Source organism: Ictidomys tridecemlineatus, chromosome 3 (genome assembly GCF_052094955.1).
Source record: "Ictidomys tridecemlineatus isolate mIctTri1 chromosome 3, mIctTri1.hap1, whole genome shotgun sequence".
Classification (NCBI taxonomy): Eukaryota; Metazoa; Chordata; class Mammalia; order Rodentia; family Sciuridae; genus Ictidomys; species Ictidomys tridecemlineatus.
This window is the reverse complement of record NC_135479.1, coordinates 63,538,952-63,744,312: the sequence shown is the minus strand read 5'-3', so window position 1 is coordinate 63,744,312 and position 205,361 is coordinate 63,538,952. Positions and strand designations below refer to the sequence as shown.

General features: G+C 50.6%; 3 protein-coding genes across 13 annotated transcripts; 1 reads left to right on the top strand and 2 right to left on the bottom strand.

Moving 5' to 3' along the window:
* The first annotated feature begins 27,889 nt into the window (after positions 1-27,889).
* On the top strand, positions 27,890-161,433 carry Mprip (myosin phosphatase Rho interacting protein). 10 transcript variants are annotated; one of them, XM_078043044.1, is made up of 25 exons: positions 27,891-28,066; positions 60,141-60,218; positions 62,144-62,209; positions 106,950-107,101; positions 111,543-111,627; positions 116,741-116,966; positions 118,008-118,518; positions 122,690-122,831; positions 123,497-123,610; positions 125,579-125,635; positions 126,755-126,823; positions 129,610-129,699; positions 132,920-133,029; positions 136,103-136,676; positions 138,950-139,066; positions 141,564-145,382; positions 149,404-149,551; positions 150,375-150,492; positions 151,562-151,721; positions 153,119-153,238; positions 154,148-154,234; positions 154,916-155,078; positions 156,614-156,699; positions 157,213-157,274; positions 160,671-161,433. In XM_078043044.1, the coding sequence occupies exons 1-24, from the start codon at positions 27,944-27,946 to the stop codon at positions 157,243-157,245; spliced, it is 7,248 nt and encodes a 2,415-aa protein (XP_077899170.1). In that variant the 5' UTR covers positions 27,891-27,943; the 3' UTR covers positions 157,246-157,274; positions 160,671-161,433. The 10 variants fall into 10 exon arrangements, 9 of the variants coding, with proteins under 9 accessions (XP_077899170.1, XP_077899168.1, XP_077899171.1 ...); XM_078043042.1 differs by having other exon boundaries at positions 157,213-157,278; XM_078043046.1 differs by lacking the exon at positions 157,213-157,274 and having other exon boundaries at positions 27,892-28,066; positions 118,008-118,164.
* An 8,597-nt stretch (positions 161,434-170,030) lies between these two features.
* Positions 170,031-176,342, bottom strand: Pld6 (phospholipase D family member 6). Its single transcript, XM_005339444.4, has 3 exons — positions 175,631-176,342; positions 174,616-175,462; positions 170,031-171,658 (listed from the first exon to the last, which is right to left on the bottom strand). Exons 2-3 carry the CDS (start codon positions 175,262-175,264, stop codon positions 171,411-171,413), a joined length of 897 nt encoding a protein of 298 aa, XP_005339501.2. The 5' UTR covers positions 175,265-175,462; positions 175,631-176,342; the 3' UTR covers positions 170,031-171,410.
* A 6,927-nt stretch (positions 176,343-183,269) lies between these two features.
* Flcn (folliculin) lies at positions 183,270-203,470 on the bottom strand. 2 transcript variants are annotated; one of them, XM_013364815.4, is made up of 13 exons: positions 203,318-203,470; positions 199,754-199,843; positions 197,246-197,518; positions 195,608-195,754; positions 194,137-194,358; positions 193,455-193,615; positions 190,698-190,789; positions 189,124-189,314; positions 187,445-187,558; positions 186,665-186,788; positions 185,487-185,618; positions 185,293-185,398; positions 183,270-184,391 (listed from the first exon to the last, which is right to left on the bottom strand). In XM_013364815.4, the coding sequence occupies exons 3-13, from the start codon at positions 197,492-197,494 to the stop codon at positions 184,190-184,192; spliced, it is 1,740 nt and encodes a 579-aa protein (XP_013220269.2). In that variant the 5' UTR covers positions 197,495-197,518; positions 199,754-199,843; positions 203,318-203,470; the 3' UTR covers positions 183,270-184,189. The 2 variants fall into 2 exon arrangements, with proteins under 2 accessions (XP_013220269.2, XP_077899177.1); XM_078043051.1 differs by lacking the exon at positions 203,318-203,470 and adding an exon at positions 202,776-202,874.
* Between the last annotated feature and the right edge of the window lie 1,891 nt (positions 203,471-205,361).

Genomic DNA, 205,361 nt, shown 5'->3' with positions numbered 1-205,361 from the left:
CTTTCCTTCCTTCCTCCTTCCTCCTTCCTTCCTTCCTTCCTTCCTTCCTTCCTTCCTCCTTCCTTCCTTCCTTCCTCCTTCCTTCCTTCCTTCCTTCTTTCTTTCTTATATACTCTTAGTTGCAGATGGACAAGACCTTGATTTCATCGAGTCTTTCACGTCTCAGCCGCACAGGGTCCATGTGTGTGGGTGGCCGTCCCCGATGAGCTGCTCCACAGCGGGACCAAAGCCAGGAGACCCACCCATCTCGGATCCGGGATGGACCGTTCCACTCTTTGCAGGTTGGATCGCAGGGACCTGTGTCTGCAGAAGCTGAGAATCGAACCCAGGGCCTCGCACAGGCCAGGCTAAGCCTCCACCCCTGACCCTGGCCACCGGTCACTTCCCAGGTGCCTTCAGGTCTGCTGATCCCCGGAGGCACCTCCTCTGAGAATCTGCCGGGATTCTGCCCCCGCCCACCGCCCCTTGCGGTTGTACCCTGCCCAGCCTCCCTTCTGTCCTGACACGAGGTCCTTGGCCCTGCAGCCTCCGCCAGGCCCCGTGGCTACGTGGAGAATGTGCATTCCAAGGCTCTGACCCAGGCCTCCTGACTCAGCCGGACAGCGGTGTGGGCTTCACTGGTACAAACAGTCCTCGGTGCATGGAGGCACCCGGAGGTCCCCGGGGGCTGAATGACATGCTGCTCATCAGCCTCCAGGGAAAGCCCAAGGACCCACTTACCAAGTCCTCGGGGCCACAGGCACCTGCTACAGAATCTGGCTTCTTTCCTTTTTTTTTTTTTTTAATGGAGATAAAATTTACAACAAAGTACCATGAGGAAGTTGTACAGCTCAATGTCTCTTTTTCCTAAATGAGCACCTCTCTGTAGCCACACCCCAGGGGAAGACATGGAACATTTTCAGCACCGTGGGAAGCTCCCAGGGGGCTTCCTCCCACTCATCAGTCCTGCTTTGCTCCTCCACCTGGAGGCCACCATGACCCGGACTTCCACCTCCACAGATGAGTTTTGCCTGTATTTTAACTCCAGGTAAATGGGAGTCCTGGAGTATGGTGCCGTTCTGCTTCTGAATTATTCTACCCAACGTCGTCTTGGAGATACACGGAAGAGATGGCGTGAAGGGATCGTCGCCCCTTTTCCTGGCTGTATAGTATTCTGTGGTGTGAATCTACCTCAACTGGCGAGTTCCACCGTGGAAGCATATTTGTGTCTCCAGTTGGTAGAGAATGGTATCAACCAGGCCTCTGTTGCTCTTGAATGTCTGACCCTTTTCCATGCTCTCTGCCCCCAACTTCTAAGTCTCTAAGTGGTGCCAGGCGGGTCCCCGGCTGCACCCCCCCCCCACCCAGCATGGTTTTTAAACATGGAAAGGGCTTCTACTGAGGAGGCGTGGGGGGTTGGCGTTTGAAGCAGGGAAGCTGAGCTGGGTGAGAGGCAGTGGGTGGGGTTGTCTCCATGCCAGGAGCAGGGAGGCGGGTGACGCAGGGAACGGCAGAGGCAGACTCTGCTCTGGTCCCAGATTTGGGGGGTGACTCACCCCAACTCAGACATCGACCGCTGGCTCCATTTGCTCCTGGCTCCTCCTCCTCACAGACCAGAGGGAGCAGAGCCCGGAGTCCAGAATCCAGGCTGCAGGTGGCGGGGGGCAGGCGGAGAAGACGGGGTGAGGGCACCGGCCCCCCCCTGTTGAGTCACCGGAAAGGAATGGAAACAGGGTGTGGGCTGCGGCAGAGGGAGCCCAGCCTCACCCTCTCAGGACCTCCCTCCTGCACCACCGTCCCCGTCCCTGTCCCCAGGAGCAGACCCTCGGAGGGCTCTCCTGGGGGGGTGCAGTCCCTGCCTAGGTGTGAGGAGGGTGGAATGAAGCTGGGAAAGCAGGGAGGGAAGAGGTCAGCTCTCCAGAAGGACTTTCTGATCAGGTGTGGTGTGGCTCTCACCCGTGTCACCCCAGCTACTCGGGGAACTGTGGCAGGAGGAGAGGAAGTTGGGCAAGTGAGACCCGGAATCCAAATCACAATCCAAAGGGCTGAGGATGTGGCCCAGCCGTGGAAAGGTGGCCTAGCGTGTGCTTATCCCCAGCACCACACACACACACACACACACACACACACACACACTCACACACACACTCACACACACACTCACACACTCACACACACACACTCACACACACACACACTCACAGTCACGCACACACACTCACACACTCACACACTCACACTCACGCACACACACTCAAACACTCACACACTCACAGTCACGCACACACAGTCACGCACACACACTCACACACTCACACTCACGCACACACACTCAAACACTCACGCACACACACTCAAACACTCACACACACACACTCACACAGTCACACACTCACACAGTCACACACACACACTCACACACACACACACTCACACAGTCACACACTCACACAGCCACACACACACTCATACACACACACTCACGCACACACACTCAAACACTCACACACTCACAGTCACGCACACACAGTCACGCACACAAGCTCACACACACACTCACGCACACACACTCACTCACGCACACACACTCAAACACTCACACAGTCACACACTCACACAGTCACACACACACACTCACACACACACACTCACATAGTCACACACTCACATAGTCACACACTCACAGTCATACACACACAGTCACACACACACACACTCACACAGTCACACACTCACACAGCCACACACACACTCATACACACACACACTCACGCACACACACTCACACAGTCACACACACACACTCACACAGTCTCACACACACACACACAGTCACACAGTCACACAGTCACAGTCACACACACTCAAACACACACACACACACACACACAGTCACACATGCACACTCACGCACACACACGCACACACACTCACACACGCACACTCACGCACACTCACACACAGTCACACACACAGTCACACAGACACACTCACTCACGCACACACACTCACACACTCACACACACTCACACTCACACACACTCATGCACACACACTCACACGCACACACTCACACTCACACACTCATGCACACACACACAGTTGTACACTCACACAGTCACACACACACTCACACATCACACACTCACATAGTCACACACACTCACACACTCACACACACTCACACACATACTCACACTCACGCACACACACAAACTCACACACACACTCACACACTCACACTCACGCACACACACTCACACACTCACACTCACTCACGCACACACACTCACACACTCACACACACACACTCACGCACTCACGCACGCACACACTCACACACTCACATACACTCATGCACACACACTCACGCACACACTCTCACTCACACACTCATGCACACACACTCACACAGTCACACTCACACACTCACACTCACACACTCACACTCACACACTCACACAGTCACTCACACACTCACGCACACACACACACGTCCTTCCCGACTGGAAACTGGGCCACCCAGGAAGGCATTTCTCAAAGCAAGTTGCAGAATCCTCCTTGGGGAGAACTTGGAGTTTGGTCTGGAGCCGACCGGGCCTATCTTTACGGCTCAGAGGATGTCCCAGGTGGTAGACATTTTCCTTTCCTGACATGGCTCAGGGAGCACACGCCGTGTTCTGGGCGCTGGTGTCTTGGGCCCGCCTGGCTCTCCTCCCAGTCGGCCTTGCTGGAGGTGACGGTCACTTACCTTCTCACCTCCACAGGCTACACCTCTGGCTAATGTCCGAATAACAGTAGTATCTACTGAGTACTTAGTCCTAAGTACTGTTCTAGGTACCTGTGTTCAGTCCTGTCACCGTCCCATGAGACAGGTCCCATGGGATGCAAAGGGGATATAGCCAGCACAGAGGAGAACTGGAATCCGAGGATCCAAGGGCTATGTAGCGCTGCAGGGGTGCTGTAAGCATAAACCCACCTTCATCGTCACAACCACCATTAGAGAAAGTGACCCTGGGTCCTGTTTGTTACCGAGCTTCCTTTCTGAGTCTGAAATGGGTGAATCCAGGTGAAGGACACATGGAAGAATTTTTCATTCTTGCAGATTTTCTCTTGCAGAAGAGAAATATTTCCTGAAAATTACTTCAGAAGAGAACATTTAAAAAAAAAAACAAACAACCCCTGCACATACCAGAGAGATCTCAGCAGCTCCGAGGGCATTCCCTAATGTCCGAATGACAGTGGTATCTGCTGAGTACTTAGTCCTAAGCACTGTTCTTAGTCTCTAAGTACTGTTCTTAGTCCCTAAGTACTGTTCTAGGTACCTGTGTTCAGTCCTGTCACCATCCCATGGGACCTGTCTCATTTCTTTTTCTCCCCCACTCTTGGTGATCATACATGCAGTAATAATATATGACGTGCCCTACATTATGTATGATCATGTCATAATTACACATAATCATATAACAGATCTAGGTGCATATAAAATCATTTTTTTTTCTGAGCCATTGGAGAGTAAATTGCAGACCTTTCCCCTCAATTAACTTCCGTGTGACCTTCTAGTTCAAGGGCATTCTCCTAATCACGGTATGATTTCAGAATAGCAAAGATGGGTCTAGAATACAGTCCCGTTGTGAACTCTGCTAGATGTCCCAGTAATGTCCCTGGATCACAATTTTGTCTTCTGGTCCCTGATGCAAGCCGGGTCCCTGCGTGGCCTTTGGCCTCCACCTGTCTGGTCTTGCTCTGCTCCGCGCTCTTTGCACAATGTTTCTTCTATCTGGAACCATCCCTGGCCGTGTCTTTGTCGGTCATGATCTTGGTTTTTCCTGGTGTCGACAGCCGTGCTGTGGAACGCCTCTCCCTTTGGGTTTGTCTGACATTTATTTCTTCACCATCAGATTCACGCTCTGCATTTTTTGGATCGTCGCGCAAGTGAGGTTGGATCCTTTGTGCCTTTTATCAAGAGTCCCACACCCTCAGTTTGCCCCCTCCTAGGGGACGTGGACTCTGGCCACTTGGCCGAGGTGCCCACCGTATAGGTAAAGGCGTGCCCTGGTAAGGAGTGGTCTCCGAGTGGCCTCTCCCGGTCTTTTCCCCGTCGAGTTCTTAAACTCAGCTGAGCATTGGTCGAACGCCCCCGACCAAGGATCACTTGGGATGGTTGCAGGGATGCACTGATTACTTTCAAGATTTGAACTTTTAAAATGGAAACTTCCTTTGAGAAAGGAAGTGGGTTTTTTCATTCAGAGAAATGATGAATGGATTGAGGTGGTGGCTCAGTGGTAGAGCGCTTGCCTCGCACCTGTGAGGCCCTGGGTTCGATCCTCGGCACCCCGTAAAGTAAAATAAAGACATCGTGTCCACCCAGGACTAAAAATTCAATAAAAACAAAATAAAATGGTGGGGAGAGAGGGTCTCGGTGAGGAGTCTTTCTGTGACCTTCTTCTGTGGTCTTAAGACATCTGTAAAGAACACACAAGTTACTTGATTCTCTATTTCCAGTTGAGGCTTGGACATTTCGGGGCCCTCTAAGGTGATGGCCTTGGTGACCTGCCCTGCAGAGGGACAGACAGGCGGCCCCTGGTGCTCTTGGGAGGTGAGGACGAGCTGGAGGTCTTCTGGTCATTGTGGGTGTGTCCTTGAAGGAGCCTGTGGGATCTCAGCTGCTTCCTCTTCCTCTTTCATTTCCCTGCCAGAGGTGAGCAGTTTGGCTACCCCGGCACCCTCCCTACCATGATGCGCTCCCTCACACCCCAAGCCCAAAGCACCAAAGGCCAAATGGCTCAAAACCGTGAGCCAGGGTAAACCTTTTTCCTTTATAAGCTGATTGTCCTCGTGTGGTTTGTCGTAGTGACAGCTGACCGACGCATTCAGTTGAGCTCATTGGAAAAGGAAACCAGACGATCCACACCAAGGATGATGCTTCCACGCAGGTCTCCACAAACCGTCCCTCTCCTCCATCCCTTGAGGCGACGACACTCTGGGAGGCCTGTCACATGCCAGGTGCTCATCCAGGTCGGGGAGGCAGAAGGGAATCAGTCACAGTCCTTGCCCTTCTGCAGCTTACCGTCTTGCAGTATTTATTATTGATAAAGTAGTCAACAACCTTGACTTCCCCCTTGGCCCTTGATGTCGCCGGTCCTAGTTTCTTGGGCTGCGGAACCTTCTAGAATGCTGTTCCAATGAACGAAGGCTTCTTGGATTGATCCATCACCATGATCAGGTAGAAAGGGAAGACCAAGAAGCAAGGAAAAAAAAAAACTGGGGTTGTATGGAAGACATGGTGGCCCCTTCCCAGGGCAGGGGCTTCAATCCTGTCCAAGGTATCCGGCTCAGAGGCCGATTTCCCACGAAGCTATCGGCGCTGAAGCCTCAGGACCCCTTGGTTATTATCCAGGCCCCTTTTAAAATCCTGGAGCTGCCAAGACCTTGACCTTGTTCACCTGGTCATACACCTGGGTAAAACTGGACACCAGGCATCCACTTAGCCACCTGAGTGGAGGCCGCGGACGCTGGTCTGAAGGCCCCTCCATCGCCTTTCCTGCTGGGTGGTGGGGGGTTCCCGTGGCCACACACATCTGAAAGTCATAGGCTATGATGTGAGCGCGGGGCTCCCGTCCAGGTGGCCCGAGTGGGCCCTCCTCCGATGATCCACAGGCGTATCTCCTTGTAGAGTATGGTTGTTTCTAGCCACCCTCGTAGGGGATTGGATTCCAAGAATCCTCCTTCCTCCCGTGAGCCAACTCCCTGGCCCGAGGTATCAGGACACATGCTCAGAGGTCCAGGGGTGGAGTCCTGAGCTCTGGTGACCCGCGGGGAATGGAGGAGAACAGGATTGCACCGCACCGTCTGGTCTCTCTAGTGCAGTTTGCAGATGAGCCCGCCATCCACCCGATCCCGCTAGGTCTCTGGACGATCGGGATCCTGCAAGACCAAACGTCCCAGCAGTGGGCTGGGGATGCAGAGCCGGATAGGCGTTTCCCATAGCAGGGAAGAACCCCAACCAACAGCAGCCGCTTCCCTTTTACCTCCGCAAAGATCACTGGTCTCAGGAGCCCTGTTGACCTGGGAGGCCCCAAGTCTAGACCCAGGATTTGCACCTGAGAGTGGGTGCAAAGCGAAGACCCCCCACGGAGAGAATCTTGAGGGGAAAAAAAAATCATTTCCTACCTAAAATGCAGCTTTTCCTGGTTCTTTGAGTTTTCCCACGCCACCAACGCTGTTCTCCATAGAACGGTGGAAATAGGCTTGACTCGGGAGCCAGATTATCTGGCTTCAAAACCACTTGCCACTTGCTCACTAGAACCGAGCGAGGGAGAGTTATCTGTGTCTAGGAGACTCGGTGTGAAACGGGAATTTGCACAGTCGCTAGGTCGTGTCACACACCTGCCTACACGACCTGATGAGGAAGCATCTTGGGCCCATTCCCCAGAAGCGGACCCTGATTTCTAGGGCAGCAGCTACCAAGGACATGTGCCTAGAGGAAAGTGATAATAAGGGATCACTGTCCCTTGGTCCCGCCAAGCTGTGACCCCAGGCAAAGTCTTACAGAGGGAGTGGTTTCAGGGGACCACTGTGGTAGCAGTCCCATCTTGGTTTCCCAGCCTGAGCTAAGAACACTGGATTTTCATGCTCTGTCACCTGTTCGTCATCAACGAAGGGCCTCCCTGGGAGGGCACAGCATCTCACCTCCGCAGAAAGGGGCAACGGGGCTCCAGGGGGCTGCACAATCCTCCTTGGAAGGAGTCACCTCTGTGGACAGTTGGAAGTTGAAGCACCTTCAGGCCAGTTAGCAGACATCAGAAGTCAACGGTGAGTCGTCTCAATCAAGAGACAAGAAACTCAAGGCTTTAACACATGTGCATGCATGTTTAACCTTCTGTCCTTCCACCGTGCTCTTTTTGCTTAATAGTAGATTTAGATCACTCCTGGCTGAAGACTATAAACCTGCCTCATTGTTTTTCCCCCCAGCAGCTATGGAGTTTGTTCATTGAATAGATTATTATGAAGCTCACAGCTTCCCTTTTACCTCTGCAAAGACCACTGGTCTCAGGATCTCTGTTGACCTGGGAGGTCCTCTATGGTTGGCTATTTACACTTTTTCCATTCTGTTACTCTTTTAAGAAGATCACACTGGGATAAATATCCTTGCACTGATGGGCCATTACACACATGCAAGTGTTCACTTAGGATACATCCTTAGGAGTAAGTTTTTAGGTGAAAAGGCATGTGCATTTAAAAAAAGAAATTCCTGATAGCAGCTGTACCAGTCTACACTCCCACCAGTTTTGTTTGAGAGCACTTGTCTCCCACGCCCACACCCAAACAGTGTTATCACAGTTCTGGATCTTCGCCCATCTGATAGGTGAAAAATGGTCTTGGATGGTAGTTTCGATTTGCACTACTTCTGATCATAAATAAGACTAAACGTCTTTTCATGAACGTAAGAGCCATTTTTTTAAAAATTTACTGTTCTCTCTGTATTCATCCTCATTTTGTTGTTGTTGTTGTTGTTGTTGACATTTATTTCTTATTGACTTGTAGGAACTCTTTACATATTAAGGAAATGGGAATCTGTCGTGGAGTGACTTAAAAATGGAAACAGGAAATTCATCTCTCCCGAGGGCTAAACGTACTAGTTTGGTGACCCAAATCTCATGTCCTTTCCAACATCCGATTCTCCCTTTGCTTATTATTCTTTTGATCCTGCGTGCGAATTTCTATCTTCCTCGCTTGTTTCATCTTGGCTGAACTCAAAGTTGACTTCAGAGGTCTCAAGAATCTCAGTGTCTCTGCCCTCCCTCACCAAGTCAAGGTTCTAAGGAGAAGGTTCTGAGTTGGGGTCTTCTTCCTCCACACATTTTCTTCCAGCCTCCCCTATTTCCTTATCCAGGGAGCCCATCATCTGACGGAGACCAGGTAAAAATGCAAACAACTGGACAAGGAGTATTCTAGGTAGGGGGGAGGGCCTCCGAAAGGCCTGCCTGGTGCCCCCAGCTTTGGCCTGCTCCCTGATGCAGCCTGTCTCCCCTTCCCCATCTCACCTCCCCAACTCACTCAGAACTGTTTTCTGAATCTCCCTCCAAAAACCACCCGCACACAGATCCTCTAGGGGAACCCAAACTGCAGCAGAACCCTCCCAGGATCCCTAGGTATGTCTTCCACTCCCTCGCTCCAGCCTCTCAAGGTCGACTCCTGGTCTTGTAGGTGACCTTCACAAAAGGCTGGAAGCGGGTTCTCCCCACGTACTAGGGGACCCTCGGCCCAGGCAGAGCCTCTCCACCTGGTAAATAGATACCTGGCGTGAGTTGTTGGATAAATGGGGGACATTCGGGTGTGAGCTAGGGAGAGGCTCAGCTAGACCTCAGAAGCCCAGAGCGGGCCTTGCACCAGGTAACCAGGCCACAGGTGTCAGGACAGGCCCATTCTGCAGCAGGGCTGAGCACTGTCCATAGCAATCCTGCCAAACCGGCTTTTGTGGAACCTGTCCAGCCAGTACAGAGCCCCGGGGACCACAATCCTCGCTCAGGGGCAGATGGTGTCAGACAAGGGCCCCTGGGGTGGTTTTTCCAGCCCAGGGCCCCTTCCCTGGACAGGGCTCCTTCCAGATCTGCCCCAGGTCCCACTCTTGGGGGGGGGGGCTCAGAGTCCCTGGAGTCGCTGAGTATGGGAGCGCGCCCGATGCAAGGCTTGGGATGCAGACCCGGGTGGAGAGTGGTCCCTGAGGAAGCTTCTGGCCTCGTGGTGGTGGGTGAAGGTGAGGAGCACATGAACGACGCGGGAGAAGGGCAGTCCAGGGGCCGAAGCACCCAGAAGAGAAAGACCAGACGACTCCGCAGGTCGGGGACGGAGCAGCAGGTGGGCAGAGAAGGTGGTTCAGAGAGAAGGCCTGAGAAAACCAACTCGGATGGGGGTGTGGACGGGCCCCCAGGTAGGAAAGGAGGAGCATCTTGAACCCCCCCAAAGAGACCAGCAGGAAAGAAAGATAAGGCTGAGGTGGGCGAGGGGGGCGGGGTGCTGGCCAGAGACCAAGTAGCTGTAAGGGGACCACCTGAGTGTGGTTTGGGGTGTACCAAGGAGCCATGGTGGGGAGCAAGATCAAGCCAGGAAGTGACCAGACGGCAGGTACCGGCAGGTCTCCCTTATCATCAGCAGGTTCTCTCCGTCCTTGGTCTCAATCAACGTCAGAATGAAAATATTCCAAGAAAAAAAAATTTTTTTTGCATCTGTGCAGAACATGTCTGAACTCTTTTTTTTTTTTGCCATTATTTCCTAAACAATACAGTATCCCCACGATCTGCACAGCATCTCCACGGCAGTAGGTTTTCAAAGTGATCTAGAAGCTGGACGTGGGGGTTGCAAGCCTGTGATCCCAGGGGACCCCGGAGGCTGAAGCCGGAGGATCACAACTTTGAGGCCAGCCTGGACCCTTTAGTGAGACTCTGTTTCAAAATACAAATGGGGACATGCTCGGTGTGGAGCATGCCCTTGGGCTCAATCCCCAGGACCCAGGAACTAACACACACACACACACACACACACACACACACACACACACCCCTGAGTAAAGATGACGTAAAGTCAAAGGGAGGACAGACGTGGGTTTATAGGAAAATACCATGCCATTTTATATCATGGGACAGGTCCCCCACAGATCCTGAGGGACCACTGTGTGCAGTCGTCTTACCTCCGAGTGTCTCTGACTCTAAGCATGAACCAGTGACAGGGATTCACAAGCTCATGAAGGTGTGAGTTCCACCCACTGAGCCTTCCTCTGCTGACCGTCTCCTGTTGGCACCCACTCAGCCCGCCCTGATCCGACCTTGGGGCTGACACCCACCACTCTGAGCTCTCCTCCCCCTCCTCCCCCTCCTCCCCTCCTCCCCCTCCTCCCCCTCCTCCCCCTCCTCCCCCTCCTCCCCCTCCTTCTCCCTCCTCCCCCTCCTCCCCCTCCTCCCCCTCCTTCTCCTCCTCCCCCTCCTCCCCCCCTCCTCCTCCCCCTCCTCCTCCCCCTCCTCCTCCTCCCCCCTCCTCCTCCTCCCCCTCCTCCCCCTCCTCCTTCTCCCGTCCTCCTCCTCCTCCTCCCCCTCCCCTCCTTCTCCTCCTCCCCCTCCTCCCCCCTCCTCCTCCCCCTCCTCCTCCTCCTCCTCCTCCTCCTCCCCCCTCCTCCCCCTCCTCCTTCTCCCCGTCCTCCTCCTCCTCCTCCTCCTCCCCCTCCTCCCCCTCCTCCTTCTCCCCGTCCTCCTCCTCCTCCTCCTCCCCTCCTCTCCCCCCCTCCTCCTCTTCCTCCCCCCGAACTCCCTGGAGGGCTACCTGGACAACTTGTTTACCTGCTCCGGGTTCCTGAACAGGAATGAAAGGATCCGGGGTGTTCTTTCCGGCAAGCCTGGGCGAGCAGAGGCTCGATCCTGGGTCGGTGACTCCTTGCCCACCTCCAGCCAGTGCCACAGGGACCAGGGTTTCCCAGGCTCGGGGTAGGGTGTGTGTGTGGCCTTTTCTAGGGACAGGGTTGAAGGCCAGTGTCCCGACCTGATGGTCCTCAGCCTGCACCTGGCCAACCGCGATGCTTCACTTGGCTGATACAATTTAATGTCTATGGCTAAGGTTTTCACTCATGGCCCACATTTGGAAATCCGTGGCTTTCCCACAGGAAGATGGATGTTGGCCTTCTCTGGAAACTCAGAAGATCTGGCACGCTGCAGGGCCCCGGGGCCAGGGCTGAGGAGCTCTGACCCTGGACAAATTGCTGCCTCCCCAGTCCACCCTGTGTGCCCCGATGCCCCACACCTGGGCATCTGAGTGATGATCTAGAACTTTCTTCCCCTTGTCCCGGGAGTCTGTGACGACCCCAGTAAGGGTCCAATTCACACTAACAAGATAGCCACGACTTCAGGCAAGTCAGCCTCTCCCCTCCTGGGCCCTCAGAGTCCCCTTTCAGCAAATTGGCGGAGGAGGATTCTGTCGGACTCCAAAGACAGATGGTGATCTGGGGGGGCAGAGATGCATTCCCAGGATCCCCGGGAGTCCCAGGAACGCCCACACCCTTTGTCCCAGCCACCCTGAGAAAGGCCAGGCTGATAAGGTCGGGGGTGGCCAGATGACAGCATTCTTGGGTCTCAGATGAAGTGGGAGGGGCCACTCAGCAGCAGCACGTGGCTCAGGGCCCTGGGGTGCAGCAGGTCGGTGGCGGTGGCGGTGGCGGTGGGGGGGGGGGACAGCTGCTCTGAGGTCACAGGTGGCAGGAGTGCCAGCCAACCCTGCCTGGAATCTCAGCAATGCCACCCACACCCGACCACGGCAGGGAAGCCACGCCGGGTACGAGGTTTCGAGGAAAGAATGCCCGTCTTGTAGGAAGGGAGACGGGGTCTGCCTTGCTCTCCACCCCCCCCATCTTGGTTCCTTCCTGATTTCCATCTTGAGAAGCACCATTGTGTGCCCGCTCTCTGAGGGAGTCCCCTCCACCACCACCCGCCCCCATGCCACGCAGATGGAACTCGATGACAAGTTGCTCAGCTCAGCAGGTCCTTGTGGGGGGAGGTGGAGGACGAGGACGGAGCCAGCCCCCTCCCCTCCCACCTCCTCACCTCCTCAATTGGCATTCAGCCACAGCTCCCCAAAACTCCGTTACAGTGCTGTTCCTTGTGAGTCATGTCATCCTCTTAAGTAGTGACAAATGTAGATTTCCCTACTTCCATGGCAAGTAAAGATGACGTCCACAGGGCCTTAGGGAGACATAGACACCTTTGTGTGGAGGCCTGGCCACACACATACACACACACACACACACACACACACACACACACACACACGAGCTTCTATAAACAAGAGGACCCATGGGCCCAGCTGGCTGGGGAGACCCACCGCTGCATTACCCCAGATGTACCCTTCGGTTTGCCTTCATGGATCAGGGAAGTGGGGCTCCACGGTCAGAGGAGCTTGGGCGCATCCCTGTCCCAGACAAGCCACCTGGTCCCAGGCCTCGGGTGGACAGCTGGGTGATGTGAGCTGATGAGGAGGGTCTGAACACCTTGCAGAATGAACCCAGGTCCTGGCTGGGGGACCTCTGGCCAGCGCTTTGCTTCTCTGAGCCCCGCCTTCCCACAGGGGCGATCATAGTCCTCCTCTTGGTGCCGTGGGAGGAGGAAGCACAAGGTGAAGCTCAGAGCCCGGTGCCAGGCCCAGGGCCGTGAGGAATGGGCAGTGCGGATGGCTTAGACCACACCACAGTCCCTTCACCTGGGGTCCTGCCACCCACGTGGGAGGTGACCCAGGCCACGGATGCCTGTGGGCAGCGGAGGGGTGACGGTGTCGGGAGGGAGTGACTCTTCAGGGACGCACGTAGCAGATCACCAGAGTCAGACTGGGCTGGCCCTGCAGGTGACTACAGGTGGCCACGGATGCAGGTAGGGCCCAGGGGGCCTGGATAGTCCCTTCCTACTCTTTGAAAAAAAAAATGTCCCGACACCTTCCCTGAGCACAGAGCCTGGCAGGAAGGTAGCCAAACAACGAAACGACACAGAGGGCAGCCTCAGAGACTGAGACTCAAGGGGCATCCCGTCCCCCGCACGCCAGTCCCTAGGGGAACAGAAAGTGGGAAAAGGAGGTTCCCAAGTCCTTTTTCTTTCTTTAATACTAGACCATCCTTTCCTCTGGTATGTCAGCGACTTATTATCTTCCTTTCATGGCTGGAGACTTATTCTCTGTCTCCTTCAATAGATATTTTTAAAATAGACTGATTAACATTAAACACTGGGGCTGGGGTGGTGGCTCCAGCGGTGGAGCCCTCGCCTAGCACGTGGGAGGCACTGGGTTCGATCCTCAGCACCACATACAAATAAACAAAAGAAAGGTCCATTTACAATGAAAAGAATATTTTTTTTTAAAAAAAAACATTAAACCTTGTAGAAACTTCTACATGCATGGTGGCTTATGCCTGTGACCCCAGTGACTTGGGAGGCTGAGGCAGGAGTTTTGCAAGTTTGAGACCAGCCTCAGCAATTTCCTGAGGCCCTCAGCAATTTAGTGAAAGCCTGTCTCCAAAAAAAAAAAAAAAATCATATAAAAAGGGCTGGTGGTGGTGTAGCTCAGTGGCAAAGCATAAACCTCAGTAATACCAAAAAAAAAGAAAAAAAAAAGTGAGATCTTTCAAGCACACAGAAAAGTGTAAAGAAATATCCACTTAACAAATATCCGTGTTCTCAGCGCTTAGATTCAACACATGTGGCTATTTGTCATGCTTCGAGTCCTCATGTTCAAATAAAATTACATGATGCAGCAGCTGATGAATGGATCAAAAATGTGCCGTATCAATACAAGGGACCATGACGCAGCCGTAGAAGGAAGGGGTGTCCTGACCTGCTACCTCGTGAATCAGCCTGGGAAACATGAACTGAAAGAACCAGACACCAAGGGCCACGTGCTGTCTGACTCCACCGGTAGGAAATGTCCAGGAGAAGGCCAATCCACGCAGTCACAGAGCCCAGGAGTGTCAGCAGGAGCCAGGGGTACAGAGGGGATGGGGAGTGGCTCACTCGCGACCCAGGATTTCCTTTTGGGGTGAAGAAACTGTTTCACGCTTAGATCCTGGTGATGGTGACACAATTGAATGATGAAAATCACGGGCTTGCAGGTGATTTCACCCGAGAACCTTTTGGGACGCGAATTGTTTCTCAAATACTTGTCCGTGAGGGCCACCAAAGTGGCACAGACTGGCCGGCCTCCACCACAGAGACTCATTGTCTCTCTCGCAGGCGGGAGGCTGGAAGTCCGACAGGGAGGTGTGGGCAGGGCTGGCACTTTCCGAGCCCGCGTGGGAAGGATCCGATCGGGCCTCTCCTTGGCTGGTAGGTGGCCGTCTCCCGGTCTCTTCACCTGGTCTTCCCTCTCTGTGTGACTCTGTGTCCCCACGTCCCCTTCCGTCCTGTTGCATTAGAACCCACCGCGGAGACCTCACCTGAACTGGATCTCTGTAAAGACGCCATCTCCAGATCAGGAGCCAGGGTCACTGTTTGGGTAGATGCAGGTCAGCGAGGGACTTTGGAGGGTCGTGGGGAAGAAGAAGGGATTGGAGAGCATCCGTGGTCATTTTTGAATCCAGGCTGTTAACCTCTCCCTCTTTTCTGGGGGTGGGGGCTCTGAAACCCACCTCCCAGATGCCCGATTGGACTCAGCCCTGTGCCCTCTGATTCCCCAGTGCACAACCCTCCACGGGCCCTAAGAACAGAGCACCAACCTCAATGCCCAGCTTCGGAGACCTCAGAGAGAGCCACTCGGCTCAGGGCTTCAGCCTGCTGTCCAGAGGCAGGTTAGGAGGGGCTAGAGACCCGTGAGGGCACAGCTGCACATCTGGGGTGCCCCCCCCCGAACCATGAGCGGGTCTCATCCCCCTGTCTAGCCCTCCTCCCCAAGGTGTAGCTCCCTGAGGGACGCAGGATTGGCCAAGGGCAGCCTGGGGCATCCTGGAGAACCAGGGTACAGCTGAGACCACAGCCAGGCGCCCCCCCCCCCTGCTCAATTGCAGCACTGTCCTGAGACAGAGCAGGATTGCAGGATTTCTGTCCAGCTGTTCCCCAAGCTAGATCAAGAGCTGAGGTGCCCCCCACAAAAAAAAGCAGACTATACAACTGGCTATGGGGGCAAAGTGAGGTTTCAAAAAGCGGGGGGGGGGCAGGTGGAATCATCCCAGGAAGCTCCAGTGGGCTGTGAGGAATTCGACAGGGGAGGGAGGGAGGGAGGGAAACCATGTGCATTAGTGAGAGCCGTGGGCTGGATCCTAAGGGCATGGTGGAACACGCCTCTGCTGTCCCAGAGAGGCCCGGAACTCACATTCCTCCCTGATACGAACTCCCAGGACCTCCCGTCTGCCCCTCTGGAGGTGACAGGCACAGGGGGCTCCTGGTTAGGCAGGGAACTGTCCACAGGGACATTTGGCATGCCCCCAGGGGACAGACCCAGGGAAGGAAGAGCATCCACTCCATCCAAGGAGGAGCTTGGCTTGGGTCCCACCAGGGGCCTTTATCAGCTACGTAGCTGCGGACAAGTCACGTCTGTTGACGGAGCTAGAGTGTCAATTCCCCCTGGCAAAGGAGCCAGGTCTGCTTTATCTCCAGAGCCCATCCCAGTGTCTGGCATAGGGAGCGCTTGGTAAATATTGGTGGGATAAGTGTTCCTCATGGCTTGAGATGTAAACCCTGCATTATTGATAAGAGCTCCCAAGTGTCGAATACTTCCTGTGTGTGTCCGGCACTGCACTAGGTGCTAGGTGCTCCATGGGTCCTCTTGACAATCCCACGGTCGTCCTAGGAGTGCTGTGATTTCCAAGTTCCTGCCTATCTGCACAGAGAAGCAGGATGACCCAGGTCTTCAGGATCAGAAATAGCAGAATCGAGATTTCCAATCGGATTCCAGAACCCGTATCCGGTCTTCCTGGATCTATTTGTTTTTAACAACGATGCAACAATTCCGTTGTGTAAAGAGCATCAATCTGCAGGGTGCAACTCAGTGAACTTGAAACCACACACACACACACACACACACACACACACACCTACCACCCAGATGGAAATAAAACACGTCTGATATCCCAGTAGTCTCCTCCCCACATGGAATCCCCTTCCCACAGAGGGTCACAATCCTGACCTTTAGCCCCAGAGATTCTTTTTGTCTCTTTTTGGAAATATTCTTTTAAGTTTGTTTTTGTGGTATCAGGGATTGAACCCAGGGGTGCTCTACCACTAAGCTATATCCCCAGCTTTTTACTTTTTTTTTTTTTTTAATGTAGGAACAAGGGTCTCACTAAATGGCTCAGCCTGGCCTCAGATTGGCTCTCCTCCTGCCTCAGCCTCTCTCTCAGACACCTGGGATTCCAGGTGAATCATCTCTCTTCTTGAAATTCTCATCCAGAGACTGAGACCATGTGTTCTATGTCGGATTCCCTGCACTGCACGCTAGGGCTCTAAGCTTCACCCCTGTTGAAGCAGTTGATTGGCCATTGATTTTTCAACGCTGAGGTGAGTGCGTGTGAATGTATCACATACGGCTTGTTCACCCACCCCTCTATTTCTGTTCTTATTACACATAAAGCGGCTGCAGTTTTGAAGGACTGTTTTTCTTTTAAGATTTATTTTTTAGTTATAAGTGGACACAATGTCTTTATTTTACATTTATGTGGTGCTGAGGATGGAACCTAGTGCCTCACACATGCTAGGAGAGCGCTCTACCTCTGAGCCACATCCCCAGCCCCTGAAGGACTGGTTGGTGGCTACAGGCATTTGTCTCTGTTAGGGAAATGTTCAGGAGTGGAATGGCTATCACTGGATGTACCTCAATTTAGCTCCAGTAGACTCTGCCAAACAGTTTTCCAAGGTGTAAGGTATTTGTGCTTTTTAGCTACTATACGGTGTGCTGTGTCATTTGGTTAATAAATGTATCTATATCTATCTATGCACCTACACACACACACATACATTTTTGTGTGTGTGGTGCTAGGGATTGAACCTGGGGCCTCATGCATGCTAGACAAGCACTCTAGCTCTGTACCACACCCACCCCCAGCCCACTACAGATTTGGGGGAGCCAATTCTGATTAAGACCTGTGGAGAGGCAGGTAATTTTTATATGGCCTCTCATGTGCAAGGAGGAAAGACTGGATCAGACACCATGCGAAACAGATCCTCGGCGTTAATGGTGCCCTACGTGTATGCACAGCACTTTGAAGTTTATATCCAGGACTTCATCTTATCTGGTGGGTATTATTACTCCTCCTTTTTACAGATGAGGAAACTGTGACTCACCCAAGGTCACAAGCAAGGGTAGAACAGAGCTGAAGCTTGACCCCCAAGCCCCGTGTTTGCTCGTCCCTACCATATGGGCCCAGAGCATTGACAGTGTCCACCACCAATCTGAATGTGACTCGGTGTGTTGCTTAAGAGGGCACTGGGGCCCGTCCGTGCTGGGTGTGGATCCCCACCGGTTGGCTTTGTGTACGTGGGCAAGTGCACGGGCCTCAGTTTCCTCCTCTGCCATGTGGTTGGTGACACTACTTCCCTGGCGGCGGTGAGTCACTGTGAGGATTCAACCAGTGAGTGCTTAGAATAACCTTGGATTGGGCAAGCGAGAGAGAGAAGTTATTTTTATAGCACATTTTTTTTTCTCATTATAAAAATCACATGCATGAATGGCAGCGAGATTAGATGGTGACGAATACGTGGGTCCTTATTCCTGGAGCTGGTTAGGCCATCCTAGGGCAGTGAGGGTCAGCTTGTCCCCAGCACCTCACCCAGTCTTGCTCTCAGCCTGGTCTGACGGCGCCTCTGGGTGGGGCCAGTTGGAAAGGAATCCCTGCCTTTTGCTAACAATGAGCTGCATTCTTCCTCTCCTCCGGAGGCTGCCCCAGTCCACCCAGCTGATGTAAGTCCAGGGAGCACCCCAGAGGGCAGGTCTGCCTGCCCAGTGATGGGCGGAGCCACCAGCGTGCCCAGGGCTGGGCCCGCCCCACTGGGCCCAGGTGAGGCCACCTGGCTATGACTTCCAGCTGCCCATCGTTCTTTCAGTGCCTAGTTCTGGGCTGGAGGGCTGGTTACTGCGTGCCATGCCCTTGAGCAGTGACCTTGAGCAGTGATGGTACCTGAAGCCGGTGAGGAGGCTCCAGGTGGGGGCACCAGGGGAAGCAGAAGCCTGTGCGTGAATGGAGAGCTGTCATGCAGAAAGGCAGTGTGCCCGCTGGCCCTTGCCTGACCTCTGTTTCTCCTGAGTCCCCTGCAGGCCCCTCCAAGCCAGGCTGCCACATCCTGCCTTATGCAACCTCGGGCAAGTGACCTCACCTCTCCCAGCCTCAGGGTCCTTATCCCAGTGCCCCCTTCCTTCCAGAGCTGTGGGGGGGACAAGGGAGAGCACCTGTGTAAGGCTGTGCCCAGCAGGCTCTGAACGAGGGGCAGCCACCTGTCCATCCCCACCTCCATCATCCACTCCTTCCCCAGACCTCACGGGAGCCTCTAGCATGTGCCAGACACCGTCTCAGACGCAGGGGACAGAAGTACACGAGATAAACAACGGCCCTGTCCTTGTGGAGCGGACGTTCTGTCACGGGACACAAGATGATTTCAGAGTGAGAAGGGCTGCTGGTGCCGTCCCTGACCCCTCTGAGGGCGTTTTGGGGACTCCTGCTGCTGGTGATGCGTGGCTTATGACAATGACGTCAGATTTTTTTTTTTAACTAGGAAGTCCATTCTCAAATCGAACCGAGGTCCTTCCTTGGGGCTGGGGTTGGAGCTCAGTGGTTGGGCGCTGGCCTGGCATGCGTGAGGCACCGGGTTCGATCCTCAGCACCACGTTAAAAAAAAATAAAATAAAGATATTGTGTCAGTGCACTGTCAGGGGAAAGGCTCCTTCTCAGCAGATCCCCTCAGATGACGTCACTGGCCTGAGCCCTCCTACCCCAGTCCTCCACCTGCTGTCTGGAATAATACCCTCCAGGAGGACCGTCTGCACGAACATGCCCCCCCCCGTGCTTTCCCAGGTTGGCCTGTGTCCATCTCTTTTAAACAAGTGGCCCCTCTGCAAGTCTTTGTGGGCCATGATGAAGTGGTGGTGGGCTGCGGGGGCTGAGTCCTGGATCAACATTCTCTCCAGTGGGCCAAGGGCAAGGGACCTCCAGAAGCCAGGTCAGGGTCGGCTGGTGGCTGCTGTGTTTGTGCACCAGGAGGTGTTCTGGGGGTCCTCTGAACCTGGGGCTGGCAGCTGTCACACCCTGCCACTTCTCAGGCCCTCGAGTGGGAATTGGGAGACAGCAGGGGGGTGGGGTGGGGTCAGGAGTGGGGGAGATGCTTGGACACTGCATGCTTCTTTCTGGGGATTTGCTGGAACCAGGCACAAGGCCTGGAGAAAGTGGGGCCCCAGCCTCACACTCACACATCCACCCAGCCAGACACAATAAGGAGCCACGGACACAGACATCTGTGCATGCAACGATCATACAGACACGGCCCCATCTGACAGAGCTCACACGTGGGAGGCACACACAGTGCATTGAGGCCAGAGAGATAGTGCAACTCTCACAAACACACTTATACCACGGATACCCACGGACGGATGCATCCATGTTACTTATTGCACACACTCACATATTCACAGATGTAGGCACAGACCCACGGAGAAGCACACCAATATGCAGGTGAGATGTAGAACGCCGTGGTCATCCAGACACCCTGAGAGACAGCCAGACGCCACCTGGACATATAGGCATGAAAGCATAAGGAGATGCTTCATCACTAGTTCCTAAGTGTGTATGCACGCACACAAAAAAACGCACACAGCTCCCACAGTTGACCAGGTGCACCAGAAGTATCGGATCCCAAGCATGTGGATGTGAAACAAACCTCCACCCTCCAGCCTGGCCATGCACAGGGTCCCTGGCAGGAAGAGCACCGCTGTGCTGCTCTGGCCCGCTGACCGACCTCCGTATAAAAAATGGCATGAGACCCCTTAAAATATTATGAATACATTTCTATGCTAATAAATATCTGCATCCTGATTTTTAAAAATATATATATTTTTTGGTTTTGTTTTTATGAGTGATCGGTATCAAACCCAGAGCCTTGCACATCGAAGACAAGTGTTCTACCGCTAAGCTACATTCCCCAGCCCTAAATTTTTTTTATTTTTTAATTTTTGAATGATTTTAGATTTAGCGCAAAGTCGTCAAAGAGAACACAGTGTTCTGGTACCCACCTTCCCCGAATGCTAACATCTTGTGTGACCATGGTAATCTGTCCAAACTGAAAAATTAGCATTAATTAAACAGTATAAATTAAGCCTCAGACTTTAGGAGGATTCCACCAGTTCTTCCATGAATGCCATTTTTTTTTTCCTGGCCCAGGATCCCATCAGGGATGCCATATGGCATTTTGTCTGAGGCTCCTCTAGCCCCTGACAATTTTCTGAAGATTTCTCATGGCTTTGACAGTTTGGAAGACAGCTCAGGTATCTTTTAGAAACATGGAACATGCTCAGATATTTTGTAGAATGCCCCTCGTTTGGGTTTGTCTGATGTTTCTCTCATGATGAGACCCACATTATGGGTTTGGGGGGACTAGACCAGAGGGTGTCCTCGGCATTGTGCTATATCAGGGGCACCTGAAACCACATGACTCGTCACTGGGAATGGGTAAGGAGTGTCAGCCAGGATTCCTCTTTCCACACTCCATGTTTTTGGGTGAAAAATCTAAATCTACCTACACTCCAGAGGAGACAGGATTAAGGTCCAATGCTCGTGTGTGTGCAGGGATGGTATCTACCTGCGCTGTTAGAATATGATTTTAAAATTCCATTTAATGGATTTTCCATCTTTCACTGAGTTGTTACCCTAAGGTCAGACGCTTTTGTTATTCTTGGTGTTTCCTTTTACAAACAAAGCTGCAAACAACGGTGCGGTAACTAAACTTCAACCAATGTTTTTCAAGCAACTTCTCTGTTACAGGCGCTGCATGCTCTGGTGAAAAATATTTATGTTCCTCTTTGCTTTTTTTTTTTTTTTTCCCTTAGTATAAATTCATGGGTTGGGATTGCAGGGGCAAAGATAAGCACATTTTCAAAGGCTTTAGATAAGTATCACTCAACAATGCTCAGAGAAGTTGTACCTTTGACTTTTTTTCTTTTTTTCAAACTTTTTTTTTCCTAGACAAAAATAATTCATGTTTTTATGAGATAACTGGAAATTACTTACTGGGCATTTGATGATATTAAAGAATTATTTTTTTTAGGTGTGATAATGGTATTGTGGCATTTTGAAAAGAGTCCTTATCTTTTACAGACATTCACTGGACTATTTATGGAAGAAATTGTATGACTTGGGGATTTGCTTTAATAAAATACAGGAGAGGAGGTGCGACTGGGGTTATGTCTGAAGCAAGACCTGTCATGAGCCAGTGGTATTGAAGAGAAGCAATGGGACCCCACCTTCATTATATAATGAATCATTATATGATTCTCTCTAGATTAGCAAACAAAACAAGAAGCTTGTTGAAATATTTAAACATAATATAAACCTATAGCATTGGAAAGAGTACCAAGTACCAATCTTTTGCCTCCTGATTAATTACAATGAACTGTTTGGGGTAGGTGGGTATATGCACCCCCTGACATTCTCTATATAAATATTAACTATATACATTGCAAACACACACACAAAAAAACAAAACAAAACAAAAAAAACCACATACCTATTTTTGGTATTGGGGATTGAATCCAGGGGTGCTTAACCATGGAGCCACATCCCAGGCCTTTTTCATATTTTATTTAGAGACAAGGTCTTGCTGGGTTGCTTAGGCCTCACTAAGTTGCTGAGGCTGGCTTTGAACTTGCAATCCTCCTGCCTCAGCCTCCTGAGCTGCTGGATTACAGGCATGTGCCACTGTGGCTGAAACAAACACATATATTCTTAAAAAATATGAATGAAAACCCATGAGACAGACCATTTTTTTGAAGCTGGATCCTGGGCTTAAGGGATCCTCCTGCTTTAGCCTTCTAAATACCTAAATAGCTGGGATTAAAGGCACATACCAGTAGACCTAGCTTGCCCAGTTTTTTTTTTTTTTTTTTTTTTTTTTTTTTTTGTAGTACTAGGGTTTGAACTCAGGGGCACTCTACCCGTGAGCCACATGCCCTGCCCTTCTTATTTTTTTGTTTTGAGACAGGGTCTCTCCAAATTGCAGAGGCTGGGCCTCAAATTTGCAATCTTCCTGCCTCAGCCTCCCGAGTTGTTGGGATTCTAGGTGTGTACCACCACACCCAGCTCTACTCATTTTTTTTTTAACTGCACAATATTTTGTAGACTGTTTGCCATTGAAACACCATCTTCTGTTTTCAACAAGCCTTGTGGTCGTCCCCTGTGTCAAAGAACCCTCGTTTACTTATCTGATTTTTCTAATGGTGGTAATTAATTGGAGTGTCCCAAATTTTCTGCTATGAAGAACAAGGAAGCAGAGAACATCCTGGTCCATAATTTATTTTCGGGGACCTGTGAGAGAGCAATTTTATAACCCATCTTTCTAGCAGTGAGATCACTCAATTGAAAGGATGCATATTTAAAATATGTAATAGAATGGCTAACTTGCCCTTCTGGTGGACTTTCTGTGTCTAGCACGCGACATTCTCTCCTGATGCATGCCTGAAGACAGTTGTCGCTTGGTGCTTGCTGTGGACAAGCATCCCTGAGTCCTCGCTCGCTGGAAGGAGCTTCTGAGAGCTTTCCGTCTCACTTCCAGGGAAGCAACCTGAGCCTTAGGGAAGGAGGTCCCCTGCCCCCCATCAGTACCTGTAATTCCATTGGCTGAGGGTCATGCAGGGCAGAGCTTATAAACACACTGCCCACCTTGGAATCCAAGCCTTACCTTTTACTGGTTGCATAACCTTGAATACGTTCCTTGACCTCTCTGTGCCTCCGTTTCTTTATTCATTTATCTATAAATGCTTCTATGTGACAATGGCTGAGCTGAGTAGCCGCTAGAGAGGTCATATGGATTTAAAAAGTTTAAAATATTGGCTATCTGGCCCTTTGTGCAAAAATAAATGTTCAGTTCCCGGCACAGAGGTTAGAGGACAAAAATAAATGCTGATGTTCCTGGGAACTTACTGTGTGTTTGGGGACTGTTCTAAACTCGTCACATCAATCTGTTTAGTCCTCACGATCTTATGAAGTGGTTACTATTTCTGGTCCCAGTGACCCACACCTCTGGGGATTCATGCCTGTCAGCCCTTCCACCTTGAGCCCGGGTGGCCTTGTGCCTTGTGCTGACTGATGGAATGTGGTGGAGTCTCAGACCATGCCTTGAAAAGGACTGGCAAGCTTCTGCTTCCTGGAACCCTTTTGGGGACCCCTTGAGATGCGTAGAGCAGAAGGGGAGTCCACAGGGAAGGAGAGACTCTTTGAGATTGTGCGGAAAGGGCAGGGCCCAGTCAGCTACCAGCCTCAAGATGATCCAGCCCCAGCTATCTTCCCACGGAACTTGCCTGAGGGACTCCCAGGTAAGAACAGCAGAACTTCCATGGGTTTGTGCTCGAGTAAGTGTGTGTGCACGAATAAATGTGTGCTTTAAAATTTCCCGAGGGCCTATTAACGTACTAGTCGTGGTGAACACCTTGGAGTAGAAATTTTTAACGCCTGTCCCCAGGACTTGAGAACCATAGCTCCGTCGTCCACTGTATCCAAAACGTGACCTAAACATCAGAAATGGCCTGGCGCAGTGGCAACACATCTGTAATCTCAGTGGTTCGGGAGGCTGAGGCAGGAGGCCCAAGAGTTCAAAGCCAGCCTCAGCAACTTAGTGAGGCCTTAAGCAACTTAGCAAGAGACGGTCTCAAAATAAAAAATAAATAAATAAATAAAAAGGAATGGGGATGTGGCTTAGTGGTACCCCCTGGGTTCAATCCCTGGAACAAAAAAAAAAAAAAAAAAAAAAAACAACCTCCCATTATGCTTATTTTAAAAAAGAAATTCTTACATTCCAACATACCTTCCATGGGAAGGCGCTGGTAATCTGAAGTGTTAATATGTTCTTCCCAGCGAATCTTATGATCATTTACTAGCAGAGAAGATAGGAGAAGACAGCCCATCTCTCAGGTGTGAAGAATGGTGTTGCAGGGGTGACCCCAACCTGGAAACATCCCCAGGGACCATTCCCAAGAGCACAGATGCACTGTAGCACATCCACACCATGGGATCAAGGGCAGCCATGAGAAAGGATGATCTGCCAATACCTGCAGAGTCAGCGAGGACGGATGGATTTCACAACAGATGCGCTGTTGAGTGAGAAGAGCCAGACACAGGGTAGATTCAAGGACAGACAAGACTAATCTATGCTGATGACACCAAAATAGCGGTTCCTTCCATGTGTGTGTGTGTGTGTGTGTGTGTGTGTGTGTTTGTGTGTGAATTCTGTTCCCTCGTGGGATGCCCGAAAGGCTTCAGGGTGGCCTTCAGGCCGACAGAGTAATACTTACCTGAGACACTTTTTCTTTCCCGCTTGTCTATTTGCTTTTTGGAGAAACATATTATATATCGAGATGTACAGAATACTAATGAATATTCACGTTGGGTATCAAAGCTGGTGCAAAGTATTATTCCAGGTCCCTACAAAGGGAACCCAAGGCTGCAGGATCCAGACCCTGTCCATGAGATTTTGTAATCCGTTCAGGGAGATACTTCAATCCAAAGTGGAAATGGATATTTTTCTTTAATCCATTTGCTTACCACGGGGTGTTGATTGTGTACCAGGCATTGAACTAGGCCCAGGAATTGGAGTAGTAACCGAGAGCCAGCCCCATCCTCTTGGTGCCTTGGAGATTGGTCTAGTTTTTCTGTTTGTTTGTTTGTTTTTGAGATAGGGTCTAGCTATGTGGCCCAGCTGGCCCTGGTAGTCTCCACTCCCCAGGCAGCTCTAGTGACAAACTGTGTGGAGATGAACTGTGTGCAGCCCTCCCTGAAGCTACCTATGGTGCTGGGTGCCCCCTAGGTCTTGCCCCCCCACAACTCTCTACATGGAGTGCCATCTGTTTGCCTCTTATTTTCAAATGTCTACATTACTTGAAAGTGAGCTCCTTCCAGACAGGCAGTCTCTGGATTCCTGAATCAAACTCTTTTTTTTTAATATCCCTAGCTGCAGACCCCCAGCCCCTAGCCTTTGGGCACTGGATGTGTGTCCATTGACCTGAACACGCCAGGCATTTTTCTCAGTAGGGTGGCTTTTGTGTTGGCCCTGAGGCAAGGATTGGACTTTAAAATTTTTATTTTAAAAGAAGTTGTACTTGCACATAACACCAAATCCGAAAGGGAACAAAAGGGCTTACAATGAAAATTAAAAGTAGGTCACCTCCCAACCACCCAGCTCCCCTCCCCAGAGGCCACACTTGGTATCACTTTCTTAGTATTCTGGGAAGGCAAGAATTGTAGGTCTTCTTTACCCATTTTCCTCATCTCTTTTATTTTGCAAATAAATAAATAAATAAAAACAACAGAAGTTGCAAGAATAGGAAAATAAACACCCTTTGCCTAGATTCAATCAATGTTTTTTTTCCACATTATGTGAAATATTTTACCAGCATTATATACTTCATGCTTGCAACATCATACAATCATGTCAATTTTGTACATGTGGTCACCGAGGCACAAGGCAGGGTAAAGGACTTGCCCAATGCTGCCTTGGAGCTGAGGGGTGGAGCCGGGCTATTCCCCCCTTAGGCTGCCGGAGGAGGACTTTGATCTGCCTTTCTCTGATCCCCTTTGTAGAAAAGCATTTCTTACTCAGAGTGAAAATCCACCTCCCTGGGATAGTCACCAGAGGATCAGTGGAAAAGTACACAGCTCTGGAAGTACTTGCTACTTCTTCTCCTACAGCCTTCCCATCTCCTAAGCAACAGCTGCTGTCGCTGCTGCTGCCACATGCTCCAATGTCACCTCCCCTGTGAAGACCGAGTTAGCTCACCCAGTTTAAAAACTCAGGATGACTCCCTTCCTCCAGCAGGCTGACATTTACATGCCAGAGCCTGGAATCCAGAGCCCTGGGTGATCCGCCTTCTTCAAATCCTTTAGGGAAGGGAGCCTCTCACTATCTGCTTCAGTCCACCCTGATGCTCCTGGAAGCCAATCTCATTCTCCTACAGGGTACATTTCCCCCTTCCCTCTTAATCCTACACACCCTTCTGCCTGTGCCTTTCACAAGCGTCTCCAGGTTCTCTTGGCCAAGAGACTGGACAGTGGAGGGCCTGGAGTGACAGATCGGCGCCCCCTTCCCTAGCAGAATGACCCTGCACAAAATCACCCTTCATTTCCTCCAACCCATCACCAAGAAAAGAATGCCTAGCTCAGGACCTGGCAGAGAGTCAGCGTTCTCCCATAATAGAACTAGCAGCTCCGGGAGGCTGGCTGACATCTTCTCTTAGTCATCCCTGGAAACATTACCTCCCTATGACTTAACCGCTCCCCGCGTCTCAGTTTTTCTCATCTGCAAAATGGGAGCGATCGAGGAGAGGTGGCGAAACTTGCAGGAGCCAAAGCCTTGGGAGTACTTGGAAACCAGTATCCACTCCTGATGAACCATGCAAACTAGGACCCCACGACGTTTCCGAGGTGCTCCCCGAATCCGCTCGCACTGTCCCGCGGCACACGCCGAGAGAAGGGCTGGACTGGAACCGAGGGGGGTTTGCGGAGAGAGCCAGCCAGAGGTCGGCCCCGCCTTCAGCTTCCCCCTCCCGCCCCTCTGGCTCCCCCCGCCACCCCGCCTCTGCAGCTGTCAGGCCCGCTGGCCTCGGCGCCAGTCCACCAAACCTGAACGTCCCAGGCCGGCGCCCCCACCTTCCTCCTCGGCTGCACAAGTTACCTTGCGCTAGGGCGCTCTGGGCCCTGCCCCCCGACTGCTATTGGCCCAGGGGTTTCTTTGTTAGCGGGAGCGCACGGCCGCTATTGGCTGGCGGGGTTGCCGATCACTTCGGTGCGGGCCCCGCCCCGCGCGCCCGGCGCCCGCCCGCGCCGCCCGCCCGCCCGCCCGCCCCGCCCGGAGTGCGCGAGGCGCTCCGCTCCCGTTTGCAGCGGCCGCGGGCGCCCAAAGCAGCGGCAGCGGGGGTGACCAGCGGGGGCCGGTGGTGACCGGCGCCTGAGAGGCGGCCGCGGCGGCGGGAGGCAGAGGCCAGGGGGCTGCGTCCATGGGCCCGAGGCGGCCGGGCGGCGGCAGTGCGGGCGGGCGCGGGGCGGCGCGCGCTCTGTGAGGCCCGGCGGCGGCGGCGGCGGCGGCGCGGCAGCCTCGGCGTGCGGCGAGCCGGGCCGCGGGAGAGGCAGGGCCGGGCCCGCGGCGGGGGCCGGCCGGGGATGCGGCGGCGGCTGCGCTGAGCCCCGACCCGCCGGGAGCGCGCGGGCCCGGCCTGCGGCGCCGCCGCCGCCGCCGCCGCCGCCGCCGCTGCCGCTGCGACGACCATGTCGGCGGCCAAGGAGAATCCGTGCAGGAAATTCCAGGCCAACATCTTCAACAAGAGCAAGTGTCAGAACTGCTTCAAGCCCCGGGAGTCGCATCTGCTCAACGACGAAGACCTGACGCAGGTGAGCGGCGCGGGGACGCGGGGGGGGGGGCGGGCGACCCTGGGGTCCTGGAGCCCGGAGCCCCGCGTCGCGCGCCCCTGAGGCGGGCCAGGGCCGGGGCGCCTCTGAAGGCCGTGGGGGGAATAAAAATGGAGCAGGAAAAAAAAGAAAAAATGTATGCGTGAGTGCTGGGGCTGGGGCTGCGGCTGGGGGGTGGAGGAGGACGGATAGAGTCAGGACAAAGGGAAAATCCTCAAGTATGCCGAAAAATAACATCCTTTCCCGTTCCCACAACCCTGCCGTGTGATTCATGCCTTTTTTTTTTGGGTGACTCAAAAATGCCTGTTTTCTCCTCCTAGGAACAAAGCGCCTTGGGAATTGCTTGATGTTTGGCAGGGACCCCCCCAACCCCCACCCCCTTTTCCACCCTGCACCCACAGACTCTTGTATTGGGGACTCAAGACTGTCCAGGGATTGGCTTGTCTGGGTGGACCCTGCATGCATGGCCTTCTGCCTTGTGGGACCCATCCTGACCTAAATCCTTGTCACCCTCGGGGACAGAAGAGAGGCGAGGGTCTCCAAGTCTGGGGTGGAGGGTCTCCAAGTCTAGGGAGGAGGCTCTTGCTTTTGAACTTCCACTGAAAGGACATTTTGTTGTTGTTGTTGTTGTTGTTGTTGAAGGGAGAGCAAGGGCCTGCACTCCCCGCCCCCCCCCCCCAGCCTCTCCAGTTCTTGGTCAAGGACTGGGAATGAGAAGACCTAGGGGTTCCAGCTAAGATGTGGTTCACTCCTCCAGGCTTATCTGTCAGTTGAAGGCTTTAGTAGCTCCCAAACTTGCATCAGAGTCAAGACACCAAAAACACAGCGTTGGTTTAGGGACTGCAGTCCCTGGGGAACCCTTGGGAACCCCTGCACAGGTGGATTTCAGGCCTTGTTTGCCCCTCCTTGGTTTGGACCTGTGCACCCTGGCTCACCCTCTCACCCCTAGTCTCCATCCTCTTCAGAGCTTTCTCTCAACTCCCTGAATGAGGCCAGGGGAGCTCCCTTCACATTCCAGTCCGGTGTGACCTAGTTGTAGCCACTCCTTTTGCAAAAGAACCCCCTTAGACAGAAAACATGGCTTTGAAGTGTTCTGGCCTGTTTTTGATGCCACTTAAGTACAAGCATGGTTTGACTTGTTTACAGGGCAGACCGGAGCAGGGTGGTAGGGGCAGGGGTTATGGCCCTGGATGCGGTGGCTTTCTCTGAGGTCAGGTTTCCACCAGCCGAAAGGCCAAGAAGCTTTACCCAAACTCAAGGCCTTAGCTGCAGGTCGTCCTGGGAAGTGCAGTGCTCCAGAGGTGTTCTGGAGGGGAGGGGGGTGGCCTTTCAAGAGAGGAAAAACTTGATTTCCTCTTTTCATCTTGATGCTTTTTTTTTTTTTCTTTCTGGGAAGCAGTTCCTATGGTGAAGAGGAGTGGGGAGACTTTGTTTCCAGTCTTGGCTGTCACTCTCAGTGGTGTGACCTTGAACAAGTTCTTTTAGCTCTGTATTATTTTAATTTCCTTATCTGTAAGTTGGTCAGTGGCTTACTTCCCTCATGGAACTGTTGTGTAAAGCAAGGAATGATATTTAATTCAACTTTTTTCCCCCCTCTAACAATTTAACAAACAAACAAAAAACTGGTCATAGAAGAGCCAACTTTAAGAAGTTTTGGGCTGTTTTGAGAGAGGCTTGAAAGTTGCCTGGTTATTCTAAGCACCTGCCCAAATTGATAAATTAGGTGTTTATACCATAGGTGGCTGGTTTTTTTTTAATTTATTTTTTTAATTTTTTTGATTCTTAAGCTTGGATACACTAGAGTGGAATTTGCATGCTTGAGTAGAAGTTGTTAAATATTTTTTTTAAAACAATCTGTTGATTATTAATTGGATTCAAGGGTAGAGGAAAATTTGAAGTACTGTACTCTTTCAGTGTATTCAAAGTTGAATTGTGGATTTTGAAACAGGCCTGAGACCTCCAGGGCACAACTGGAATGATAGTTCCTGAAATAATGAGTGGGGTTATTTGTGCTGGGAGAGATTAGCCCAGCCTTCTACCTCCTGGGATCTTTCAGGAAGAAACTGCTCTTGAAAAGAGAGGAGGGAAACTCGGGGCTGTTGCCAACAGCTTCACTGCTGCTCTGTGCATCCGGCGGCCCTCCCCCAGCCTCTTGCTCTCTCTCATCCTTATGGCTCCATTAGAAAACCTGAGCCAGTCAGTTCCCATTGGTCTCTCCCAAGCCCCTGCTTCCTTTTGCCCCTCCCTGCCCCGGGCTTATTTTAGACAGTCCAAGCTGGAAGATACATCAGCAGCCACGGAGGCCACCCTCTCTTTAATAGGCCTGGACACTGGGCCCAGGGAGGAGGGACAGCTTTTGCTCTTGGGATGTCATCTTCCCAGGGCGGACATTCCTCAGAACATCCTGATTTGAGCTCTATTTCCTCAGCTGTGGGTTTTGTTGGTTGGTTGGTTGGTTTTCCCCTAGAGAGGTACAAGAGCTCTTCCAGGGCCTGTATTCTGGCATCAGACCTGGAAGGGACCTGGAGATCAGCTGATCTTACCACTTTCTCTTGCCGGTGAGAAGACTGAAACCTGGAGAAGAGAAACAACTTGCCTAGTGTAGGGAGAGAGCCAGGATCCTTAAGTCCTCGTTCTTTGTCCTACCGCTGTTCAGGGTCTACAGTGGCCATCCCATGAGCACATCCTGAGGGCACTAATGTCAAGGATGATTATGTTGCCAGTGTAGATTTGGGACAGAGGAGTTCCTTGCCTTCTTCTCACCACTGGAATTCAGAGTGGTCTGGGTTAGGTACGAAGCCACAGTTAGTTGTTACTTGTCATCCTGTCCTGCAGTCCCTCTGCCCTCCTGTGCATTTCTCTGTGTACATATGAACACAGATATGCTTTTAAACCTGAATTGTGTTCATGTATTTCCAATTTCTTTTCCTGTTTAGGAATATCTCAGAGCTCTTTTCATGGTGTTACATATAAATATATCAATATTGTTTTGCCTGTTAGACCACTAAGGATGTGCTGTGATTTAACCCATTCCCTGATTGATGGACATCAAGGTTACTGATGAGTTTTGCTGTTATAAATAGTGAATGTTTCAGCATACAGTGTTATAAATGTTTTTGGGCATGTGTGCGTGCGTGCGCAAATGCAAGTATTTCTCTGGGGGCAGATGCCTAAAAATAGAACGGCTGGGTTGACATCCAGTGCGTTAAATTTTTTTTTTACAGATACCACCAAATTGCTTTCCAAAAAAGGCTATGTCATAACATTTCCAGGGCTGGATATTATCAAATGATTTAATTCCTTAATAATTTCCCAAATTACATGAGGTTAAGTCTCTCCTTATAATATTTGAGTGTTTTTGTTTCTCTTGTGGATTACTTGCTTGTTTGTCCATTTTTTCATTGATTTCATTTTCCTCCTGTCCCCCATTGATTTGTGTATGCTTTAGGTCATTGGGGTCTGTGGACTTTTTTTGTAAAAGGCCAGATACTAATATATTTTAACCTTTATGATCTCTGTGGCAACTTTGTGGTCATGGTACAAAATGAGCTGTAGACAATATATAAACTAATGAGTATGACTATGTTTCAATAAAATTTTATTTACAAAAAAAAAAAAACAGGCAGCTGGCAGGATTATTCCTGTGAGCCATGGTTGCCCACCCTCCTCTAGATAGAAATTTGCTGTTATATATGGCAAATATTTTTTCCGAGTGTCATTTGTCTCTTTATACATGGTTGTTTTTCTTATGAAACTGGGAATGTAGCTCAGTGATAAGAGTATGTGCTTGGGCATGTACAAGGCCTTGGGTTCAGTCCTCAGCTTCAAAGTATAAAGTAAGATACAATGAACACAGTTAAATCTCTGTTATCCTTTATAGCTTGCAGTTTTAATCTCATGTAGGAAGGCCTTCTTGCCAAAGTTTATTAAATAGTCACTAATATTTTCTTAGTTATTTTATAGTTATTTTTACACTTTTAAAATTTGTCAGATTTAGTCTTCAGGAAAATCACTGTGGCTAGAGGCAGAAGTAGTGGAGCTCTGAGAGAGGTCCAGGCGGGTTGCTATATATTCTCCAGACCATTGCTGGGAGGTGGTGACCTTGGGGATAAGGTCTTGATTCTCCAGACCAGTGATGGGAAAGGGTGACGTTGGGGATAAGGTGTTGTGGTGGAGTACAGGTGGGATTGAGGAAAGGGGTATGTAGAAGCGCCTTCAACACAATATTGAGGATAACAGATTTAGAGTAGATGTGGGGATGGGGGGAGGGCCTCAACTACTGTGGTATATTTGACCTTGTGGTAGTGAATGCCTATTATAGTACTTAGTGGAGTGACCCACTCAAAAAGTAGGAGATGATGGTTAGGGCTTTGGTGAGGGTGGGGGCTAGGGTTGGCTATGTGAAGGTGGTTGCTGAAGTCCTAGGAGTGAGTGTGACCACTGGGGGAGGGGGAGCAAGCTATGGGAATCCCCATGTGATGGGCCCACAGAAGAGAGGGAGGGCAGGGTAAGCTGGGAGGTGGATCAGAGATTGTTGGTGGTTAGTGGCAGAAGCAGGTTTGGAGTACAGAGTCCTCAGCCTCCAGCCTGGGTGTGGGTCTTCTGGGTCCACAGTGGGTATGGACCTGATGGGGCGTCTCATTCTCTTACTGTGGGAGGAGCTGTTGCATTTGGATTGCATTCCTGACCCATGCCTTTCCTTGTTTCATCATGGGGCGTGGCTGGATCTTTTCCTTCTTGAGGGCTCAGTTTCCCCAACTGGTAATGAAAGTGGGCTTGATCTTTCCCACGACTCTCAGTCTTCCTGGTTTGATACTGCCATGGCTGCCGGGATCCTTGACATAGATGGGTGGGCTAGGACCAAGTCTCAGTGGGGCATTTCTTCAGGGGTACCTTTACTCCTGTGATATTCTTAGAAGTTCCAGGGCACAGAACTTTTTTTTATCTGACCTGGCATTTATTTCAATATATCATGCCCACACTTTCTAGAAGAAGTATAATTTATGGGTGGGTTGGCGCATTGTTTGGCAGGGATATGTCAAAATCTCAGACACACAAAATCCCAGGCACACAAAATCCCATTACAAATGGCCAACAAGCACATGAAAAGATGCTCACTGTCATCAAGAAAGTGCAAATCAAGACCACAATGAGATACCATTAAGATAGCTAGAATTCTAAAAACAGAATTTACCAAGTGTTGGTGATGATGGGAAGAAATTGGAACCCTTGTGAATTGCTGGTAGGAGTAAGATGGTGCAGCCATTGTTTTGCGGCTCCTCAAGAAGTGAAACAGAATCCTCATGAAGCTAGCAGTTCCACTCTGAGATACATGCTCAGAAGAATTAAAACCATGTATGTTCATATCAGTACTTACATAGGAATGTTCCTGAGAGCACTATTCAAAGTAGCCAAAAGGTGGCAACAATCTAAATGTCCATCAACAAATGGATGAGTGGGCAATTTGAGTATTTGTACAATGAAATGTCACTTGTTCTAAAAGGTCACAAAGTACTCAGACATGCCACCACACGGATGAACCTAGAGAACATGATGCCAAGTAAAAGGACCACACATAAAAGGGCATATAGTGTATGATTCCGTATGAATGAAATGTCCAGAACAGGTAAGTCCATAGAAACTGAAAGCAGATTAGTGGTTGCCAGAGGCTGAGGGAAGGGCCGGGAGGAGGGACTGCTAATGGGATTGGGGTTCTGTTTTGAGGGTGATGAAATGGTTTGGAACTAGATGGAAGCACTGGTTGCACAACATTATGAAATATACTAAATGCCACTGAAAAGTTCATTTAAAATTGTTGATTTTATGTTCTGTGAATTTTATTTCAATTAAAAAAAATGTGCAAGAATCACTCCACACCCGCCCCCCCATCTGTCCTCTGTTCCTTGTTTTACCTGAAGAGAATATCTGATTGTTTCTGGAATCTAGACTAGGGATTAGAATTTTTTCCTTAAAGGGCCAGGAGTAAATACTTAAGGTTTTGTAGGCTAGCAGGTAAAGTTGAGGCATTTATGTAGGTACTTACACAACCATTTAAAAATATAAAAGCTATTCTTGGTTTTGAGCCTTAAAAAGCAGATGGCAGGCTAGATTTGGCATATGTGTGTAGCTTGCCAACCCCTGGATTACACCAGTCCTGTTCAATAGAACTAAAGTGGAAGTCACAGATATAATTTAAAACTTTCTAGTTGCCTTGTTAAAAAATAAAAAGAAACAGGTGAAATAGATTTTTAATTATATTTTATTTGACCTCATATATCCAAAATAGTGTCATTTCGACACATAAAAAAGCTGTGTTTTGCCTTAGGGCACAGTTCAGGTGAGACCAGCCACCTTCCCAGTTGCCAGCAGCCGCATGTGGCCTAGGCCTCCAGTGCTGGCCCATTGCTGGGAAGGCTGTGCCAGTCGCTTCTTCCTTTCTCCGGCTTCCTCTGTGGTGGTGTCCTGCAGATGGCCTAGGGTTGGAGGGTTGCTGAGGTGGTTCTCTTGGACCTATCACTTCTGTTTGTTTCCTGTCCCCATTTTGCAAACTTTTGAGTTTTTTTCCCTGTGAATATGGCATCTTCTTTGGTGACTCCTTTTGATGTGTTTGGAAATTGTCTTTGGGCTATGAGCCCTACCCCTGTTGAGGGCCATGGTTTGAGGGCAAAACAGGAGCTTTCTAACCAGAAACCAGCGGGACTGTCCCCAGGACCACCCTGTGGGGGTGAGTTTGGGGGACAGGCTGCTAGTGTAGTAGTCTTCTGTGGCTCCCTCTCAAACCCTGCATTCCTGGCCATGTGACTGCTGTCTTCCATGGCTCTTAGCTCTTCTGTGTCCCTCCAGTGTTTGATGGTTGCCTCCTAGTGTTACTAGCCTTTTACTTGACCTTTTCCTCATTTTCCTTGACTCACAGTAGACGGCAGTCCCAAGACCTGGATTCTCAGAGTACAGTGCAGGGTGACCCAGGAACGTGACTTAGGTGCCCACTTTCTGATCATAGGCAGGACATGGTGTGCCCACGGAACCTGGAGTCCTGAGCATCTCTGCTCTTGGCAATTTATACTGAGAGTGTGCTAGTATCTTCTGTGGAGAGGAGCCTTAGTTTGGGCTATCTTGTGACTATTAGGACCTTCAACCTGTGTAGCTGAAATCAAGAAGTTTGATTTCAGTGTTTGTCTTTGAACTGCCCCCAGTCTGCCATTTAGTCTTGAAGAAGGAGAGAGCCCTGCAGCCAGGCAGAGGGGAGCACATCCTGCTGCCCATACCCCTTGCTCTGTGCTGGTGGAGCAGGGCCAGGAGCTGGAGCATTGATGCTAACTTGGAAGCTTTCGACCCAAGAAAACAGACCTTTCTTTTATCCTGGGAAACTTGTTCTCCAGGCTATCCTTTCCCCTCTGAATGACACAGTTGGACCAGTTCAATGGCTTTCATTAACTTTGGAGCCTTTTACTGGTTCAGAAATTCTATGTATCTCACCGGAAAAGCAACAGGACTCTGGGTGGTGGGTGAAGCCTGGAACCCTGCCTCGCCCCAGGGCACTTGGGTTGTGTGTGTTTGTGTGTGTGTGTGTGGGGGGGAGGCTGTTAGTGGGGCAGGTTTGAAAACTCTGCCCCAGGTTTTGTGCTTGTTCCAGTTTCAGCAGTTTCCGCAGCTGCCTTGGGATGGAGCTACCGCCGTTCTTCTCCACCACTCCCATAGTATCACCCCTTTCTTTGGGGGTGAGGGAGCCTGGCGGGTCGATTTGCTGGCATTTTGTCTCTGGAGACTGGAATCTTCCAAACCATTCATTGGTTTTCTCAGTCAAGGTCATCCTAGTTCACATGAAACCACAGCCTGGTGTGTGTTTTTTTTTTTTAGCTGAAGTATTATTTTTTTATACCTTTATTTTATTTATTTTTAGGTGGTGCTGAGGATCGAACCCAGGGCCTCACAGGTGCTAGGCCAGCACTCTACGGCTGAGCCACAACCCCAGCCCTGTAGCCTGGTTTTTGCCTGGAACCTGTAACCCTTCCAGCTCCTTCCTCTCCTGGGGCTCAGCTTGGGGCTTGCATGTTGCAGTGGACAGTGACCTTTTCTGATGTCAGGGCTGTCGCAATGGCGGTCTGCACAGGAATGGGCCTGTGGTATCACTCTGAGCTTCCACATACTGAATCAAATGTTGGATCCCATGATCTCACACAGGCCTTAGGAGCCAGCAGGGCTGGTGACAGCATGGTCCCTGGCAGAGAAGGGGTCACTGAATTTTGGAGAGTTTGCGTGACCCACTCAGAATCACCAAAGCTGCTCCATAATGGGGCTGTGATACAGAGCTTGCTTCCACAAGACTCTCAGACCAGTCTTCACAACGTATCTGAGCTTGCTTCCCTGCCACTGGGAGGGCCACTTTGACTTACAAACTTAGTACTGTTTCTGTGTGGCTGGGGCAGGTTGGTAGTAGAGCTGGTGTATTACCGAATAAATTGCAGCTGTGAGTTCCTAGCCCTGGGAGAAAGGATCTGCTGTGCCCCCACCCGTTCCCTCCATTAAGCAATCGAGGGATTGTCTCTACTTAGCAGAGGGAGCAGCTGAGACTGGAGAGGTTCAGTGACCTGTCTAGGTCATAGGAAGGCCAACATGGGTTTTTCCAAAGTCCTGTTTGGCCTCTGTGTACCTGATAAGGCTAACCTTTGCTATCAGGAACAGGGCCTGGCCCTAACTTGGATTCCTGAGTTCTGGGGTGTGGGTCTGTGTGGGGTTGGTACAGGGCTGTGCACAGTTTATTACTCAGGTCTCACCTCTTCTCAGCCAAACAGAGTCCCATGTCCCCCAGACAGGCTGTTGGCCTGTGGCAGTGACCACACCTTTGGTGTAGCCCTGAACAGGAAGCACTTTTTTTTTTTTCCCTGAGAGAGGAATTCAGAGTCCGGAAATAGCCACAGCCTCGATCTCCCACAAATTCTGAAACACGTTTTTTGGGGGGGATACTGAGGTTTGTACTCGGGGGTACTCAACCACTGAGCCACATCCCCAAATCTATCTTGTATTATATTTAGAGACAGGGACTTACTGAGTTGTTTAGCCCTTCATTTTTGCTGAGGCTGGCTTTGAACTCGTGATCCTCTTGCCTCAGCCTCCTAAACCACTGGGATTACAGGTGTGCGCCACCGTGCCTGGCCTGAAGCACAGGTTAACAGACCTAGGAGGCTCTGGTGCACTTTCCACATGCATTTTCTTACCTCTTTCTGGTCCTGCCCATAGCTGAAGTAGGAGCAGCTGAGCCAGAGAAAGGGACCCCATCTTCAGGATCCTTGGCCCACACCCAGAATCTCATTGTCAGTACTGGGTGAGCCTCTAGAGGTGCGGCTGCTTCAGAGCCCCATAGGGTCTAGGTGCGGGCATGGCTTATGCTTGGGATGTGCTGTGACCTAGAACTCTGATAGCCCTACATTTCTTTCAGTGTGCCAGGTAAGAGAAGTGAAATAGTGGGGAGCAGGGGCTTCCAACTCACTGCTGGTTCACGTCCAGCATTTTCCATGCTGATTGAACATTAGATAACTAATGCCCTCATCTGAGAACTAGGAGTTATGATAACACCCCTCTTTGGATGCCAGTGAGGATTATGGAAGATGTGGGCAAGATTTTTGTGAACTTTAGGATGCATAGGAAGAGCTGAGTTCGTAAATACTAGGTCATAGAGTGGGTGCCCAGTAAATGGGGTACATTTTGTAAGCACTGACCATACAGCAAGATCCTCTCTGGGAATATGGGCCCTGCCCTTGGGTCACACTCAGTGTGTCGGTCTAACATTTGCTCTTGAAAGTCCACTGTGGCTAGGCCCTGGGCCAGCTGGGGCACATGCCACGCAGGGAGTGGCAGGTGTCCCTAGAGCTAAACAGAGGATCGGATATTCAAGTTAGAGGGACTTTGGGGATCTTGAGTTCCAAACTGAAGCTACAATTGAGAAAATGGGCCCAGTTAGGGGACCTGCTACCATGATTTTGTGGGAGGGTTGGCTCTCAAACCTCTATTTCTGTCTACCCCCAGCCCACCAAACGTAAGCCCCAAAGCCCAGCCGTCTCTGACCTGTCTTCCCATAGCCTTTACCAGTCACTGTTCTTGGAGGCAATAGAGCCTCTGCCAAGGAAACTTAAAGACAGTCCAAACAAGTAGAAGCCTCCCTTTTATAGAGCCTGGGAAGGTTTTCTCACAGACAGATAGATGTCACCTGGGCAGACAGAGCCTACTGCTTCCCAGCTGCACATCTGCCTTCCTGCCTGGAAGCCCGTGAGGACTTGGACTTCCTGGAGGGCTTGGCTGGCTCCCATGGCCCTGCAGCCTCCTGTGGTGGAGGTTTTCCTGGACTGAACTCTAGGAGCAGTTGGCATGTTCTGGATTATTTATTGTACTGGTGGTGTTATTCATAACTAACAGAAATCACTCTGTGCCAGTTCACTGTTAACTCATTACCTTCACAGCAGCCTGGTAGGTAGAGAGATAAGCAGACTGGGTGGGGAGAGGCAGTGCACTTCAGTGGGAGAGCTGGGTGAGGCCTCTTTACTCTGTCCCACAGACTGAGAGGGCTCGGAAGGCCTTCTGGCCTAGTGCTGACCTGCTGGGAGGGGTGGGGCTGCAGGCTGTGATTTGGACTGTCCTTGTTTAGACTTCCTGTCTCTTTCCTTCCTCATCCCACTCTCCTGCCCTACCTGTTTCTTAGTGGGAAGGGCAGCTTTTTGTGGAACAGGGCATGACTCTTCCCTGCAAAGCTGTTGCCCCATGAGTTTGTCCCCACGCATTCTCCAGCATTCCTCCTTTTGCCACGAATGGCGTCATGTTCCAAAAATCCCGCGGTCATGGGCGTGCTGTCAAGACCAAACAGGGAAGAGGCTTTTTAAAATGTCCCCCTGCCCCCCACTCCAGCTGCTGGAGTCCAGGGAGGAGCCCAGGCAGGGGTAGGGCTTGCAATGCCTCGTGTGGGCAGAGGCGTGGAGGAGAGGATGAGCATGGCCAGCAGCCTCCAGCCTGCCCTCTAGGTACTCAGGGTGCTGAGGACTGCTGCGGGTTTTATTCTTGTTTGTGTTCTTTGGGGTGAAATTCATATGACATAAAATTAGCCATTTTAAAGTGTACAATTTGGTTGCATTTTAGTACATTTGCAGTGTTGTGAAACAGCCACCCCACTCTAGCTGAAAACATTTTCTGTGCCCCAGAAGGACACTCATGATCACGAAGTTATTCCCTTCTCCTTCTCCTCAGGCCTCAGCTGCTATGACTCTGTTTTCTATCTCTGGATTTACCTATTCTGGAAATTTCCTTAAAATGGAATCATACAATGTGTGACCTTTGGTCTGGCTTCTTACTCAACATGTTTTGGGGGTTCATTCTCCTAGTGGTACAGGTCAGAATTTTATGGCTGAATATTTTCCGTTGTGTGGATGTACCACATTTTGTTTATCATTCCTCAGTTGTTGGATATCTGGGTTGTTACTACCTTTTGGCAGATGGGAAGAAGCTGCTGTGTGCATTCATGTACAGGTGTTGGTTTTTTTTTTTTTTTGGGTGCTAGGGATCAAACCCAGGGATTTATGGGTGCAAGACAAGCACTGTACCAACTAAGCTGCGTCCTCAGCCCTCATGTACAGGTTTTTGTTTGTACATCTCTTAGCTCTTTTGGGTAGAGACCTGATCTTTTCCTAATGGTAGAGACTGGTCTGCAGCATTTCTGCCATTGAGCTTTGGTTGAATCAGCACAGCAGTTGGCCTGCAGCCCTTTGAGTGGGAGGATGGAGCTGGTGGTGGACCCTGCAGGAAGCTGTATAAATCCCGATGCTCCTCACTTGGTGCATCTGGGATGGGAAACTGGGTCTGAGGGCACCCCTTTGGTTGTAAGCACTGGTATAGCTCGAAGATGCTGGCACAGGAGGCTGAGTTGTGTGCAGGGTTGGCTCAACCACGTGGAGGTCTCTTCTTTTTTTTTTTGTCTAGCCTGAAAACCCACTAAGCTGCAGAGATAAGTTGAGCCTTAAGTATTGTTGGGAGAAGGGCTGAAGGGGGTAGGCCTTAAAGGCAGGATAACTTAGGGAGATTTGGATCCACTTGAGTGCAAGGGGCCCGAGAGTTGCTGGTGCGGGGCCCACAGTACCCGATATCAGGCCCCAGAAGATCCTGGGGTTGGCTGGAGGGAAAGACCTTTAGTGTCCTGTTGGTTATGGTGTTAACCAGTTTTCTGACTTTCTTTGACAGCAGCACACCTCATCTCTTGAAACAAAGCATGAAACTCTCATGTATGATATGTGGAAGCTTTTGTGTTAAAGACCGGGAGGAGGAATGACTCTGCCTGAGGCACCCCATCCCTGTCTCCCACCCCACAGCCTGCAGTGGCCCCTGAAGCATAGTCTCTGGGGGGCTTCACAATCTCATCATCATTGATTGACTTCAATGCCTTCAATAATAGTTTTAGTAGAATGAAATATGTATACAAAAAAAAGTAGATAGCATGTGTACCGTCAGAGCATCCTTTGATGGTGTCTGGGATGCCATCTTTTCCCTCAGAGGTCCCCCTGAACTGTTACTGGAGGTGGCAGATGAGGCTCAGGCCAGTGAGCCCCACATTATCCTTCAAGTGACAGTTGAGCAGTTCCAGGGAAGCGGGACAGGTGCACGTTCCACAGGGTCCCCTGCATTTCTGTCTCGTAACCCTCCCATGGGACAGTGATCTCTGTGGCACAGTTGAGGTGCTTTGAACATGCAGTGTGTCAGTCCCCTGTGGGAGGTGGGACCCAGGGGGCGCTCCCTGACTGTGGGAGCAGGTTCTGCCTCCATTGGGCCTTCTCCCCGAGGCAGAGGCAGAAGCAGAGGCTGAGGCTGGCATCCTGGGGAGGAAGGTGGTTCTGTCTGCCTGTTGTCTGGGAGCCTGTTTGATTTCCACTTAGACTGTAGGTAACACAGCTACTGGAAGAAGTCTGGGTTAAGATGTCGCCTTTTAAGGCAGTGCTGTCATGTGGAAAGGACTGGAGTAGAAACCAGGAGGTGGTCATAAAAGTAAGTTTGTGTTTGGGCTGGCAGGAACCGGACCAGCGCAGTTAGAGAGGCAACTCTGGGTAGCTAGCGGGCGGGTGATTGGGTAGGTCAGTGCTTCTCAGACTTTGGCTTCTGGACCCCTTTACAATCTTGATTATTGAGGCCATCAAAGTTGATGTGAATATGTTTTGTTTATGGGAATATGTCTCTTGGTACTTACTATATTAGAAATTAAAATGGAGACATTTTAAGATACCTATGGCTCATTTAAAAATAACAAATCTGTTTACATGTTTATATAAGCAACATAATTTTCTGAAAAATAACTTTTCTAAACTAAAAGCAGTCGGCTGAGAAGAGTCACATTATTCTACCTTTTTGGAAATTGCTTTCGCATCCATCTGATGAAAGGCAGCTGGATTCGCCTACCCTCTGCAGTCATCCTTTTGCAGTATCAGGTTGTGTGGTTTTGGGGCAGGCTCTGCTGTATGCTCGTGAACCAATAAGAGTGAAAAAGGCAGTGGTGCCTTAGCATTTTTATAAAAATAGTTTTGGCTCACGAATCCCCAAAAGGACATCAGAGACTCCTACACTTTGAGAACTGCTGGTCTGGCTCAGGCTGGACTGTATTCCTGAAGACCCCACACACCTGGCACACAGCCCAGCCCCTGCCAGCATGGATCTGATGAGGGTGCAGTGTGATTGAGACTTGATTGAGGATCAGGCCAGTGGGCATAGGGCTGGCGGAGGGGGGCAGGACACGGAGCCCAGTGACTGTGGATGGGTGTCTCTTCTGGTGGCTGGCATGCTCAGACTGGCCCATTTTTTCTTCCTGCCTTTAGGGGCTCCTGGGGAATTAGTGAAGTGCAGGCGCGAGGTGCTGGCTCTCAGGAAGGGCTGAAGACAGAAGTCGCAGAAGTTCATGTGTCATGACTCCACTTACATGCACTGTCCAGAACAGGCAAATCTGTAGAGAGCACAAGACCGGAGTGGGAGAGATGGCAGGTTTAGGAAGTGATTACTAAAAAGCACATATTTCCTTTTTGTGGTGATAGAAATACTTCTAAAATTGCCTGTGGTGATGCTTGCACTATAAACTGTTAAATTGCAGATGGATGAATTGTTTGTGAAATGTATTTCCAGAAAAGTTATATATAAAAATACCCCAAGTAGTTACCACCCCAATTTTGGTTTGGGCTCATATTTATGTTTTGCCAAATCATTATAGGAGGACCCTAGTTTAGGGACAACCAGATCTATGATTTTTCAACTTTACATTCTTTGTAGGTGTTGGTGGTATGTTCAGCATTCTGTTTCTCACATTCAGTGCAGTATTCATTACATTCATGAGCTATTCAGTGCTTTATGATAAAGTAGCCTGTGATTTTGCCCAAATCTGTGGGCTAATGAAAGTGTTCTGAGCATGTTCACGGCAGACGAGGCCTAGCCCTGGTGTTTGGTGGGTCAGGTGTAGTCAGTGAACTTTCAGCTTAGGGTGTTTTCAGTTTATGATGGATTTATCAGGGTGTCACTTCATCATAAGTTCAGGAACATCTGTATTTGACATGCCTTTATTTTGTGTCCTCCTGTCATTTTCTGTTTGACATTTGCAACTAATATACAGCTAAAGCTACTGATTCTATTTCCGTCACTTCGGGTTCCCAGGAATGCGGTCATGATATTGGCCCCCATATGTGAGTTCATGTCACACACACACACACACACACACAGGTTGAGTTCAGCTGTGTTGAGTGGTCAGCGTGGAGAAAACTCTGCTGAGCTGTAGTCATTGTCTTACTGACTGGCTAGGTAGGTGTCTTTACCTCCACTCTTGCTGCTCCTGACCTGGTGGAAGGGTTGGGGCTCTGTGGCAGCTCTGGGGGAGTGAGCCTCTTGGGATGTTCCTTTCTTCCTCCACCCCCACCCCAGTGTTGCCTGAAGGAATGAGCCCATCACCCTCTGCGTACTGGCATGGCTCCTTGTCAGTTTTCTGCAGGCTCAAGCTTCATTTCTGAGGTGGTCCTTTGCTCACTCCCACAGAAGTCTCCTAAATGCCCCCTTTGCTCCTGGTGCCCAGTTCGTGTCCCTGTACTCCACCTTACATGCCTTTGTTTTGGCTCAGTGGCCTTAAGATCTTTGTATCTGGGAGCTTTGTCTTGGACTCCAGTGGCACATGTTGGCAAACTGTATTTTGGGGAGGTGAGCAACCTGTGTGCAGCCTGCAGGGACAGGGATGGGAACAGCCACTCTCCTGAGTTCTGGCACCAGAGATCCTAGGCCCTTTTTGTTCCCTGGAGCATCCCAATTTGTGTGGTATGTGACCTCAGTATGCTGTATATGAAGCTCCCAGCTCATTGGTCTAATTCTCTCTGGAGCAGGGTGCAGGTGGTAGCGGGCGCTTACGCTTCATGTGGGGAAAGTTCCTTCCAAAGAAGAGCTCATATTTCCTGTCAGCTTCCTGGACTTCTGGACACCCAGGCTTGCAGGGAGGAGGTCTGGTTGGCTCATCCACAGGGCTGACTGCAGGGTTCCTTCTGTGTACTCTCCCTGGTGATGCACTTTGGGCCGTGAAAGGCCTGAACCCTGGCCTAAGACTCCAGGGTTTGACCCCAGTTGCAAGGGAAGACCTCTGCTGGCCAGGACAAGACCCCCCTCCCCCGACCCCACGCCCAAGGATGTCTCACTTGGGTACAGGTCCCTGCAGGTACCAGTCTTTATCTTCCAGCCTTCATCTTGGGAGAGGCATGCAGAGGTCAGAGGTTGTCTGGTGGGTGAGGGACAGGCTGTGGAGCCTGGTGGCCTCTGTTCCCATTCTGCTTCTGCCACTTCTAGCTCTGTAGCCTTTGAAGGCTTTGTAGTTCCCTTGTGTCCTTGGTTTCCTTGGATGATGAGTGGAGGCAGTGATGGTACGTACTCAGAGATTTATTATGAAGATTAAAAATACATGAATATAAAGTGGCTGGAACAGTGGCAGGACAACGGGGGTAAGGAAGGAGGAGCAGCCCAGAGGCGACCAAGGAAGGAAACCACGGGCCTTTTAGCAGTGTCCCCCCGTCCACTCAAGTGGAGGTGCGTCCTGCCTGCTGGTGTGCAGTGGTCTTTCTCACTTGGAAGTCAGGGCTTCTTCCTGGCCACAGGCCCAGTGTTCTGATGACGTTGAACCACTTGTAGAGACTGAAGTGTGCTTCTGAACATCTCCACAGGGGCCCATCCTTCCCTACTGCCTTCATAGGCAGTTTGTAGGTTCTGGAAACTTGTACTGCCAGGAGCTGATGGTGCTGTTTGGGTCCAGAATTACATGGCTATGAAGCCACAGGGCATATTCTTTGGGGCTTAAGACCTTGTGAATGATGCTCAGATAGGAGTTCAGTACATGGGTTGGTCCATGTAGCATTGTGGGAACAAGCCTGTGGTCTCTCAAGGGGTCTGCAGTACGGGCCAGTGCTGGCCTGGCAGATAGTGCTACAGGAGAAGCCCCTCTGGGCACTGCCTCTGAGTGTATGCTCACCCCACTGACAGAGGCATTGGGGCCTACAGCTTTGCGGAGAATCATCTTTCCATGGGTTCATGAGTTTAGAGCCATCTGGTCCTCCCATTGTCCATCTGGGTGGCCACAGGACACAGTGAGGCCTTGGCAGGGTAGGACCTGAGCCCAGACCTGGCTGTTGCTCACATCTCTCATTGTCTTACTGACTTACATCTAAATGTCTTAGGAAGACAGGTGACCTTGAAGTCCCCCATGATTTACGAGCTGGCCAGACGGCATCATTTCTCTTTTTGGAGTCAAAGTGTAGAAAATGTTAAACAGCTTGTTAGCTACTACAAGTATGGCAGTGTCCTCATAGAAACTTTTTCGGGGGGCGAGGAGGAGACAAAGAACTAAACTCAAGATCACGGAAGATATGTCAGCTATAGTTCACAGATCCCCTACTTGCGCATCCACCTTTAGGTGACTCTCTACCCCACCCTGCCCTAACTCTGAGCATTTTTTTACCCCTGTTCTCTCAGCACTGAGATATTGGCCCCATCTGTATGGGGTAGGCTTTCCCTTGAAGAACTTTCACAGGGACCAGCTCTCTGCTTGGAATCTGAGTGGAGTCTGTTGTGCAGGAGCCTGTGTGGGGTTTGTGTGCCCTGTGCCATTCTCAGTCAGGAGCCCTGGGATCCTTGGGCCTGACCTGCATACTGCTCAGAGGCTCTCCCTGGCTACCTGCACTGTGGGGCTCCCTTCCCAGAGCACTGATTTGGTTTCAGTGCCATCTGTGTGCTGGCTGCTACCTATGCCCTAGGGTAGATACTTCTGGCCTTGAGGCATTCTTGATTGTGTACTGACTTAAAACGTGTCTGAGGTGGGACTGTGTTTGATGTGATTTTGTATTTAAATGGTCTGGAAAGGATATATGTGTTTTTCTCTTATTGTAGATGATAAGACCAAGATTTACAGAAATACTATATTTAAATTTTTTTTAAGTTGTAGATGGACACAATACATTTACTTATTTATTTTTGGTACCTGGGATTGAACTCAGGGACACTCAGCCACTGAACCACATTCCCAGCCCTATATTGTATTTTATTTAGAGACAGAGTCTCAATGAGTTGCTTAGCATCTTGCTTTTGCTGAGGCTGGCTTTGAACTCGAGATCTTCCTGCCTTAGCTTCCCCAGCCTCTGGGATGACAGGTGTGCATGGTGCAGAGGATCAAACCCAGTACCTCACATGTGCCAGGCAAATGCTCTACCACTGAGCTACAGCCCCAGCCTCCAGAAATACTGTCTTGCTGTGGGCCATACAATGGGTACCAGGACTTGAACTTGGGCCTCCTTAGTCCCAGGCCAGGATCTTTATACTAAGTATCCAGAGCTGTTTGATCATGTTGGCAGAGACGGAAATATAGAGATTCCCTGCCTTTTGTTCTACTAAGAATGACCAGCATCTCCTCTTCCTGTTTGAAGCCATTCTGCCTGGATTATATCAGAAGCTGTGCATGTATGGTCAGGCAGACATCTTCTCCTCTCCTTAAACAGCAGCTGGATAGTAACACTACAAAGTAATGTGATTTGTATAGTAACATTGCAAAGATGATAAAAAAACAAATCTGCTGGGTGTGGTGGCGCACATCTGTAATCCTGGTGGCTCGGGAGGCTGAGGCAGGAGGATCACGAGTTCAGTGTTCAGCAAAATCGAGGTGCTAAGCAACTCAGTGAGGCCCTGTCTCTAAATAAAATAAAAACAGGGCTGGGGATGGGGCTCAGTGGTTGAGTGCCCCTGAGTTCTATCCCTGGTAAACAAACAAACAAACAAACCAGAACACCTCTAACATTTGCCTGTGGCCCCAACAGTCAATAGTTAGCTGTTTTCTCATTGACTTCTGTGTTATCTTTTTTCTTCTTTAATTTTTTTTTTTTTAGTTGTAGATGGACACAATGCCTTCCATTTTATTTATTTATTTTATGTGGTGCTGAGGATTGAACCTGGGCCCCGTACACACTAGGTTTGTGCTTCACCACTGAGCCACAATCCAAGCCCCTGTGTTATCTTTTCATCACTATAACAAAGTACCTGAAATAGTTAATTTATAAAGAGAAAAGCTTATTTTGGCTTACAAGTTTGGAGGTTTCAGTCTGTGATGAGGTGGACCCATTGCTTTTGGGCCTGTGGCAAGATAGCACATCATGGCAGGAATGCATGGCAGAGCAAAACCACTTACCTTGTGGGAGACAGAAAAGAGTGAAGAAGGGGCTGGCTTCCCACAATCCCCTTTACGAATGCCCTTCCCCAGGGACCTGAAGACCTCCCACTAGGCACTGCCTCTCAAAGGTTCTTCAAAAAAAAGGTTCTAAAGTCCACCGAGACTTTAATACATGGGCCCTTGGGGAACATTCACTTCTTAACTATCGCTGCTCCTGATCATAAGCCATCCTTACGTACTTTACAAACACCTTGACATCCTACCCACATGTCTGGTCTCCTTCTGGGTGCCGCTCAAGGGAGGATCTGTGTGTGCCTCATGATTATACCTTCAACTTCAGAGTGGCTGCTAGGGAGAGCCTACTGAATACCTCCAGGGTTACTGGTCACCAGGACCCAGAGCAGATGAAGCCATGAGGGTCTGTTCAGGAAGTTAGGATTGGATGGGATTGTCGGGCTCATTGTAGCAGGTGGCTTTGTGCTCCTGGAGGGAGTTATGGAGCAGCTTTCAAGTGGCCTGTTTCTGTTGGACATTGGACTCTTCCCACATCATGACTGGAACTTCTTGCTGTGCTCTGTCATTGCTTTAGGTTGAGTCTCTGGCTGCAGACTTACTGTACCAGGAGCACAGCGTGTTGTGGTTCTTAATGCATGTGGCCATGTGCTGCCGAGAGTGCAGGACACCCACAGTGGCCTGACCAGGGACTTGACACGTAGAGGAGGAAGGATTACAAGTTGAGGCTCAGCCCAGCTCTACTGGCAATCTGCTTGCTCTTCAGGGCGCTGATTGTCCCCTCGGTGTTGGGCATTGGCCCATCCTGGTGATTGGCATCTTGTCATGGAAGTCAGAGGTGCAGCCAGGCTCTCCAGGTCCTGGGTAGTACTCCCAATAAGACTGCAGAGCAGTTAGGTTCTGTGTGATGACCAGTAAGTGGAGTCAGCTACCTATGTATTTGATTATTTATTCTCCAGAACCCAGCTTTATACCGGGAACTTAGCTAAACGAAGGCTGGATTCTTGTTTCCTGTTGGGATTGTGTTGTTATAAGAGAGGAGGCAGGAGGCAGGACCTTGGAGGAGAGCAGGAGCTTCTGCAGAGTGGGCTGAGGAACTGACCATGTAGAAATGCTGTGCAAAGCCCAGAGACCTGAAGTGCATGCAAGAGGAGCCGAGCAGAAGGGTCTGTGGAGTGCCTGGGCTGAGCTGAGGGAATGGCAGAACAGCCCTAGCACATACCGCATAAGTGGCTGGCTTTGGGTCAGTTACTGATGCCTAAGGGCATGGAGTCTTGAACAGGCTGTGCGTGGCACTGTGAATCACCTTATCCTGTGAGAGATGTTGGTGTGGGAGGTGAGGGGCACTGCACCGTGGAGGGCTTTCAGCGGGCAGGAGATTATGGGGGCAGAAAGGGTGAGACGCACACTTCTTCACTGGTTGTTCTGGTGGGTGCTGTGCCTGACTGCTGCTCTGCATGCCTGCTCTCCTCTGAGGTTCCTGAGCCCAAGGGAACAGGAAATCTGGGTTAAGGCACCGGTGAGAGGTCCTGTCACTGATGGCTCTCTCCCTGTTCTTTGAGCCACAGACAGGCCACGTGGAGCCAAGATGAGAGTGACCAGTTGAGTGCCTTGGGGCTGCTTGTGATGGCTGACTGGGTCCAGAGGCCTACTCGTGTCTGGGAAACATCCATGTGGCAGCTTGACGGCACTGTGAAGCAGGCCAGGATGTTGGCTTCTGCCTCTGCCCCACCCGCTTGGCCTGAATTGAGACAGTTGACCTCTCCCTGACACAACCCAGATCTCCCTCAGGAGGGTGGTGAGGAACCTCATTGTGGTCAAGTAGGGGGCCTGAGGGAGGGAATGTCTGTGTGTGCATGTATGCGTGCAAGTGCACATGTGCATGCGGTCTCCAGGCGAAGCCACTGACACGGCCACACATCTCAGGGACTCCGGGGACGGACTTTGCTTGGGGAGGGTGCTGGCAGACCTTCAAGGACTACCTGCAGGGGCTGTTGCAGCCCCAGTGCTGTGGGGCTTTGGCTGGTCCCCTTTCCAGGATTCCACACCTGTGTGCGGTTGGACTGGAGGGAAAATTTGGGAAGTAGCAGGTTTGGGTTTTTTTTTTTTAACATTTTTTTTTTTTTTAGTTGTATTTGAACACAGTATCTCCATTTTATTTATTTATGTGGTGCTGAGGATTGAACCCAGGGCCTCTCATGTGCGAGGCGAGCACTCTACTGCTGAGCCACAACTCCAGCCCCATGTGTTTTTGTTTTTTTAAATAAATTTTTATAGCTGGGCACAGTGGTACATGCCTGTAATCTCAGAGACTCTGGAGGCTATGGCAGGAGGATTACAAATTCAAGGCCAGCCTCAGCAATTTAGCAAGCCCCTAGCAAGTTAGTGAGACCCTGTCTCAAATAAAAAGGGCTAGGTATGTGGTTTAGTGATTAAGCACCCCTGGATCCAATCCTGGGACACCCCCCCTAAAAAAAGAAAGCAAAAACAAAAACCTTATATTCATATAATGGTAGATTCCCTTAAAGCTGTAGATAACACAGAGTAATCCTTGTACTCTTGGACCAGTTTCCCTAGTGGTGACACCCTGCAGTGCAGGAGGTGCAAGTCACAGCCAGGGTGCGACACTGCTGCAGTCAGGATTCACAGCATCCATCCCCACAGGGTCCTCCCAGCCACTTCTCTTGTCCCCCCAACTCTGCCTCGTCCCAGCCACTGAGAATCTGTTCTTTCCTGTACATTTCACACCTCAGGACTGCATGTTTTACAAGTGGAATCCTACAGCATGTAGCCTTTGACTTTTTTGTTGGAGTTCCTTTTTCCACTCATCTGGGACATCCAAGTGGTCGTGTGTCAGTAGTTCATTCCTTTGAGTATTGCGTGGGATGGTGAGCCACAGTTTGTTCACCTGCTGAAGGATGTATGGGTTGTTTCCAGTTTTTGACTGTTGTGAATAAAGCTGATATCACCATTTGTATGTCGTTTTGTGTGAATGTATGTTTTCATTTCTCTGGAATAAATATCCAGGAACTCAGTTCCTCGTCATACAATAATCCTATGGTTAGTTTTTAAGAAACTTCCAAATTGATTTTCATCAGCAGTGTATGGGTAATATACTTTCTTTACATCCTTGTCAGCCTTTGGTGTTGTTACCTTTTAAAAAGAATTTTAGCCATTGTGATAGAATATAGTATTATCTCCTGTGATTTTAATTTTAATTTCCCCAATAATGATGAATGTCTTCTCATGAGCATCTGTGAATTCTCTGTGAAATGTCTTTTGCTTGTGTCCTAATTGGGTCATTTATTTTATTTTTTACTATCGAGTTTTGAGAGAACTTTATATATTCTAGATACTAGTTTGTAGTCAAAAAGGTCATTTGCAAACATATTGTCCTATCCTGTCCTTTTTCTTCCTCCATCTTGCTAGCAGGGCCTTTTACAGAACATTCGACTTTTCATTTTAATGAAATCTGATTTCTCAATGTATGTTTGTGTTCCATTTTGAGTTGAATTTCACATAAAGTTGATTTTTATATCAGTGTGAGCATTTTGTTTTGTTTTTCCTGTGCATGGACACTTGTTCCAGCCTCATTTGTTGAAAGGCTGACCTTCCTTAATTGCGATGCCTCTGCACCTTTTTTTAGAAGTTAACTTGGCACATTCATGTGGGTTGATTACTGGGTTGTCTGTTCTGTTTCATTGATCAATGTTTCTGACCTTGCTCTGCTGCCACAGACTCCTGATTACTGTGGATATGTAATAAGTCTTGTGATTGGATAGGTAGATGACTCCTTCTTTACTCTTTTATAATAAAAAACAACTATTCTAGTTTGTTTGCCTTTCATATGAATTTTAGAATAATCTTATTTGTATCTACAAGAATGGGATTTGAATAAGAATTACATTCGCCTTTATATCAGTTTGGGGAGAATCAACATCTTAAGAATCTTATAGTCTGTAAACACAGTGTTATCTCTCCATTTATTTAGATCGTCTTTGATTTCTTTCTTCATTGTAGAATGTTCAGCATGTAAGTCTTGTACATGTTTTGTTGGATTTACAACTAAGTATTTCATTTTTGTGAGATCAGTGGTGAATGGCATTTGCTGTATTTTTTATTTTGATATCCACATGTTCATGTTAGTATATAGAACTAATACTGATTTTCGTACACTGATACTGTAACCTGCAATCTTAACTGAACCCACTAGTTCTGGGAGGTTTCTGGAGATTATGTGTGGTTTTCCACATAGACAACTATGTCATCTCTAAATGTTTTGTTTCTTATCAATCTATGCCTTTTATTATCTTCTTGCACAGGCTAGAAATTCTCACAGTGTGTTGAATGAGAGTTGAGAATAGGCAGCATTGACTTGGTCCTGATCTTAGAAAGAAAACGTTCAGTCTTTCACCATTAATTGAAGGTTTTCATAAATGCTCTGTATCAAGATGAGGAAGTGCCCCTCTTCCTACACTTCTGACAGGTTAATAAAATTGTGAGTGGATGTTGGATTTCATTACATTTTCCCAAATCAGTTGATACGACTTTGTGTTTTTTCTTCTTTAGCCTGCTAATGTGGTAGATTACATCAGTTGGTGTTTGCTGTAATTAAACTAACATCCCTGAAATAAGCCCCACTTGGTTTTATTATATAATTCTATTTGCTCATAGTTTGTGGATTTTTGAGTCTGTGTTCGTAAGGGGTATTATGGTTTTGTATTCTGACTGGTTTTTGTATTGTGTTTTCCTGGTTCTGTCAGGGTACGACTAGTTTCCTAAAATGCATTGAAGGTGTCTCTTCTTCTGTTTTCTCAAAAAAATTATGTAGAGTTGGTGTTGATTCTTTAAACATTTGGTAGACTTTTCTGGTAAAACCATGTAGGCCTGAGACCTGTTTTGGGGGAGTTTTAAAATACATTACATATTTAGTTTCTTTAACAGTCATTCAGTCATTAAGATTATCTGTGTTTTTTTCATGAAATTGGTCCATTTTATCTAAGTGGTTTAATGTTTGTGGACTTGTTCATGGTATAATACATTATGCTTCTGATTTCTCAAGAATCTATAGTGATAGCTCCTACCTATTTCTTTTCTGATACTTTAATTTTTACATTCTTTGTTGTTGACAGAAGCTTATCAGTTTTATCTGTTTTTTCAAAGAACTGATTTGTTTTTCAGTGTATTGATTCTGACCTTATTATTTCCTTCTTTTTTTTCTTGCCTTGGGTATATCTTATACTTCTTTTTCTAGGTTATTGAGGTGGAATTTAGATTGAAACCTTTCCTCTTTTCTGAGGTAAGCATTTTAATGCTGTAATGTTCTCTCAGCATTCTTTAGCTATGTCCCACAAACTTTGATACATTTTATTTTACTTTTTTAAAAGTAATTTTTTTTTGAGAAAAGAATTTCCCTTGATTTAATCTTTGACCCATAAACTTGTTTAAAAGTACATCATTTAGTTTCTGGGTGTTTGAAGATTTTCTTATTGTCTTTCTCTTCTTGATGTCTGGTTGGTTGGATTTCAGTCATTTTCATCTGCTGAGTTTTGTTTTATGGCCTGGGATAGGCTCTGTTTGGGTGTGTGTTCCATGGACACTGAAAAAGAGTGTGTATTCTGCTCTTTGATGTACTGTTCTAGTAATGCCAGATTCTGTTGGTTGATGGTGGTTCTTAATTTTTTTTTTTTTGTGCTGTTATAGCAGAAGACCTAAAACTGAGTGATTATAAATTTATTTTCTTGCCTGGGAAGACCAAGATCAAGACTCCAGCATCTGGGGCTGGGGATGTGGCTCAAGCGGTAGCGCGCTCGCCTGGCATGCTTGCGGCCCGGGTTCGATCCTCAGCACCACATACCAACAAAGATGTTGAGTCCACCGAGAACTAAAAAATAAATATTAAAATTTCTCTCTCTCTCTCTCTCCTCTCTCTCTCTCCTCTCTCTCACTCTATCTTTAAAAAAAAAAAAAAAAAAAAGACTCCAGCATCTGATTAGGGTCTGGCAAAATCGTCACAGGACAGAAGGTGCGGGTAGAAGGGCATAAAGACAGACGGGGCCAGAGTTGCCCTTTTATGTGGCAGTAACACTGTCCATGAGGGGACCTGTTCACCTCTCAGAGGTCTCAACTCTAATTGCAATCAATTAAATTTCAACCTGATTTTGAAAGGAATAAACATTCAAACCATGATATGGTGTTGCTTTCTTCTGTGTCCTTGCTGATTTAAATACCTACTTATTCATCAGTTGTTACAGGATTGAAAGATTCTGAGGGGTATTGAAGTCTTTGGTTACAATTGTGGATCTGCGTATCTTTCCTTTTGGTTCTGTTAGTAATAACTTCATGTTATTTTGCAGCTGTTTGCTGCGTGCACATTTAGGCTTGCTAGGTCTTGGTGCGTTCACCCTTTTATCATTATATAACATTCTTCTCAGTTTGGGGATTTTATTTGTGCTGAATATGCTTTATTTATTAACATAGCAATTCTGCTCTCCATTGATGAATAGTTACAAGATGTGTCTTTACCACTCTTCCTGTAATCATTGTATTTGCAATAAATTACTTGTATATACTTGGGCCATTTAAAAAATTCAGTCTTCCAGTCTCTTGTGTTTTAATTAATACATTCAGCCTATTCATGTTTAATACCATTATTAGGCTATAATTTTTTCTGTTTTGTTTGGTCCCTCTGGTTTTTGTTTTCTTTTTCCTTCTTCCTGTGGGCTACTTGAACTTTTTTTTTTAAGAGTTTTATTTTGATTGACCTATATTCAGTGTATCTTTTGGTATGAATATTTCAATGATTTCCTTAGGCACTCTGTCATATACATATAATTTGTCATAATCTACTGGTTATATCGTTTAACTAGTTTAAGAGAATAGAGTACCTGGGTTACGTCTCTATCTTTCCCTGTGTAATTATCTTAAGCTTTTCCTTGTATATGTTTAAAACCACAAATAGTGTTAAAATTTTGGCTTTAGTTATCAGACATAATTCAGAAAACCCAAGTAAGGAAAGTCTAATTCTTTACCATGTTTGTTTGTTTGCTGTGTTCTTGGTTTCTTTTGGATGTTCCAAGATTCCATCTCAGGTTCTGACTTCCCTTTTTGTTTGGAGAACTCTGGCCATTTTTTTTAGGGGTCAGGCGGTTAGCAGATTCCCTTAGTTGTCCTTCATCCAGGAATATCTTGGTTTCCTTTTTGTTCCTGAGGCCATCTCCACTAGGGCAGGATTCTGTTTCCTCTCAGTGCCTGAGGAGCCTTGTCCCTTCCTTCTGGCTGCCACAGTTCCTAATGCGAGGTCTTCTAGTCCTGTTCACAAGGTGTCATTGTTCTTTGGTTGCTTCCAGGATTTTTTCTTTGCCTTTAGTTTTTCTTTGGTTTAATTACGATGTGTCTTGGGTGGACATTTTTTGCTCTATCGTTCAGAGCTCACTCAGCTTCCTGAATTTGTAAGTTGCCACTCTTGTTCAATTTGACAGTTTTTCCAGCCATTCTCTGAAGACTCTTACTGTCTTACCCTCCTCCTATCCTTGAGGGACTCTGATGACATGATTGTCGTGTGTTTGTGTGTGTGATTGAACCCAGGGCCTTGTGTATGCAAGGCAAGCACTCTACCAACTGAGCTATATCCCCAGCCCCATGATTGTCATCTTACAAGATGACAAGCGTCAGCTTTTCTGACACTGTTCAGGAGGGGATTGGGGGTCACACGTGCTCCACGTGTTCTCCCTTGACCCTTGAGGTAGGGGTGGTTCATTACTGCCAAGTGGGATTGGTTCATTACTCCTGGGCAATGGGCCTCCGTGGGAAGAGGGAGGGACCCCCTTTTGGGGGGTTGGGGTGGGGAAATGAACACCTTGGCTCCTACTTGGCGTTTTCTGACACAGCCTGGACAGGGTGTTCAGGTGTCTTGTGACAGCCGGCAGGGACTCGCTTGAGGGTGGGGTTGTAGTCTCTCTGAAAGGCTGGTCCTTTCTGGCTCTTTAGCTCAGGGAGCAACTTCTTTCTTTTCTTTTCTTTTCTTTTCTTTTCTTTTCTTTCTTTCTTTCTTTCTTTCTTTCTTTCTTTCTTTCTTTCTTTCTTTCTTTCTTTCTTTCTTTCTTTCTTTCTTTCTCAGTGCTAAAGACTGAACTCAGGGGCACTCTGCCACTGAACTCTGTCTCCAGCCCTTTTTATTTTATTTTATTTTAATTTTTAGTTGTCAATGGACCTTTATTTTATTTATTTATATGTGGTGCTGAGAATAGAACCCAGTGCCTCACACATGCTAGGCAGACGCTCTACCACTGAGCCACCACTCCAGCCCCCTTTTTATTTTATTTTGAGACAGGGTCTATCTAAGTTTCTGAGGCTTGTCTTCAACTTGGGATCCTCCTGCCTCAGCCTCCCAAGTTGCTGGGATTATAGGTGTGCATCATGATGCCTGGCTGGGCTTTCTTTTTTTCTTTTTCTCTGTGTGTCCATTGGTATTTCCAGGTTGCCAGCCTCTCCAGTACCCAGTCCAGGATAGTGAGATAAAAGGTGAGCCTAAGGAAATCAGCACTGTATTTTTTCTTGGTTGCTGAGGTCCCGAGCCTTTCTGTCTTCTGCTACCCTCCTTTCAGGGTCTTATGTTTGTCTTACTCGTGATGCCCAGGATTTCAGTTGTGTTTAGCAGGAGGAATAGGGAGAATGGTATCTTCCCCATCATCCAGGAGGCAGAAGTTTCAAGTCACCATTTTTAAAAGGGTTTAAAAGGACTTCCCCACAGTCCTCCCAGAGAGCAGCCTGGCGTGTAGCCTCTGGTTTGTGCAAGTCGTGTGGGAGGACAAGTAGCTCAGGTTTGGTGACTTCTCTGGGGATCTGGAGCACTGTGCCTTCTCTGGAGGGCATGTGCAGAAGGCCTGCTCTGCGGGGCTGTGTGAAATGGATCTTAGGCCTCTCCCGTGGGTCCTGGCAGCCCATCTCCAGTTTCCAGCATCAGCTGCAGACACCTGCTTCCCTGTGTCCTCCAAAGCCAGAGGAGAGCAAAACTGAGTGCACCGCTCAGTTCCACAGTGCACTCAGCTGACAGGCCAGCTTCCTTTTGGGCTCTCTCCTGCCTCTGTTTGTGGGCCTTCTGTCAGAGTTACTTCTGACTTATAGATGTGGCGACTCCACGGTGATGGTGGGAGCATGTGGCATTTTTAGATACTGGCAGAACAGTACTCTTCCTAGCAGTCTTTTCCATGCCTGGGGGACAAGGTCAGGGTGACTGAGTCAGGACCGTAGGTTCTCCAAGAAACAGGAAGCTTAGCGGGAGAGAGAGCAGTGAGTACCCAGCAGAACTGATCTGCAGGCACAGTGGTCTGGCCCCTTGCCTGCCTTCCCTTCTTGTCCCTCTTAGGCCTGCCTTCAGATGGGGGACATAGCTGGAGCAGGGCCTACCCCACCCTGTGTCCTGGAGTGAAGGTTCTAAGGTGAGGTGCAGACATGTCTGGGCAGTATAATTACGTGGAGAAATGACAGGCACACATTAATTCTGAAGCGGGTCATTGTCTAATGATGGAGGCGAGTCACTGGGTGCTGACCTAGGAGGACAGGATGGCCCCTGGAGGAAGGGATGTGGAGCCCTGAGGGGTGGGTGGGATTGCCAGGCAAGGGGCAGGGTGAGAGCTGGGGTGACACCGAAGACACTTTGGCCAGGCTGTGGGGAGGGAAGGGCAGTGCGAGTAGGGGTCCTGTGTGGTACTCTGGGATTGTAGCGCTGGTTGTAGTCTGCATGCTCTCAGCGGGAAAGGTCTGAGGGTTAAAGATGGCTGCTCACTGAGCCCTTGCCGGAGAGTCCTTTCCAGCCCAGACCACGGTGTGTGTGTGCGTGGGGTGAGGGTGCTGGGGGTGACCACCCCTGCTCTGTCCCTGGCCTTGGCTCACATGGCTGTGCAGGGAGACTGTGTCCCTGAGCTGTGTGGTTCTAGTTGGCGTTCAGCTGCAGACATCCCAATGGCCCTCTGGGAGCTCTCACCCTCCCACACCCTGCAGGCTCGCTCAGTGTCCTCTGGGCCTCCTGTTCCCCTCTGCCTGGCTGGCCCTCGCCAGCTCCTTTCTACCAACTGGTGGTCTGGTTGTTGACTTGTAACCTTTGTCCCTGTCTCTTTGAATGAAGCTTCTGAAATCTGACTGGGGCAGGCACCTGAAAACTTGATCCCTCCCTAGAAACTTGAGTCCTCCATGCTGGGGAGAAGGGGAGGGAGCCACCTGTAGTCTGGAGCTGACGAAGGAGGAGCCTTTGCTCCCCCACTGCTGGCAGTCCTTGGTAAATGTTTTTTTAAAACAGTTATAGTGAAGCCAGGCACAGGGGTGCACACCTGTCATTGCAATAGCTCAGGAGGCTGAGGCAGGAGTATTGTGAGTTCAAAGCCAGCCTCAGCAATTTAGCGAGACCCTGTCTCTAAATAAAATCAGAAAGGAGTGGGGATTTGGCTCAATCCCCAGTACAGAAAAAAAGCTTTATCGAGACAAAATTCATACCATACAAATGACCCATTAAAAATGTGTAATTCAATTATTTTTAATGTATTCCCAGAGAGGTGCAGTCACCAACACAGTTAAGTTTTTGAAGATTTCATTGTCCCCAAAAGAAACCTGGCTCTCAACCCTCCTGTCCCTACATCCCCAGGCAACCACTAAGCTGCTTCTGTCTCTGGATTTGCCTTGGTGGATGCTTTCAGTGGGGTCATCTGCTTCCTGGCAGGTGCCTTCTTCTGGAACCTTTGTTTCTTGCTCTGGACACTCCGTTTGCCGGGCTTGCCTTCACTGTGATCTGGGTCATGATCTGTGATCTCTGACTACAGCTAGCTGGTGGGTGCCAGCAGAGTCCCTATGTGCAGCACTCAGGGCCACGCATGTAGTAGGGCTGGCCAGATGGGCGTTGAGTGAATATTGATGCAAATGAGGATTTGGGTTGAGACCATGGTTAGCCTGGGTTCTGAGGGAACTTGTGCCAGTCCTGTAGATCCCCATTGTCCTCCCCCACCCCCCTTGGTACCAGGGATTGAGCCCAGGGATGCTTAACCACTGAGTTATATCCCCAGCGCCCCCCGCCCCGCTTTTTTTTTTTTTTTTTTTTTTTAAATTTTGAGACAGGGTCTCACTAAGTTGCTTAGGGCCTCTCTAAGTTGCTAAGGCTGACTTTGAACTCATGATCCTCCTGTCTCAGCCTTCCAAGCCACTGGGATTACAGGCATATGCCATTGCGCCTGGCCTAACTGCCCTTTTTTGGGAAGTCCTGCTAGGTGTAGCTTACTGATGTGCTGCCACCCCAAAGCCCTGTAGCCAGAGGCCAGCGACCTGGCATATGTTAAACCAGGTGGAGGTAGAGCAACAGCTTCGTGGTCCAGCCTGCTGACCTCCCAGGTGGGGGACCTGTGGGCCGGAGTCACTGGGTATTGGTACACACAGGGAGCTGTCTGACCTTTGACTGAGGCCTTGACTTCCCCATGCCTGAGGGGGGTTTGATGGGGTCCACTGGAGTGCTCACCTAGAGCCACGTGGAGAGAGGCCTGGTGTGCTCACTCACCTGGGGACTGCAGGATGCTCCTGGTATTTTTAGAGAAAACAGACCTGTTTCCTTTGCTCATTTCATTTCATGGACCTCTTGGCCTGGGAGGGTGGTGTTTTAAGCCCCGCCCTTTGCCAGCATCTGCTCTGGTGTTTCTTCAGAATGAGTACCTCTTCTCCCTGCAGCCTGCCCCACCTCAGGCCTACAGCCCCTTTACGCACTCTGCTGGTGGGGTAAGTCAGTGTTCCCAGGGGGTCTCAGGTCTGCAGAAAGAAGCCTGGGGGCTATGTGACCTGCCTTTTCTGAGTCTCATATTAGATTCCACAGTGAAGGGAGGGGGTGTGAACCTCTCAGCATGGAAACGGTTTATAAGAGGGCTCCCAAGGCTTGTCCAGAGATTGTTGTGTGACCAAAAGTCGGGGGTCCGTTTTCCTTGGTGTTACTGCCCTCCGCAGGGTAATGGTTACGTGGCTGGGCTATGCCTTTTCCCGCCCCTCTTGCCAGCTGGGTGAAGAGGGAGAGGGATGGAGCCAGAGTGTCTGTCTCTGTTCTCATAACCTGAGTTGAGCTCCCACTGCCAGGATCTTGGGAGTGGGGTCCTCTTTGGACAGTAAAAATATAATAGACAGTGCCTGACGTCTATTGAGAATTTACAGGCCAGACACCATGCTTAGTGTGGTTTTTCTTATGTTTTTATTGAGATATAATTCACATACCACAAAATTCACCCTTTTAAAACGTACAATTCATCTGGTTTTAGCATATTCACAATGTTGTACAACTAGCTCCACTATCTCATTCCCAAATATCTTTATTACCTCCATATTTTATTACCTTTTATTACCCATCAGCAGAAACTCCATCCCCTCTCCCCCTAATATTTCTGATCTATTGATTTGCCTGCAGTATGGTGGGCCTTTGTGTCTGGATTTTTTTTTTTTTAAAGTTTCTTGCATGTTATAGCATACATCAGTACTACTCTCTTTTTTTTATGGCTAAGTAATGTTCCATGTATGGCTAGACCATATCTGTTCATTCATTTATCTGTGGACGGACATTTAAGTAGTTACCACCTTTTGGTGATTGTGGATGATGTTGTGAGGAACATTTGTGTACAGGTTTTTATTTCAGCACCTGTTTTCAGTTTTCGTGGGTGCATGTACATAGGAGTGGGTTTGCTGGGGCTTGTGGTAACTCTTCAATGATCGTTTTGAGGAACTACCAGGCTGTGTTCCAAAGTGGCTGCACCATTTTACATCCTGATGCTGGATTCTACTTGTAGTATCTTATCAATCCCCCCATAAACTTGTGAGATATAGATACAAGTGTCAAAATTCTCCACCTCTAAAATGGGAGGCTTGAAGCTCAGAAGGTTCTTGTCTTCTGGCTACAGCCAGTGGGCGGTGACTCCTTGGATGGTATAGACTTGATCCTTGATCACTAGCAGAGTGTTTCTCCCTGGCCCTGCTTTTCATCTTCAGGATGAGGACTGGGGGCTGTGTTGTTGACATATTTCTGATGCTACTACATGCCAGCACTCACATTCTTATTGAATAAAATGCCCCCCCCCCCCCCCCGATCTTAATGTGTTGCTCAGGAACTTGAGGGAGGTAGTCTTCAGTGTTTTCCACCTCCTGCCAGAATCTGCTTGCTCCACTCTGCCCTGGATGTTATAGGATCCCCCTAACTTATTACTCTAGTGCATCTGCCCTGGAGAGTCTGTAGCTTGGGAGGGAAGGCATGTTCAGTTGAGCTGGGATGACTTTGTGTTTGTCAACTTGACCTGGTCTTTCTTGCTATGGTTCTAATGATCTTTCCTCCTTTTTCTCTTCTAGGCAAAACCCATTTATGGTGGCTGGCTGCTCCTGGCTCCAGATGGGACAGATTTTGACAACCCAGTGCATCGGTCCCGGGTAAGAGCACCAGAGTGAATTCTCAGGGTGGCGGGGACCAGAGAGAGCAGGGAGGCCCTCTGAGGGCACATTGGCAGATGGAGGAGGAAGACAAGAATGGATGTCCTGGGATGGCAGGCCGACTGAGACCCTCATTTGGTGGACTCACAGGGCTCACAGAAAGTCTCAATTAGGCATATTTTTTTCAAAGTCTTCCCTTCAAAACAAGATGCTCTCGTGTGGGTGCCATCTGTTTTGTGGATCAGCGTGGCTCTTGATTCTGCCCAGTTAATTGGAAGCCAGAAGAGCAGCTGAGCACCTGTGCATTATACTGATATGGTTCTCGGTTCCAAGAGTGCCTCCTGCAGCTCCCTGGGAGCCGAGGCCCAGAACCAGGAGCATTGTTGGCAGGGGCAGGGCCCGAGTGCACCTTAAACATCACATTGCCCTCTCTCCTGGCCCCCAGCCAGGTCAGGTGCCTGCTGGAGTCCAGGTGGTCGACCAGCATCATCCTGCCTGATGGCTTGTTCTTGGCCAGGAAGCCCTTTTAGGTTGTCTTTAGGCAAAACACTGCCCTTTCATTTTTGTGCGTTCCCTTCTGGGTACCAACTGCTCCAGCTCTGCTGCTTCGCCTCCCTTGCGTTCTGGAGCTCCCCTTCCCCTTCTTTGGGGTCTTTGCTGCTCATCCTTTCTCTGCCTGGGCCAGGGCCCTGGGAGTGCATATTTTTGTCCCACTGACCTTGCATTGTGTCTTTGGGCTTCCTTCTGCATTGGTTTTGATCTTAGAGACAACATATAACCTTGAAAATGTTTCCTGGAAACATGTCCAGGCAGTCTCCCCTTGGACACCCAACCTGGACCACCCCCTGTAGATCCTCTTGCAAGGCCCTTCACATCCCTACTCCTGCTACCCAGGTGGGAGGGCTCAGTAGCAACAGGTCTAGACTACAGTTCCCAGGTCCCTTTCCTGGTTTCTATTAAGGTGGTACAGAGCTGCCATTTCCAGTTTCTAAAAGGAAAATCATTATTATTATTATAAATTGATTATATATTATTATAAAAAAGAGACATAATATTGTAGTTAGTTCTCTGGCCTCATTGCTAGTAAAGATCTGGATATGGTTGAGTTTTTTGAAAGGTTAAGTGTAGTCTTGGACCCTCCTGATGATCTTGAGGTTTGGGGAGCTATGCCCATCAATCATGATTTATACCAAGAGCCTCAGTAGCAGACAAAACCCTTCTCCACACAGAAGGAAGGCGCCTCTCTAGTCCTTTCCATTCCAGTTCTTAGTGGCATTCCACCACCGTGGGCACCCCTGGTGACCTGACCTTTGGTTAGAAAGTGAGAGGGGGGTCCCTTTGCAGTTGACCACCACCCTGGATGAGGGTTGTTTACCCTGTCTTGCTCCTCTTCCCTTCTGATTTTTGTTAGTTCTTTCCATCACTGCCTGGAGCCTAGCTGTCTTTATTTTTGGTCTCCCAGTGGATCATGTGCTTTTCTAGCAGTTGCCTGGATTTTTTCAGAAGTGGTAAATCAGTGCCTTCTCATCCTTTGGTTATTCCAGATTGTGTCTGATCATTCATGCAAAAAATATTGACACACATCAGGTGATAGATCTGTGCCAGCTGCTGTAAGGAATTAGAAGTGTGACTCCACATGACTTGCTCCCATGAGCTCCCAGATTTTAAAAAGCTTCTTGTTAAATCCCAATATTACTTGTGTGGAGCCCCAAGTCATGCCTATGATTTGGAACTCCTCTCTGGGCCTCAGCCTGGCTAATGAATCACTGTGGTGATGCGCTGGGTCTCTTTTCCTGCTGTCTGTCCCAGAAATTGAAGCCATGGAACCAGTATTTCTTAGATGTGGGTTTGACAGACACAGGACTCAGTCAGCTGAGAGCTGGGGCCGGGACTTCCCTGACGACAGACTCTGTGCTCCATTGCAGAAATGGCAGCGGCGGTTCTTCATCCTCTATGAACATGGCCTCCTGCGCTACGCCCTGGATGAGATGGTGAGTGTCCTCCTGCTTGCCTACTCCCTAGCTTCTGTTGGGGCTTCTTTCTGGCACTGGGGATTGAAGCCAGGGGTGCTTAACCACCAAGCCACATCCCCAGCCCTTTTCATATTTTATTTTGAGACAGGGTCTCACTAAGTTGCTTCAGGCCTTGCTGAGTTGCTGAGGTTGACTTTGAACTCGTGATCCTTCTGCCTCAGCCTCTCTGAGCCCTTGGGATCACAGGCATGAGCCACCATGCTCAGATGTTTGGGCTATTTTGAAGGACTTTTGGCATCCATTGGAGATGGCTATGAAAACCTAGAACCCTGGGTTTGAGATGTCTTCTTCAATGGTTGAGGGTGGGAGGAAGTAGTAAGACGGGAAGTCACTCCTCTTCAAGGCTAATAGGAGTTTGGACTTGGCATTGAGGAAATTGAGGGCAAAGTCCTGAGTCTCAGCAAGGACTTTCACAAGTTGTGGACCTGTAGGAGTGGGCAGGGGACAGATGGGTTCATGTGCTGTCATCCTAGGGCTGCCTCTAAGTTTCTGACTTTTAGTTTTGCTTATCCCATTCAATCTTGGGCAGATGTCTTTAGCTAATGTTAGAAGCCTCGTGGTCCTGAGTGACTGTCCTACGCTGGACGAACGTTTGCTGTTCTTGCTCCAGAGACCAAACACCCAGCCCAACCAAGTGGAGTGTTCTGGCTTTTGTTTTTCCACTCATGTCAGCCCCTGCCTTTTTCTCTAAAGGAGATTTCTCTCCCATGTTTAAAGTATGACTACACCTATAAAGGGTTAAAGAAGGACGTTTTGACCACCTTTCCCAGTTGCTTTTGAATGATGAGTGTGTGCGTGTCTACACTTGCATTTGGGCAATCTCTGAAAATTGAGATCATGCTAGAAAATCTAGTCATGCTATGTCAAATAGGTTGGCCCACCTGTCCTATGCAGAGGTCATTTCTTTGCTGCAGTGATGAGAGATCTGCAGTGTGAATAGAGGTGACTGTGTTTTAAGGACCTTCCAGAGCACTGGGACACTGGGATTTTGGGGTGGTCATTAGAGCTAACGTGTGTAAATACCAGAAGTGGGTTGGTGGTACTTTCTCACCTTTTATTCCTGAGACCGTGAATAGGCATGTCATCCATACCTGTTATCCCATTACGTATCTGTATTGACTGTACCTCAGTGGTTGCTTCGTTGGTTCTGGGAAGCAGAAAGTTTTGCCCAGACCATCTGTAGTCCAGAGTAGTTTGAAGTGAGCAGATTAGAGGTGAATACTTCTAGACGGAGGCAAGGTAGGAGCTGCTAGGGGCAGGAACAAGAAGGTGATGCTCTTGGTCACTGCTGTCCTTGAGGCAGGAGGCAGGCCTGCAGGACAGACTCTGCCCTTAGCGTCCTCCTGGCCTGATCTTTATGTGAGCAAGCAGATATTAGGTGGAGGCTGGGCTCCCACAAGTGTTGAGATTTGCCTTGTCCTTCCTGTTCCTGGTTGGCCCATTTGGAAGTCCTGCAGCTGTCTACCATTCTAGAGCGAACCTCAAGAGCTCACTGGATTGCGTTTAAGCTGGGCTTGGGCCATAAACCAGCCTGAAACAGAACTCCCTGGACCTTCCTTGGTGACTGATTATTGTGGTAGGAAATCTTTCTTTGGGTCCAACTAAAGTCCAGCACAATCCACTGTTCCCTTTGGCTCTGTTGCACAAGTACAAAGAAAGTGGTTACAGGCTGCCTCTGAATCGACACTACGCCAAGCACATGCTGTATCCCAGAGCTTCTCAATAATTGAGACCATCGAGCCAGGAGTGCTGACACCTCATGGCCTGCACTGGTCTCCCAGCAACCTGGATGCAGGCTGGGTAGTATTTCATTTGGTGTTGGGGCCAAGGTGGCCCAGTGCCAGGGGTGTGAGGAAACAAAGAAGCCCCAGGAGACTTGGAAGAGAGGGCACTGGGGGATGACCAGAGCTGAAAGGTTTTTGTATATGGGCAGATGATCTTGGAGCAAATGATTGACGGGTAGCTAGTTAAAGTTGTTCTATAGACATACACAGTGCCTCTTGGGATAAAGTGGCATTATTTCTACGAGTGAAAAAGAACTTTGGCAGTTACGTCAAAATGCCTTTAAGATTTTGAGATTTTTTCCCTGTTTCATCAGGAAGTTGCAAGGAGGCCATGGGGTAGAGGCCAAGTAGGAGGAGACAGGGTGGAGTTGAGGAGAGGTGGGTAGAGGCCAGGCAGGAGGAGACAGTTGGGGTAGAAGCGAGGTGGAAAAGGTGATCCTAGTGGAAGCTAGCTAGGAAGAGGCAATTGGGGTGGAAGCCAGACAGGAAGAAGCAGTCCTGGTGGAGGTCAGGCAGAAAGAAACATGGGGGCTCCTCTTGTAGGAGCTCGAGAGGCCTCTTGCATGCCTGATGGCTATATCAGGTTTGTCCTTCATGGTCACTCCCTGGAACAAGCAGTCCAGAGTCCAGGAGCCTTCCCTTGGCAGAGAGTTCCACCTCGGCCTGGCCAGCCGAGTTCTGAGGGAGAAGAAGCGTGTCTTTGCAGGCAGGCCCACGTGGGCAGAACGCCAGGTGAGCTGGAGAGTTCCTGTGAGTGCCTAGAAGAGCAGTGGTTCCTCAGAGCTGCATGGCAACGTCCAGAGTCATCTTTGATTGTCACAATTGGAGCAGGAATGCTGCTGGCGTCTAGGGGATGGAGGCCTTGGATGCTACTACATCCTTGTGATGTACAGAACAGACCAAAGAAGGATTGGCCCAAAATGTCAACAGCACCCAAGCTGAGAAACTCTTTGAGTGATTCAGTCAGTGGTTTACTTAAATTTGAGCTTATTTTTAAAAATTAAAATGCAAATATAATTTGCTGTCAGCTCCATTCTTTAATAGCACAAGACTTACCTGTCAGATTTTTCTCAAGTGAGAAGTAATGGAATGGGATTGGCTTGCTGCTCACCGTTGGGAAGTGGCAATCTCAGAGTAGGGGTGGGCCTGCTCCTGGACTGGAGGGTTTATGTTGGGCTCCCTCCATACCAGCCACCGATGGCTAGCAGGACTGCCTGTGTGTATTTCTTAGCCAGGAAGTCACGTACATGGTGCTTCCTGTAACGTGCCACATCACCCCATGTCTATGAAGTGGCCCCACCTGTTTCTCTCCAAAAACAGCAGCTCTGAGCAGCATGTGGCCAAGTTGGGTCCTGCTGGTCCTACTAGGCTCAGCTCTAGCTCTTGCTGGTGGCCACCCACTAAGTGATCTACTGCACCATATGTAATGGATCTATAGCATTTTATAGCTGCTTTGTTCCCTTAGCACTTAGTCACAATCTGTTATAAATTAGCATTTGATTTTTATATGATATTACTGTTTGTTTTAACTTTTTCTTAAAATTTTTTAATCTTTTTTTTTTTTAGTCATAGTTGGACTCAATACCTTTATTTTATTTATTTATTTTTATGTGGTGCGGAGGATCGAACCCAGGGCCTTGCAGGTGCTAGGCAAACGCTCTAACCTTGAGCCACAACTCTAGCCCCCTACTCTTTTGTTTTAATTTGTTTAAATGTTATCTTACTAACTGGACTGTGACATTTTACCCCTTGTTGGGTCCCTGATAATTTTTGGTATCTCCTGCATTGTCTGGCATGGGGCTTGGGTAGACCAGACCTAGTAGATATTTGTGGAGTTGAGCTCACCAACTTTGTGATGCATTGCTACAGAATTTCGGCTCCTGACTTAGAAAGCGGGTAGGGGCCGTCGGGAAAAGGGAGAAAGTGGGACAAAGGGTGGTTCTTGGAGCAAGATAGGCATGTGGTGACTCTTACAGATCACTTCTTATGAAGGAGGAGCGTCTTCCAGAGAGCTCTGAGGAGTGGTAGGAGAAAGGTTATATCAGCCTTGCAGGGTTAGGTCCGGGAGAGGCAGGTTGTGGTGTGCAGGAGAGGGCAGCAGTCTCACTCTGGTTCTGCTTTGGGAATCCTTTTCTGCTTGGAGACCTCTGCTGAGGTGGGGGGGGCCTGTGGGCATGTCTAGCTCCAGGGGCTGACCACTGCCTTTCTGGGCAGCTCCAAAGATGGGACTCCCTTTTGGAAATCTCTTCCTTTTTTGGGAAATCACTTTTTTGATAACACCCACGTGCCCTGTAGCTGATGGGTGTGGAGGAAAGGCAGATTTCCCAAAAAAGGAAAGGAAACTTCCCAAATGCAGCTGAGGTAAGGTGGGCTCAGGGCAGCCTCACAGACAAGTAGCAGCCTGAGAAATCTGGCTGGGCCTCCAGCTTTTCAGGAGTAGATGAAGTGAAGGTTCTAGCAACTGGAACTGCTTCTCTCCTCCACTTGTTTTCTTCTTGAGAAGTCTGTGCATAACTCTACCAGGTTCTGCCACTGTTCCTGGGTATCTTGGGGACTGGGGTAAAGCTAAGGAGCTGGTGTGATCAGCCCAGAGGCTTCAGGACTCCATGGTAGGCCTGTTCCCTTCCTGGAATTGAGGCAAAAAGATGATCTAATGTTTTGTCCTTTAAAAAATCATGATAAATTACAACATAAAATTTAACTATCTTAATCACGTTTAAGTGTGTAATTGGGTGGCATCCAGTACACTCACACTGTTGTGTAGCTGTCCTCACCATCTCACTCAAGAGCTCTTTCATCTTCTTAAACTGAAATTGTCGCCATTAAACACTGATGACTCATCCCACCCCTGCCATGGCAACCCCCCCCCATCTTTCTTTCACTGGGAATGAACCCAGGGGTGCTGTACCACTGAGCCCCAGCCCCCAACCCTTTTTATTTTGAGACAGGATCTCATTAAGTTGCTGGAACTGACCTCAACCTTAATATCCCTCCTACCTCAACCTCCCAAGCAGTAGCAGTTGTGCTTCTCTGTGCCTGGCGTGCACTGCTGTGCCTGGCTTACTGTTGTACTTTCTGTCTCTGAATTTGATTCTTCTAAGAGCATTATACAGATTGAGTATCCCTTATCAGAAATGCTCCAGACAAGAATTGTTTTGGATTTCGGTTTTTTCCAGATACTCGGATATTTGCCTGTACATATTGAGTTATCTTAGAATAGGTAGAAGTCTACTTAGGTAGAAGTCTAAATGTGGAATTCATATGTTTCATATACACCTTAAACACAGACTGAAGATCTTTTTTTTAAATTTATTTTTTAGTTGTAAGTTGGACACAATACCTTTATTTTCTTTACATGTGGTGCTGAGGATCAAACCCAGGGCCCTGCACGTGCTAGGCAAACGCTCTACCGCCACAACCCAGCCCCTGAAGATAATTTTATACAATATTTCTAGCATGCTTGCATTTGCATTTTGATTGTGTCTTGCTTGCCACATAAGGTCAGATGTGGAATTTCCACTTTTTTTTTTTTTTTTTTTTTTGGTACCAGGGATTGAACTCAGGGACACTCAACCACTGAGCTATATCCCAAGTCCTATTTTTTATTTTATTTAGAGACTGAGTTGGTTAGCACCTTGCTTTTGCTGAGGCTGGCTTTGAACTCACGATCTTCCTGCCTTAGGCTCCCCAGATGCTGGGATTACAGGTGTGCACCACCGCGCCTGGAAGAACTTTCCACTTTTGATACTATTTCAGGGCTTAGAAAGCTTCAGAGTTTGGAGCATTTTGATTTCAGATTAGGGATGCTCACCCTGTGTGACTCATAGATATTTCACTTAGCGCAGTGTCCCCAAAGCCCATCTGTGCTGTAGCCTATCAAGATTTCCTTTATTTTTTATCTGTAGTAGGTCTACTACCTTTGAATCTCATCTGCCTCTGCCCCTTGGCCTCTCCACGTGGAGGCCATGGAGTGTGGGTAGGAGGCACAGCTCTGACAGGCTGTGGTGCTGAGGTGGAAACTTCTCTCCTTAGCCTTGAGAAGCCCTGATAGAGCCGGGCTGGACAGGAGCTGCAGGACATTGTTGGGACCGTGCCGAGGGCATCAGCTCAGCCCACTTTCCTAGACATGGTAGGAAAACACTTTCCTTTCTGAGGAATGTGTTTTCTCAGGGATAGCCTTGGGTTTGTCAATCCCATTGGATGCAGAGGTGCAGCCAGAGAAGTTAAATTGGAGACACCTGTGTACCTGTGTTCCTGAGGCTGGCTTGAACTCTCGATCCTCCTGCCTGCACTGATGAGGCTGGCCTTCAAGAGCCTCAGTGGATCTGTGCTGACAGGCAAGACTCTGGCTGCTTTAAAGTTTGCTACTTGTAAGAGAGTCCAGGGAATTCCTCTGATCTTAGGGCCTTTTCCTGCCTCGTTTTGGGTGCATTTTTGCTACTGCTGTTGTATAAAAGCCTGAGCAGTGCACAGGGACCCCGGCTGCCTAGGAGAGGGTGTCACCACTTGGCCCTGCTGTCTTCAGGAACTGGCATTTGAGTTTGTCACTCCAGGCTTTGCAGTTGATCTCTATAGCCTGATTCCTCCCAAAGCCATCCTTGCCCTCCATTAGGATGTCTTCAGTACAGCCCTGAGCCTGTGTTTGACTCAGTGTAGGCTTCAGGGAACATCCTTATTTGGGAGCACGGCTTTGAGCTCTGACTTCGTTGCCTCCAGCTTAGAGCTTTTCTAGGTAGACTGCCTGAGCAGGCAGATAGGCTGCCCTTCCCCTGACATGGGGGCGCATCTGCTGTGTCTGGTTCCTTGGGATCCACAACAAAGACCAGTGGGGGAAGGACGCACAGCTGTGAGAAGGTCCCTCTCCTGAACTCGGGCCTATAGGGACTCACAGAGCCTGGTGAAGATCAAACCCTGTAGCAGAAGCATGGTGCAGATGGTTGAAAGGCAGTAGGTGGTTGGCAGGGCAGAGAAGTCTTCCGGGAGGAAAGAGGTAGTGTTTGGTTGCCTTCCTGCTCATAGTTTTGTAAGGAGCAGTGTGCCTGGCTTGGCCCCCGAGGGCATCCTTGTGCACATTCTCTAACGTGGTCCTCACTGGTCGATGGACATCATGTTCATTTCACTGAGACCAAGACCCAGTGGGCCTTACACTAGTCTCCTCCACCCTCGAGGAGTGTTTTAAGACCCCAGTGGATGCCTGGAACCGCAGGCAGTGCTGAACCCTGCACCTACCATGTGCTTTCACCCCTATGATGATATTAACTTTATAAATCAGGGATAGTAAGAGATTAATAATAAGTGGAAAAAGCTGTAGTAAGATTTATATGAATGTTGCCCACACCATCTCAGCAGCCATCTTGGTGATCAGATCCACTGTCACAGTATTGCAGGGCTTGTGCTCAAGTGACCCTTGTTCTACTTAACACTGGCCCCGAAGCTGAAGAGTAGTGATGTGGGCAACTCAGATATGCCAAAGAGAAGCCATAAAATGATGCTCATGTATGAAAAGGTGAAAGTTCAAGACTGAAGGGAAAAGGCCAGATCTTGAAGTTGCTAAGATCTGTAGTGACAACAAATCTTGTTATCTGTAAAATCATGAAGAAATGTGGGCCAGTTTTACTCCCAGTTGACCACGAAAAGCCAACCTGCAAATAAGGGGGACAGATGAACCCATGTGGGATTGGAAACTCTTACTGTTATCTCCAGATGTGAGGTCAGAGGTGCAACTGAAGTCCATCTGCTGACAAGTGCCACATTTTCCTCAAAACTCTGTGATGTGTGCCATGTCACCTGTTAGAATGGAGCATATAGCCGCAGGAACATTCTCCACATGTCTCTGTGAGACATTGCTCAGTGTGACATTGTCTTCTGGAAACTGGGGCCTGAGCTTTGAGCTGCTCCCCTTCCCTGCCTCTTAACTTGAGCTGGGAGCTTGGGGGAGAAACTTTGGGACACAGCTTGAGAGACTATCTGTGGGACAGTGACAGAGTTCTGTGCCCCAGTAGCTCTTTCTCCTCATTGACAGCTGTGCATACTGGCTCATGTGGCATTTCCCACATAGGGAGCAACTAGAGGGCAGAATCTGCATGGTCGATTGTGGGATGTGGACAGAGAACAGAGCAGACTCCTGGGGACAACAGCCAGGGGGCTTCTAGCTGTGCATGGCCTGACCCAGACCTTCTGTGCAGCGGTGGAGGGAAGTGTGACTGAGACTGTCCCTGAGGCTGACCCACAGGTATGGGGAGTAGCCAGGACCCCAGGCAACAGCCTGTGAGCTGCCCTGCAGGGAGTGGAGGCTGGGGAAGAGAAGCAGAGGACTCTCCATACAGGGGCCTGTACAGGGGCATTTGGAATTGGGAGGTTGTGCGCTGCTGTGGTCGGGATGCATGCCCCCCAAAGGTTCACATGTAAGGACCTAGTTTCCCGAGTGGCACTGTGGGAGGTGCTGTGGATCTCTAAGAGGTGGGGCCTTAGTGGGATGTCTGTAGGTCATTGAGGATGAGCCCTCAAAAGGTATTGTGGGGGCCCAGTCTCTCTCAGTGTCTCTGTCTGCTTTCTGCTTGGAGATATGACCACTTGCTATGGTGTGTGTTCCCACCACAGTGTACTGCCCTCACCAAAGGCCCACAGTGATGGGGCTTCCCAGTCTTACTCTTGAACCTCCAGAAACATGAGCCCAAACAAACCTCTCTTGACTTCATAAATGGCCCACGTAAGGTGTTTTGTTACAGTGGCACAGAACTAATACATGTGCCTCCACTGTGGGACTTCTGTGTGCACAGCCCCAACCTCACAGAGGGAGGAGGTTAGAGAGAGTGCAGCAGTGTTTCAGAGGGGCAGGTGAAAAGGCACAAATCAGCTGTGTAGACAGAGGAAGGTTTTGTGGGTCACCCTGAATCATTGGGAGACCAAGAGAGACACAGATCATCTAGGTCAGACCAAGTCCCTTCTCCCTGTGTCCCTTGTCCCCAGGATACCTGTCAGAACACAGAGAGCACCTTGTTACTTTATTTCCATGTGGAAATACAGGAGAATCAACACCTCGAGAGCAGAACTTGCATTGAAGGCGTTAGTGATAGCATACCAGTGTGTGGTAGGTGACTGGCATGGGTCTGCCTGCCATCCTCTTTAACGCTGATGCTGGAGCTTCTGTGTAAACATTTCACTTAGCCTCCCCTAAAGATCTGCCTTCAAGTTTAAGACCCACTGAGGGGACTGGGGACCTTGGCACTCTGTGGATGCCTTTCTGTCTCAGGGTCTATCCAGTGTCCTTACCTTCCTTCACAGTTCCATAAGTGGTGAGTCAAGGGCAGCAAGCAGTACTTAGCTGCCCACCTACGACAATGCCATAATTAGATCCCAGACACTCTCCCCTGCCTTCCTCAGTGTACCTGCCACTGTCCAGTAGGGAGATTTCTGGATACTGGCAGCTGTGCATCTCATTGTCCACTGAGGTAGGTGCCTTCTATCCTGCCCGTGCCACAGGCACAACTCTAAGTGATGGGGAGGAAGTCATGGGTGGTGGGGTGGTAGAAGGCTTGCTGCAGGGCAGTGAGGAGAAGATGGGCGTGATGAGCACCCTGGTCATCGTCACACAGCTTCAGTGGACTTGTCCAAGGCAGTTGCTGTGCCCTGTTGGCTGCAGGCTGTGATGATGTGCTGGGCATCTCTGCGGAGAGGAGTGTGAGGTAAGGGGATGGCTCCCAGTAATTGGGTAGGAAACCAATTAGCAGCAGGGAAAGAACTATCAAAAAAGACATTTTACAGGCATTCACAACCGAAAAGAGTTGAAGGAGCAAAGCCAAGTGGCTAATGCCAGCATATCCATGAACGAGCTTGCCATACTTGCACACACAGGCCTGGGCAGCCAAGAGCCAGCTGCTGCACCCTCCAGGATGAACCCTGTACCCTCAGCTTTTTGGGACCCCTTGCATTGGGCCTTGCCATGGATCCCAGTTGGCTTGCCCTTTGCCCGGGACTTTCCTGGGAAACAGGTAGTGCTGTCAGTCAGAAAACCAATGAGCCAGTCCATGGAAGGGATTAGATGTGGCAGCTTAATATGTTAGTGTCTTAATCCTCCTGCTCTCCCCACTACTCGGAACCCTGTCTCAGAAGAACTTTCTGTTTGGCTAGGAAATGAGCATCCTTTGGATGGGGGAAAGCTCACTGAACGCCAGGCAGTGGTGATGCTGCATGGTCTCAGAGACAGATAATGAACTACTTGGGGGGATTGGAAGGAAGGGGGTGTCCTCTCATTGTGCTGTGTGCTTACCTGTGCTGAAGTGAATGAGTGAATTGCAAGGTGGTTTCCTTCTTGGGAAGGTGCTGATCCTACACACAGCGTGGTAGGTGTTTTCATTTCCTGTGGTCATTGTAACAAGTTGACATAAACTTAATGGCTTAAAACAACATTTACTTACTCACTCACAATCCTGGAGGTCCAGAGTTCAAGTCAAGCCATGGGTAGAGCTGGTTCCACTGGAGGCTCTGCAGGAGAATCGGCTTTTCGCAGACTCCAGGGACCATTGTTTGTATTCCTCAGGTCCTTACCCCTTCCTCACTTCCCTGTGATCTCTTGTTCCTGCCACATGATTCCTCCTCTGCTTTGTCAAATCTCCCTCTGTTCTCTAATGAGGACCCTTAGGATTGCATTTTTTAAGGCCCCCTGGATAAACCAGAATAACCTCTCTATTTGGAGATCCTTAATTTAATCATATCTGCAAAGTCACTTTTGTCAACTAGAGAATATTCATAAGTGCTGGAGATCAAGGCATGGATACTTTGGGAACCGTTATTCAGCCAGCCACAGGGGGTATAACCAAAGGAACTGCTGCAGAAAAGAAGGACAGGTGAACTCTGCCTGGACAGCCTGCAGAGAGACAGTACTGGGCCAGGCTCAAAAGGCTGCAGTGGTGTTGTCTGGACCCAGCCAGGAGAGCAGCAGGAAAGGCCATTCTCTTTCCAGCAGACCTGCTACCTCTGTATGAGCAGAGGGTGTGACTTCTCCCTTCTCTTCTTGGCTGGATTCTTATCTTGGCCCTTTTGTGGTGGGGTGACAAAGAAGGCTTTGCCAGCACTTAGCAAGTCAGCTTGTGAGGTGAGCCCCTTAGAGGGAAGATGCCTCACTGCCGAGCATCCTGTCTATCAAGCTGGCCCTGGGAGAAGCAAAGGAGGAAGGAAAGACCTCTTTTTCTTTAGGAGTCTTGTGGTGATTGGTCTTATGTTTACTTTTCAAATATAAGGTGCAGACCAAGCCTGGGGCACCAAGGTGAAGGAAGACTGAAGTTTTCAAAACCACAGGGCCTTAAAGGACTGTAATCTACCTTCAGCTGGCTTCACAAAGCAGGCTTGCCCTATCAAGCAGAAGGGTCTTAGAGGTATGATTTCCTGCCTCTGTCCCTCCTTGATAACTTTGCTCCTGGGCTTCCATCTGCACCTCTGCCTAGGTAGGTAGGGCCTGGATAGGCTGCTTCTCAAAGTCAATTTGTAGCATGGATATGTTGCCTCTGGCCCCCTTAGCTATTTTAAGATGCAGTGGCTAGGGGGTCCTTGCAATTCCTTGCAATTTCATCTCAGCTGAAAAGAGGTAGTGCTGATGCTCACCAGTGGCATTGGCAGATGCTCTGGGCTGACCATTAGGTACTGACCACACTGGACTAACAATGCAGAAGTAAAAAGACATACCCTAGATTGGAGTTGTAGCTCAGTGTTAGAGGACATGCCTAGCACACCAGTGCAAAGCCCTGGATTTTATCCCTAGCACTGGAGGTGGGCCAAGGGTAAAAGTAAAGAAAAGAAAGGAATCATGCACCAACCAGGGAGGCAGTTTCTGATACAGTCCCCTGGGGAGGGCAGGCTTTACCCAAGGTCCAGTTATTTTCCAGGCAAAGCTGGTATTCTTGCCTGGAGCTATGGGTCTTGGAGCCATGGGCCTGGTAGGTGGAGCTACTCTGGCCCACACATTCCAAACCCTCACCTGGTTAAAGTTTGAAGAGTGCTGCTGTGTCAGAATAAGCCAGATCAGAAGCACTCACTTTCACTATGGGGTGGTGGATATCTGTTGGGAGTACTGAGTGCCCATAACAAGCTGGATGACGCAGAGAAGCCCTGGGCAGCAAAGGGCCAGGCTGCCTCTTAACCTCAAGCCTGGGTGTGGCAGATGCCTGGCCTTAATTCCCAGTGGCTTCTCACCTGGGCTGCTCTGGCTGTAGGACCAAGAGAATGATAGATGCATGTGGTGTTGGGAAGGAGGGTTGTTGGAGCCATCCTCTAGAGGATGTCACCCTCACCTGTGACAGGTGAGGAAATAGACCTGGCAGGGAGAGGGGGTCTCTGTGCAGTCCCCTGCCAGTGGGTTCCATTGACTGATTCTGCCACAGACAGTAGCTCTCCCGGCAGAGTCCTTAAGGAACCGCTGGGGGCTGCTGAGGGACTCACCCCACCAGCAGGTCCTTGGGTGTTCAGTAGGCAGAGTGATCGCAGGCAGGTAGGATATGCTTTTAGGGACACACAGCTGGCTGTTCCGGATCATGGCTAGATAGTGGGTCTTTGTCCAGGGCTCTTTCCCTGGGTTATACATTCCAGCCCCATCCAACTTCAGAAGTTGGGGCAGCTGAGGCTCTCATCCCAGGATCAGCCAAGGTGCAAGATGGGAGGAAGGGAGAAGCTGTGGTGGGAGGTGTGGACCTAGGGTAGGAGAGCGGTAGCACCGTGCCTTGTGAGAATGCCTGGAATTTCTGAGCTTTGGAGCCTCCTTTCCAAGATGGAACACAGAGCACAATTCATTCTCCCAACAGAGAAGGTTAGGAAAGCAGCTAGCCCAGGTGGGGTTCTGTGTAAATGCTGGCAATTGTCGGAAATAGAGCTTCGCTGTGGTAGCCTTGACGGGTAGGGGCCACTGAGCTGAGCATCCTATCAGAACCCTTAGCAAGAAACAACCCACATGCTTTCCAGGCCTTGCAGGGCTCTGTTTTGATTGGCCATGCCCCTCCTCCCACAGAGGCAGGCAGTATGTCAGATACTCAGCACAGTTTTCAGCCCAACTCATGTCATCCTTATGGCAGTCCTCAACTTCTCCACCTCCTAGTGAATGCCTTTCACAGTTGTGTGGAGAGTTAAATAATCAGCACCTCAGCTTCAGCCAGAGAAGCAGCTGTGAGTCCGTATTTGACATGCCCTGGTCACGTTGGACTTATGCAGGGCACTGTGTTGTGTGCATCACTGGGGAGGTCACAACGCATCCTCAGAGGTCATGTTGGAAAGGCAGGCATCCTCAGAGGTCATGTTGGAAAGGCAGGCATCCTTGCCAGAATGGGAGTGGGCAGTGGAATGGCAAGAATACGGTTGGTGGGAACTCTTGAAGGTTTCCTCACTTGCTCACACCCATGTTCTGTGTCTCTCCTGGGGGTGTTGGGTCAGATGCTGTGCTAAGCAGGAAAATGGGAGTAAGTCTTTGCTCCTGAGATCATGCAGCTATTTATCTTGTTTCTTCAGAGGCTCCTAGGGAAAGACGGACACTCACTGCTGTTGCCAGTGGATATTCAGTCTGTCTGCTCACTTGTTCCCTTGCCCTGCTACGGTCAGCCCCATGGGGTGAGAGGAGCAAGGCCTGCCAGGCCAGTGGTGGGTTGTCCCTCACCTGCAGAAGGAACAGACCTGGGCTTGTGCACATCTGTTGGCTTGAGGCATCCATCAGCCATCTAGGAGTCGCAGGGGTATGTGCTTAAAGTTCAACCCCTGAGGTAGCCTGTGTAGGAGTTTGAAGGGATGGATAGAGGAGGTTGCAGTGTAGAATATACACCTTTTGGGTGGAATTACACACTTGAGCGTTGTATAAACAGGTGGCGGTTTTGGCCGAACTGGTTTCTTCCGTATGTCTCTTGGCCTTTTCCCATTTGGGAAAAAAGTATTTGCCTAGTTTTAGAACACATCCAGTTATTTGGTCTAAATATTCTGTTTTTTTCTCTCAAAGTCAGGTATTTGAATTATGTAATAGCCTTGAAGACTTGCAAGTAAGGGTTCCTGACTCCTTCAGGCAGCACCAGTTTTGCTGCAGTGAGTGTTCTAGGTGAGGGTTTGCTGAGGGGAACATCCCAGTGAAGAGCGTAGTACATGGCCACACTTGCAGAGAAGTGCCTACTATGGGATCTGAGGGGCCTGCACAGCAGTCCCCCAACCCTCAGGGAGGGATTTTAATTTCTCATTGGCTTGATGGTGGGGTAGCCATTTGGGTTTCTTTTTTTTTGGTGGGGGATAAAATGTTATATAACAAATACTTATTTTCCTCCCTATTGCATAGTACTTGGATCGTAAAAATGGGTCAGATGGTAATTTTAAAGGCATCATAGAACTTTGTTTAAAAAGTGTGATATGTAGCCACATATCTATGACACAAAAAAATACCACTCTGTCCTGGGCCTTCCTACACCTGAGACTGGCTCCCAGAGAAAGCAAGGGTATTCTAGTTCACTTTTCTACATTTGTAAGTAACGTGTTTTTACTGCTACTTCTTGAGTTTCAAAAGATATCATCTATTGATTTTGTGCACCATAAAATAGGTTTCAGTTCTGTACCCTTGCCTGGCTTTGCGCGTCACTCCTATAGCAAGTGCGTATGTGTCCACACGTGTATGTATGGCACATGCATGGTCACCTCCTCTGTCACCTTCATCATGCCAGGACGGTTACATTAAGTTGAATATTGGGGTTACATCAGTAGAGTCTACATTATTATGACAATGTAATAAGTGTACACATTCGAGCCATGTAGTAAACTAGGATTCTGTTTCCTTACCCAATATTTGGTTTTTCTTGCCTTAATAATCACCTTTCTGAACCTTCATTTGTTTGAATTTTCTATTTAGCTACTCCTAATTGAACCCTAAATTTTCCAGTGGAACTCTAGCACTCTTCTCAGTGTAGACAGCTGCCTGGGATGGCGGTTCCTTTTTGTCCGGATAGCAGCTTTCAGGGAGCCTTCTCACCCCCTGTTCCACTGCGGTCTGGCTCTTCTCCTACCTCCTGCGTAGCTCTTGGCCTGGGCCTTGCTTCTCCTTCCTCACTATCAGCCAGGGACTTCTCTTCCTTCTCCCCGATTTCTTAGTGCCATCTTTTCTTTGTTTGGTTTACTTCTTCATCTGGGCAGCCTCCCAAGAACGGGAGGAGGGAAGGGAGGTCGCTGAAGCTCTGCCTGTCTGAGGATGCCTTTCCCACTATCCATGTTCTGGGTTGGTGGCTGTGCTGTCTGTAGGATATGATGTAGGAAATAATTTTCCCTTGGAATTCTGAAGGCATTGTTCTCTGTCTTTAACTTCTACTGGTACAGCTGAGAAGTTCTGGGCACAAAGATCTGATAGTTTGTAAATGAACTGAATTTTTGCTCTGAGAACTCTTTTACCCTCGAGTTCTAAAATTACGTGAAGACGTGCCTTGGTATGGATCTGGTTTTTGTCGTTGAGCTCAGAGCCTGTGTATCTTTCAGCAGGGAAAGCTCTGTCCTGGCCCAGCGTTTTTGCGTGTGTAGTTTCCTCTGGTAATTTCCTTTGCTTTGTTTCCGCTGGTTTTTCACCTCTGGAGCTCCTATGATTTGGCTGCCAGTTCCTCTGGGCAGAGTCTCTAATGTTACTGTCCTTTCACAATGCTTTGGTCCTGAATTGCATCAATCCTGCATTAGAGTCCTTTTGCTGAGTTCCTGTTTTTTGGTTTTCACAGTTTTAACTGCTGCTGCTGTGTTCTGGGGGTTTTATTGGGGGGGGGAGCAAGGTTTTTTTTTTTTTTTAAATGATGCTGGGGATCAAATCCAGGGCCTTGTGCATACTAGGCATGTATTCGGTCACTTAGCTAAACCCCCACCCCTGTTTTATCTTCTTTTAGCTCACTTTTTGTTCTTTATATGAACCCTTTTAGAACCTCTCATTTGTGCTTCCTAGTGGCAGCATTGTTCTCTAATCACTTCAGTTACTCTGAACTGTTGTATCTCTGGTCTGACATGCATTTTCCTGGTTTCCTTTCTGTTGGTTTTAGTCTTGGGTTCTCTCAAATGATTGAGACTGTGCATGTGTCTGGAGTGTGTAGGGGTGAGTTCATTAATAACCTTAGAAGGACAGCCAGGCAGGGAGGGGACTGGCTCCATTGAGAGGATCCTTGAATATCCCTCCTTATCTCCATTCTTTGGAGAATTTCAGCCTTAGGAAGCCTTTCTCTTGGGTTGGTCAGTTTCCTGAAAAATGAATTTTCTCATCTACAGCCTAGGGAACCCCCTAGGCAACAGAGCTTGGGGTGGGGCCTTCCCTGTCAGGATGCTGACTTTCTTGGAGTCTTCCTGCTGGTCGTCCACTCCTCCCAACCTACAGCCCTTCATGCTGCCCCTGAATCAGAATTTTTTTTTTTTTTTTTTTTTTTTTTTTTTTTTTAGGGAAAAACCTTTGGTTGCTGCTGGTTGGTTCAAAATAGTGAATCTCTGAAACTGGGCCTCTGGCATTTGGCTATCCTTTGTACAGATGCTGATCAGTCTCTTGTGTCTTGGGGCAGTGTCTGCTTCCTCCAGGCTACTCTCTGGAAGCTTTCTCTGCCCCCATGTGGTCACTGTTCATGTATTCAACCATTCCCTACTCTAAAATTTAATTGATGGCTTCTGTTCTTGATAGTTTATACCTTTCTTTTTTCTCTTATGGTCATTTTTGTTTTGGCAGGAAATTGAACATACTACTGTGTTCAGTCAACCATGTGTAAATCGAGGTCCCATTTGTGTCAGAATGGTCTGCACACTGAGATGTGTGCTGGTTGCCACCATGTGCAAGCCCTTCCTGCTGTGCTGTCCCTGTCCTTGTTTGATCCTGTGTGGGCCATGTTGTTGATCTGGGCCTGGATAGCAGGTTGTACGTGAGTGTGTGTGAATGCAGATGCACACATACCTCCCAGGAAACGTGTGTGTTCCTATCCTGAGTTAAATATCTGTCTGTGATTTTCTTAAATCCCTTTTATGAAGAAGAGATACTTTCATAATTGGTTGCATTCCCACCCCCACTCCCTCCAAAGAAAAAAGAAATCCCAAATTCTCCTGGTCAAAAGCCCAAGGGATACCGACTATGGTTCCAGAAGGCTGGAGGGAGACGGTTTATCTAATCTGTTGAGAATAAGCCCTTCACTGATGGCCTGGTCACCTACCTGGGACCAACAATAAGACCCTTGTTGCCATGGCCTGGACAGGTTTTGCAACTAGTATTCTGGCAGTCTTGAGAAATACCATCAGAGAGACCGGCGGTGTGGACTATCCTTATTCCAGGGCCACAGAGTGCTATTATATTTTCCTAAGCTCTATTCCATGTTTCTTCCTCATGGCTCCACAGCCTCAGGAAACCACAGAATTCACTCATTCATTCATGGGTTGCTGATTTGATGTGCATCTTGGATGGGCTCAAAGTTGAGAAAATAAAGCGGAAAAACCAAGGTGTCAGCCATCATGGGACACCTAAATAGTGAGACAGACACTGTCTCTCTGCCCACCTGCAGGAACCAGCTGGCAAGCTCTGGGCCTCCAGGGAAGAAGAAGTTAGGAATTCTGTAGGGTATGAGGGGATAGGAGCTTCAAAAGGCAGGATCAGCCAGAGCAGTGAGACTGAGTAAGTAGTAATGCTTCCCCTCTGGGCCAGAAGTCAAATTAGGTTCGTAGTGAGATTTTGAGTAAGCGGAAAACAATATTGTCCAATTAAATCTGACCACCTGAGGATAAAAATCAGTTCATATCATGTAACCTGGGGGGGGGTGATTATATGCTAATGTGAGGCCTAAAGTAAGATTAATCCCGCCCTCCTTGGTACTGGGAGATTAAATGCAGGGGAGTTTTACCACTGAGTTACATCCCCAGTCTTTTTTTTTCACTTGTAGTTGGACACAATACCTTTATTTCTATTTATTTTTATGTGGTGCTGAGGATCAAACCCAGAACCTCACATGTGTTAGGTGAGCGCTCTACCACTGAGCCAGAACCCCAGCTCCACCCCCAGTCCTTTTTATTTTTTATTTTGAGACAGGGTCTCACTAAGTTGCTGAGGGTCTCACTAGATTGTCCAAGGTGACCTCAAATTTATGATCCTCCTGCCTTTGTCTCCTGAGTCACTGGGATTACAGGCAAGTGCCACCATGCCTGGGTTTCAATCTGTTATTTTTAATAAAAATAGTCTATCTAGCAGTTCCTTATGTCATCCTTCAAAGCAGTCTTCATTAGCTAGTCACTGTTCTGTCGTGGGCTCTTTTTGATTCCTTCATTCCAGGTTGTTTTCCAGTTCTTTTCCTTTCTTCCTTCTTAACACAGCACTTCAGGGAACATCCCTGGAATGGCTGAGTGCAGGGTCTAAGCTTTTGAGGCTGTCAGGAGCCACTGCCTTGGTGTTCCAGAAAATGCCATCCTCCCGTCAGCGGCAGAGGCATGGGGTGGGTGGGGTCTCTCACTGTCTTCTGTATTTTTCTTTTCCCATATTCTACCCCCAGGTTTGTGTGGTTGTTCCTCAGGCGTAGAGAGATGGTTTTTGAGCAGGGGACCCCACAGGTGAATAAGACGGCTTGTGGTCTTCAAACACTGAGATAGCCTGACTCATTGGGAGCCTGCAAATAATAGAAAGATCTTAACCTGGATCCCATTTCACTCTTTCCCTGTCAAATCAGAACCAGCTGCAAAGGAACTGGGATGATTGGCTTTGCCCTTTTCTGCCTGCTGCCTCCCTGCGCCACTGAGGCTGAGAATAGGGGAAGCCAAGAGCTGGCACTTCTGGGTTAGTGCCCCAGTGCAGTTGTGCACCACAGCATAAAGGATCACTAGGCCTGTAGAGAGCTCTTGGCCTGGGTTTTCCTTCCCCAGGGTCTGATCCTGCCCTGCCCTACTCTGCCTCCAGTCCCTGACTTTCCACCACCCATTTGGCCTTTTGTAACTGGGATAGAAACAAAACCATTTCCGGCCCCAGAAGTTCCCTGCTTGCTTAATTCCCATGTCTCTAAAAATATCTGTGAGCCTATGCTGGCCCTGTCTCCTCCCCACACACACATTGCTGCTCTACCCCCCGCCCCCACTCAAGTCTTCCGAGAGAAATAAAATCTCCCTTTCATTGCTTTTTCCAGTCTCAGAAAAGAATAAATAAGAAATGCTGAGTTTTCAAAGGTGGAAAGGAAAAACTGCCTTCATTAGGCCTGGAGGTCTGCACAGCTTCTGGCTGAACTGATGCCGCCCTGCTGGGCACGTCCCTCTCCACCAGGTCCCTTTCTTCCCCTGCATGTTGGATGGCAGGGGAGTCAGGCCCCCTGCAGCAAGCCAGGCTGTGTAGGGGAACTGTGCGTGGGATGGAGTCGGCTCCCAGCGCCTGTCCTCAGTGCCTGGCCAGTGCAGGCTGAAGGGCTGTGGGAAGCCTCCAACCTCCAGGCTGCCTGCAGTCGTGGGAGCTTTCTCAGGCATTCCTGGGCTGGGATAGAGCCTCAAACCCCTCCCCACCCAGCCCCCACACTGGCCGGCTGCCTAATTGCGGCTTTATTTATCTCCACATTTTCCCAGCTCTGTATAAAGAGACAAGCAAGTGGGTGAGGCCCCCAGATTGTCCGGAGCAGGGAAGAAAGATGGGGGCAGGAGAGGTAGAATGCACAAGTGTCTGCTTCCTTCCCTCACAGGGACCACAGAGGGAGGGGCTGGAGAGAGAACGGGGCAGGGCGCTGCTCAGCACGGGGGATGTGCAAAGCATTTCTTTTCTTTCTTTTTACCCCACTCAAACCCAAAAATAGCCATGTCAGAGGCACAGCACTGCACTTGGGGATTAGAGCAGAGCCAGCTGAGAGCCATTGGCTGCCCCTGCTCACAGGTCCTGCGCCACCACAGGTCCAGCAGAGACTCCCAGAATGACCAAGTTGCTTCCTTCTGTGGAAACAGTTAAGGAAATGTTAAAAGTCATCCTTTCAAAACTTTGCTTTTCTTGCAATTTTTAATTTCCCTCCTTATATTTCTCAAAGTACAGCAAACCTGTCTCTAGTATGTAGACAGTAAAAAAGACATAAAGATTTGGCTTGATCTGGAAGCCAAGAGGGTCATTCAGATGCAGGAGAGCAAATGCCACAAAGGTTGTTTGCTGTTTATAACATTTTTCCCAGTTATAAAATTAACATGTTTATTGTACATATATTTACAAAAATAGGAAGTTACAAAGATGAATTGATAAGCCAACTCTTCAGAAAGAGCCTGATGTGAAGTTGGGGGTTTAAAGTGAGTTCCTGAGGAAAAACTCTCTAGGTGTCACAGCTGTGCCAGTGTCGGGCTGTCACGGGGTAGCCAGTAGAAGGCAGAGTGGTGTCTCCTTCTGGGGTGGGCCTTTGCCACCTTTGCACTGCAGCACGCTGGGCATAGAGATGGAGGGGTGGATGCAGGGATGAGGGTGTCTTGGAAGCCCTCAGTTTCCATCCCAAAGAGATTCACACTTGTTATTCAGGTTATCCACAGTGTCTCGCTGCCTCTCCTGGGTCTCCAAGTGATTCTGGCACCAGGTGGAGTGCACACACAGTCTCCCTGACCACTAGGCCAGTGAGTCTAGGAACCAGAGGCCAGGCCCATGGCTCATACCAAGTGCCCTCCCCTACTCCCACCAATCAATCAAAACTAAGTTGAGTTATTCTGTCCTCTGGCAGTTGTCAGAAAATAAGTGACATTCAAGTGGGAGTTGAATTTCAGTTGTGCCATCTGTTAGCTGGCTCTCGTGGCCTTTGTAACCTCACTAACCCTGGACTTTCTCATCTGTATCACAGGGAGGTTTTTAGGCGTGGACATAAATCCAGAAAGCAGTGGAGCTCAGTTATCATCTGAAAGTTCAGGGAGGCCATCGCTGCCTCCTGCTTGCTGTGCTTGTGTGGCCTTCAGACTTAGGGAAAGGCCCCTTCTCCAGTCCCCTCCCTGTCTCAAGTCCAGGGACACCTGCCCACTGGTGAAGAAGCAGTTTAACATTTCAGTAATGTTGCATTTGATTTAAAATACACATAGAAGGGAGAAGAAGCCTTCAGGAGCATTTTGACAGTTGTGTAGACATGAGCAAGGATTCCAGTTGTGCATATATTTCTGTATTTTTTTGGAATTATTTCTTGAGCATAGAGTTGTAGAAACAGAACTTGAAAGGCAGAAGGCTGTGGATGCTCTTTTTGGCTGCCGGTGCCCGTTCCCAGACTGCTCCAGGAAAGAGCAGCTGGAGTCCCCTGTGTCTGTGCCTTCAGCACTGGCTCCTCAGCTCACCCTCCCAGCTCCCAGCAGGTCGGGGTGTGGCCTAGAGGAGAGGTGGCTGACCCTGCACTTGAGGGTGAGCCCAAGGAGACAAGGGAAGCAAAAGAGGAAACTTTTGAGAGGTGATTCTGAGACACTCCCCTCCCCGCTCTTCTTACAGGCCATTCCTGTTGTCGGCTAGCCTCAGGCTGGAGGGTGACTTTGCCATCTGCTCTGCTAGGCTCCCAGAGCCCCTTCCTTCCTTCACAAGCCCTTGACTTGTGTTTGTGCATTATAGGAGACTCAGATCCTGGTGTTGTCCTGCCTGACCTCTGGGACACCTTGAGCCTCCAGGAAGACTGGTAGAAGAAGAGAGGGCCTATCTGACTCCGCCTTCTCCCCATGTCCTTGTGATGGCTGGGATTGAGGCCCTGGGTCAGGCCCTAGGTCAGGAGGAAAAGCATAAGTGGGCGAGTGAGTCGGTCCCAAAGCCACCAGCTGAGAAACCTGGGTGAGCCTCCTCCTCACCTGTGTGATGGAGCAACCTCCTTCCCAGGCTGACAGGCGTCAGAGAGTTGACTGTGCCACATGCCCCAGTGTTTGGTGTGCACACTGCTGAGAAAGGCTAAGCAGATGCAGGGGCTCCCTGATTACCCCTGGTGACCTCTGTGGGTGGCACCCTCCTTCATATCTGCACTTCCAGGTCAGCCATTGTGCCTTTGTTTCTAGAGGACTCTCTCTGGGCCTGCCAGGACACATCAGGGCAGATACCAGCCCTTTGCTATGGGCTACTCTGAACAAGCAGCTAGATAAGGATCTTCTTCTAGTCCCTCTGTGCATCAGCTGTGTTTATTCATCCCTTTTGTAAATGCTTTTGTCTCTCACCTGCCCGAGAATGGATGTTGTGAATGGATGTTGCGTGTAGGCCTTGTGCACTCTAAGCAGTAATTGTTCATACCTCAAGTGCAGGTGCCTGCAAGTTGAAAGACTCAAGTGTGCACCACCAGGTAAAACCAATCTGTTTCCTGCACCCTCTCCCTCCAGGGAAGGTGGGCCATGAGTCAGAGGGCCTGGTCCCTCCAGATAGCTGTGAGCTAAGTCACTTCCAGTATGGGGCTTTAGAGTCTTTAAGATGAGAATGGAGTGAAAGTGTGGGCAAAGCGTGGTGCTAAGGAGGCCATGCTCACAGCCTCTGCTGTGCTCCTCCTCCAAATAGAGGAGCTTGTTTCCAGGCCCTGCCCTGTCCTCTGCCCTGGCTGGTGGGAGCCGCTTGCTCCCTCCACACTGCCAGAAAAGATGCTCAGACCCCAGGCCCTAGCAGTGGCCTCCAGGATGTCTAGTGACCCTGGCTGTTGGAAGTGATGGCCTCTATTTTTAGTAAGCTGCCAAATTGAAGGCCTGGTAGAGCTTCCCCAGCTTACCCATGCTTTGATCCTTCTATCTAGCCTTCTCTTTTTATTTGGAAAGAGTTGAAGCTCATACCTTAAGCAAAGCTCCTGTTTTTGCAGGAGACAAAGGCTTTTACTGTCACAGCCCTCCGCTCTGCCCCCACCTGTCTCAAGTGATCTTCACTGGGCTGTCAGCACTGATGGTGGCTTCTTCTTCATAGGGTCCTTCTCCATCTAGTGACCCAGCGTCTCCTTCTCTTGTCTGTGCATCAGACATCACGGGGGTGAAAAGAGAATTGAAAAAGATGGAAGTCTAATCTCTGCAGAAAAACAGATTGATTTCCAATACGGTGTCTTACATCCTGCCCCAGACAATGGTTGTTTGCACGTGGTTCCCTAACTTCTGATGCCCTGATTCTATTTTAAGCCGAAAGAATTAAATCTTTAAATAAAGTTTCCTTGTTCCCTTTAAACAAGAGGACATCTCCTAGGGCAGGAGGCCAGGGCTGTTTTCTTGGGAATAATCATCATTTTAGCTTCTCCCCAGAGGAGAGTCCCTTTCTGTCTCTCGCAGCTCTACGCATGGTGACCTTAAGCACACTGAGTGAGGAGTCTCCTCTTGTGACCCCCCAGTGTCATGGGTAGTTGTGGCCTAACATTTTGGAGACAGTTGAAGTCATCCCGCAAATTCTAACAATTTGTCTTAGGTAGAGACATCCTGGGACTGAAATTAATGAAAGGCATTTAATTAGCTTAGTAGAAGTGGTGGGTAGTATGCATGGTTCTGGGGAGGAACAGGGGGCTTAGGGAGTGGGAGAGGATCTTAGTGGCAACAGGATGGGAAGGAGTCATTCTGAATGCCTCTAGGGATATGGTCTGTCCCAATTGCTGGTTGAACAGAAGTTGTTATCTGGCAAAGACCAGGGCTTGTAGTCTAGTCAGACCTCCTTTTTTCCTGTACCCAGAGCCACCATCTCTCTCCTCTGACACCAGGATCTTAGGCAGTCTGTTTTTTTGTGGGGAATAGGTTCGAAAAGCATTGGAAAATGCTTGGCACAGGGATCGCAGACAAAACAGGTTAGTAACAGCCATTGCTGACTTACACACATGGGACAGCTCTGGTGCACCCTTGTCATGGTGGCTAGCATGTGCCATTTCTCATTCCGGGATGTCCTGGCAGTTTGGAGAAATGAAAATGAATGTCCTTCAATGCCTGTCAGCCAATAGACCCAGTATTGGACCTGTGCATCTTTGCTCCCAGCCCCTTGTTCCAAGATTTTTTCTGGTCAATATGTTGGCCAGAGCCACTCCTACAAAGTTTCTCTTATAGGAGTGGCTCTATAAGAGTGGCTCTACTCCAGGCTGGTAGTAAGGCTGCACTGATAGCTGAGTAAGGATGGGAGATTCAGTTATAGCACAGACCCTCCTCTTTGGCAAGCATGACATTTTTAAGCTTTTGTTTGTCTTGGGCTGCTTGATTACATGGAGATATCAGAGAAGTGAGGCCACTGAGCTCAGACCCCCAGGAGAGACTGCTGAGAAAGGCAAAGAGGACCTGGCTGGTAGGTCAAGTTTCACCACTGGCCTGGGCTTAGCAACCTGCTTGTGACTGAGTGATAATATTTTGTTTGTTTTTAATATTTTTTCAGTTATATATGGACAAAATATCTTTATTTGTGTATTTTTATGTGGTGCTGAGGATTGATCCCACTTGCCTCACATGTGTGAGGCAACTGCTCTGCCACTGAGCCCCAGCCCATTGTTGTTTTTTGATAATGGGCTTATTGAATTCACATGCAACTCACCCATTTAAAGTGAATATTTCAGTGATTTTTATTATATTCGTAGATGTCTGCGACCATCTTCATGGTCAATTTTATAGTGTCATCTTCCCAAAGAGAAACTTGTGCGTGGTTTACCGACTAGTCACTGCGCTTTCCTCCAACACCACCCAATCCCAGGCAACTTTCTGCTCTATGGATTTGCTTAGTCTGGACATTTCTTATGAGTGGAATTATATAGTATGTGCCCTTATGTGAATAGCTTATTTCACTTGCCATCATGTCCGCAAGGTTCATTCACATTGTAGCATGTGTCAGAATTTCCCTTCCTTTCTAAGGCTGAAAAATAGTCCTTTGTATGGATGGACCCCATTTTGTTTTATCATTTATCTATGGAACATCTAGGTTGTTTCCACCTTTGGCTACTGTGAATTGTGCTGCTATGAATAATTATGTACAGCTTTTTGTGTGGACTTTGTTTTCAGTTCTCTTATGGTAACTCTGTTAACTACCAAAATGTTTTTCAAAGTGGTCGCATCATTTTATAATCTGACCAGCAACATATTAAGATTCTCTGTATCTTTACTGACTGGTATCCATCTTTTTTTCATCTGAGTCATCCTTGTGAGTGCAAAGTGGTGTCTCAGTGGCTTTGATTTGCATTTTCTTGATGGCTAAGCAAAAGAAAAAAAATTTTTTTTTCTGTATTGGGGGTTGAACCCAGGGTTTTGTGCACCCTAGGCAAGTGTATTACCACTTATCTGATTCCTTTAATTTTTTTTTTTAAAGCACCGCTACCCTTTAAATTTTAGAGACAGGGTCTCACTAACTTACTGAGGCTGGCCTGGAACTTGTCATCTTCCTATCTTGGCCTCCCCAGCAGCTGAGATAATAGGTGTATACTACCCTGCTTGGCTAGCTGAGCTAATATTTTAACTCTCTGATGTTTGCTCCTGAGTAAAAACTAGGATGATATTGGAGACTCTATCTTATTTGTTAGATATTCATATAACACTTTCTGTGTGTCAGTCACTGTGCTTAAGTGGTCCATAAACTTTCACATTTAATCCATACAGTCTTTCAGAATTAGGCTCTATTATGACCTCCATTTTATAGGGAGAAACCCTGAGGCCGAGAGAGTGTGGTGTCCAGTCACTGTTGTGTCACATCTCTGTAGTGAGCCCACACAGTGAAGCATATTGTAGACGTGAGCAGCTGTCTGGGTGCACATATCAGGCATGGTGTCGCATGAGCCATATGGTTTGGGGTGCTCAGCTTTTGGCCACACAGGCTGGTTGGTTGATGGTCAAATAATAGAATTTTTTTTCCCCTTTTCCGTGTCCGTGGGTGGAGAATATGTACCTAAAGGGCAGTGGAATTGTCCCCTGGTGGCTTTGTCTCTCCTCCTCCTGTTAATAGTCCAAGCTACACTCAGGTCTGGGTGGGGAAGTCATGAAGACAGAGCCATCCCTCCTCTATCCCCATCGTCTTTCTCACTGGCTCTTAGCAGAGTACCTGTCCTGCGTCACCGAGAGACAGAGGCCTTATTGTGTTCTTTCAGCTGCACCTTCTCCCTGTGGCCTCCTTGGTTACTTGGTGACCTCAAAGCTGCACCTCTTACTTGCTGTGGGGAGTAGCCCTTTCAGGCTTTCCATCTTTCATTCACATGAGAACTTGAAACCTCTAGGACTGTGGGTTTTTTTTTCCTCCTCCTCTTCCTCCTCCTCCTCCTCCTTTTTTTTTTTTTTTTTTAAAGGTACCAGGGGTTGAACCCAGGGGCACTTAACCACTGAGCCATTTCCCCAGCCTTTTATGTTTGGTTAGTTAGAGACAGGGTCTTGCTAAGTTGCGGAGGTGGCTTTGAATGTGATCCTTCTGACTCAGCCTCCTGAGCCACTGGGATTCTGGTGTGTGCCCCGCCCCACCACCAACTCTCTTCTCAAATCCTGCTGTTATGTTACTTCCCTGAGCTCAGTCTGGGGCCCATTGGGTCTGCTCTTTCCAGGTTTGCTCTTGCAGGGGCCTTGATGTGTTAGGGGACTGTAGAGTGATCCTTTATTTCCATTTAATTATTTAATTAATTCCTTAGTCCATTTGTGTGTGTGTGTTTTCCTCACTTTGGGGTCAAAAGAGCCTCGCACAAAGCCTATAGTTAGACTTTTCTTGTTTATCCTCAGTTGACACTAATCTGATTCAGTGTAATCTGAGATGGTCATCTGTGTCTCTGGTATAAGGGAGCTGCCTGCTGTCTCCATCCAGGTGGGAGCAGCTAAAATGGGTAGGAGGACACTGTCCTGTAACTTCACTGTGGGCCTCAGACCCAGTCCCCAGAGGGCTTCTGTTGACATTCTCTGGCCAGTGATCTCCCAAGAATCTAGGGTTGCTTATCAGTATTGTGTTGGAAGTGACCCATTCCCCACATCCACAGTCCTGGATGGGTAGGATTGATCTTGAAACGGAGCGGAGCCCCTCTTCCTGCTAGGGCAGGACTGCTCTGTCCTGAGAACGAGGTGGAGGGAGAGGTCCTCACTCACTGTTTAGGCACCGCAGACAAGAAAGCCCTCCTGTCAGCCTGTGACTGGGTAAGATCTGCTAGGAAGAGGAGGGGTGGGTAGCTACTTGGCAGTGGCTCTGTTGAAGGATAGCATGAGAGATGCTGTTTTCCTGAAGTCCTATCAGGAGACGTGTGTTTGAGTAAGGTGCTGTTCCTCTGGAAACTGTGTCTCTCAGTAGGAAAGCCAAGGGGAAGGGGTCTTATTTGGGTCTTACTTCCAGCTTGGCTATCGTTAGCCTTGTGACCTGGGCAGGGCCTTCCTACGCTTTAGTCTTTTAATATTTCCCATGCTGTATTGGATATCTTCCACCCAAGGGAGGCCTTTTGGAAACTTTTATTGAAATAAACCATAGAAAAGAGTACACACATCACAATGCACAGCTGAGTGACATGTCACAGGTCGAGCATAACTGAGCAGCCGAACCTGAACCAGGAAACATGGCGACTCTAGGTTGTTTGGGGAACTTGTCCTAATGGGGGTTGTCCTTGTGACGTGTCTTTTTCACTGGTCCCAGGCACAGTACAAGTGCGCAAGACGTTATGTTCATGATCTTTGGCGGGGAGCCTGTGGCTGTTTCCGCCTGTTGGCTCTTTGTGGCCTACTTGTAGTTGTCACTCTGCCTAGAGGACCTGTTCGAGACTGGCAGTGATGGCGATGTACTAAGCCAGTGGTGGCAAAGCTTGTGATCTCAAAAGAGCTAACTGTGGATGGTTGGAAGAAGGGTGCTGAGCATGCCCCAGAGACCCCGTTCCACAGAAGGCCAGGAATACTGCCCCCACGAGATCTGGGTGGGTTTCCTCACCCTCTTCTGGAGCTGATCCTCCTGACCTCAGTTGTTAATCAGGGGCTTGGCCAGGCCAGTGAGAGGTTTGGATGAGCACCAGTGCCTCCTGGGGAGATCAGTCTCAGAGGCAGATTTGGAGCAGGGTGAGGAGCATGATAAGAGGAAGAGTCCATACTTGCAGGGGAAAAAATATGTTTCCTATGCCTTCAGAACCAACCCCTCTGTAGGTTTCGCAGCCATGGAGTGCAGGTTGTAAGGATGTGTTTTAAAGCCTCTCTGTGTCGAGGCTGAGCTGTGGGAGAAGCTCTGCTCCCCTGAGGAATAAGGTGGAATCCCCAGGGGGAGGCGCTTCCCAGGTAAGACCTATTTCTCCAGTGTCTGCCTTCCCATAATGCTGGCACGGATCTTGTTTCTTAATAATCCCTTCATTGGGATGGGGAAGTCTTGGAAGCAGAAAATAAACTGAAGGGAAACTTGACATCAAATCCCCTTCTCAAGGGAGGTTTTGCTTTCAACACGTTGGGTAAGTTCCCAGCTCCTGCCCCTGCCCTTTGGAAGCTGAGCCTGGAGGATACTGGGGTTTAACGGGCTCTACCCCAATACCATGCCCCACCCCAAGGGGTGTGCTGTGGGTTGTGGTTTGAATGTGAGGTGTTCCCCAAAAGTTCATGTGTGAGACAATGTAAGAAGGTTCAGAGAAGAAACGATTGGATCACAAGAGCTTTAACCCAGCTGGTGACTTAATCACCTGATGGGATTAACTGAGTGGTGACTGAAGGGAGGTGGGCTGTGGCTGGAGGGCTTTGGGGGCATGTTTTGGGGTATATATATTTGTATCTGGCAAGTGGAGATTTCTCTCTCTGCTTCCTGATCATTATATGAGTTGCTTTCCTCCTCCACACTTCCACGATGATGTCTTGCTTCACTTTGAGCCCCAAGGAATGGAGCCTGTTGTCTGTGGACTGAGATCTCTGAAACTCTGAGCCCTCAAATAAACTTTTCTCCCTCTGTAATTGTGCTGGCTGGTTCTTTCAGTCACAGCAGCGAAAAAGTTGACCAGTACACTGAGTTTTCTCTCTAAACTGAGGTCTGAGCACCATAGTGTACCTCTCCAGGGTTCTGGACTTAGGTTTAGGACATCCAGACTCTCCAATGACAAAGCCCCTGTCTAAAGGAGCTGGGGTACGTTGGTAACTTCATCACTCGACTTGGAGATTCAGATAGGTGGGTAGAGAAGGAGTCAGACAGCAGCTGGGCACTGTTCAGACTGTTCTATACCCGACATTTGGGCACAAAGCCCATCCCCCAGGCACTTGAGGTTCTCAGTTCCAGGTCCATTTCCTTCTCCAAAGGGTTGGGGGCTGGCTGGTGCATCCTGAGCCAGGTGCTCGTGTGCAGGAATGCCTGGGTGAGAACCAGCATCTCTCCCTGGAGAATGGTGTCCCTGTGGTAGAAGGTGGGGCGCAGGGCCACGGCCTGGCCTGCACTCAGGGGGACTTGATGCACAGGGCCCAGCTGTCCCCAGGGAGCCCTTGCTGGAGGCGCTCATCGCCCTCCCATGCCATCTTTGTGTCTGAGACCTGGAAGGCACTGAAAGCACATTGCTTCCTGATTCCTCGCAAGCTCAGTCTAGAGTTCCTCTCTCAGATGGTCGGAGTTGTGAAAAACATATCCAGAGTTTCTTCCCAAGGGGTGATTGGAGTTTTTTAGACGTCCATCTTGTGTTGACTGGCCAGTCCTGCCCGTGGTGACCCCAGGCCTGCTGGTGTTGGGGCCAAGTTATGGCCCATGGTTTGTAAATGATAGGCAGAAAGAAACATGTGAGAGCCACGGGGTGCACCTGTGCTGGCGTGGGTCAGTAGGTGCTCTGCTTCAGCCAGGTGCTTGCTCTGAGCAGAAGCCTAAGGAGCCAGCCCCACAGGGCAGGGCCCACAGCCTTGCTCATTACAGCGGGGCCAGCTGAGGTGCAGCCTTCCTGGGCTTTGTCCCCTCTCATCACACATATACGCAGCCCTGGCCACATCTCCTTACCTCACACATTTCTGAAAAGGTCACTGTCCTCTGGGTGGTGCAGCCTGGCACAGCCTCCACCTCTCCCTGTTTCCCGGGTTCTCAGTGCTGTGCCTTTGGGGAGGGCTGTCACCCTCTACCTCCACTTCCACCACACCCCATTCCTCAGGCTTATTGAGGGTTTCATTTTCCTTTGTTACGTTGGCAGAGACTTGGGGGTGTTGGCTGAAGCCCCTTGTGAAATCCTCTTTCCATGACGTCTGTCCCCACTGCCCACCAGTTCTTCACAGTTGTGTTCTGTCTCCACTCTCCCTCCATCTCTGTGTTCATCAGGTCCTCTAGGGCCTAGCCAAAAAGTGTTGAGTGAATTAGTCCAGCTGGATGGCCAGCCTGGGACAGAAAGTCAGCCACTAGACAGCGGAGAGCAGGGCTGCTACAGAAGCAAAGAGAGATTACAGTCTCCCTTTGAGGCAGGGCTTCCAACCTCAGCTGGGTGCTAAAAGCACTAGCCTCCACCCCATTCCAGGAAATTTAAGTCAGAGTCTCTGAGCATGGGAACTCTATTTTTGATTCTTCCAGGGTGATTATATTATTTAGAATAGTTGGGAGCCATGGCATTCAACTTTAAAACCTTCCAGTATAAGACAACTTGCCTTCTCCTCTAGCCTTGGGGTGTTCTGGTACTACTGCATGAGAGCCTAGTACTTAGGGTAGGCAGGAAGGGTGCTGAGGATGGCTCTGGGTGGCTCGGGCCCCTCACCACTGCATTGCTTCCTCTTCCTGCCATAGCAAACAGCAGCTTGTTTTCTCCCTAGATCTACCTGACAGCCTTTGGGCAGAAAAGCAGTTAAACAGTGTGGAAGGGCAGCACTCTCTCCCTCCCAGGCTAAGGCAGATTTAGAGACCAGAGGCTGGAGGCCAGATGAACCAGGATACACAAGGCAAGGCTCAGCAGCAGCACACCACCCCTGGCCCACCCACCTGCCAGTCTCCGCCTGCCTTCAGGATGGCTCTCCTCCCACTTGCCCTAGTTTACAAACAACTGAGACTGCTCAGGCCGGAAAGGCAACTGTAGCCAAGGGGTGTCTTTAATCTTCTCCGCTCCCTGCCCCTCTTATGTTCTCTTCTTTCATCCTCTAGTTTTCTCCATTCCTAATCCAGACATGCCTTGGAAAGGTTTTTTAAAAACCATGCCAGAGGTATAAAATATGCAGACAATAATATTATACCGACTGCTGAACTCTTGAGTACTAGGAATGGTGGCAGGTTCTTCTCCAGGAGTTCACCTGAAGAGATTCTAAGTAGTCATGTAAAAGGAAGTGTGTACCTTGGAAATAGGCTGTATGCAGTCTGAAGGCAAAGAAGCAGTATGTGAGCCCTGCACCGAAAGTGTACAGCCCTGTCCCACAGGGATGCTGGTGAGCACTTCTGAAACCTCCATGCACTCAGACTGGAACTGGGCAGTTAAGCAAATGGACAGCAGCTGTTGGAGTGGGAGGGCACAGGTGAACAGGAAGAAGGCTAGAATGATCCATGTGGTAGAGGGTCAGAGCTGGACACCTCAGAATGTTTAGCTGGGTGCAGACTAGATGCAGAGTAGAGACACGCAACGATATGTACACAGAGGGAGCTATGGGTGCTGATGTATGTGCTTGGCTCGCAATACCCCCGTATTTCCTTGTTGAGCTGAGAAGGCCGGGAAGCTGGAATACATCCACCACCCAGACCTTGGTTTCTAATGCCACTCTCCAGTGAAGGAACCAGGGCTCCATGGGGAATTGGCTGATGTAGGGCTGAGCCAGGAAATGTAAATGGAGCACACTGTCAGACTTCTGAGAGTGAGGTAGTACTTTGAGACTACACATGTGCACATGGAAAACAAATACCCACAAGTCGATGTAAGTAAAGGATTGAATCAGAAATAAATGAAGGAGAAGAGGCAAAATGCCCTCTGCAGAAGAATCCCAGGTAATTTGTGCAGACACTTTCCCCTTAAGGAAGTGGCACGGCACTCCCCGCTCCTCACTGTGGGCTGTTTGTAGTAACTTCCTTCCAGGGATCATGGGAAGGGGTGACGCGGGCACTACCACCCCAGCCAGGTGCCCAAAGTCGTCATCCACAGTAATGTCCTAGACCCGGTGGGGTGGGATGGGCATCTTACCTCTGTGGTGTCCCACCCTGAAGCCCACAGCCACAGACCAGTTGTGAGGAAGACCTCACACATACCCACCAAGACATCCTACCAAAGGCCCTACCAACTTCCTACAACAAGGAAGGCCATCAAAACCAGGGGCCTGAGAAACCACTTCAGCCAAAGTGGCCTGAGGGTTAGGACAGCTAAACGGGATGTGGTCTTGGAACAGGAAAAGGGCACCAGGACTGAGGAGACAGAACAGGGCGTGCTGAGCAGTCCAGGCTTCAGTCAGTTCAGTGTTGGCTGGCCACTCGTGACCGCTACCCCACAGCCGTGAAGGGTGTTAGTGACGAGCTCAACTGGGTGAGGGGTATGTAGGAGCTTGTCGTGTTCTCTTCACAACTTTTCTGTAAATCTAAATTCATTCTGAATTAAAAAGTTATATAAAAAAAAAAAGTGCTGCAGAGTCTTGGGGAAAGAGGAAGCTGCTCACTGCTGGGAAGGACTGGGAGATGAGGCGCCAGTCGGGTGCCTTGTCGGGAGAGCTTGGGCAGGTGTCCAGGGTGAGGACACAACCAGGGGCGTCTCCTCCACTGCCCACTCACCCAGGAGCCGTTTTCTGTCTCTGTGCCAGGAGGCCGGTGGTGGGCGCCTTGGGAGAACGTGCACTGGAGTGCCAGTGGGGATTAGGCTGGGGGCCTTCTCAGGACCACGTGTTTTTAGCCACAAGATTCTTAGACTCCGGCCCAAGAAGACGGCAGGAAGAGACACAGGAGTCGGGGCTGTGGGCTGTTTTGTCACTGCTGGTAGCACAGCTGCCTTGTTTGTTTACCTTGCTCGACTCCAGGCAGAAAGGTCAGACTCGGGGGTTGACGGGGGCATACCAGGTTTTCTGTCATTTTGGTTCATTGCCGTATTCCCAGTGCTAGGACAGGGCCAGCACCCATCAGGTGCCTGAAGAATACACTGGCCCTGGCAGCCCAACTCGCTCATGACCTGCTGCTTTGCATTTTGAGTGGTTTCTCATTGTCTCTAGTGGAAATGATGCCTCCTCGCTGTTGTGGGGACAGAATACCCGTTTACTGTAAGCCCCTTGATAAACACACTTCATCCATCTTTCCACTCTTCTGCTCTTGATGCTCAGCTCCTCCTGGGACTTCCCAGGACAAGTCCAGCCCTTACACTTTCAGCCACCTTAAAATACTCAGACTCTGTGCCTGGCCTCCTTCCCTTGCTCCCAGTGGGCTGTGTTCCCACCTTTACTTTAATGCCATGGACACCCTCTCTTCTCGTGGTACCATGAACAGCCTTCAGTGGATGCCATGTCTCACTCATTACTGTGGCTCCCAGGTTTAGCCTCCAGTAGGTGCTTGTGGAGTTGATCATCTGGGAACAGAGCCATCAGCTGCAGGCCCAGATGCCAGTTAGACAATGGTGACTTAGACCCTCAGACCCTCAAGGCCAGCTCTTGAAGACCTGCTGATGGAAGGCCATTTTGCAGCCAGAGGAGGTTGAGTGTTTCTGCTGAGGAGGAGACTGGGCTTCTTCAGGAGCCAAGCTGAGGGAACAGACCTGCATACCAACCTGTGCCAGTCCTGCTTGGCTCAGAGGACCTGGTTCTCTGTGGGGCATGTGTTGGTGTGGGGTTTGCACCTGGGATCTTCCTAGGGCAATGGCTTTTCTGCCAACTGCTACCCCGCCCTGGAGCTGAGGTTGCAAGTGTGGAAGGATCGGAGGGTGGAGGCCATGCCCTTGTGTGTCTTCTGTTCTGTAGCCACTGTGGAAGACCACCAGCAGCGAGCGTGCAGACTCCATTGTTTTCCTTGCCTCCGCTCTGTCTGCAGGATGACCATTTCCACACAAGAAGCCCGTGGGCCTAAAGGAGGCATTTTGTCCCTGCTGTCTCCGCTCTCACTGTATTTGTTGTTGTTATTCCCAATTTGGGAATCAGAGTTGGTCTAGACACTTGGTTGTGTGTTGTGTTTGTGTGTTCATGTTCAAATATGCATCACAAAATTCACCATTCTAATGATTTTTAATTGCATAGTTCAGTGTCGTTCAGTACACTCACAGTACTCTGCAGCCACCACCATTGTCTGTCTCCAAAGCTTCATCTTCCCCAGAAGAAATTCTCCCATTACACACTAGTCCCCTCTTCTCCCCCGAGTCCCTGGCCGCTGTGACTCTTCTTTCTGTCTCTATGAATTTGACTACCTTAGGTACCTCGTAAGAGTGAGATCATCTAGTGTTTGTCCTTTTGTGGCTGGCTTATCTCATTCAAGGTTCATTCATATTGTAGCACACATCAAGAATTTTGTTCTCTTTTGTGGCTGAATACCATTCCACATTTTGTTTATATTCACATCAGAGGACATTTTGGTGGCTTCCACTTCTTGGCCATTGTGAATAATGCTACTGTGAAAATGGTATACAGATATCTTTTTTTATTTTTTTATTTTTATTTTTTATAATTTTATTTTTTTATTGGTTGTTCACAACATTACAAAGCTCTTGACATATCATATTTCATACATTAGATTGAAGTGGGTTATGAACTCCCAATTTTACCCCAAATGCAGATTGCAGAACCACGTCGGTTATACATCCACAATTTTACATACAGATATCTTTTTTTCAATCTTTATTTTTTAGAAGTAATTGGACACAATACCTTTATTTTATTTATTTATTTTTATGTGGTGCTGAGGATGGAACCCAAGTTTCACATGTGCTAGACGAGCACTCTACCACTGAGCCACATCCCCAGCCCTACAAATATCTTTTTAAGTTCTTGCTTTCAGTTCTTCTAGGGATAAACCTACAAGTATATTACCCAGTATAAAAACGTCATTCTGAATTGTGTTCAGAAGCACTGATGATGTGGTAAGTCCATGTTTAGTTTCTTGAGGAACCTCCATACTGTTTCCCACAGCAGCCGTACCATTATACATTCCCCTAAGTGATATATAGAGGTTCCAGTTTCTCCACATCCTTGGCAGCATTTGTTGTTTTCTGATTTATCTATTTACTTTTTAACTTACCACTGTCCTAGTGGATGTGCTGCAGTATTTCTCACTGTGGTTTTGATTGGCATTTTCCTGATGACTAAAGTTGTCAGGTGTCTTTGTAGGCTTGTCGGCTCTTTGTCTTTCTTCTTTGGAGAAATGTTTATTCAAGTCTCTGCCCATTTTTAATCGTAGTTGTTGTTATTGTTGCTGCTGATTTTAGGACTTCTCTGTATTCTGGATATTGTTAATGCTCTGTCACATAGATGATTTGTTTGTTCTTGCCTTCATGTTTTCACTTTTGAGATGGTGTCTTTAGATGCTCTGAAGTTTTTATATTTGGTGAAGTCCAATTTAGTTTGTCTTTCTCTTTGCTCCAAATATATCTAAACAATCGCTGCCAGACCCAGTGTTAGGAAACCTTTGCCCTTGGTCCTCGACTCAGCACATTGTAGCTTTTCTCCTTATGCTGTGGCTTCAGGATCGCAGGTGCTGTAGTGAGAGCGTGGTTCTGGCAGGGCCCTTTAGGCAGCCATTGTGTCAAGTGGGCGAGGAGGATGGAAGCTCTCCCCGCTTCTGGCTTACGGAGGAAGGTGGCCCTTGACTGGTGGGAGGATTGGCTGAGAGCTGGCTCTGGCCACTTGGTGGGGTCCTTGGGCGTCTTGCTCCCTAGCCAGTAGGCCAGGCTCACACAGCAGGTGTGAGAAGGAACTTCTTGGTCTTGGCAGCAAGTGAGAAAGATCCTTGTGTTGTTTCCTCCCTAGCAAAAATCAGTTTAGCCAGTGTAACAAATGCCCCCCGCTCCTACAGAAGCCCCGAGTGGGTCATCCCCTCAAGAACCCCACAAAGTCCCCAGACCACTTCAGTGTGCAGGGTGCAGGCGTCACCCGCCTCTGCAGGCCAGAGTACGGCCTGCACTGCACCACAGGCTCTCTGTCCTGCCGGGATCAGCAGATGTGTCACATTTTAGAGACCCCTAATCTGTGGAAACTTGGGATACCTCTAAAGCCCACACGGCTGTGGGTGAGGCCAGAGCAGGTCTTAAAGGGGAGCCTCCCAGGAGTAGGAGAGCTGCTCCCATGGGTAGGGCAGTCATCTGGGGTCAGATCCCAGTAGCTTGTGAGTTAGGCCCTTGGTGTTTTAGTCATACTGCTGGGGTCCCTGCCTGTTCTTGTGGTAGAGGCCACCTGCTGTCATGGGAACTGAGACCTCACTGCACCAGTGGAGTGTCCGCAGGCCTGGACTGGATGTCAGTGTTCCTTCCTGTGGGAGCATGAGAGGAGCTGCGCAGGCTTCTCCAGGAGTGAGCCTGCTGGTTGTCACACTCTGACTCTTTTCTGTTATCTGTACAGTAATTTGTTTTAAGTGTGCCAGTCCATTATTAGCTCTCCCTGCAGTCCTGCCCCCCACCCTAGCGAACCACCCGCCCATCTGCATTCTGTCTCTGTCAGTCAGCCTGTTGGGGCATTTAATGTCTATGGAATAGGCAGCATCACTGCACTCACCTCTTGCCTTTCACCTTGACCCTCTGCTAATCACAGTCGAGTTCTGGCCGACACCTGGATGGTGGCTGCAGACCAGCTCCGTGGCCTTGCTAGCCCAGGTGCTGAGGTGGAAAGGCTGTGGGGCCTGTTCTGTCTGGTCTTTGCACATGTGTTATCCTGTCAACCCGTAGAACACGGGCTTTGGTAAAGATCTTTGTTCCTGATTTGTAAAGAAGACATTTATTTACATGTAAAATATTTATGGTGTTTATAAGTAAAACACGTTTCAGTGGTGCTGGGACAACTGGTTATCCATATGTAGGAGAATGAAAGTAGGCCCTTATCTCTCACCTTGCACAAACATCAACTCAAAAAGGATCAAAGACCTTGGAATTAGACCAGAAACCATGCAACTCCTAGAAGAAAACACAGGGTCAACACTCTAACTTTTAGGCACAGGTGATGAATTTCTCAATAGGACCCCTGAAGCTCAGGAAATGATGCCAAGAGTTAGTAAACAGGACAACATGAAATTAAAAATCTTCTGTACAGCAAAGGAAACAATTAGGAATGTGCAGAGAAACCCACAGAATGGAGAATATTTTTGCTAGCTACTCTTCTGACAGAGGATTAATATCTAGAATATATAAAGAGCTCAAAGCTTTTCACCAAAAAATCGAATAACCCAATTAGTAAATGGGCAAACTAAACAGACACTTCTCAAAAGAAGAAATACAAGTGGCCAACAAAAACATGAAAAATGTTCAACATTATTAGCAATTAGGAAAGTACCAATCAAAACTACTCTGAAATCTTACACCAGTTAGAATGGTAGCCATCAAGAGTACAAGTAATAATAAATGCTAGAGAGGATGTGGAGAAAAAGGATCACTTCTACACTGTTGGTGGGATTGTAAGTTAGTAAAACCACTATGGAAATCAGTATGGAGGCACCTTAAAACACTAGGCATGAACCTATCCTATGACCCAGGCGTACCGCTTCTTGGTATTTACCCTAAAGAACTACAGGCATCTTACTACAGTGATACATGCATACCACATTCATAATAGCCAAACTGTGGAACCAGCCTAGGGGTCCATCAACAGATGAATGGATAGAGAAACTGGTATATACAATGGAGCGTTGTTCAGTCATAAATAAAAATGAAATCATAGTGTTTGCAGGAAATTGAATGCAACTAGACACCAACATGTTAAGCAAAGTAAGTCAGACTCAGAAGGTTAAGGGTTGTATGTTCTCTCTCATGTGGAAACTAGAGAAGAAAATAGAAAACAAAGGTGGGGGCAAGTCTTCTAAAAATCAAAGGGAGATCAGTAGAGGAAAAGGACCAAGGGGTGAGAGGTGGGGTGGGGGCAGGCGGCAATGTGGGGAATGATATTGGTCAAATTATACTGTAATATTGTTTGCAGGTACAAATATATGACAACAAGTCCCATGAATAAGTACAACTATAATGCATCAATTAAAAATGAGGGGAAAATGTTTATATTGTAAATCTATCCCATAAATCCAGTGGAGTTTGAAAGTTTGTTTGTTCAAGTATCATCCAAAAATATTCACCAAAGTTCATTTTGGGAGGTGCCAAGCTAGATAGACAGTGGTGAATAAAATTAATTTTATCTAGTACTTTCCGGTCTCGTGTGGAGAACAGGTGGGTGACCCATAGCCAGGGGCTATGCACAAGCCTGCCCTTTAAAGAATACAGGGTAACCACACAGGAGGTTAGGGACTTCAGTGGGCATCTCTGACAGGGGCAGCATTGAGGAGGCTGGCCTGTTCAGCCAGTTTCTGTGGACCTCTCAGTGAGCTAGTCCGAGAGGTGAAGTAGGCTAGTGGCAGAGCTTCAGATACAGGGAGAGCAATGCTGGGAGGCTGTTGAGAGAGGTGGCCTGGCCAGATCTCTACTCATGACAGAGAGCTCTGGGTTGGCCTGACCCTGGACTCATCCATGGAGCAGTACAGAGGTACAGAGCCCAGGCCTCCCACTGTGCACAGGAGCCCAAAGCTGCCTTGGCCTGCCAAGCTCCCACAGCCTCTCCCAGGACCCCAGCTTTCAGGCCTGCCTGCCACTTACCGTCCTGACCCCAGTTCAGATTGGTTGGCAGCAGAATGACTGCCTGGTGGGTGGTTGGAAGAAAGGTGCAGCGCTCAGAGCTGGTCTGCACGTGCCTGGAGCTGGTGGGGAGGGCAGCTGGCGACGTGATGCTGGTGTACAGAGACCTTTGCTGTCCACTTGGGGTTCCATAGAAGGGCCAACCCTGCCTCCCCCTGATCCAGATGTAGCCTTGGAAACTAGGCTCCAGCCTTTCCCAAGGTCAGGTGGGATCTGCAGGACATGTGTGGAGAGCATGTGGGTTACTCCTAGATAAACCCTTGGTTTGGCCCCTCATTTTCAAGATGCCTCTTCGCCACCTTGTCATAAGCAGCCAGTGGCCAAGGTCTGCACAGAGACTTTGGTTCCCCTCCCCTCTCAGGGGAACAGATTATCTAGTGCCTAGAGCACCATCATTGTCGCAGGACCTGCCTCTCTGTCCTGAAGTGGGAGGCCAAACACCCAAGACTCTTCTTCCTTCCTCCTGAGACAGGTTGTTAAGGGAAACCCCTGACTACATTCTTGCCCTGGTACGATGTGTGTGGGAATGCGCCAGGAGCCAGGAGGAGCAGCATGCAGGGCCAGCCAAGCCCCCTTTACTTGACAGTCCCTTCAGTTTCATGGCAACTGTACAGGTGTGGGTTGTGTGTATTATTTGTGTTGGGGGGGTACACATAAGATAAAATTCACCATTTTAGCCAATGTAAAGTGGTGCTTTTATATATTCCTGATGTTTTACAACATCACTTTAATTTTAAAACCTTTTCATCGCCCCACATGGAAACCACATACACAATAAGTCACTCTTCACCTCCCAGTCCCCCCTTATATCTTTGCAGTTATTGATCTTCTTCCTGTCTTTCTTCATGTGTTTCCTCATTCTGAATGTTTCATCAAAATGCAGTTGTATTAAACTGCCTTGTCCCTTTGCAACTGACTCGTTTCCCTCAGTGTCATGTGTCCAAGATTCACTCATGTTCCAGTGTGTGTCAGTGTTCCATTCTTTTTATGGGTGAATAATATTCCATTGTATGGCTGTATCTCATTATTTTTTTTAATCCATAGTGGGCATTTGGGTAGTTTCCACCTTTTGACTATTATGAATCAGGCTTCTGTGAGCATTTTTGCTAGAATAGCTGTCAGTTCTTTTGGGTGTATTCCTAGGGTATACACTTAGGAGTGGATTGCCGTGTGTGTTGGCTTTCTGTTACAGTAATAAACTACCTGAGATAATCAGCTGTGAGCCTGCTTTCCTTCACCATATGAAGGGAGGTATGGGGACAGCATGTGTGACTCCTGCTAGGTCTCAAGTAGGAGAAGCTTGTGGTTCTGTGACAGCAGCTGTCTGAAGGCCACCCTGAGTGGTCCCTCCCTGTGGTTTCTCTCCCATGCTTCTCTTTTTTTTCTCTCTGGTTCGACTGGTACATCTCTTTTTCAGGAATAAGCAAAACTAGGTGAAGCTTGGCCTCTTAGGAGGCCTGGGTTGCTCACCTTTGGAGGTGCAGAACTAGGGCAGGGAGCTCAGTGGGGCTGGCTTCTTGCTGACAGCGTCAGAAACGGGCGTTCCCTCTGCCTGAAATTGGGTTACAGCCTAGATACTTGCCCTTGCTCTTGGAGCACAAGGTTTGGACCCAGCCTGAACATTTTCTTCTGTCTTCTAAGGGCTGAGAATACAGATGGGTGTGTCCTGCTCCTAGACAGAGGCAGCAGGGGAGGGAAGAGGCACTGGCCAGAATCATGGGCTGTCTTGGAATACTTGGTTGAATCTGCTCCAGCTTTTTCTTTGTAGGAGAGTGACTGCGTGCAGAGAGCAAAGGGGCTACTTTAGAGCCAGGAGCCTGAATTTGAATCCTGACGTGGCTACCTCTGAGCACTGTGACCTTGGATGAGTTATTTAGCTACTTGGTGGCCTACTTACCCTCTGTAGTGTTCACCTGTTCTATCTCAAAGAATAAACTAAGAGACAAAGGCACAGGGAAAGCAAGACTTTAATGATGGTCTTGCAAGATCTAGTATTTAGGTAAGCATACACACCCAGGGCAGTTACTGTCAGCATTTTATACCCTAATGCGCAAGCGCTCTCCCCTGATTCCTCACTGGCTGAGTACTGTGGGGGTGTAGTCATCCCAAACATTGCCTAGGTTCTTCTGGCTTCTGTTGGGTTATTTAAAGAAATATACCTTTGTTATCCCACCTCCCTTTGTTCTCTTGTGGCAGGAAAGTCTTCTTGGATCGAGACGTCTTGCAGTTTCTCTCTCTGTTGGCTAGGCTGGCCCGTTCTCTTCCCTGGCCCAGCACCTTCCCTCTCGCCTCCTGTTGGTCAAAGGGTTGTGAATTTTTCACATTCAAATGTTACCTGCTTGTAACTTTCCACTCTGTTCTCCCCTTCTGCTGCTTTTCTTACATTCCAATTTTACATTTATAAGCTAAATACTGTATTCTGAAAATGGGCCACCCGATTTTGTTTCTCACGTGTAGGATTCAGATGACTGTGGTGCCTGCCCCATGGGGTCATGAGAGTGTTCAGTGGGAGGATGCAGGGACAGGGCTTGGACCAGGGCCACGTTCAGGTGAGTGGCCTTGTTGCCAGTAGTACTACTGTAACACTGGTACTTGTGAAGGCAGGCACAGGGGCACATACCTGTAATCCCAGCAGCTCAGGAGGGTGAGGCAGGGGGAATCATGAGTTTAAAGTCAGACTCAGCAACTTAGCAAGGCCCTAAGTAACTCAGGGAGACCCTGTCTCTAAATAAAATATTAAAAAGGGCTGGGGATGTGGCTCAGTGATTAAATGCCCCTGGGTTCAATCCACAGTTTTCACCAGCCACTCCCCCCACCCACACACTCCCCCCACCCTCACCCCACACACAAAGCGTTGGTGCTTGCTTCCTTAGGCAGTGCTGTTGAGACTTGGAAGGAACTATGTTCTTAGCAGGTTGACGGTTATACATACCCCTACCTGTTGTCCAAGAGCACTGGTTGGAAGCACAGCATAAATAAAGTCTTAAAAGTTAATGCCAGATCCTTAATGGTGCTGAAGGGAATGTCAAATGGCACAGCCACTTTGGGAAATAGTCTAGAAGTTTCACAAAGAGTTAAACAGTTCCCATATGACCCAGCAATTTCACTCCTAGGTTTCCACCCAAGAGTAAAGAAAGCATATGTTCACATGAATACTCGTATGTAAACATGCATAACAGCATTGTTCACAACAGCCCCAAAGTGGAAACAAACCCAGGTGTCCATCAACAGGTGACCAGACAAAATGTGGTAAATCCACAGAATGGGCCGTGATTCAGCCCTAAAAAGGAGTGAAATACTGACACATGCTGCATTGCAGATGGTCCTTCAAAGTATGCTCAAGGAAGAAGCACATACAAAGGTTGCATTGTATGACTCCATCTGCATGGCGTATCCAGAATAAGTAAGTCTCCAGAGACAGAAAGCAGATTAGTGGTGCAGGGGTTTAGAGGGAAGTGAGTTCTGTTGGCCAGGGTTTTTAGGGGGGGTGATGAGAATGTTCCACATGTAATTAATTGTTAGCATGACATGAACATGCGAAAAACCATTGGATTTGTGCTCTGTAAATTCATAAATTGTGTGATATGTGAATTGTATCTCAGTAAAGCTGCTATTAAAAAAAAAAATTAGGGCTGGGCCTGGGGCTCAGGGGCATAGTGCTTGCCTAGCATGTGTGAGGTGCTGGGTTCTATTCTCAGCACCACGTATTAATAAATAAAATAAAGGTTCGTTGACAAATAAAAAAATATTAAAAAAAAAAAAGAAAAGTTAATACCAGGGTTAACTAAGAATGAGATCATCTAATTTTGGCAGCGAGTTTCTTTCTACCTCATTGGAAGCTCCATGAGTGTGTTGGGCTCTGAATCACAGCTGTCCCCTGTTCCTTGACATTCCCTCTGTTTTCCCCGTGGCAGCATATGTAATAGGATCAGGTGACTGCCTCACAGTAATATTGGAGGGGCCGTGAAGGACATTGTAATTGTGGGATCTGGCACATAGGTCACAAATGAGCATCAGTTTCCTTCAGTCCTGGCCTGTCTTGGCTTTCTTTTTCTCTCCTAAAACCCCTTTGGGAAGAAGCTAGAGCCCCCGTTTCACACATGAGGAAGCTGAGGCCCCAGTGAGGAGGAGGAGAAGCTGTGGGCATTACTTCTTACTTGGTTGGTGAGGCTGAGACCCAGGACTGTGTCCAGCTGCAAGGCAAGATTTATGGCTGGTGGCCCAGTACTCAGTGGAAACAGTTTCTGTGCCAGAGAGGAGAGCAGGCCTTTGATGACAATGAGTAGTTTGGTGACACTGAATCCTGGAATAGTTGTCAGAAGTAGGCCTAGTGGGTGATCCCTTGAGAAGAAAATATTAGAATTCTTTTGATGTTTTATCATCTCTATTTATCTTTGTGTGATACAATACACATTATATCTTATTATCTATTGGTGCTGTGGCACACGTCTGTACCTTTCCAAGTGCACATTCTGTCAACATTTTAAGACCCCTGGCCAAGGGTTGGGTAGGTAATCCAGGAATAGGAAGAAATGGTGCCCTGGAAAAGACTCTGCAGTCCCCTCCCTCTGTGATCACTCATGGCTCATGCACAGCTTTGTCATTTGGTCTCTACTCGGGTCCAGGAGAAGCATATGCTTCTGTGTGGGGAAGTCCAACTCCAAGCAGCTTAGAGGAGCACCTCAGAGAAGGCCTAGGGATTAGACTTCTGTAGAGTAGGATAAGGAGCTGGGGCTAGAGAGAGAGGGGGTGGAAAAGGTCAAGAACCCTCTCCTGGGCCTCTTCAGCCAGAAGGCTGTGGGGACTTGGATCCAGGCAAGATGGACTTGGAGACCACTGCCCTCAACTGCTGCTTTGTTGGAGGACAGCCCCACCTGGCTCCCAGTGCTGGCCCCTCCTCAAGTACCAGCCCACAGTGCCTGGAGATACCCTGCTATGCTAATGAGAGTGCTGGGTGGCTGCTGCTCCTCAGCCCCACCATTGCAGTGCTGAGGCCCTGCACTGTGAACCCTGCTGAAGGCGTGTCCCACCCAAAGCCCAGCCTCTGCCCTGCCACCTGCCTTTCTGAGCTAGGCCAGTGGAGCTCATTTAAGCTCAGAGCCCCCACAAGGAAAGACTTCTTGGAGTTGGGAGCTCCCTCTGCAGCTTTGGGAAAGAGACCCAGTGGGGGTAGCATGTGGATCCTGGTGACCATCGGGTCTGCTCCTGCAGCATGCATCAGGGATGGCTGCTGAGGGAGGTGGCAGTAGTGGCTTACAGGTCTGCCTAGTGGCAGTAACAGGAAGATCACACACAGTCCAGTGGAAGAGGCTTGGGGAGATGGCAGCTAACCCGAGTTTGGCAGATGAAACCACTGGGTGTGGGGGGGGGAGTAGGGTGGGGTGGTTGGTCTGAGGTTAGCATGGGTACCACATCTTGCCCTCAGACCAGGACCCTCCCTCAGCTGTGAGCAGGGAGCTGGCAGTAAGCACTGATTGGGCTGTCCCCTACTGCCACCATCTGCCTCTTTTTCAAATTGAAGATGCAAATGTTTCCTGATTCTCCAGGAGTGAAACAAAGGCAAACCCCAGAGGGCTGCAGAGTCAGCCTGGCCCCCTGGGGCCCCAGGGCTCTAACCCACTGACTGCGATCCACTGACTGCGCTTCCTTGTGGGAGCTGGTAGTCCTGGTGTGGTGGGTGCCACAGCACCCTGCCCACCTTCCCAAAGCATCTACACATTTGGTGGGGGGAGTCTTAAGACCAAATAAGGGCTGACAGATCACCTCTAGAAAGGCCTGCTTCTCTAGCTATTGCCTATGTGAATTTTCTTAAAGCCTTCCTTTCCTGTGTTTGGTTTTCTGTCCCCAATTTCAGCTTCTAACAGCTTTTCTGTTTAGAGGGGAAAAAGTGTTCTGGATCAGAGCTGGCTGGCAGCCTCTGCAGGCTCCAAAGACTGGGCAGGTGCTGGTGGGCTAGCCCTTTCAGGGTGCCCAACTCTGTTCCCCAGCTCCATGGCCAGAGCTTAAGGATATGGCTCCGCTCCAGTCCTCTCCTTGTATCTAAAAATAACCTGGCTATTTTCATTCACCTCCTCTGGAGCCTTCTCTCCTTGTTCTCTTGGATCAGCAACCCCTCTGGGACTAGGATCTTGGCTGCCTCTATACCCCCAGCTGTCCTCCCTGAGCTGTCCCTTTCCTGTTCTCCCCCATCCCTGCCCCTTCCTCTGGTGCAAGCCAGGATATTGTTTTCAAGGAGGAAGTAAAGTGCAGCCGGGTGTCCTCTGAGAAAACCTGGCTTGGCCTGCTTCTTCCTGAGTGGGTAAGGGAGGAAGTGGAACTAGGAGGATGGAGGACCAGAATGACCAAGTACTCCAGGATGAGATGCCACCTTGTGCTGCCTCTTTTCTGCTACCTCTTGGTGACTCTGCCTGTCTTTTCTTTCAGCCCACCACCCTCCCACAGGGCACTATCAACATGAACCAGTGCACAGATGTGGTGGATGGGGAGGGCCGTACTGGCCAGAAGTTCTCGCTGTGCATCCTGACACCTGAGAAGGAGCATTTCATCAGGGCAGAAACCAAGGAAATCATCAACGGGTGAGCACTCAGCAAATAGGAGGGGGCAGTGTGCTCTGCCCCCTGTCAGTGGGCCCTTGCACCAGGCTGGCGTTCAGTTCAGCATAAAATGGTCTGTGTGCAGTTTTGGCCATGTCAGCATGGCTCTTCCGTAGCTCCCTGTCTCTCTCAGCACTTCAGCATACTGTGCCCACCAGGCCTACGTCCCATGCCTCGCGTCTTCTATACACTCCACAAGGCTGCCCACGTGTCCTGCAGGCCCTGGGATCTCCTCTCCTGTCTCTTCACTGGCTTCCCCACCTCCATTCTCACCACACCCCAACCCTCCTATCACTCAGCCACAAGGCAGCACATTCCCCAAAGCACATCTGCCCCTGTCCTTTTCCTGCCCTAAACCTGGTCACCATAGAGGTCCAAGTTGCCTGGTGGACCCTATGAGGCCCCTTATGGCTCTCCAGCGCCGACGCACCACTGCCATGCGCCTCAGGCACTGGACTGCACAGTGTTGACCATGCCCTCCCCTGAGTCTGGAAGTACTCCTCCTTTCTCTTTTCCTCTAGGCTGAGTGTCAGCCATTCAGAGGAGCACATCATGTGGAGATGCTGGGCTCCGTCACCTGGCTCTGGTAAAAGCTCCAGATGATCCATGTGGATGTGTCTTTTGCAGTGATGGTCCTTGAGGGTAGAGGCCTATCTTAGTCATGTCCCCAGTGCCTCACCTGTAAGCCACTCTGTGCTCCCACTCTAGGGACTGGCTTCTTTGGGTGGAAAGGACAGACAAGCATTTTGCTCATCCTATTCCTCTATGCAGGGTTTAGAGGAAGGCCAGTGAGGTAAAGGACGCCCGCGTTTTGAGATAGCTAATAGTCCTGGCAGATGTGTGCTCAGGATCTCCTGATCCAGCAGTGGTCATTTGGTACCAGCACTTCATAGCCTGGGCCATGGTGTAAAACTGCCTGCTCTGTGTGGGTGGGAAGGCTCAGCATGCCTGGCTGGGAGCTTGGGGAGTGGGTCCCAGAAATTCCCACTCATCCTTTAAGGATTAATGGAGGGACATGTGTCAGAAGAGGCTTTGGGAGAAAGCAAACCTAGGGAATGGCTGATGGCTGCCCTGCAGGGTAGAAGGAATTGGACATATGAAGTCCTTTGGTTGACCATCAGAAGACTCCTTGGAGCACCACCTTGCTTTAGCATCTCAGCTGCATCTCTGACCCAGGCCTAGAGTAAGGAGGTGAGAAGCTGGGTGCCAAGGGGTGCCCTATGTGGGAGGCCATCTTTTTGCTGGGGATGAGCTGGAGGAGTACCTTTTTGTCTGTCCCTGAGCTTAATCTAGAACCACGGGGCTTAAGGGTATCCAGGGCTTTTGAAGAACCTAGACCTTGCAGTGAGGAGCCTGAGGGCCTGATGGCAGGGCTGCTATCAGTACTCCTTCCGGGTATGAGTGGCCATCTGCACTTCCCTTTCACACCAGCTGCTGTTGTGAACTGGCCAGACACACCTGACCAAAATGGCTCCCTTAGGGAAACACTCCCTCCTGGCCGTAACTAAGCAGGCTGGGTGACAGGTGAGGCAGAAAGGAGGTCCGAGGTCCCCAGGCAGGCAGGGGAGTAGCTGGAGCTGCCTTGGTGATGGTTAGGAAAGGTGATAAAGGTGATGCTTAGCTTTTTGGTGTTTTTGGGGGGTGGGAGTGCTACCGGGAATGGAACTCTGGGGCCCTCAACCACTGAGCCCCATCCCCAGCCCTATTTTGTATTTTATTTAGAGACAGGGTCTCACCCAGTTGCTTAGCCCCTTGCCAAGGGGCTGGGGCTGGCTTTGAACCCAGGGTCCTCTTGCCTCAGCCTCCTGAACCACTAGGATCACAGGCATGACCACCACACCCAGCAATGTGGCCGTTATCGTGGGGTCCTTGCTGTATCCTAGACCCCTTTTTCATTTTGCCATCCTCTCCTCTTCCCCTTCTTCTCTTCCTCCCCTCCCCACCTACTGGGAATGAAACTCAGGATCTTGCACATGCTAATAAGCAAGTGTTCTGCCACTGAACTACACCCCTGCCTTCTCATTTTGAGAGAGGGTCTTACTAAGTTGCTTATGCTGGCCTCAAACTTGCTATTCTCCTGCCTCAGCTTCCCAATTGGGATTATAGGTATGTACCACCACATGCAGCCTCTGTTTTCTCTTCTGTTAGCATGTATGGGGCCTGCTATTCCCATATAGCATGGATAGACATAGTTATTTGCAGACCAAAGTATTGGGTGCATGTGGCCTCGGTATCATGTACATGGTGCTCCGTAGAGCCAAGGCTTGTGCTGTGGCTTGGTGCCATAGCCACAGCCAGAATAGGTCACCCCAGGCTCTTCCTCTCTCATTGTCTGGGTTGGGGTTCTGCTCATTTCTGTCTAGCAGGTAGGTTCTCATGGTGGCAAACTGTCCCTGGGCTCTGTAGTTATTGCTAGCAAAGTTCCCCGTAGTGGGTCACCTTAGGGGTGAGTGCCTGACTTCTCAGCCAGCCCCTTACACAGGGAGGATCCTAGGCACCCTGGCTTTGGGGGAGGCCAGCAGAAGTGCCCAGGGATCATTACTAAGGATATCACAGGGGAGCATAGAAGGAGTGGTAGCTATAATCTGGGACCTCAGAGGTCTGCAACCTTCTGGCTCTGCCTTAGGCACTCCTAGCCCCTTGAGGATTTCACTTCCTCATTTCTGAAACTAGAGGCTAGATCCGGTGATGGCTTGAACACTGCACAGAATTTTACAAGGACAAAGGAATTGAACAGTGGCTGCCTCTAGCCCAGCCCATGGGCAGTAACACTCAGTTATGAGCTGAAAGTATAGACAAACACCTGTGCCATCAGAGACAGGTCGGCAGGTCTCTGCTTCACGGCCCACGGCAGGAAAGGAGACTGCAGCTATCTGCAGGACGAGGGCTTCCCCAGGGGCCCGAGCCCTCTCACTTTTTGTGTCTTGCTCCTAGAACTTGGGGAGCTCACAGTGCTATGGCTGCCCTTTCGGCAGCCATGACAGCTGATATTTCTGCCAGGCACTCCAAGGACCTGTGTCTGCAGAGGACAGATCCTACAACTTCACCAGACTGTGGTCAAGGTTATACACACACTCATGGCCCCACGTGTGTGGGAGCAGAGTGGAATTGCAGAGCCTTCCAAGAGCCCCAAGCTCTGCAGGTGCCAACTCCTGGGAGGAAGGAATGGATTGGCCACCATGTCCTTTCACTGCACCACCAACCTAATGCAGTTTAAGGAGGCAGGGAAGGGCCTGGTGGTGCCCTGGGCATCTTCCGCACTGCTTGGCCCTGCTGTGGCTGGGGTCACATATGCTGAAACAGGTGATGGAAGGTGTCCTCACTTAGATTTCTCAGAGGAGCCCGGTGGGAAGTACCTAGTGTTAACTAGATGTTGAGGATGTTAACAAAACAAACTAAGTGAAGAAAGAAGAGGGGTGACTTTGGGTGGGTGCTTGGGCTGCCCAACTCTAGAAGGCAGAGCCGGGGGAATGAGAGAAGGAGAGCAGAGCAGGGGAAAGAAGGGGGGCCAGCCCCCAGCTCCGGTGGAGAGTGCAGGTGAGGCGTGCTTGCTGGCTTCCACCCAGTGCCACCTCCTCTGAAAGAGCTGTGTGAAGGGTGGCCTTAGCAGCCTTAAAGTCTAGTATATGGAAACTGGAAAGAGAACCACTTACTCCCTCTACCCAGCCCTAGAGAGACCAGCAGCCTCAAGGCCATTCAGAAGACTGGGAGGGAGGTTGAATGGGCCAGTCCCAGTGGCCTGGCTCCCAGGCAGCCCAGTGGAAGCACTTGTACCTCCTTAGGGACCTGACTCTCTTGTACCCTGAGTGCTCAGACCCACGGTGGGGCCTAGTGCTGACACATGAGGAGCTGTGACAAGCAGAGGAGGCTGTAGCAGGCACTGGAGAAGGGGTTGTCTGCAAGTACAAGAGAAGACAGGAAAGACAGACAGGAGCACCTGACCCAGGATGCAGATGTGGTTATGTGACTTGCCATTGAGGCCAAGTGTCCCAACATGGGGAGGGGAAAAAGCAGTTGTCAGGGTCAGGGAGAAATCATCTGCCTCAGTAGCCCTAAATGGCCTCCAGCTGCTGCCCATCTGTGTACTCCACAAATTCACTCAGAGCAGGCAGCTTGAGAGCTGAGTCTAAGCCATGGAGATAGGTCCGTGATATGATAGTGATATGCCCTTGTGCCTCAAGGCCTGTGGCCAGGGCCTCTGCCAGAGTGGAGCCTGCCTTGTGCCCTGAATCTGCTGTGGCCATGGCAGGGGCATCATCTGGACCTGGGCCTGACATAGCCTGTGCTTCTGCCGTGCTCAGTGCCTGGAAGCCTGGCCACTGGATGAGCATCTCCAGGGAGGAGGTACAGTGCCTGCATCCTGGACCACTCCAGCAAGGGTCAGGGTCTTAATCTGGTGGTCTGTCTCTTCTCTTCTCCCCAGATGGCTAGAGATGCTAATGGTTTATCCCAGGACCAACAAGCAGAACCAGAAGAAGAAAAGGAAAGTAGAGCCACCCACCCCGCAGGTAGGCCTTGGGTTTGCCAGGTGACATCCCCTTGGTGGGGCTGAGGCCTGGGAAGGAGGGTTCCTGGAGAAGGGAAGGAAGGGATCGTGCTAGGGCTGAGGCAGTCACACCCTACACACGTTCTGATCCTCTCCATGTTCTGAGGACCACAGTCCACACCATCTTCTCCAAGCCACCAGGACACAGTAGCCTGCTGGTGTGCCCTGGGGCTGCTGCCCAAGGGAGGGTTCCAGCCAGTAGGCAGGTGCCAGTCAACACTGTAGTGTGTGTCCCTCCCCTGATCATCCTGTTGGCCTCTGGGGAGGAAGAGCATGTGCAAGGGTGGCCTGCTGCATGCATTCCTGTACTGCCACAGCCCAGGAGAGGAGACAGCTGTGCAGTGGGGAGGCAGAGTCCTGGGATGTCCCCACCCAGTGGGAGACTTTCAGGGTCCCCCACCCTGATTCCCATGTGGTAAGAGAGGATGGCTGGGCTAGTCTCTCCAGGCCCCTCTCCTCTCCCTCCCTCCCTCCCTCCCTCCCTGGCCAGGGCAGGAAGGGCTCTGCACCTCTATCTCTGATATACTCTCTACATTCCTGGGGCCGGGGGGCGTGAGGTGACCTTTCTGAGCTTTTACTAACTAATTTGCAAAACAGGTCTGTTGGTATCTGATTGCTAGAATGATGGTGGGTACTGAAGGAAACGGAACCCACTGTGGGCACTCAGCAAATACTGATCCTTTCCCCTCTGTGTCAGACAGTTGGCCTCACCAAGTGCTTTTGCTTTTGATGGATCAAGCCTCCAGCTGCCACCCTCCCACTTCCACCCCAAGAGTGAGCAGGATGAGATGGGGTCCCTCGGGCATTACAAGGCCAGAGGCAGTGGGAATGAAGAGAGCCAGCCTGGGGTGGAGCCTGCTGCCCTAAGGTTATGAAGTCCTCCCAGGCTGCCTCCCTGAGTTGCAGTCAGGGATGGGCAGGAAGAGAGTGATGCACCTGGGCTTGGTCCCTCCCTCACACCCCTTGACTGCCCTTCAGCCAGTTTGTGCTGAGCTGTCGCACAGGCCCTCCTGACAGCAGGGCACAGCCTAAACCCCCCCTCCACTGACAGATGTGCAGTCACCATCCTGTACTCCCCCGGGTCCCGGGTGGCACGCAGGCATCTCCTGAAAGGAAATGCCCCGTTAGTCAGAAAAAAAATGCGGTCAGAATGCTTCCTGGAGATGGAGAATGGAGCTTCCTTCTGGACACAGTAGTCGACATGCAGATCCCCCACGCTGCCTGGTCTGAGAAAGTATCATAGGCAGAATAGCAAGATTCAGGGTTACACTGGGTTTCCATGGTGATGCCTGAGAAGCTGGGCAGAGCTTCTGCCTCCAAATAAGGTAATTCCAGGGAATTGGTTGTGCTCCCTCCCCAAAATGGTGCTGCCCTTAGCCAGGTTCTACCTGGTACCTGATCCCAGGGCAGGGAAATCACCCACTTCTGCCCTGAGAGTGTGCCTCTCAGACCTGGGGCTGCAGGGCTCTCAGCCTCCTCTACTCAGCTCTCTCCTAAGCTGGCCTAGCAGGGTCGCTCTCATTTCTGTCCTAGATCATCCCTTACTAGTTTCAAAAACCATGAACTTTCATCACACATCTTCCCCAACTGATGTTGTGGTGACATGGGACCTCTACAGAGGAGAGACAGGCACTACACTGGGTCAAGGTCTGGTCACCTCCCTCTGCAGCCTGATGCTGAAGGTGTTCAAGTGGCCAGGGTAAAGTTGTGGGGTAAGCCTAAAGCTTTTGGGTTCCTAGAGAGTCAAGAGCCCTGTGTCTGACACTTTCTCCGTGGGCTTCTGTAGACCCAGGAGACTTTCCCATTAAACCATCCAGGGCTTGAAGCCTTGGCTCTCTGCTGCATCCAGTTGAACTTAGCCTCTGCCCTGGAGGTGCTCAGTTGGGAGGTAATGGCCCCAAGGAGGGCCCGTGGATTAGGCTGAAGGGGAAGCAGCCAGCAGAGCCCAGGGCAGGGAGAGGAGACAGACCCAGCGCTGACCAGAGCCCCACAACACGTGGCCTGTGAGGCACAGCCTCCAAGGAGTACTGAGAAGGAGCGGGAACAGGAGGAAGCCCTAATCCGCTGTTAGGTATGACCAGGGCCAGAGTCCCTAGCCAGATGTGCAGTCCCTGAAGGTCTCTGTTAGCCAGTGGACCCCTGAGAAGTCAACCCCTCCCTTTCCCCAGTCCCCCAGGTCTGGGTCCCTTTTCAGAGACCTGTAAAACCGAGGCCATGCCCTGGCCTGTGCATATATTCTCTGCTTCTCCTTCCATAGGAGGCTCCTTTTTTCTTGAGGGGTCTGCTGTCCCCTACTTTAGGGCAGAGCCCTCCCTCCTTCTCCATTTTCATGCCAGGGAAGTAGAGAGGCCTTCTCTGACACTCCTTCAGAGCGAGGGGTCCCATTTCCTCTCTCCTGCTCTGAAAACCCTGTGAATGTTCCTAATGAGCAGCAGACTTCACTGCAGCATTAACAGCATGAGCAACACAGCTGTCCTGGGCATCCAGGAGATGTTCCTCTTCCTCTTGCATGAGCCCCAGCAGCCCTCCCCCACATTATGGGGGAATCAAGGGATCCCCAAGACCTAGGCCTAGCTGTGTGGCCACACTTGGTCCAGCCAGATATCTCATCTACCTGCTCAAGAGGAAGAAAAACATCTTTGCATAGGATGGACTTCCTCATTGCCCATCTCCACCTGTGCCCTACAAGCCGGAGTGACTTGGTTACTGCTGTTCCAATGAGGACAGTATCAGTGAAGGGGTAAAAGAAATCTGGTAATTGGAGGAGGGACCATCAGTCATGTCTTAGCGTTGTACCTCAGGAAGGGCATGCATGTGCCTGCGTACTTCCTCTCCCAGTGTGGGACTGTAGGACCATGGCCAGGGCTGTGCCCCTCACAGGCACAGAATCCTTCTCCTTCCTCTGTGACCCTCCCTGGTGGCCTCTGCCAGCCCTTGGTCCAGCTTCCCTTCCACTATGGAGACTGATTTATCAAGGACAGTTTTTATGTTGCCTTCCTCCACTGCTGTGCAGGAATCCAGCTACCCCTGAGCCCACCAGAGCTGTGTCTCAGCCTCTGGCCACCTGGAATTGGAGTGGCAGACAATGGCAGAAGGACCTAGAGTGGCCTGGAGCTTGGGGGAATTGTTGCTGCTATGGGGAGTGAAGGTGGATGGATGGGCAGGCCAGGGCAGTGTGCTGACTGAGGGAGCAGATGGCCCTGAGGCTGGGTCTCTGGGTCATTGGAGCCCTCGTGAAACTGGCAGGAGAAACCTATACCATTTACTTTGGAGAATCTTGACTTCTGAGAAGAGTCTCCAGCCTGAGAGTTAGTGAGCCATTGACTCTGAGCCAAATGGGTGGTCAGGTGTTTGCCTTTGGGCCTACAGGAAAAGCTGTCCTAACTGATCTTGTCCTGTGAGGCCTGTAGTCCTTACAAAGCTGACATCAGATTTGAACTGGGGCCCCCATCCAAGGGAATGCTCTGCCCCTCCCACCCCTTGTCCTGCTCTGAGGGCATGTAACAGTGGAAATGCTTGGATCCCACACTGTCTCTTCCTGACCATACAAGAGGCCTGCCCTCCAAGGGGGTGAATTGGTGAGACTGAATGGCATGGTGCCTAGCCTGGTTGGTAACAGATAACCCGAAGGTTCTACTGTGTCTGCGTGTGCACATAGAAGTGCATACAGATGATCTGGTCATCTTTAGCCCTCACCAAGGGCCCTGGGCCTGAGGTAAGCTGAAAGGTGATTCAAAAACTGAGGCAGGGCTGCCAGGAGGGGACTGGGAGGTGAGCATTTTTGTGTCACCCCCGTCTTTGGCCAGAGAGCTGAAACTTGCCTTCCTTTTGAAAGGGATTGAAGCCATCCTGTTGGCGGCAAGCACCCTTGGCAGGCACATTGGACAAGGGATGAGCTGATGCTGCAGGAAAGCAGGAGGTCCAGCCCCGCCCTTGTCAGGGTTCTGTAGGAGGGATCACTTACCTGGGTGCCCAGGACTGGGTTTGACTCACAAACACTTCTCCCCTTGGGCAGCACCACTTCTAGGACCTGGGGGAAATGGGACTTGATGCCACTCTTGGTGGGTACCAACTTGGTAAAATACTGCAGACGAGGTGGCTTAAGTAACAGACACTTATTTCCTTACAGTCTGGAGATTAGAAGTCTGGTTAGGGTCACTTCCTGGTCCTCACCTGGGAAGGGGCAAGTCCCATTTGTGAGGGCTCCACTCATGACCTCATCACCTCCCAAAGGCCTCACCTCCTGGTGCCATCGCCTTTGATGTTAGGATTGCCATATATAAACGGGGTGGGGGACACACACATCTTAGGCCGGAGCATTTGACTCCATTGATGATTCTCGCCTTCACATAGTGTCTGAGTGTTCCATTTTAGCTTCTTAGGACCAAAAGTAGAGGTAGATAAGTCTTGAGTGCATGGAAACCTGCTCTCTGCATCTACCCTAGGGCCCAGCAGATGGTCATGGACCCAACTTAGAGATGTGATTGCTTCCTTTGCCACGTCCATCTCCCCTTATTTGTGTCTAAAGTACCCAGGAGGGGCTGGGGTTGTGGCTCAGTGGTAGAGTGCTCGCCTGGCATGCATGAGGTTAGATCCTCAACACCACATAAATGTAAAATAAAGATATTGTGTCCACCTAAAATTAAAAAGTAAATATTTAAAAAATAAATAAATAAAGTACCCAGGAGCCTAGGAATGGCAAACTCTGAGCCAGTCCCTATGGTTTCACCCATAATTCTAGGGCTGCTGTTCTGAGTTCTCTCTGGTTGTGTGGGTGGGAAGAACTTGCACATATTTGGGACATACCTTTGGAGTTAAACTGGGGCCTTTCCTCCACATATTGACCAAGTGAGCCTCAGGCCACTTGGAATAGGCAACTGTGGGGCCACAGAGGTGAAAAGACCATGGTGCTCTCTGGAAAGAGTGTCCACTGTTCCCAGCATTCCCTTCTGGAGCTTCTTGGCCCCTGGTGCTGTGTAGCTGACCCTGTGTCCCTTGTAGCTGGGCACTCAGGACCTATGAGCTGGCTTGTGCTGTGTGCACCTAGGCCCTAACTTACACCACTGTTTCTGCAGGAGCCTGGACCTGCCAAGGTGGCTGTCACCAGCAACAGCAGCAGCAGCAGCAGCAGCATTCCCAGTGCAGAAAAAGTCCCCACCACCAAGTCCACACTCTGGCAGGAAGAAATGAGGGCCAAGGACCAGCCCGATGGGAGTAGTCTGAGCCCAGCTCAGAGTCCTAGCCAGAGCCAGCCTCCTGCTGCCAGCTCTCTGCGGGAACCAGGGCTGGAAGGCAAAGAAGGTGAGCAGTGACCAGCTGGCCTGCGTGCTCACCTGTCCTGGTGCCCTGTCTCGCAGTGCTAGAATGGGCCTGCATCCCAGCAGATAGGAGCTGACACTGGGAATTGGTCATGGCCCCCAGACCTCACTTTCCCTTTGTGCATAGGTTCTGGGCAGCCAATGGCCTGGGCTTCTTGGGCTTGCCATTCTAATTTAAGTTCCATCTGTAAGGGAGGAGAGTGGCTCCTGCTCTCTCAGCCCCGGGGTGGGTATCAGGAGAATCAAAAGTGTTCTGTGGCAATGCCCATGTGTATGATGAGACCTCTGTCCCTGCACCGTGTGCTTGTGTTCATGCCGCTACCCACCATGAGCGGTGTTGATGAGGGCTGCCCAGCCCCTATTGCCTCTACCCTGTCGGGGCCCCTGGCTATAGTTAGGGTGCTGGAGAGGAAGTAGTTGGCATCATTGTGTCCTTTCCACTGAACACTTTGGGATTGCTTGAGCAGAATCAGAGTTTCTGTGTCTACCTCTCTCATCTCAGGACTTAGTGAGTTCCACGAGACACAGTCTGGCTTTGTCCCTTCCTATTTTGTCCATACAATTAAGGACAAGTGCATAGTTGGGGTGGCCCAGCTGATCCAGTCTGAAATAAAATTTTCACTCACTCTGGGCAAAGATTGTCTGAGTTCTTCTTTGGTAGCATGTGCCCATCCACCTCTAAGAGACTTCTGCTCCATTCACATCTGTGCAGCCCTCTGCCCCTTCCAGCCCCCAGATCTAAGAGACCAAAAGGCTGGCAGACTGTTGGTTTCCTCATCAGAGTTCAGTAAGAAACATCTGGTGGGGCATCTTCCCTCCTGGGCTGGAGTCCTGCTCTCCCTCCAGCCAGTCTGGGCAAGAGGAGCCAGTGGAGAGGAAGATAGCAGAGAGTCTTTCATTCCAGCTCTGCCCTTGAGTGATGGACACTGGAGTTGAAAGATGGAGAGAGATGGCCCCTGTTGGGTCCTGTGTGGGCTCTGGAAGCAGCAGGCTGAGTGTGCTACCCTCTCCCCATCTCTTACAGAGGAGAGCAGCATGAGTAGTGACCGCATGGACTGTGGCCGCAAAGTGCGGGTGGAGAGTGGCTACTTCTCCCTGGAGAAGACCAAGCAGGACCTGAAGGCCGAGGAGCAGCAGCTGCCCCCGCCACTCTCGCCCCCCAGCCCCAGCACCCCCAACAGGTACAGTTGCCCTGAACCGCCCTCCCAGGGACTCGGTCGTCCCCTTCCCTCCCCAGGTCCTCGGGCCCCCAGCCGCATGATCTGCAGCCTCTCCCTCAACTCCCTGGACGAGGCCAGACCGCAGCCTGCTCACGTGGATGCCAGCAGCACTGGGGGACGGGAGACAGAGACGCTGGGGAGCGCCTTTGCCTTCAGAGCCAGCAGGCAGTATGCTGCCCTGGCTGACGTCCCCAAGGCCATCAGGATCAGCCACCGAGAAGCCTTCCAGGTGGAGAGGAGGCGACTGGAACGTAGAACTCGGGCCCGGAGTCCTGGCAGGGAAGAGGTGGCCCGTCTGTTTGGCAACGAGCGGAGGTAAGGCGGGGACGAGGGGGTTCCTGTGTGTGTGGATGCTCACTCACACTCTCACACTCCTCGAGCTGCGCTGGGAAAACAGTGTTCTTTTAAAAGCAGGAGCACCTTTCCCTCTGGGCCCTGGCTTCCGGCCCCAGAGCCAGGCTCCCTGCAGCCCCCAGGATTTCTGAGTGCCTTGGCTGCTGTGGACCAGTATCTCTTGGATCCCTGGTGGATTCTCAGCTGCCTGAATCTCATTGGGCTGGATCTTATTCTTCTTGGCCCACTCTGTTCTATCAGGTGACCCTGGCCGTAGGTGGGGACAGACCCTCTTCACTCTGGCAGGCCCATGTGGGCAGAGCACAATGAGAAGGTGCCGGGGCAAACAGCTGTGCCCAGGAAGGTGAGGGCAACACAGTGCCTCTCCCTTGGGGACATGCTCCCTGCAAGCTACAGGGAAGCCATGGTGGCCTGCAAACCCACTCAGTGCCTGATGGTATCACTGTTGCCCTTTGCCCTTTGGCCTTGGCTGAATTGGGGAGGCCGACCAGAGTCCCAGCTTCCTGGGGAGAGATGGGCTGTGGGCAGCTGGGCTGACACTGTAGATGCAGAACTTGGTGCTGAAAAGAGGATGCCTTTTGCCCACTCTCCCCCTGTTCCACTGGCCTGACTTTCCTGAGAACCACAAGATGTCACTGGAGGCCTGGACAGAGTCCCCACATGTCCTTCAGAGGGTCTTCCACCTGCCTCTCTAAATTGAGGCTTTGAGGAATAACAGGACGCCTCACCTGTGGGGATAGACTCTGGAGGTCGTTGGCCCTTACCTCAAAACAAATTTTTAAAAAATATTTATTTTTTAGTTGTAGTTGGACACAGTATCTTTGTTTTTTATTTATTTATTTTTATGTAGTGTTAAGGATCAAACCTAGGGCCTTGCACATGCTAGGTGAGTGTCTACTGCTAAGCCACAACCCCAGCCCACCCCAAAACAATTTAGGAGTAGATTTGTACATTTGTCAAGGAAGAAAAACTATAGTTTTCATTTGGTTTTTGAAGAAATTTACTCTCTAGAAAATAGATTTAATTCTAGAAATGTCCACGGTGTCCCTCCGGCCCTGGGCACAGCCTAAGCTGATTTGGAGTTGCTGTTAGGGACACAGAATGTTGGCATGGGATCCTGGAGGCTCCCTTGAGGGACAGCTCAGAAGAGGTATTTTTATCTCTCATCCCTTTTCTTAACCCACAGTGAAGCCACGGTCCACCCACTCATCTAAATGTCCCAGATAAAAGGGCCTGTGGTCAATCTCCAGGATAAGGGACTGTCTGACTCTGCCCAGAGTTACTGGTCTTGAAAACAGGGGAAAGTAGGTGCACCGTCTAGGGAGAGCAGTAAAGCCGAGGGAGCCAGGTGCCTCCCAGGCCCCTTCCAGGTACCCTGTGTACTGGGCTGCTCTCATATTTCATTGACAGCTTGACAAGATGCCTGCTGTTATCATCCCCAGCCTACAGGTGCAAAAACTGAAAACCAGGGTTCAATGATAGGGTGACCTCCTGTAGAAATAGCTGAGGGGCCCATAGTGGGAAGTCCCTGCTCCCATGGTGTAACCCATCGTTAGAGCCCAGGGTGTCTTAAGCAGTTAAGTAAACATAGAAACGAAGGGCCTTGCTGGTGACCAAGGAGGCTGGCAGTGTGGGCAGGAAGGCTTTGTGCTGGCTGGCAGGCAGACTGTGTGTCATGGTGGTTCTGGAGCAGGATCAGCCAGGGCCTGAGTCAGTGCCAGACCACAGAATTAACATTCTGCACACCTGCTTGGCTTGGCTGCTTCTCAGAGAGACTCATTTTGGACTCATTCTCATCCACTGGCCTTGGATAGATGTGGTTTGGGGGGCTTTGCTCTTGCATGCTCTTTGCCACCATGGAGAAGGGTCTCAGCTGGTGTTGGCACTCGGGGACTTCCTGCCTTTACATACTAACCCTGCAACTGACCCTTTCTCACTGACCCTAATGACCTCTGACCGGCTGCTGCTGCTCTCTGAGGCCCACTCACTGGATCCCAAGTAGGCCACCCTCTGCTGAACTGGATCCTGTCCTCTGGTAGGTTATAGCAATGTCCAGAGTGGCAGGAAATCAGACACAGCTGCGCACTGTGGCAGCCAGGACAGGCCTGCCCTGCAGCCATGGGGCAGTTTCTTGATAAGCCTCGCTAAACCAATGAGCAGGCAATCTGTGTGAGCATGATGGGCTTTGGGCTTCGACATGTTTGTTTTTCAGACTTCCAGAGCCTGTGCAGATGTTTCTGGAACAGGGATTGCCTCTGACTGTTGAGTGTGGGGAAGCCACGGTCCTTAGGGGGCTGGTGGTGACAGATAACCAAGCCAGTCCTGCTGTGCAGTCTGACCCCCAGGCCCTTGCCATGTAGGGGTCATGCCCTGGGAACCCTGGCACTCTGAGGGCAGGTGCCTGTTCTCTGTGCTACCTGTGTGAGGTGTTGCTGACGCCTGCAGTGCTTCACGGGTGCTGTGTTAGTAACTTCCCACCGACACCGTGAATCAGGGCAGAGGGTGCTGAGCCTGGCCTTGCAGTGCTTTCCCTCAGATAGAGTGGCTGTAGCAAGTGCCTTTCCTGTTTTCCACTCTGACTTCGAGCCCTGGAGCCCTGGAGCCCCACAGCCTGTGACTTGCATGTGCTTCAGGCTCAACACAGCCCTACTGCTTTCCTGGGGAGCCTCCACGGCAGGTCCCATGGCAGCACCCAGGCCTGTCGGGGCCAGATCACCCCGCTGCAGTTCAGCCGTGCTGGGTGCCTTGCCCTTACTACCCAAGCCTTCTCTTGTGCCCGTGGCCCCAGCAGCCTCCTGAGCTTCCCTCCCTCACACTTGCCTCCTTGCCTGCTCCCGGTCAGTGTCTGCCCCCTTTGCTGGTGTAGCAAGCTGGCCTGACACGATCCCCCTTCCTGAAGAGGCACTGTGCAGAAGGAAGACCAGGGAAGTGGCACCCATGTGCCCTCTGAGTTTAGCCTGGGTGCTCTGCCTCCCTTGAGTAGGGACCTCCAGGACAGATCCACACTGAGCCTCCCTGGGAGTCAGCAGAGTCAGGTGTGGTCCAAGTGTAGTCCAGATGTAGTCCAAGTCCAAGAGGAAGCACCTTCTCCTCAGCTCTCATGCTTGCCTGGGACATGGCTGGGGGCCTGAGGTGTCACCGGGAGGGCAGACCTTGCAGAAGTCAAGGGAGGAGGGGCTGTTCTCCTGACAGGTCCCGTCCACCCCTAGGCCCAGGGGTCAGCCCCAGAATGCAGGCCTGAGCACAGCCCGCCACTTGCCAGCCTCTCTGCCTGACCCTGCCTGGACTCCTGACTGAGGGACAATGGGGTCCTCCTCTGCAGTGATCATCTTGGGTTTTGCTTCTTTGATTCTGTGGGTGATTTTGGTTTGCCATTATTTGATTTGAAGACAGTTCTTTTCTGTTTATTCATTCTCCAGCCTTGTTTTCTTTCAGGTCTTGTCCTCTCCGCCCTCTGCTGTGTCGCTGTGGCGTTCGCGCCTCTTCCACCCGCTTCGCTCCCATCTCAGCTCCGTCTCCGGCACAGACCACCTGACGAGGCCGCCGGCCCTCTCACATGAAATCAACCTGCTTTGTTTTGTTTTAGTTTGGTTTTTGATTCCTTTTAACTGTTGGCAGAAACAATGTTAATTCATGAGCCTCTTTCTTGCTGAATTTTGGGCACCCTGGGGTGGGATCTGTGTCATGATTGTGGAGGGATTCCTTGAGCTTGGAGTCCCTCTGAGGTGGTGGTTGCCTTTTGATGGTGTTTGTGGCTCAGGAGAAGCTGTTGGGTGCCAAGCTGTGTGAAGGCCACGTGGGTCAACACAAGAGAGCCTGTAGGGCCTCCAGGGTCGGGCAGGTGCAGGACTGGCAGGGGAGTTCCCAGCCCTGATCTGCTCTTGCCCATGTAGAGGGGGCACCGAAAGAGCTTGGGTTGACCAAGCTTGTGCCTGGAAACTGTTTGGGTTGGTGCTGTGTGAAGCTCGTGCCACCTGCCTGATGGGGGAGGCTTGGGGAAGTGGGCACAGGCCTTGTGGAGTGAGCTGAGTGTGGGAGTCAGCTCCAGGAGCTCCTCCTCCACCCAAGCCAGCGCCGCCTCGGGAATGTGGGAAATCCTCTTGCTTCAGCAGCCTCCTACCCTCTCTTGCAGGAGATCCCAGGTGATTGAGAAATTTGAGGCCTTAGACATTGAGAAGGCAGAGCACATGGAGACCAATGCCTCGGCAGTGCCCTCTCCATCAAGCGACACTCGCCAGGGCCGCAGCGAGAAGAGGGCATTCCCCAGGAAGCGGGTGAGCTCCTAGGGCAGGGGTGCCGAGGCCCCCGTGGGGCTGGCGGGGCAGCTCAGGGTTTGGGCACACATGATCCCACACATTCCACGTTCCCCTAGCGCTGGAGATGTGCTTCTGCTGGCCTCCACTCCCTGATCTCCCCTCCATTAGTGAGCCTCTTGAGGGCCAGCTTGTCTTCTGCATCTGCGTTCCAGAACTTCATCTCCCTGAGATGGTGCTCAAACGAGTTTTATATCACAGGCAGCAACTAGAATGTTCTCTTCCTCCCTGAGGCAGCCCAGCAACAAGGCTGAACACGGTGCCTTTCTTTCTTCCTTCTCTTCCTGTCTTGAGTAGCAGCCACTCCCCTCTTTGCTCCATCACAAGGTGGATCATCCTCTGCGGTCCTCCTGTTCCCAGGCACACCTGCCTGCCCACCTCTTCTGTAGCTTGCTGTGTCTGAGCTCTTCTTCCTCCTGGCGACTCTTGTTTGTGAGGTGCCCACTACCCAGCTGCTGTCCACTGCCACAGAACCTGGTCTTCCTTCTGTGCTCTGAGAAGCTGGAGGATGGGGTGGGACTAGAACAGTGTCCCTCACAAGGAAGGATGGATGACCCAGCTCACTGCCCCTGTGCCCACCCAAGCTGCCCTGGGCTGCACTGACTGGCGGCTACTCTCTGCCATAGGACTTCACCAGTGAAATCCCCACAGCGTCTCTATCGGACACCTCAGCTTCCCCCCTGTCTCCACACCGAAGAGCCAAGTCACTGGACAGGAGGTCCACGGAGTCCTCCATGACGGTGAGCCCGGACTGTGTGCCAAGTTCTCTGGAGACCTGCTGCTGCCGCTGTTGCTCCTGCTTCTGGCCACCCTGGGCCGCTGTCTGTTTGTGTCTTTGAGTTCATGCCAGATGTCCCTCTGTGCACAGCCCTCATGTCTGTGAGTGCCCCTACCTGCCAACTCACGGCCCACTGGAAGCAAGTCCTGTTTCTTCCCCATCCTTGGCCCAGCAGAATCAGGGACTGTGTGGCATCCTGAGCTCTGCGTGGCGGTCTCGCAGAGGAGGCCACCTTGGCCTTGGCAGGGAGTCTTGGTTTAGGAAGTCAGGATTGCATCAGAGACCTTCTGCTCTTCTGCTTCTGGGTGTTCACTTCTGTGGTGCTGTGGAGGCAGGAGCCGTGACTTGTTGAGACTTGTCCTGTTCTTGAGTTTGTGCCATGGGGGAAAGCAGGCCTTGCCCGGGTCCTTCCGTGGAGCTTAGATCTACAGCAGTGGTGGCTCAACAGGAGCGGTCAAAGCTCGGGTCATGGGCTACGTCGGCAGCTGGCCTGACCCTTCTGCACCCTCTCCAGGCTCCTGGGCAGGCTCACCGCCTCCAGAGGCCCAGACAGAAGAAATCAGCAGGGATCCACCAGCACCCTCCCTCCAGGGCAGGCGCAGCTACAGTGACACCACCAAAGCAAAGTTTGGGAGTCTTTATAAGCTGGGCGTGGTGGCGCAGGCCTGTCACCTCAGTTACTAGGGAGGCTGACTCAGGAGGATCACAAGTTCAAAGACCACCCCAGCAACTTGACAAGACCCTGTCTCCAAAAAAAAAAAAATTATAATAATAAGAGTCTTTATTACTTACAGATCCACAACAGGCAGGACAATCAGAGGGGAAGAGAGAAACCTTTCATCCCAGGTCTTGTGCAGAACAACCATGTGTACCCAAGAGGGTCTTTCCCTGCATAATGGTCATCTGGGATCAGTGTCCTAATTTCTCAATGTTATTATTTATTGGATCCCTCAGACAACCCTAAAGGAAGGGAGTCTGGCTTAAAGCGGGAATGAGAGGGCTCCACCAAGGAATGTGCTTCCTGGTCAGAGTGGTCCAGGCAGCCATCCACCGCTGTTTCTGTGTGATGCAGCAGGTCTCCTGGAACACACCTGGTTGTTACTCTGCTACTTCTCATCTTTTGCAACTCCCTCCCTGCCCAGGGAATACTGAGACATCAAAGCCAGTTCTGATCAGGACAGCAGGAAAAACAGAGAAGGGGTGGCTGGTGTCTGCGTGAGGACCTGCCTCACAGGAGCACAGAGTGATGGGTGAGGGCCTTGGCCAGGCAAGATGCAGGTGTTCTGACGCGGCCCTGTGAGGCTGCCTCTCAGACCCACACATGCCTGAACAGCATAGGTGAAAAGGGCTGCTGGGCCTTCTTGTCTGCTGTCCTGCATCTTATGGGCAATGGAGACTGAACTTCCTCCTGATGGAGGAGTGACTTGAGGGCCTGGAAAGGGCTGCTACTGCCTCTTTCCTCAATACCAGCTGTGGTCTGTGCCCCCAGGCTTCTGTGACTTTGCTTTTCCTGCAGCTTTGGCAAGAGCCCCTGAATTCTCCTTTCAACTGTCCTTACAGACCTTCTCCTTCATGAAATCCAACACTCTGCTGGGTCTGCTCTCTGCTCCAGACAGGCCTTGTAACAGGACCCACGCAGGCCAGGGTAGGCATCTTGGGGCAGCTGGGAAGCCCATGCTGCTGCTTTCCAGGGCAAATGAGGCCATGCCCGCTCTCTACCTGGTATCTCCTTCCTCATGGACTCACGTGCCCTTGGGCAGCATCCAGGAAGGGCAGGGAAAGGCACACAGGCTCATCTGGCAGGTGGAGAAACCCCTTTTCCTGGTGCCACTTCGTCTGGACAAAATTATCAGTCCCATCAGCCACGCTTGTCCACAACTGCACACCATGAGGCTTTCCTCTGAGCTGTCTCTTTCTCTTCCTTTCCCAGCCTGACCTGCTGAATTTCAAGAAAGGCTGGCTGACCAAGCAGTACGAGGACAGCCAGGTGAGTTGGTGGAGCTCCTATGACCTTGAGGACTGAAGCAGGTGTGAATTCTTGCTGACCTTGTCCCTGGTGGGATCTGTGAGCCCTAGCTCCATCTCCCTACCATTGGCACACTCAACTCATGGAGCAGGACTAGCCAGGAACCCCACCTGCTCACAGTGCAGGTGCACAGATCCCGTGGTCATGGTGGCAGGGACCCTGGGAAGGCACCACTTGGCTCTGCTGGCTGCCTGCAGTGTCTCTTGGCCTTAGGCCTGAGGACATTCTATAGCGTTCGCCCCCACCACCTAGGGGCCCAGGGACAGAGAAGGCCTCTGGCAGTGGGGCTGACATTTGTTATTGTACAAAGCAACCAAAGATGGTCACCTAAGATGGCAAGACCCTGTGTGTAAGAAATCAGCTCTGTTGCAATGGCACCATTAGGCCCTGGTGGGAGCAAATGTAGTCCATTCTTGCTGCCAAATCCAAGCAGGTAGAGCTGTTTGCAGCTGGGCCTGACAAGGGTCTGAGGCTAAAAGTCCTGGCCGCCTGAGGAGGCGTGAAGAGGATTCTGCAGGGTCTACACCCAGGAGACCCTAACCCTGGCCCATCCCGGCTTCCCCTCTGCCAAGACATCCTCTCTCCCCTCCATATCGGATCCCTTTGGCCTTGCCTGAAGACTCAAGGTCCCCTCCTTGCTGCTCACAGTGAAGACTTGGTACCACTTCTGCTGGTGCAGGTGGGACATGCCCATCTGGGGAGCCAGTCAGATGGCCATGGCTCTTGGTGCCATTTCACAGCCACCTTTCCATTGTGATGGTCTGCAGACTCTGGAGGGGGGGACGGAGGCCTACAAAGCACTTGGTCACCAGCTGTACCACTGTGGATCACAGAGAACCCCCAGCTAAGGCCACCCCACTGTCTGCTGCCTTTTCACAGAGGAGCCACAGCTTAGCAAGCCTCCCTGAGGTTGAGCGCATGGCTGCCTGCATCTGAGCAGTCTGTGTGCTACGTGCCATGTCGGGGGTTGAGGCTGCCCTTTGCTTACCCTGCGTTCTGGAAGGTACTCCTGGACGCTGGCTCTCGGGCACCCTGGAGTGGTAGTTGAATTTTGTTGTTTGTTTCTTTCTTTCCTGTTAGTGGAAGAAACACTGGTTTGTCCTGGCAGATCAGAGCCTGAGGTACTACAGGGATTCCGTAGCTGAGGAGGTGAGTGACTGGCTCTATTCCTCTGGGAGAAACCTGAGGGCGCAGGTGGCATCTTGGAGCTTGAGGCTCTCGCTGCTGTTGCTTTCTCGTGGGCTGATGTCCCTGTCTGTCTGGGAAAGAGTGTTCCTGCTGCCATCTTAGGTGTCCTGGTCTTCGTCTGGTGGGAGCAGCCAGACCAGCTTTAACAGCTCATGACTCTTCTTCCTGCCTGTGACAGCAGGCTTTCCTGAGACCCTGTTCAGGTACCTCGGCACAGTGGGCTTTGGTCACTCCCGTGTTTCTGTTCTTTGAAGAACACTGAAATTTGAATACTCAGGATGAGCAATCTGATTGTTTCTACAAAGAGATTTGTGATGAATTGAGTCGTTGGAGGAATTGAACTAAATCTTGTCCTGTCTTTTGAATAAGGATGGCATATGGTGGGAGAATTCGGTTGGGACCTTAACAGTCCTAAGACCATGACTGAAGACCAACTGGGACAGACTCTTTTCTTCACCTATCCCTAGAAAACACCCCCTTTTGAATAATCTAGAAAGTCTGTGTGCTTAATTTTCGCTGCTAATTCTACTCAGAATCCTTCAGTTGCACCCATACATCTAGAAAAAGATCTCAGTCTCAAGTTAGCCATTCTCAGACCTTTGTAGTAAAAAGTGGGAAAGAACCTGAATATCCATCATTAAACAGTGTTCTTCATATTTAAATATTCTGAATTGGTCTGCGTGGACTTGAAGGGGGAAGATGTTGCCAGAAGGATGTAGGTGCAAAGTGTTGTGGGCAGCAGGCTCTGCTGTGTCCAAAATCAGCGTTCTGTGATCTCAAGAGTGGTCTGCAGACCCCTGGAGACCCTGAGTTCCTTTCTGGAGAGCTGTGATGGTCAAATGCTTATAATAAAAACTTTTTTTGTGGTGTTGATGTCTGCATTGAGGTACAGAAGCAGTGGTAGGTGAGACCCCAGCACCTTGGCACAGGCTGCAGCAGTCACTGTGTTCACACTGCCAACAGTCATGGTGTTTAAAAACAAACCGAGTCTTGCTCAGTGGCAGAGTGCTTGCCTAGCATGTCTGAGTCACTGGGTTCAATTCTCAGCACAATAAATAAATAAATAAATACATACATACATACATACATACATACATACATACAACTAATAAAAAATATTTTTAAAAAAAGCCGAGTCTTAATTGGGCAGTAAAGGTTAGTAATTTTATTAAGCCTCAACCTTTGAATGCCTGTCTTTTTTGTATTCTGTGATTTAAGTGGGAATTCAACATCAACCACAGCCACAGGCTCTTATGGAACACACTTGGGCTGTTGAGTTGTGAGCTGAACTAGCCATGTCTTTGTGCAACACCATTATTATTTGAAGAAAGAGCTGACAAACTGGTCATTCAGTATGTGAGTTAGAAAAACTTTTTTAAAATCAAGAACCTATTCCTACCAGGTGTGACAGTGCACACCTGTAATCCCCAGCTACTCAGGAAGCTGAGGCAGAAGCATCACAAGTTACAGGCAAGCCTGTATATCTTAATGATATCCTGTCTCAAAAAACAAAAGGGGCTGGGGATGTAGTTCAATGGTAGAGAACCCCTGGGTTTAATCCCCAATACCAATACTAATTATAGTACTAGTAAATAATAATAAAAGAACCTGTTCTTTCAAGGAAAACAACTGACAGTTCATTGCCAGTAGTACAATTTCAGCTTTTATGAAAAAATTAATATAAAGAGAACAAATAAATTTTTTTTAAAAAGGAATATTAGGCTGGGCATAATGGTATAGTTTGTAGGTCTACTGGGGAGGCTGAGGCAGGAGGAACACTTAAACCCGGAAGTCAGAGGCCAGTCTGGGCAATGTAGACTCCATCTCAAAAAAGTAAAGAAAAAAATGATAAAAGAAAAAGGTAAAAGTTAGAACTTCAAAAAATTCCTATTATATCATGAACTTGACAGCTTCCCTTTTACTTGAGGACTTCTCAGATGAAATTGGTGATGATTTAACAAATGTGACATTTTGATCCCACATAAATGAACTATGTGGATGTTTGAAAGCTATGTACAACCTAATGTTTTCCAAGTGACACCTGTTACAGCATCATGCCTGTCAAAAGATATATCCAAAGGGCAGGATAAACTGTGCACTTAATATAACAACACAGAAAACTCACTGATGGGATTGCATATTTCACAGTTTACTTTTGAGAAACTACTGCTTGTCAAAGAGTCCATAGTTAGCTGGAAAGACTGTTAAAATCCATCCTTTTCCAACTCTGAGACCACTTTGTCTTAATGAACTTCAACTAAAACAATACACTGAACAGACTGAATGCAGAAAGAACCCACAGACACAGAAGAGAAGACAGAAGCCAGACACAGAAGAGATTGCAGAAATTCAAAACAGTGCCACTTTTATCATTGACTTCTAATCATATTTTTAATTTTAAAATGAAATGAGTTTGTTTTTATTTTTAAATAAACAGTTTAAAATGTTCAGCTTTAATTTTTAATGTAAATATCATAAGTAGATAATCTGCACATACACAAAAACTCTTTGCTTTTAAAAGAGTCCTAACCAACACATTTAGGCCCTCCGGCAGGCATGGACTATCTTTAGCCAGATACCCAAGAATATGGTAGTAGGGATGCTCCTGGGGAGGGACCTGGGTCCTACAGTGGTGGGGAGATGTAGTCAAGGTCTATTCCCATTAAAGACTTAGTACAAGGGAAGGTGCTCATCTAGACATTGGCTCCTCCAAAATCTCTTTAAGACCCCCTCATTTCTCTCTGCAGGCAGCTGACTTGGATGGGGAAATTGACTTGTCCACATGTTATGACGTCACAGAATATCCAGTCCAGAGGAACTATGGCTTCCAGATACACGTGAGCCCAGGGGAAAAGGGGTACACGGGCTTGACCAGCAGGGATGTATCTTGGAGAACCTGATGTCTCAGCGGGCCCCCGATGGGAGGGCTAAGTCTTTTCCATTGGTGTTGACTCCTGTCCCTGTGGCCCTTGGCCTCCAACCCTAGAGCGTAATGTGACACAAAGGTGGACATCTTTTCTCTCAATGCTGTTTAAAGACTTTTTTTACTGAAGCGTGGTGTTTTGTTGTACTGAGGATTAAACAGGAGCATTCTACCTCTGATCTGCATCCCTACCCCTTTTAGTTCTATTTATTTTTTATTTTGACACTGAGTCTTGATAAGTTGCTGAGGCTGTCCTCCTGGAACTCACAATCCTCCTGCCTCTGCCTCCCAGGTAGCTGGGGTTTCAGGACTGTGCCACCATGCCCCGCTCTTTTTTTTTTTTTTAAATTTTGATGGAGTTTGGGGCCTTTAGAAGGATTAGGATATGGAGACTAAGAATAAAAGTGTTTGTTAATTATTTAAAAGAGAAAGGTTTTTATTCACTTATTCATTCATTCATATATTCACTTGCAAGTCTATTTTTTTTCCAAGATCTTGTGAACAGTGCTTTGCTTTTCTCTCAAAACAGTAACTTGTTGGACAAATGAAATAGTCACCATTGGCCATTACTATAGAATTACACTTGGAGTCAGCCCTACCCAGGATTAAGAGCACAGGACTGCCATATCCACTCTCACCTCTCACACCAGTTGCAAGTTTGGGGGTTTCCAAAGTAACCTTGAACTTCAAGAATTCTCTAGAATGACTCAGAGCACTAAGGAAAGCACTAACTTTAAAATTATAGCAGAAGGGTACAAATTAGAATCAGTCAATGGAAGGGACACATGGGGTAGAACCTGGGACCTGGAGGGTCCCAGAATATCTGTGTCCTTTGGGGACACTGTACCCTCTTGGCCTTGTCAGGAAACAATACACAGAGCATTTCCAGATCGCTAGCCTGGACCTCAGTGTCCAGTTTTCATCAAACTTTCATAACGTTGTAACTAGTTGAGTTTTCATCTTGGCACCTGGTCTCCATCTTTAGCCCCCAGCCCACCAAAGTCACTTTACACGGCCCAGTCTTAACCCTCTGAGTTCACGGTTGGATTTTGGTTTTCTGAAACAGCCAGCCCCTCCCCGGGTAGTCTTGACAGTATCAGCTGTCAGGTGGGGACTCAGGAATTTGTCATAGGTAATGCTCCAATCACTCAGGCAGGATTTACAGGTTACCTCCCAGGGGCTTGGGACAGAGGCCAGGCCTCCCTTTGGATGAAGCCTCTTGGTTTTCTCTCGTAAGAGCCTTCAGATTGGTGGCAGTAGGAGAGTCGTCTCCCACAGGGCAGGCTCTGGGACTTGGTTTCTCATAGGATGCTGGACACTGGTGGACTCACTGTAGCAGGTTTCACCTTCCTATCTGGGGGCCCAGAAACTCAGTTGCGCTTACTTCCTGTGTGTCGCTATGCTCAGAGTTGACCAGGTACTTTGGGACAGACTTAGACCCACCAAATTCAGAGGACATGGAAAGCCAGCTCCGGTGGCAGATGTGTTAAAAGCCCACTGCCACCCTGGGCAACTGTCACGGCTTTCCTTCACATGCGGTCTGTACCACGTCATGTGGAGTGGCACTGGAGGCCTGCTTCCAGGGCTGGTGTGGTTTGGTTGCTCTCAGCAGCTCACAGGGCCCTGCTGCAGTGTTTTTCTGCCCCTCAATCCCTATGGGAGGAGCAGAGCACTCCATGAGCCCCTCTCCAAGATCCCTCTCAGGGCCAGACCTGGTGTGGGCTGTGGCTTTGGGGGCCCCTGCTAGCCCCAGCACCCCAGTCTTGGTCAGCAGGCATTGGGGCAGGGCGTCCTGCAGTTGAGCTCACCCACTCTTTTCTAGTGATGGCAAGGACACTAGACCTGGTAGGGCTAGGTGTGGATAGGTGTGGCCACTTTGCCTCTGTGGCGATAGACCCTCCTCATTGCTCTGACTGGGGACTTACTTTTGAGTTTTCATCTTGGCACTTGGTCTCCATCTTTAGCCCCCAACCCACCGTGCCTGCCATGAGCCCCAGGGGCTGCAAGCCTGGATCAGGACAGGCTGTTTTCATCCTGCTCTACTTGGAGAAGGTTCTGCTCTAAGTTGGTAGAAAGCACCCGCGTGATATAACCGGTGACTGTATGCTAGGGAATTGTGTCTGCAGCACTTGCAGGGCAGCAAAAAGGGGTACAGGTCAGGTAGGTTCTGTGGTGATGAGCAAAGAAGGAAGGAGGGGAGCTGAGCAGCAGGAAGAGACATGAGAGGAGGGGGCAGTGGGGGCCCGTGAGGCCCACAGAGAAGCTGCCCAAAGAGCTGACTCGGGAAACAGGTGCTCTGGAACCTGGTGGGTGGTGCGTTTGAGGCTGTGATGGGCTCTCTCAAGAACACGTATCAGACAAGTGCCGTCCTGAAGCTGGAAAGAGGTCAGCTAGAGATGAGGCCCATCACAGTGGGGCTCTGTAACTAGAGACTCCAGAAGTGCCCTACTGAGGGGTGGAGAGGGAGACCCCCAGAGGTGTGAGTGTGCATCCCGGGCTGCAGCCTGGAGAAGAGTGGGGTGTGGCCTGGGGCTTGGTCCCTGGTGAGGAAGAGACCAAGTTGATCTGTGCTTGGCAGCTGGCATCTGGGCCAGCATGTGATCGTTGGTGTGACTCCTGTGCCAAAGCCATCGTGGTGATGGCATCTTCCTGCCAGTCGCTGTGTCTGTGGTGGGGTCTGAGCAGCCTGGGTGGCCAGTAGGATGGTGTGTAGCCTTCCCTTCGCTAGGTGCAGGAAGATGACTCGGGGAGCTGCTGGCCGCACGTCATGCACCTGTCCTTTCTGAAGGTGCTTGAGTAGAGCTGCATGGGGATGCAGGGATCGTGTCCCTAAGGCCATGTCCCTGGGCTCTGCCTAGGAGTCCCTGATGGAGTGAGTGCCTGTCATCCTCTGTCAGCTCACAGGTAGCTGGTGTAGAGCAAGAGTTCAGTACATGTGTGCTAGCCCTGTAGGGGCAAAGGCTCCATCTGCCACTTCTCTGAGAGTCTGCCCCATGCAGCTGTTGACTGCTAGCCTCTGCCTTCCTCCCTGTAGAACCTGGTCTCTGCCTAGTACAAGGATCTCCCCTGGAGGTAGGAGGTGGCAGTCATCTCCAGGGACCAGTCACTGGGTGACACCTGTGTCTTTTGTATAGACAAAGGAGGGCGAGTTCACACTGTCTGCCATGACTTCTGGAATCCGGAGGAACTGGATACAGACCATCATGAAGCACGTTCACCCAACCACTGCCCCAGATGTGACCAGGTGAGATAGTCGGGGATGCCTGAGGGAGCCCCTCACGCCTCTTATGGGGACCCTCTGGCTCCTGCTAAGGGAGCTACAGTTTTGGATCTGTTGTTCCCCTGGACCTGAGCCTGGCTACCTCCCAGCACAGCTTCCTTCCCTCCCTCTTCTGTCCCACAGTTGGCTGGCCCTGCTTGGTCTCCTTGTGGCTCTCTGGTTTTTCTGTCCCAGGCTGGTTTATCCTCTTTTACTGGCCAGGTCAGCCATGCAGGTCACCTTTGTGCCCATTGGTAGAACTGTGCTTGACAGAGAGTCTTCTTAGTCTCTCTCTCGGCCCAGGCCTGGGCTTAGGCTGTGCCGTGGGCCCTGTCTAACTACTGTCCTCTGGCTGGCGAGGGCAGTCCCAACGCTGCAAGGCACAGGCCACCATAGCTTTGCTCTTCCTTGGTTTCTTTTCGCCTCACTCCGACATCTGTTTGATTTCTGTGCAACCAGGAAAAGCTTCTCTCTGAGACTCTCACTGCTGAAGCCCAAGCTGGAAAAGTGTGTTCTCTCCTGTGTTAGCATTCTGTGGTTCGTATCCCTTGGGACCCACTGCATGCCTTCCTCCTCCTGCCCTGGAAGTTAGAAACCTGCCACCAGTTTGCATTTTCAGAGAAAGTGGAAACAGCTCCACTGTGCAGGGTCTGGCTCTGTGTTGGCCAAACACTGCTGTGCCCACCTGAGGCCACAGAGCCACCATGTGTTCTGAGCATCTCCCGTGCCTTCCTCTGCTGGGGAGGCTCAGGGTGTTTCTGGCTCCAGAGGTCAAGCTGTGGCAGGCAGCACAGTGACGGCAGTGGCTGTTGTGGTCTGCAGCAGCCTCTCCCACGTCTGTGCTTGGTCAGAATTTTCACCTCCCTCCAGAGGCTGACTCCATCCCCTCTGAACAAGAAGGAAACTTGACCACCCCTTTACTTCAGGCCCCTTTTCCCTCATACATTCCTTCCTTCCTTCATTTGCCAGCAGTATCTAGTTGTTCCTATATCATAAGGTCAGGAGGTTATGGCCCAGCTCAGCAGCCCTCCTGCTGTCTCTTGGGAGCTTGGCAGAGGGCTGCTGCTTGCTGGTTTTCATCCATGAGCCCTCCAAGTCAGGAGCAGAGCCCGCAGTGCCAGGTGCCCAGCGCTCTTCCCAGCTCCCATAAAAGGCCTCACAACAGAGCGAGAAAGGCACCTGTGTTGCCTGCCCAGGCTGCGCAACAGATGGTGCGGCTGTGTGCTCAGGCGGGCAGTGGATGCGAGAGGGCAGGTAGCCTGCTGTCCTCTTCTGCCAGGCCTGGGCTGCATGCTCAGGTTGAGGGTCCTGGCTAGAAAAAGTCAGTGTTGGAATATTTGGGGGCAGGTGCCAAGAGGACGCTTGTGCGCACCATGTGCTTGCATGCAGCCTGGAAGGGGTGGTCTCCTACATGGACGTTCCTATTCCCCTCCAAGCAGTGACTATGGTCTCTGGGGAACAAGATGGAGGCCAGTGTTGTGCTTTCATACCAAAGTGGGCCTGACTTGGTCTTCCTGACTAGAGTGGACCTCACAGGCTAGTGGATCTTAAAGTCGGTAGAGCGCCCCCCCTCCCGTTTGTTTTTGCTTGTGTTCTTCTATGTCAGCTCTCATGAGCTGAGGAAAACTTGAATTGTTTTACCACTACAAGGCCAAGCTCCAAGAAGTATTACATGCAAAGGTGACAGTGTCAGAGCTGCTGGCCTCATTCTGTTTCTTACTGCTGTCTTGCAGTCTGGTGGGGAAGTCACAGGGCACTGGCCTTGGAGCTGGAGAAGCCTTGAGGAGAGGCGGCTTCTGGAAGCATGTCTGTCACACCCACCTGCACTCACGTGTCATCTCCCCCAGTGCTGAGCCTAAGCCAGCTCGCTCTCGACTCCAGGCCCGCTCTGGGTCATTTTCCTTTGCATGTGTGTGTGGCCTTCGGTTGGACTCTTGCCAGTCATGCTGCTCTGAAGCACTCTGATCCTTCCTGTGTGTCAGAACAGGTGGTCCCAGGGGCATGGGAAGTGCTTCCTTTTCCCTGGGGGCCCTTTCACATCCTCCTTTCTGTTTGGTTTTAAGGTAAACACAGGTGCTCCTGGGTGCTCCCCCTGGGCCTTCACTGTCCCCAGGTTTCTTCCAGTTCTTTTCTGAGGCTTGGACAAGACCAGGGAGCGCTCTGCTCAGCCTCAGTTTGGCTGGCAGTCTCTGGGACTCTTTCCTTGTAGCTCAGAAGCTTCTGCCCTTGGAGATGTCCCCGACCTTCCCCTGCTCAAGTAGAGGCCTCCCCAGAAATCTTCCCTTTGGAGCAAATCCAAGAAAGGCAAGAGTTCTTCAGGCCAACCAGCTTCATCCCAGCCTCTGCTGGGCAGGCCAAGGTGCCAGGGAGCGTGACCTGTGCAGCCTACCACCCTGGTCACCTCTCCTTGTGTTACCTTTCCCTGCTCCCCACTCCCCACCCAGCCCTTGGGTCACTGTGTGGTGGGAGCTTGTCATGGCCTGGGCTACCTGTTCGCTTGCCCCACAGGTAGTCTTGGTCTTTGACACACTTGTCATGCCAGTGGCAGAGAAGGCTTTTAAAACAGAGCTGATCGTGTCACCTGCTTTTTGAACCCTCTGAACCCTTCTTGGGAAGTGGCTGGTTCTTGTCTATTCCGTCACCAGGACAGGGTTGCCCCAGAGTCAGTGCCACTGCTTGGTCAGTGGCTGGGCTCCTCTTACCTCTGTGGCTCACTGGAGTTCCCCGGGCTACTCTTCTTCATCGTTTTGGTAATGGAGGCACCATGACACTCGTCTCACAGCATCTTCTCAGTTAAGGGGTGCATGCTGGAAACCTTGGAAACATCTGAGGCTCTTTCTCCTACTCCCCATCAGAAGCAGGTTTAGGTTCTCCAAGGGAGGGAAGCTGAGTACAGGTGGGTCTTTCCTTTCTGCTGTACTTAGGAAGTTGCACTTGGGATAGAAGACAGATGTGAAGCAGGTGTGGGCTGGGCCATAGCTCACCTTTGCTGGCTCTGTAGTGGGGCTGGGGTGTCTCAGGCCCCCCTGACAGATGCTGTTACCCCCTTACCCCATAGCTCATTGCCTGAGGAAAAGAACAAGAGCAGCACATCTTTTGAGACCTGCTCAAGGCCAAGTGACAAGCTTGAGACAGAACCAGGGGAGCCAGATCCTGAACAGAAGAGGAGCCGTGCACGTGAACGAAGGCGGGAGGGCCGCTCCAAGACCTTTGACTGGGCTGAGTTCCGCCCCATCCAGCAGGCCCTGGCTCAGGAAAGGGCCAGCACTGTGGGGCCTGCTGATGCCCATGAACCGGGGCACCTTGAGGTAGAGCCAGGGGAGCTGGAGCGGGAACGTGCACGGCGGCGGGAAGAACGCCGAAAGCGATTTGGGATGCTGGACACTGCAGATGGACCAGGTGCTGAGGACATGACCCTGCGAATGGAGGTTGATAGGAGCCCAGGGTTGCCAGTGGCCACTGACCTCAAGACACAGAATGTCCATGTGGAGATTGAGCAGCGGTGGCATCAGGTGGAGACCACTCCTCTCCGGGAGGAAAAACAGGTGCCCATTGCCCCCCTGCACCTGCCCTCCGAGGATGGAAGCGACCGACTCTCCACTCATGAGCTGACATCCCTGCTGGAGAAGGAGGTAATGGTGGGCCAGCTTCTCCGGTACAGCAGCCTGTCCTGAGCAGTCTGTGCCCAGCTGTGGCCTGTGGGTTCAGCCATGTAGTCTCCCCCTCAGGATCCACAGACCCCTAGAGGACATGGGTGCATAGACAGGTCTTTAGAGTGGAGGTGGGGGACTGAGCACAGCAGGTTGCCTGTTTGGGATGGGGAAGGTGTGGCAGGCCTTTCCTGAAAGATGGAAGAATTCATGGTGCGTGTGGACCTAAGTAGCCGGATGCAAGGCTGATTGACTTGCAGGGTCCAACTGGTGGTCCTTTTTTCCCCATTATAAGGCATAAGCTGGAGGTTTTAAGTGGCAGGGCATGTGATTTTGATCTGCCCAGGCATTGCTAAGAGGTGTGGGTTGAAGCTGGAAGTAGAGAGACGGCCTGGGTGCTTTGTCAGTGACCTGAAGGGCTAGCGAGCAGACCCCAGGAGATATAGTTAGGACCAAATTCTTAGGATGTAGAGGTGGGGTGTAGTGAGGTAAAGCTGGGCAGGCAGATCTAGGACACCAACATAGAGCTGCATGAGCCAACTGTATGCTCTCTCAGAAATGTATATCAGGATAAATCTGCAAAACCTCTTTCCACAAGGGATTTATATGCCTTGCTAGCAAGTTCCTTGGCCAAGGAAATTGCAGGGTAAGCATCCCTAGTCCAAAAATCCAAAAAACTTAAAAGTCCATAACTTTTTAAGGTCCAACATGTCACCACAAGCAGAAAATTCTATACAATGAAGCTTTGTTTCATGCACGAAATAATTAAAAATACCGTTTAGGGAGTTGGGTATGTCACTCATTGGTAGAGCACTTGCCTGTCATCTGTGAAGCGCTGGGTGCAATTTGCAGCACTGCCAACACACACACACACATAGACACCCAAATGCAGTATAAAATTACCTTCAGGCTGCATATACTAAGGTGTAGATGAAACCTAAGTGGATTTTGTGTTTAGACTGAGCTCATTTCATATAAGCAAATATTCCAGAATCATGAAAACTTGAAATCTAAAAAAAACACTTCTAGTCTGAAGCATTTTGGATAAAGGAAGTCTTTGTTCCACCTGCCCCTTAGGGATGCCCTTCAACAGCAGGCTTCTCCTACATCCACCGCGTCAGCATGCCTCACATGTCTCTTCTGGTTTTGTATTTGATTTATGAGTTAATAGTCATCACTAACATCAACACTTTGACTTTTCCATTTTATACACTTGCTAATAAAATAATACAGACAAGATGAGATAAAATAGTTCAAACTCACATGACTCTAAGCTACCAAAAAAAACATACTAGCCTTTAGGCCACACACTGAATCACCTGTCTGTGGCTTCACGATCTGGGGTTGGTCTTTAATGCTTCACAACTGAGGATTTCCTGCTTCTTGCAGCCCAGCCAGGCAGCACACTGACTCCCTGCTGCTCAGTTGGCTCCTGACCACCAACCCCAGGAGGGCAGAGCACACATAGGAGCTAGAAGGTTTGGGGGAAATGGGAGATGGACACATGAGTGAACTACAGCTTTTCAAAGTGAGAGGAGTATAAAATAGCTTATAGGTTTCCACATCTTGGTCAGATTTGGGGGGATGAGGGGGTACTGGGGATAGAACTCAGGGTCCCTCAACTACTAAGCCACATCCCCAGCCCTACGGTTTCCACGTCTTGTTGAGGAAACTACAGGAACCTTTTTGCAAACAGAATTTCCTGTGACATACATCATGTATAGCTGATCAAACAGTCATTTCAAGTTGGAGCCACTCAGGCCTGTGGTGGCCCCTGTTGAGGACAACATGACCATTCCAAGGACCCCCAAAGACCCTGTTGGGTGGTCTCTTCTAGTGAAGATGGAAAGCCCTTATTCTCAGTGGGGCACACAGCCTGCTTCTCAGAAAGGAATTTCCTGCACAGGCCTTGGGACCTGTGGAGGGCCTACATGGTGAAACCATTAGTGCATGTGGAGGTTTGTGAGTACCAGGGTTACCTAGGGTAGGAAGGACAAGCCTGTCCCTTGGCCCTCCCAGGGTAGTGGCTGCCAGTGTCATTTGTGGCCTGGAGCTGGAAGCTTCAATTCTGGTACTGCAGGTATAGGCCAGATACACACATCCCTTGGGAACAGGAGACCCCAGAATCCTGAACAAATGAAGGAGGCACCCATAGCAGGCCTGCTGCCTTCAGGAGGCCTCCAGGGGCCTGTGCTGTGTGGCTGCTTTGGTTTATTATTGTCATGTTGCTTAAGAAAATATCTTTATGCCAACAGCTGGAGCAGAGCCAGAAGGAGGCCTCGGACCTTCTGGAGCAGAACCGGCTCTTACAGGATCAGCTGAGAGTGGCCCTAGGCCGTGAGCAGAGCGCCCGGGAGGGCTATGTGCTCCAGGTAGGGGGCAGAGCAGTTGCTGAGGCCCAGAGTACAAACAGGGGCTTCAGTGTGAAGGGCAGATGCTGGGGCTGGGCAGGCTAGGAATGTGCAAACCCCAGGGGAGCTCACACTTCAGCTTTTCTGCAGAAAGACCAGGACTCTGAATATGCAGGGGCCTCTGGTTTGTTTTTCCCTCCTACTGTGACATTTTGAGAAACGGGCCTGAAACCTCTACATTGAAGGGTTTTATTATAATGAAATCATTTTGGTGATCTCTCCTTTTGGCTCTCAAAGTAGCCAGTGTTTCTTATGAATACCATACATCTGCATGCCATGACCCATTGTTCTCACAAAAGTAGGATCAAGCCCATTTTACAGATTGGAGAAATTGAGTCAGTCAACAAGTTGGTGCCTGCTTATGACCATTAGCGAGTTAGTCACAGATCTAGAACTGGACCCCATCCCTGCCCATGTCGCTGGGAACGTGCAGACCTGGGCTATCACTACTGGCCTAGTGGCTGTGCTTCTTACTTTCTGCCTAGGCTGAAATTTCAGGAGTCCATGACCCCAACCCACAGCCCAGGGTGGCAGCCTGGGTCCTAAGCTGACAACCCACACCTGGTACCCTTTCCCCAGAGGTGTGTGCCACAGAGTCCCAACCCACCACCAGACCCACAGTGTGGCCACCCTGATGGGCATGTGAGGTGGGAGGTGGCAGGTGTGAGGGCAAACAGCCTGGGTCACTGTCCAGCCTCATTCTAGGCCCTGTGCTAGCTCTGAGGCACAAAAAAGACATGCCCCTGCCCCCACGGTACTGTTGATGAATTAGTTCTGGAAGGGAGTGGGGTGGGGTGACAGAACCAGGATTGAAGCTCTCAGTGAAAGCTGAGAGTATGGCATTGGAGTCAGGATTCTGAGTTCAAGAACTGACCCAAGAAGCAAGTGTTCCTCCCCCCTGTATCATCAGCTCCCTGCTGGTGTAGACCTAGTGATCCCGAGGGCCCTTTGACTCTGTTGCCCAGAGTCTCTGGTGAGTTGGTTGTCAGCATTTCTAGATTGTCACCCACTAACCTCTGTGTGAGGTGTCCCAGGTCTGCCTTCCTGCCTTTCCTCCCACCGTCTCTGCTCCTGCACGTGCCTTTGGCCTTCTTTCTCCCCCACATGCCTGCACCTTCCTCCCCTGCCCCTTTTAGTACATTCAGTGCCATGCCCAGTTCAGACTCTAAACCCATGGCAGCTGTCCTCCTCCTACATGTCCCACTCTGAGAACCTTGAGGTCATTTGTGCAGGCCCTCCCTGTTGGAGAGTATCTTTCTAAGCCTTGGTCGGGCCCCATCCTCCAAGAACCAACTTGGGTCAAGTGGTAAATGCACTACAGTGGGCTTTGCACATTGCTAACCTGGGAACGTTGCTGTGTGTCTGATGTGGACCATCACATCAGCCTTGTTAGCCACGGGTGGGCTGCTCTTCCTAACTTCCTGCTGCATCTAACAATGGGGGACTCTGCACCACCCCTGAGCTTTGGAAAGGCAGGAGCCTTGGGCCCGAGCATCAAGAGGTGTGATGCTGGGAGGGTGCTGCACTAACTGGTGGGAGGAGCTTGCATGGTTTGATGTTGAGTGTGAGTTTAACTGGAACTTAACATAACTGAGTGTCACATCTGTGGCTTCCCCACCAGTAGACCAGGAAGGAACCTGAGCAGGCCAGATTGTAGGCGGGACTCTCCTCACTCTTTTTCATGTTTTTTTTTCTCTTGCATTATATTAGTTCTGTCCATTCTGCATGCCTTTTACCTGGGGGAGTTTTCTTTCTTTTGTGTTTTGTTTTTTTGCATGCTTCACTCTCTTATTTTAAACTCCACAAAGGTTTGTTTTTGTTGATTATACATTTTACTCCATGGTTTGCGTTCCCCTCGTTTTGTCTTCTTACAGGTAGAGATTAGTTCTTCCTGTTACTGTGGAGGCCTGGCTACGCTTTCCAAAGGACAGTGTTCCAGATGTCACCTCACTGACATCTCCCTGGTGGTTACCTTCCTTCCTTCTCTCCCTGTCTTGGAAGGAAGTGACATCACTTACCTGCACCTTGCGTCCTGCGCTTGTTTAGGATTTGTGGTCTAGAACTGTGTATCTTTTGTTTTGCAAAACAGATGCAGGCGCTGTGCTCCCTGTCCCGCTTCCCGCCGTCCTCTCGTCCTTCAGTCTGTTTTGCTTCTCAGTGTGTTCCATTACTCAGTTTTGTTTGGTTTATTTCTCCTAGAAGCTGTTCGGTTAGAGCTGTATTTTGATGTTATTGTCCATGTTTTCTGTTACCTGGAAACAACTTACCAAAAAATAATCATAATAATTAAGATAATTCGTTGGAGTTTTTTAAATGGGAAAAAAAAAAAAAAGTTGTACAAAGGATAAAAGGCAAACCCACCAAGGAACTTTTCTGTGGTTGATCTTGGCCAGAGGTGTGACACTCAGAACGGGGAGGCCCGAGTGTTACTAACCAGTATTTAATCGATTTTTTTAAGACTGAAGTGGCCACCTCCCCGTCGGGTGCCTGGCAGAGGCTCCATAGAGTCAACCAAGACCTCCAAAGTGAGCTGGAAGCCCAGTGCCAGCGGCAGGAGCTGATCACGCAACAGATACAGACCCTGAAACGTAGCTATGGGGAGGCCAAGGATGCGATCCGGCACCACGAGGCCGAGATCAGGAGCCTGCAGGCGAGGCTCAGCAACGCCGCCGCTGAGCTGGCCATCAAAGAGCAGGCACTGGCCAAGCTCAAAGGCGAGCTGAAGCTGGAGCAGGGCAGGGTCCGTGAGCAGCTGGAGGAGCGGCAGCACAGTGAGGCCGCGCTGAGCGGCCAGCTGAGGGCCAGCGAGCAAAAGCTCAAGAGCGCAGAGGCCCTGCTGCTAGAGAAGACTCAGGAGCTGCGGGACCTGGAGATGCAGCAGGCCCTACAGCGGGACCGGCAGAAGGAGGTACAGAGGCTACAGGAGCGCATTGCTGACCTCAGCCAGCAACTGGGTGCCAGCGAGCAGGCCCAGCGGCTGATGGAGGAGAAGTTGCAGAGGAACTATGCGCTGTTGCTGGAGAGCTGCGAGGAGGAGAAGCAGGCACTGCTACAGAACCTGAAGGAGGTGGAGGACAAGGCCAGCGCCTATGAGGAACAGCTGCAGGGCCATGCGCAGCAGGTGGAGGCTCTCCAGAAAGAGAAGCTTAGTGCCAAGTGTGAGGGCAGTGAGCAAGTGCACCAGCTAGAGGAGCAGCTGGAGGCCCGGGAGGCCAGCATCCGCCAGCTTGCTGAGCATGTGCAGAGCCTCCGTGATGAGCGGGACCTCATCAGGCAGCGGTTCCAAGAGCTGATGGAGCGTGTGGCCACATCCGATGGGGATGTGGCTGAGCTTCGGGAGAAACTGAGAGGAAGAGAAGCTGACTACCAAAACCTGGAGCACTCACACCGTAGGGTCTCTGGCCAGCTGCAGAGCATGCGCACTCTTCTGAGAGAGAAGGAGGAGGAACTGAAGCACATCAAGGAAGCACATGAGAGAGTTCTGGAAAAGAAAGAGCAGGACCTCAATGAGGCTTTGGTTAAAATGGTGGCTTTGGGGAGCAGTTTAGAGGAAACAGAAATTAAGCTGCAGGCAAAAGAAGAGATTTTAAGGAAATTTGCAGATGAGTCTCCGAAGGAATTGGAAGAGCCACAGAGCACCCCGGGAGAAACAGAGGACCGGGGTTTACTCTCGGGCCAACAGCTCCCAACCGCTGGGGCACCTCCAGGCTTACCCCACATGCGGTTGGAAGATGAAGACTCAGGAGCAGGGATGGGGGAAGAATGTGGGGATGGCAGCCCTAGCAGGGAAGAGAGTGCAGTGCCCCTGAAGTCCTTGGATGCTCCTGACAGGGAGGGGCATCCACAGAGCACAGCCAAACCCGACCAGGGAGCACCTGGTGTTAAAAGGCAAAGAATTCGGTTCTCCACAATCCAGTGCCAAAGATACATCCACCCTGAGGGGTCTGAGAAGACCTGGACCAGCAGCACGTCATCAGACACCAGCCAGGACCGGTCACCCTCAGAGGAGAGCATGTCCTCAGAGGTCACCCCTAACACGCTGCCTGTGGCCGGAGACTCCGAGACATACCTCTCCATAATCCACTCCCTGGAGACCAAGCTGTACGTCACAGAGGAGAAGCTGAAGGAAGTGACCGTGAGGCTAGAAAGCCAGCAGGGCCAGAGCCAGGAGGCGCTCCTCGCACTGCACCACCAGTGGGCCGGCACCGAGGCGCAGCTCCGCGAGCAGCTCCGCACCAGCCTGCTGCAGGTCAGCGCCCTGGCCTCCCAGCTGGAGCAGGAGAGACAAGAGAGGGCCACGAGTATTGAGAGCCATGTTGGGGAGCTAGGGGACTTCCAGGCAAAAAACAGTCAGGCCCTGACATGCTTGGAAAACTGCCGCCAACAACTAAGGTCCCTGCCACACGCCGGCCAGGAGGATGAGCGGGAGGCACATGCGGCCTCCCTGGCCAGTGTGGAGAGCACACTCACGAGTGCCATCCAGGCCCTGCAGTCCTGGCCAGCCTCCACAAGTGGTGGGGCCCAGGCTGGGCAGGAGGAGGGGTGCTCCGTGGAGAGCAGGGTGGCGGCGCCTCTGCACCAGCACGTGCTGAGTGAGCAGGAGCAGGCAAAGCTGCTTTCTGACCAGATGGCCCTGGAGGCAGCCCTGATCGGCCAAATAGCAGACTCACTGAAGAGCACGACCTCAGACGTGTCTCGCCTTCTCCGTGAGGCTGCGTGGTCGGAAGAGCACTTGCTGGAGGGAGAGAGTCGTGCCATCTCTGCTGACGCCCCAGCAGAGGCCTGGGCCAGGAAGGTGCTGGTGGATGGCGAGTTCTGGAGCCATGTCGAGTCCCTGAGTAAACGCCTTGGGACACTGGGAGGAGAGGCAACCAGCTTATCAGGAGATGGGCAGCAGCATGTCCCCCAAGGCCTGGCCGATGCCACATGGGTCCGGGCAGAGCTCAGCTTTGCCACACAATTGGTGAGGGAGTCATTCCACCGTAGGCTGCAGAGTGTCCAAGAGACCCTGCGGGGGACGCAGACTGCCCTGCAGCGGCACAAATGTGTGTTGGGGGAAATCCTGGGAGCTTATGGAACCCCAGATTTTGAGAGAGTGATGCAGCAGGTTTCAGAAGCCCTCAGGCGTCCAGAGGACAGTGTGGACAGTGTGCAGACATCCTGGGACCTGAGACTGTTAGGAGAAGTTCTGAGTCCAGACACAGACAGCTCCCAGGAACCCTTGCATGTGTCCCATCAGAGCCCTGGGGCCCTTGTTGCTATTCAGGAAGAGCTTGCCCAGCAGCTGAGAGAGAAAGCCAGCATCCTAAAGGAGATCGCTGCTGCTTTGCCAGCCCTGTCCCCTGCTGAGTCATTAAGGGATTGTCGGAAGCTTCTGCAGACATCTCAGACTCTCTCCTACAGTGCTTGTCTGGGAGGCCTGGGTCAGTATTCATCCTTACTGGTTCAGGATGCAATCATTCAGGCTCAGGTGTGCTATGCGGCCTGCAAACTCCGGTTAGAGTATGAAAAGGAGCTTCGATTTTACAAGGAGTCCTGGCGAACCAGGGAGACCTCCTGCCAGGAACAGGCACAAGTGGTTGGGGCCCTGCGGGAGGAGTACGAGGAGCTCCTCCGCAAGCAAAAAAGCGAGTATCTGGAGGTGATTGCCCTCATAGAAAGGGAAAATGCCGAGCTCAAGGCCAAGGTGAGCCAGCTGGACCATCAGCAGAGGTGTTTGGAAGAAGCAGAGAGTAAGCACAGTGAGAGCATGTTTGCCCTGCAGGGCAGGTATGAGGAGGAGATCAGGTGTGTGGTAGAGCAGCTGAACCGCACTGAGAACACACTGCAGGCCGAGCGCAGCCGGGTCCTAAGCCAGCTGGACGCCTCTGTCAGAGACAAACAGGACATGGAGCGGCAGCATGTGCAGCAGATGCAGACACTGGAGGACAGATTCCAGCTGAAGATCAAGGAGCTGCAGGCCATCCACGAGGAAGAGCTAAGGGCCTTGCAGGAGCATTACTCACGGAGCCTGCTGCGCCTGCAGGAGACCCTCAGCCTCTGCCAGCAGCAGCGCCCTGAAGCCCTGCCAGCCCCCTCCCCCCGATGGCGGCCAGAGTCTGGGGCTGCCCCACAGGCAGCCCAAGGAGAAGCTGACTCCATGACAGGGCTGCGGGAGCGCATCCAGGAACTGGAGGCCCAGATGGATGTAATGCGCGAAGAGCTGGGCCACAAGGAGCTGGAGGGCGATGCAGCCACACTGCGGGAGAAATACCAGCGGGACTTTGAGAATCTTAAGGTCTTCAGCACTTAATTTGCTAAATTGATTCTACTTGCAGATGCAGGGAGGGGGGCTTCAGGGGCTGCCAGGGCTCTCAGGGCTCTCAGAGCTGGGTGGTATTTCTCCATTCTTGGCTGCCATATGGCCAGAATCAGATGCTGTTCTGCTATCCCTCTATTCATTGGTCGGGGTAGGGTCTGAGCATCACCCACCCAGAAGGAGGACCAGTGGAAAGAAGGCAGGGTCCCGGTGGAGAAGAGAGTGCAGTCCATGCTCCCAGGGCAGCCCCACCACCTCGTTCCACCCTCACAGAATCCAAGGCTGAGGCATCTGCCCGAGGACTGCCTTGTACTCTTCAAGTGCAGTCACGTTTTTCCTGACTGTCCTAGGAGTTGGATTTTCCCATATAGGACTATTTTCAAGTGTCAAGGGTCTCTTTTCTTTTTTTGTTCGTTTTGTTTTTTGGTGCTGGGGATTGAACCCCAGGGCCTTGTGCATACAAGGCAAGCACCCTATCAACTGAGCTATATCCCCAGCCCCAAGGGTCCCTTTTCTGTCCCAGCTACCTGTCAGTACCAGCACTGGGTAGGCACTTGTCTAAGAAGGGCTTTTCTCTGGACCACAGTTTCAGGCAGCTCCTGTTCCCTTCCCCAGTAGCTGCAAAAGAGACTGACCTCTACATCCACCTGTTTGGCACTGCCTTATAGGCCCTGGCCCACAGAGGTGGTGTCTCAGGCCGGGCCAGTGGAGCAGTCCAAATGCTCTGGCCACCCCCACTTTGTGACCTCACTGCAGTATGCACATAGCTGCCTGGGTATCATCCTAGAGGTTCTTGACATCCTTTAGACTCAACTTTGCCCCAGTAACTGTGCCCTCATTTCCCTCTTCCTCTGACAGGTATGTATGACACATGCCTAGGCCCTTCAGGCAGAGCCAACACTGATCCCCCTGTCCTTTCACAGGCAGTTGCTCCTGCCAGCCAACAACTACTTCTTGGCAGAACATGGTGACTGCTTCCCAATACCTTACTCTAGTGCTAAAAGTGACCGAAAACTGTCCTTATTCTTTGCCTCTGTGTGATGACCTAGCCCCTACCAAAGACAAGAAGGGGAGTCGGGAGCAAGCACTTCTCAGGCAGCCACTATGCTGCTCTCAGTCCAGGTTCCCTGCTCGGTCCAAGCCTTCAACCACCATCATGAACTGTGAGAACATTTTAGTGGCCGTTTTCCCCAGTTGCATATGCAGTGACCCTCTGGTTACTTCACTGAGTGCATCATCAGCTAGGTCTGGGTGTGCCTTTAAAAGTAAGTGGCACTGCCTATAATTCCAACTGCTGGGAAGGCTGAGTCTGTAGGATTCTAAGTTCAAGGCCAGCCTGGGCTACTTAGCAAGACCCTATTTCAAAAAGAATTAGGGGTATAGCTCAGCGGTAGAGCATTTGCCTGGCATGCGCAGGACCCTGGTTCAATCTCTGAGATCACAAAGCAAAAACTAAAAAGGAAAAGAAAGAGAAGAAAATGGCACAGACCTTGGTTTTGACCCCAGTTCACTTCTGGTGAGGGGTACTGGAGATGGAACTCAGGGGCACTCAACCACTGAGCCACATCCCCAGCCCCGTCCTGGGCCCAAGCGCTTCCAGCCCACGTATGGTATTCTCCTTGACCCTTAGACACATGCAGAGTTTATAACCAGCAACCTCTTGAGTTCCTTTATACAGATTTCTCCCTGGATCTGACAGACTAGGGGTGCTCGCACTAGGGTCAGTGTCCCTACCACCTCTACAACTGTGTATCATAGTCATTGAGGAATCGTTCTTGGTCCCAGGGAAGACTGACTTAAAAATTAAAATTGTTTATAGATCTTCCCCCCTTCCGCCCCTGCACCCCACACACACACACATTCAGGATTAAACCCAGGGCCCATGCATGCTAGGCAAGTGTTTACCACTGAACTACATCCTCAGCCGTGGATCAATTTTTTTTAACATAAGTGTTTAATAAAGAAGCAGCTGGGTCTTTAAAGATACCTCAGTATTTCTGTTAGAAATGTTTTGACCCTTAACTTCATATGTTCCAAAACACTCAAAATAAGACGTAAGAAAGTGACAGAATTCGCCTGGCATGAGCAGGACCCTGGGAGCAGGGAACCTGGACTGAGAGCAGTCTCGTGGCTGCTTGCTCCTGGCTCCCCTTCTTGTCTTTGGTAGGAGCTAGGTCATCACACAGAGGCAAAGAATAAGGACAGTTTTCGGTCACTTACTGCAGGGTAAATATCCTCAATCTGGAAATTCGAAGCTTTTTGTACACCAGCATGACTAGTAGAAAATGTCACACCTGACCTCATGTAATAGGTCACAGACAAAACAGAAGTACTCTAAAAATATTGTGCAAAATCACCTTTGGGCCCTGTGAAACTTAAGTGAATTTCATGTTTAGACTTGGGCCCCATCTCCAAGATATCTGTGCAAATATTCCAAAATCTAAATAAAATCCAGAATTGGGAATGCTTCTAGTCCAAGTGATAGAGAGACTATACCTGAGAAGTTGTGACTAAACCAAGCACATGGTGTGGAGCAAGGAGCCTGACCCTGGGAGGCTCCCGTCAGACCAAGCTGGGCCCCAGGGTTTCCACAGCTGTCCTGTGGTGTTCAGGCACCCGGAGGAGAGGAGGCCCAGGAGACAGATGGCTTCCAGGGTTGAGCTGCCGGGGGAGGGGATGCCCCCTTAATGGAGAGCAGTGGTTAAGACCTTGGCCAGCACAGCAGATCTGTGGCTCTGACCAGGAACTTAAAGTCCTGAATGAGATCTTAGGGAAAGGTACTGAAGCGTGATGGTTTGGCTCTTGATATCCTTCCTTGAATCTACAGGCAGAAAGAGTAGATACTGGATTAAAGCCTCAAGTGGGGAAGGCCTCCCCTCTTAGTTGTACTTGGAAAGCAGTGTGGCCACATTCCTCCAGCATTCAAAAGACAGCAGGGCTGGGCTGGGGCTCAGCGGTAGAGCACTCGCCTGGCATGGGTGAGGCACCGGGTTCGGTCCTCAGTACCACATAGAGACAAAGGTATCTTGTCTGTCTACAACAACAAAAAAAATATTTTTAAAAAATAGCAAAAGACCTGATCCCTGCCCTGAAGTGGATCTTGTAAGGAGTTTAGACACAACGTACCCTTACGTGCTCAAAGTAGCTGCACGCTCTAGCCACTCACAGTCGTGGGGCTCACATGAGCACAGCTCTGAGAGGTCAGGTATGGGCTTCCTCTGGCTGAGTGGGATAGTTTGGTCTCTTCCTGTGGCACACCCCTGTCCTCCCAGGTTATAATAAGGCTGTCCCTGTTCCGTGTCTTGTTGAAGTCGAGAGCTCGTATTTTCCTTCAAAAGAGAAAGAAAAGAGGAAGGCACAGGCTAGCAGGAAGGGGATCCTGTGGTCCATTCTGACTCCTTCAGAGGACATCTGAGAAGTTAAACAACAGTTTGAGGTCACAATCTGGCTAGTGTCAGGGACAGCCCTCCCCCCGAGCTCCCAGAAATGGGCCCTGTGAACCACCAACCAGCAGGGAATAGAGCCCCCCCAAGCCAGGCCCCACCCCAGGATAGCCTTGGCTCCCTCAAGCTGTCACCTGCCTGTGAGAGCACCAAGTGTGTGCCTGTCACCCCACACCAGTTGCAGCCAGCAAGTGTGTTCCGACCTCCCTCCTGTCAATTCTCCCTCACAGTGGTGTGCACAGGCCCCGTTTAAACCCCCTTCACACCCTCCTCTCACCCAAAATACCAAAGTCCCACCAAGAAATGGGATTCAGAGCAGTTCCAGAAAATAGATGGCGAGTGTAGGCTGTGAACACCCTCAGCTGCCTGGTGGCCTGGGGAAGACCATGGAGATCCCCACACCACCCCAGGAGCCTGCCCCCTCAGAGCCCCTTGGGATGTGCCCTGGCTGCGAGTTATCACTGGGCCTGGACGGGGCAGGATTGCTGTCCATTTATCATACAGGACAATAGTGCAGGCAGATGGAGAAATCGATAAGCCCCTTTTGCATTCTGCAGGCCACATGTGAGCGGGGCTTTGCTGCAATGGAGGAAACGCACCAGAAGAAGATTGAAGATCTGCAGAGGCAGCACCAGAGGGAGCTGGAGAAGCTGAGGGAAGAGAAAGACCGCCTCCTGGCTGAGGAGACCGCCGCCACCATCTCAGGTGGGGCTGGGGCACCAAGAGCAGCGTCCGACCCACCTCCTGGGCCGGGCCTGCAGCTCGATCACCACCACCCATGCTGAGCATCCTGTCTGGGATTGGAGCTTCGTTTTGAGAAGAAGTGTTCTTTATCTGAGGCAGGGGCTGGTTTGAGGAGTCCTTTGAGAGCCAGTGCTCCAGCACCGCTGGCTCCCCAGGGGAACTGGGCCTTCCTGTCTAGCCCCTGCGACAGAGGCCATTAGCATGAGGACCCTCTGGCCACAGCAGCCTAAACACCAGAGGGGAGAGGTGTGCAGCTTCCTTCTGGCGACACTGTCACCACCTGAGCAAGCCCGTTCCGTCTGTGCGGCATTGCCTTCTCTCCTCATGATCAATAAGATTACAGTAACTCATCATGTAGTGGCAAGGAAGAAAGTTCTGGAAAAGCTGTGTGTTTTATAAACTCGTACTCCAGTTTAACATCCATGTTTAATCAGTTTGGCGTTGTGGTGTTGGCGGTCCTGGGAATTGAGCCCCCAGAGGGCACTACCACTGAACCATGTCCCCAGCCCTTTTGATTTTGAGACAGGGCCTTGCTAAATTGCTGAGGCTGGCCTTGAATCTGGAATCCTCCTGTCAGCCTCTGTATCCCCTATGGCAGGAGAGCTGCTGGTGGGAGGCAGCCTGTCGGAGGTGTGTTCCTCAGGGGTGCAGTGTCCGTGGTGTTCACATGTCACACTGTCCTGACCTACCGAGCCCCTGGGGAAGGAAGGGTACAGTGAGGAATGGCATTGCTGGATGTGCAGCCCCAGCCTCTTGGTGCTGAGGGCCATGTCCTCGCCCACAGCCATTGAAGCCATGAAGAATGCCCACCGGGAGGAGATGGAACGCGAGCTAGAGAAGAGCCAGCGGTCTCAAATCAGCAGCATCAACTCGGACATCGAAGCCCTGAGGCGACAGTACCTGTGAGTCACCCGCCCCAGGCAGGGCCCCTGGAGGAGGCCCACAGGTGGAGACCCTGCCTTCCTGGGTCTCTGTGAGAGCTTGAGGGTTGGTCCTAGGAGAAGCCATGGTGTCGGCCCCCCAGACCACCTTCCTCTCCAGGGGTGGGACACAGCCCACCTGAGGCTTCCTGTACTAAAACAAAAATTGGTCACTAAAATCCAAAGAAAGAGGTGCAACTGATGAAATTCTGAAACAGCTTGTCCAGCCTGGTGTAGAGGCCACCCCACAATTTATTCTCCATCAATGGCTCCATTATCTCATAAGAAACGGGGAGCCTGGCTGGTGCCTGGTGCCTGGTACTCCATGGCTATACTAGCTGAAGTCACCACAGTCTCTGTGGTCCCCTTGTGTGTGCCGGTTCCCTTTCCATAAGTGGGGGAGTGGGGAGGAGACTCCAGAGCAGTCCTGTTGATCTTCTTTCCCCCTCTGTAGAATTGACGCAGCCGGGACCCTTGGGTTGGCCTTGGGGGTCTGTTTGTTGCTTAGACTGTGCCAAGGTCTCCAGGACATGTCAAAGGCCAGGACCCTACCTCAGGAACAGTCAGTGCATCAGAGCCAAGGCCACAGCAGCTTAGGTGACATCCCGTAGAGTAGCCATGCTCACCTGGCTCGGCTGAGCTAACAGGGGCCAAGGCCTGGGTGACCCCTCCTTGGTTCCACCAGTAGGAAGTTGGCCCTTGTGGATCCAGGGGCCGAGAACTACCAAAGGGCTGGTTCTCTGCATCTCGCACACCCACTGGGTCTTCCGGGGATGGCAGAAGTAGGCTCACTGAAAACAGCTCCTGGTCAGGAGAGCTGCCTGCCCGAGTTCTCTCGGAAACCCGACATCCACGTTGCCATTGGTGACTGAATTGTGTCCCTAGAAGTGTCATTCTGTAACTCCTGGGCTGTGGGGGAGGACCAGGAAGGACACGGAGTGGGTTATGCCTGCCCTTTGCTGTACTGCTGTGGTGTCTAGTTGACCCTTGGGTGTGGGAAGGGGCCTGGGTCCTGGATCAAGGGTGGAGTGCTGAGCGCCCCTCTCCCCAGGGAGGAGCTGCAGTCGGTGCAGCGGGAGCTAGAGGTCCTCTCGGAGCAGTACTCCCAGAAGTGCCTGGAGAATGCCCACCTGGCCCAGGCTCTGGAGGCCGAGCGGCAGGCCCTGCGGCAGTGCCAGCGTGAGAACCAGGAGCTCAACGCCCACAACCAGGTGAGCCTGAAGTCAGGTGAGGCTGAGCTGGGACCAGACCTCACCCCGAAGGTGGTCCTGAGGGTCTCTGAGCCATGGCGTGGCCATCCACACTGCAGGCCACCCAGTGACGGCCACTTGGTAGTTCTCATCATGTTGCCAGAAACTCACTGCATATGGCCAGAGCAAGCTTGTCTGCTCAGACCAGTTGTTGGAGTTCAGAATCTCTCTTCCTGAGACCAAGAGCCGAGTGGTTTCTCTGAACCTCTCATTCATTGCCAGGCAGGGCCCAGGGCTCATCCCTGAAAGTCAGATGCCCTGTTCCTCGGGGAGTAAAACTTAAATTACGAGGGTTAGGATTCTTGTGTTTGTTTTTGTCAGAATATTCCCTTAAAATTTGCTGTTGCTTAGGAATTGGAGGGACATTAAAATCCTGGCTAGCCAAAGGGTACAAGTTAGTGACTTTGAGTCAGTGGAAGTTCCTCTGTGGCACATGTGACACTGCCCTCTGCCAGCCCACCCTGCATGACCTCCCTTCCGGCATCACACAACCTAATGCTCAGGCCACACAGGACTGGACATTTAATTGCTCATGTAAACATTGCAGTGGCAAGGAGGCAGAATAGCCACATCCTACAGGAGCTCACGTGGGATAAGCCACAAAACAAGCAGATACTTTATTAATAAAGAGAGGTGTTAAGGTTTATGGAATCCTCACACAACTCTACAGATACAAATAGCCCTCCATATCTGAATTTGCATCCATGGATGCAACCAATGTGGTGGGAAATATTTGGGTCAAGAGTTGGATCCACACGGAACGTGTACACATTTTTTTCCTTATCACATTTTTTCCTTATCATTATCCCCTAAACAACACAATACAGCTGTGTGCATTGCATTTACTTTGTGTTGCGTATCATAAGTGATCTAGTTTGAAGTATATAGGAGGGGCTGTGGCTGTGGCTCAGCAGTAAAACGCTCGCCTAGCATGAACAAGGCACTGGGTTTGACCCTCAGCACCACATAAATGTAAAATAAAGATATTTTTGTCTACCTAAAACTTAAGAATAAATATTTTTTAAAAATAAATAAAGTGTGCAGGAGAAGGTGCATAGGTCGTATGCAAATGCTGCTATTTTGTGTAAAAGGCTTCAGCAGCCATGCACCTGGGTATCTGTGAGAGTCTTGAACCAGTCCCCTACCAATACCAACATTCTACATTCAACCCCCACACAACAGCTTTTAGACGACTGAACTTCACAGGTGTGGAGCCTCAAATGCTGAACCCCAGACACAATGATGCACATGCACATTACTCGTGACCCCGATACTTGGGTCTCTCATATTGTTGGTGAGAAATGACTTTTCCAGGTCATGATGTGCAATTTGGAATGTGTTGTGTTGTTGTCCTCCAGGAACTGAATAACCGCCTGGCTGCAGAAATCACACGGTTACGGACACTACTGACTGGGGACGGTGGTGGAGAGGCCTCAGGGTCACCCCTCACGCAGGGCAAGGATGCCTATGAGCTAGAGGTACTGTCAAGAACCAGGTCCTGCCCTGTTCAGCCTTGCTGCAGAGGAGCCCCAGAGGAAGCAAGGTGTGGCCCTTCGACGTTGGAGGGATAGACTTGGAAAGAGGGATGAAGATATGACTCAGTGGGAGAGCGCTTGTGTAAGGCTGTGGCTTCAATCCTCAGCCATGCCCCCAAGAAATTTAAAGAAAAAAACTTAAAGGACATAGAAAGATCCAAAGTCACTGCAAGATGGCCAGGGAGCAGTTAGCTGCCAGGCAGCCTGGGGTTCACAGGCGGGAGCCAGGGCCACCTTGAGAGGCTGGGGGGATGCTCAACCCTACCTTCCCGCCTCCTGCCTCCAGCCCCACCCTCTCTCTATCTCACCACAAACACTGGCCACAGAAAGTGACCCATTTTATAGCTACATGAGTGCTGTGGCCTGAGGTTCTGTTGCACTCCACTTCTTAGGAGCCAGGAGTGCTTGTTAAATCACAGTAACTGATTCTGGTGTATTACGGTGTCCTCTTAGGAAGATATATAGGTTTTTCTCTGTTAGATGATAATTGTATCTTAAAAATGCTTCCCATAATGAGCACGGAATGAGTCTGGTAGAAATTTCTACAGAATAGCATTTCCCAAGCCTGAGTGCTGGTCTCAGGAGATGAGTGAGTTGGCAGCAATAGTTCCTGGCCTTCCCAGGCTGAGCTGAGGTTCTTGGGACGTGGAAGGGAATGCAGTGGTTTTTTTCCCTCTTCTGTTTCTTCATGTCATGTGGAAGTTTTGAGTAATATGGAATTCTCTGAGGTGGGCATGGTTGTCCTGCTCCCTGGTGTGGGGAGGGCTATCTTCTCACCTCTCAGTTTGTGCGTGCGACACTCTGGAGGTTCCCTGGCTCCTGAATGCCAGTCCCTGATTTCTCTCATTGTAGGTCTTATTGCGGGTAAAGGAATCAGAAATACAGTACCTGAAACAGGAGATCAGCTCTCTCAAGGACGAGCTCCAGACAGCACTGCGGGTAAGAGGCACGCTGGCGCTGGTGGGACTGGCCAGGCTGCATCCCTGTGGCTCAGCACCAGCCACTCTAGGCTAGATTTCGCTTTTGTGAGGTCACAGTTTCTCAGTCAAGTTCTTTTAAAACATCAGCCTGCAAACAGGTGCTGGGGAAGTCAGCGGCCAGCCTGGCCAGGCCCTGGAGCTATGGTCGCTTGTGTTTCCTCGTGGTTCATCAGAACGGTGACACCTAGGGGAATGATCTTGGGATGAGGCAAGGCCCCACCTGCCATTCATAGCTGGATCAGGCCCACCCCCCCTCTACTCCTGAGATAGAATCCTTGGTGGCAGTTCCAGTCACTTAGAAAGTCCAAGACGGGGGCTTTCCTGACTTAAGCCCCTGAGGTAAGGTGCTGGGCAGTCAAGGCCACACTCTGCACTCACGGGACCTGGTGATTCTCATTCATGTGCAGGTGCAGAGTGCCAGACCTGGGTTCACAGGCCCTGTTTCTTTCCTTTTGTGTTCGGTTCCTGCCTCTGGCAGACAGATCCACATGTTCTGTCTTATGGAGGTGCAAGGACCAGGCCTCAGGCCCACAGCCCGCTCTCCCACAGTGTTTCAGCCCTGATGGGGACAGACCAGGGTTCCACGGGAGCCTCCTCCCCTGGTCGTAACTACCATTAGCTCCGTCTGCTCTCTCCTTAGGACAAGAAGTATGCCAGTGACAAATACAAAGATATCTACACAGAGCTCAGCATCGCAAAGGCCAAGGCAGACTGCGACATCAGCAAGTTGAAAGAGCAGCTGAAAGCAGCTACCGAAGCCCTGGGAGAAAAGTCCCCCGAGAGCCCTGCTGTGGCAGGATACGGTGAGTCCTGTGGGATGTTCATGGGGCTCTCCTGGGCTGGGTGTAGACCTGCGTCTCCTTGAGACCGCAGCACAGGCACAGGAGCTGCATGTCCGCCCTCCTGCCCTGGCAGTGACAACTCCACAGTAGTGAGAGTCTGGTTTCTCCGTTTCCTGCAGAACTCGGCAGCTGGCTAGAAGCTCTTGCCAGATGCTTGGACTGAGGGTTATATCATAAAGTCTGTAATGGCCCCAGGTGGGGCAGGAGAGGAAACCCCTTTTTGCTTCTTAGGTGAACAGCAGGACTGGCTCCTTTCATTGTTGACTGAAGACATGCTGGTGGCTCTGTGAGGCAGATTACAGAGAGGCTGAAGAACTACATCTTGTCGAGCAAGATCAAATAATCCATGACTTCATTTGACCTTCATGTTGACCTTTTAAAAACCTACCAAAAAACTAATAATAATTTCTTCTATCAGCCAGCCACAGAATGCTACAATGGCAATATTGACATATACTTGGAAGAAATGACATGTGCGTTGCCAGTGAGGGGACAAATGGCCATTCTTTTTAGAAGGTCATCATGCAGTATATGGCAAAATCTAAAATCAAACCATAGACCAATTCTGAAGGGTAATGAAATGATAACAATGATTGCTTCTGAGGAGGCAGCTAAGGTGTCCAGGGCACAGGGAGAGGGGAAGTCCTAGAATTAGGTGAATGCAGGCATACCTTTTACCTATCAAGATAACTTTGAAAAAACAAGCAGGTTACTGGGCTGAAAATAGCAGTTGCCATAAGGCACAGATGGAGGGCTGTTCATGCTAGACACAGCCACTTTGCAGGACTGGATTGAACCCAGTAGTTCAGAGCTGTTCTGCCTCTGAACTACATCCTCCAGGAGTTGATTTTGAGACAGTGTCTTGCTAAGTTGCTGGGGCTGGCCTGGAGCCTACCTCAGCCTCTCAAATAGCAGAGACTACAGGGATTACCACCACAACTGGCTAGACCTGCAGATCTTAAAAGAGGTCAGGTAGATACTTTTGTTATGACATTGAAAGAGTTATGACATAAATGTATTTAGTAAAAATTAAAGACCTCCATGTGCAGAAGGTGCGTAGGTATATGACCAGCGTGTCCATTTTGCATGTATAGGAGTAGACTTTGTCTCAGTGGGGACAGGTCATGAGAAAAACCTTGTTTTGTGATGGTCCTGTGTCATCAGGAGGAGGCTGGGAATGAACAAATCTTGGGACCAGCTGATCTGCCAGGAGCGGAAGACCCAGTCTCCTGCTGAGAGTACACAGCCCTCAGCTCTTGCACAGCTAAAGCCCTTGCAGGAACCAGCTTACTCTTCCCATGTTCTCGTGCCTTATGGTATTCAAAAAAAGCCTACTGTGTGTTATGGTTGTGGACTTTATGTTCTTGCGGAGAGCTGTTCAAGGAAGTGTCAAGGTGTTCTCTGCGAGAGTGAACTTGGAAGCTTTTAAACATTCGGTCTGGTTCCAGAAGGTTCAGAAAACAAAAGGTAATGAATGGGTCTCTTTGTTTCTTCAGACATAATGAAATCTAAAAGCAATCCTGACTTCCTGAAGAAAGACAGATCCTGTGTCACCCGGCAGCTCAGAAGCATCAGGTCGAAGGTGAGTTGTGTGGGACCCAGCCCTCGTTGGGTGGGACTGAAGGGTGCTGGGGAGAGAAGCAAGGACCAAGGCCAAGCCTACCATGGTGCCAGCACAGAATCCCTAGGTCCTGCAGCCAGCCCACCTACACAGCCACCTGCTGGGCTGGTTAAGCTTCATGTCTCTTTCATGAACTACCATCAGGCAGCAACGCCAAGAGGCCAGGGCTGCAAGAAGCAGAGGGTAGAGTGTTTTAGTGTCTTAGCTCGAGGCTGGGCTTCACCCCAGCACATCTTTGTGTCAGTGCTGTCTGTGTTATTCCTTATATGTCCCCGTTGTAATACTGATGCCACCTGCCTTTGAGAGACAAAGCCACCCACCCTGCTTCAGCACAGCAGCCAGCCTTCAGTGTGCTCCCCAGAGTCTGGTGTTCGTCTGTCTCTGGGGAAAGGTGGGTGGAAGGGGTCTGGCCAGCGTATTGCATTTAGGATTTATTGTGTGTGTGTGTCTCATTTTTGCTTTTTCCCCTGACAGTCCGTAATTGAGCAGGTCTCATGGGATAACTGACTCGCGCCCGCTTCCAGGTCCCCTGTCGTGTAGGTAAACCACCTCTCACCACTGCCCACCTGCCCATGCAGGGGTGGCTCTCTGCATGCACTGCTCACACCTCCATAGCACACGCCTGTGTCGTTGTTCCTTAATTTTAATTCATCCTGCTCCAGCAAGCACACACAAAATCCACAGGAGGTTTCTACACCCTGTTTGGGGGCGCTGACTCGCACTCTAACCCCTTCAGAGCTGACCCTGCCCGACGTGCCCCCGAGCCTGGCAGGCAGGTGTCAATGCATGCTGGACGGTTCATGCACGGTGCTGAGCTCACACACCCCCACCCCACCCCAAACAAACCCTTCCTGCCCCCTGTCAAGAGAGAGAGCTGACAGATGCCCACTGCCCCTGGCAAGCAGTATCTGCCCTCGCTGGAGACCTCACCTTCCTACTGAGAGCATGGCCCAACTCCCTGTCATCCAGTGCCCCCTGCTGCCCCGTTCTCACAGCCCTTCTCAGCCTCCCTGTCCTTTAGGGCTGTGGCAGCACCTGGGGAAGTGGTTCACAGGAACCTCACAGCTGCACGCAAGATTCATGACTACTGCCAGCACTTTAAACCAAAACCCCTCCCCGGCACCACACAGGGAGGTGCTGTCCCCACAGGAGGGGGCGGGGTGGCCCTGACAAGAAGTGCTGCCTGTTAGCATGAGCAGGGGACACAGTGGAGCGTGTGTGGTCACCAGCTCCTGCTGCGTACGAGCCCCCCAACCTTCTGGAGCATTCTGGTGGCCAAAGGACATCAGCCTTGAAGCTTGAGTGAATTGTGTCTGCCTTAAGAAGAGTATTAAGAGACTCAAGGGTTTTTTCCTAGTTGGACTGATCATGTTTTTCTACCCAAATATGGTTTAGGCTTGATTGAAAATTTGGGGCTTTTCTCCTTAAACATGAAGTTTAGTTTAGTAAAAAGGAAGCTTATTATTTTTTGGCTCATGATGTTTGTGTTCCTCTCTGAGGCTGGACTCAAGCTGCCACTTGTCAGCTTTTCCTGAGTGAGCTTGGAGCTCCCTGATGGAGTTGGGCCTAGAAATGACATTTGGGGACATTTAGGGGCAGGGGAGTACAAGGAAACTGTGCTACAGGGTGTCCCTGCACATGCATGACTCCCTGCAGTGACATTAAGACAGACAGGGCTATACAGAGTGGGTCTTTATATGCTGTGTGCTCGGTCAGGCCCAGCATTGGGAAGACACTAAAGCAAAGGTGGAACATGAAGACCTTTATGGAAACCCCCGGAAGACTATCCGGGCCGCCAGGGCCAGCTCAGACTCTGAGAGGGACTAGGAAAGGGTAGAGTAGACACAGAGTAAGTCTTACCAAGTGTTTTTTCAGTTCCTGTGTGGCATGGCCAGGTTCCAATGTAAGAGGCCCGTGGTGCACAGGGCAGTCCCATGGGCCCCAGCAGAAAATCGGAGATTTGTAGACATCCTTTGGGACACTGGGTATTGCAGTAGGGCTGGCCTCTGAGGCACTTGGACCTGGCTTTCCTTGAGTGCATGTGGAGACTCCCTCCAACCCCCCAAGAAAACAGGAGTGACGGGGGCCAGAGACAGGGCCTTGGTACCCTCTGGTGCAGTCTTGGCACCTTCCATGCATGTTGTCTTTACTTCCTACTTCACTCAGAAAGAGAGCGAGTCTCATGCCTGTGAATTACAGCACCAACTCAACAGCGGCACCATTCTTTCTCAGGTCAAGGGCAGAGAGAATTCTGCCCATGGTGTTCTCCCCGGGGCCCACGTCTGTGGTAACCTCAGAGTGGACTGAAGAGACTAATCAGGAAGGGGGATGAGCCCAAAAGAGAGCTGGTGATCCCCTGAGACCTGGCAGGCACTAGTTCACTTAGGGCCCTGTCTTCAGGCTGAGCAGCACCTAGGAGAAGAATCCAGAAGCCTTGGAGGGAAGGCCATCTCCAGGGTGAGGGGCAGTCCAGGACTTTGTAGTGATCACAGACTTCTCTGACCCCAGACTGCCCTGCCCCAAGGTGTACAAGGGGAAACCTTGGGTACTGTGTAGAGCCTGCTACAGCCAGCTGTGTCCCTTGAGAGCGTCCACCATGCACACAGGAGCAGTTCCAGAAGCCAAACACTCCTGTTCTTGTGAATCTCGGACTCGCAAGTTCATTTAAATCCTAAAGAAAGTTCTCAGCCAGAAAGGAGCAGGCCTGGCAATGCCACACAGCCCTCGCATCCTGCAGAGGTCTGCCTCAGGGGCGTTCACGCCAGGCCACCTGCCTGGATCGTGGCCACACCTCTGCCCAGCGTCTCTAGGAGCCTGACTGCTACACACTCAAATGCCTAGAGTGCCTGGGGCTACTCTTGGGCTCAGAAGTGGCATGTGTGGGTGTTTATTCACTTATTTCATATACACAAGTCCCGAGTGTAGAACAGACGCTCAGAGCTGTTCTGAGTGAAGCTGGGCTCCAGACATCAGGAAATGTCAGGCTGTCCAATGAGCCTCCCTATTGCTGGAGCTGCCAGGGGCTAGGGTCCCGGAAGGCAGTGTCACACCACCCAGCATTTGGACTAAAACTGGTATAATCATGTGGATGTGAGTCGAGGCCAAGCTCTTGGTTTCCTATTCCTGGTGGGACAGCCTTGCCCTCCAGCTCTGAGCCCTGCAGAATCAGGCAGCGCTGAGCCTGCCCCCGACACCAGGGGGGAGATGTAAAGGGGAGATGTGGCAAGTGCGGAGCCAAGGGCCAGCCATCCAACAGGACATCTTTGAGAAAAGTCTGAAGTGGGAAACAGCCTGTCCCCCAATTAGCCAAATATCCATACTCCGGACGCACCAAGAACCCACGTGAACAGAGTATAGCTTCTGCATTCTCGAAACTCCCGGTGGTTATGTTGGCATGTTCTTAAACCCCACAACATCTGGTGATCCCCTCGGGCTTCTGCCTGGGGAATGCCCAAGGTGCATCTGCAGCAGCAGATAGATGCCCCAGGAGAGCAGGGCACATGTCCCAAGATTACCTGGCTCATATGCATAGAGGAACCAACGTGCACAGGTGCACATGCAGGAAGGGCCACGGCTGGGCAGTCACCTGGCTCACAGCGCATTTCCCCCTGGTGGGTCGGACTGGTTGCTCTTGTCTAAAGAGCCCTAAGCCCAGAATTAAACTACCGAAACACGTGGCCTTGTTTCTTTTGTTTTGTTTTGTTGTGCTCCCCCTTTTCCAGTCGTGTAAATTCCTGCAGGGGAAAGCATACCCCACCAGTAACACCCTCCCCAGGGGCCGTTTCTTGTCCTGGCATGCCCACTAATCTCAGGAGCCACCCCTCACCCTCTGCCTCCGCACCTGCACCCTCTGACCAAAGCCCATGCCTCAGTGTCCACCTGGTGCCCGCCACCCTCTAACACAGTGTCTCCCCCTCTCGCACCCCACCCAGAGTCTGAAGGAAGGCCTGACTGTGCAGGAGCGGCTGAAGCTCTTTGAATCCAGGGACTTGAAGAAAGACTAGCTGCGTCCCACGCAACTTGACACACCCTTCCCAGCTGGCGGCGGCACGACCCAAGCAGCTTCTTGTCCGTACTTTTGTTTGTGTCATTGTCATCATTAACTGTGGGTATGGATGTGTGAGAGACTGGTGTCTGGGTTGTCCGCACACTCCCTGCCGTGCTGACTCTGGCTTCTTGTCCCCGTCACAGCTTTTTTCCATGGTATCTGAAATTAGTGAAGCTCCAGCAGTGGGGCGGGGAGGGCCGTCCCACGGCGTCGGAGCAGAACGCCCTCCACGGCCCCACCGCACTCACTGTCAGTATTAAGGCTCAGCGGCCTGTTGATAAGCTAGCCCTGTCTCAGAGTGCAGGATGGGGACCTGGCTGCTGTCCCAGCTCTGCTGCCCACTGGCCGGGCACCACCAGGCGGGCAGGTCCTGTTGGGCAGAGAGGAGCCACCTAGATGATCGGGTTTGGCCTGGACCGCAGCAGAGGTGCCTCCCCTGCCTGGTTGCTGGAGGAAGAGGCCCCGCGGGCTGTGCAGCCTGCATGCGCTGCCTTTTGGCCTGGGAGGAGGACAGCATTTGGTATTTGTTCCACTAATGCAGCTTAGAACCACGCCCCAGATGACCCTGGCAAACCTTTCACAACCTGGAAAATGTTGGAAGCAACCATTCCTATTTTTGTTTGTTTTTTATTAAATCTTGCACAAAATCCCCGGCCCCTCTCATTCCTTCCTCCACCTGGTCCTTCCTTGCTCTGAGTCACCCTGATCTTTTCCTAACTGCTGGGATTGGTGGCCTCTTCCTGGGGCTTCAGACCAAAGTGATGGATTCCCTCAGGGAGTCATCCAAAGGGGAGAAAGTGGCTCACTTTTCAGTTTCCCGTAGCTTTTGCAGAGGCTGAGGAAGAGCCCCGCGTTAGTCAAGCAGGGGGGTGTGGAGGATGTCAGGATGCGGAGGATGTCGGGGTGATGAGAACAGCCAGCGGGGTGTCTCGGGACTGTAATGAACCTGAGCTCTGGGGGTCCCCTCGCCACGCCGGCCTCTCAGAGCGTGCTTGCAGTGAAGCTGGGGTAACAAGTCTGCTTTTCTGAGTCTGGCAGGACCTTTTTAACTGTCCAAAACATTCTGCAGCACCTCGTGAAAGTCTCTTACATTGGGGTTTCCATTCTGTTCCTGTGACGACCATTAATTCCATTAAGTCATAGCAGATCAGGAGCCCCCAGCATACGGGAGTGATGCAGGAGAATCGAGAGGTCTTGTATCTGCAAGACCCCCACCATCTACTCCCCTGCCATGCCCCTGTCCACTGGCCCCATTGCCGGAGCTTTTCGTTCATGCCAGAACTTGAGGTGGATGGATGGTGCTAGGTAGATGGAGGCTTTGGGAGTGAAGTGCAGACATCCCCTTGCTCAGTTAATGGACAAGCTCCCCCAGGCCTTCTGGCCCACCCTGGTGGGTGGCAACAGGACGGAGGCCCAGGGTGAGGTGGTTTGCAACACACTTAGCTTGCACAGGCCCGAGCCTCCCCTTCCACAGCCTTAGTGAGTCCTCAGCCACACCTGTAACTCCTTTGCTCCTGGTCCATGTTTTCAACAGCAAAAGCACATTCAAACTGTTTAAAATCAACTTGTCAGAAATCCCCAGATTGGCAGCACTTGAGAAATGGCCATGACCTGTCTGCATCCTGCTCAGACTGGGAATGTGCAGAAGGAGCTCTACAGTGTCCAGTGGACCCTGAGGGGACATGCTGTGCCTGATCTCGGGGCGCCATGATATCACATCATTCTCTAAGGGCTGCTGCCCTTCTTCTGCTCCACTGTGGTTCCTTTATGACCATCCCTGCAGCCCCTGGGTACCCGCTGACCCTGCCTGCAGGCAGTCTCCCCCATCCCCCGCGGTGCTGCCTAGAAATAGGCTCTGCCTGCCTCAGACACACAGGGCTTTGTATAAGAGCAGGTTGGCCATGTTTTTAGAATTATTTATATCCCTTGAGGCTGGACCTCAGGACATGACCTTGAGTGTACACTGGGGGTCAGAGGTGAAGCAGGAAGAGGCAGCTGACACCTGGACTCCTGTCCCTGTGACCCCATGGCAAAGACCCACACTCACCCCAAAACAGCACTCCCCACCCCGGGTCTGGTTTGGTACTTGGGTATCACCAAGAAACTGGGCCAGCAGAGAAGGGGGACACTGGCTCCTGTCTAACACCCCTGACGGTGGCCCTGCACTGACTGCTGCCCGGGTTGGTGAAGTCTTGAGTGTCAGGAGTGGGCTGTCCTCCAGCTGGAGTGAACTGGACAAGGAGGAGAATGGAGACTTCTTCCTGTGCCTCCCGTGTTTCCAGGCTCAGATGCCCCTGTGTCTGCCCTGGGAGCCCCCCTGCTGCTCTTTGCCTGTGGCGTTGCATTCTGCAGGAGGGGCAGGGTGTGGAGATGGAGTGGGTGTGGGCAGTTTCTCAGGGCTGCTGCAGGTGGCGGGGGCTGTGTTGTGACGGGGGTCTCAGTCCCCTCCCAGCACCAGCCAGCAACAGTAAGCTCTGCCCACCTCACTGTGAGGATTATTCTCCTATAAATAGTCACTGGGGACCTGCTCACACCTGCGAGCAAGCCACGTCATGTTCAGCAGGGAGTCCTCTGGCTCCTGGACGACTTTCACCAACATCTGTGCTCACCCACATAGGAGAGTCGTTTCCTGCTGGTCAGGTTGTCCACTGTGGTGCCCGGCACCTGAGCAAGGGGACAGTGGTGCTGTAGCCTCCCTGGGGCAGGGATCCCTGCCAGTGAGGCCACAGCTCAAGGCTCGGCTGCAGAGACTCTAGAGGGAGCCCGGGGTTGGGTGGAATGGGAACATCCTGGGATGTGGGGAGGATGTTGGAACTGTGGGTTTCTTCAGCCAGAGCCGACATCAGAGTGGATCCTCCCAAGAGGCAGCGAGAAAAAGGCAGAAGAGCTCAGAGCACAGGCCACACACCAGGCAGAGAGCCACAGGTGTGGCCAAAGTCTGCTCCCACGCTGGCCTCAGATCCAGCTGCGTGCTGACAGACGGCTCCTGTGGGCTAAACTCAGGAGAGGTGGTCTCAGTTTGTAAAAGAATAAAATTGAGCCTGAGAACATGCCTGGAAGGAATCCTGAGAGATTGGCCAAGAAGCAAAATCGATGGCTTAAAAGACATTTAGGTGGAAACGTGAGTAGGACCTGCTTCCCTACAGAGGCAGGCAGGGCACCGACTTGCCCACCTGGCAGGTGCCTAGAATGAGCACAGCCCCGTTCATCCCAAATGCCTGGGCACACACAGCTGGTACTAAGTAGCTCCTGACCTGCTGTGGCTGCAGGGTCCTGGGCCAGGGCCACCCAGCAGGTTAAGTGGGGTCCACGCAGGGGGCACACCCCCTACCAACAGTCGGTGTCCTCTGCTCCCACTGCCCCTCCTGGTTCCCAAAGACCAGGGAGCAGCCCTGGGCCCCGTGCAGCCCAAGGTCTGGGACGGCCCAGAGAACACTCTGGGGTCCCTGTTGCTGTGTCTCTGCATGAGTATCCAGCAAGGGCCACATGCAGAAGGGGCAACTCACAGCAAGTTTAACTTTCCACGCACACAGTTCAGCTGGCGGGGCCAGGCCCGGCAGGAAGAGGACATAAGCCAGCGTGGGGAGTGCGGCCCTGCACCCTTAGCTCCTGTGAGACAGAGCGTGATGGGGAGTGGAGCTAGTGGGCTGCCCAGAGATGGGACGAGCCCCCTGAGCACATGGAGGGCGAAGGCCTTAGGCACTGGAGGGGAGCAACGCACTGCTGTCTGGAGCTGCCCTCCGCCCAGGGTGGTCTGCTGGCCGCCTTTATTTTTTTCAGAATTTCCTATATATTGTCCAGAGTAAGCAGTGTGAATATCACTGAGAAGTGACTGAGGGACTTGTGTGACAAAGTTCGAATGGCGTTTTAAAAACCTGATGTAGATATCCCTTTTCAAGACGGGGAGGAGGACAGCTTGGCACAGCAATGAGCCTGTCCAGCCTCCTGAGAACGACATTTAGTGGTCACTGCATCTTGTTAAAAGCCCAGTCATTTAATAGACGGTCTTAGAGGACATGGACAGCATCTGAAAGATAAGCCACACCTTACCTGTTGCTGAAAGCATTCTGGACACCTGTTCTTGGCAGAACCAGTCAGAGTCCTGAAGGACAAAGGAAAATGGTGGCCGTCTTGACCCGTCTGTTTAGTAATCCCAGACCTGTCCCTGGAGGGAGGTGAGGCTGAGGGCTTGGGGGCTGTCAGGTCTCCATGCCTGGTTCTGACAGTGTCCAGGGCTGTGCACAGAGCAGCTGAGCCATCTGGATCCCCAGCCACCTGGTTATTGAACTCTGGAGGTCATGAACCTTGGAATGCATCGCATCTTACAATACGTATTTCTGTGAAGTTGGTAAGAAAACCATCACAGGAGGGCTGAGATTGGACGGTTGGGAACCCGAGGCTGCTGCGGTGTCGTGATTCACAGCGGTGAGCACAGGTGTGAGAGGGTGGGGCCTTCCCCAGTTCCAACTCACCACAAGGAGATGAAGTTACAGCTGTCATAGGACACATGCAGCCCCCTGCAGCTTGCTATGGTCAGCATGCTCTTGGCACTTCTCCTCCTTAGAAGTTAGTTACATCACTTGTAGTTTTATTTCAGCTAGGACTAGAGTGTAAAGATCATGAAGTCCACTCTTGTGTTATGTTTCTATCACAGAATTTCAATTAAAATGGATTTTAAAGGGTTTAGTTGCCTTTACTATTAATGATTTATCTACTGATAATGTTAGGATTCGGAATCATTAATTCAGTATGATCATTAATTCGTGTGGTTTTCCTAAGGTGACTCTGAAACCCTGTAACATGTCCAGGTGGCTCCTCAGCAGCTAAGAGAGTTGATCAGCCATCTCACAAACGTCCCTTCTACCAGGGTGCCCTGCCCAACTGCTGAGGAGCTGGGACACCAAACACGGGCAATTTCTGTCTGTGGGACAAGTCTGGAAAGAAGCCACCAAGCCACTTCTGCCACAGTTCATCACTGCAGCAATCACATGAGGGACGTTCACAGAACAGCCCTTTTACCTGCTATTCAACTTCTCACGATCCTGCTCACCAGACTACAGATATGTGCAGAAGAAAACCCAGGGCCTATGAGCCAGGTCCATCAGGGCCAGCTTGGCCTCCCGGGGCCGGGCACCCAGGTGGCTGCTCCCCACCAGAGCCGGTGCTGCCCGGAGCTGAGTCTGCCTCTCTTCCCCACACGATTCAAGACCTGGTGGTTAGCATCAGACTTACTTTTCTTAACAAAGTTTGTGATCGAATGTTTAATTAATTGGTAGTGTTATTTTGTCAAAATATTTATTCCCTTATGTGACTAATGCTAGATTCCCACGGATGTAGCTGAGCATTTTTATTTTGTAAATTCTACCTAACTTTACATAAACTATATCATAATAAACTATTTTTGCACCACCCTTTGCATGCTGTGTGATGCGGTGTTGATTCAGACAAAGGCAAATGCAAACCGTGTGTGTAGGTCTTGAGCCAAAACTCCCTCATCAGCTTCCTGACCTCCTAAAGAGGGCTGGGGTTTTTGTTTGTTTTTGTTGTTGTTGTTTAATAAATACCGGCTTTTTAACATTTATTTTTTATGAGGTGCTAAGGATCGAACCCAGTGCCTCACATGTGGTAGGCAAGCTCTCTACCACTGAGTCACTACCCCAGCCCCAGTTTGAAGTTTTATAACCTGCTTTTTTAAAATACTTTTTTTCAGAAGTTTTAGACTAGTTTTCAGCATTTCAAAATTAGGAGATTTCACATAAAAATCCATTTGACAAGTTCACACACAAGTCATAAGAAAAAATATTTGACATCTATAATCTAATTAAGGTACATTGCTTTGCAGAAGCCTTCAGGGTGTAAAAAAATAAGAAATATTCATTATGACGCCTTTAGTAATCAAGGTCCCGTGATTCCCCATGCTGTACCATTTTTAACTTTTTATTTACCTACTTATTTGGTCCTGGGGATTGAACTCAGGACATCTTACCACCAAGCTAAGCCCCCGCTTCTCCTCACTCTTCCAGGGGACAGTCTTGCTAAGTTGCTGAGGCGGGTCTGGAACTTGCGCCTCCGGAGTCACTGGGATCACCAGTGGGGGACCCAGCGTGGGACCCTGCATCCTGCCCACACTGTTTCATCATTTCCAGTGTAAACATACCTTTGGTTTTGCATTCTACATTATGATCCAAAACACACAGACACAAAATTTAACAAAACAATTCTCCCTTACTGTAATATACTCTGATTTTTCTCTTCTATTTCATGTTTTTAAAGTTCTGGTTGAATGGCAAATTTAAAATAAACCAATTTTTTTTTTGGAATCTTATTTCAGGCTTTAGAATAAAAGGTATGTAAGTGACTGTATGGGAATCCAAATTTTTGTTCAGAATATTATAGGAAAAAAATCAAAGACTATCAATTAGAAATCAATTTAAGGAATGTATAAAACTTAGCAAAAGGAAAGTTAAATACATAAACCGTTATTTCTAGAGTGTTATCCCAGTAGTTTAGGACTTTTTGATAACTTTTTGCCTATTTAAAAAAAATTTACATTCAAATATACACAACAAAGTGTGGACACTGGCCTGACATAGTGCTCTGTATTTTTAACACATTTTGCAGGGGATGGTCACTGAGGATTGCACTGGGGCACTCTACCACTGAGCCACATCCCCAGCCCTTTTTTATTTTGAGACAGGGTCTCACTAAGTTGCTGAGCTCAGCCTTGTTCCATCTTCCCGCCTCAGCCTCCTCACTGGGATTCTGGGAATAGGCCACTAGGCCCAGCATCACAGGCTTTTTTTTTTTTTTTAACTATATAAGTACGATTTAAAATCCATTTATGTCTGCAAATCCATCACCCTCTTGTGATTTGGGTGGGTGTGGGAGGGGGATCTGTCAACAGAGAATAGACGAGAACTTCCTTAATATGATAAAGTCCTTGTGTGAAGCTATCCCCGAAGATGACGATCAAGACAAGGATATTTATTCTCAAAACCTCTCTATTCAACACTGTCCAGAGGATCCCACAAAACTGTCCCTGCTGCAGACTATGATGCACACTTCTGCCCACAGGACGGCTCATCTGGGGATTCCCATGAACAACTGGGAGGGGAAAGAAAGGCGTCCGACTTGGAAGAAGAAAAATTATTTCTCTGCAAATAGGATGATCTTGTATGTGGGAAATCCTAAAGAATCCATTAAAAATTGTTCAAATTAATAAGTTCACTAAGCTTGTAGGATATAAGATTGTATATTGTATTTCTACACACTAGTTATGAACAATCTAAACCTGAAATTAAGCAATTCTGTTTACAATAACATCAAAAACTAAACTTTAGAAGTGTAAGGACTTGCACACTGCAAACCACAAGTATCAAAGGAAATTTTAAGAGATTTAAATGGGAAAACAGGGCTGGGGTTGTGACTCAGTGGTAGAGCACTCACTTAGCATCTGCAAGGCCCTGGGTTCAATCCTCAGCACCACATGAAAAGAAATAAGTAAAATAAAGATATTTTAAAAATAAATAAATAAATGGGAAAACATCCCATGTTCATAGATTGGAAGACAAGATAGCAACATTTCCCAACCTGATCTACAGATTCAATGCAATTACTACCAAAATCCTAACTTATGGGGCTAGCATTGTGGCTCAGCAGTACAGTGCTCGCCTAGTACGTGTGAGGCACTGGGTTCTATCCTCAGTACTGCATAAATAAAAATAAAGGTATCATGTCGATCTACAACTAAAAAAATTTTTTTAAATCCTGACTTATTTTTGCAGCAGTTTATCAGTTGATCTTAAAATTCATATGGAAATTAAAGGAACCCAGAATATCCAATGCTGAGAAAGAGCAAAGTTAAAGGGCTTGTACTAGCAGGTTGCAAAACTTCAATAATCAAGACAAGTGAGGAACTGGCATTAGAATAATCACACATCAATGGAATGGAATTGAGAGTTCTCAAATAGGCCCTTACACTTACGGCCAATTAACTTCCAACTAGGGGGTCAACACCATCATTTCAAGAATTGCTTCCAGGAGGAGTAGATATCCCTAGCAGAGACAGAAGCCGGACCAGCTGCAGGTGTCCCCTCAGCCCGGCTGCCTGTTCCTGGACTGGCCCTTTGACAACTGCTGCTGCCTGAAGGACCTCAGTCAGCTGAGAGTGCTGTCCTAGGTGGCCTTCATGGCCCTGAGGGTCTCAGGGATGGACTCCCACCTGCTGGCCTGGCCAGCCTGTCATGGTCATCCCGGGGATCTGGGCCTGCTCCGGTGGCCTTCATGCTCCTAGGGCTTGTGGGCATCTGCACCAAAGCTGAGGAAATACCCCTTGGTAAAGGAAACAGCCCCCCAACATTTTTTCAGGGTGTGGACCTGGGGATTGAACTCAGGGTCCTCAACCCCTGAGCCCCATCCCCAGCCCTATTTTGTACTTTATTTAAAGACAGGGTCTCACTGAGTTGCTAAGCACCTCGCAGTTGCTGGCTCTGAACTTGTGATCCTCCTGCCTCAGCTTCCCGAGCCGCTGGGATTACAGGCGTGTGCCACCGCGCCCGGCCAGCCTCCACTTTTGAGGGAAAATTTAGTGTCATATTTCTTCAGTGGATATGTAACTTTACAAAAGCTTTTTTCAGAGAATTTAGCTAGTTAGGGGCTGGGGATATAGCTCAGGTGGTAGAGTACTTGCCTCATATAAACAAAGCCCTGGGTTCAATTAAAAAAAAAAAAGAAAGGAAATTTAAATAGTATCTGAATATTCTGTGAGGTTCCTTTTGCTTAGATTACAAAAAAAGTATAATTACTGCATTAAGTAAAAATGAATATGTGAAAAAAAATCATTTTGCAAATCTTCAGACACTCCTGCAGATATCTCAGCTGGTCCTTTTGTGCATCCAGTTCCTGACAGCCACATGCAGCCATCTGAACAGCAGTCTACCCTCTGAAGAAAAGGTGCAGTCTGGTGGAGCCCAGGGCTCCCTGAAGGCCCCCGCCGTCACAGACCAGGCTGGCGGGAAAGCCTACGTGGCTGAGAACCCCAGGCCTTGTAGGTGAAACAGAATCTAGAGAAGCTGGGACGTTAGAAAACACTCGTCTCCAGGACGGATCTCAGTCTCACTGCAGTCTTGGAGGGGCTCCTGTCTTGACCACTGGTGTCTAAAGAGCTGTCTATTCCCTGCAAGAAAAGTCCTGGTGAAGAACAGCTGCTGTTGAACACAACAGAATAAGGCCAGGCCACACAGCATTCTCGTTCCAGAATCAGCAATATTTACTCAAAAGTGCCAGAAGCCCGGCATCCCACAGCAGTGTCACTCAGAAGGCTCTGTGTGACAAGTGTTCTCCTCCCAGGACACACCATGGGCATTAACAAACTTGGGAAGAACACACTTAACGTAACCACTTTGGGGTATATTACATTTTACAGCTTCTATTACATTTTTTAGAAATAAACTTTGCCTTGACTTGCCTAGCACAAAATCAAGGGTAACTTTAGGAGGGGAGAAACACACAGCGCTGAGTGGTCTCCAGGGGTTGACGGAAGCATGAGCTACTACAGATGGGAGACCCCACCCGCTCCCTCCTGGTGACAGTCACCCAGCTCATCTTACAAAAACACCAACAGCAGCAAAATCATAGCTTCAGATGTTATTCAATCTACAATGTAAGATACACATTGCCAAAATAAGTGGTGACAGTCGGAAACAGTTCACAATGCAGAGAGGTCTGTCTCCTGGCTGCCTGTCATCCAAGCCTCCACTCAACACAGCAGGTAGAGGCCCCGCGGTGGGGGCTGGCTCCCGGCCTGGAGTTCCCCAGGCCAGTCCCCACAGTGCATCACACTGAGCTGGAATGAACTCGTGGGCCCACGGGTTACAGGTGCGACTGCTCCTGACCACACAAGGCCACCTCGGACACGAGGATGTTAAAAGTGGGAGCACCATGTACAAACAGACGTGGCTTCTGGCCACCGCAGCCCACATCAGCAGAGCACGGCGCTGCCACAGGAAGACGACGGTAGCCGTGGAGGGCTGACTCTGCCAGGAAGGGGCCCAGGAGGATGGCCTGCCTTTTCTGGCAGCTCCTGCTCTGAGGTGGCCCTGGACAGTGGCCCCCGCGACAGCGCCTGCCATGCTGCTCCCCTCTCGAACTCTCTAACCAGAGCTGGCACAGGTGCCAAGAGCCAGCTGCACTGTGGAGCGAGGAGAGGCCCGGATGGGGAAAGAAGGTCCCCAGGGACAGGCCCCGAGGCTGAGCTGGACCAAGCCCGCCAGAGACCTTTCTGGAATCGGAAGGTGGGTGGGATGCTCACCCCGACTGTGCAGCCCAAGGAGCTGGGTTCTCAAGCAGGACGAGGCAAAGGTCCCAAACCAGGCGCAGGGAGCCAGGGCTGAGCGACTGTGGAAGGCAAAGGGTGAAGCCCCAGCCCCTGACCTGGCACCACGGGGACCTCCCCTCTCAGCCCACCTTCCCTGACACAGGGCAGTCAGTCGGCAGGGGTCACTGGGGGCTTTCTGGGTGGAGGTCTCAGCACGGCCTCTGCCCAGGCAGCACACTCTGCCCCCTGCAGGCTGGTGGGCTTCCAGGGCAGGACGAGCCCCGCATCTTTGGAGGGGAGGGCCCAGCTTCAGCGACTGCGCTTCTTTTGTGGGAAAAAGCTGTACTTGGTGGGGTTGAACTCTTCCCAGATGCGCTCGAACTCCTCCAGGAACAACTTCACGTACGTGGCGTCCTCCATGATCAGGACGTTCTCCCTGTTGTTCTGGATGGCCTGCGTGGTCCAGTTGAGGGAGCCAGTGATGAGCACCTTCTTGTCCACGATGGCAAACTTGTGGTGCATGTAGCCCAGGTCCTGGTCGTGCCGCACCTGGATTCCTGGGCAGGAAAGGCGTCTTACTCCCCTCCCTGCACGGACTCCCAGGTACCTTCCCAAGGTCGCCATCTGCTGCCCAGGGCAGTGTGGAGACCCCAGGGGGAGGGCCAGCCTGTCACCCAGAGGGCACGAAGCAGGGCAGGGCCAGCCTCCAAGGAGCAGTGGAGGGAGGTGGGACAGCACTGTGACTGGACCCCACCCACGCGCACAGCCCTTTGCCAGGTCTGGGGTCTAAACCAACTGCCCGCCATGTTCCTTCGTGGTCCAGCTCTGGGTAAGGGTACAGAGCAGGGCACCCGAGGCTGTCCTCACCTCTCCTTTCCACTCCCACTTTCCCCGGCCAGGCCCACTGGACAGAGGAAGAGGCAGGAGGGAGGCCCCGCCCACCTGGCCAAGGTCACACCAGGGACAGGAGGGAAGACCCCTGGGCCTGGTCCGCCCTGAGACACGGCCCTCCCCCACCCTCGTGGTCCCAGTTGTCCCACTCCCCACAGTGAGGGGCCACCTCTGTCTGACTCCTCAGGGCACCAGCCCCCAGGAGGCCACCTGCCACTGCCATCTGCTCTCAGAGTGGGACTGCTGGCAACATGCCAACAGGGGGCTGTGCACAGCGCGGCCACATTTACCAAACAGAGACACCTGGGGTCCAGATTGGGTGTCTGAGGTGAACAGTGAGTTCTGGAAGTCCTATGTCCCCTGCAGCACAGGTTTCTCCTTCTGTACGTGGAAGTCAAACTCAGCTGTGCACCCTGCCCTCCCTCCTCAGGAGGACCCTACCTGATGCTGGCACCCAGGACCAACCCAGCAGACCCCTCCCTCCACCCTCAGAACAGATCTGAACCCCACCCTCTGGACACCCACCTTACCACGCCCACCCTAGCCACCCGCCACCCTCCTCACCGGCTCCTCAGGTGTCTGCACAACCTGAGCCACACATGCCGTTTCCCGCCACACAACAGTGTCCTACAACACCAGCCCCCTGGCATTTGTCACCCCTTCTCCACTTCAGCCACAGGGACCCACCCTTCCTCAGCAGCTCAGGACTGAACGTCTGAACAGCGCATTTGCTGTCCGTCAGAGCACTCAGGTCTGGCAGCTGTCCTACCGTCCCTCTTCCTCCCACACTGAAGTCTTCCAGACCCTTTTTAAGTTCCTCAAGTCAGCTGAGTGGAGTGGCACACACCTGTAATCCCAGCGGCTTGGGAGGCTGAGGCAGGAGGATCACAAGTTCAAAGCCAGCCTCAGCAATGGCAAGGCACTAAGCAACTGAGTGAGACCCTGTCTCTAAATAAAATAAAAAATAGGACTGGGGGTGGGGCTCAGTGGTCGAGTGCCCCCGAGTTCAATCCCTGGTACCAAAAAAAAAAAAAATAGTTCCTCAAATCAAATATCCATGCTTTAGGTCCCAGCACCTGGACCCAACCTGTAGACACTGACCACACTTCGTCTGCTGAGTGAACGCCAGCTGATGGACAACCGAGAGCCAGATCAGCCCAGATGTGGCTGGGGAGCCATCAGCAGAGGCCCAGTCTTTCAAGGAGAATCTGGTTCTTTCCAAACCTGTCTAAAAGCCAGCTAATTTAAGTTCTGCCTGAAGGAATCCACGCTTCCCACACTGAAATGACCCACAGACGGAGGCCAACTCTGGTGACTGCCAGTTAAGGGGGATGGGAAGGTCCTCAACATTTAGCTCACCCTCCACTCTGGTCCCGGGGGATGGGCTGTGCTGGGTGGAGGGTCTGACACCCTCCCACCCAGGGCAAAGGAACCCAGACGGACACCAGGAAGGAGTCCTCTGATCCCCAGGTCAGCAGGCGGCCCGCGGCTGGGCAGAAAGAACTGGGCAATGAGACCACGGCAAGCCTGACATGTCCCACGTCAGTCACAGTGGCCACGAGATGACCGAGATGGACGCGCACACAGACATGGCTCTCCAGGTGCCTGGGGATCCAGAGACACCCGAGGCTCACCCTGGGCACTGGCACAGGAAGCAGGAGCACCCGACCGCCACACTGAGTAGGCAAAGAACAGACTCCTCATCCCCAGGCAGACGGGGGTCTGGATCTTTCCTTTCATCCCCATGTTGGGTAAAGAAGCAGGCCAGAGAGCCACAGCTGTCTTCTCCTCTTTTGCAGCTGAGAAACAACGGCTCATCAACATTTTTGGCTCCATTTTCAGTAGATAAGTTTTATACACTTCTGGAGCCCAGCGTGGGATTCCTTAGTGCCACAGGCAGGTGCCTGCTCCCCTGGGAGCAGAAGCCAAACCCTGACGTCACACACAGACTGGCTCAGGGTCTCTGCAGGCTGCCAGTGGTTAAGCACAGAAAGTTGGGCTTTGTTGGGTTTTGCCATGCTGGGGATGAAACTCAGAAGCCTCTACACTAATTTACACCTCAACCCTTTTTAGTTTTTACTTTGGGACAAAGGTATAAGTGGCTGAGACTGGCCTTGAACTTGAACTCCTCCTGCCTCAGCCTCCCCAGGCACTGGGATTACTGGTGTGGCCAGAGCTTTACTCTTCATTCTGAGTCCTGCCAACCTCTTGTAGGACGGCAACAGTCCCCAAGACTGCTGGTCAGGGCAACCCTTCCCACCTGTGCCCAGGCACCTCCCATCCCCAGCATACCCCAGGGCCTGGGAATAAGCGGGATCCTGGAGGCTCCACGTTTTACGTGGTGTCCTGGGACAAGACATCTCCTCTAGGAAGTCCCACCGTCCTTCCTCCCCTCCTCTCTGGGAACACACTCAGACACGGGACATCAGACTGCTCTGCAAAGAATCCTGGCGTGGCTCACGTGCCAGGTGGCCTGACTTTGGTCGCGGCAGGTGCAAAACCACCCAGTCCTTACTGGGGGACTCAGTGAGGTCTCTGCCTACCCTCAGGTCCCTCCCACCAAGTGCCGCCTTCCAGGGCCTTCCCTGCTCTGCGCGCCCACCCGGGGCCCGGTCCAGCTCACCTGCCTTGCGCAGCAGGCCGATCTGCGAGCCGTTGAGCGCCATGTAGTCGCAGTCGGTGATGACTCGCACTCGCACCCCGCGCTGGTGCAGCAGCTGGACGGCGCGCCCCAGCTGCGGGCTGGAGAAGGCGAAGAGGCAGAGCTCGAGGCTGGCACGGGCGGCCAGCAGCGCGCGCAGCAGGCGGCTCAGCGAGCTCTCGCAGTGGGGCAGGCTGCACGGGCAGCCCGAGGGCGGCCGGGCGGGCGCGGCGCCCGGGGCCTGCAGCAGGGCCTCCGTGCAGGTCACCTGGGACGGGAAGAAGAGGACTTCGCGCCGTGGCCGCCCAGCCCGTAGCCTGCGCAGCAGCCAGGGCAGCGCCTCCAGGGCCAGCGCGAAGCCTGCGGCCGCCACAGCCACCATCTGCCAGCGCAACCGCTCCATGACGCCCGCCGCTGAGGCCCCAGGCTGGAGGGCACCGCGCCTGCGCACCAGACACGCACCAGACACGTGCCTGATCACGCCTCGCCACGTGCTGGCCACGCGCTGGCCACGCCCTCGCCACGCCCTCAACGGCTGAGCGCATCCTGGCTGGAATGTGGGGCCCGCCGACCCTGGGCTGGGCTCCACCCGCGCTGAGCCAGCCCCAGACAGCTCTTTCCTGTCCCCCATAGCTCCTCTCCATGCCTAGGGGACCCCCGACCTCCCCCAACGAGGGTCTGGCTGCACCTGTGCACCCGGCCACTCGGTGCTCTGCACACCCTCCTCCTGCCCGAAGCCTGCTGCACCTGGCTCCCCTGGCTCTGGGTCTCTCGGGTCACACCTTCACTGTGGTCGTTGGGGAGCAGCTGGGTAGGGCTGGAGAAGGATCTGAAAACACATAAAATGTCCGGGAATTGATGCTCAGTGGGAGCATTGGAACCCCGTGTTCTTCCCACGCCCACAGGTTCTGCTCTATCTAAAGGCGCAGGTTCCACTTTAAGAGCAGGAAGGAGATGCCACCCTGGTGGCCCACCGGGCAGGCGCGGGCCTGCTTACCAGAGAGAGGGAAAGGCAAGAGGGGGCGAGGGTCTCCGCTGTCTTTGTTGCTGAATCCTGGTCAGGAATTAGCCTGGCTGAATAGAACTCTTTGTCTTGAAGTGGAAACTCCTTCTTGGGACCAACTAAGGGTCACCATGATGTCTTCTGTGAAAAATAGATCCTGGAGGTGGGAAGGAAAGCGGCAACATAGGAAACTGGGAGGCTCATGACCACAGGAAATGCAGGGACACGGGCCCTTCTGAGGCTGCAGAGTGTGCCCGGGTGCACGGGTAAGGAAAGGCCTTCAGTTGGCCGCGGCCAGGCGCCAACATAGGGAAGCTGCGGGTGCAAGGGATCCCTGTGGAACTGGAGGAAGCGGGGAGACTGGGGAGGACTGTGTTCAGTCTCATATAGGTAGACATTCACACAAATAGTCTTAAGGTCTACCTCTGTCCCTTTCCAGAAACAAATGTCACATCACTAGCAGCGAGAACACCTGTGACCACAATCCTGGTTTCTAAACACCAGGCTCTAAGAGAGGAACCAGTGCTCCTGAAGGTTGACCGGCTGGGCCAGGAACAGGAGCAGTGCCCCTGAGCATGAAGCAGTGTCCCGAAGGAAGTGCTCAAACCCAAGGAGGGCAGCACATCCCGGGACCCAGCAGCCCAAGGAAAAGAACCCAGAGGCAGTGTGAGGAGCAAAATCAGGTCGTGCTGGCCGCAAACCCCAGCTGATGTGAAGGTGTGTGTCTGCTACACAAGTGATCGACAGTAAAGAATGAGAGGGAGACGGTGCGTCTTCACTGCAGAAGGCTCGAATGGTACAGATCACCAGTCCCCAGGAGCTAGAGCCCACCCTCCCACCCACCTTAGGAGTGGGCTGAAGGCTGAGTGGAGCACAGCAAAGAGGCCCAGCAGACACGACTCCCACCAGGTGACGGTAAGGGAAGCCAGGGGAGCCGTGTAGAGAACTCTGCTCTATCTTGGAGGCTTTTCTGTGAACCCAAAACTATTCCAAATTAAGTATAATAAAATGCCAAACATACACCTTCCAAATAATCCTGCTATCCTTCCCTTCAAGGTGTGACCCCGGAGAGATGAAAGAATACGTCCACACAAACACGGACACAAAACTTCACAGCAGGTTTATCTGTAAAAACCCTGAACCTGGAAACAACCCGAATGTCCACCATCATAAGTGGACAGGTGCTGAGGCCCACACCTCGAGTCCCAGTGGCTCAGAAGGCTGAGGCAGGGGCCTGGGCTGTGGCTCCTCGGTAGAGCACCTGCCTAGTGCGTGTGAGCGCTGGGCTCCATCCTCAGCACCCCATAAAAGTAAATAAATAAAATAAAGGTCTTGCGTCCACCTACAACTAAAAAATGATAAAGAATAATAAAAAATAAAAGAAGGCTGAGGCAGAAGGATGGCAAGTTCAAGCCCAGCCTGGAAAATTTAGCAAGACCCTGTCTCAAAGTTAATAAAAAAATAAGCCTGGGTTAGAGTGCCCCAAGTTCAATCTTCTGTATTGAAAAAAAAAAAAAAAGGAAAAGGAAATAAACTTTGGTATATATGGTGTATTACTATTTATCAATAAAAAGGCATGAAGTACTGACAGGTGCTCAGCATGACATGTTTCCATTATGCTGAGTAGAAAAATCCATTTATATAAAAACCACAGTGACCTGAAGTCACCCAAGTTGGAGTGAGCAGCCGGCCACAAGTGCAGGGGGAGCCCCTGGGAATGAGGGAACTGGAGAGGATGGCTGGGCTTTGGTTTGGATATAGTCTGAGTGTGTCCCCCCAAATTCACAAGGCGACATTTCATCCCACTGGACAGTATTAAGAGGAAACTTAAATCCAACTTAATCCGTGTAGAGGTGGGGCCTTTGTTAAGCAATTAGGACTAGCTAAGGTCATTAGGGAGAAGCTTCTGTGGCTGAATCCTGGTGGCTTTATCAGAAGAGAGAACACAGAACACACGTGTACTCTCCCCGTTTCTTGATATGTGATGCCCTGAGCCACCTTGGGACTTTGCCAGCAACCAGGCCATCACCAAACATAGCCCCTCCATTGCACCTCCAAACCCATGAGCCAAAATAAATCTCTCTATAAAGTTACTCAGCTTTAGGTATTTACTTACAGTAATGAAAAAAGGCCCAAGATGGGCTGAGGCGCTCTGTACACTCCTAGCTAACGGGGATCTGTGCAGGTCGGGGGGAGCCCCAAGAGAGCCCAGGGAAAAGGAAAAGCCAAGGTGGTTTAAAAGGGTTCCCCAAACCACAAACAGGTGGAATAACACAGGCTGGGAGCACTTGAATACAAATGCTGTGAACCACTGGCTGATCAGTAATCAAGGGAGGAAGCCACAGGTGGATTCCCAGGGATGAGCATCGAAACAACTGAGAGACACACTGGGCCATACACGGTAGGAGGAGAAAGTCTGATGTTGAAATCCAGGTAAGCGGGCTGGGGATGTGGCTCAAGCGGTAGCGCGCTCACCTGGCATGCGTGGGGCCCGGCTTCGATCCTCAGCACCACATACCAACAAAGATGTTGTGTCCGCCGAGAACTAAAAAATATTAAAAATTCTCTTAAAAAAAAAATAAATCCAGGTAAGCTGTCAATCAACCTCCAAAAAATCACACAGAACTCAGGGTTGCTGCCACATATATAAAATTTCTAGTTTTCAACCAAGACTTACTGGACATGGAGAGAAACAGGAAAACGTGACCCATACACAGGAAAACAAGAGCAAAGGGACAGTGACTTTGGACCCACGTATTGGAGTTAACAAAGACTTCAAAGCAAGTTCAAGTTAAAGGAAAATAGAGTAACAATCAACAAATATAGAATCCCAATAGTGAAACAAAAAAATATATATTTTTTTGTTTTTCTGGTACTGGAAATTGAACTTAGAGGTGCTTTACCACTGAGCTACATCCCCAGGCCTTCTTATTTTTTATTTTGAGACAGGGTCTCACTAAGTGGCTGAGGCTGGCCTTGAACTTGAGATCCTTCTGCCTCAGTCTCCCAAGTCACGGGGATGACAATTTTTAAAGTCAACCCAGCAACCCCTCTTCAGGGTACACAAACACTCTTTGATTCATCGTGGGGTGACATCCTGATAAGATCATAATAAGTCGAAAATAGCCCAAGGTGAAATGTATTAACCTCACCTACCTTAAACACACCAAAACAGTTTCTTCAGCTGCACTTTGACAAGAGACTCCAACAGGCCTGCTTTGTCATGAAGCACTGAGTAGCTCAGGGAGTTACTGAATCCTCTACTGATGTGGAGAACGGAATGGAGGTACGAATAGCTCTCACAGCTTCAAAGAGTCAGGGACCATCTGTACCAAAAGGAAATGAAATCACCCCTCACGACCATCCCCTGCACCTCACATTTACCACAGCACTTTTACCATCACCAAAATACGAAGATAGTCTAGGCGCCACCAGTGGACATCAGCTAAGCACCGGCATCAAGCTTTGATCAATTCCTGTTGACTAACAATAGAAATCAACCAACCTGAAGAACAGAAAATGTCTGCAGAAAAGCAGATCAGGACCTGTAGGACCAGGGGTGTAAGGACCCATCATGCACGTAAGAGGTGTCACTGGAGAGGAAGGGCAGACCAAGTATTTGCAGAAATAATGGTTGAAAACTTCCCAATTTGAGAAAAAACATTAACCTATAAATTGAACCAAACTCCAAGTAGGATAAACACAACGGGAAGAACACCTAGATCCACCCGCTCAAATGCTGGTCCAGGGGCAGAAGGCCTTGAATGTGCGGGAGACAGCGGCTCATGCCCGAGGAGTCTGAGTGACAGCCACAGCGCACATTGACTAGTTACCAGAAACACAGAGGCCGGTGTCAGGGGAATGGCACTAAGTGCCGAAAGGAAAACGAGACCAACCAAGAATCCCAAATCCAGCAACTGGGCTTCAGAAATGAAGAGGAAATAAGATACTCCCAGATCAAAAAGGACTTGTTGGTGGCAGACAAGAAACACCAATCAAACTCCTTCTGCTGAGGACAGAGTTTGATCAGTGTTTATCAAGGAGGAAATGCGAGATTTTACAATGTGTGTGTGATTTTTCTTCTCTTCATTTCCTTAGAACATGTAACTGTCTTAACAATGCGACTATGTTGTTGGCCAACATAGGTAGACATGATATACACATGTATAAACACATTACACATGTCATGTATATATAAATCACAGAAAGCAGGGAAGAGGAACTGGGGACCTATTGAAGCAAAACTGCTGTATTTTCCAGAATTAAGTCAGTGTTCTAGTCTGTTCTCTGTGACTGTAATGATAGGTGAAAAGAAGTCTATTTAGCTCACGATTTGGGGGCCAATGGTATGGTGCTGGTGCTGGCTCTGGTAAGGCCCCCTGGCTGACAGTGAACAGCATCATGGTGGGAGCAGGTGCAGGAAGGAGAATCACAGGGAAAACCAGAGACAGAAAGGGCCAGTAGTGACCACTCACTAGGCCCCACCTCTTAAAGGGTCCATCACCTCCCGACCTGGCCACACTGAGGACCAAGCTCCGACCATCCCGCACTCCAACCGTCTGCGGACCACCGCAGTCAGCATCAGGCTGAACTTAGATGGTGGTAAACTGAAGACACAGGCTGTGACCTCCAGAGCAACCACTAAAAAATACTTTTTAAAAATGGCTTAAAATTCAGAAATTAAGGGGCTGGGATTGTGGCTCAGCAGGAGAGCGCTCCCCTAGAGCGGGTGGAACCCAGATTCAATCCTCAGCACCACATAAAAATGAGGGCACTGTGTTGTGTCCATCTACACCTAAAGAATAAATGTTTAAAAAAATCATACATTAAAACCACACACTTATAAAATATTTGCTCAACAAAGAGGTGGACAGAGAAAGGAACAGAAAGACATGAGACACGTTATCAATGTAATGCCACTAAATTTTTCATTAAAATGGTTAAGATATCAAATCTTATGTTTCCCCAATTAAAAAAAAACCCTTTTTTTAATTAAATGCAGACACACTGAGAGCTCTACATCAAAATAGAGATTGTCAGGATCTTTTATCCTGGCAGGGCCTGATCCACACGTGCTGTCCCCCTAGAGTCAAAGACACCAGTAGCAGGAGGGACAATGCCACGCCATGCAGACAGCAACCACGAGTGCCCAGCCAGCTGGGTGGCATCAGGTAGACAGACCAGGACCAGGAATGTCACCAGAGGCAAAAAGAGCAGCTCACAATGATGAAGGTGAAAGCTGATGTGCCAGGAGGACAAGGAGATGTGACAACTTGGTGTTCCCTCCCTGCGGTCCAGGGAACAGGAAAGGGACCCTGGAGGAGCCTGGGGACACAGAGCCGACTTCCTGGCTGATGACCGTGGTTCTGCACCGTGCTGACGTCAGGGGAGCCACCTGGAGAGCACCCAGCACTCTCTCCCAGTGTTCAAGTCTATGGTCCAAAGAAAGAGCCAGAGCTGGGCAGGGACAGGAGATGTGAAGCCAGATGCCGTGGCACCCGTCTGTGATCCCTGTGACTCAGGAGGAGGGGGCTCAAGGGTCCCAGCAACTTAGGGAGACCCTAAGCAACTGTCTCAAAATAACAAGGGCTGGGGGTACAAACCAGTGGTAGAGCACCCCTAGGTTCAATCCCTGGTACCAAAAAAAAAAGAGAGATGTTAGATGTCACTAATATGTCATCGAGACTTACTCCTTGGCATAGAATCTGAAGAATCACAAATGGATATATTAAGGAAAGATGCTTGAGTGATTTTCTTAGACCATTTATGTAGCTATAGGAGAATACTGAGACTGAGACTGATTTATGTGAAAAGGGTTTTTATTTTATTTACTTATTTGCTTATTTGGAGCTCACCATTCCAGAGGCTGGGAAGTCCAGGAGCATGGCTGAAGTCCAGGCTTCCATACTGCCTCATGACATGATGGAGATGTGGAGGAAGAAGCAAGAGGCTGAGGAAGCCAAACCTGCTTTTGTAATGATTTGCTTCCTAAGAACTCTCATTGCTTCCAGAAAGGCATTCATCCCTGTCAGCCACCCAATGACCTCATCCATTTCTGTTGGTCAGCTTTCTGTTACTATAATAAAATGCCTGAGATAATCAACAGGTAGAAAAGGTCTATTATGATTCACAGTGTGGGAGGTTCCAGTTCATGATCGGTTGCCCTGTTTTGAACTGTGGCAAGGCAGCACATCACGTGTGTGGTGGAACAAAACTGCTCATCTTGCCCAGGGAGCAAAAGGAGCGAGGAGGAGGCTGGGCCCCATGATCCCCTTCAAGGACATGCCCCCCAACCCATGACCTAATGACCTCCCCGAGACCCCACCTCTTAAAGGTTTCACCATCTCCCAACATCACACCATCAGGACCAAGACTTGAACACCTTGGGGGGGGGGACATTCATGACCCAAAACTGCAGCAAACCCCGCCTGCTAACATCACCACAATGAAATCCAATTTCAACATGGGTTTCAGAGGGGTCAAACCATACAGACAAACAGCAGCAGTGATCACCCAGGACTGTGAATCAGATCGCCTGTTCTTGGGATCTCCAAGGTGACTAGGGAATAGAGGGTTGGTATCTCATGCATAATAACGGGAACCCAAGGGAAGGCTCAAGGCTGGACTGTTGGTTTTTCTTTTTCCGTACTCGGGCTTAAACCCAGGGGTGCTCTTATCACTGCTACACCCTCAGCCCCTTTTATTTTGTATTTTGGTGCAGGGTCTTGCTGTGTTGTCCAGCCTGGCTCGATCCTGCGACACCCCTGCCTTGGCCTCGTGGGTTGCTGGGATTACAGGCGAGTGGCACGGGCCTCCTCTGTGCCCACTCCTGCAGTAAGTTTTATCATATTGGACATTTACACCCCTCCTTCCCTCCTGTGAGATTGATGTAGAGCTCACTTATGTCCAGTTCCTACTGAGCCAGATGGACTCAGCCACGAGACTGGCAGAAAACTGGCACAGACGTTGTTTGAACAAAGGTTACTGTTCCCAAGGACACCGTAAAAAGAGAGAAATTCACACCCAGAGATGCAAGAAGAGCGGGCAGTCACCTCTCCCTGCATCACCTTGAGCCACCCAGGCCAGATGGGCCTCCCACTCCAAGGTGCTCCAAGTGGACCTCAGTGTGCAGGGCGCCACCATCAGGCAGGTCTGTTCATCCCGTGCCTCCTCTCAAATGGAGACACCTGCCAACCTTCTCGGGGCTGAGCCGTTTCCCAAAGTTGGAGAAAATGCTAGGTGCACATGGCGTCGACACTACGACCTTCCTCCTCGTCAGCTCCACGACTCACCTGAGAAGACTGTCCAAGATCACTGAAGCTTAGACCTTCACAGGCCCAAGAACTGACCACTCGTGGGTGTCACCTGAACTGTGACATGGTCACATGTCATGCAGCAACACTTCAGTCAATGCTGGTCAACAGACACAATGGTGGTCCCCTAGGATCACCCCACGTCGTGACACTGTAGCCACCTGAGTCTCCGTGAGAACAGTGTTATGGTCACAGCACAGAGCTGCCTAACCGCCCGTGTCCTAGCTCTTGTCTCATCCGGGACACACTTCTGTATCGCCTGTGCTGAGCACAAGTGAATACCAGCTGTTATGTCACCAATAAAACCATGTAGGCAACAGTTTACAAAAATACATTATTTATTGTGTGTCAATGTTGTGGCCTCATGCAGAGACCTAGTCCAATAAACTTAAGTCTTCAAGTTAAATATAAATTAAATGAACACAAAACATTATAAACAGATTGGGAAAACTGCTGTAAAGTCCTTCCAACCTACGGATTCCCTGAAAGTGCTACGGTGGGACATGAAGCTGCCGTAGACTCTGGAAACCGTCACCTGCAGCCACATTCACTAGCTGAAAGCAGTGACAAGGGAAAGTGGCACAGAATAAAGCCGAGGCGGGTCTCACCGTCCCAGTGGGCTGGGCCAGTCGACTGCGATGAGACACTTCACAGAGCCTCCCGTCTGGACAGTCATCCCCACAGGTGGCCGCAGGGGAACGTGCCATAGAGGAGCAGGGACAACCCCAGAACAGAAACTCCAGCAGATCAGAGACGAGGAAGGCGTCTCCATCCTAGAGCGCGTCCAGGGCCCGACTCAAACCTGACCCAGACTGGCGCCAGTACTGACTGTTCCCAGGGACGGCTGCCACGTGTCAGGATGGAAAGGTGCGCTGCTGACCCCAGGGAGGACACCGATGGCAGCTGACTGCCAGAGCTGGCCTGGCCCACCAAGTTCCTCCTGCAGCCTGAGACCTCCGTCATCCAGAGGCACGAGGCGCGAGTCCTCCTGACGGCGTCCCTTGTGGGCGCACAGTACAGAAGGCCGTGGTCCACACGGCCTTCTTCAGGGGAGACGGCAGCTGTGGGAGGGGCCCACACAGAGGGCAGGGCCCTGCAGTCTCCACGCTCCGCCAGGACGTGGCTCCACCATAGCGTCTGGACACTCAGCGCAGTCCCTCTTCTCGGGAGCTGGAGGTGGGTCCACGCACAGGCACCACCATCTTCCAGAAGGAGCACATGGAGACCCACTCCCACGAGGTCAGTTACGGGACTCGGAGGCCGTGGGGCTGCGGACCGTGGACATGAGGTGTGACTTGTACGTCTTGCTCAAGCCTGTCATCCAGAACTTCAGCAGTTTGACATTGTCTTCCTCGGAGGCACCGAGGACGCTCAGGAGCTTCTGTGTGTCCTCCTTGGGGCGACTGTCCACCTTGGTGAATTTAAAGAGGACCTTAACTTTGCTGCAGAAAACAAAAAGCAGACACTCAGACACACAGCTCAAGAATCGGCGCTCTGTTCATGGGGCCTGAACAGCTGCAGGACCAGCAAGAGCCCTGCGGCCCAGCTGGGCTCCCACGCTTGGAGGAGCCAACTCAGCAGGCAGCAGACCCAGGGAGCAGCGAGGAAGCCAGGCAGTGGTGCACTCCTGAGCCACTCGGGAGACCAAGGCAGGAGGACCGTCAGAGCCGGGATCTCGAGGCCAGCCTCAGCAGCGTGGCAATCACCAGCCTTACCAGTGATCCCAGGGGCTTGGGAGGCTGGGGCAAGAGGACTGAGCAAGACCCTGTCTCTCAACAAAATACAATACAGCCCCTGAGTTCAATCTCTGGTAACCCCCCAAAAAGTAAAGTCCTTTTTTTTAACAAGGGGAGCAGGCTGGGTTGGGTAGATGTAGCTTAGTGACAGAGCACCTGCCTAGCATGTAGGAGGCCCTGAGTTTCATCTCCAGCACTGCAACCACACACACACACACACACACACACACACACACACACACACACACGCCTGACTGTCAGATTTGAAGATTTAAGCAGCAGCAGAGAACTTCAGTCACAAATTTCTTCTGCAAACTCAGAGTCCCTCCTTAACCCTCAACAGCTCTTGGGAGAGAGGAGCCACCACACTCCCACCTCACAGAGAAGTGGGCCCGGGGCAGGACACTGGGGCATGGCCTGCAAGGCCGCGGAGCTCGAGAGGGGCAGGGCTGAGTCTGGACGCTACACTGCCCTCGACTCTGGGCGGCTCCTCAGCGGCCACAGCCTGGCCTCCTGTGGGAAACAGCACCTACTTTTGCTCAGCAGAGTTCACCACCCCCCATGGTCAGGAGCCTGGAGGGCGATGGTGGCCACGGCCAGCGCTTACTTCATCCATTCCTCCTTGAGGCAGACGAGGCACTGGTCCACCACATCCACAGACAGGTTCTGGTTGGTCAGAGCTGCTTCAATCTTGTTCAGGATGGTGGGGCCGACTGCGGGCAGGGCACAGAGGGCGTCAGCACTGCCGCGAGAGGCAGGCCCAGCCACCCCCGACGGAAGCAGCCCAGCAGCAGCACCCACCTCGGTCGGCAGCCACGGGGCTCCCACTGGTCACCACAAACTCGTACTTGCTAAGGGACTGGTCGTCCTCACACCCTACTGGGTAGAGCATGGAGCGCGTGGCTGTGTGCACCTCCACGATGACCGCGAACTCTGTGGCAAGGCAAAACACACTTCCTGGGAAGCGCTGCAGTCTCTCCCTGGCAGGCCCGCCCTCCCGCCACTCCACAGCAGCTCCACCCCAATGCAGGGCCAGGAGGAGAGCGCAGGCCAATAAAACCTCTTGTGAACAGAGTTGTGGTCAACTTTTGCCTTGTTTAAACTGATTATCTTTTTTACATTACATAATCATAAATTGCACTCATTGATTCACTTCACCTGAGGAGTCCTAGGAGGTGGCTCAGTATTATCCCACTCACTGCCAGGGAAACTGAAACAGGTTCAGGAACAGGCCCAAGGTCACAGTCAATGGTTGTGGAGAATTCCAAGCTCATATCTGAAGGAGTCTCCTGTGCTGCCCCCGGGACCTCAGGACTCGGGTTGGCTTGGGGCTGTGGAGCCAATGCCAGGCATCCTCCATTCAGCCTGGGAGTACAGCAACTGCCTCTCAGCCACACTGAGAAGTCCCTGGCTTGTCCACAAGGCCAAGATCTGCCCCAGGCTGACTCCTGCACATCCCTCAGCCAAGATCAAACTGTTTCCTGGCTCTCTGTTCATCAATGAGGGTGGGGAAACCAGGGAGCCCACGTGCACTACGAAGGGCACGGAGGACTTCATCAGGGGGGACACTACTAGAGAGGACAAGGAAGCATGGCAGCACGGTGACAGAGGCAGGATTGAGTCCCTGAAGGTCCCAGGATCCCGTGGGCACCAACTCTTCAGGATGACCACCCTGGATTCCTGGCTCTGTCGTCCTGGGTGGACACCAACCCTCCACCCCAGGTCTGGGACCTGCTTCCAATGAGAACCATAACCTAGGAGAGCGCTCCCACCACTGGTCATCAGGTCCACTTTCAATCACTTTAGAGACAGAAGACAGAAGTTCAAGGTCACTGGAAAAGCTGTCCTACATAGGGGTCCTCCTGCCTCTGAAGAAAACAGGAGACATCCTCAAACACGTGACTGAGATTCAGCTGTATCTCTAGTCCGAGGTGTGGGAGCAGCTGGGGGAAGGGCACACCCCCAGGTGGCCCTTGTACCTGAAGCCAGCACATGGGCAGGGATCTGGACATGCGGGCTGAGCCCCAGGAAGTTGCACCGGTAGGCTTCCTCGTACTGGCTGCTGTACGGGATGATGCGGACACAGCCCACGGGCAGCATGGTCTGCGGAGACAGCGTGACTCAGAACCCACAAGCCCAGGGTCCCCTTCGCCCTCCTGTCTCCACTACCCAAACCCCACAGGCCCTCTGCAGCCAAAGCTCACTACCCAGGTGTCCCTGAGGCCCTCAGGCCACAGGGTATCTCCAAAAGGCTCCTAACCCCTAACCTGGCCATTGCCACACACTGACTTATGCAGCTCCTTGCTCTGTGGTGTGAATGCCTAGGACACTCTACCTTCTGGGGTGTGTGTCTCTCCCCACTCCTTTTGGAGACAGGTCATATTCACTTCTGCACCCACAGCTCAGGTGGTCAGTAGGCATGCACACTGTCCAAGGATGCACCTGTGTGCACACCTGTGCAGAAGTGGCACAGTGGCAGCACGGTGCTAACCCCCATTGCTTCTCAGAGGGGTCACAGGGGTTGGGAGAGGTAGAGGAGGTAACTACCACTCTGTCAGGACAGCCCAGACTCCTTCCACTGGAAATAAAAATGTCAATACCTGCCATCTTTAACAGTAAACAGAAAGCACTGGTGTTAGATTGAGGTATGAACGACTCCCAAGGCTTTACGCTGAGCAACATTCATGGTGATGGTGACACCTGAAGTCACACCCAAGGCCAATACACCCATCACGTAAAAGAAAAAAAGATGTTCTTACCCGAAGCACTTCGAACGCTGAGTGGACCAAGTCCACGTCTCTGCTTTTCCAGATCACCTGGTTCCCCATGAGGACGTGCCAGGCCAACATTCGGAAATAGGGGGCACCCAGGACCTGAAACACATCATGCAGTGCTCTCCCCACACGAACAGAAGGAACTTCTCTCTCCTCCTGATGAGAGTTACTTTCTTCATTTGTTTACAAACTTTCTCTGTATAGCAAAGGAGGATGTGGGGGAGGGGAGAGACAGCCACTTCCCTTCTCAAGGAGGCTGGGTGGCCCTCAGGGAGGAGGGATGGGGAAGTCCCACATTTGCACCTAAAAGCAAGATTCCAAAGCTCTTGCACCTTAAGATATTTCTCTCAATTTTATTTTTAAACATTTAAAGCAAAAAGGTGTGAACTTTTTACAACAGTTTCCTTCCCTCTATAAGCACACTGTGCTGAGCCACTTGGAAACGAGCCACAAGCACCCCAACACATTGGCACCCAGGAAGACCCAGGGCTTCACCTCCACAAGCCACATCACACTACAACCAGGAGCACCCAGTGGTCAGCCACCACATGAGACCAGCCTCCTAACCATATTCTTCTTTTTTAATGTTTATTTAGTTGTAGATGAACACACAGTATCTTTATTTATTTTTATGAGGTGCCGAGGACAGAACCCAGTGCCTCACATGGGCGAGGCAAGCACTTTACCCTGAGCCACAGCCTCTGCCCCTGACCATATTCTTTACAGCTGTGATTCTTTTCATCTAGACGCCAACCGAGGATCAAGATTGCTTTTGGTTGTCCTGTCTTTACTCTTTAATCCCAAACAACCCCTCTCCCACCCCACTTTTATCAACTCCCATAATACGGACATTTTAGAGGAGGTCAATTGTCTTATGGCTTCTGAGAAGACAAACACGACTTTGAAACAAAAAAAAGTCTCTATGACACCACACTTTACCAACCCCTGTAGCCTCAGTACTCCCACCTCCAGTGGGATCCAAGATTCCTTCCCTTATCCAAGTAAACAATCAACTCCTGCCAAACACAGGGTGGGGGTGGGGGAAAGAGACAGATGGGCATTTTTTATCTGCCATTAAACCACTCTTTTTATTCCATTTTCCAAAACAGAAAGATTTCTCTTCTGATAAGATCAATGATCATTATAAAAATACAGAAAAACATAAAAAGGTGACAACCCACCCTCTTCACTGAATAATATTCTCCTCCCATCTGACCCAATTTAAGAGTTGATCTAGTGTGTTACTGTTTTGTCTTAAGCGTGACCTACAAGTTGCCTTCTGGACTTCACAACATGCTGTTGTTTGGACACATCATAAGTATCATAGCTGTATATTTATGTTAGTTCCAATTTTTTTCTAAGAATGATCATCATTTTCAAGCTACAAAGAGTCTAGGCTTCATGTAAACCAATAATCGTGCTAGTCATCTCTTTACAAGATTCTAGAATGACAAGATCAGGGAGCCAACCACCCGGAAAGGTGAGCACTGGTCCTGTGGCTAGTCCATCCCCATGCCCACTGGGCCCTCAGTCACCCACGGAGAAGGCTCCTGGTCACCCCTGCTAAGCAGGAAAGCCAGGCCCAGAGGACAGAGCGTGCTGGACAGACAAGGCTGGGCTCTTCTCCTGAGTTTCCGACTGGAGCTGGAACATCTGCTGCTTACCTGTCTCATGTGCCGGAGAGACTTGAACACTGACAGCTTTCGGGACTGCCAGTTCCCGCAGTCTGAGAGTGAGGAGGCACCAGTGGGGCACTTGGCCAGCTCCCGGCCCTCGGCGCCCTCTGGCAGCACAGGGCCTTTCTCCTCCTCTTCGGCCCCAGAGTTGTCCCAGCCTTCCGACTCCTCTTCTAAGTCTGCACAACAGACGGCAAGGACAGTCATGAGACACACTGCCTCGCTCCATGACCACGCACTCCAGGTATCTCCTGGCCACTCCACCAGCCGTCGCATGGCTACTGGCTGGGAGGGCAGGAAGGACTCGGCCACAGCCCACCTGGCCCAGGGTCACCCCGAGTTTCAGAAGCACTTACTGAAAGGCCCTGAGCTGCTCCCCACTGGTAGGAAAAATGCAACCAATGATGGAAGCGCTGAGGGCTGGTCCCTGAGCAGACCCTCCGACAGCTCCGCACATTGTGCTCAGTCTTCCCAACCACTCCCATCCCTGCCTCACAGATATGACACAAATGGCCCTTCAGCCAATCTGCAGGGAGCCCGCACAATCACATCTATGGGTCGATCACAGTGAGACTCGAAGGGAAGAGTGCACAGGAGGAGCAGAACCAGGATTTGAAACCAGGGCTGACTCCTAAGTGTGCCCAGTCCCTGTGTGACCCAAACCATGACACAGAACCCTGCATGCCTGTCAGGCTCTAAGAGACTCAGTAGACCTGTTTTCTCTGTGCCAGCGACAAGCCTTCTGGTATGCACCAGCCTGCGAGTCTTTGATCCACGGCAGTAACAAACAGTTCTAGGACCAGGTGATCTACGGGGCTGATAAGGCCACACTGCGAGGTTCCGTCTTTCCTGAGCCTCTTCTGCTCTCCTGGAGACCTCACTCCTGAATCTCTCCACTTGGGAGAGTTATTGTACAGGTCAAGTGCATGACCACTGGGGAAACCTCCCAAGAGCTCCAGCAATTCAGAAAGCTTATCGTGTGTAACCTGAAGCACAGGAAGCATCAACAGTAACAAACCACGTGTGACACACATCACAGTCCACTCTCCCACCACGGCTGTGAGAATGGTGGACCCAGACCAAACCAGCTCTGACAGGAAACAGCCAGGATCCAGACCTGTGATCCCAAGCTGGGGCACACGTGGGTCCCAGGAAGTCAGATACCTGGGACCCTGAGCCCCACACGTGGAGGGTCCATCATGAACCTGGGGAAGGCCAGACACCTGGGAGGCTGGAGAAACATGGGTCCTACTGAAACAACATTGGTTCTGAGCATGGAATGAAACACTATCTACAAGACCAAGGACCTGGCTGTCATAAACAGCGGGAGGAGAGCAGCCGGTCAGTAGCTCTCTACAGGCAGCCCTCCCTGGGAAACAGATTCTTTCAAGACACCATCAAGGAAAAGGTGACAGAAAATCACAACCAAAACACCAAGATCAACCTCTGGCCTCCTCAGAGCCAGGCCTCCTTTCACCAGCTCCTCCCACCAGACGGCCAGGAGCCAGTGGCCCCCCACAGCCACCATCAGCAACGGGCCCACGCAGCACACCCAGCCTCACCAGCAAGCTTCTCCATCTGAACCAAGGTGTCCTCTGTTGGTGCGCCCTCCAGGAGCTTCTCCGTCAGCCGGCTGCCACATGCCTTCAGGAGCCTGGAGAACACAGCGCCAGCTATGATGTACTCTTGCTGAAGGGAACACTGGGACCAAAGTTCACTGAGCCCCTTGATCCAACTACCTGCTCACAGAAAATATGGGTCTAAAAGAAAGGCTAGCCTGGTGTGATGGTGCACACTGCAGGCCCACTCTCAAGACTCTGAGGTGGAGGGTCACTTGAGCCCAGGACTGGAGACTGGCCTGGGCAACAAAGGGAGACCCCTGGGTCCAAAAAAATGAGAAAAATCCTGCTGGACGCTACTGCAAGGACATGTCAGGCCCTGTCCAGGATGCAGGCTATGCTCCTGGACACGACCGGCTGAGGTCCATCAAAGGGCATGGGAGCCAGGTGTCATGGGCGCCTAGGATCCCAGCAGCCTGGGAGGCTGAGGCAGGAGGATCGAAAGCCCAAAGCTAGCTTCAGCAACTTAGTGAGGACTAAGCAACTGAGACCTATCTTTAGATAAAATATTAAAAAAAAAAAAAAAAATAGGAGGGGGCTGGAGATGTGGCTCAGTGGTCATTCGTCCCTGGGTTCAATCCAGGCCAACCTCAGCACCTTACCGAGACCCTGTCTCAAAATAAAGAGCCGGATAGAGCTCAGTGGTAGAGTGAGATTCAATCCCCACTACCTCAAATATAACTAATCAATTAAGGGCACGAGGAAATGGGGGTGGGTGCTGGTCAGAGGAACCCTTTGTTCAGATCCTGCCTCAAAAGTCCCCTCTGAGACACAAGGGAACACGGAACCTGGATGACACATTGGATGATACCAAGAAACGAGTCAATGTTGTTGGACAGGGTATTGGTATTGTGGTCATATTTATAGTTGAAATGACATAACTTTTGTTGGTTTAAAAGATAATATGAGTGCTGGGGACATAGCTCAGAGGGTAAAGTGCTTGCCTTGCATGCACAAGGGCCTGGGTTCAATCCCTAGCACCACCAAAAAAATAAAATAAAATAAAATAAAATAGATAATATGAAAAATGAGAGGACAGAAGGAAATGCTGGTGACTTTCAAAGTCAATAGCCGAGGGGGCAGGTTCACTGCATTATTTCTTTTACTTTTTTGCATCTGTATGAAATCTCTTTAATAAAAACTGATTTTTTAAAATATAAGAGGAAGCTAAAAGAATAGAGTCTAAGTGTTCCCATCACAAACAAAAAGGAAATGCATGTCTCCAGTGTGATTTAGCCATCATAGGACAGAGATCCATCACTTAACAACAGGGCAGTGTGCATCACTCGGTGATCTCATCCTCATATGAACACCATAAAGTGTGCCTGTGCAAACGGAGACAGCTATGATGTCATCGGGTGACAATCTACAGGAGCACTATTTTATGTCCACTACTGACTGAAATGTCTTTATGTGACACATGACCCTGTATCAAAACATAATGTAGGACATAAATATATGAATTTTCACTTGCCAATTTTTTTTCTTAAATATGTCAGGTGGGTGGACAGATACTTTTCCCCTTTAGTTTACAGGACCTTGGAAGCTGCACCCCAGAAGCCTCATCCGCACCAGCACAAATTTACACAAGGATCCTTGACTCAGAGCTTCAAACTGACCCTCGGATGGGGGGTCTTTACAAGGAGTGAGTATATTCTGCAGTGGAACGAACAGATACAACCTGTGGCCAGGGAACAGTCTGGTTTCACAAAACTATATGTCCTCAAAACTCACTGACACGCCTCCATTTGAGACGTTAACCCCTCACCTTGCCAGGTCTGGGTTTAATGACAGGGCACACTTCTAACAGTGCCAGAAGGGGCAGTGTGTACCTGCCACGCCCAGGCATACGCCACCATCCTCGACCAGTCACTCTGGGGATGCCAGCGGCATATCCACATGGAGAGGATCCAAGGCCCCCTTCCCAGAGCCAGCACGCACTCACTGCCCCTTCAGGGACACTTTGGAAGTGGCCCCTCCAGGGCCTCTAGTGGCCCCTCAGCAGACTGCAGCTCCAGCCAGAAGCACTCAGCTAAGTTACTTCTAACTACTACTTTTGTTTAAAATAAGTATTTTAAATTGTAGATGGACACAATACCTTTGTTTATTTAGTTTTCTGTAGTGCTGGGATGGAACCCAGGCCTCACATGCTAGGCAAGCGCTCTACAACTGAGCCACAACCCCAGCAACTCCTAACTTCTTAACCCACAGGAGCTATGTAAGATAAAAGTTGCTTTAGGTTTTTGTTTTTACTCTTTGGTACTGAGGATTGAACCTAGGGGCTTTTACTACTGAACTACACCCCCAGTCTTTTATTTTGAGACAGGGTCTGGCTAAATTGCTTAGGGCCTTGCTAAGTTGCCGAGGGTGGTCTAGAACCTGTGTCCTCCTGCCTCAGCCTCCTGAGTTGCTGGGATTGCAGGCATGCACTTTTTTTTAAAGGGAGGAGATCACTAACTTTTTTATAGAAATATTTCTTTGTATTATTGGAAAGTGAGGTCCACCTAAATGTGTTTTCCACACACCAGTGGGGAGATGCCCAGAGAACAAGGGTTCCACAGTCCTACGCACACAGGACCCAACTCTACCTGAAGGCTGCTGTGTAACCCAGCCAGGATCACTCTCCCCAACCACAGATCACCTAAACATGGTAACTTCTCCTATTCTAAGAGCTGTCAGAAACCCTCGACTCTACATTACCAGGCAAAGGACGTGTGAAGACAGGCCCACAGGTTGTCGTCGCTGGTCAAGGAAGTCAGCGAGCGGGCAGCATTGCCGTTCCGCTGGTGCAGGAAGGGTGTGAATGCTGTGTTCATCCTCTGGGCTCGCTGCGGGCATCCAAACTGCTCCGCCTCAAACACCTGGAATGTGAAGGGACAGGGCAGCCTCTTTCATAACCAGTCAACAGCCAGAACCTGCTCATTCGCAACAGCCACCACAGGTTCCTCCCAGACGTCCCACTCTGCTCTCCCGACACGGAGCCTAGGATACGTCAGCAGCCTGACATTCTGACACAGAATGGCTGCACCTCCAGAGGACAGGGGCTGGCACAGAATTCCTCCATCCTTTCTCCTATCCAGCCACTGGCTCCCGGGGGTACGGGATAGGACGAAGGCATAGTCTCTGACATGTTGGGCAGAGGAGGCAGAGACAACAGGGAGGAAGCCAGAACCAAGGAGACCCAGGACAGCAGAGTAGGAGGGGCCAGAAAAGCAGGTGGGAGGGCCAGGAGGCACACACATGCCCGAATCAGAAGCCAAGAGACCACACTTGGGTATGCAGTGGAGCAGGCCAAGGGGACACCTGCCTGGGCTCTCAGCGACCACAGCAGCGCAGAAAGACACCAGCAGTGCCATCCCCTCCCCTTCCTTCTCAGACACACCTTGAGAGCCTTGCCCTGGAGCTCATCTATGATCCCACGGATCTTCCCCAGCAGGAAGGGCCAGGAGTTGATGAGGTAAATCCGGTCCATCATGATGGCGATGATGCTGTACCAGCGCTGGAAGCCCCTGGCCAGGCTGTCCTTAATGAAGAAGGTGTGGCTGAACACAAAACCATGCTGTTCGTCCCCAAAGAAGATGGGACCCTCTCGGCCAGGGCACACCTGGAAGAAACCACAGCAACTGGAGGGATGTCCCCTCCTTGCTCTAGGAACACCAGGTCAAAGCCGCCTCCTCACATCTCTGCTTTTGCTTTGGTTTGTTTTCTGGTGCTACAGGTCAAACCCAGGCAGCCCACGAGCTAGGCAGGTGCTCTACCAATAAGCTACGCCCCCAGCCCCTCCTTAGACCTTTCTTTTGGCATAAGTTAGCAAAGCAGGAGCAGACAGAGAATGGAAAGCCCAGCAGTCACCTACTCTTGTGTGCAAACTTACTTTTCCTTTTCTGGTGTGGGGGGACTAAGCACATGCTCTATCACTGAGCCACACCCTAGGTCCCACAAACTTTCTGGAGGTAACACTGGTGACCATGGAGTGCCAAGGTGCCTAGGTTCACTACTGTTCTCCCCTTGAAATCTGTAACTCCTGTACCAATATTCCTCTACCCCTGCCAATCAGGAGTAGACCGAAGAGTTGGCAGGTCAAAACTGCAGTCCATCCAGTTAAATCTGCACCCTCAATTCTCCGAGTCCTCCAGTCCCTTCTGCACGACACACTTATTCTTACTTTACATATAATTCAAGCACACGGCCTGTCTGCCTACTGACCGATGTGCAGCATGGAATTAAGAGAGGGGAACAGCTGCAGGCAGGTATACAAGAACAGTGAGAATCAACAGGGCTCAGAGGGTCTGACGGGGTGGACACAGCACCAGGAAAGGTTAGTATCTGGATCACGAGTTCTTTGTGACAGATAAAAACATAGAAGCTAAGACTCAAGCTGGACAGCAGGAGCCATACTTAGGACCCAAGAGGAGGTACTAAGTAGCACTGGATGATCCCTGAAATGTAGAGTGATAACTGAGATGGTAAAAAATGCTGACATTTGATACAGTGAAGTATAGGTCCTAGAAATCATTGGTATCTTGGGAGTATGTCCCAATATGTATGTTAGGATTTTAGACCTTAAAGTAAAAAGCCAGCACCCATTTAGAAACTGGAGTCCAAGAGGCTCGATGTAGCTCAGTATTAAAGCACAGGCATGCATGAGGGCCTGGGTTCCAACCCCAGAATGGGGGGGTGGGGCTGGAGAGTCCACCAGGACATATTCTGGGTGTTCCAGGCAACCAAGGTGAGCCATACTTTCTGTCAGCGCAAAAAAGCAAAGAACACCTTCCATCTCCCGATCCCAAACTGGCACTGATCCCTTGCAGGTGTGAGTTTCTCCATGACCCCCACGTCTGCCTGGAGCTTACCTCACAGCTCAGGCTCCGCACACAGGCCTGGCGCACAATGCTGAAGAGCTGGGGGTGGTTTGGGTGTTGGTGACTAACGTACTTAATGGAGGTCTCTTTATCATGGCTGATATAGCCTGGGTGCCCAGCAGCAAGTGACCGGCAACCCTATCCAAAAAAAGAAAAAGAAAACCTGTTAGAAGTGGGCCACAAACTGTCTTATTCATACGTAGATCTGGATTTAGAAAGCGTGATCTATTTTTGTAGAAAGATAACTGGCTCCTGCCAGGCCTGGTGGAACACACATGTAATCACAACTACTCAGGAGGCTGAGGCAGGAGGATGGTGAATTCAAGACCAGCCTCAGCCCTGTCTCAAAATTAAAAAAAAAATTTTTAAAAAGAGGGGGGAGGTGTGGTAGAATGCCCCTGGGTTCAATCCCCAGTAAAATACTTACATGCATAAAATAACCAGTTCCTAGATCTATTCTTATCTGAACATTTAAATGAATTCTAAGGAGGAAGGCCTAGATCCAGGGCTCCACAGGTTGCCAGGGGCTAGTAATAATGTATTTATTGATTATTCATGGAGCAGTTATTATGAAAAGAGCTTTGCATGCTTTATCTCATCCACAGAGCAACCCCATGAGGTGATTATAGTAAGAAGCCCCATTTTAAAGAAGAAAAAACTGAGGCTGAGATGCAAAGTAGCTGCTCCAAAGGTCCAGAGCCAGGGGTTTGAGCACTTGCGTAGCACATGTGATGCCCAGCACCATGAGGAAAAAAAAAAAAAGATACCAAGGGTCTAGAGCTATACCACTTTCTCAGGTGTTGCCACCAGTCCCTCTACCAGGCTTTTGTCCTTGGTCCTGAACAAATACTTGGCAGGGGCCTCGGCCACAGGCAAGGGGCCCAACAGTGATGGGGCGGAAGCAGGACTTCAGAGTTAATGCAGCAGCTTGAAAAAGTACCGTACTGCAGGGAGTGGCTCTGAGGCTATGCACCCCAGCCCTGTGCACATGAGAACTCTGAGGCAAGCCCTTCTCAGAGGTTCAGGGCTCCAAGGCCACAGTAACCAATGCTCAAGGTCTCTCCAATGACCTGGCAACCATCCGACACTCCTCTCAGAAGGTTCTCCCTAGTTCTGCTCCCTTTTGGGTCCCTCACAGGTGTTTCCAGAAATTCCAGACCATCTGCTTCTCAGAAGAATCAAACAGGCTGTTCCCACTGTAGTGCAGGTCCAACCCCCACCTGATTGCAGGCCTGGCCCAGCTCCTCCCATGTGGCCCATTGAGAGAACTTCAACTTCACTCCAGAGCTCATACAGTGACCCAGGAAGGAGTGCCAGGATCCTGAGAGCGGCAAACCCCCGGGGCTGCTGGGCTGAGGAGATCCAAACCTAGCACAGCTGCAGTGTGTGAACACAAAGGCAAAGGCTAAGCCGGGGACAACTGCCTGCTGACAGAGTGGGTTAAAAAGCCAAAGCTGGTATGAAGGGAAAGAGCCTAGGGCTACAGAGAGTTCATGCATCAGAGAGTTAATGAAGTTGGGCTGTCCCCTGAGGCCTCACCTGTGCTTTCCAGATTCAGAGTCTCCTTTCCTTCCCGCACCTCCTTCCCATCTCCAGCAGAAGGCAAAACATCCCCTCAAAGACACTTGCCTCACACATGTCTGACTTTTTGGGCCCTGGGCTGCTGGACTCCGCGCTGGCCCCCTCAGCTGGGCTGTGGGCACGGACCCGGCTGCTCATCTGGATGCCGCCCTCTTCCTCCTCGGCTTGTTCCCCTTGGCCTGGGCTCTCCCCATTCGTGGCCCCCTGGGGTAGAGGGGCGTGTAGAACTTCCGTGCAAAAGAGAGTGCGGGGGCCATGGAGCTCGCAGAAGTGACAGAGGGCAACGATGGCATTCATGGTGCCTTAGAGATCGGCAGAAGCCTGTGGGAGCAGAGACACTGTCAGGTGGTTTCACCTGTTCATATCACAACCTCCCCAGTGCCTCCGGAACACCAGGACCACAAGAACAGAATGACCACAATGACAGAATTCCCACACCACAGAAGCAAGTCACCACCCAGCTGGCACAGGCTGAGCACCCGCTCTGTACCACACTGCTTCAGGAACAGGAGACAAGAGTGGGACAGACAGGGTCCCATCCTGGGGAGCTATGTCAGAGGAGGAAACCATGAGTAAACATTTGCACAGAGAGGCAGCAGAGCACACAGGGAAAATATATACCCCGGAGTGACATCCAGTGCAGCAACATGTGTAATGTCACACCACTAGAGCAACACAAGAAAGCACCCCAGGAACCCGGTGAGAAGCTCTTGATCCAGCAGGCCAGGCAAGAGAAGAGGGCTATGAGACTGCCCCTGGGAAGCGCACCTCCAAGGGGGACACAGGGAACACTACCCATTCCCACACACACAAGGCTACAGAGGACACAGTGGAACCCCTAAAGGTAGCAGGGTGCAGGGAGGGGCTGGCGCCACAAGGCGCCAGGGAGAGATGGGGGGCAGTGCCTGTGGATTGAGCGGTTCTGAAGAGGAGCAAGAGCTGAGGGCCAAGGCTACAGGAAGCAGACTTCAGGCTTCTAGGCCTCGAGGCCCTAGAAATAGGCCCCAGAATGTATTTTCAGACTGGAAGAGATCTGGTGGGCTCTGATGAGAGACATGGGAAGATCTGAACTACAGCTGGAAAGGCTCCCTCAGGCTGGTGTGCAGAGAAGAGAATGTAGGAGCAGGGAGGAAGGGAGGAAGCCAGTTGAGGGGCCCTACTGCCCTGAGGAAGAATCAATGGGGCCTTGGCCAAAGGCTGCACAGGGAGGAGGGCAGCAGACAGTAAACATTTCCAAGGCAGGACCAGCAGACTGCTAGTGGGGAGACATGGGACTTGAAGAAAGTAATGTGGAAGACTAGAAGAGGAAGAGCAGCAGATGGAGGGAAGAGGCCCTCCCCAAGTCCTCATTCCCTGGCCGACAGGGCGTGGTTATGACCAAGGCTTGGCAAGTCACATGAGCTTACCTGGGTTGCTGAGGGTGTGAGGGGGGCAAAGTTGGGAGATTCAGACTGTAGGTAACTGGGTATGAACAGTCCTCTAGGGGAAGGGAGGGGAGGTAGCTGGTGACAGCATCCTCTATCTGGGAGTCAACAGGACACTTGGCTAAAAAGCCTGAAGGTTCTACAGAGATTCCAACTGCACTATCACAGAGGGTAGACCCCAACACCCCAGGATCTCTGCCTGGGTCACTCCTCACCATGGGGCCTCCACCTGCCTGTCCATGCCCAGGGCCCTCACTACCCAACCCATGCAGCCACCCACCTTCATTCCGTCATTCCTCTTCCCCTGCGTTAAGTCCTAGCACTTTTCATACCAGGAACCCCAGTGTTTGAATATGCTCCCCCATAAAATGAAAGGTCCCTAAAAGTGGAGACTTGGTCTCCCTAACTGCTATATCCCCAGCATCCACACACAGGAAGCACCAAATTAGCATGTGCTAGATAAATTATTTATTTAAGAGTTGCCCTCGGAGAGATGACAACTGTGGGCAGAGAAAGTGGAGATATCCATAAACAGGAGAGGCTCCAGGGCATACTAGGGGAAGGCCACAGTCTACTGGCACAGGAACCGAGTGGTCTGAATTGAAACAAAGATTCACAACAATGGGGCCAAGGACAGCAGTAGCTTAAGAATTCACTGTGGGGCCAGGTGTGGTGGCACACACCTGTAATCCCAGCAGCTCAGGAGGCTGAAGCAGGAGGATAGCAAATTCAAGTCCAGCCTCAGCAATTTAAGAGGCCCTAAGCAACTTAGTGAGATACTGTCTCAAAATAAATAAGGGCTGGTGATGTAGCTCAGTGGTCCCCAGCATCACCAAAAAAAAAAAAAGAATAATAATTCACTGTGGGACTAGGGGTGTGGCTCACTGGTAGAGTGTGTGCCTAACATGCATACGGCCCTGGATTCCATTCCCAACACTGCAAAAAATTAAAAATTAAAAATCTACTGTGGAAGAGACAAAGTGACCACTGTTACAATACGTGTGGCTGGGAAGGAAAAGGGGAATCAGCACCCAAAGTTAAAGCGGGGATATAACCCGAGAAAAGGAGCCCACATCTTCCTTTGAGGTATAAAGGGACAAGAAATAAGGTTTCTTCCAGCATCAATACTAACCTTATACTTAGCAGAAACACAGAGAATGCAAAGTCTGTACACATGAGTCAGCCATGGCAATGTCTGTCATACCCCAAGACCTGATATATTCTAGAAAAGGGGGAAAAAAAAAACAGCATGAAAAAAACATTCAAGAAGCTTAGAGTCAACCTAAATTAGGACATTGCAAAAGAGAATTTGAAGATTCATCTGTTGTTATGGTTTAGATCTTAACATCTCCCATAGGCCATGTGTTCTGTGAGGAGGGGTGGAACCCTTGAGTGGGATCTACTAGAAAGTTAGGTCATTGAGGACCCCCATCCCTCCCCCTCTCTCTTTGCTTCCCAGCTGCCATGAAGTGAGAACTCTGCACTATCACGTACACCCACCATGATGTGCTGCTTTGCCACAGGCTCAAATCAAAAGGACCAAGTGATCATGGGCTAAAACCTCTGAAACTATAAGCCAACATAAATTCTTCCTTGTAAGTTGATTTTCTCAGGTATTTTGTCACAGTAACAGAAAGCTAATATGCCTGTGGTTCTAAATGGTTTAGCAGCCCTCATTTTGCGGGGATTTTTAAATTTTGTTTTGTTTTGATACTGGGGATTGAAATCAAGGGAGATTTATTTATTTATTTACTTATTTATTTACTTATAATTGACAGGGTCTTCATAAGTTGCTGAGGGTCTAAGTTGCTGAAACTGGCCTTGAATTTGTAATCCTCTTGCCTCAGCCTCCTAAATCACTCAGACGACAGGAATGTGCCCCTGTACTCAGTTTGCCCTCTCATATTTTGAGCAGTGGCTGATAGCAAATGGCACTGAAGCTAAAGTTTTACACCTCTAATGCAATATTTGAAAAAGGATCTCCTTAACTGGGCACAGTGGAACACACCTATTAATCCCAGCAACTCGGAAGATTAAAGCAGAAGAATCATAAATTCAAGGCCAGCCTGGATAATTTATTGAGACCCTGTCTCAAAATAAAGATTAAAAAGGGCTGGGAAGTATAGATCAGAAGTATAGCACCCCTAAATTCAATATTCATTTCTACTAAAAATAATATGAAGGGCTGGGGCTGGGGCTCAGTGGTAGAGCACTCACCCAGCATGAGAGAGGCCCTGGATTCGATCCTCAGCACCACATAAAAATAAATAAAATTGGGGCTGGGGATGTGGCTCAAGCAGTAGCGTGCTCGCCTGGCATGTGTGCGGCCCGAGTTCGATCCTCAGCACCACATACAAACAAAGATGTTGTGTCCGCCAAAAACTAAAAAATAAATACAAAATTCTCTCTCGCTCTTTAAAAATAAATAAATAAATAAAGGTATTATGTCCAACTACAGTTAAACAATAAATATTTAAAAAATAATATGAAGTGAAATCAAAGAAAAGGGATCTCCTTAAACATATTTATTATTTTAATTTCTTTTTGTAGTTATAGATGGACAGAATGCCTTTATTTTATTTATTTTTATGTGATGCTGAGGATCGAACCCAGTGCCTGATGCTCTGCCACTGAGCTACAGCACCAGACCTATTATGATCTTTTTAAAATAGAAAATATCTTTAAAATATAAAGCCACTGGTTTTAAGGTCACTTTGGCAACATACACATGATGCCAATTGAGCCCTTCAGACCACAGACCTAGACATTACTCTCGTCCCCTTCCCAAATGGGAAAAGGAAACCAGAGGCAATACTGCTAACCTACTAGTGCCCAGCATTCAGGATCAACATGGACTACTCTTATTATTAGCTGTGTTTTGATAAAAAAGCATTCTTTCCACAAGAGCTCTGAACATACTGATTGTGTATGCCACAGTCCCAGACAGCCACTGTAAGGCAGTAAGGAACACTACATGACACTTTGTTCCGGAGTCACAAAGATCTAGTACTTGGGACTCTAACCCTTAGCAGTCAGATCACATCAAATGTTACTTCTCTGAGCACCTTTACAGAGCTCCCTGACACAAGACACTACAGAAGAGCAAACACAGTGTCATGTACCACTATTGCTCAATTACTTAATGACAATGGTGACAATCTAAGACCTCCAACACCAGTCTGACTGTGGCCTTTCCATGCTGTAACAGAAAGTTCTTCCTGCCAGCCTAGAGGAATTTCTCACCCTAGAGCTGAGAAACAGGGGCCTCTCGGGTTGACATCATATGTGGCATCTGAATTCTGGGCAGCATGACCTGGGTTCTTTAGTCATTCTCCAATTCTATATCTACCAGATGTTTGCTGAACAAGTCTTCCTTTCCAACAAGCTTTCTAGAACTCAAGGTACAGGCAGAAATCCTCTGCCACCTGACAAGTCTCTTCAATCCTCATACTTACAGCAAGTATTTCAATTCCTCAAAGAGGAATGTGCCTGCCCACATGCCCACCCGCAATGGCTGAGCCACCAGCCTGGGCCTGAGCAATGATGCCCACACCATCTTTCCATTACATGGTGTGCCCTGGCCCTGGTTTACTGCATCCTTACTTCTTGAGATCTTCTCCTAGGACTGTGGAGGGTTAAAGAGAACTAAGTAGATAAATAAGGTATTATAATGGATCTTAACCGGTAGCAAACATACAACTAACTCCTAGAACTAGTCGGCCATAGGGGAGTCTCATTAGGTCTGAACTGGGATCCCAAAAGTATGCATTGAAAAGATCCACACAGGGCATTCCTTCCAGCTCAGACTTACTCCCAGCCCTACTACTTCTATTGGCTTCACCTGGATTTCCCTCTACAGAGCTCCCTGACATGACACTACAGAAGAGCAAACACAGTGTCATGTACCACTATTGCTCAATTACCTAAAGACAATGGTGACAATCTAACACCTCCAGCACCAGTCTGACTGTGGCCTTTCCATGCTGTAACAGAAAGTTCCTCCTGCCAGCCTGGGCACGGATGATCGTGCCAGGTATCCAAGGGCTGGAGGATCAGCGCCTTCTGCCCTCTGCCTCCCAAGGCTGCCAGTGAGCACCCTGAACCTCCATCCACAAGCCAATCCCTGAGCTGAGAATGAGCCTGTCAATACCCACCAAACTGGGGATAACAGAAGCCTTCAATCCTTCATGGAAGATGCTGAGCTGATCCAGAAGACTCTGCTCTGTAGGAATGCCAGCCTGGGAGAAGGGGCCCAAGCCAGAGGGAAAGCCAACCTGAGTGGGGGGCAGTCAGCGCGCAGTCTCTCGGTAACACTCAACGAGAATAAAAGGAGGGTCCTGACTTGGTGGTGGTGGGGGGTTAACCCAGGTCACCTTCCCCCCATACCTCAGGGTCTCGGCGATGCCTTCCACTCAGTCCTAAACCCCCCCACCATTCGCCCACCTCGGACCCACACAGAGTCAGCCCAATCCCGGCTGCAGCCCAGGGCCCGGCCGCTCCTCCTCCGCTGACCCTCGCCTAAGCACCTCAACGCGTCAGCCCCGCCCCCGACTAACAGGCTCAGGTCGTGGTCGCTGAGGGGCCGCGTCCCACCAGAGCGCCGCCAGGGCCACTTTCGGCCCGACCCCACAGGAGGTCTGTCAGCCCCAGCCCCGCCCTCGAGGGAGCTGGCCGAGTCCAGATCCTCCAAACTCACCCGCAGACCCCTCAGCTCCGGCAGCCCCGGCGCCGAACCAAGGGGGCGCGTGACTCGGCCGGGCCATACCAACCACCAGCCCTGCAGTGGGGGAGCTGGAACCGCCCAAGCGCTCCCTGCGCCCCAGGATCTGAAGAGCCCTGCACAACTAGCCACCTCCAGCAATACGGCCAGGGTTCTGCAACTCCGAAGTCCGGCGGGGAACGACGCGCATCTACCAGACACCCCTTCTTGGCCACCTCCAGTCGCCTCCCCCCGCCCAGAGGTAAAGAATGGTTCAAACCACCCCGCGGGTGGAGGAAACCATCCCAAACGCGGGGGGATGCTTAAGTTTAAAAACATTTTAAGAGAGTTTAGGGAAAATATAGCCAGCCTAAGACTCTTCTACTACGCAGAAAAAGTACAGAAGAATTTCCTAAAAGCGGTACAACTTCACTTAAGCCAACTGTTTTTTTAAAAATTCGCCGCTGGAACCCGTCTGAACTCTAAGGAGAGTGGAAAGTGCGGGCAGGTACCTGGGAGGAAGCGGTCACGTGACACAGGGAAGCCCGCAACGCGAGTGAGACCGGTTGCGTAATTCCAGACGGGCGAGGCGGGTGTGCGCATGTGCGTGCTTCACTCCTGTCCTCTACTCCCCCCAAGTTTTCAAAAAACATCCAACAATTGTGGAGTAAAATCTTTTGAAGCCTGTGGGTCTGTTAAAAGTCGTTACCTCAGGAGGTAACGTGGTCCTTCCTGGCCAAGAGGCGGAGAGGTGAGGATCAGGCCCAGCGCAGCCGGCTGTGGCCGGGTCCGGGGATCGCGCTGTCACCTGGTGTGCGGTGCGAGCCCAGACGTCCGTCCTCTGCTGTGCGAGCTTCCAGGCCGGACTCGGTGCTGTGATTCCAGCAGGATGTCCAGAGTGTGGTCATCAGGAAGGCTCGGGGGAAGCCCCAGCCCGTCTGAGTGGAATTGGATGGTTGAAGTCATTTTTTCTCTCCCTTTGAAATTCCATCTTACGTTGAAATAGACTGGGGACCTGAGAAATTGCTACTTGTGTTTTCAATTTTACTAGCCTGGTGTTTTCAATTTTACTAGAACAGGGTGGGGTTACAAAGTTAAACACCGGCTTTGTGTGTTTAATTACTCTTACTAATCCAATGGTTCCTGATTTTGAACAGCACATGATTTCCGAAGCAAAAATTACAAAGGTATACTACTTTGGAATTCTACTTTAACCTTTGTGGCCAATAGAGATACTTGAATTTTACTGAGTTTACAAATGCTTTGAGAGCTTTAGTGAAAAGATGCAAGAAATGTGTACAGTCACCTTATATCTTTCTCTTTTCCATTCTCTAAAAGAAAACATCAGCCAGGAGTATTGGCCCACTTCTAATCCCAGAACTCGGGAGGCCAAGGCAGGAGGATGGCAAGTTCAAGTCCTGCCTGAGTAACTTTGTTAGGCCCTGTCTCAAAGTAAATTTGAAAAAGGACTGGGGTTGTAGCTTTGTGATGCAGTCACACACACACACACACACACACACACACACACACAAATAGTAAAAAGTAAAACAACATTTTAGCGTTTGTCAAAATGAACTGGATTCATGCTGAAATGGCCACATTAACTGATTTCCGCACTAAATATGCAGATATCTTACAAAATGTCCCACAAACTTCAAATTAGTGGTCATGTCTGGTTTTAACAAAGAGATTAATATACAACATTAATATGTATATAATATATAATACTAATATATATATGTTTGGGAGTGTGTATATATATTTACACACACACACACACATACATATATATATATATATTTTTTTTTTTTTTTTTTTTTTTCAGGATGGGTACTGGGGATTGAAGTCAGGGGCACTTAACCACTGAGCCACATCCCCAGCCCTTTATGGTTTTTGACATAGGGTTTCTCCTTAGGGCCCTGCAAAATTTCTGAGGCTGGCTTCGAATTTACCATTTAAAGGAAATTTGTCTTAACTATACACTTTTGTTGTTTGAGAGGCCAGCCACAGGCTGGCCTTGATCTCCTGAACTCAGGGATCC

Excerpts from the sequence above, each read along its gene's own strand:
- Mprip (XM_078043041.1), top strand. The coding sequence starts at position 27,944 with ATGTCGGCGGCCAAGGAGAATCCGTGCAGGAAATTCCAGGCCAACATC. Across the intron at positions 151,722-153,118 it reads AGCTCAACGCCCACAACCAG|GAACTGAATAACCGCCTGGC; the intron begins GTGAGCCTGAAG and ends GTTGTCCTCCAG. Across the intron at positions 156,700-160,670 it reads TCAGAAGCATCAGGTCGAAG|AGTCTGAAGGAAGGCCTGAC; the intron begins GTGAGTTGTGTG and ends CACCCCACCCAG.
- Pld6 (XM_005339444.4), bottom strand. The coding sequence starts at position 175,264 with ATGGGGGACAGGAAAGAGCTGTCTGGGGCTGGCTCAGCGCGGGTGGAG. Across the intron at positions 171,659-174,615 it reads CGGCCTGCTGCGCAAGGCAG|GAATCCAGGTGCGGCACGAC; the intron begins GTGAGCTGGACC and ends TTTCCTGCCCAG.
- Flcn (XM_013364815.4), bottom strand. The coding sequence starts at position 197,494 with ATGAATGCCATCGTTGCCCTCTGTCACTTCTGCGAGCTCCATGGCCCC. Across the intron at positions 194,359-195,607 it reads TGCGGAGCCTGAGCTGTGAG|GTGTGCCCTGGCCGAGAGGG; the intron begins GTAAGCTCCAGG and ends GGTTTCTTCCAG. Across the intron at positions 185,619-186,664 it reads TGCCCATGTGCTGGCTTCAG|AGTTCGCGGTCATCGTGGAG; the intron begins GTACAAGGGCCA and ends GCCTTGCCACAG.